The sequence below is a fragment of the Phascolarctos cinereus genome, unplaced genomic scaffold (genome assembly GCF_003287225.1).
Source record: "Phascolarctos cinereus isolate Bilbo 61053 unplaced genomic scaffold, phaCin_HiC Scaffold_5;HRSCAF=322, whole genome shotgun sequence".
In the NCBI taxonomy this organism is placed as follows: domain Eukaryota; kingdom Metazoa; phylum Chordata; class Mammalia; order Diprotodontia; family Phascolarctidae; genus Phascolarctos; species Phascolarctos cinereus.
The window spans coordinates 431708084-431996441 of record NW_027555958.1 but is presented as its reverse complement, the minus strand read 5'-3'; the positions used below and the strand labels follow the sequence as shown (position 1 = coordinate 431996441).

The 288358-nt window shown below is 37.7% G+C and overlaps 1 protein-coding gene across 14 annotated transcripts; it reads right to left on the bottom strand.

Moving 5' to 3' along the window:
* Positions 1 to 53196: 53196 nt before the first annotated feature.
* Positions 53197 to 283069, bottom strand: ADGRL2 (adhesion G protein-coupled receptor L2). Of its 14 annotated transcripts, none has more exons than XM_078156546.1 (23): positions 281415 to 282616; positions 236381 to 236553; positions 154512 to 154725; positions 115908 to 116017; positions 108592 to 109392; positions 100261 to 100557; positions 99543 to 99646; positions 98466 to 98648; positions 97107 to 97145; positions 94061 to 94244; positions 90034 to 90156; positions 89557 to 89762; positions 88242 to 88415; positions 86884 to 87093; positions 85632 to 85852; positions 84252 to 84318; positions 66963 to 67054; positions 66041 to 66085; positions 64896 to 65064; positions 61682 to 61810; positions 61089 to 61185; positions 58768 to 58896; positions 53197 to 55334 (listed from the first exon to the last, which is right to left on the bottom strand). In XM_078156546.1, the coding sequence occupies exons 2-23, from the start codon at positions 236451 to 236453 to the stop codon at positions 54580 to 54582; spliced, it is 4422 nt and encodes a 1473-aa protein (XP_078012672.1). In that variant the 5' UTR covers positions 236454 to 236553; positions 281415 to 282616; the 3' UTR covers positions 53197 to 54579. The 14 variants fall into 14 exon arrangements, with proteins under 14 accessions (XP_078012672.1, XP_078012664.1, XP_020844323.1 ...); XM_078156544.1 differs by lacking the exons at positions 58768 to 58896; positions 66041 to 66085 and adding exons at positions 58429 to 58510; positions 58937 to 58981 and having other exon boundaries at positions 55246 to 55334; positions 281415 to 282619; XM_078156538.1 differs by lacking the exons at positions 66041 to 66085; positions 281415 to 282616 and adding an exon at positions 282984 to 283069.
* Positions 283070 to 288358: the final 5289 nt, after the last annotated feature.

Below are 288358 nucleotides of genomic sequence, written 5' to 3'. Positions count from 1 at the left end.
CAAGGCAAATCTGAGACCATTTTAAGAGAAAAGGTGCTTTTAACCTCATGTAGAAGGTGCCACAAGCTGTGTTTTGAAAGAAGCTAAAGATTCTAAGAGTCTACATGACAAAGGACAGCATTTCAGACAAGGGGAACAGCCTATGCAAAGGCTTATAGAGAGCAGACCAACCATCTTGTGGAAGAGATAGTAAGTAGGACCAGCTTGGCTGGGCCAGAGAGTGAGCGGAGATAAGAATAATGGCTGGTGTTTACACAGCACCTTAAGGTGTGCAGAGCACTTTACATCTATCTCTAATCTCATGTGATTATTCCAGTGACCCTGAGGGGCAGGTGCCTGAGATATTAACATACTCATTTTACAGATTAGGAAACTGAGACTTAGATAGGCTAAGGTCTTTACCCAACATCACATAGCACACAATTATCTGAGGCAAGATTCAAATCCAAGCCTACAGCAGATGGCATATTTATTTTACCAACGCCAAATTTAAAGAGGTGATTTTTCACCCAAGGCAAATTGTGAAATCCTTTCCCAAGAGAGGTTGGGGATGTGATGTATAGTCAGTTCACAAGTAGAGGGAGAATCCCAATGCATTAAATCATAGAATTTAAAAGTTGGAATAGAACTCAGGGGCATCCAGTCCAAACCACACTCAAAAAAGGAACCTTCACCACAAAATATCTGGCGAAAAAAATGAGCTAGTCTTTTTCCAAGATCACAAAATCATTGAAGAACTGCTATAAGCAATAGCCTGGAAATGCCTGATTAAAGGCACAAAAAGGTATCATTCTCTTAAATCAAGTCAACAAACATTTATAAAGTGCAAGGCATTATGTGCAAGGCATTGTGCTTTCAAAGTAAAGAATCTACATCTCATTTAGATGTAGGAAAAGGAGCGCCGGCTTGGGCTTCACATATGAACCCTGCCTTTGACTCTACCTCAGTTTTCCTCTTTGTAATGAGGGCACTAGGCTAAATGATTACTCAAGGCCCTCCTAGCTCTGAATCTGGTGACCCTCTCTTGCACTCTTGGTCTGTTCTCAGGCCTTTCTGACTTCAAAGCATTCTTTAAATGACCGAAACCTACAAATAATAGAGACATAAACGGCTTAGGAAGCGTTATTGTGCACACTTAATATCAGGCAGGATGCACTCATATAATATTTTATTGCTTTCCTTTGTATAAACTATATGCCCTACATTTTATTTCTGCTTCTTATTTGGTTTATACTTTGCAAAGAAAAAAATTCCCAATAAAAAGTTTTATAATCATAGTAGCTACAATTTATAGACCTCCCTTCTTTAAAACTTGAAACCTTTCTAGCCATCTCTCCCACAGTCAGCCCGAAAGCACTAAATCAAGTTTACTTTCAATATCTGATTTATGAACGGGTAGAGTGATTTCAGCCCCTGTCCCACCCCAATCTCTAGGTTCATAATTAAAGATCTTTGCCTGTAATCATAGCAGGTGGCATTTATTATTCTTTCCTCTAAAAATTCAAAGTATATTACCTGCTTCCTCATATACAACACATATATACTTACTACTTAGCATCATAGAATCTCTCGATTGGAAGAAACCTCAGGAAATCGTCTTTTTCAACCTATACAGAAACAAGAATCCCTCTACCATGTCCTGGAACAAATCATTTTCCAGTTTCTGCTTAACGACATCCAGGGTTGTTAAAGGAGGAAGAGAGAGTCCACTAACTTCTGAGTCAGCCCATTCCATTTTTAAAAAATTTTTTTCTTTTTATTTTTAATTTATGGAATGAAATTAGCATTTCCATAACATAGTATAATAAAAGAGATGATTGCACATGAAACTGCAAATCTATTATGTACAACTGGCTATTCCTTTTAAATATATAATAAAGTTATCTTGTAAATTTATTTTTTTTCTTTTTTTTCCCTTTTTCCTTCCTCTGCCACTCCTGCCCTAGAGATGACTACCATTAGACACAAATAGGTGTATGTATGTAAAATTACTCCATACATACTTCTATCTCTCAGTTTATTCTCTAGATGCAGATACATCTTTATATATCCTTTATAGTTAATTTGGGTATTTATTATAGTCAAAATTACTTATTCACTCAAACTCATTCTTAAAACAATATTGCTGTTATTGTACGTAATGCTTTCTTGGTTGTGTTCATTTCACTCTTCATAATTTCATGCAAGTCTTTCCAAAATCAGTGAGCTCAGCATTTCTTATGGGACAAGAGTATTCCACGCATTTTTTGGGGTTTTTTTTTTTTGTTTTTGCTAGGCAATGGGGTTAAGTGACTTGCCCAGGCTCACACAGCTAGTAAGTGCTATGTGTCTGAGGCTGGATTTGAACTCAGGTCCTCCTGAATCCAGGGCAGGTGCTCTATCCACTGTGCCACCTAGCTGCCCCAAATGACCTACTCTGTACCGGCACTATTCTAGGTGTTGGGGATTCAAAGACAAAAAAGCAATATTCCCTGCTCTTAAGGAGATTTCATTCTATGCAAGGAAGAGGAGACTTGTGCAGTCATGAGTATTTATAAAAGACAACAAAAGGAGGAAGGTGAGGAGAAGTGTCTGGCAAGATCACTAAAGGCTGCAGGTTGAGTTGAACTTTTAGGGAAACAAAGGATTCAAAGGGCAGAGGTCAGGAAAAAGAGCATCCAGCATGAAGCAGAAGGTGCCATGACTTGGGAATTACAGTAAGTAGGACAGTTTGACTGGACCACAGAGATTGGAGATGTATAATAAGCCTAGAAAGGTAATTTGGTGAGAGGCTGTAAAGGACTATAAATGCTGAGGAGTCTGCATTTACCCTAGAGGTAATAGAGAACCACTGGAGTATGCTGAGCTTAGAATTCCGCCTTCTGGGGTCTAGCAGAACAAATCTAATCTTTCTTTCAAGTGACAGCCTTTCAAATACTTGAAGATGTCTAGCATATACCTTTTAAGTCTTCTGTCTTTGGAAGAGAGCCATTTAAATTCATTGAAAATGTATTATCTTTATTTGTGGTTGTTTTATCTGACTCTTCCTGACCCTGCTTGAGGTCTTCTTGGCAAAGATAATGGAGTGGTTTGACATTTCCTTCTCCAGCTCATTTGACAAATGAGGAAACTGAGGCAAACAAGTTTAAGTGACTTGCCCAGGATCACACAGCTAGTAAGTGTCTGAGACCAGACCTGAACTCGGGTAAAACTGAGGAATGAGGGAGTCACTGGGTTTAAGAAGACATACAGTGGAGTCTACAGTAAAGAGAGCAGATTTCAGTGTCAGGCTAATGCTCTTATGTCTCAGCCAAAGGCTTCAGTTGTTAAGGTATAACAACTCCCTTTAAAAGAAGAGGTTGCATTGCAATGACACCCTTTACTGTAAATGGCGTTACCCAAGAGAGACATAATATGAGGCACAGGGGCACATCCCAAGGCAGCCAGAAAGGAGGGATTGGAGCATGGAAATATCATTAGAGAGCAGCTCACTTCACATCAAATATTCCAGAAAATATAAACTATACACCTGGGAGTCTTAGGCCGGAAGGAAAAGTTAAATGGGGGAAGGGGAAATGTTGAACTCCAAATCATGGCAAAAGGAGATGATGACAGAAGGACACTTAACTTCCCAAAGTCTCCACCAGGCCAGTTTATCTGCCGCAGGGCTGTGGAGTCCTTTTTTCTCAGAAACACAACTGGGGAATTCTTCCTTCTAACCATCTCCTCCCTAGGAACTCCCCAAAGAACTAAATCAAATTTCCCTTCAGTTCCTGAATGATACTCCAGCACCCCAAAGTTCCTCAATGCCCATTGGGGGCTGGCTGAAATTCCTTCAATAAGACAGAAATCATAGACAATTAGAGGTAAAAGGTTTTCTACCTAAAGTGCTGTTTTTAGTTAACCAACTAAAACTCGTTGGTAAGAATAACAACAATAACATTGATCTAGCACTTTCTATGTTCTAAGCACTGTGCTAAGTAAATAAGCACTTTGCAGTTGTCCCATTTGATCCTCACAGTAACTCAGCAAGATAGGTGCTATTATTATCTTCATTTTATACTTGAGGAAACTGAGGCAAACAGAGGTGAAAGTGAGTCACCCAGAGCCAGACAGCTAGTAAACGTCTAAGTCTAGATTTGAAAGAGATTTTTGAAAGGATGAAAGGGTATGTTGGTGTTGGGTATGGTATGTTGAGTGGGTCAAGTACTACATTTTAAAGACCTACATTCAAATCCCACTTCAGATACTTACTAGCTGTGACACCCCGGGCAAGTTACTTAAATTTTCTGTGCCTTACTTTCCTTTTATGTAAAATAAAGGAATTGGACTACATGGGTCTGAAGTCTCTTCTTGTTTTAAATATATGATATGACAAGGGACCCTCAGATTCAAGTCTATCTCAGAATCTAACCCCTTTACTTTACTAAAAAGCACATGGCATAAGGGGCAGCTAGGTGGTACAGTGAATAGAGCACCGGCCCTGAGGTTAGGAGGACTTGAGTTCAAATCCGGCCTCAGACCAAACACTTGACACTTACTACCTGTGTGACCCTGGGCAAGTCACTTAACCCCAATTGCCAAAAAAAAAAAAGCAGCACATGGTGGCCCAGGAAGATTGAGTAGTAAGCCTCATAGGCATACTTTTACTCCAGGTTGCTTGTGGCTTCAAATTAAGAACATTTGCCCTATACTGCATTATATTTCATGCCCTTTTGTTATTGGAAGTAGGCTTTGTGAATCACAAAGGCACCTATGTTATTCTCTCTACATGAATTTCAAATTCCAGTCAAATTGGCCATAATTGGTGTTCCAATTGGAGGAAATTAATATTCCATCTCCCCCCTGTGTGCCTTTGTTCCACCTGTCTCCCATACCTGGGAAATTCTCCTTCCTCACCTTCACCTCCTAGAATCCCTTAGCTTCTTTCAAGCTCAGCCCAGGTGGTTCTTCCAAGTTGAAGCCTTTCCTGAGTTTGCCTAGTATTTGCCTGTCTATTTATTACCCTCTATTACAAGTTCCTTATTTTGCTTTGAGGGGTTACCCAACATCAATAGGATGTTTTACACATTGTAGGTGCTCAATAAATGCTTATGGAAAATGGGAAGAAATCAGTTCAGAAGATCAATGAGAATGATTTGAAAAGGGAGAAGGGGCAAGAAAAATGGAGGGTATGAGACACCTGAAGGAAGGAGGAGGGAGGGGTCAATACTGAATGAAGAAAAAGGAGCAGGAAGGAGAGTCTGGGGACACTGAAGACAAATTTCAGGGCCTTCACAATTTAGCTTAGGGTTGACCATGTTTATCTTAGACAAATATTGGCTGTGTACTAAGGTATTTTTGTCCTTCAAAGCTGCATACGTTTGCATCTTAGGCAAGATGTCCCTGCTAAGCTGTATTGACAGAGGCCAAGGCTTTCATAAGATATATGTAAGTCTTTTTTTTTAATGACTTTTCGTTTTTTAAAAGAAGCTTTCCTAGAGGATTTCTTAGTCAAGAAGTAGTTGTAGCAAAAGGACCTCACTGAGAAATGCTTTTAGCTAATAAATAGTAACTCCCAGATGAGAAAATTCAGGCTCAGGATAGTTGTACTGTGCATCGTAACACAGCCAATGAGTAAAATGGGCAGCCAGGATTCACACTCAGAGTACTGTCAGGAGACCCTTGAGTTCAAATATCAACTCTGGCATTTACTGGGCAAGTGCTTTGCCTAAATGAGCCTTAATTTCCTCATCTATAAAATGGAAGTACAGTTATCCCTTCCATAATGACTTTCCCCTATCCCGGTTTCACTATATCACAAGTTGGCATAAGAAATTAAATGGGAATTTGGGGGAGTTTTGTGGAAGCCACAAATCACATGCAAAGCCCAGCAAATGACATAGAAAAAGTTTAGAAACTCAGAAGTGCATAAAATATACATATGGTATAATATCAACATATTTTATCATGTGATACCATAATAATTCAGACTCCTTCTCTGGTAGGAAGGGAGAGCCAAAAATTTTTACATGGATTTTCCAGATGACAGGCAGCACCTCTAACCCCCACCTAGTGATGTAGAAGGGATAACTGTAATGCCCTCTACAGCACTGACCTCACAGGTTGTTATGAGAGACAGTGTCATAATGATAGAGCTTTGGATGTAGAATTAGAAAGCCCTGGTTTGATATCCTGTCACTGACATTGACTATCTGTGTGACCATAAGAGCACTTAACCTCTCAACCTTAATTTTCCCATCTGTAAAATGTGAAAAACAAGATCTGTAATAACTACTTAATATGGCTGTTATGGAAATCAAGAGAGATAATGTATATACAGTGCTTGTGTACTTTAAAGCATTCTATAAATGTCATTTGTTATTATTAGTAGCATATCTTTAAGCACTATTGAAGTGTGAATTACTTTACTTACTCCTGAATCCAGGACCAGCATATCATCTACTCTGCTGTCCTGATTACCCACTTAGGGAATGCAAATGCCCTAAGGACAAGGATTGTTTCACTTTTACCACCATGACACCTCAGGCCTGAACTATTGTAATATCCTCCTGGTTGGTCTCCCTGCCTCAAGTATCTCCTCACTCCAGTCCATCCTCCAAAGGGATATTCCTAAAGTGCATGTCTAACTAGGTCACCTCTCTATTCAATAAACTGCAGTTTCTTCCTGTTACTTCTAGAACCATATATTCAGTCCTCTGTGTGTTTTTTAAAGTACTTTCCAACCTGACCACTTCCTACCATTCCATACACCTCTTCATAGTCTCTCCCATACAGCTACATGGGCTTCTTTGCTGTTTCACCACAATACTCCATGGACCCACTCTGACTTTTCCTTGGTTCTCCCCCCATCCCTCTTGATCTATGCCTCCTGGCTTCCTTTAAGAGTCAGCTCAAAAGCCCACATCAGCAGGGAAGCCTTTCTCAATGTGCTCCACCCCCCCCCAATCCCCTGCCTCTGGTGCCTTTCCTTGGAGATTTCTATGTGCCTTGTATATAGCCTGTGTATGCATAATTGTTTGCATGTTGTCTCTTGAATTAGAATGCCTTGAAGGCAGGGACCCTCTTTTTGCTTTTCTTTATTTCCTCAATTCTTGGCACTGTGCCTGCTATATAGCAGCCAATTAAAAATGCTTGTTATTAATGATGATAAAGATGATTTCCATCCCCAGCCTCTAGCATGTTGTCTGGCACACAGTAGGAACTCAATAAATGCTTGGCAATTGATTGATCGATCTCATGGCATAGACCCCAACAGAATCACTGGAGTGAGGTTCTTATCTGTTTGAACTAAAGGAAGACAGCTCCAGTCACTGTTGAACAATGTGTCAGTTATTTTTAAAGCTATCAGTTATAATATAAGCTCACTCATTATGCCAAAGTAACAGAATTTTTAGAAACTCATCACTCATACTCTACTCAGTTTCAATATATACCCTCTCCCATATGCATTTATTAGGTATTATATATTTCATGACACTACAGTTTGTATAAGAAGGTATCTGTCAAGCTACAGTGAGATAGTTATTTATTAGAAACAGGTTTACTGAGGTTTAACAGGTATGTAATATATGTATATTTATTCATCCTTTGTATCAATTACACAGACATTGGGCTGAAGAAATATGCTTTAAATAGTCCATTGGCATTTATTTAAGATGCAATAACTATCATATTACATGATAATTATATGATAATTAGAGCAAAGAATTCCAGATATCAACAAAAGAAAACATGTGATCACTTGGAAACTTGAAAAGGGGGTGTTTCGATCATTATTTCCTAGCTCACTATTCACCTAAGCAGATGGGAAGCTGTATCATTGGATATGCTGCCTAAAGCTAAAGACTTGGAAATTAACGGAGACCCAGTCGCTATAGGACACGACTACACCTAATGGGCTATTAAAAAATGATTAATATCTGTCCCAGTGGACCAGCCAAGAGAACAGCCATGAGTGTGCATAAAAATGAAAAATTAATTTGACTGTGATCATGGCAAAAAAAAGGACTAGTTATCAGGGCCGTGATAAGACTCTGGGAACAAGCTAAATACAGCAGTTGTGTTTCATAGGTGCTGAAGATAAAAGGTAGAACATGTTGAGATGGTTCTCCCTGGATATTTGGGGAGCAGCATGGTAGAGCTGAATTTGGAGTCAGAAGACCTAGGTTAAAATCCCACCTTTGCCACTGACTCTGTGACCTGGGGGAACTCATTTAATCTCTCGTCTTCCATTTCTTCCACAGTAAAATAACGAGATGGAAGAGACAACCTTAAAGTTTTCTTCCATTCTAAATCAATGATCTTATTAGCCTATGACAACTGTGTTGTAGATGGAGTGATCGATTGCTTTTAGGATAAAATTAAAATTCTCTTGCCTGTCATTTAAAGTCCTTCACAGTCTAACTCCTATGTTTCTTTCAAGTCTTGTTTCCTGTATTTCCCCTTCAGGGATTCTCCATTCCAGTCAAACAAGCTTGCTAGTTATTCTCCATTGAGGGCGTTCTATCTAACACTTTCATGGCTGTCCACCACATCTGGAATGATCTCCCTTCATAGCTCAACTTCAAAGAAATCCTAGCTTCCTCCAAAGAATAACTGAAGTACTTTTCTTGACACTCTGGACCCACCCTATTCTCCGTCACTTTTTGTTGTTCAGTCACGTCTGACTCTTTGTGTTCCTTGGCAAAGATGCTGGAGTGGTTTGACATTTCCTTCTCCGGTTCATTCTACAGATAAGGAAACTGAGGCAAATAGAGTTAAATGACTAGCCCAGGGTCACACAGGTACGAAGTGCCTGATGCCAGATGTGAACTCAGGAAGATTAGTCTTCGTAACTTCAGGTTCAGCATTCTATCCAATACACAACTTCATACCCTACTTGGTTTCACCTACCCCCTCCCAAATATTAGCTTTCACTCTTTCTTGAAATCACTTTATAATTATATATATATATATATACACACATATAGTATTTGTTTATCTGTGTATAAGTATCCTCCAGGAAACTATAAGCTCCTTGAAGGCAAGGATTGCTTTATATTTCTCTTTGCATCCTCACTACTTAGCACAACAATTTACATTGAGATTAATTCATACTCTCTCCAAATTAGCTGCATGTACTTAGTTGTATATATGAAATTATCCACCAAATAGAATATAAGATTCTTGATGGAAAATATTTTCTTTGCATCCCTACCACGTAGCACAGCACCTTGCATGCAGTAAGTGTTTAATAAATGCTTAATAAATGGAGTGTTTTATTGGGGATGTTGTGGAGAGGATTCTTGCTCAGCTATAGTTGGACTAGGAGGACTTTAAGGTCCCTTCTAAGCCAGAGATTTATATTTCATTCTGCTTGGTTCTGAATACAGTTGATGTTATGTTTCAATACTAACAGATATTTTACATTGGTATACCAATATTCTGTAAGAGGAAGATTCCAACACAATGCCTGTAGGGGAAATACTAAATTGCTAATTATATATTCCCAAATATGCTGGAGTTCGGAAGACTCATCTTCCTGAGTTCAAATCTAACCTTGGATACCTACTACCTGTGTGACCTTGGGCAATTCACTTAACATTGTTTGTTTCATCTGTCCATCTGTACAACTAGCTGGAGAAGGAAATGGCCAACCACCCTAATATTTTTGCCAAGAACATCCTAGATGGAGTCACGAACAGTTGGACATGGCTGAAATGACTAAATAACAACAGAATATATATGCATGTACATATTTTTATGTATATAATTATGTGTATGTGTGTACATGTGTGAAAGATGCAATGCAAATGTTAAGAAATGATTATTAGGTATTACTATCTAGAATGTCTAATTCTGCAGAATTTTCTGTTTTTAGGATAATAGCACAGATCCATTTGTTTCCTTCTAGAACAAGAAGTACTCTTGGCAAATGAAAAAGAATTATGCATTCACACATCCTTCTATGTTGGGCTTCACAAATAGCTTGGATTTTTCGTTGTTGGGAATATGAAGTTTCTCAGATTCAAATCCTTTTTAAAAAACACTCCCTCTCCAAATGCACTACTTTCTTTTTTTCTTTGGAGAGGTAAGGGAGTACAAATAGAGGATGTTGCTTACGTGGGTGCCTTGGTTTTGCTTAAATGTTTTTCCTCGTCATAAAGAAAAACCAACTGGGAGGCAGAGATGAGACTGAGTATATCTGCAAATGATTGCTACAAAAAAAAAAGCAATGATAAACCATTAAAGAAAAATACTCCTCTTTTATAGCTTTTAGGCTTTTAGTCAATGGAGCTTCCTCTTACTTAATAGGACCTGGGTTCAAATCCTACTTCTGTTGCTTCTTACTTATGTGTATTTGGGTAAGCCACTTGACCTTTCTGAGTCTTAGTTTCTTCATCTGCAAAGTGGACCAAATTGGTAGGTCTAAGTTAGACTTAAGTGGCCTCCACGGTCCCTTCAAGTTCCAGATCTGTGATTCTTAAACATCTATGAAACCGTTACTGATTAATACTATGAGTCAAGAAATGAACATTAGAGCCATTAGGGAATTCCACACCCACGGTAAATTCAGTTGGGTATGGGTGGGAGTATGAACACAAGCCCAAAGTCGATGACCCTAGGTGCAATCACACCAGAAGCAAGGATAGCCCAATCTTAGGACAATCCAATTTACACTCTGAAGGCACAGATCACTATCCCTAATCTCATAAACCCTAGGGAAAAGCATACAATGGTAGGGTAAGTCAGGTACTGCAATAGGCAAAGCATGGTAATAAGAGAGGGACAACCAGGGGTAGTCGTACTAATGAAGTATGGAGAGACATGGGGATGACAATCCATATGTCCATAACAGGAAGAAGCATGCCTCCTCCCCAGGATATTATCACACTAGTAACAAGCCCCTATTGTCTCACCTTAGCTATAGCTCTAGGACATATGCTCAGGGCCACGAGTTGTAGACAACAGCAAATTTGATTCCATGACTCGTCGTGGACTTTGGACAGCCTGAAAGAGTGCTAATAAAATGAAATAAATGGCTAAAGGTCCAAACATTTCTCCCAAATGGTTTCAGAAAAAGACCTAGAAAAGCTGAAACATTTCAGCTATTAAGACATGCTCCTGTGAACCATCTCTACTACAACATTTGAGCAGCTGAAACACTTCTTTCACTTTGCCAATATAGCATCATGGTGGAATGGAAGAGAACATTTAGAACAGCCTTGCTAAGTCAGACTTTCCATGACACTTAAAGAGTGGGAGAAACCTGTGCTTTGCAGAAGTGGGGGGCCTATGGGAATGGAACTATCCCTTCAACAGGAGACATTTTCAATTTTTGCTTAGCACTTAGCGCAATGACTGCCACATAGTAGATACTTAAGAAATGCTTGTTGTTTAAACAGAAATGTGAACTGGGTCCAAATCTGTGTTTTGTTTTGTTTTGTTTTGTAATTAATAGAGCAAGCAGAACATTTAGAAAGCAATGAAATCAGTCTGAGACATTTTCCTACTGGATGGATAGGGCTGACCCAAACCCCGGTCTTTTCATCTCCAGGTCTAACATTTAACCCCCTAGACCGCATTGTCGCTTCCCTTGGAAAGATGATTACTATCAACCTTCCATGTCCCTGCATTCTTTCTTACACAAGTAAAGGAGCCACACAGCTAGCAAATGTCAGAGGTAGGATTTGAACCCAGTTTTCCTGTCTCATGGTCCAGTATTTAATCTATGAAACCAAAGTGCCTCTCCTTCAGAAATGTGGGGGCAGTTAAGTGGAATGGTGGCTAGAGCACTGACATTGGAGTCAGGAGGAACTGAGTTTAAGTCCAGCCTCAGACACTTAACTGCTATGTGACCCTGGGCAAGTCATTGAACTCAGATTGCCTCAAAACACAAAGCAAAACAAAGGAAGAAAGAAATGTGAATGATGTCAAACATCCATGGACTGAAGCATATTCCAGGTCAAAATGAAGTTAATTATGACAATGGGGTAAGAATTAGCTTTCCTAGCTGTCCAAGAAATAAAGGAAAGAAAAAAAAGTAATCATATCAAGTTTGAGTGAAAAGTAACAGTAGGCATCATAACCTCAGCATTAGCTAGATTTTGAGGGAGGGAGAATCTTTTTATATTGCTTACAAAAAATATTACTTCGTGTCAGATTTGAATCTTGTCAGACTTAAGAGTCAGGAAGCCTGGTTCAAATCCTAACTTGGACACTCCCTAATTCTGTGATCCAGTGCAAATCATCTTATCTAGAAGCCTTATCTGCAAGTGACCATAATAATGCCTGCAGTATCAATTTCATGGGTCCGTTGCTAATGTTGGTCCGAAGTTGCATCCACTGACAAATTAATGTAGTCTGAGATTATAGGATCAATAAATGTAGAGCTGGAAGAGATCTCAGAAGTCATCTAGTCCTACGCCTTCATTTTACAAATGAAGAAACTGAGGCGCAAAGATGTTAAGTGACTTAGGTCATTTTGCAAACTTCAAAGTACTAGATGAATGCAGGATTCTTATTACCCTTGAAAAGATGCTATGCCAACTACCTATGCTGTTGCCAGAGGAAGATCCTTATGAATGGCAACCCATCTGTAACTATAGATAAGTCTTAGAAAATTGCCTGTGGTTCTGAGAGAGGTTAAGCTACTTTCCCAGGGTCATATATCTAATCAGAACCTACATCTTCCTGTCTCCAGGTCTAGCCTTTGATCCAGAATGCTACATTGCCTCTTCCCTTGAAGACATGAATACTACCAATTTTCCAAATCCCTCTATTTTTTCCTATATAAGTAGAAGAGTCATTTGTTGCTACAAATAATATTGCGGAAAAGAAAAAAAATCCATTTATGAGCAAACCCATTATAGGCTTGGGTTGGTGCCTTCTTAAAAAAACAGATTTGCAGTCAGCTTATCTATACCATTTAAATACTTGAGGCTCCCTGAGATGTTTGTTTCAGGAGGTACTATATTAATTACACCTGGTCTGCCCAGGGGACCACTCAGAGTTCTGGGGTTCCCTGTCATAGGCTTGAAATAAAGATTCTCTCTCCTTGAGCCATCTCCCCAATCTTCATTTAGAGATGGCTTCAATTCCAACTTGGGATATGTGTGTATATGTAGGTATGTATGATGTATATGTATATATGTGTATATATAGATATAGACATAGATATAGACATATGCAGAGAGAAAAAGATAGAGAGAAAGCACTTTCCAAAGGCTGAGTTGTCAATTTATTAGCTTTAATAGAGAGAAACCCCCCCTTTTTAATGAAATGGGTGGTAGGTGGTATGTTTCTTTCTCTTTAATAATTTAGCACATTACCTGCCATAAAATCTTCACCTGTTCTTTGTTTCCTCAGCACCATCAAATTGGGATTCCATATAAAGCCTTTCCTTTGGGAGATTTATGCCTAGCACAGGAAGAATATCTCCACTTAAATTTTTATGAAACATCAAAATTACGATGGAGTTTAGCAATACCATCTAACAGCATCTCTTCATTCCACAAGATGTATTTCCAATATCTGCGGACATCATTCTTTATCTCCCATTTCATCTTTATTTTCCTGTGACAGCTTCTTCTCTATTTCATCAGATTTCCTGTTTGTATGAACAAGGTGCTAATTTGTCTTTCATCACATAAAATGCCAAGAAGTGCCAACCATGGAAGTGAGTCTAGGCAAGAGGGGAAGCCCACAGGATGCCAATCCCTCTCCCCCCCCCAGCTCCCCAAAATGAGCTAATGTCAAGTTGCTTCTTTCTCTTCCTTTGGGAGTGGGTGGCCCTTTGCTGGAAAAGAAGTAAAGGAAAAAGGAATAAGCATTCATATGGTGCCAGCTATGTGCCAGGCACAGAGTTGTTTACAAATATTATCTTATTTGATCCTCAGAACCCTGGGAGGTAGGTGCTGTTATTATCCTCATTTTTCCAGTTGAGGAAACTGAGACAAACTGAGGTGAAATGGCTTGCCTAGGGTCACATGGTTAACAAATGTCTCAGGCCAGATTTGAACTCAAGTCTTCCTGATTCTACGCTCAAAGATCTATCCACTGTGCTACCTGGATACCCTGGAGAGAACAAGGAATCATATCTTGGTCCAGGGTGCTGCCCAAGGTGAGCTTATATTAATGAATGAATCCATATTCTGTCCCTTATGGTTTGGAATTGGGTGTCTCATTCTTTAATTGCATGTTTTAATAAAGGATTTATGTAGTATCCACTGAGTCGTCATCAATTAATTACCCATGGAAATTTAGGGCATGTTACACAGTGGCAGTTATCACACCCAGGGTGGTTGGCATATGTTACATAAAAGATGCAGTCACCTTGAAATTATATCAGCAAACCTGCCTTTTGCCTATAGAAGATCAGGCAGTGCTAATGTGAGTACTGCACAAAACCCATTAGCAGGAATGAAATTCTGCAAACTCTTTAAAGCAGGTAGGACCCAATACTTTCATTCAGTAGAGTTTTAGGAACCAGGAGGGGTTTCAAAACCCTTTGGACACTCTTTTTTACATAAAACATGATTTCCCTTCTTCAACAAAAAGTGCTTCCATGGAAAACTCTGGCCTCTTTTACTTCCGGTGCTTAGCACAGTGCCTGGCACATGTCAGGGGCTTAATAAATTTTATTAACTGGATGATGGGTTTTGTGTGAGGTCAACAGCAGACCCTCAATGGAGCACCCTCCTCATCTCTAACTCTTGGAATCTCTAGTTTCCTTCCAAGATCAGCTCAAAAGCGTCCTCTTCCGTGAGGGCTGTTCTTGACACCCTCCGCTCTCAGCAACTGGTGCCTGCTCCCCTCCAAAAAAAAAAACCTTTTATTTATTTTGTATCTCTTTTGTATGTAATTAATTATGCACATCTTTTTTTTCCCCACTGATAGAACATAAGCCCCTTGAGGGCAGGGACTGTTTTATTTTTGGCTTTGTACCCCCAAAGCCTACCACGATTCTTGGCATATAGGAGGTACTTAGTAAATCTAATTTGTGGGGTGGTTGATACACTAGGCTGGAGAGGGTAGAAGGGTATTTGTGCTACTTGCCATCTTTGTGGGGCTGAAAGTGCCTTTTACTTCTCCACAGACGGAAGGGTCAGAAAGGGTAAGGAGTTGAGAATAGATGAATGGAGAAGAATGATACTATCATCCTTCTAGTCCTTTAGATTGTAACTTTGATGTCATCCTTGACTTTTTCCCCCTTTCCTTCAACCCCCATATCCAGGTAGTTGCCAAGTTTTGCAGATTCCAATTCTACAGAATCTCTGGCATTGAACTTTTCTCTCCATTCACACAGCATCTATCTTCATCACCTCTTTCATGCACAATTGCAATAGCCTCATGATTAATCTACCTGCCCCAATCTCTCCCCCATTCAGTTTCTCTTTTCCACCATTGCCAAATTGCCAAATTAGAACACAATACTTACCAAGTCATCACCCTCCTCCCTCACAAATTGAAAATCTTCTCTAGTTCTCTATTGCCATTAGGATAAAATGTAAGTTCCCAAGTCTGGAATTTAAAGTCTAGAATCTGGCTGCCATGTACACAATTACTTATATATTGTCTCCTTCATTGCAAAGCAAACACTCTGTTGCAAAAAAGGAAGTTCCCTAGCATCCTTCACATGGAAAGGTTGCATCAGTCAAGCAATCTGATGGAGTCTGCACATGACCCACCACTATTATTTATATAGCGCTTTAAATGCTTGATATAGCTTTGATCCTCCCCCATATCCTCTGAGAAAGGTGCAATTATGATCCCTCTTTTATAGATGAGGAAACTGAGTCTGAGAAAGGTTAAGTGAATTGTTGAGAGTCACACAGCTAATGTCTGAGCCCAAATTCAAACTCAGGATCCACCGTGCCACCTACCTGACTAAAAAATACCAGTACTAGGGGCAGCTAGGTGGCTCAGTGAATAGAGCTCCAGCCTTGGAGTCAGGAGGACCTGAGCTCAAATACGGCTTCAGACACTTGATATTAACTAGCTATGTGACCCTCAGTAAGTCGTTTAACCCTGTTTGCATGACCAAAAAGGAAAAAAAAATACCATCAGTGTCCTCTTTATATAACCTAGGACAGTTCTGCAAAACAAAACACTTCAACTGGAACTAAGTGGCCTAGGAGAGATAAGTGAAATAAAGAACATGACTTATCTTTTCTCTAGAAGGAGTTCAAAACTCTTGCTAAACATGAGAAGAATTTTAAAATTGAAAAAAAGAAAAATAAGAAAGAAAAAAAAGAAAGAAAATTGAGAAGAAAAAAGAGAGAAAGAAATCCCAATAGCACAAACACATTCCAATTATATAGATATTAAGCCCCGTATTACCACCATTCTTCTCCCCAACCCTAGGATGTAGGTGATGAAGAATTCTTTCTCCCATCAGACCAGTGGTTTCATTTCTACAAATACAAAATGACACCTTTACTACAGTTTAGGGCTTTAGGGAGTTATATGGGGCACTGAAGGGTAAGGTAATTTGCCAAGAGTCACACACAGAAAACTTGAATCCAAGTCCTCAAAGGCCACTATCCACTTTACCACAGCTGCCACTCTGGTACAAATACCATTGAAATTATGATTCAGAAGCCAAGGTTCAGGGAGGTAAGGTCTTACCAGTAAGGAGCCAGAATTTGAACCCAGGTCTCCTCTAAATTCATACTCTTTCCCTTTCCCTTATATTCTATGTGTTTATTTTTAGTTTAAATATGAACTACAATGGATGTTTGAGACAGCCAGGGAAGGATGTTAACTTCAAGTTCCAGGTGAAATCCCACCTTCTGCAAGAAGCATTTCTTAGTACCCTTTAACATTATTACCTTCTCTAAGATTACCACTGAGTTACTCCATTTATATACATTGTGGTGCCTGGTTCTTTGCATGTTGTCTCTCCCATTAGACTGTGAGTTCCCTGAAGACAGGGAACATGTATTTGCCTTTCGTTGTATCCCCAGCACTAAACCTACTTCCTGGTATGCAGTAACCACTTAATAAATGCCTGGTTGTTTCCACTGTTTTGTCTAATAGTAACCATCTCTAGGCTGGGGGGGAAGGGAAGAAAAAAAGAAAAAAATTACCTGATAATTTTGTTGTATATTTGAAAGGCATGTTTTTCAATTGCAAGTTATGTATAGTAGATTTGCTGTTTCATGCGTAATCTTTTTTATGATGCTATGTTATGAAAATGTTTGTTTTATTTCATAGATTAAAGACACAATTAAAACATAAATGCTTGGCTGACTTGACTTAAGGACAGCACCTTTGGCAGGTAGTCAGAAAAGTGGCATTCCACTCAACAGGCATTTATTTATAAAGCACCTACTAGGTCAATCAAAAAATATTTATTAAGTGCCAGCCATGTCCATGGTCTATGCTAGCCACTAGATAGATAATAGGCAATGTGCTAGAAATCGGGGCTGGGGAACCTGGGGCCTCAAGGCCACATGTGGCCTTCTAGGTCCTCGGGTGTGGCCTTTTGACTAAGTCCAATTTTTACAGAACAAATCCTTTTATTAAGGGGATTTGTTCTGTGAAGTTTGCATTTCATCAATGGCTGCACTTGAGGACCTAGAGGGCCACATGTGGCCTCAAGGCCACATTTCCCCCTCCCCCTCATAGATACTTGGGGCAGAAAGGGGAAAAAACAACATCTTCCCTGCCCTCAAGGACCTTTCAATCTACATTAACTATAGTACAAGTTAATAATGTCATGTTTAAGGGAGAATGAGAGAGTTCAAGGTGAAATGTAGTTGATGTAAAAACATAAGATATTACTAAAAATAAAAAAAAATCAATAGATATATTTATATAGTACTTTACAGGGTTTCCCCCCCCAGGGTAATTTCACATATTTTATTTCATTTGATTATCAAAACAGCTCTGTGACTGAGCCATGGTAGAACTTATTATTATGCCTTTCTTCTAGATGAGCTCTTTGAGGTTCAGAAAAGTCACATTCCTTATATAAATTCCACTGCTCAGGGTGCTACAGCCCTGGTTTCCTGACTTCCAGGCCATAGCTTTTCCATTGCACAAATGCACCCTTTTCTTGAGCCAAGAACCTAAAATGCCAGTTCTTAGATCACCTGTAGAGTCAGACCAAACTCGCTGGAGAAAACTTACTAATATTTAATTGAGGATAAAGTAGTATTTTTAAAATTCATTGCGAAAGAAATGGCTCCTCTGCTAATTTAACTGACTTTCCACATTACTGTCTTCTGACTTCAGGCTTTATTCAGTTTCTTGCCAGCTGCGTGGTTGGGAATGGAAGCCAGTTGACAAGTAGGGTTTCAGAGATTGGCCATATAATTCAGCTATGCTGGAAAATGATAGGGGAATTATTATTTATGACACCATAGGATGGCAGCTCCATTTTTAGTCAACCATTAAGCAGACAAAATATTTCTAATTAGATCTTTCCAGAAAGAAGGTAAGTTTAAATCAAGTTGACAGCCAATTCAAATAATCTAGGCTTTTAAAAAATAAAGGCTAAAAACACTATCCACTCTGATGCCATGAATTATCTAGAGTGTTGGTTTACCTTGGTCAAATTTATTGGGTCAAATGCCCACTTCCATTTCAATCCAATTGGCATTTATTTAGTGCCTACAATGTGTCTCCTCACCTCTCACCCAGACTATTGCAATAACCTCCTAATTGATCTCTTTGGTTCAAGATTCTACCCATTCCAACCTGTCTTCCACGCAGCTGCTAAAATAGCATTCCTAATGCACGGGTCTATTTATGTCACTCTTCTAATAAACTCTTGTTATTGTTTAGTTGGTCAGTCACGTCCAAGTCTTTGTGATCTTGTGGACCATACCATCCATGAGATTTTCTTGGCAGAGATACTGGAGTGGTTTGCCATTTCCTTCTCCAGTGGATGAAGGCAAACAGAGGCTAAGTGATTTGCCCAGGGTCACACAGCCAGTAAGTGTCTTAGGCCAGATTTGAATAAACTCCAGTGACTCCCAATTATCACTAGCATCACATATGACGTCTTCTACTTGGCCTTTAACTGCCTTCAGCACTTGGATCCAACATACCTTTCCGGATTTATGGCATATGATTTCTCTTCATATACTCTACAGTTGAGTCAGACAGGTTTTCTTTCTGTATCTCAGACACAGTACTCCATCTTCTACTTCCATGTCTTTCTTCAATTTGTCTCTCTTATGCCTGGAATGCACTCCATCCTAACCTTTGCCATTTGTCTTTCCTCAAAGTCCAGCTCAAGCAGCTCCTCGTGCATGGGTCTTTTCCTGATTCCCTTAGCTACTCTCCCCACCCTATTACCTTGTCTTTATTATGCCTATACTTATTTTTATACATTTTATCTCACCTTGACGTAACCTCCTTGAGGGAAATAGCTTCTTCATTTTTTAAAATTTTTATTTATTCTTCATTTTATTTTATTCTATTTATTCTATATTTTATTTATTCTTCATTTTTTATTTTATTATTATTTATCTTAGTTATCATGGTGCCCAGCACAGCACTCAACACACAGTTGGAACTTAATAAGTGCTTGCCAATTATGCGTAGATAATACACAGATAAAAGGGAAAACTCCTGTCTTCAAGGAGCTTCACTTTACTAAGGGATACAGTGTAAACAGCTATGTTATACAAGGTTTACTGAGGAAGAAAAAAAAAACACTTTAACAAGGGATCAGGAAACACTTCATGTATTGTAGGAGGCAGAACATCATTTAAACCTTTAAGACAGTCAAGGATTCTAAGAGGTAAAGAAAAGAACTGAATGCAGGCGGGGGGGGGGGGGGGGAGGGTTAGGGTGGCAATATAGGAAAAAGCAGGGAGGTGAGAGATAAGATAAAATGCTAAGTTCAGAGATTAGCAAGTGGACTGATTTGACTAGAACTTGGAGGAAGGAAGGAAGGAAGGAAGGAAGGAAGGAAGGAAGGAAGGAAGGAAGGAAGGAAGGAAGGAAGGAAGGAAGGAAGGAAGGAAGGAGGGAGGGAGGGAGGGAAGGAAAGAAGGAAGGAAGGAAAGATGGAAGGAAGGAAAGAAGGGACAGAGAGACAGAGGGAGGGAGGGAAGGAGGAAGCATTTATTAAGCTCTTAATATTTGCAAACTATGCTAAGTGTTGAGGCTACAAAGGGTGAAGTAAGGGTTCCTGCTCTCAGAAGTCCATGCTGCAATGGGAGAGACAACACATATGGAAAGTTTTTGCTCTGTCAGATGGAAAAGTCCCATGGTCCTTAGGGTACAGTCACAAAGCAGATGGCAATGCTTCTTCATTTCAACTAATAAATTTGTATCAATTTCTTATGTTGAACCCTTTGAAAGTAGCAAGGACTTTGGTGACAGGAGCCTACTTTTCTGAGTCTTCAGTAGATGTTTCTGTAGCATGTGCAAGGAGCTGTTGCCAGGCTGCATCTTGACAGGAACTGCTTGTGGGAATGATGGCTGCAGGCATTGGGTTGGGAGCATTGCTCTTCCAAGGCTCTGGGGGCCAGGGTCTGAGGGGAAGATGGCAGTCAAGGTGGTAGTGGTGATTTGACGCCCCCTGACAGAAGCTGCCTCCTGTGTCTCCCTCAGACACTTCAGCTTCAGCTGTTTCTGCCCTGTGAGTGGCAGTTGGCACTTGATAGGGATGGCTGGCCATTTCTTCACAGAAGTTGCTTCCGCAGATGATGATGACTTTGAAATCTGGGCTGGAAGTAAGAATGGTAGTCCTTGTGTTTGAGGGAAGATAACATAAAACAAACTTTTAAAGGAAGGCAGGAGCTGCATTGTAAAGGAATTTAAAGGCAAAGATGAGGAGTCCGTATTTTATCCTGGAGGCAACAAGAAGACAGGGGAGAGACATGGTCACATTTGTACTTCAAGAAGAGTATTATAACAGTTGCATGGAGGATTGATTGGAGAGAAATGGGACTAGAAGCACTTCCTTTTGGGTCATTTATTCAAGGCCAATATTAAAGTAAATTTTAAGATTGCATTTTCCACAAATGTCATAATATCTGCCGGCTGTAAGAGCTCCCTCATACAAGTGAATAAAGTACTTTAATGTTGAATAAAACAATACTGTGATTGTTTTTCCCCACTGTCACGAAGAGACATATATTCCTCCTGAAGTCATCTGGGTTGTCGCTTTTTTTCCCCTCTTTTGACTTTTGAAGCTATTCTAAGGGTAGCATCTCTTATAATAATAACTAAACAATACATTTATTCTTCTGGTCTTATTGTCTTAGCATTTGACACTTCAAGGGTATTATACACTACTGATGGCCCATTGTGCAGCATATACTACTCATAATTACTGCAATCTGAATAGCTGCTAACGCTGAAAGGGGTAACTGCCGCTAGAAACCTAGGAAAAGTAAATTAATTAATGCATTTCATTATGTAAGAGAGAATTGTCAATGTTCCTTTTTTTGTGTTTTGTCAAAAATACAAAGTAATCCCCCTTCTCCTCCCACCCCAGCCTTATATTCTTGGCTCCTGGCTCTTAGACTATAACTGAAGTAGTTGGTAGGATATACAGCTCTACGGGAATGACCCTGAGGCCAAAGCCCGAAACAAACTGAGGATGGGATTGGAAAGATGAAACTCTGGAGGCAGGTGACCCTTTGGGACATACTTATAGCTATCTCTGTAAGGGAGGCCCAGTGTCAGAACTGCCATTGGGAGAGCAGGAAGACAATATTTCTCTAGCATCAAATAACAGTTGGTTTCTTCTTTCCACACAAGCCTGACCTAAGGTGTTTCAGAAATGACATGTGACTCTTGCTGTGAGGCCCAGCTGTTCAACTAATTTTCTCCCTCCAACTTTTTTCTTCTCTTAGCCAACTCCTTAAATCCTTTTCTTTTTGTGGCAGAGTATTCTGAGCTTTTGTTTTTGCAAAAGGTCAGCAGTGGTTTCAATAGCAAGACTAGAAACTCACCCACTGGGCTGGGGTCACTCTCCTAAGGGGACAAACCTGGTAAAGTAGTTCTACACCTTTTTTTCCAAATCAGTTAGTGTTATTGGACAGTCTTGACATAATATTGCTCAACCCAACCTAGGCCTGAAGATTATCAGAGAGCCTAATAGAGAAAAGAAAAAGTAAGCTGTACAAAAATGTCAACCTAAAAGAGAGAGTTCACCAGTATTCACTTTGACGAGGATTTCAAAGCATTTCATTTTTCACCATCATACATTTGTAAAGAAGTGGGTTCTTTCATTGTAGTCCATACGTGTACCACTCCTTCACAATCCTGCTTTGCCACATTCATCTCCTTAATCTGATTATTCTGCTGCTCAACAATTCCCAGGGTTCTCTATTGCTTATCAAAGTACAAATTCCTTGGCTCACCTTCTACAGGAAGCCTTTCCCAACTCTTCTGAATTCCAATTCCTTCCTTCTAGTATTTTCTTTTATCCTGTATCTAGCTTATTTGTACATATTTATTTGCCTATTGTCTCCCTAATTAGATTGTGAGCTCTTTGAGGGCAGGTGCCATCTTTTGCCTCTTTTTTATCCCCAGGGTTAGGCACAATGCTTAGCACATAATAGGTGCTTTCTAAATGTTTCTTGACTGACTATTGGCCTGAGAGGTGGGGAGGGAGGGAGGTTGTTATTGTTTATCCTTTCTTGAAGAGGACCAATGACATTGTGAGGGTGATGTCTTCACTTGTGCATGAATTGGATTTAAGGTGGGAGAGAGAAAGAAAGAGCAAGGAGAAGCTACTGGCCCACTGGTTATAAACAAAACAAATGGGAATACTAAAAGCAAATATGCCATATTTGCTAGACTGAGAGTGGACTAAAAAGCAGTCAAAGGAGGTGCAGATCAGTTAAACCCAGAAATAAAGCCATGATTGGAGAAGACCCAATAAATAGCCCTTGAATAAACGATAACAATGTATCTAGTCCAGAGCTTCTTTTTCCCCTTTGTTTTCTTTGAGTGCAGTGCTGGGAGAAGCTCCAGTTCATTTTATCTGCCCAAACACTTTTCATTACATGTCCCCTCCAAGACTGAAGGGAAGTAAATGTTGAGGAGAAAAAGAAATGAATCGACCCAAGTTAATAATGTTATTTTATCATGCTATGTATTGCTTTTAATGTCTATTTGAATTTCAGATGCTGATAAATCAAATGATATTAACAATGAATTGTTCATCTCTGAGTTTAAGAAGGGAGCATAATTGGAGAGGACTAGCCTATGAGATAGGGATTGGAGCTATATGAAAAGAGATTAAACATTTTGAGTAATATTTTTAGTGTATTCCAGAATTTGCCCACTAGGTTTCTATTGAACCTAGGGAGAGAAAACTAGGAGATAAGCTTTTAAAGGAGATAAGCTAAATGTTCACCACCAGTGTTTATTACTATTATAGGATATATCCAGCCCAGACCCCAAATGGAGAAAGGATTCCTTATAAATAGTACAGTCCTCCGGACATTAATATTTGTGGAAGATATTATGTTGATTGATTCGAGATCTAGAATATAGAAAAGGTTTTATATTGGATACATAATCACACAAGAGAGTTCTGCCAAACTTCAGACAGAGAAAAAAAAGTGGATGAAGAATGTCAATTGTTCAGACTATAATAATACAGTTAGAAAGGAAATCCAAGACCTAGTACATCAGTACATATATCTTAGAAAAATGTTATGCATGGACATTGAATAGAGTTCAGCATTTGAGAGGAGGAGAATGGACTAGATTTCATTTGGGAAAGTGTACAATACCTTTAATGACCTGCAGTTTCTCCTGGAAATTATAGCCCATCTTTTTAACATCAGCGTTCTTCTGGCTAAACTATATAGCTGTGAAAAATGACATACCTTTCTCCAAAGAATTAAAGTTGCAGATCATCCAAGAGTTCATGGAAAGATACATAGTGAGCTTGAGTAGGTTATCATGTATTATTGATACATAAGTGCACAGGAGAAGAGGCATAGAAAGTATTATCAAAGACATGTATAAGCAAGGAATAATAATAGCTAGCATTTCTATAGCATTTTGCAGTTTGCAAAGTACTTTACAAATATTATCTCATTTGATCTTCACAACAAACTTGGGAGGCAGGTGCTATTATCCCCATTTTACAGTTGAGGAAACTGAGGCAAATAGAGTTAAACGACTAGCCAGTGCCATTCAGCTAGTAAGTGGCTGAGGTCAGATTTGAACTCAGATCTATCCCAACTCCATGTCCAGTGTTCTACCCTCTGCACTGCCTGATTGATAGTCTAAATGTTCGTTGGCAAATATGCCATGTTAAGAAATATTGAACAAGGGTTCCTAACCTGGAGTCTGTGAATTCTTAACTGATTATTGGCCTCTTTTGTAATCTTCTATATTTCATTTTCCACATTTCACAACATTATTCTGAAATGATCCATAGGTTTCACCAGCTCACCAAAAGAATGCACATCACAGAAAAGATTAACCGCCTCAGATCTAGAGAAAGACATATTGTGTTGAGGTTTTGCAAGAGGACATCAAAATGACTTGTAGAGAACAAGCATGCACAGATGAATTATAATCTGTACCATTGGAAGGACAGGTATGATTTAAAAAATCCATTGATGCATCAAAGTATCCCATTGACATCTATTTTTTTTTCTGAAATGAGCTGAATATATAATATAAGGAACAAAGAAGAGTAAGAGACAAATTAATAACTGAGTCCTAACCTGGCCAACAGCTCCTGAGCAATGAATATATATCTCATTGGCCAAATGCAGTTAATTTGCCCATAGAAAAGGCAAACTAAGGATTTTAGAAAAAAAAATCTACCTAATTAGTTAGTACTTAGAAACTAGTAGACCAGTATGGCTGAATGACATATCTACCAATACAATAAACTGACCATGACTAGCTGTCAGTCCAAGCTTGGACATACTAATCATTAGCAATAATTGGTAATTGGTAACTATACCTAGAGCTGTGTGTGTGTGTGTGTGTGTACATGTGTATGTATATATATATATATATATATATATATATATATATATATATACATGTAGATGTGTAAGTATATATATGTATATATATACATGTAGATGTGTAACTGTATGTATATATATGTATATATATACATGTAGATGTGTAACTGTATGTAGTTTTTTAATAGTTACTCAATTCAACAAACATATTAAACAAGGCATTGTACTGAAGGTTTGGGATACAATGTGAAATGTAAGTGATGTAAGCTGCCCTCTATATGTTTATATTCTATGGGGAGGGGAAATAAGCCATGTATATAATTAGTATGTTACTAGGAAATTTAAGAAGGAGAGAGTAACAACTGGAGGAATAAGGGAAGGCTTTCTGGAAGAGCTAACACATAAGTAAAGTTAAGGGCTAGAGACCCTGCATGACAGCTGAAACTCTAGGTATGAATTGGATCACCAAGGAAGGGACTGATGAGAAAGAAGAAGAGAGAGCCAAGAATGGACCACTGAAGAATATTCAAATTAAAAGGCTTAGAAAAAAATATTGAGCCAGTGAAGAGAAAAAGAGTGGGAAGAAAGGTAAGAGGAGATCCAGGAGAGGATGGTGACTAAGGAACCAAGAGGAACAAATTACTTTAGTAGGAGAAAATGATCAATCATGTCAATCGTTAAGAATAAGGACAGATCTTTTTTTAAATGGCCACTGGAAATGCCAATAAGAGTTCATTGGTGACCTTTGAGTCAGGAGGTTTAATAAAATGGTAGAACCCAAAGTCACATTAGAAGGAATTGAAGATCAAGCAGGTGGTGGGGAAATGATGGCCTTGGTTATAAACAACTTTTCCAAGAGTTTTAGTAGCAAAGGGAAGAGAAATACACAAGGCTGTTAGTGAATGGGTTTGTCAGGTCAAGGGAATTTTTTTTTTAATTTGAAAGACTACTGCATGTTTCTAGGCAGATTTCCAGTCAGATGTGGAAAAGTAGAGATTAAGCATGGCACAGTGGAAAGTGTGCTGGATTTGGAATCGTAGGCCCTCGGTTCAACTCTTGATTCTCCCATGTGACCTTTGGCCAGTCACCTGCCTTTGGGCCTCAGTTTGTCATCCATAAGATGAGGAAATTGAACTTGGTGCCCTCTAAGGTCCCTTCCAGCTTTATGATATTATGTTGAATGAGATAGAGGAGTGATTTCTGGAGCAATTGTCCAAAAAAAAAAAAGCATTTATTAAAGTCCTACCATGTGCCAGCTACTATACAAAGTCTTAAAGGTGGCAAAAAGGAGTAGAATCAATCCAAATCAATCAAGTAGACATTTATTAAATACTTACTTGATTTCACAGAGGACTATGCCATAGATTTAGTATGCAAAAATAATCTAGTCCCTACTTTTGATTAGGGTGACACAGAGTTGGGAGAGGAGGGGTTGGTATTATTACATACTTAAATGATTACAACATAAGTTAGAATGTGATGGGGGCAGAAGAAAAGCTAGGCTACCATTTACACCTAAGAGTAGGGATGGGACATGGAAGAAACACTTCACGAGAGCATGATTTCTGAGATGGGCCTTGAAAGAAGAAAGACTTCAACAGACACTGGGCAGTAACTATGGAGTCTAGGTCAAACAAAGAGACTGTTTGATAAACCTTTTGTTTCAATAATCACAGTTGATGAATCATACATTGGGGGCACTATTTGTGGTTTAGGGGGAATATAGGAAGGGAGAGTCAACTCTCTGCTACATCTAAAAAGATGTACTTATGATCCTTCCAACATGTCTTGCTCATTCCTACCTCCTTGTCTTTTTTTTCTCTTGCCACGCTTGCTTCTGCGGAAATGTCTCATTCTTCTTCCCTCAATCATAACTATCTTTCAAGGCCAAGCTTGGGTACCAACTCCTCTACCATTAGTACCTCTCTAACCATTCAAGTCTAGCTCTCACTCTCTCTGTCTCTGTCTCTGCCTCTCTCTGTCTCTCTGTCTCTCTCTGTCTCTCTCTGTCTCTCTCTGTCTCTCTCTCTCTCTCTCTCTCTCTCTCTCTCTCTCTCTGTCTCTCTCTCTCTCTCTCTCTCTCTCTCTCTCTCTCTCTCTCTCTCTCTCTCTCTCTCTCTCTTTCCAATTATTTAATGATTGATTAATGTCTTTGGCATTTAATCAACATATCCCAAGCTGCTTTGTATTATTACTTTTTTAAAATTGAGATTACATTGTGCCAATTAATCAATAAGCATTAATTGTGTGCCTACTATGCCCCAGACACTATGCTGGAAGTCAAAGGAAGTAAGCTCTCTTCAAAAAGATTGTACGCTAAAGGGGAACAAAAAATGTATGTAAAATATAGAAGCATATGCTAAGTATATACAAACTAGAAAATTGTAAACTCTTTGAAAGGAAAAATGTATATTTTCTTCTGTTTTAAATTCTTCATACTTCCTAGCATAGAGAGGCACCCAAATATCTACTGAATTAAGTTGATCTTATCCTTGCTTCTCTCTCCATAAGACCAAAATCATTTCAATATTTTTTTTTAACACATTGATGAATCTATTCAAACAGCCGATATTGGTGGATATATCCACTGATCATTTTATTGAATTGATTTCATTGAATAATGGGTTTTTAGCGTTGTAGCCATAAAGTGAAAGCCACCAAGGGGCCACCAGCAATTCCAACTGCGCTGCTCATGATGACCCAAGGCCACATTTTGCGGAATCGTTACCTAAAGTTTGGGGTCTCCTCATTGTTCCTTTCATAAAATAATCACTCCATGGTCTGTGTAGGGGAAGGATTATTAAAGCAAATGGCAAACTGTGTTAATGGCAGTCGGTGAGCAACTTAATTATTCTCCCAATTTCCAAAGGCAATGATGTATCACATTAATACTTTTCCTTTGCTTTTCCCACACACCAGTAGCTGAAAGTGAAATTATGCCCCAGTCCCTGGTGTGTTTGCAACGGTGTCGTAAATTACATCCCTGAACCAATGGTAACACCTCCACGTAGGAAGAGCTATTCATACATGATGCCAATGAACAACTGAACTGATGAACAGAAACAAAGAGTACTATAGGAAAAGGACAATCAGTTCTCTATTCCCAATTCTTCCTTGGGTCAGACATTCCCCTTTCTCCAACATTTATGCAGCCGCTCTTCATTTAGAAAGGCATTCTGTGTTAGTTCACAAGTCTCCAGATAATTTGACTGCTTGATTGATACTGCAAAATGTTTATAGTAGCACCCTCAAATTCTCTGGAATTTGAGAAATGAAATACTCAAATTTGCCAAATATATAGGTATATTTCTGTCTTATTGAGGACCTCAGAATGGGACCAACAAAGTCAGTCACTGCAGTTCTCTAGAAAACATCTTCATGGGAGTGAAAAGACCCCCACAAAGCAGTTGGTCAACCAGTCAGCCAACAGGCATTTCTTATAAGTGCTTATTATGTGCCAGGCATTGTGCCTAGCACTGGGGACACAAAGTAAGGCAAAAACAATCCCTGCCCTCAGAGAGAATACATTCTAAAGGGAGAGAAAATGTTAATCTGTAAGTACATACCGGAGTGTGTATACAGAGTAAAGGGAAGATTATCTCAGAAAGGGAGTCACTCCCTTTCCCATTTTTATCTTGTTGATTGCTCAGTCTCCTTTAAGGCACAGCTCAGACTTTTTTTCCCCACAATTTAATCATTTTCTCTCCCCTCAAATTTTTCCAGAGGACTTTGTATTATTTCTCCTTTGTCCCATCATTTCCTACCCATATTATATTTAGTTATATTCTTCTAATAAAATGAAAGCTAACAGAATAGAAACAAAGATTGTATCATTTGTTTGTTTCTCCTATGTCCTCACCGCATTTGGCAATGGTTTCCAATACTTAGAGGCAGCTGACAGAGTACTGGGCCTAAAGGCAGGAAGACCTATGCTCAAATCCAGCCTTAGACACATCCTAACTGTGTGACCCTGGGCAAGTCACTTAACTTCTGATTCCGTGACAAAAGGACCCACTAAATTCACTGGAGAAGGAAATGGCAAACCACTGCAGTATCTTTGCCAAAAACAAAAACAAAGAACAAAACAAACAAACAAACAAAAAAACCATGGACAATATGGTCCCCAGGGTCATGAAGGGTCAGACACAACTGAACAAATGAACAACAACAACATTATACTTGGAAGGCACTAAATAACTATTTGTTGATTTGCATCAAAGCCAATTGGACTGACCCAATTTTACCATATGACTTAATTCAGTCATGGTCTCAGAGATCCAGCCCATATCACCTTAGGCAAATGGTAACCTGCATTCAATCTGCCCAAATATCAAGTGTAATCTCATGGTCAGGAAGATCGTGAAAATTAGCAGTTAAAATATGCAAAAACACTCAAAATGTTAGGAAAAAATATACTTCCCTGTAAATTGAAAACATTATCAAAACCAAAATGTTCTCAATATCAAGGCTCTTATCACTTACATAGTATCAATTATCTATGATTTATTAATTTATTATACTTAAATATTTTCTGTGAAAAGTAAATAGTTCTTAAGGAAATCTGAATTTTACTTATTCACTACCATTTGTTTTAGTAATTCTCTAGAAACATTACTTACCCACATCATATAGTACTACTCTTTCCAACTGTTCTGCAAGCTCTAAGAGCAAGAGAAGGATTCTTTCCATCATGGAACATGGGAGTCGTTCTGGTGATCAAATATAAGGTCTAGTCCCAGCATAGCAGTCACTCTTTACATATACACATATATGTTTATATGTGTATGTATATTTATGTGTGTGTGTTTTAAAGCTCTTGCCCTATAGCAAAAACCTAGTTCTGTAACTAAGCTAATCAAAACAAGATAACTTGAGATACAGTGTAGTTTAATGGAAAAAGCACTAGGGTAAGCTTTTGAAGAATAAGTTTTTAATTTCAGATCATTCATCAAATTAGGCTTCAAACAAGTTACTTAACCTCTCTTTTGTGTCAGTTTTGTGAGAGTTAAAAATCATTTCTTTTTACTACATGGGAATGTTATGAGGATAAATTCGATAATGTAATCTGAATTCTTCAAAAAAGTTGCTTTGTAACTTTTAAAAATCTGTTATTATCATAAAAAGACATCGTCTTCTTCAGACTGTCATGAAAGCCATAATGATCAGGCAGAAGATGAAAAGTCTGCAGGGAATACACAGGCATAATAAATAATGACTCAAATTCACAAGATTCTTTAAGGTTTATAGATACTTTCCCTATAATAGATACCGAAGGTAAGGAGAGGAAAATGAGGCTCAGAGAGATAAGTGACTTGCCCTGGGTCCCTACCTTATGAATGTCAGAGACACAATACAATCCCATGTCTCTGACCTCCAAGGCCAGTGTTCTTTCCACTGTACACACACACACACACACACACACACACACACACACACACACTTCAAAAGGCACAAAGGAAAGAAATGCATCCTTTAGTGAATATCATGCTCTGTCACCAATAAGGACATATTCCATATGTGCACACACAAACACAGACACAGACACACACACACACACACATATGCACCCACGCACACAATTTATCTTTGATGAACAGAATCACAAAGTTGCAATACACCTTATACACCAGCAAGTCCAACATGGTGTCTGAACAAGAATTCTCTACATGGTAAACCTGTACTCAGCCACTGGTCATTCAGTTTGAAGACCTCCATTGAGGAAAAATTCATGACTCCCCAAGGCTGCTCATTTCATTTTTTGATATCTTTGACTCTTGGGGAGTTTAAAATTGCCTCTTTGGAATTTCTGCCTACTGATCCTAATTCTGTCTTCTAGGACAAAACACAAAAAGACTAATTCCCCACTCATGTAACAATTCTTCAATTATTTAAACATACCTGCTATATGTCATGCCCTCCCCAGGCCCAGTCTTCTCTGTTCCTCATGAAATACTGTAAGTTCCTTCAACTTGTCCTTGTATAGCATGTTCTCAAAGCTCTTGACCATGCTGGTGGCCATTATCTAGGCACTCTCCAACTTGTTAGTGTGCTTCCTAAACTGTGGTGCCCCAAACTATTCCCAGTAGTCTAGATATGATCTGACAATATGGATGTTATACCATTCAATCAAGCCAAGAAGAGCATTCTTTTTTGGCTATCATATTACCCTGTTGACTCATATTGAAATCACAATCCACAATAAACCCTAAATCTTCTGGAGAACTATAATCTAGCCACACACTCCACCCTTCAGCCCCCCCCCAAAATGGACTTTCAAGCTCATCTAGCCTACCCCTCTAATTTTATGGATGAGAAAACTGAGGCCTAGAGACGTTAAGTGATTTGCCCAAGATCACACAGATGGTAAATGCTAAGGTGGGATTCAAACCCAGATGTTTCTGACTCCACGTGCTGCTCCTTAGACTACCTTTCTCTGAAAAGGGCAAAATTCCTTAGAGTTCAGTGAGAAGACTTCAATAGTTAGGCAGATTCTTTAATAAGGGGAGCCATCAGGGTGAAGAGAGCTGATGTTGTCTTAGAACCCAGAAAGGGCATGAATAACTCTGCAAAAGTCTTCACTTTCGCTATAAGAGCATCCCATGGCTTTAATGACCTGAAAGTAGTAACCAGCAAGAGAAATGGCTTCACAGCCACAGAGTTGAAAGGCCCAGAAGTGGAGAAGCCATGCCCAGCAGATGACACATGGTACAGACAGTTGGGTAAAGAGAGCCAGGGCATCAAAACCCATAGTCGAGAGCTGTGGGTTTTCTTATTTATATTATAAGATTATTCCCACTTTACCCCCATGGACACTGTGTACATTAATGGGAGAGTATAATCCAGGTTTCTATGTGGCTTCATATGTTATGATTACTCCTGGTTTTGCTGTCTTATTTAGAAAATGTTTCAAGCTTTAGAATTCATGGTGTCATCTTGGCTGAATTGTTTAAGTGGAAAGCACACCAGTGGGAATCCAGGGATATCCGCTGTGGTTAGTAGACATATAGCACCTCTACACCAGGGTTACACCTTACCTACTGAAAGTGAGTTGTAGCAACATGACATCCTCTTTGGAGAACCACTCTGACCTGGCAGTATGGGTACAGTAATGTTAAGCAAACTAACCTCATCCTAGAATAAGAGAAGATCAATGCTATGTGTGCATTGTTTTCCTAGTTATGTTTAGTTCACTTTGCATCAGATCATACATCTTCTCATACTTCTCTTTATTCATAATATCCATGATTTCTAATAATTGAGAAATAATCAACTGGCTTTTTTGTACAGCACTTTTGTTTAGCTATTCCCTATTGGATGGAACCCAGGTCTTCTTCCTCGGGCTCATTCAACTATACCAAGATTCAGAGAGCTATGATGGGTTCTGTTCCAAGTGAACTAATTTTTAAATAAACCACTGACAAGCAGGAAAGAACATTTTCAATCAAGATACATGTTGTCTATATACATAGTCTTTTAGCCACTTTATTCCTCTCTGTTTTCTTCCCAATTCAATAGTCCTAGATTTTGGGAGAGCAGATTTCAAAAAGCTCAATAAAAGGAGAGGTGGGATTCCACAGACTCCAAATCTCTAGGTGAAGTTATTTAAGCAAGGTTTGGAAATTCTCCAAAATGAAATTCTAATGGCACAAAGAGAAATCTTAAGAGAAAGAAAAGTGGAGGAGAAGGTTGTTGTTTTAAGTGACTCTCATAGATTCACAGAGAATTCATCAACTGTCTTAGATTTCTAAAAAGACAGAATATGAAACCAAGTCCATAGGTGACAGAAGACAAATAAAAAAGTGTGGCATGTCCCTATGAGAATTGAAGCCCAAACAGTAAAGCTCAGAGTAAACTAAGATTGGCAGGGAAATGAAGTAAAATTTGAAATCTGGAGGTTTTTTAAGTTATTTTGGGAAAAAAAAGACAGGATAAAGGAAAGGATTCATTTTTTCTCAAGATTGACGGTACCATGATAATGGGGAGAGATATAGTTGCTCAATTTGTATTTTGCTTTTGTTTTCTATGCGAAGAGTAATCTTTGGATTGGAAAGGACAGAACAAAATGGCTAGTAAGAAGATGAGATGGTAAGAGAATAACTAGTTACCCTTTGTGGGTTCAAGTTACCAGGCAAAATGAATACAATGAATGAACGAACGAAAATGATAATGCATTTATTAAGCTTCTGCTATGTGGGAGGCACTGTGCTAAGTGCTAGGGATACAAAAACAGACAAAAGGGATCATCTGTATCCTCAAGAAACTAATCGTCTAATAGAAGAAAATAAGACATATTGGAGTACCTAGCTGGTGTAGTGGACAGAGTGCCAGGCCTGGAGTCAGGAAGACCTGAGTTCAAATCTGGCCTCAAACATTTATTGGCTCTGTGTCTTGGGCAAGTCACTTAACCCTGTCTACCTCAGTTTTCTCATCTGTCAAATGAGCTGAAGAAGGAAACGGCAAACCATTCCAGGATCTTTTCCAAGGGAAACCCAAATGGGTTACAAAGAGTCAGATATGACTGAAAAACAACTGAACAACAACAAAGACATCTATGAATTGTCAGGGAAGGGATTTTTGACCTGAAGAGTCACAAAAATGGTGAATTCATGTCATAACTAAAATAACTGGCATGTATAATTGCTGAGTTAGTCAATGGTCTATTAAAAAACTGTTATGGGAAGTGAGAGATTTGCCCCAGGGCTGAAGAAGGGCAGATAGTCTGATTTTCAACAAAAAAAGGGGGGGGGGGATGTTAAGAGAATGGATTCTTCAAACCATAGGCCAGTGAGCTTAGCTTCAGTTCTTAGTAAGATTCTCAACCATATTATTAAAAAATGCTATTGAACTTCCAGAAACATCTTTTTTTCTTTGATAGTTTTGAGACTGGCTGATGAAGGAATGCTATAAAAATAATTTGCCTCAATTTTTGCGCGGCATTTGGTAAAGTCTCTTATGCTCTTCTATGGTAAAGGCAGAGAGATGTGGATTAGATGATTATGTAGTTAGGTGGATGAGCAACTCACTGAATATCTGGTTCCAAAGGGTGAGCATTAATGGTTCAATGTAAATTTGGAAAGAAGACTGTAGTGGATTGCCTCAGGGATTTCTGCTTTTCCCTGTGCTATTGAATATTTTTACCAATCACTTGGATAAGGGGAAGGGAAGGGAAGAAGCATTTGTTAAGTGCCTACTGTGTTTCAGGCAGGCACTGTGAAAAGTGCTTTGCAGGTATTATCTCATATGACCTTTATAACAACTCTGGGAGGGAGGTGCTATTTTGATCCCCATTTCACAGTTGAGAAAACTGAGGGAGATGGAGTTTTGAGATATCAGCCTCAAAGTCTGCAAAACAGTCGAATATAAATGAGCTGCTAGGAAACAACCCACTCCAGCCATTTTTACCTTCTGCAAGTCCCTTTTCCTCTTAGTGGGCTACTTTCTCTCAAGCCCTCTAAGAACTATCTATGTTTCTGCCCAGATATTAAAGGGTTACTTTCTCAAAGGTTCTCATACACATTATGAGTTCTGTCCTTCTTTCAACAAATGAAAATGTCAAAATGAGAACACAGCACTGTATAAACACAATTTTATGAAACAATGTAAAAGGAAAGAACAATAAAAATGAAACAATAGAAATTGAATACTGTGAAAAGGTAATGAGCAAGCATTTACAGAGGTAGAGGGGCTATGAAAGTATAGAATGTCAGATTTTTTTCTTTCTTTTTTTTTTCCTTTGGATAGCCTTGACTAGTTTTGCAAAATGTTTTTTTCCTTTTATTTGTTATTCTTTGTTAAAATGGATAAATCTCAAGGATAGGTTGAAGGATATATTGGGGGGGAAATGGGGACATAAAAACAAAAGATCAATTTTTTAAAAGTTTAAAGAACTAAAACCATGTGGTCAATTCCTGTTTTGTCTCTTCTAACCATATTATCTTGGGTAATCAGTTAGCTTCTCAGAACCTCATTTTCCTCATCAACCACATGGAGATAATAATACTTGTGATACCCACCTCACATGCCTATTATGAGGGAAAATAAAATAATATACATGACAGTATTTTGTAACCGTAAAGCACCATGTACAGGAAAGCTATAATTATTATTTTCTCCAATCATCTCAGTCTTAGGTCACTGGGCAATCAACAAATAATAATGGTCCAGGCTTTCTGCTCTCTGATTCTCTCTGCCATCTCCTCGTCAGAATTGATTGCCAGCTCAGTCAGTCCAAGCTTCAGATGAGAATCGTCCAAGGTCTACAACCTGGACCAACAATATGAGGGTCTCACCCACTTACATTTCTTGCTGTGATGCTGAAGTTTATCAAACACAAAACTTAGAGTTCGTTAGAGTTCTCCATGCCAAATACGGCGCACTCAATTTTGTCATTTTTCCCAACTGTTTTATTATTCCCTACCTGTTGAGAGAAAAGTGATTAAGCAGTGAGCACTAGCTTTACTTGCAAGGCTCAAAGATACAGTGCATAGAAGCGGAACAGAATTTGCTCTGTCATTAGCTAATGAAGCAAACAGTGGCTCAGATATGGGAGAAAGAAGAATTGAGGTGTCTCTAGCCAACTTCTGGATAGAACCTTTCATAGGAATGTTCCCCTGGTGCTTTTCACATTGGGATGAAAGAAAATATTTTCCACGTGTTGCTTCATATGTCAAATGGGATGGTTGTATTCACTTTCCATCCTCCCTTGCCTTAAATCACAGATGCCTATCTTGGTAGGAAGTTGTAGACGCCATGCCATACTCAAGTTATCCTCCAAACTTCTAGCACTCTCAAAGTTCTGAAGATGAAATCAGAGTTAGACACAATAGTTGTCACCTGATATAATAGAATTCCCACGTAATCCACATCGTTGTGGAATGATTTTAGATAAACTATGGATCACTTCACACTTCCTAAAATGTGTCAGTGGTATCCAGTTACTGGGGAAGCAGGAAAATACAATGAAAAGACCTATGGCTTTGGAGTCAGGGAATCTGAGTTTGAATCTTGCCTCCTGTCATTTACTGCTTTTGAGAACTTAGGTAAGTCAAAACCTCTCTGGCCTTCATTTTCTTAATTTGTAAAATGAGGGTATTGGATTCCATGGCCTCACTGGTCCCTTCTAAATGTAAATCTATGATTGTATGAAAATAATTTTATCTAATGACAGCTTCAGCAGACGGCCAGTCCTACCCCTGAATAGCATCTTTATATGGGGCATCACTTATGTCTGGGGTACTGTGCTCAATGGTGCATCACAGTATTCCAAAATTCTGGGATTTCACCAGCATGGGGAACTTCTCCCCACCAAATACAGATTAAAACCCATCAGCCAATCCATAGGCATTTATTAAGAAGTTCTAATATGCATAAATTGGGTAAAGACAGAAGTGAAAACAGCCCCTGTCCCCAAGGAGCTTCCACCTATGACTTAACATGTAAGTCCTAGGAGGCTTAGTGGGATTCAGTGAATTGCCAAGGCCATAAAGCTATAAAATATCACAGAAGAGGTTTGAACCCAAGTCTGCCTGACCACAGGTCCAATACTCAATCCACTCTGCCAGCCTGGACTGGCAGGTTTAAATAGACACAGTCAGAAAGTCATATAATGTTATAGGTCACTTATAAATGAGGAAAGTCAGGCTTCAGATATCAAGTGCCTTGCACAAAGTCAAACAGCTAAGACGTTGTGGAATCAGGAAGACAACCCAGTTCTGCCTCTGAATTCGGTGCCTTTAGACAAAAGTAGGCTGCCTTTTTTTTTTCTCTTACAAAGCACACAGTAGCAATGCAGTCAACACAGATTTGTCCAATCAACTAGGATGATCTGAGAGCAAAAGTAAGCCTATGTCTACGCCTACTAGACTGTAAGCTTCTTGAGGGAAGTTTTATTGTTTTGTTTTTAATCTAACCTTTGTATCTTCCTTGGTGTTTAGAATGGTATTCTGCAAGCAGGAGGCATTTGATAAATATTTGTCATATTAGGTTATTGCTGCATTATAACACATAATATGTATTTAGTTTGGCATTGGAGGAGTCAGCAAGTAACATATTTTGTAACTGGGGAAAAAATAGGGAGAAAAAGAAAGGGGGAGAGAGAAAGGGAAAGAGGGAAAAGAGCAAAAGGGAAAGAGAGAAAAGGAAACAGAAAGAGAAAGGGAAAGAGGAAAAGAGACTTAAGGGGAAAGAGAGAGAAGGAAAAAAAGGAAAAAGAAAAAGGCAAAGGGAGAGAAAAAGGGGAAAAGGAAAATAGAAAGGAAAATGGAAAGAGAGAAAGGAAAAGGGAAAGAGAGAAAGGAAAAAGTAAAGAAAGTAAGGGAAAGGGAAAGAATAAAGAAAGGGAAAGAGAGAGAAAGAAAAAAGAGAGAGAGAAAGGAAAAGATCAAGTAAAAAGGAAAGAAAGAGAAAGGAAAAGAGGGAGGGAAAGTAAAAGAGAGAAAGGGAAAGGAAACTGCAGAAGTAAAAGTGAAAGTGAAAGAGAGAAAGGAAAAGGGGAAAAGAAAGTTAAAGGGAAAGAGAAAGGAAAGGGGAAAGAGAGCGATAAAGGGAGGGGAAAGGAAGGGAAAAGGAAGGAAAAGGAAGACTCAATAAGGATTTAACACCTGTTTTCAATATTTGAAGGACTGATATGTGGAAGAGGGATTGGATTTCTTCCACTTGACCCCAGAGGGCATACCTAGGACATTCAAAAGAAGCCATTTTAGCCTCGGTGTCAGGGAATAAAGTTATAACAATTGGCACTATCCCGAAGTAGCCTAGATTGCCTCAAAAGGTGGTGGATTTTCTCTCAATGGAGGTCTTCAATCAGAGAATCTTTGTTGGATATAAAGCAGTGAAGATTATTTTTCAAGTATGGAATAGATTGCATGTTCACTGAAGTCCCTTCTAACTCCAAACTCCAGTCATTTTGTGATTCTCTAAGGAAGAGAATTGTTGCTTCTCATCTTCATGGAAGGCTTTGTAAAGGAAGTGAAATTGACTTTTGAAAAAGCCACTGGAAAATATTCAGTAAATAGGATCACAGGGTCATAGATCTAGAGCTTAGAGGCCATTTAGTCCATTCTCCTCATTTTAAAGACGAAAAAAAAAATTAGGCCCGGAGGTAAAGTGACTTGCCTAAGACCATACAAGCTGAGATTTGAAATTAGGTCCTCTAAATTCAAGATCGGTCTCTTTACATTTTATCACACTGCTTCCAAAGGAGAGGAGTCTAGATCTGAAGTGATAAATACACAAAAGCACAGAACTGAAGGGGAGGGGAACAGAGACTGGATTTTTCTTCCTGATTTTATAGGGACAAACTTAGATAGAGTACTACTAAGGGTACTATGGGAACAGCTGATGGAATAAGCCAGAACCACAGGCTATGATATAGGTCAGAAGACCTGGAAGAAGGTCTTGGCCACATACCATGAGAAAGTCAGCCTTAATGCGCTCATAACACTACCAAAGCTATTTTTATTGGCCACAAATAATACCACCCACATTTGGAGGGACTGAAATATGGATATCTTCTTAAACTCTGGGTCTCATTCTCCCTTCCAGCTAATGTTTTCCAAACTTCATATTGTGAATAGAAGAAAGCATACTTAGTAAAAGTCCTCCATCTTGGGACAGCCAACCTTAATGGCATGAAAGTCCATACCAGCAGACTTGCCTTGTTTCTCGCGAAGTTTATCTTGCTTCTAGTTGATCTGAATTGCCTGAAATCTCTTTGTTCCTCAGCCACTATTTGAGCCTGTTTGGCTTCATTTTTCGTGTGCTGGGAGCCCCAGGTATTCGACACACTTGTACAAACCTGAATAAACAAATTAAAGGCTTGCAAGTCAAAGTTAATGTCTTGGACAAGCCGAGCATTTCAGAATTCACGGCCAATCGTGTATGAATGATCTACCTCCTGGAATGCAGCCCTACCACTTTTCCCATAATATTAATCCAAAATGGTCTTGCTGTGCACCCACAGTCCTGCTAGCCAAACCAATGGAATGTGCATCATCTGTGCTCACCTTGGAATCGTTTACGCTGTTTCTTCACTATTCAGAGGAAGATATTTTTCTCTTTGAAATCAAATTTTCTAAGAGATTAAATCTCTGAATTTCAAATCATAAACTGTTGCTAATTGCATGGCCTCCTGAAATAGGACTCGGGAGCCAAATCTACATAGAGTGTCTATTAGCCTGGAGGAAAAAATAAACAAATATCAAGTAATCAAGTGCTTTTTTTAGTTTACAAGGTTAGCAAACAACAGATCAACTATATTGTAAAAACTGAATCAACCGATTATTTCGCCATTTCTGAGCAGTATCTAGATCTGTGATTATGCCAGTATAGGGAAATTCTGGTGTTGAAACTTCTTCACCTGAAACAAATCAAGGCGTCCATAAGTTATGGCCTCAGAGAGTAGCCTGGGCACTTCACACTGAGAGGTACAGTGACTTGCTAGGGTCACACATCTATTTTAAGTCCAGGTATTACTGACTTCAACCACTCTTCCATGCTGTCTCATGTAACATAACCACAGTCAAACACGCTGTACGTTGATCTCAACCTCATGAAGTCATCGGTCCTCTATTAAAATGAAAGACCAGCAGCAATATAATCACAGAGCAAATCATTGCAGAAATCTGCTGAACGGTGCCAACTCAATGTCATTCTACTTGTGATTCAAATATGCACACAGGTACCCACATTCATATGTGCATAAGCTGATTTCAAAGGGCTCAGAGGAAAGTGAGGGTAGGAATGCTTAGAGTAAAAAAAATGCTATAGAGAACAGCACAGGAGGGCTGGGAGATTCTCAAGAATGAAATTGTGAAGACAGAAAATGAAACAATTCCAATTATGGTGGTAATGAAGGTATGAGGGATGAGGGGCTACCTGAGGCAGAGTGTCAGAGAAGGAAAGGGGGAGTAGTCAAGAGAGGTTGCAGAGGTGAAACTGACAGCCTTGGCAACAGCTTGGATATGGGGGAGGGAGGCGGGGTGAGAGATAGTGACGGGTCCAGGATGACTCCTACATTGTGAGTCTGAGGGACTGGGGGGATGGTGCTGCCCTCTCAAGTGAAAAGGAAAATGAGGGATGGTTTAGAGGAAAGATAATGAGTGCTGAGTGTTAGACATCTACTGGAAGTCCAGTTTAAGATGTCTGAAAGGCAGCTGGAGGCAATCCAAAGAGGCATTCATCTGGAGTATTGTGTTCAGTTTTAGGCACCATCATGTAAGATGTCCATTGATAAGCTGGTGAGTGTCAAAGGAGGGATGATCCAGTATGCTGAAAACACTTGAGTCTATGTCATATTAGAGTCATTTGAGGGAACTTGGCATGTCTAATCTGGAGAAGAGAACAGCAAGGATTGACATTATAGCCATCATCAAATATTTTTAGGGCTATCATATGGAGTAAGGATTATATTTGTTCTGTTTGACCCCAGAAGGCAGAATCAACATCAGTGAAAGTTGCAAGGGGGTAAAGGAGAGGGTGAAGGAGGGAAAAGAATAAATATTTACTAAGTGCCTGCTTATTCAGGCCAGACACTGTGCTAAAAGTTTTACATACATCATCTCATTTGATCCTCACAACAACGTGGGAGGTGGGTGCTTTTACAATACCAATTTTATATTTGAGAAAATTGAGGCAAACAGAGATTAGGTGACTTGTCCAGTATTGTCAACTAGGAATTGACCAAAGTTGCATTTGAATTCAGGTCTTCCCAACTCTAGACCCAGAACTCTGTCCACTGTACCTTTTAATAGCTAATCTGGGCTGGACAACAAGAAAATCTTCCTAACAATTAAAGTCATTCAAGAGTGGAATGATTTGCCTTGAAAGGTGGTGAGTACTCATTCTTTGGATATGTTATAGTGGGAATCCTTTCCCCATTTGGGTTGGACTACTTGGCCACTGGGGCCCTTTCCAACTCCCAAATCCTGATTCTGTACTTTTGTGAATCCAAGTTCCATGTTCATTCCCTGGGATCACACTGCCGAGTGGGCTCTAAGAGTCCTTCTAGCTCTTAGCATCAGATAGAAACTCATTTTCCGGGCTGCACTTACTTTGGAATTCTTTGATTTCCCCACCATGGCTGGGTACCTCCCTCCTCAAACACCACCTCCAACTTTTCAGCTTTTGTGTGGATATTGTCTTCCCCCATTAGACTGTAAGCTCCTTGATGGCAGACACTGAATCCTTGGTGATTAATACGGTACCTAGCACTTAATAAACATCTATGGATGCAGCATGTTGAAGCCCAAATTTAAAGGTTAAGCAAAAAGCAAAAACAAAAACTGATTTGCTTCAATACAAATGTGGATATATCTGGTAACCAATAACTACGTAGATGTCTCGGGAACAATAGCAGCGCCTATTTAGACCATGTCTTGTATTATGGGAAAAACAATGTCTCTTAACTATGGAGCACCAACTTAGGTCAATTTTTTTTTAACAGTTTCCTGATCATCCAGTCCAGTTCTCAGAATCAAACAACACTCTTCTAGCTTTACTGGGTGACAAAAAACAAAAACAAAAAACCTCAAGGAGAACCCTTCTCTATTTTCATTTTCATGAGTAAATCTCTCCCACCAAACTTTGCTAAACCAGAGACACAAGAATTTCATGAGGAATGGGGAATTGGGCTTCTGAAACTTCCCCATTGTATTTTGAGGTCAAATGCCCCTTTGAGGAAGCAAAGAGGGTGACCTTGCTGAAACATATTACTTTTCTGCAGCTTCCAAATTTCTGTCAAATCCCTCCTAGCTCTTTATTTCTTCTACTTACCTCCTTGCATTTCTGCTGTTGGTGGCACCGTGAGAGCCTCAGTCAGTGAAAGTCAGGATGAGAATAATTAGATTCCATTTGAATTTCAGAGAAGGAGTGATTACATTTGAACCTAAATCTTGTTGGAGATGGGTAGGTGTATTGTATTTCACAGGGGAAAATGTCTACTTGAGGATTTGGGGGATATAATCACTGTGTTCAAGATCCCAGGGCCTTTCAAGAAACAATAAAATGCTATCTTGGGGGGAAATACAGTAATAAGAGCGCCAAGGCGGGCTTTTCATGCAGATATTTATGCTCCCTATATATGTACAAACTAAGTTTATTATTTCTTTTCCCCACACACATACATTTGCAGCCGCCAAGAGAAAGAAAAATACCGGGGGAACAGGGGAATATGACAGACAGGCTTGGCTCTCTCTTCTTGATGTGAAGAGGAAGTGGGTTACCAGTTCATAGATTTTGGGTGGGAAGGGACTCCCAAGGTCACTTATTCTGAATTCCTCATTTTACAGATGAGGCTATAGACTGTTAAATGACTTGCCCAAGGTCACACAGTATTAGAAGTAGAATTGGAACTCAGCTCTTCTAACTCCAGATCCAGTATCTTTCTATTTTATCATCCCATAAGGCCAATGTCTACCCTTGAGTGATAGGGAGGGAAAGTATGGGGCAGCATGAGTGAGCAGTGTTTTCTCCATGACTCCATTATAAGGAAACAACAGTTACAACAATTTATTTCCATTTTCTCTGGAAGGAAACCAGAAGAGCCATAACCAAGATGAGGCAATCATGGCTTTGCCCAGGGTGCCAAATTTAGAGGGTACTGACAGCTCTTATCTGCTATCAGCAGGTAGAAACAACTGGGTTTAGTGCCTTGTTATCAAGAACGGTTAAAACAGGGAGCTACCAGATGGAATGCTTCCCCAACACTGTAACACTGTACTGCACAGCAGGCCAGCTCCTCCCTGGCTGAGTATCACCGTTTTCTTGTTCCTTTCCCTGAAGATGATATCCCCAGCAGTAGCCTTGCAGTATTCCAGGATCCTTTTCTCCACCCCCTAGGGAATGACCTAGAATCTCTTTTCAGAGGCAAGCAGCCCTAAAGTTCTTCTTCTTTACAAGTGAATTATCTGAAAAGTTGATTTGTTACCCCAGACACAAGAATTACTAGTTCTAGCTCTGAGGGACAGGCGGTAGGATGGACCCACAGAGGAATTCCCATACTTCAACTGTCTGCTGCTCCACATGGGGCTGGATTCTTTCTTGGGGATGGGAGTGAGACATCTCCCATTGGATCAAAGTGTGTGAAGCCAGTTCTTAGAGTCCTACCACCCTTCCTCATGAGTATGTGCATGTGTGTCTGTGCACAGATATGACCGAGAGACCTTTCTTTGTAAAAATGAGGGAATATGAGTTGGAAGTATGTATATATTGTAAGATTTTTGACATACTCGTTTTTTCTTTTTTTTTCTCTTTTTTTTGACATAGTTTTTCTAAACTGTTCTGTTTTCTCTTTTTTTATTATTTGATATAAGATATGGCTCTTGGAGACGGGGAAAGGACACACTGGGAAACGTAGGTGATTTGAAAACATATCAATAGAACGCATTTTTGAAAATAAAGGGATGGAGGAGGCAGGGGGCAGATTACAGCAAACCAGCTTTCCTTGCCTAGTTCAATTGACGGGAGCCCTATCCCTTTAATTCAGCATTTCCCCAAATGGCACAACTAAAATTGACATTAGGATGTGAATTCAAAAGTCAAAGCAGCATTACAAGCCGGGGCTCCACATCAGTGCCGAGTGACAATCAGCACCATTCCCAGTGTGAACTGGTAGCAAGTGCTAATTAAAATGATAAGCTAGAGAGAACATGCATTAAAAAAAGAAGCAGTCCCTAACCGATAATTCGGGGGATAAATCATACTTGATTTACTAACACACTGAAGTGTCCAGGAACTATGATCTACAAATGCCTTGAATATGGTGCTAATCAATCTGCAGAACAATAATCAAGGAGGCATGTAATTAGAACACGACCACTGTAACGAGGAGCAGCACGGAACACTGTCTCACCTTGAGGTAGGGCAGGCCAACCTGCTCTCAAAGTACCGACGGAGCCCAAGGAATTTGTTTGAAACACACACACACACACCACACACACACACACACACACACACACACACACACACACACACACACACTACTGCGTATAATTATATAATTCCCTCACTCTGAAAATATCCTTGTAAAGAATTTCATTCATCCTATCTTCCTTTCTTCCTTTCCCTTTTTGCCCTCCTTGCCTTCTTTTCTTCCTTCATTCCTTCTTTCCTTCTTTTCTTCCTTTCACCTGTCAAGTGCCCACTATGTGCAAGGCTCTGCCCTAGACACTAAGAGACCTACAAAGAAACAGTGTGGAACACCAATGTCATGGTCTGACTCCACCCTCGGGCTCAGGAGATATGGGATCACATCTTACATCAAACCGTTGGTATCAATGTGAGCAACGTCACCTCAGGGGGTCAGAGCTTCCTCATCAGTAAAATGTGCATCGTGTTGCTTGGACTATAAACCCCAACCTTATAATTGTCTGAGCAAAGAACCATGCGATTGTAAGCCTATGCTGGAAGGAGCCACCCTTCTCCCACAAGAAGGTTGCATTTGGGTGCTTTCATTCTTTGATCTTTGGTAGATCAAAAGTTGGCAGCTATTAAATGGATTTTTACTCTGAGACATAGCAGCTCAGGCTTCCTACTTGCTAGCTCACTCTTAGCCACAGGAAGCACTGGAGCACCTGGCCCCACATGGCTTTAGATTTCACCACAGCTATCACTGCCCACTCAGGAGTTCAGAGCTCTCTTATTGCCTGAGAGAAGAGAGTGAGCTTCAATCCCCTTAAAATGGAAGGAAAGGGGGAGGGGGAAGCCACTATAACACTAAGTCCATAGTTTATTTGTTTATAGAAATGAAGAGGCATATGACGTTGATTCAGGATCAGGTAACCTTCACTAGAAATTAAAGATAAGTTGCCCATAAGAGGATTGGGCTTGGTGATTCATGCAGATTGTTCACGGAAGTGTTTAATATTGTGCAAATCATCTTACAAGTGCCTAGCAAAACATGCCCTGGTGGCTAGGGCTGAAGACCAGGAATAAACTAAGCCAATACCCCATCCTCAAGATATGTTGAGAATTCAATAAATAAACTCTTTTGGATCCAGGACATGATAGCAATCAGAACTGCTGCTCCAAATCACCTGTAAATAACATTGATCCAGGATCATTTAAAAGCAATATTTTTCATATGTATTGCCATACCAAATATTCATGGTCTCCAAGCTACATGGAAACCACAATAGCGACAGTAAACTTTTAAAATTTAGAGACCTAGTCAAAGAAATCAAAGTCATGCTGGAAAAAGATGAGGTTCTTATTATCCCCACTGTCTCATCTGCTATTGTGGCAGTTGATTGAGTGCTGGGCTTGGAGTCAAGAAGACAAGAGTTCAAATCTTGGCTCTGTGACCCTGGGCTAGTCTTTTCAGATCTTCAGTTTCCTTATCTTTAAAAATGTGGGAGAATTATAACCCTATAGAGTTATTGCGAGGATCAAATTAAATGGTATGTGCAAAGTGTCTAGTACATTACTAGTAGGTACTCAATAAATAAATGCCAGTAGTACTAGTAGGTACTTAATAAGCGCTTAATTTCTTGCTACAGGAGTTGCTTTCATCCTAGGAATATACACCAAATGAACCAAATTTTATTCAATTATAAAATGCAGTTATTTTATTCACCTTTGCAATAGTTCACAGAGCACTAAATTTAAAAGAAAAGGATAGTGACTTGTTCCAAGACCTTTCCTGCTGAACTCCATTGCATTGTGACTATTAAAAATGCCACCATTCAGGTTCACAGCCTTAATGCCATTCTTGATTCCTTACTTTCTCTCCCCCCACATATCCAATACTTCATTAAATCTTGTCATTTCTTCCTTTATAACATCCCTTTTACAAGCCTCCTTCTCTCTATTCACATAGTCACCCCCACCCCCCACCCCCCACCCCGTGTAGGTCCCCATCACTTCCTACCTGGTCTATTACAATAGCTTGCTGGTTAGTCTCCCTGCCTCAAGTTTCTCTGCACTTCAATCTATCCTTCCCTCAGGCGTCAAAGTGATTTTCCTAAAGCACAGGTTTGACCGTGTTATTCCTATACTCAATAAACACTAGTGGTTCTTCTTAACCTGACCTCTCCTTATCTTTCCCATACTTAGACTTCTCCTCTCCACACTCTTCATAGTGCAGGATGAGCATCACTTATGGATGCTCCATCTCTCATTCTGATGCCTTAGCATTAACTCTGTCCCATATATGGAACGCTCTTTTTTCCTCATCAATCACTCCTGGGATCTCCGGTGTCCTTCAGGACTCAGTTCACATATTTTCAGTGGGAGACCTTTCCTAGTCCCCCCTTCTTTTGGTGCCTTCCCCTCTAAGGTACTTTGCATTTGATTTGGGTAGTCTGGTAAATTGCTACTCATATATGTACATATTCTTCCCCCTCTAACTTTTTAAGGTTAGAGGCTCTCTAATAGGATCTAGTGAAGGCAGAATCCATTTTGCTTTTGTCTTTATATCCCCACCCAGCACTTAGCACAGTTTAAGACCCACCAAAAAAAAAAAAGGTTCTTAATAGATGTTTGATTGATTGAGACTCCTACTTCTCCAACTGCCCTCTGGACAGTGCTACCTGGATGTTTCACTGACACACTACACTCAATGCATCCCAAACTGAACTTACCATCTTTCTTCTGTATTTCCATTGCTGTTGCTACCATCCTCTGTTACCTTGGCTTGAAACCTTGGAGTCATCTTTGATTCTGCCTCTTCCTTATACATTCCCCAAGCCCCTAGCACCAATCAGATATAAACTCCTGTGCAATCTTCCTTCACAATATTTCTTGTTAACTGATTTTTTTCTCTCTGTCATGCTGCCACCACACACCTGGGCTTCAGGTGAGTTCATGTGAGTTCAAGTTCCCATCACCCTTCACCTGAATTTTTAAGTTATGCTTCTAACTGATTTTACTGCCTCCAGTATCTTCTCTCCACAATTCATCCTTTAAATGGTTGTCAAAATAATTTTCCTAAAGCACAAGTATGATCACGTCATTCCTCAGTCTCTCAGGCCTTTAGTGGTTCCCTTATTGCCTCTAGGATAAAATACAAACGTGCTAGCTTAGCATTTAAGACACTACACAATCTGGTTTCAATCTACTTTTCCAATCTTATTTCACAACATTCACCTTCACACAAAGTTCCAGACAGACCAGATTAGTAGCTGCCCCCCCTCAACTCAACATTCCCTCTCTTACCTCTAATGTATTTGCCCAACCTATCCATGTGTCTAGAATGCACTCCTTCCTTTTCTTGGACTTTTAGGATCATTAGTTTCATTCAAAGGTTGGATCAGACATCACCTCCTCCATGTTACATGCTCCAATCCCCACAGCCAAAAGTGCCTTTCTTCCCTTTCTCAAATTTTTCTACATCACATTGTCTAGACCTCTCCTTTGTCCCTACTAGCACATACAAAGATGGGGGGAGGGGGAACGAAGGAAGGAAAAAGAGAAAAACGAAACAATTCATGATCTCGGGGATTTTACATTCTATTAGGGGAGACAATGTGTGTATATAACATATCATTGGTTCCTTTGTATAGGACTTGCCAAAATTCCCTCTGCTTCCACTCCCAAGAAAGGATGGGAACATGGGTTATGGGATAAGTTCTCCATTTCCCACATGGAGTGTTTTGTTGATTAAGATTACAGAAATGGAGTTGGAAGAGTCCTCATGAAGACTCTCATTTTACAGATGAGGAAATGAAGGCCCAGAAAAGTTAAGCAAGATTAGAGGACAAGGGTAAAAGATGTAGCTGAGCTGAGACACCTACAAGAATCAGGCAGCAATTTTAAGTACCTAGGATACTAGGAATCCTTTATCTAATCTGCTGTCCCACGGAAGCCATGGGTAATTTCCTATGAGATGATCAGCATTCTGATCTAATGCCCAATGATTCCAGCCATAGCTGCCTCTTGGATTCAGTTCAAGCAACCTGAAACACTTAAAAAGTGTTAAGTTAATAAGAATGTTTACAACTGACATTTATGTAGAGCTTTATGGTTTGGAAAGCACTTTTTTTTTTACAGGATCTCATTTGATCTCCATAATAACATTGTGAAGTGCTTTCATTATACCAATTTAACAGATGGAGAAACTGAGACTCAAGGAAGTTACTTCAATCAGTTGGTCAGCAACAAGCATTTATTAAGTGCTTACTTATTAAGTCCTAAGCACTAGGGATATAAAGACAAAACAAACCACCACCACCAATAAATCCCTCTCCTCAAAGTGCTGCACTCTAACAGAAATATAAGTAACTAGGTAAATACAAGGTAACATTGGAGTTTTTGGAAGGTAATAGGTCTCCTGCAGAAGATAACATTTGAGCTGAGACTGGAAGGAAGCCAGGAAAACTAAGAGGTAGAGAAGGGGTAATGCACAAATTCTATCACTGGGGCATAGCTGATACAAAAATGCAGTCTAGTGTCATTTTTGAAGAACAGCAAGCCCAGTATTGTGAGATCATAGAATATATGCAGACGACCTGCATCTCAATAGGGGCTAGCATTATCAGACCCACCCTTTAGAAAAATCACTTTCCCAGCTGAGCAGAGGATGGATTGGAGTGGAAAGAGTCTTGTTCAGGACCACACAGCTTGCAAGTGTCTGAGGCAGAATTCAAACTCAGGTGCTCCAGCTTTAAAATTGTGCATTTTATCCATTTATGCTTTCATGTTATATCTCAAAGGAACCAGTTATCATTAGATCATCCTTTCCTTTGGTGAGACATTTCAGAAGACCCATTAGAAATGGCTCATTCCGGACCATGCCTTTAATGCGTGCCCACACGGTGTGGTTTGGTTTGCAGGGTTTAAAAGCAGTACATATGATGAAATAAAATACACTAGGTCCAAATATCAAGCTTCATTTCCCAACTATGCTACCTTCTATCTGGACAAAAGTAAAAATACGTTCACCAGGGGGATATTGAGGTAGGTGCTAAAATAATTGTGGCTATTATTGTTTTGGCCACATACTCTTCCGATGGTGAATCTCCACATTTAATACATCCTAAATGGGACTTCACCTCTCATTTTTATCATCTGTAAAACCAGAAGGGTGAACTAGGTGATTTAAAAAATCCCTTTCAGCTTTAACATTCCGTGATTTCATCCTTGAGGCTTCAGTGAGATTCACCCAGATATAGATATAGATATGAATCTCACTGGAGCTTCAAGGCTTCAATATCTGCAGATACATGGATATGGATATAATTAACTCCAATGACATTATTAAACTGGCAATCTAAGTAAGACAGCACAGGTCTGTGAATTGTATTCAGTCTCTTACTTCATTTCATCAGAGTTATTAATAAAAAGACATGTAAGTTCACACAAAAAAATTCCTTCCTTTGATTTCATTTTCTTAATTTTAAGCACTGTTCAACCACCAAAAAATGATGGTGCCCTCTGACAGAGGGTACTGAAACCTATCAATCAATAAGGCAGCATTCACTGAGTACATACTATGTGCCATGCTCTATGCTATACAACCGGAATACAAAAGATCAAAGTTGCCCTCTAGATGACACCAACCACAAATCATCAATGTAGTTTAGTGTTAGTGAAAAGCTCAATTTAATTCAACATTTATTCAACATCTATTCCATAAAAGGCATTGAGCTAGTCCCAGGTAAACAAAGTCAAATTGAAACAGTTCCTGCCCTCATTGAGCCTCCATTCTATAGAGCACTAGGAGGCAGGACAACTGGATTTAATCCTAGCCAACTGGATGACCTTTGGTAAGTCCCTTAACTTTTGTGAGCCTCGATCTCCTCTTCTTTAAAATGAGAGTCCTGGACTAGCTGATCTTTGGAATTCCCTTCCAGCTGTAAGGCTTCATGTTTCTCTAAAACTATAAGCTTGATAAATGGCAATGGTGTAAGTAAAAGGTTGAAGACCCCAGAGAAACCTTATTAGAAGATGAGGAGCAGTCTATGGCCAATATTCAGGGGGAAAAATGCTTAGAGCACATTTAATTACCCTAATTACACAGTGCCCTTGCAGCAGATTATTAATGGAGGATGACAAAGAGATGTTACTTAGACCATGAAAAAGTGGCCAAAGTGCCTTCAAATGAACTTGGAAAAATTCCAAGACTTCACATTAGTTACATAGTATTTTTGGAATAATACACTAGTGATAAGCACTAAATTGAGATGCCGACCAAGAAATACCATGCATAAACATTGCAAGCTATGGAGGCTGGGCACGGAGATGTCATTTTTGCATCGACTCACTGACAAAAGAACTATGATGAGCCTCTGAGAAATATTCTCATACCAGACAATCTGCATCACGATCGGACCTGTCATGAAGCAATCTGCACACTCACTCCTTCTTCCCTGGCCACTCATTCTCCAGCTGTAATGCAAGGAGACACTGTCAAGACTACTGTGGGTACTCCTAGCACTCCACTGCTGACTGGCTGGCTCCAAGCAGTCACAAAGCTTTCTGGCCAGCAAGCATTCAGACTGACTTCATCAGGCTCTCCAGTCTGATGACCTGTGCCCCGTATGCCAGTAACTTCCAAATAAAGGACTGAGGTTAATGCAATGGCACCATGGAAAAAGGAAATGTTTTGGATCCAGGATAACAGCTTGTTATCTTGTTCTCAGAATGGTCGTAATGATAAAACATTAAGAAGAGCATTGCCTTTAGAATAAAAATATTAATAACAAGGAAAATGGGTAGACTTTTTCATGAGTTAAGTTTGAGGAAAATTTTCAGGTTTTGAATCTGAGGTAGCTAACTGCAGCAAATCTCATGCTCAACTGAAATGTTAAACAAAAGGCTTCATGCCCAAAGTAAATTTTCCTAGATGTAAAAAACCATTACCGAGTTTTAAAAGTTTGAAGGAGGGAATCTGAACGGTATTCTAACAAAAATTGCTTTTCATTTGCGAAAGTAGATCCAATCATTTGAAAAAGCCCACAAACCACTGCTGAAATAACCCATTTTTCCGACGCTGAGTTCACAATGTTCAAAAGCTTTCTGGTTTTGGTCCTTACATATTTTAATTGCAATTTTGCCCTATACAGACACACAATAAATGTTTTATGAAAACTATAACATTAGAGAAAACTATCTTTCAATTCCATTTGGAGTACATAATACTCAATTGGTCTAAGCATCAGGGTTGACAATACATATTCAAATCATCCATCAGAAAAATTTTCTACATTTTCAAATGTGGGGTACAACTGTTTATGAGATGAAGACCCTTCTTCATGTAACAGAGGGAGTAATAATACAAAGGCATCATAAACCAATTTAAGCTGGGGGGTGTTGCAGAGAATACAAAATAAACCAAGCTTAATTTTTTTCCCCTTTTAACCAGGACAGCCTTCTAAGTTGAATTATGGAGATACTAGCAGGACAACACTTATTATTTTCCCAACAATACTGACTGCCCTGGGATAAACTATAACAGACATAATGGCGTGATGGATTCCAAGATATGAGGTTTACCTTTTTACATAAAGACTACTAGATGGATCAAATTGCAAATGGGATGCCAACTGGAATTCAATCAATAATGAAACATAGCCAGCATGTCAACAATTTTGTTCTTAAGAAGCTCTTCCTGGATAGAACTTAGGAGAAATTCATTAAAATCAAGTATTATTTGAGTGCTGTCTACGCTGACCTCCCCCAACTTTTATAAATGTGGATACAGTGTTCTTGCTTGTTATGATTAAAACATGCAGATTTTTTTTTTGCTACCATTCTACACCAGTGTGTCCTTAGTTACTAGAGGTCACAGGGACATTTTGAAGAAAGTGGACTGTGTAACTTAAAGCATTTAAATAGGAATTATTATTTTTATTCTTACAGGCAGTACTAAATTCCATCTAAGAGGCAGCAAAATCAACTAGTTTAGTAACTTTTCATGACATGCTCTAAATTGACTTAACGGGGGAAAACATATTGCCAATTGAATAATCAAAACTGCTTGCAAAACTTTTCCTTTCTTGTAGTTCTCTAATTTATTACTGAACCAGTTTGACCCTGGTTAGCTTTAGAGAGCTGATAGAAAACAGTATGACATTGTGATAGCTCCAGGCTATGAAAGTAAAAGAAAAACAAAACACATTTTAAAAGAATAAAAATGTTTGACCATGTAATTATATGACCTTTGTTAACTATTAAAAAAGAAAAAAACAGCAGAAAATCTACAAATGAAACTGACATAGGAAAAAAAATACTCATTGTTTTGGGAAAAGGAAATTCCATTAAATCTAAACACGAACACTAAATACAAAATGATTCTTCAGATTTTTTTGTGTCTAATTCTTTTGAGTCATTGATGTAATTAACAATAACACAATTTCCCTTTTTATATAATTCCATCTTAATATTTAATATACTCATTTAAAATATTCCAGCATATATGAATGCCTACCAAGATATATCCACATGTAGATATATATAGATATATATGCATATGTACCTATTTCACATTCTCTCATTTGGGGAATAGGTTTGTGTGGGGGGGCAGACCCTTTATTTCAATGGTATAGAGAATTCTATGATGAAACTACCTCTAGTAGTATAGATGAGGAACTGTAATACATTGTACAGTCTTAAAAAGTTGCATGGGGCTCTGAGAGGTTGGGATTGGTCCAACGTCAGATAGAGCATGTGTCAAAGGCAGTACTTGAACCCAAGTCTTCCTGACTTTTGCTATCTAATATGCCACATTGCCTGTCACACCTCATTTACTCTTTTTAAATGCCTAAGGCAGATCCCATACAGATATAATTGGTTTCTAAGTTAGTGGAAGGACTAAAGAGAATCATTTAGTTTGAGAGGAATTCAGTCTAAATGCTCACAGTGTTAGTCAGGAAAAACCTTTATTGCTGAGATTCAATTATATAATTGTTGAACTTGTGAATGACATTGTTTCCATCACAGCAAAACCGCACCCACAGAGTGCTGAGACTTTAAAAGTTTGTTTTAAGAATTCCTCCTCTCCATTGTTGATAATTTTATATTTTAAGAATGACAATTACAGGCAGCCAAATGCAGAGTCTGTAACCTTTCATCTTTTTAGTATTGGTGCTGAGTCCAGTTTAAAAAAAAAAACCCAAACCCAAACAAAAAACAAACAGCAGTTATGTAAATGCAAGTGCAGCTAGTAATTTTTCCAAATAGAGCTGATCTGAGTCATTTTAGTGATGAGTAGAACAGAAATACACTTTAGTTTCTAGATACTATATAAGCAGCTGAAAACATGTCACTTTACTGATATAGGAAAATTCATGAATGAGAGTAATACTCAATTGAGGATTTTTTTAAAAAATGGGCCAGTGTGTTAATTAATGCCAATTATATATGATACATAATAATGCACATTAACTACTTGAAAAAATTCACATTTATTTACTGTCAAACAGGTGTTAAACTTTACATTGGATATTAGTGACGGGCTCATTATTAACAGGTTTACACAAAGGGATGAAAAGAAAAGCAGAATTTTGCTGAAACAATTTACATTTCATTAGAACTTTATCATAAAATAAATTAATTACTAAATATAGGCAGAAGGAATACGGAAGAGTAATATTTATGGTTTATTTTATTTTTTTAAAAAAAGGACAGGCACCTTTTGTTCACTAGAAAGTTTGTGAGAAGTGTCCAGTGCCCTCTCTGCCCCCTGTGCAAGAATGAACAGAGGAATGACATACAATCTTTTTTTTTTCCTAGATTTCACCAAATTTGTGCAAGGCATGGCATAACTGGCTTCAAAGAGATTTCTCCCCATAAAATATGTTCTTTTGGCAATAAGAAATTTAAATGTAAGAATAAAGACTAACTCGTCAAAGCAGAACACTGTTTACAGTGGAAAATAAGTGAAAATGAGTAGAACTTGTCTTTTTTTTTAAACATACTACTATGACAAAGTGTAAGAAAAACATTTTATAACATATGTGCAACCAAGAGCTTTTCACAATATTTTCTCCAAACTCTTTAAAATTATTTTTAATGACAATTATATTTCAGTTGGACACAAATGTATATCATTTTACCCTAGCAATAGAACAAAATATAATTTCTTTAGCCATTTTTTTTTCTCATGAGAACAGTTCATTGTACAGTTGAGGAAATATATGAAATAAGGCCTGTGGCTTGATTGCTAGTGGTTAGACATGTTTTCAATCTTTGCCTTCATGGGAAAGATTTGCAGTGGACTGCACGCGAATGCAGAATCTCTCTCCTGCTTTTCCAAGTCTCGTCAGAAACGGTAAGGTACAGTAAATTTGTCCCACAGGATTTTAAAGCCTACGCCTTGTATATAATACAATGCAGGCCTACAAAAATGGTGCAGCCATATTTACAAGGTGAGTTCAGAGACTGCTGCAGTAAAATGGCTGGGGGAGATCTGATTCGCTTCTTTCGTAATTTCTATGAACTCAGCAGCAGAAGAAATCTTTAAAATACCTCGTTGGTATCTCTTTTCTTTGTAACAAATAATTCATTTTAGTATACTCTGTGTATATACAAAGTCTTTTTTTTAAATTTTTTTTTGTATGTTATATAAAAATTCACAGAACTGCAAGGTCCAGTAATCTCTCTCTCGCTGGAGAACCACAGGTCAACAGAGGTTGTCTCTTCAAGCAGATTGGAGGGAGGTGGACAGGGCCAAATGAGTCTTTTTTTTCCTTTGTTTTTTTTTTGTTTGCTTGTTTGTTTTTTCTTTTAAATACTTGCATGTGGCCCTTAGAATATCTTTGCTATACTACTAAAGACTTGTTACCAATTGCATTTGTCCTTCCCTAACATCTCCTTCTGGGATACACCCTTCTTTGTTAATGGGAATAATATAACCATCACTGTTTCCCCTGCTGATCTGGTAGTACATTTGAAGCTGATGGCCAGCTCCCAGATTTGGCATGCTTTTATAGTAAATGTCCTCATTCTCGCTCCTCCTGGAGGGAGAGAGGTCTTCTTCCACATCAGGGCTGCTCTCTGGGTATGGAGAGTCTCTAAGGTTGGGCATGCTTGTGTAAAGAGAGTCTCTGTTGGGGGACTGCAGGTGGTCCTCCGTGTCCGCTGTCAGCTGCGAGACGTAGCTGTCAGTTCCTTCGGTCTTCACTTTCTTCTGTGGTTGGTACAGAAGGGAGTGAGTCCGTTGAGGAATGAGAGGGGCCTCGAGTTCCCGGTGGTGCAGTTCTAGTCCCGGGTTGTCACTATGCATTAAAGATGAGGCGTCTGCCACTATAGCATCATCTTCACTGCTGCTGCCTCCAATCACAGGTTTGGAGGGGAGCGTGCGCTCCAGGTTGTGATTCTTGCCGCTGCCTCGCAAGTTGTTGTGCACTAATTCCGAAATGATCATTTTCTCAAAAGCGGTATCATTCAGGCTGAGTCCACAATCTACAACTTGTACACTCTCACTGTAGTCCCCGTTACGCAGTGAATAGCTATTATTGAAGTTACCATTTAGCGGTAGAGTATCCATAGCACTTGTATCCCTGGCATTGTTCAGTGAATGTCCTGGAAGAGAAAAAGGAGATTCTGGGTTAACCGACAATGCTCCCCCTTCCTAGGTGATGTCTTTTTTTTTTTTTTGTACAAGACTTTTTAATGTAGTTCAGGACAAAGTTATATTTGTAAGCCAATGCTTGAGATGTGTCAAGTTTTCCAGCTTGGAAACCTACGTTGTACCCCTTATGTGACAGGAAAAAGGTGTTAAGGAATAATACTGATTTCCCAGGGAAGATGGGGGTCAGAATGGAATGGAATCTTAGTTAATCAATTTCAGGGGAAACAACAGTTATTAAATTTCTGTGTCAATTCTTTAATCCTTTCCCAAGGAATTCTTCACTCCATGCCCTTGCATATGTAATGCAAAGCAATTCTTTTGTGACATTTACGTTTTTAAGTACAACACCATGGTTTCTAAAAATAAAATCGACAGGATTTGTCCTAAACAACACTAAATCAAAAAGGAATAAGTCACATACAAAAAAACCAAAGGCAAATGTACAACATAAACCCACGTAACTTGCAAGCAACTACTTTAACGATGTTTCTAACATTTCCTTTTTTTATTTTTTCTGGAGATGAGGTAAAGGAAAGAATGAAAAAAATGGACAAATACAAAGAATTCATGTTAAACAAGAACAGCCATCTCTCACACTAATGGGACCAGGGCCCACAAGCACCATCCAACAACACGATAGACAGCAGGTGGAATGACTCACTTTGGACAACTCACATCATGTCTGTCTGCTCAGGCTATCTGGCCTAAGAGTAGCTGATATATAAAAGAAAGTAAAATGATTTATTGTAACATGATGAAGAATTTCTAAGCTTCTCAGCAACTTAGAGCAAGGGTTCAGCAAATTAAATTACCAGCAATAGCAGCCTTTTTTTCTTTTTATTTCCACTTAATGTAATTTTTTTTTTTGGCACTAATATTCTCTCTACCAGTAATGGCCTCAGGCTTCTAAAGGTCAAAGTTTGCCTGCAACCCTGCAGTCCGCATCAGTCACAGTGACAGCACTGAATGAGCCAGCACAAGGTAATTAAGAGTAAGGCCCACAGAAACCATGGGCATGGAGGTCAGATGCAGAAATGTTAGGAATTTCTGTAAGTATGGGTCACTGAAATTAAACCAAAGAATAAATATCAGCTGTGGAATGGGAAAAGGGTGTCAGCTTTGGCTAACTTTAGCTTCTGAAAGAATGACAGATTGGGTAAGTTTGCTGAAGATATGAAAAAAAGGTTTAAGAGGGAAAAAGAAAAATTATGGTAACATGCTCTTATTGGATAAGAGTTTTATTTTCTCTACAGACACATAAACATGTAAACTAAGACATCACAGTGCTTCCCAGGCAAAGAAACAAAAAAAAAATTTCTTTTTTTGCAGGGGGGGACAAACTGAAAGGTCTGCACCATGGAACCTAGGTTATTATTATGTCAATTCCTAGAAAACCACTTGGCTACATATATGTCTGGAAAAAAAAATGAAGTGATGTTATTGGAATGAAACTGACCACTGTGAGAGGCTGCTGCATTATATGCAAGGCTTGGAGGAGTATAAGAAATATCTTTAATTGATAAAAAAAAAAATTAGGTAATTTTTTTTTTGCCCTCTTTCTACCCTTAAAGCTGCAGATTATCCTAGAAAACTCAACATTTCTTTAATCAAAAGGGTCTTTCCATTGGGTGACAAAAGAATTAAATTCCCAATGGTCTTAAAATTATTTGAATACTATTGGCCTAATGCTAACATTAGGAAAATTTGCAAATAATTCTACATAATTGCATGATCCATATATAATAAATCAATCAAGGTGAGAGCAAGGAGCCAAACTGCTCATTTTCAGTTCTGATTAGGAGATTTCCATAGTTCTGAAAATTCACATACCCTTCAAATTAATTTTTCCTGAAAAGATTTACCAAAGCATGTGGCATTCATAAATGATGAGTGACACATGGACCACATAATAGTATTCATTTCCTCTAGGGAGGCCTTTTCTTTTCATACTTTTTTTTTCTTTTCATCTCTGCTAAACAGATACACTATTAAGCTGGATCATACAGGAGGTGTTTTCTATGATATACTGCAGATTTAAGCACATTTTGACTGGTTTTGAAGAGGCAACATTTTCTGCCAGAGTTCAGGTAATTCACTTGAAGTCTTTTCCATAGCCTGTAGCAAGATTACTGTGGGAATGCAGAAATGATAAGTAAATTATTAAGCATTTTTTTTGCTTGGCGGTACTTCAGTTTTAAGCAGCAAATTATTTCAGCATTGAATATCCTCAATTATCATCAGCATTTGCTACAGACCTTTTATTATTAAGAAAAAGGCAGTACAGTACAGTAGTACTGTTTGGATTTGGGATCATTTTTAGTTGCAAATTGTGAACCACTTGCCCGCTGAGTCTACTTCATGACTGCTAGTAATGTTTTAATTGTGCCCATTAAAAATCATGCTGAAAAAATTTACATTTGATAGGCAAAGTTAAGTTTTACTCCCATACTTGTCTCTCTGTAGGTTGCTAGAGGAAAGCGTAAGGAAAGGTAAGAAAACAAGAGAATGAAAATAGAAACTGCAGTTAAGTTAAAAAGCGACTTGAAAGAAAAAAATGGAAACAAAGTTTTGTGTTTTCTACATCCGCAAATATTAAGCTTGAATCAAGATTACATTATGCTAGTGGCAATTCTACTGTAACTTTCAACAAAATCCTGACTAAACAGATACATTAAAGTTATGGCTTATTCTGCAAGTTAGAAAAAAACTTTTACTGGAAAATACAGTAATAATAGAAAGTGAGTTAGTGACAACCCCACCACCTCCACCCCAATTATATCTAAACTGTTCTAATATTAATTTTCAGCAAAAAAACCAAAAAAGTTTTCCTAAGGAAAACAACAATAACTTCAACATGAACAAAACAGTTAACAACAAAACTAACATAAAGCTGCACTATACTATAGTTTGTTTATCCTCAATGCCAGATGTGGTTTCCCACACGTTGGCATCCAAATTGCCTTTATCATCTATTCAGCTCTATCAGCAGATTTTTCTCAGCAAGCTTTAGAGTCAACTGAACCTTATATTACATAGACATGATACCTCTAAGTGATATATATCTTGAAGATGGGCTCTCGGACCATGTGATGTCAGTCCTGTAATAGTATATTAAGATTTATGCCACCTGCGTTAAAAACATGGATAAGGATTGGTAAATATTCCTATGTCTCAGGCATTACTATAATATAGTGCAGTTTTGGAAGCCTGGCACAGGCAATACCATAATGTTTCTCAAGACTGAAAAATTCAGAATGCATTCTAAGGATATGAAAACTTGAGCTTCTAGCTCAGAAAGGGGGAAAAAATAGCAAGAAAGGAAGTTTTTGTTTAGGAGCAAAAAAAAAAATACCAACTAGTTTTATTCAGTAAGTATAAGCACACCTGGTGAGTTAAATACAGGAGCAGAAGGGGCATTACATACAACTGTTTCAGCGAGCAATGTGTTATAGGGATTGTTAGTGCCGTGGGGTCGAAGAAGAGGGTTTGTTAGTAGGTAATTGCCAGTCATCCCTAAAGCAAAGAAACAGAAAAAAAAAAACAAAAAACAAACCATCAGTCCTCTTATTTTGGCCAGACAGCTTCATTAAAGCATTTTCTGTATTAATAAATAACAACCAACGTTTATTTATATAGCACTTTGAAGTTGGCAAAGTGTTTCACACACATTAGCTCATTTAACAACAACCCCAGGGGCAGGTTCTAGATGCTAGAGGCATTTGGGTACTCCATTAACAGTTGAAGAAACAGAGTTGAGGTAGTTTTAAGTGACTCGCTTATAGTCAAAAATCAACTAAGTGTTAACTAGATCTTGAATCTAGGCCTGGCCTCACTAACTTCAAGTGTGGTGTACATACTGTGCCACATCTCTGTGGCTTAAGTTGTCAAATGACATTCTTCTGGGACTTCCTGATTGTATTTGAACTAGTAATTTGAAGGAGAAAGGGAGAGGGTCGCTTTGCTGGTAATCCACAGGTGCTTTCTAAATCCCCAAAGTAAACACCCACAGAAGATGACATTTACTAATTCAAACAAAGCCCCAGATAAACAAGAATGGCAACTGAATACAGAGGTATCAACGCTATGTTTCAAGACGTTACTGCTTCATATTAAAAACTTTAACCACTGAGGGCCCTGAATGGGGAATTTCAAACTTTATGAATTTACAGGTGTGGGGTTTATCCCCTATGAAAACATCTGTGTTAATACAAACTCAGGCAAAAGGGAAGAGGAAAACTAATTTATACCAACAAGTAGAGGGAAAGACATACTCTGCAAAAAGCCTCTCTTAGTATAAGCCCAAGCACACATGCAGAGAAACAAACCTCAATGCTTCTATTTGGATGGATTAGACCATTCCCACATACGCAATCAGGCTAGGAGGCTCATGCTGACATTTTTTTTTCCAAAAATAAATACTTGAATACCTCATTCCCTTTAAGATAGCTACTTTGACTGATTAAACATTAGCAAGCATAATAAACGTACATCCTACTCAGTTTAATTCAACATTTACAAACTTTCTAGTACTTTCTGTCACATGATTTTAACACAGCTAACATTAACATTTAGCTTAAAACCACAACTGACCTCCAGTTGGCCTTGGTCCTCAAGGTATGACTATCCCTCTGCCCCCTCCCCCTCCCCCAAAGATTAATGGAGAGACTTGATAGAATGGTGACAAAAATTACATTCATGCCCCTTCTTGAACACATTAGTTTGGGCACCTCATTAAGATAAAATACAACTCAGGTTGTTTTCAGATGCACTGTACTGCAGCAAAATTGGTATTACCTGGATATTTTACACGTCCAAAGAGAGTGAAAATGTCATCTGAATTTTCATGCTAAATTTAAATTTATTAGGCTTTCATTCAGGCAAAAGCAAAAAAGATATTATATTTTAAATATTTATGCTTTTATCCTACTGGAATTATTTTATTCTAGATAGGAGAAATGTTTAGAGTTCAGTAGAGAATTCCTTTATTGACAGATTATGCTAATCTTATTTGATAGTGGCTTAATTTAAGTAACAATTAGATTGATTTATGCCATAATTTCCTAAAGTTGCAATCCAGACGAATGCAGAAATACCAACTCAAACAGAAAAAAAAATATTTTCATGTACTGTCTCACGTATTTTAATTTTATTTCATATCAGGCAGGATTTACTGCAGCTCCATTGTTAACATTTAAGTTTTGTTTTTTGAAAGAAATGTTCAAATAATAAGAACTTCACTAATCAGAATTGTCATTGTAAAAGTTGACATTGTTTAGTGGGAATAGTAATTATGTTAATTACATCAACATTTTAGGAGGAAAACTTTGATAAATGTCTCTTGGTTAGAGAGGATGTTATTTGATTTCACTGGAAAAACGTCATTTGAACTTATGTTCTCAATGATTTATTTGTTTCAGCACTGGTCTCATTAATATGTTTTTAACAGTCAGGAATTATCCTCTTGCTTCCGATTTAAATTATTGATGGAAGTTATTTAAGTGTACTTTCCATCAAATGGGATAAATGAACCTCAAGTAGTGAGATAAGGTGACTGAGCAGGATTTTTACATCTTATGAAACATGAACATTGCCGTCTTCAGAGGAAAAAAAAATATTGTTTACAACTTTCCTCCAAGATTCTTTGAAGCTGACAAATACTACCAAATTGCACTAACTCCAAATCCAAACTGTTACTAGTAACTGACCTTGATTAAGTGTTGAAGTGCTATTGATGTCACCTGAGATAAAGGAAGATTCTGACTGTTTTCTCACAGTGTCATTCCACATCCTTCTTATACGACTCTGTTGATAGAAAGCAAGAAGACAGAGATATTATATTTTAGGTTCCATGCAGATTGTTTGCTTGAGCATAGCCCCACTAGGAACACACACTGGTTTTTCCCTCATCCTGATCCTTGGGGGTTATCTGTTGCCACTGTTGAACATCTATGTTGCTTCTGAGTTCAAATTTAAGAAGGTATATGCTTGTATGTTGTGAGGACCTCAAGCTACTGGTTTCCAAATGGATAAAAGACACTGCAGTTTATTTTGTCATAGCTTACTGTCATAATAATAGGAAACTGGTGTTTGTATAAGGAAAAACTTTAAAAAAGAAAACCTTAAATAAATATTTAAAATGTACACACAACCAAAACGTAACAGGGGAAAAAAAACACGGAAGTATTTGCCATCTAGATCATTATAATGAGAAGACAATTAGTGCATTTGAACAGAACATGTCTCAGTAGGCTTTCTATAAATAAGGTTAATTAAAAGATGCTGTCAAACACTTTGTTACCTGTGTGCCAGAGGAATATCGGGCGCTAGTTCTCGTGGTTGATGCCTTCACTGAACTGTGGGGACTCTCGGTTGGTAGTCCACCACAGCAATATGAATGTCGAAAGCACTTGCCATACTCCTTGCGTACCTGCGGTTGAATAAATGGCAAAATTGATCTAAGTGTCAGTCTGTGAATAAACATTTACTAAATATTTACTAGGTGCCAGACACTGGGATAAATGCAAGGGATACAAGTAAATGAAAAACAAAGCAAAACAAAAAAAAAAACAGTCCCCGCCCTCAAGGAGATTACATTCTAAATGGGGAGATAACATGCAAAAAACTAGATATGTACAAGTTAGAGTTGATTTTTTTAAGAGTCCCTTTCCTCAAGGAGCTTACATCATAATGGGGGAGACAGTACACAAATATATTTAATAACATAAATACAAAATAATTTGATTTTCTACAAGATGATAGAGCATAGAAAAGCACTTTAGGAAAACACACAACTGTTAAGAAAATTAACTATATCTAACATGCTAATATAGCCTTCATACCAGCTAACCTAATAAACAGTCAGCAGCTCCGTTTACTAATCTAGTTATTATTGTCTTAAAAAAAATTTCTTTGCAAAAGTGGACCATACTATCAAATTTCCATAATTACTTGTTATTTATTACATACTAAGAAAACTCCTCGCTAATTCAAACTTAGGGTCTCCCTTTTTCAGATCCATTCAAACAACCAGTAATTCAGTCATTTAAACCTTCACAATCTTTAGATTGTTCTACTTCAGGTCAACAAATAAACCCCTTTGCTCTATACTTTGGGCATTTGCAGAGTTTTTCAGGTAACCACCTCTTTTTAATGATAAAACTACTCTGCAAAGAATAAAGATGGCATGTGGGTCGGTACATTTGCCATTAATTTGACTGGAGTGCTTTTCTCACTTTTTGATATTACCAGCTTTAACATCTAGTGCAGAAATGGGAAGATGCCCATTCTCTTCACTAGCACGCAATAACAACAACAAACCTATTAATGTACTATATATTCATGTAAAGGGAGTTACAATATAATCTCTCTACTCCCCTAAAGCCTGCATGAATGAACTGATCAGAAAGTCATTAGGCTGCACAGTGAAGTTTATGCTAAACTTTATTACAAAAAGTCTATATCCATTGGTGATTTAAGTGGCCACACCTGGAATTGTGGGCAAGGAATTTAAAGAGAAATCACTGTCAAAACAGCACCTGAATGTATGTGGTATGGTAAATCAGAACCAGTTTTGGGGAGTCATATATTTCAGTGTTAAACAACAGTATGACTTCCAAGCACAGGACACAGAAAGTTCTTAATAGTTGGTTTTTAAATGACTTCACAAAGAAGGAGAATGAACTAAGTTAACAAGATGTAAAAACAAAAAAAAAACCATTCCTTTTATTCACAAGGTTATCTTCATCATGTCTAAAACTTTCAGCACTGTTAATTAAAATCTCATGGAGAAATATTATTAAAGTACTGACCTCTTGTCTTTCTACTCTTAGTTACATTTAATTGTACTTATTATTATCAATACCTGTGACGTTTGATTTTAAGTCATCAAACCAATAAGAACTATGGGTCTCATAGAATCACTTTATAGCAGATTCATAAGAAACCATACATGTAGGAGTGCTGAAATTAAAAAAAAAAGACTTATGGGTAAATTTTGTGATAGATTGTAGAAATAATGTTCCAAAAACTCATTATGCATTGATAAGTTTTGTTTATATACCTCTCACATTTTTCTTTGAAAACAATATAAAGTATTTTACTCATTGTATCAACAAAACTTTGGCACCATACTTATACCAAAGAACAGCGAAAGAAGGGTTCCATGACCCAGAAATGGAGTTTCCTGTCAGGTCTTGCACTAGGCATATGAACAGAAGACATCTGGCACAAAAGGAGAGTGTGGCTATGAGAAGATAGGCCACGTATTTTGATCTCTGATTTTTAGAGAAAGCTCCTAAAAAACCAAAGTTAATCATGCCAAGGCTAAACTTGTGGAAAACCTAATGGCTTAAAGTTTTGTGTTATTTTATCACCTAGGACACTTCAAGAAGAATTTCAGAGCATTAATAGGTATTAACTGCTCAAAACTGCTTTCTAACCAAGACAATAGCCATCACAATGGTATTTTGCCCAAATAATAACCTCCAAGGTTGGTTTTACCTAATGTCTATATTGTTGTGAATGTACATTATCTGTCAGCATTGTACATTCCACTGTCATTAGCTCTAAATTATAGCTTGTTCAAAAGTGATGGAAGTAACAACACTATCGTCTTGTCAGGACTGAAAATATAATAGTTTTCACTTTCACAATTCTATTTCTCTGTTCAATTTAGTGACCAACTAGTAATAACAGAATAAAAAGACTGCATTAGTTATGCAGACAGAGACAGGGTGATAGGCAAGGAAAGACAGGGAAACTTTTAAACCTTAAATAACAGCTTGCCTATTCTTGCAGGTTTACATCTCCTCGCCACAGATTAAGGTTTTTCTTCCCTGACTGTATTTTTGAATCATTTTTGCTGACTCCACTTAACATGAAATCAGCACAAAGTAAGATGTGAAGAAGTGGGATACCATTGGTTTTCTGGGCCTGTATAAGTAGTCAAGACACACCACTAAATAATGACTTGATTTGCACATCTGGCGCTTTTAAACTGTTGGTGTCTTTCCTGAAGTTCCCTCCTCTCTTGACAAATACCGTTTCTCGTCTGGGTCTCTGAATTACCCTACTTTAGAAAAGTACAGCCTTTTCTTTCTGCTTCCCATCAAGCAAGGGTTTTTGACTTTTGTTATGTCATGGACCCATCTGGCAGGCTAGTAAAGTCCTCAGAATCTTTCTTAGGATGTTTTTAAACACATAAAATCCATGAGCTCTCAATGAAAATCAATTATGTTGAAACAGTCGACAAAATATTGAAACTAAACAAGTTGATGTATTTCAGGTTAACACTTGCCTTCAACATTTCTTGGTTCATAATGTTACTTTATATGTAAGACACATAAATTTCCCAAATATTTATGTACTTTTAACAATAATAAAATGTGAGGAAAACATTTTAGTTCACAAATATTACTGTACCTTAACTTAAATTTTACCTCATATCTACTCCTTCCCTCCCATAGTGGAATAGCCATGTAATGAGAGCTTTCCTGCATTTTCCCATCACTTACTTTCTTCTGAAGGGCGCAATGAAAGATGAAAATGAACACTCCCTGGAAGGCATTAAATACGGTGAAGAGATAAGCCATCACAACGGTCTCCTCATTGATGAAAAGCAGACCAAAGGACCAGGTGAGGCCAAGAAGACACAGAAGGGCAAAAGCGCCAAGGACCCAGGACCTGAAAGAAGAGAACGTATTTTTTTTTTCAAATAGGCCTGGCAGCAAACACCCAGTGGACAGCTGAATATTTACATTAATTTCAGTAGTTGCAGTTGACTTTCTCTATGTTCACATTCAAATTCAACAAGTCTTTGGTTTTAACCTTTCAGTGATTAAGAGCTTCAGCCTCCCGTGAGAGCCGCATCAGCAGTTTTGGCTTTTTCATAATTTCCAGAATGAACAAGATGTCAAAAGTATTTTAAACACAAAGGTATGAAAACAACCCCCAAATGACCTAATTGTTTTTTTTTTAAATGCAACTTTAGTAAAAGGAATTCTTTGATTTCACTTAGCCCTGTAATGTTTTCTCTGTGGTGCTTTCAGAGGACACTGAATAATGTAACACGGACAGAGAGAGGTTATATGGCAGATAAAAGGCCTAGCTTCTAAACTGGGGGCTCTGATCAGCTAAGCTCAGATGAACCCTGGGTTTAGATCTATAGCATGAGGAAGCCTGGCTGAAATGTGACCAAAAAAGAAAAAAAATGAGAAAGACCACAAAATAAAATATTTTAGAGAGATTTCATCATGAATAGTTTGAGGAGAACGGAATTATAGAGAACAGGACGGAATGAGGGGAATTTTAAGTCAGTGCATTCCATTGCTAACTAATGATCTTACTTGATAAATGGCTTATTATCTTCATAGCTAGAAAGCATTATAAGCAGAAAAGAGAAACAAAATTATTAGACAGAATTGAAATAGAAATTAATAAGAAAGCATTTATATATTTATATAAATCAGTCAAATTAAGAAATTCAAAATGCAGAGGCAAGCAGTTTAAAAAAATAAAGGCATATAATAGTTAAAAAATACTATAGCAAATTAGATCATTTCCAAACTAATTATTAAATTAAGGGCAATTCATGATATTGACCGAGTTTGCAAAAATATAATTCATGCCATAAATTTGTTAATGTAGGGTTCTACCTTACCCAGGTAAGTCCGTATTATAGTAGCCATCACAAACACGGTAATTACTGGTGTGGATGAGAAGACAGAAAGAGGAAAAGGAAGAAAAGAGAGAGATGCTAAAGATTAGCTCTCTCTCTTACCATGCAACATGCAATGAAGCTGATACTAACCTATCTGAGACATCTAAGTTGTAAATGTTACCCTTACTATAGATCTGCCATTTTAAAAAAACATTTTTAAAAAATGAGTCTTTTCCATAACCCTGATATTCAACTTGAGTTATACCTTCACAGACTTTAAATAAAAAAGCCTCCCATTTGAAATAATATTCTTCAAATGCTTCTATAAGATGATTTAATGAAGCAAAAGCTATCAATTTCTTGTTAATTACATAATACTGTTCCCCCCCCTTCTCTTTGAGAGGGATATTGCTTTTTTTTTTAATTCAGCATTGAGATAAAGTAAACATTTGTTTAATTAGCATGAAAACAACAGATAATCTTCAAGTTAACAATAGTAATAGAGACAATTCTCTTAGGAGAACAGGATTAGGAGGGGAAACTGCTTAGAATCCTTAAATCAAAAAGTCATTTAACAAAACAAACTCTACATAATCATATCAGCCATGCAAACAGGAACATCATTTTGAACTGCATTTTAAATGCAAATGAAATTACCACAGTGCTATGGAATTTCCACGGAGCCACTGGAAAAAAATTTTTTTTTTCTCTTGGCTCTAGCTCAGGGTAGGAAATTATTATCTAATTTTGCCCAATGCCCGTGACACAGCAACAGTGTAACCCAAGCAGACCCATAAGGTTTGAGTCTTATTCACATCTATTGCTTTTAGGATATAAAGCTCCATGTTCCTAGTGCCGGATTACTTCCTCCAGTCATCACGAGTTTATCACTTGTATTCCAACTTAAACACAGAACACTTACTTAATGTTTTCCAACCTGCTAGAGTCGGGTTTCAAAGTGTTGGAGTGCTTCACCATTTTGCACAAAGTGATCAGCAAGAAGATAAGATTCAGCTGTCAAAACAGATAAGAATGAAATTAAGTCTATTCCAAATTGAGGGGCTGAATAATGAAGATCTGGCAGATATATTCAGGGGGCTGGATGAAGTGAAGCAAATGGAGAGATCAAATATACCACATATACTTAGGGTATGATCAGTTCAATTTTATAGCACTTGTACTGTGATGAATCTGTGCATTTCAACAACTGGACTGCATATGTCCATTTGTCAATTAATCAATGAGCATTTATTAAATCCCTATCATGATACAAGGTCAAAAAAAAAAACCACCCCACCCTTAATGAGCTTATTATCCTATTCCAAGAGGAAGAGTTCACTTTGTGTACACATACATATATGTATATAATCATATATGCAAATATATACACATATGTGTGTGTGTATATATATATATATATATATATATATATATATATATATATATAAATAAATACACATATACTGAATAAGCAAGATGGTCATGTAGCCCAGTAGACACACATTTATATATGTAATATAATAATTACTATATAATGTAATATATAATTACATACATTGTTTAAAGTAAAAAAATATTTATTAAGACCCTGACCAATTACTTTGTCAGAACACTGCTCTTAACACTGAGAAATAAAAGTTTATCAAACAAGAACATTGAGAATAACTCAATTCCATAAACCAAGCTAGTTTATTAAGCAACTACAGCAGTGCCAAGTATCATGTTAGGACAGTCCAAGAAAAAGTGAATTGGTCCTTACTCCAAAGAAGTTTACATTCAATTATACTACTATATACCAAAGACACACAAGGTAATTAACCAGCAGCAGGGAAACTAGCTGCTAGACAGGTCAGGCAAGGCTTCAAAGTAGGAAGTAGCATTTGAGTTGAGTTTTGAATGGAGCTAGGGATTCTTAGAGGTGGATGAGGGTGAGGAAAGAGTCTGGACAGAAAAGTGAGGGGACATCTTTTTTCTTTTATTTTAGACAGTCCTTTGTAAACCTTAAAAAGCTGTACATACCACTTTCATGTTTACCAAGTGGTATTATGCTAAGAATGACTATGCAAAGTAGGTGATGAAAATATTATTCACCATTTTATAAACAAAAACAGAAGTTGGGTGACTTTTCAGGCTTTGCTGGCTGTTCCTACAAAAAAATTGATACAAGAGAGCAAAGAGATATTTTTAATTGATAAATGATTTCTCCTGCCTAGGAAAGGAAGACTTCAGTTCCCAAGTGGAAGTTAATAAGTCTAACATTGAAACCCTGAATATAATTCTCACACACACACACATGACCAGAGGGCTGGGTAGGATGAAAGGTTGAGAACTTGGGTCCTGTGTACTATTATCATGAAAATGAAAATGCATTCCATTAATGGAGATCAGCAATTCTTCTTTAACTTATAGTATTAGAGTTAGTTGTGATACCTCCAAGGTTAAGTGATTTGCTCACAGTCACATAGTTAACATGTGTCAGAGGCTGAATCTGAACTCATATCTTCCTGACTCCATGAGTCACATCTATCCACTATAATGCATATGTATAGAAAGAATTGCTCAATTATGCTCATTATACATACATACATGTATATATATATATATATATATATATACATACACATATATGCATATACACATATTGAATTGAAGAATATGAACACATACATTCACATTCAACTTGACATTTATAAATGGTTTTGAAATAAGATTAAGTACCTAAGTCAGATTATATATCAAGCTAAAGGCAACTATTCATGTTAATAACATTTAGACATATAATCTTCACAATAACGACATGTAAAAAAGCCTACATTACTATAACATTTTGTGATTAAATAAACTGAGATAAAGTCAATACTCTAAATTCTACAGATCCAGTGATTAATTCTGGAACAGCGTAAACGTTATAACCACAAGAGCATTCCACGTACCCCCACCTTCAACTCCCTAGCTTTCTAACAAATGCGCCACTGTACTGCCCCTAGATAGAGAAGTCCCTCTGAAGAGAGAAAATGAGGTTAATGGGAATAGTTTGCATATGTCTGCAGACAGCATTCCATCCACTGTTAATTACTTGAAGACAAAAGAGGTTCTTAAATAAAGTTTTTCTTTGTTAAATTAATTCCTTAGATATTTATTCATGCCAAAAAATGAAAAAAAAATCAGCAACCTTATTACTGGATTATTCTGAAAGCAGCTTTGTTAAAATATTTATTCCTCTGAACTCCTTTTCGGAAAGCCATCCCCAGAGAGGTTAAAAACGAACGTGTGCGATTTCTGAGAGTTTAACAGCTGAGAGATTATACTTCTAGCATCATATCCCCAAATGTAACCTGAGTCGCAGTTTTTTTTAATTTTAATCTAAAATTTCCTTATAGTCACATAAGGCAAATAGGAATTTAAGACTTGTGCCTTATGGCATTGTACTAATACCTTAGATTATCCATCACGATCAAGAATGAGATAAAAGTAACTAAGAAGATGATTTAAGAAGTTCTTGGGGTAGGGGGGGATAACCCTACCCATTAGATAATAAGGATATTATTTTATCTGCTGACCCATATGTTCCATATTTCTGGTTTTCATAGCTATAGTAAATATATGCCAACATGTCCCAAGCCTTTCAAATTTGGTCCAAAGAGTTCAGACAGTCTGTCTCTGGCTGCAGACATCCCAAGCTCTTCTGATGTCTTTCCCCAGGTTTTCCTGCAACTTGTAGGTTCACCATGGTGCCTATTAATTGGAATGCTACTATTCAAAGATTTCTGAGCCATAAATATATGAAAGAAACTTTGCATCACTGGCATAATAATTTTAGTTTTTATCTTACAGAAAATAGACAGCTTTGTTTCCGTCTTCAACATTTTTAGATATTAGGCAGTCTAGGAAATGTATAGACCTTGGAGAAGAAGTGGACATCAATACAAAAACATGGAAAAATGACTTAGGGAAAATTATTATTAATGGTTAGCATTTATATATTGCTTTAGGGCTTGCAAAGAGCTTTATATGGGTCATCTCATTTAATCCTCTCAACAACCTAAGAAGTAGGTGTCATTATTATTCTCATTTTTCAGGTGGGGAAACTGAGGCAGAGAGTAGTTAATTGACTTGCTTGCCGAAGGTCAAATAGCTATTGAGCATCTGAGGCAAGATTCAAACTCAGATTTTCCTGATTCTGTCCCTCTAGTTTCCTCACAGTTACAGGAAAAGTTATTAAAAAAAAAAAGAAAGAAAATAAGCTGCAGGAAAATGGAAATAAGGAACTAAAATCTAACTCTATGAAATTGCAAACCACATTGGAGCTCAAGGAGGCTGCTACAGACGGGTCAAGAAAACTAAACAAGGTTTTCCTTTGCTCTCTTGTATAGTCCTTGTATGTATTAACAAGTGCTTGAAAACTACATGGTGAATATTGAACTGACTGAAGGAGCTAAGATCATTCCAAGTTTGGAAAATTAGTTTTAAAAGCAAGAAGGCATAAGTCAGGGATTTCCTCATGAAGACCACAGATTTAAAGATGGGAGGGGCTTCCAGAGGCCATCTATGCTAACCTCGTCTTACTGCTGAGGAAACTAAGGGAGGTGAAGTGATTTGCTTACAGGTGCTAAATATCAGAGGTGGGGTTTGAAGCTGAGTCTTTTGACTTTAACTAGAAGCGGTAATCTTTCCACTGCAGCACCAAAGGGAAAAAAAAAATTTTAAAAATCAAGATGCCTGAGGGCATCTTCAATGTCTCCACTGGAAAAGTGAAACATTACTGTCCTCTACAGTGCTTTCTTTCATCTGTCTGATCTCTGCCCCTTTTGGTGTATGATATGAGGAAAACAATTTCCTAAACTAGCTCTTATTAACAGAAAAACATAATCTGAGCATTGTAGAAACACAAAGATGATGGCAAGTGACGAAGAGAAGGTTCCAAAGAAAAAGGAGACGGGTTAAAGTTGGGAAACAAGTCTTAGGCAGATTTGATATATTTATCTACATCCTTATCTACACATATTAATGTGTATGTCTCGGTGGAAGAGGAGATTCTGCCCACAACGGATAAGATTTCAAGTAGATAAAACCACATTAAGACTTAGAAAGCTGAGATGTGCATTATCTGATATGTTCATAGGACATTTAGAACTGTAGGCCAAGATTTTCTCAGGCAGGCAAAAATTAAAGCAGTAAATCAAAAATTAGCTGAGAGATATAAGCTGAATTTAGTTAATTTTAGCTAAATAATCCAATAAATATGATTAACATGAAGGTGGGACTTGAAATATAAATAAGAGGCACTGATAGGTGAATTATTCTTTATATTCACAGTTAAAAACTGATGTTTATTCATTTTTAGTTAAATACTCATTATGTAAATAGTACGGCAGAGCTCAGTGGGCACTGGACAAGAGAAAGAGGCCACAAAAATGGTTACCAAGGTTCACAGGATTAATAAACACAGTCCTTGCCTTTGTGGAGTGTATGATCTAATAGGGAGAGAGATGTTATAGAAATAAACGTAACACAAAATAAACATGTATATCATTCATGGGTTAGAATACGCAAAGGCCTTTGGAAACCCTAAGGTGCTATAAAATAACTACTATTATTACAAGTAGTGAGAAGATGGAAAGATCTTTACAAAAAAAACCAGATCAGATGTGGCTTCATAGAGAGGTAACATTTGAATCAGGCTTTCAAGGGCAGGTATGAATTCAAAATGGAAAAAGAAAGTAGTGATTTCAAAAAGGGAGTCAAGGAGGTGGATTAATAATAACAGCTAGCACTTATATAGTTCTCTAAGGTTTATGAAATGCTCTATACAAATGTCTCATTTGATCCTCACAACAATTCTGTGAAGTAGGTACTATTAGTCTTCCCATTTTAAAGATGAGGAAAGGGAAGAAAAGGGAGGGCTTGAGTGTCTGAGGAAGGAATGGAATACAAGTTTTCCTGATTCCAAGCCCAACATTCAAGTCACTGCATCACCTAGCTGGAAAGGAGCAGTGTGAGAGAAGGCTATGAAGATAAGGTATTGCTATATTGTTGAAGGCTTTGAAAGTCCATCAAAGGAGAGATAATTTTACTTAATAGGCAATTTAGAGTTGACAGAGAAAAGGCATGGCATGACATGACTAGTTCTACCTCTACATAGGAAAAATCAGTCTGGCAATACTATAGAAAGTTGGATGGAGAAAAGGGAAGGTGAGACACTCTCTTAGAAGAGTATTAAATTGGACCAAGTAAGGAAGGCCCATCCTGGGAAGAGGCTCTGGGAAAAAGAAGGAAAGGACAAACAGAAAAGATTTTAGCACTATCAAAGCATCACAGAAGGTTTAAGTTGGAAGGGATCTCAGTGGTCCCTTTGACCAGACTTTTCTTGACTATCATGGCCAACACCTGACTTAATTAGATGTGAGAAGCAACAGTACAGTCAGAGATAGCCCCAAGGTTTCATACTTGGGAGACTGGGTTAATTAGTATTATCAGTTGCAGAAACAGAGAGGTTAGAATAAGGACAGGATTATGGGTAGAGATAAAAAGCTAGCCTGTTGACATACTCAAGTGAGGCACTGGTGGGATAGAACTCAGGAGATACCTTAAGAGTAGACACTTAGATATGCAAAATACAAACAATAACATGTATATAGCATTTGAAGGACTACAAGGTATTCTCTTGAAAATAACCATCTTATGGATGATTGTTAAAGCGATGATACTGATTAAAATTGTTAAGGAAGAGGGTAAAAAAGAGAGACAAGGAAAGCCTGCTTCAAGGAGACTAAAGGAAAAAGGGTTTTGAGTAGAGGTGCACAAAAAGAAGAATCAGTCCAGCAGTATTTTATATTAGAAAGAAGAACAAAGGATTTGAGGTCAGGAAGACCAGAGTTCAAATCTTGCCTCAGAAATTTACTAGGGATGTGACCTTGGGCAAGTCACTTATCATGTATCAACCTCAGTTTCCTTTCCTCATCTGTAAAACAGGGAACATAATAGCACCTACCTCCCAGCATTGTTGTAAGAACTAAATGAAAGAAGTAGCCTTGTGAATTGGATAAAGAACTGGCCTCCAAGCCAGGAAGTCTTGGGTTGAAATCTCACCTCTGACACATGCCGGATGGCTCTGCCTGAACAAATCTGTGCTGACCTCTCAGTGCTTTAGGAAACACTTAAGACTGCAAATTTCAGAGAAGGTACCAACTGGTATTGGCAGAGGGAGTTTCCTCACTTGACAGTTTCCATGACAATGAACTCCTATGTGCAGTACATGGTGGTGGTGATGGTGTTTGTCCTTTGCTCTTGAAGAGGACCATGACATCAGGAAGGTGATGCCATGACTTGCAAGTGAATTGGATTTAAGTGAGGAAGGGCTGTGCAAAGTCGCTAACCTCACTTTCTCCTCCAGAGCCATCTGGATCCAATGGCCAGATACACATCAGATGACTAGAGATGGCCCCAGATGCCATGGAAGACCCCGACCTGCTAAGATCTTTAGCAGGTTATAGTTAAGGCACTTTGCAAACTTTAAATCATTGTTTAAAGAGAAGCTCTTATTATCATTATTATTTTTGAATAGCAAATACGGTGAAATGTAAGGAAACTACTTTGGTGCATACTCACCTTAAGGAAAAATTGAGTAAAGCTTAATGGAAGAGATAGCATTTGAACTAAACTTTAAAGAATGGGTAGGAGAGCGGCAGCTAGATGGCACCGTGGATAGAGCTGTGGCTTTGGAGTCAGGAGGACCTGAGTTCAAATTCGCCCTCAGACACTTGACACTTACTAGCTGTGTGTCCCTGGGCAAGTCACTTAACCCCGATTGCCTCATCAAAAAAAAAGGGGGGGGTAGGAGCTAAAGATTGTAGGTGCCTTGGAATGGAACAGAAAATGAGCAAAATGTATGCATGCACTTATAGATCTAACTCCTTTGGATTGCAGGAAGAGCTGCTATGACCTAAAGAAACAGATGCTATTTTAGAAAAGGCCACTTCATCTGTGACTGCTGACAGGTTTCCCAACTGCCAGGATGCCCTAGCATTCCACATATGATAAGCTCAGGAAGCTAAGCTGAAACACAACTCCGGATTGTTTCTTGCATTCTTCTTTTCAGGTTCCTCAAATGTTCCCTGCTATACATTCCCTGCCATACTGTACAGAGTAGAATGATAATTTCCCCTGGATTCCTTCTAGGTGGATGGAAATGTTTTCTTGCTACTTAATGATCTGAATATTTCCATTTCAATCCTATCTAATTGGCATTTATTACATACTGACTATACTATATATACTACACACACACACACACACACACACACACACACACACAAAACCCACCTACATTTCTTATACACCGACAATGTGAAGGACATTGTGCTACGTACTAGGGATATAAGAGACAAAAGAAAAAACAGACCCCGCCTTCAAAAAGCTTAAATATAAAGGGCTTATTTGTTGAGAGGCAATGGTAATTTGGTGATCCCAATGGCAAAATACTCTCGAGTATATTTTCTATATGCTAGACATATGAAACACCTCTAGAAACAAGATTAGTTCTTTTAAGGAGATACAGTGAAACATTTCTGATTTAAACCAAAGTTTGGTTGGAAAAAAAACCAGCCTTAATTTTCATCATCTATTACATAAAGATGGAATGTTAACTAAATGATCACTAAGGCTGACTATAACTCAAACTCCATGATTTTATGGTTCTTGAAGAAGCATTGAGTACAAAATCTGGCAAGGATAATGGCATTTTGTAAAAGCCCAATCAAACAGGATATCGTGCATCATTCTTGTCTTCATAGAACAAGAAAAACTAGAAAGTGAAGAAGAATATTCCCACAATCTGAAAAGATGTGAAAAATAAGACAATCTGACATACAAAGAAAAAAGAAATGGATTAAATAAGAATAGTGTTTAAAAGAGCAGATCTGAATGAATATCTCTGAAGGTAGCATTTAACTTCAGGAAAATGCTAACAATTAAAATGAGGAATTTTTCTTAGAAATCAGGATGAGTCTTTTTAGTCAGTTAAGTTGGTCAAAAAATATTTATTAATCACCTACTGTGTGCCAGATACTGTGCTAAGTGCTGGGGAAACAGAGAAGGGCAAAAGACACACTTCTGCACAAATTTCAAGTTTCTGTTCAAGGAGTTCACATTCTGATGGTGGAGTCAACATGCAAAAAACTATGTACAAACCACACAAACAGGATAAAATGGACATAATCAACAGAGCGAAGGCATGAGAATTAAGGGGAAGATAGGACAAGATTCTTGCAGAAGGTTGGGTGTTAGCTGAGATTTGAGATCCTTGAATGCAGGGAATATCTTTTGCTTCTTTCTACATGCTTAACATGTTGCCTGACACATAGTAGGTGCTTAATAAACGTTAAGTTTTGCTGAACTATCTTTCCTTCTTTTCCACTGCTTTATAAGAGTTGTTTCTCTGAGAGAGGAATATTAAGGAATGTACTGAGAAATGTTAAGTGACAGTTTTTAAAAAAGAGGTCAGTAACAATTTATTGGAAGAAAAAAGTAGATAATTTCAAACATGGAAAAGCACAATATCGAGCGATACCAGAATCCCCAGGCTCTTAAATGATCACAGAATGTTAGAGATTTAGAGGTAAAATGAACCTCCCAGGTCTTACTGTCCAGCCACGTCATTTCATGGTTGAGACAACTAAGGGTAGAGAGATTAAATAACTTCCTAACATCACACAGGTAATAAGTGGCACAGCTGAATTTGAACTCACTGCCTCTGACTCCCAGTTCCATTCAACATCTTATCAATGTTGCAGCACACAGGGCTGAATATAATGTTCCAAAAGCTGTTGGACCAAAACAGAGTTAACACAGAGTACTGCCTCCCTAGTACTGGAAACCATTCTTTTCTGAATTCAGTCCAAAATCATATTGGCTTTTTTGGCTGCCATAATATACAGCTGACCCGTATTGAGCTTTCAATGCCCTATGACAGCCAAGATCTTTCTTCAGACAAACTGATTTCTGGCTGTACCTCCTCTCTCTTGCTCCGGTGAAGTGATTTTTAATCTAATTTAAGACCACAGGCATACCAGACTTATAATGTCATTAGTATAGGGAACTTCCCAGGAGCAAATGCAATACAGACCTGTGTCTACTCTGCAAATGAGAAAGTTGCCCAGGGCTCTGAAAAGGTTTAGTGACTTGCCTAGGATGACACAGCCAATATGCATCATACAGGTCTTTTCGTTTCCAAGGTCAGCTGTCTACAACATTCTCAAGGCTGTACATACATTTCTTTTAAATTCCATCATGTTAAATTCTGCATGAAGAACAAGACTGCTGACTTCTTTCTAGATCCTGACTGTCATCAGATATCTTGGCAGTCCTTCCCAGATTGGTGTCATTTGCAGATTTGATAAGCATGCTATCTATCATTTACCTTTTTCCAAGTCATTGGTAAAAACGTTAAGCACCCCAGAGCCAAGCACAGATCCTAGGGCCAGCCCAGTAGAAACTTCCTTCCAAATTATCATGAATCATTAATGACTCCTTTTTTTTTTGAGTCTGGCCACTCAATTATAATGTAAAAGCTTAGAAGATGCTTTACTAAAATATAGGTAAACTACACGAACAGTATCCCCCCAATCTATTGATCTAGTAAGAAAAAAAAATGATGTAACAGAGTTTTGGACTTGCAGTTAGGAAGACCTGAGTTCAAATTTCATCTCTGACAGTCACTAGCTATGTAATCCAGGGCAAGTCACTTAACTTCTAGACCTCAGCTTTCTCATTTATAAAACAGGGATAATAGCCTCTATTTAACAGAGCTGTAAGGGTCAAAGGAAATAATATAAATGAAGGTGCTTTATAAACCTTAAAGCTAGCTATTATTGTTCATTATTAGTCTGGCATAATCTGGTCTGGATAAAGTCATGCAAAGTTCTTTCTGATCACTACTTTCTTTTTTCAGCATTTACTAACCTTTCCTTTCACGATACACTAGAGAATTCTGCCAGCAACTTAAGTCAAGGTTAGACTGACTTCAAGATTTCAGACTCCTCTCTCTTTCTGTTTGAAAACTGAGGCAACATTTGTCCTTCTCAAGTACTGCAACAGCCCTCCTATTCTCCAAAATTGGTGATTGTGATTATCAAGACAGAAGTCAATTATCTTTCCATCACTGACTACGGCTTGGCAGTCACCTCCACCAAGTGGTGAAGTTTATCTGGTTTGGAGGACCTGAACTCTGAGTGCAGCTAAGTGCTCTCTTACTCCTAGAGATTCTTAGGCATCAATCCCTATTAGCCACTGTTACTCCTGTCCTTTACAGCCCAAAGACTATTCTCCTTGGCAAAGAAATAGTAGCAAAATCAGAGCTGTACAGATCTAGTTTGTCTTTCTGCTTTTTTTTTTATTTCCTCCCCTTTACTTCCTTCTACGAATCTCCCCAATTTTATTTTTCCTGGTTCCATACCTCTGTCGCTAGCACTTCAAAAATGGTAAGAAAATCCTGTTACACAAATGGTATCAAACTTTGGATATGTGTTTTATTTTCCATGATTCAATGTTTGAAGTTTAAAAATAAAGAAAACCATAGCCATTACTGGCTCTCCTTCCACTGGATCAGGGATTCTTAACTTGAAGTCCACAGACACGTAAAGAGCCCATAGGAAGATTTCAGGGAAGGTCCATAAACTTGAACAGTTGAGAAAATTAAATCTTTATTTTTATTGATATCTAATTGAACTTTAACATTCACTTCAACTGTCAAATATTTTCAAAAACATTATTTTCAAAAAGGATCTACAGGTTTTATCAGGCTGCCAATGGACTCTACAGAACAAAAAAAAAAATTAAGAATTTGACCCCTTCGGACTATTCTTTTTCCCCTCTTATTTTGATGTCTATCTTCCAGGTCTTTTTTTTTTTAAGCCTGACTTCCAAGAATACAAACGACCACAGCTAATAAAAATCAAATGTACCAACCTAAGGGTGCAAAGAACAGAACTATGAGAAAGATAGAGCAGACATGGGATTTACGAGATGAATCAGGATCAGCATTCTACAAGAGGTGGTTAATATTATCATGATTGTCATTACTGTCGTTTTTAGAATATAGAAAGTACAAGTGATCAACGGATTCCTATCAGAAATTATCAAAGGTTGACTTTGCTCATTCTGTTCCAAATCCCTCCCTGTCTTGGAGACGCATCAAAGAACTAAAATGGATTGTTCCCTCAAACTGAAAGGGAGGAAATGAGGAAAGAAGGAAGGGTATAGGGGAAGAGAATGTATCAGATGTACAGGGAAAAATAGCTAAACTGTCAAAACTTCAAGTAACAATTTAAAAACACTTCCAGGTAAAGCCCCAATTTCCTACCTTTTGTGTTTATAGATTAAAAGGAATAACTTATATAGATAACGAGGAGTAAAGAATAGTGTTTTGTCTTGTAATGAATTAGTATACTGCCCTCCCCTTATTCTTCAGGGGGGGTGCAGGTGGGGAGGAAAATGGCCAGACCTGTCTTTTCATCAGGATAGGGAGCTGCTAATCTAGAAATACTCTATACCTATTCAGACTTGACTAATAGTTTAAATGACTTGGCTAGGGTCACTATGGTATGTGTTGGAGATGGGAATCCAGGTCTTTTTAACTCCAAAGCCCTCTAGCTACTACAGGTGATCCTCATGTGTGACCTGGCTTTAATTCATTCATATTATTGAAGGTTGGGGATAGGGAGAAGAGTGGAAGGGAAGATCTGAAACAAATCTATGTTATCTGAAAAACTCCCCTGCTTCCTTGGCAAACAAAACAAAACGACTTAAGTCACTGCTATTTCAAATAATTTATAACTTGTGATCACTTGTTTCTTAAAAGCCATAATTTCATTATGAGAACATGTACATACACATGCAAACTTTACAAAAATACATGTGCATTTTCAGGCTAATGATATGTATGTATGTTCCTGGGGAAATGAATGTTCTTGTAAATTAGAAGTACACATTTCAGGAGATTAGGGTCCAAAATATATCTCTCCCCCACTCAGAGCTAATTATGCCTTTTGTTTCAAGAATCTTGTCCTACTCATTGTAAGTGATGTTCAGGTCTGCTTGTTTGTGACCCCCTCTCCATCCCATCTCATTATTGGAATTCTAGACCTTATTCTTTATCCAGGGATCCCACACATCATGGTATTTTTATTTTTATTTTTTTAAGCTACCTGCTTGGTTAACTTTGGAGATTAGTGAGCTAATCTTGACCATAATCATGGCTAGACTTCAACTATCCACAGACGTGCATATTCCATCAACACACAAACATTTGAAAAATAGACTGCATATCTATCTGAATGGAACTACATGGACCTAAGTGAAAGTCAGGAGGAAGAAATATTTTCCCTGTATTTTAATGAAAAGAACCTCTCAGCAACCTCAGGAAATCCTGTAATTTCATAAATTATTGTTGAAATAACCTCTGCCAGCATAATTTATTAGAACTCCCCATAAGGATCAAGCTTTCCTACTGACTGACTGGATGGCCCTACCTCTTTTTACCTAGTGTAAGTGTGCATGAACAGAGGACTACAAAGGAATCAAAAGAGCAGGGGCTCTTCTGACCAGAGATTACAGGAGAGCCCTGTTTGTTTTCTAGCCATCAGCCTGCTCAATTGAATCACGTACACCTGAGTTTAGCAGCTTCAAATTCACCATGCCCAGACTGCAGTGCTGACATGGATATGATAAGACAGAAGAACAGAAACACCCCTCTGAAGTAACCTCACTGAACCACACATGCTCTGACCCTTTTTGTCCTCCCTAGAGCTTTTGCTACCTGGCAAATGCAGCTCTCAAACTGTGCTTGGATCTGCAGATCTTCACTGGTAGCCATGCAGAAGCCGATTTCTCCCTGGGACTGGCAGCCAGAGAGGGGTTCTCTGAAGAAGACTTCTAAATGAGTGTGCGAGCTGAACTCTTACTGAACTGAATTAATTATTAAAGATGCAGATGGAGCTGTCCAAATGATAAGAACAGATCCTGACGTGTCATGATCCAAGCTTTCATTAAACCATTTCAGGCATACTAATGGTTTCCCATCGCTCATTACTTACATGCTCTTTTCTCATAGATATAATAACCCTGGGTGCCCATAGGCATATCATACTATAGAAATGCAAAAGCCGGAAGCCTTGTCTTCTTCGGAGCTTTCCATTCCTTCACAGAATCCTTGTGATCTAAAAGTGTTTACTGATTTTAACATGACTAAGTAGAACGGGTTAAGCTCAGAGAGGAGGAAAGCAGAAGGCAATGTTTTTTAATAGGGTAATATCACCCATTATAGGAAGATGCATCACACCAAACACCACACTATGGCAGAAAAATGAATAAATGATGGGTTACAGGTTACTGCTGTTAAACTATTTTTTGTGTGTGCCACCAACGACGAATATGCTACCATAGAATGGGATTCTCTCCAGTTATACTCAAGATACTATTTACAGCATTGTACTTCTCTCTGCTTTGCTCTGTTCTGGGACAATTAGAGGGCAAACAAATTGCAGGAGAAGAATTACTCCCAGAAACTGTACTGTGATTGCTACCTGCTGTTACATTTTTTTTTTTTTGGAAGTTGGGAATACTGCTCCCAAAGGCCTTTCACATCTCAGTCAAAATGATTTGCTAGAGGATAATAATGACACGGCCAATAAATAACAGTGGACTCTAACTGAACATGGGCAACGTGATTAAACATCCTTCACCTCTATTCTTACTCTGAGTTGGTTAGGTGTGAACATAAATGCCCTTAGCAACGCCCAAGGCCAAACTCTCCCAAGTAAAAATTTTTTAGCATTCTAAAAAGCAAGTACTTTTTGTTAGAGACACAGCTATAAATAGGAACATAATATATGTGAATAGATAATGTTCATTAACTAAATATAATCCTTTTTTTGGTATGAAAGCATTTTATTAATTCAATTTTTGGAAACAAACTATTTATCATTAATCAAAGGCTGGAAGGAACCTCAGAAATCATCTAGACCAACCCTATTTTTTTACAGATCAGAAAACTGAGGCTCAGAAGTTAAGTGCCTAGCCCCAGGTCACGTGCTTATAATAGCTTTGGTTGTTTTTTGGGTTTTTTTTTTGGGGGGGTAGGGAGAAATAGGTCCTCTACACGAACAGATGCCTTGTTTTATTCTAAAATTTCTTCTTCTATGAATGTATGTTTAAGGATATGTTAAAAAAACCGAAAGCAGATGGTTTTACAGATGTTATTGCATCATATTAGATACTACTTTTGTCAAAAGGAAAGAAAGGTCTTTGGTTTGCCTGCATTATCGAGACAGCCCTCTGTTTATATCCTTTTATGCATGTAATCCTGTAAAGCAGTGGTGCAAAACTCAAATGGAAAGTAGTCACTAAGTCATACATAAGGATCCCTGCAGGAGCAGACTGACTTAGAAAACTATATATTATCTATATTCTAATGGATTTTTGTTTGTTTTGTTAAATATTTTCCAGTTATATTTTAATATGGTTCTGGCCTCACAAAGGAATGCTTTCCATTGGCCAGAGGTGTGTTTGACACCTCTGATGTGAAGCATACCATTGATAAGAAAACTTTGAAAATCTCAATATTTTTTCAAGTGTTCCTCAAACTGCTAATATGTTTTCCCAGCTGAGTAACCAAAACCTAGTGTACTAAGAACTCTCTCTTCTTTGTGCAAAACAAAACAAGACGTAAATGTTACATATGTATGTGTGTGTGTATAAAATACACACATATATGTGTGTGTGTATATATATATATATATTCAGACACCCACACATGTATATAGTTAAGAAGATGTTATGGTATGTAATTCTTTAGCTTAAAAGTATATGTATAGGGGCAGCTAGGTGGTGCAGTGGATAGAGCACCGGCCCTGTATTCAGGACAACCTGAGTTCAAATCCGGCCTCAGACACATAACACTTACTAGCTGTGTGACCCTGGGCAAGTCACTTAACCCCACTGCCTAGCAAAAAAACAAAAAAGTATATGTATAAAATATATCATCATGACTATTACTTCTATGTTGTAGTGTAGATTCTTTTTCTAGTATAGACTGAACTAGATGGTAGTAGCTAAAGTACCTTTCAGTTTTCAATTCTATGATTGTGTAAAGATGTATGCTAATTAAATGAAGTCAATTTTGATGTTATATTTTTATTTCTTCTATTCCTCCATGTTAACATATTTTAATTAAAACATTCATGACTTCAAACCATTCTATTTTTTACCTGAGATTATTTTCATTATATTGTAGAATCATGGAATCATTAAACTTCCTAGTGACATAGAATAACTTCTTGTTTCTTACAGATGAGAAAATAGCGGGCCAGAGACATGAAGTAACTTCCCAAGGGCATACGTGATGTTAGTGGCAAATCAGGTTCCTGATTTCCACTCCAGGGAACTTTGAAAAATTATACCAAATTCAATTAATTTCAGAAAAGAAAAGATGTAACTTTAATGCTGTTATGCTGTTCAAGAAAAATACTGTTTAAAACTTGGCCCAGAGAAATGACTTCATGAGATATAATTCACGCGACATTTTTCCCTCTTGTAAGAGAATTAGACATTCACATAATTTGATATCTGATAAAGTAAACTCCTAGTTTTTGTTTTCTTTTTTAAATCGAGGATTCTGTCATGACATTTAACTGTTTGATGAGGCAGATAATTAAATCTCCCTGGGCCTCAGTTTCCTCCTCTTTAAAACAGGAATCATAGGTTTAGTACCTTGGAGATCATGCAATTGATACCCCTATTATTAAAATAAACAATTTTATTGATACAGTTTCTACATCACTCATAATTCCCAAGATACTCCCTTCCCTAATTAAAAAATATTTAAAATAATTTTCATTTCTTTTTATACCACTAAGCATAGACTGAATCTACACATTGCCAAACATAGAGATGAAATCTAAAATTCAAATATACAAATTGAGATAGTTTGCTTATAGATTTTTGCCAATTTTCTCTTTCTGAATATGGACTGAATAAAAGGAGGAAGTTTAAAAAAAAGTTTCCTTATTAGTCAAAGTTAGATAAGAAATATAAAAATATACAGTTTTGAAAGTATGAAACAACTTTAACTTCATTTGATTCCACGTATGGTATCTATAAAATCTCTTAAAAACTCGTTTTTTTTCCCCAAGATAAATATTATCCTTCCTCTTCACACCTCTAAAAAATATGGAAAGTAAATTTTTTACTAACACATTCAGAAATTATTCTGTATGCAAAATGTGTATTTTTTTGCCTAATAAGTACTTCACTAAGTATTCTTAACCCTTTTCTATAATCTCCTTATATACACAAAAAGAAACTGACACTGACGATGTTCATGAGGAACCACCTGAATTTAAAAGTTGTAACATAAATGGGAAACACAAATTTGATATTTACCCTTTTTTCTCTAATAATCTACTGCTCTCTTGGTGCAGCAGTATTTGCAATGGTGATGGTGTACGAGTTCAAGGCCTGTGAACATTTTCTTAAGATAAAAGAAGGAGGGCTGAGAAAGAAGTATTCCTAAAATTGTTCTCTTCGGCCAAAAGACTAATTAAAATGTGTGCTTGGTTTGTTCTGCTCCGTAACAAAATTAGTCTCCATATTTGCCATATTGACCCAGATGGCTCTGATGGCATACTTACATGTGTGTACACCCATATATATATACATATATATACATATATATATATATATACACACACACACACACACACACATATGTATATCTATTTGTCTATGTGTGTTTATATATAGATATGATATATTAAATATATAGCTATATTATAGATATCTATCTCTCTATCTATCTATCTATCTATCTATCTAGACACACACACATACTCTCTCAAATTCAAATTAGATTAGCATATTCTTCTAATACCAAGACAGAGTTGGATAAAAGGATTGAAGTACACAAGGAGAATACTTTTCAGACACAGGGAAATTTAGTAGTTATTTGAATATGTGGGATACAGCTGAAAACACATATTGGTTTTTTAAAAGTATACAGTATTAAGCCACAGATGCACAAAATTAAAAGCTGTTAAAACTGTTTCTGATAATGAATTAATGATTCAACATAAAGCACATTCATATAGAAAGCATCCTTACTATCGCAAGAAGGGAAGGATTGGGGGGAGGGGAGAGCAGATGAGAAAAGCATTCTTACCATAATAATAAAGGTAACAGGCCCAATGAAACTCCAGATAAAAGAGTTATCTACATGAAGCCAGCAACTGAGAGAAAGAGAGAAGGGGAGTTATACAATGTTTCTTTGGTCCCTCAAATATTTCAAACAAGAAAATGTTATTTTGAAACTCCATACACTACTTCTGGATGTGACTCTGTAAGTAAGTAACAGAGTAAGCAAAGATGATGACCAAAACACAGCCTTTGTTTCCTGCTTAACAAAGCATTTTATCGAGTGAGGAGTATTTTAAATAAAGCAAGAATAATTTCCCCATTATTGGGGAAAACAGAACAACAAACAGGAACTACAAAAGAAAGCCCTCTGTCCACTTTAAGATTTCAGGCTTCACTAAAGGAGCTATGAACTTCAACATCAAAAACCCATTTGATATTTCTCAACTTCCCTGTGTAATTTTCAAAATTTGCCTTTTATCTTTATCCATCTCAAGTAAAGTGCTTATCCCCATGGAACAGAACAGACAGAAAATGCTCAGATGTCATGTTCTGTTGCAAAACAGTATGACATAAATAAAACGACTCAATTGGGAAGGGAAGGGGACCGAAGGGACAGCATGACACGCGTATGGTACCCGAGTCTAAGAGGCAGAGCCTATTTTACTTCCTGCTCCCCAATACCGCTGCCTCTCCACTGAGCCGCTTTTGTTTGTCTTTCATCGTTTGCAAAATCAAGCAGCTCTCTCGTAGTCTTTAGTATCTTTCTATAATGCAACTAATTTTATCAAAGAAGAAAGTAAACAGTATAGGGAAGCAAATTCATGCCTCTAGCAACTCAAATCCTTGGAAACATGTCTACGTCTACCTTCTGTCACTTTCTATAAATATCTCTATTTTTATAAATAAAAGGCAGTGGCTAATTTTAATCCTGTTCAAACTGCCTGACAAAATATTATCAAAGCAAAACATCATATGGGATAGAATGTTCTTCTATCATCATTCAGTGTGAGAGTTAGCCAGAGGGGCAGCTGAACAAAGACAACTAATGAAGCATTAGCTTAAAACTGGGTGGTTAAGCCTGTCAGATGCTTTAACCTAAAAAAGAATTTTTACTTAATATCCGTTTTAGACCAAAAAGTTATTCACTTTTTCAATTTGTTTCAGGTCAATCTTTTGTGTTAAAAAGAAAGACCATAATTTAGAATCCGCCTCTTCCAGAGTGGAAATTCTCTGAACCTAGAAAATTACAAAAGACTTGATTGTAATCTGTGTACGGCATGGCCATTCTCTTCCCAATAAAGCTTTCAGATGCTATTTTAGTCTGTTAGGGACCCTCAGTGACAGCTAACTGGCTTTAAAAAAATTATTCACTTGAAAAACACTCAGGTCGCTTTCAATTACTCACGCCTTCTCTGTTCCATAGCTCTTGTAGTCGATGGCTGCTGACACACCAACTACAGTGGCAGGAAGGAGGTAGCCAGCAACATAGTAGTACTTCTTCCTTGAGTATTCACTCTCAAACACTTCTACAAGCATTAGATAGAGCTGTACACCTTCTAGGCACATCCAGGCAAAGGCAGCCAGGAAGAAAAAGTGTAAGAGGCCTGCAAATATTGGGCATGCAATCTGCAAAGAAAGGACAAGTGTCAATGGCAGCACCTCGCTTCAAAAATGGATAAGATTAGCTGGGAAACCTCGCAATTTTCTTCTTAAAAATTAGTCAACACTACACATTGCTGCACACAAATAGGCTAACGTGCTGTGACCAACTACGAAATTCTATTCATGGGGTCCTGACATTTTCAAAGCCAAAAGTGAACAGCATTACTGAAATTTTAATACACTGTTGAGCTTGCAGTAACTTCATAAGGTGCTAATTTTGATGATACTGTAGTAAAAGTTACAGTACATTCTTTAATGGAAGAGACTACTCCATAATGTTATAATCCTTTAATTACAATGGTGGCATGCTGTTAACACTATGAAAAGTCTTAACACTTCTGCAAGAACAAGCTTGTAGTGGATTCGGTCCACGAGGCTAGACAGAACAGTTGGTTCTGGATATATTATTTATAGCTTCTGGTTGAAATTCTCTGCAGCAGCCAGGAGTCTCTCTATCTGCTTTAAATGACAAATACCTCAGCTTTTACTATATGAGGAAGTTTGACTGTCAGATGTGTAGCCAACTTAGTTTCACCTTTGTCCATGTGAAGACACAATGAAATAACCACCAAATTTTAAAATTCAGGCTGGGTCACAGATTCCACAGTGACAAATAAACCTCCAGGAATCATTCCTGGATAAAGCCTTTGGGGTAAAGAAGGCAAGAGCTCGTGAAAGAAGATCTCTTTTTATTTCAGAACTAACCAAATCTATCTTATTCAAATCATCTGACTTAATAACAAAGTATGTTCCTCAAATAGGCAAACACTCTTGTGCTGTTGGGGAGAAAGGGGTAGGATGGGCTGATATTTTCAATGCATGAAAATATCATTAACTTGTCTGTCTTGATCTGTGTCAAACCTTCCTGCTATTGTTGCCCCATCAGTGATACAGCGTGGGTTGATAGCTTGGGGGCAGTGTCATATTTAAATTCACATCAAAATGAAAAAGACATTTTCTGAGAATGCTAATCAATAGGCACAGGGGTAGCTTACCGTGTATTCAGTCTTATCAATGCCTATTAGGAAAATGAATTCGGCAATGAAAAGATTGATGCAGAGATTCTTGTGAATTGTGTTACGATCACTCTGTAGACCACGGAAGAAGCAGAAAGTGAAGATGCAGATAGCCAGGCAAACGAGGGAAATGATAATTCCCACCCAGGTGATGACAGTGAGGAGTAACTCATGAACTCCATCTTTGTACTGCAAGAGAGAGAAGGGAAGGGGTGGCATTAAAAGGGTAGTACTTCAAGTGAGAGAAGTTGGAACATTTCTTATTTCATGTGTGTCCACCAAACAGAAAGGCTGTCAGAAAGTTATCTTCTAGACCTGAGCTTAACTGAAGTCAGAATGACAATAACAATAATAACTAATACTAGTGTGGTACTCTGTGCTCTGTAAAGGGCTTTACATGTATCATCTCACCTGATCCTCACAAAAACCCTGTAAGGTAGGTGCTATTATTATCTCTATTTTACAGATGAGGAAACTAAGATGGAGTTCAAATGATTTACCATGGGTTGTACACAGGTATAAGAACGGGTCTCCATACCTCAAAAGAATTTGTGATCATATATCAATACTTTACTCGTCTTACATATTTTTAATATCAAAAATATTGTTGACAAGAGGAAAATTTAATTTGGAAATGTTACTGGACAGAATAGAAGAGGCCTAACATGACAATACACATTTCTGGAAATTGTCAAGCCTTAAAGAATTACAAAGGACAGTGACTAGGATAAAAGGCTGGTATTCTCCCAATTTTTCAGACCCCGAAATAGGCACAGTTTTAAGAGAACTCTTGTTTCTTTGAGTCATTATCCCTTGTACCACTCATTACCTACCCACTGCGGCTGCTTAGCACCCACAAAAGGTCTAGCTGACGCCCTCCAGATCTCTCTAGAAACGCCTCGATTTCTGTGTTCTGTTCCCACTTAGGCACAAGGGGGAATATCAGAACACATTCGAGAAATCCCTCTGATTTTTCATCACCAATTATCTTGTACTATGCATGTAATTACAGAGTGGCAAAGCATTAGGAAACAGAGAGGGGTGCATGGTGCAACTTGGCTCCACTGGGGCGGGAGTTCAGAAAAAAGGATGTCATCTCAGAAAAGAATGCACTAGGGGGAAGGAAAGAAAGCGAAGGCTAGAACACAAAGGCAGATGCCTCTGAGAAAGTACAACAAACACACGGGAAAGGAAGGGCACTACAGGGACTTCCAGGAGGTCCCACTAGCCGGTTTCGTTTTCAGTCACAATAAGCACCCAAAGAACGGACTTATCTCCCAAGCTGGGTGGAATCTCCAGAGACATTCCCAATACTCATTAGAAGTGCACATACTTACTGCAATTTCCCTGTGGGCCATGAGAATAGCAAAATTAGTTAGGTGGCTGCACGCACATGTTGTGTGAGTTTTATTAGTGTCGACCAGCCTGCAGCCCTGGGTAGACCAATATCCCATCATCGTTCTTTCCGAGTAGTTCCAGAAGGAGCAGTTTGCATTGAAATAATTGTCAGGCTGGGAAATAAGATGACAAGATAAAATTAGGATTTTACACTCTCAGATGGCTATAGCAATTGTTTAATATGTGTAAAAGGTAATTTAGATTAAACTTTGCATGTTTCGGACTATAAAGTTTTTCATCAGCAAAACTGTGGACTATGTTGTACAAGGCAGGCATCTAGCTTAAAAGGGACTTTATAGTCCGAAACACTGTAAAGTGTACTCTAAATTACCAAAGACCCATTTTAGACAATTACAATTTCCATCTTATGATTTTACATACTGAGAGCACATTAGAATCATTTTTCCCTTTCTGCCAAAATTAAAGCTATGACTATATTCTAAGGAATCTCTCTAGGAACTAAATGTTTTAAGATCCATTTCTCCTTTTTCCCTCATTTTGGGTCAGCTCAAAGCGACATGTAAGCAGCAATCTGTATCACACAGCCAACTCTTTAAGGCTCCTCTCCAGGCAAATCCGCTGAAATAGCTACAAAAAATAGAGAGAGGAGTAACCTCACACATTGATTTCCCTGTGCCAATTCGGGTGATCCACTTGGCTTTGCGAGAGAACTGATTCTCTCAGCTTATAACAAGGAAGTCTAAACAGACTGCAGACAATCTTCTAACATAGCGCAGTCAATTAACTAGCAACTTAATAGCTAGAATGGAGGCTTGCAGTAAACTCAAGACACAGCAGAGAAACTGCATTTCCTCACCCTGCTTCACCTTTTAATTCACAGTGCTTCGTAAACACTTTCCCAAGCAGAGCCTGGAATTAAAAAACAGGGGTTAAATGCTTTCACTGACATTTAAACTTGCCACACTAAACAGGCAGGCTTAAGAGCTGATACTCTGCTATCCTGCTGTTAAGGTAAGAGTTAATTTTCAATCTGAAACAAATTAGAGTCATTTACATTTTCATGTTGATTACTGAATTAGCTTTCATTAAGAATACACTTAAGTTCTAATAATCACTGAACCAGGCTCATTTAATTTTATGTTCATAGACTTAAATAAACTTGTGTCTCTGACCTAGTCCAACATTTAAAATTCAAATGGAAAGGTGTTCCTCCTCTTCTTTCCCCTCCTCCAACATTGCTCCCTTTTCTTGCTGGGTTGATGACCTTCCCATTAATTCATTACAGTAACTCACATCGATGTGTTCCAAGGTAAAAAGCACAGGGTCAGTCAGGTAGACACGGCTGGACTCCTTATTGAGTGAGGCTGAAATGACGTGGGAATTCACCGCGATGGTACTGTTACGGCCAACAACGTCAGCCCCCAGTTTTATAGTTGCATTTTCGGTACTAAGGAACTGTCCCAAACTCTTGTAAATGATGAAGACCAATTTTGCAAGTCCTGTAAAGGAGAAAATAATCTTATTTTACAGGAATCACACAACAGTTCTCTAGTAGTATGATAAAACATCAATAATGACAAAATTGAAGAAAGGTATCATTTTGGACTTGGACCCAAGTCTGGTCCAAATCTCATTTTGAAAATTTAGCATTTTTTTTTAACTACGGCAAGAGTCTAGCTAATCAGAAGTTTAAGAACACAGAGGTCAAGAACATGTGGTCTGAATATGGAGAATACGTGCAAAGTCCTACCATTCTATGTTTGACCTTACCATTCCTGCTGTTCTGTTTGACAGTATTTGCAGAGAGTTGGATTGAATTGGATCCTTTGTTCCCCTGAGGAAATTTCAAGTCTTGTACCTGGCCTTCAGTACTGACCACAGCAACTTCCAAAACTGGTTCAAACAAACAAAGACGGATGGAGAAAATGCATTAAACACATTTTTGATGGTCAAATAACAGGCAAAATTTCTCCAAGTAGTGTTTCTACATGCAAAGAAAAAAAATACTGTTTATTTTTTCAACAAATTCACCATGGAATAGAATCCTCGCACTCCAAGAAAATTCTATACACTGTGGACCACAGAATGACTCCTAAATGCAAATTTAAATGTTAACATATTTTTGTATTTTCTGGTGATATCTATTCAATTTTTGCATAATAATTATTAATGGATTACAAAATTTTCAAAGAATTAACAGAATTTGAGCACTATGGTAAGCCAACTAGTCTAGCCCACATATGAGAGGAATTCTGACTGTAACTTATCTGATACGCAGTGAAGCTCACATTTAAATCACTAGAATGAACTGGGGATGGAAAGATCTCGAAACTTCATTTTTATACTCTTTGCTTCACTGTCAATTCTAAAAAATGCTTCTCAAAGACCAAGTGGATGTACTTATTCCACATAATAAAATTGGGTTGATACACAACATGTTGTATGGAATTGAGATCATGTACTTAAAACTGGGATGTCTTTACTGTTCAATTTATGCAGATCAGCACAAAATTTATTAACAGGTTTCTTTGCATCAGGCTAAGCCTGTCATGTATTTCTACACATACACATAACTCTTAATCCAGACGGTCACAAGTCTCAAACTCCACTGTCTTTGTGCTTTTTCTAAACTTTTGTTTTTTGTTTTTAGGCAATTGGGGTTGAGTGACTTGCCCAGGGTCACACAGCTAGTATGTGTGAAGTGTTTGGTCTGAGGCCAGATTTGAACTCCAGTCCTCTGACTTCAGGGCCAGTGGTCTATCCACTGCGCCACCTAGCTGCCCCTGCTTTTTCTAATCTTAAGAAGAAACAAACACTTCCACTGACCAACCATGAGAACACATGTATAAGAATGAGAAGTTTAAACATGGAAATTACTCAGGCCATTATTTTTGTCTTAGAAAACTATAATAATTGTCACAATCCTCAACACAAATATACAACTTTTAACATTCTGTACCCAAAGAAATTTTATTACTAAAGCTTAAACTTTCATGCTGATTTTTTTTTGTTTAAAAGGAATAGCCTGGCTAACAAAGGCATTGTGTATTAACAGTGTCTATTTACAGAGAAAAATTCTATTGTATTTATAACAACAATAAAAATAGTAACAAAAGAAACAACCGATCTTCACATAGTGGAAAGAGGCAAAGTGTGATTAATGGAAATTATGTTAAACCCATCTTAATAAATGTGTTTTTCTATTTTTACAAATACATAAAATGTACCAAGTACATGTGAGTTTATAAAGACATTAGCCCACACAGAAGCCCCCTAAGGGTGTTTTTTTCTAGGGGGAGAGGGGCTTCCCATTCATATGATGAGTCAATGCCCTAAAGATAGAATCAGATACAAATTGTACTCCCTTGACCATGGATAACAGAAATGATAGAACAGGTAGAAAAGTGGAAAGCACTCCCTAAATCTACATGCCCCCTTACCTTAGAGGGCATACTTGCCAGGAAGGGGGCGGAAGAGTAAAATGTATGATTTCTGTCCTCTCCCCTACCTTGTACATCTACAGGCCAACTCTCTCATTCAAGTGTCTATGTTTTCATACAGCTGTATATACAATTTGAAAATTATATTCATATGACTATCTCTAGGCACATAGATTTTTTTTCCTTTGAGTTGCAAAGAGTGGCTTTATCCATTCTGGGTGCATTATTGGTGGCATAGTCTGGTCACTGAGGAAAGGGGTGTGTGATAAGTCAATACTCCTTTCGGTTCTCACTTGAAAGGCAGGTTACTACCTGTGCCTGACTGACTTTTCCACAAAGGAGGACGAGCTCAGAGGACTAAGAATTTTGTTATGGAGAAAAATCACCTCAATCAGGTTTTTTTTCTTCTTTTTTTTTGGTGGGGGAGGGTCTCAGAGAAAGCACAGCTGAAACATTTCATGTGAATGGTTTTGACACAATAAAGATAAGCACAAATCAGGCAACAGCAATGGGGGTATTTTGTTTCTGTCTCTGAAATGTTTCTCACCTGACAGAACAGAGAATAAGAAAGAAAGCAGAAAGGGTCTGCCCATGATCTCAAAATAGATGCCAGAGAATGAGGGCACATGGACTCATACACTTAACTGATCAGAGAGGACTTGACCCCCCCTCCCCAACCCCATACCACCTTACCTCATCCCCTGCCATGTACTCTATGATTTAGTGACACTGGTGTCCCTCCATCTTCTGATGCCAAGGGTTTTCTCAATAGCTGTGTCCTCTATCCCTGGAACTCTTTCACCCTCCTTGTCTCTGCCTGGCTTCCTTCCAGTCTCAGCTAAAGCCCCACATTCTAGAAGGAGACTTTCCCAGTCCTTTTAAACTCCCTGAGATTTTCTCCAGTTTACCTTGCATATAGATGTTATTTTTATGTGATTATTTACATGGTGTCCTGACCATTAAACCATGAGTTTCTTGTGGACAGAGACTCTGTGTGTGTGTGTGTGTGTGTGTGTGTGTGTGCGTGTGATTTGGTTTTTGGAATTTTTTTGTGCTTACCACAATTCCTGGCACACTGAAGGCACTGAATAAATGCCTACCGATGTGACTTCACTCGGAGCCTCTTTATTCTTGTTTTACACATAATTCTAACAAGCACAGATGTCTGATTCTAGGACCACAATGACTTGGAAATCACAAATCAACTCGTTTTGGTAGCTTAGTGGTCTGTGCCCAAAACCTTGGTGTTATCTCTCACTGTTTTCAGCTATGGGTAAAGCTATATAACCTGTGATATCCCTTCCATCTCAAATCTATAACTCGTGAATTTTCCAACATGACCAACAGCATTCCATTACTTATTTGCTGCGCAAACGGTTTATTCCCCAAATTCTTTGGTTAGCATAAACTATCTAAACTCAGCTGAATTATCACAGATTCTGGATTAATAAAGATTGTATTAAATGAGGTTGTGGTGCAACTCTCCTTCATTCATTGTCATTGCTGAGCATTTCCCCCTCAGTGCCAGCATTTAAGTTCTGAATTATGCTCCAAACTCTCTGAAGCTATTTTGCAATCTATGGAGCATGGGCATTCTGCATTATGGGAGATGTAGTTCACTGAGCACACTTTTCACCTGCAGGCAGTTGTGCTCAGTGTAAACATGTGGCCTGTGTACTATGTGCCTAAAATATGTAGCTGGCAGAACACATTCCAAAAAAGTAATTTAAATTCATTAGGAACAGATGATATAAAATGAAAAGGCATCTTCAATAGCTCCACAGGAAGAATTTTGGGAAGTTCAGCAAACCCATGGCCCAGCATGTAAGCAGCTCTCTCTAGCCATGTGTTCTGCTAATGATTTTTTTCAATTGCAAAACAATTTTAAAGCATGTAGTCTATCCTTTTGCTTTGTATTAATTTGGCTATGGGCTGATTCAATTTAATTAAAAAAGTCTTTCATCAAGCACCTACTAGGTGCCACCAGGCACTGGAGGAACAAAGACAAAAAACCAAATACTCTCTGCCTTCAACTATCTATTACTTTTGTTTCTTTGGGGAACAAAAAGGGAAAGGAGGAGGAAGAGGGAAAGAGGAAGGAAGGAAGGAAGGAAGGAAGGAAGGAAGGAAGGAAGGAAGGAAGGAAGGAAGGAAGGAAGGAAGGAAGGAAGGAAGGAAGGAAGGAAGGAAGGAAGGAAGGAGAGAGGGAAAAGATAAGGGAGAGGAGGATAGAAGAGGAAAGAAAAGAAAAGAAATTGACTAAAAAGATTTGCAAGTAGGGAATACCAAAAAACATAGTCCTTCCACCCAGGTTCATCTCCCAGGCAAAAGCTCCACATGCCAACAGGAATACTCACCAATATTTTCTGTGGGCATCGAGACCCGGGTTGCTTCTAAGAGATTGTCAGCCAGGACAAAGGCCCCTTCTTCCAGTGTATCAAGTAGCATCGTTGCAGCATGTGCCTGTTCTGAAGAATTCATGTCTTTCCAGGATTCTAGAGCTTCAGGTCTCAGCAGGTTGTCCACTGTGTCAACAATTGCCTGCATCCATTAGAAAACTATCATTAGGCTGACTGCTTCTGGCACTGAGGAGATTTCCTAGCGCTGTCTTGTGACAATTCTAATATTCCGCTGTCAAGATGATTTACTCTGATTTAAAGATACCAGAACACCTGGTTAACATAAAATAGACCTAACTGCTTCAAAACAGGTCTATTTAAAAAGGTTACTAGAATGTCACACTGGTAGTGAAATGTAAATGTAGATATCTGATTTATTTCTATTTATACAGCACACAAAAACATGGTCAAAAAAATGCAGAAAAATGTTAAGACCTCGTGCCAATGACTTTGCCCGAGGCTTTAATCTTACATATAATGTAAAGGGTTTTATTTTCTGGACAGAAGATACTTGAGACTAAGGAGTGGCCTCCTGTTGACAGTGGGAAAGAACAGATAATATGCTGTTTTTGACAATAACACCTCGCCCAAACTGTGGCCCACTAACTGTGTTTATTGGCACATCTGTTTATTAGCAAAGACTAATGAGACAAAGTGGTTTTAGAGTGTGTAAATGATCTGTGAACGTTCTCTCTCCCAACTTACTATACTATCCTGAGCCCAAATCCTACAAATCTTAACTACAATTCCTGCACAGTGGTCAGTGAACAAAGGCAATCAATCAATTGAACAAACAGGATAGTCAAAATCTAAACTGGCAATTTAAAGAATTAGGGAGGGGAAAGGGGAGGAAGTGTGTGAGAAGAATGAAAGTCCATGAAAATGACCATGCTGAAAATCTCATGTGGAGGTTAATTCAGCAAAACGTAAAAGTAACAATAAATACAAGGGTAGGGGTGGGTAGGGGGGAACAGAAATTCAAAGAGACATCTTTTAATTCTCTTTATAAAATAACCCAATCAATCACACTAATAAGTTAATCAATTGAAGGCAGGCTCTCCTGTTGATGCATAGTGTAACAGTGCACCGGTGAATCCCTGCCCCGTTTACCTGGTCATCATGTGTCTGTGAGCTGTTTGATCAAGTAACTAATGCTGAGGGCGGAATGAGCACAGAGCATACAAACAGAACCCCACCCTCTAAAAGTGGTTGGGAATACTGCATTGAAATGCATAGGAAAATGTTAGTGGAGACTACTGCCAGAACAAGATTAATTAGCTTAATCCATCTTAATATCCTCTTTCTGTCTGCTTTGTGAGCTACCAAGACCTTTGCGGCAGGTGGAACATACTCCGTAGTGGAATGAAAGGCTCCTTCCACCCCACTCTGCTCTCTAATGGGAGACAGAATAGTCAGAACGCTCACACTGATCCCACTTGCAGCCATTAAGTGGAGTGGAACTGAAATCGGTCTGCTGAGGCTGGATTCATTAGTCACCGAGAAATACATATTGGAGCCTCTAATCTGAGGTACAAACGAATCCTCTGTCACAAAGTGGGAACTCACTTCGTTTGCATAGTGTAAGTCAGCTTCTGATTTATAACTGAAGAAGTTTTATTTGTTTTATCTGAACCACAGAAGCTCATGTGGGATGTTCTGAAAGTGACACTGGTCAGGGCCGAAGGTCATGTTCGGATTTCTCAGGCTGCCACAAAGTGTGCTCCTGACGTGCTATTATTAATTTCAGGTACAGCTTATTTATTAACATGCCTATGTCTCTAGTGGAAACAAAATGATCAGCATAATCATTTTCCTGAGACACTCTCCCTGCCAAAGGAAAAAAGGCTACTTTTCCCAATGAGGCATGTGTTCTGGGCAACATACCAATTATTACATTTCATACATTAAACTTTTACCTTAAAGGTGAACTGCAAATTAAAGTATGAAGAATTCTATCCACTTCAGCAGTTATTTCTTTGCCCCCATTAGCCACGCTAAAAAGGGACATTCAGAACATTAATACCTAAAAACAGACCCTCCCACCACTTTTTCTTTTAAAGTTCTCAGGTCCAGCGAAGCCTAATCCTATCTGGCTGGTTGCCATTCTTACTGGAGATCATGCCAAAAAATGCCAGTGCAGTCATGGACATTTGAGTAACCTCTGTTGCACTAACGTACCATAGAAGGGAGAGAACAAGGTGTTTAAACATGGGTGTGTGCATGCATGGTGCATGTCCTTTGAACTTTGAGTGGCCACTATTGTGTTTCCTAGGAGGATGTACAAAAACTAGGGGATCCCCTGTCCCCTAAGGAAAGGAATTCCAAGAATACATGAAACAAAATGAAAGCCCATTGACTGCCCCACTTAGATCTGTCCTCTTTCCTGACCATGGGCATATCAATTGGCTGGTGTAAGCAAACAGTCTATTCCTTTCCCTCTCAGACTGGCAAGAAGCACCTTTAAACAGATACTAATGGAATTGTCACAATATTCATATTTCATCTGCAGTTTACCCAACTCCTACACAAGCTATCGTTGGAATTAACCCTTAAAAATCTTGAGACCAAAGCTGTTTCATTTAAGAGCATCTCACAGAAATAAGAAAGCAGTGACATTTTCATGCACATACAATCATGACCATACAGTCTTTGATACGATAAACTGCCAAGAAGATATCATGGCTGTTTGACTGCCAGCTGTAGTTCGATCCACAAGGATACCATTGGGAAACAAAGGGACTGTACTATTACTTTCCAATTCAGAAGATTTTCATTAATATTCTTGTACTTTTGGATAAATAGAAATGTTGCAAAAAAAAAGAAAAGTATTATTTGCTTATTCTGAGAGTATTATACCTGTGCAAAGCCAACATTTGTATAGTTGATAGGGGGCACAATACATAATTATCAAAGACTGAAATACATTGGATCATGCAGCAAGATGATAAAGCGTGGCAGGTAGCTGACGCAGGGAGAAAGCAGGGTGACAGCAGAGGAGAGATACCTTAAGGTAAGCCCTGCATGTCTTCTCTCGTTTTTGGAGCTTTTTAGTAAGAGAAAAGAAAATCAGAGGTTAGACGAACATCTCTACAAAGCTGCCCCCAAAATACATAGATATGTATTTTTTTTTAACTTTCAAGTTAATCTCAAATTGTATGGTAATTTTGCAATCCTATCTGGTTTCACTGAGTATAAGACCATCCACCACTAGTGGTCCTCCTTTAGTGGGAAGGGGAATTAAAGGTTAAATCTAACCCCCTCAAAATTGAGGCAGAGGGAGATAAAGGGACTTTGTCAAGGTCACACAGGTGGTAAATGGCATTGACAAGATCTGAACATAATTCGTCTGACTCCCAAACCAGCATTCTTTTGCCTTTATATCATGTTTCCCTATATCACTTGGGTAGCTAAGTGGTCCAGTCAGTAGAGCGCTGGGCCTGGTATCAGAAAGATCTGAGTTCAAATGCAACCTCAGATACTTACCAGCTGTGTGATCTCGGGTAAGTCACTTAATCTGTTTGCCTCAGTTTCCTCATCTGTAAAAAGGAGCTAATAATAGCACCTACCTCCCAGGGTTGTTGTTAAGCTCAAATGACTTATTAATTATAAAATGCTTAACACTTAGTACCTGGCATATAATAAGGGCTATATAAATGTTAGCTGTTGTTATTGTTACCATGCTGCTTTCTTTCTAGGACACTAAATGAAGAGGTATAGAAATTCTGGGCAGGAATTCACACTGAAGGAAAGAAATGCGCAATCTTCAATGCCTTGTAAATTTTAGGGAGCATCATACACCCACCCAGCCTTAGGATTCATATCAATTTCTCTACACTAATTCTACGAAAGGGGACAAAGACATGCACTAAACCAATTATTTTCAGATCAAAATAAAATAAAACTCATCTGATGCCATTAAAATAATGAGTAGAAAACTGAAAATTTAAGTTCCATTCCCAAAGGTTGTCATTGGAAACATTAATATAATGATTACTAGTCAGATATAAAAATCACAATTTTTTACAGTCTGCTTATGAGGCTAGAAGAAAAGGCAGGTATAAATGACAACAACTGCTTGAAAAGTCTGCCAGTTTAATGCCTACATGATGCATTCTGAAGAGAGGAATCTAGTCTTTGAAGCCTGTCAGCAACAGAGGTCTCCCATAATCTAATTGACATTATTTACATAATATTGCTGTCCTGTTGTCCTCCCTTTAATCATAATTCTTTCTTGGGAACTGGAGCAAATAAGAATTAAAGAGGGGAGAGAGAAGAGGAAGACTATTCAGCAGCAAATTGCTTGGAGAAGGAGAAGCCACCATAGGAAATATCTAATTAAAAACGACAAGATCCCCCTCCATACCTTGTTATAACTCCGCCCAGCCGAATCCTTCTCACTGGGTTTGAGTTCCTGCAGCTGCGCGTCTAGAATGTCCACCAATTGTTCCATCAGTCTCACAGATGAGCTCACATCCCCAGCAAACACAGGTCCTTTGGTGTGTTTAGCCAGTTCATTGGCAAGGGCAGCATTCTCTCCACTTCGGATCTGAAATGACAATTTATATTATCTCAGCAGGAGCCCATGGTCTGCTCCCAGCTTCCAAGTTGACTCCCAGCATACCTTTGTGGTGGCAAAACACACATTTGCACACACGTCAAAATCTGCAACTAATTGAGACCAATGAACTTTTTCTTTATCTGGGAAGATGAAAGGTTCTTAGATCCTTGACACACAATAGAAATTTCTTAACAAGCATTATAAAAAAAAACAAACCTCAAACTGAAATCAGATTGGAAAACTGGGGCTGGGGCTCCCATTTCATCAAAACCTTTAGGCTTTTTTTTCCCCCTTGCTATTCTGAGAAGCACAGAAATCTGGTTCATACGAGTGTTGCAGGCATTTAAAAGTCAAACTGAAGTGGTCTGGGACAGATGACGATTGCCTAGCTTTTGTTACCTCACAAAGGTTGATTGTGGAGGAAAAAGAAAACAAAAGGTGATACTGCAATATGCTGTAAATGGGATGTTGCTTATAATGCCCTCTTAAAAGCATTTTATTTGTTCTATCATCATCTGCCAGCTAAACATCTGTTTGGGTTCTGGAAATTCAGTTGCACATTTAAATCTATTTGATTTATTAGGCCTACGTAGAATTCATCTTCGGAACATTAAACCCGACCCAGAACATGCTAAACACGAATGAAATTAAGCAAGCATGCATGCATTAAAAAGCTTAACTTAGTAAAGAATATACCCCAAAACACACGCAGGCTTAACTTTCAATAAATAGTTCACAGACAAAAACTATGCATAATTCTTCTACTTTTAAACTGAACAAAGGGCAATAAAGATGGTTTCAACATACTAAGCTGAATTATTTATGTTCGAAGTTAAAGCCTTTAATCACCAGTGTGTATCATATTAAAAGATTCCAACCAACCTTCTGAGCCAGCTGATTTACCCAGTGTGAGGTACAGTTGCTAAGATCAGGGCCCTTAGGGTTCCATGTGCCGGTGGAAACCACGCAGAGATACGAGGCAGTTCCTACAACAGATGTCGAAAACAACAGTGAAATTGAAACCATTTTTCTGCATGCATTCAGGAAATCAGCTCTGCTGTTCCCGCTCTGTGTGTTAAATTTTGAATAAACGCTAATGGAGGCAGTTGACAATAACTGACGAAAACGTAGGGAATAACACAGATTACAAACAGTAAATATAAAGTCGGTGTAGAAATATCAGACATTTGCAGCAAACCAACCAAAAACCCCATGTTTCCTTGGAATTTCTCCAAAGTAGGGCTTGTAATGACAAAGGCAGCTGTAAGCAATCTTTACTATAGTCCTTGGGCAAAAATATCAAGTATAACCTGGGTCCTCAAGGATTCAAGGCATACATGGCCTGTACTCAAAGGCCTTCTACAGATTAAAATCTAAATGATGCCCGCAGACGTTGTATCATCAGACTTTACAAATATGGCGGTGGCCCTCCCAAAATGGGGGCATTCCATGATGCTTTAAGCACCTACTGAGAACTCTGTGTGCATATGTATATACATGCAAACACATGCACACATATACATGAATTTAAAAAAAATTTTTTTTAATGAATTTTTTTTAATATACATTTTTTTTTTCATATACATTTCACAGGAAATACCTCTTGTTCCCTTGGGACAAGGCCGTTCAACCATCATTCCTCTCTGTGTCTGAGGCCACCAAATCCCCCTGGCTTCTAAAGCTTCGCAGAATCTTTCTGGCGGGGGAAAAATACTTGTTACAGGAGGAATTTTGGTTGTAGAAACTGCTGGAGGTGGTTTAGTCCCTTTGTTTCCTTCTTTTGTTCCACCAGCTAAAGTTGTGCTCATGGGGCCTTTCTGTGAAGGAGTGCTTGTGGTTGACACTGTGGTTTTGAACAGCTCAGCTGAAGAAGTTACTGTCACTGCTGTGGTAGGCACTATGGAAAAAAGATGAGTGTGTTAATCCCGATTTTGCAAAAGTTCACAAGAATCACCGAGAGCTCTAGTCAAAGAAAAAAAAAGACAATTTAATTCAATTATTCTCTAATACGGATTGCGGAGGAAGGACGTGGATACATGTTACACAGAATGAGAAGGCACAGGATGGGTGGACTGCTTAAGAGATGTGCTACGGATGAGTGTCTCCATGTTGGTAAGATTTCTGGATTCACTAGAGCCTTGAATTGCTCTAAAATAACTTATATGTGCTTCTGACTTGAACACACCAGTTTTTGTTGTTTTGCTGATTCTACAATTGCACTGGCATGGAGGTATCCCAGTGTACTAACACAGAGCCTGGGACACTTAAATTAAATTTCTAGTCTTACGGAATTGACTAGGGTATTACTAGGGTAAATGACTTGCCCTTGATCATACAGCTTGTATAGGTCACAGGCAAAACCTGAACCCAGGTCTTCTGGACTCAAAGCTATTCTTTTATCTAATGGTCTCATACTCCTATTTTTAGTCTTTTAAAGTTAATATGCTCCACAGCACCTTTGTATAGGCTTTTACTTCTTAGTCAAATATGGATGACTATTTTCGGGCCACCTCTTTGTAACTTCTTGCTAACACAAGGTGAGGTTTGTGTTTCTAAAACCCAGGAGGAATTATCGCTGTATATGACAATGACGAAAAACACGATTAACCAAATTCCATTCAGCCTAGAAAGAGTGGATAATGGAGTAATTTAAGCTCCTGTTTAGTAAACAATCAAATATGATGTATCAACAAAATCTGAGCCCTACATAACTAGGGCATTAAAAAAAAATCTTAAGTCACCCATTCTACACCTTGCAGGAAAACAATTACTGTAACTAGCTCTTCCCACCAGCAGTCCTTCTTGCTTGAGAGAATTCCAGCACGCTTGATTAGATGCAAACAGAAGAAAAGTCTAGCAAGCCTGTACTGTTTCTATACGTCATCATCGTCATCATCATCATCATCATCATCATCATCATCATCATCATCTCAGGCTTTAACATTCTTAGTTTTGATAAAATGGGAATGAAGGAACAACTAAATCCAGGCAGGGCTAGTTTATAATTTATTCTACTATGTCAAGATAATATTATCTTGAATTTGAAATCCAAATGCAAATGGTATGGGGTCCTTTAAAAAGTTTAAAGGGAAACTTAACAGCATAAAATATCTGAAACATGAAATCATTTAATGTTTTATTTTCTCAAATTAAAAAAAGTTATAACCTACATGTGATTGGAATAGCAGGTAGAGTGAAGCAAAGCTATTTTTAGTCCTACAAGAGTAATTTCAAACTGTCAGAAATAGCTAGATACAAAACACTGCAAAGCTAAAAATTCATCGGTGCATTATTTTTGTCATCACTGGGGAAATAGGAATGTTCTTGGCTCTCAAATTCTTCTACGAAAATACATGAAAAAAAGTCCTTGCAATTATGTTTATGTTTGCTTTTTTATTATTATTAAACTGAGAAAAAGATAATTTTTCTAGCCATATTTATTATTTTATTTTTAAAAAATCCTGCTTAAGAAAGTCATGTTACAGAAAATTACAAGTGTAAAAAAATCCAAAAGTCCAAACTAGAAGATTAAAATTGCCCAGAATTAAATTGATTTAATTCAGCTGATTTCAATTAATTCATTTAATTAAGATATTTAAATTAATAAAATAATGTGAACACAGATTTGATTATATCAAGAAAGTTATCAGGAGTGCACAATGAATTTATCAGGAAAAAAAAAATCTCTCTGCGCACCTGTTTGGGGATCTTAGGTACCAAGTCTCATTTTTCACTAACAGTAAGTGCATACTGTTGCTTCCGCTTTCCTTCTCCATCTCAAAACAGAAACTTCTTGAGCATGTGTTTTATTTCCAGAACATAATTTATTGACTGTTTGAGTGCTGCCTCCATATTTGAGTCAAACTTCATGCCTAGCCAGCTGCTTCAAGAACCGATTCAAACCTGTCTATCTTCCTCTGTAAGCACTTGCCTGACATCTTGTGAAACCTCTGTAATTTTCTTTTGATTACAATGCAGTCAGGCTTTCAGTGCCTTCTCAATTAACATTTGTCAAAAACATCACAATCTTTGCAGAAGTGTCAAGTAACTGCTGCTCATCTAGGGCGCTGGTGCAGGGAGGAGAGAAGGGGATAGAGAAGGGGAGAGAAAGAGGCAAAAGGTTCATCCCGTCACATTTCCTCGTCTCCCATGACATGCTCTCTTTATTAGTACATTAGGGAATGACAGATGTACTTCTAACGAATATTCCCATCAGCATTCCTGCAAGGCCCTAAGGTGAAGAGGTTTGAGTTTGAATGCTGCCTTGACACTTGCCAGCCATTACTAGATCTCTCTAAGTCTCAGTTTCTCCATCAGCAAAATAGGGATAATAACAGCACATACCTCACAATAAGAAGGCATATGTACAAATAACTGTGTAAACCCAAAAGCAATGGAGAAATATGAACTATAATTTAATTATCACATCCTAATTTTTCATAGCTCCTCCATCGCTGGTATCCTTATCCAAAAAAAAAAAAGCATCAATAAAGGGATTCATGACAATCAGCATAAATTGAAAGGGAGCATAAGAGTGGCTGAGTCAAGAAGACTCGGGTTCGGGAACTGCCCCCTGACCCAGAGTGTCTGTGGACCCTGGGCAAAGTCCTCAACTGTCCAGTACTCAAGGCAACTTCTCAAGCACATTATGTTGCACAGGCTATGGACCTCAATGGTGGAAAGTCTTTCCTTGTCTAACTTTCCCTATAGCAAAGAAATCTCCAATCTCTATCCCTATCACAACTTAGGTATCATTTCAGGAAACCCAAAAGAGTTCAACTATGGCTATTTTTCTATTTTTTTCCTGTGACCCAGTATTATAAAATAATTTTACCTCTTTCTGTTTTTCACACTAATTCTTCTATTAAGAAAAAAGACATTTAAGGAGACTGTATAATGTATTAAAAGTAAATCACTTAAATATTTATAATTTCTATGATGGTAACATGAAGACAAGCTAATTAGTGGAAGAATAAACTCATTTTGAATCAACTACCCAGGCAACAAAGAGTCATTCCCCCCAATCCCCACCGCATAACTTGTTACAGCACGTGCAAGTCAACAGTGTAAAAATTGGACAAGAAAGCTATCGTATCTAATTTTTTTCATAATGTTAGAACTTTTAGGTTCACAAAGCATTTTCCATGTTAACTCATTCTGCCTCATAATAACCCTGTAAGGTAGGTGCTGTTACTATCTTCATTTTACAGATGAGAAAATTGAGGCTGAAAGAGGCTGAATGACTAGCCCAGGCTGTCACACCAGTAGTAAGTTTCTGAGGGAGGATTTGAACTCAGGACTTCATGATTCGACATTCAACACTATCCACAGAATTAAAAAAAAAATCCAGGTAGAGACAAGATTACTTTGTCTCCCACTTTAGCACTGGGTAAATATTTTTTCCTAGATTGTTTTAAAGGGGTCTGTGTAAAGCATGTCCAGTTAGAAGCTTATTCCTCATACTTGCTGTACTTAAACCTTGCTTACTCTTGTTGTTAAGGCTGCTTTCAACATTTAGAAGTCGGTAAATAGCTGTAGAATGCAGAGTTCCAGGCCAGAATTTATCACTAAATGGTTTCATAAGGACAACACGTCTGATATCTGGTGAGAATAAATGGGAGATATGGTAAAACTTCTCAACAGAGCATAAGGACCATTAAGAAAACATGAAGACCTGCCCTTCCTCTTGCAACAAAATCATAGTGCAGTTGAATTTTAAAGCCTGCAAGGAGCCTTGGAGATCACCCAGTTCACCAGCTCCCTTCGTCCACAGAGCTGAAGAAGTTTATTTCCAAACCTGTGAAGAAGCGTATTATACACTAAGCACACTTAGGAATATCGCCAAGTTAGTCAAGCTTCCAGACAGGGGGAACAAACTGGCTTTTTGACTCCCTCCTAGCAGTAATGGAGAAGAGAGAGTAAAATTCGTTAAGCTAATGCACCCATTTAACTGGGACCCTGGCAGTTAGACATTCACTATCATCTATAAGTTGGGGTAGATTTATTTTGGTAGTTGTAACTGAGATATTGGCATCTGCCATCAATTTTTCCCTGAAGGAACTGAATTGAATACATACTTAAAAAAATATTACAGTACTCAAATTTTCTCTCCTCTGCTTCTCTGAACTTAACCTATTATTAACAGAATGGACTTTGGCTGGGTGTCTTTTCTATACTTCATAAAGCTAAAATGAGTGTTCATTAAGTTATCCATTCTTTATTATGTTTAAAAAAGTCATGATCACTTTTTTTGAGCACTTAATAACTGAACAAGAATGACTTAAGAAATGGACATTTGTGCTATTTACATTATAATTCTTTAAAAATAAAATATACATAACTTTTAGTGAAAATTCCTTTTTTTCTCCCTCTCACACAGTTGAAATACATGACCTCTTAGCTGGTACAAAACAAATACTTGTAACAGTTTTTTTTTCTTTTTTAGCTGAGAAAAATAGGGAAATTCAAAACCAGTCAAGATATGATCCCCTCCATATGTCTGCAGTACAAACATGTGACCTGATGAAGTAAATCTACAGTTATTCGAAATAAAAAGGAAAAAAGAGAAATGAGGGTTTTAATTGTTATTTGTTTTGTAAACCTATTCTAGAGCAATAATATTTTAGCTAGAAGTTGAAAACAGGCCAAAACTGGAGAAACAGAGTAGGAAAACTGCTAACATAAACAATAGGAAAACAAACAGACAACAGAGTCAAAAACTCAAAAGGAGAGAACGTGCAATAAATGAAAGGCCCATGTCTGAAACCATGAACAAAACACTTTTGCTATTAAGAATGGAGGTGGAGAAGATTACCTTAAAACAAACGGAGGAAAAGTCCTTTAAACAGTAAACTAGCATTTTGCAAAAGGGTCCCTATTAAAAGTTTAAAAGGAGTGAACTGTTTTTTCAGTATCCTTCTGGCCACAGCTACTGTGAGACAGGGCAGCAGACCCAACACAGATGACTTCCGAGTGAATTGCACTCAAGGCAGCCAGCTCTAGTTGCACAGGGAGAGCACAGACCTAATTTCTCCCATCACAGTTTCATCAGCTGCTTTGATCAAACTGCTGTTCAGGTTCACTGTGGCTGACTTCAAGTTCCAAATTGGAATGGTTGTACAAAATGGCAATCCCAAAGAGCATGGGGCCTGAAACTATCCCAGAGTACCTGGCAGGGACTGACGAGGATTCTGGGGAGCTTCAGCGACGGAAAACAGGACAAACAGGGGTGATGGGGGGATTTATGTCACACACATATTAAAAAAAAATCTTGGCATCATTAAGAATCAAATAATAAAACCGGTAAGCAAACAACCTCCTTTGGAAAGGTTTAAGAACTGGATGGGATATTTTATTTCAAATTCCACAACCAAGCCATAGTATTTATTTCCCTCTCAAAGTCACTTACAGAATTAATATTTTAAAAAGAAAGGAGAAAGGTGGGGACACCATCCAGTGACATAGTTGATAAGCAGTAGAAAAGGGACCAGGACATCTCTGAAGAGCCAGGACAAGACAACAGGTTTTTGTTTTGTTTTGTTTTCCCCACTATATTTGAAGGTGTAGTCCCTGAAGGCAGAATACTTGCATTTTTTTCCATCTTTGTTCACGCCAGTATACCAATATTCAGTACAATACTGAGCACATACTGGGCAATTAATAAATGCTAATTCAGTGAAAGCACGAATGAATGTTTAAATGTAACCTCAATGTATACCTTAAAAGAAAGATGGGGGAAGGCAAGAACTGAAGGATTTCGAAGGGAAGATACAAATATAAACCATCAAAAATTGCCTCAAACCACTCATAAACTCACTCTGACTTTGCTCTCCTGTCTACCCTGACCCAGAAAAGTTACAGTATCTCACGACCATCATAAAGGCAGTGGCCTTTCTTCTGAGCTGTTGGAGGCTCCTTAAAACAAATGCATGTTATCAGAGACTTCTCCATCTCTACCAAGGACATCATGCTCTTTTTTTTTTTAAGTTGACTTAAGAGACATTTCTAATCAGGTTTATTTCCAAGCCTTGGAAGCATTTGCTGTCCCACCTATTCTAAATAGCAACATGTTTTCCTGGCTGACAGAAGCCCAGAGATTCACTTCCTTCAAAGATACAACTTTCAACAGCTGACAGAATGATAAAGGTATAAATGAGGCAGAGGGTCACTGTAAGGTCAAATTCTAACTATGTTCCCCTGGTGGTTTTTGACAAACTTATAAATGAGGAATGCTTTACGTTAGCAAAAGGGAAAAAAAAAACACATCGCCACCACACCACCAAAGCATCAATCCCATACAACTGGGGTCAAGGATACAATCCAAATTTCTGGTCTGAGGAGCAAGATATAAAATTAACTTAAGAGAATGATTCAGACACTGTCACTGTGGCCTTTCTACCCAGGAGGAAGATTTAAGTGTTGAAACATTCAGCAGCGGGATGTTATTGGTGCAGCTTGGAGCTGACAAAGTCAAGACAGACACAGATTAGAGACAGAGAGCACAGGGAACAAGTCAATACATCATTACTGTCCCTGTTACAAGAAATGACACAGACTCCGGGTTCTCTCATGACCCTAAATTAGAAATTCAACTAGAAGTGACTATGTCTTTTCCTTTTAAGGTCCTGATCCCATGACACTGTTCAGAATTTAAAAGGAAATTTTCTTATGACAACTTAAAAAAAAAAATAAAGTTTTATTGGGCAACAAAAAAAATTCTCCATCCTAATTATAAATAACTTTAAATAATTCTCCTCTGTTTCCAAAATGTCAAATAACTAAATTATCAAAACTTTGAATTAACTCAATAAATTCAAAGCTAAGCTGGAATAAAAAAATACTGTGCAAGCAAGATATAAGTGTAACATATAAAAGAATATTTTATTAATTCCCATGTCATGAAAATAATTTAATTTTAGTGAAAAGGCATTGTTCTGATCACTTCATCCACTTCAACAGTTTCATGCAGGACTAACAGATGCATGTTAACAGTTGAAGCACTTTCTAGTGTATAACTGAAATGTAGATGGGTTCAAATTATTCTTATGAATATTATTATTCTCATGTGCATTCTCCAAGTCATTATTTTGGGTTCATCTAGTCACTAATAGGAAAATGATTTACAGTCACCACTAATTTACAAGAAACAAGAAAATACAATTGTATGTCACTCACTTCTGATAAGACGCTGGAAAAACTTTTCCTCCTTCTAAGCAGACACAGAAGACTGTGATTGGGACTGCAAGAACACTTATGCCTGGCAATGCACATCAACTCTGCAAATCTCTTGAGACTCCCTAACACACATTTCCCTCAACCACTGGCGCCAGGAAGTTAAAAGGTCTGCACGTAGATTATAATCAATTCAAAAGTCAGGTAGGAAAGCACAAAGCTAACAGGTATCTAGCTTGAAATGTATGAACTCTTTTATTTTCAGCAAAGAACAACTACACTGACATATCATGATAAAACGTATTATGGACAAAGCCTCATACCAGTTTAAAAAACATGACATTTACTGTCATAGCTATCATATTACTGTTTTCTTGTAAAAACAGCCCATGAGATTATGAAATACCACTCTAGCGCACTGTGACATATGACAATATCGGTTCATTCATTCCCTCAATGGGCATTCATGGAGAACCTACTAAGTGCAAACTGTTTAAATACAGTTAGAAAAGGAGGAGGGGAGGAAGAAGGAAAAAAAGGAAGAGGAAGAAGAGGAGTAAAAGGAGAAGGAAGAAGTAGAGAAGAAAGAGGAAAAAAGAAAAGAGGAAGAAAAGGAGGAAGAGAAGAAAGATGAAGAAAGAAAAAAAATAAGAATAAGGCTCAACAGACTAACTGAAATGGAAGCATATTTTAAAATATGTTAGTTTAAATAAACTAGTAAAAAAGCCCCACGTAATTATCAATAAACAAGCATTCCTACCTTGGGCAGGATCCGGTGGACCAAATTCCAGAGAATATCGTAAAATGAAATTGTTGTTCCACACATAAAGTTGATTATCTCTTGGGTTGTAATCTACTGCAGCAATGTATTGGTACTGATTGGGAAAGGGAACATCCACATATTCCCCTCTGTTTAATCTGGTGTTGTAAATATAATCAATTGCATTCTTGCCCGTTTCACTTTCACTGTCTTGATAGACTGACCGAACCACATAGAGGACTCCACAGATCATAAAAGCGTTGGAGGCAGCACGTTTATCATAAATGGTCTCCCAAGTTGCTTCAAATCGAAGAGTGTATGGATTCAACTGGCTAATAACTATCATTCCATTGTTCTGTTCAGTGGCATAAATAACCCACAAACCATTTTCATCAACAGCTAAGTCGATGTCAGTCTTCCCTCCCCATCGGTATGGAGAAGTATCATGGTAGTTAGCATAGTTTATAATTGCCTCTCCACTTTTAATTCTAGTCCTCAAGTCAAATTTCACGATGTTCCTGGTTCTTTCTTTATTAAAAAACACAGCGCCATCATAGACAACAAACCCAGTACCATCCACCCTATTGGGAAGTTTATACGTTGTTGTTTGGCGGCTGTTTTGGAAGTCCTCCAAAGAAGCATATTCTATCAAGGTGTCCGTACGATATGGGGTCCATGGCATGAAATAAATTTTATCTGCAGCCTGAAGAGGGTCTTTGCACCAAGCACCTGCTTTTTGTTCAGCCTCATATATACATGGTGAATCCACAATTGCTTTCAACGTCCCAGGGCAAACAAAAACTAACAGTCACAGAGAGAAGACAAGAATTATAATGAGTTAAAAAAAATACATAAAGGTAAACAAGTGTAAGATATAATGACAATGAACCAGGAAGGAAAGATTCATTTCAGCGGCATGAAATTATAGCTCATTTCAAAAAACTGATGCAAGTACCATCCACCTTTCTAAAAGTTACCACGTTCGATGTATCAACACAGAAAGTGGATTGGGACAATTTTCACAGTTCAAACCAAAGCTTAATGGCATTCTTAATTAAGTTGCAATTATTTGCATTTTACTTTTGCACTTTAATCTTCGGCTTTAGCAATTTATGCATCAAAGGCTTTTAGCTACTGTCTTGCAACACAGGAAGTATTTATTTCAGTCCAGACTCCTCACCTTCCCCCCACCAACCTCCTCTCAAGTCCCCAAAGTGATATCCCCAAATAAAACAAAAACTAAAAACAACAACAACAAAAAAAAAACCCAACCCAAAAACAGTAAAGGAAGACAAAAAAATTTGTCTTCAAATTTAAGGAGAGGGGCTTAAAACGAAGGGGTCTTAATTTACTAAGAAAGTAAAAATAAAATACAAGTATACTGAAAATGCAGTTAGGAGCAGAGTGTACATAACCAAAGCAGTGAAAGAAACAGACCAGGAAAGCCTGTAACCATGGCATGCTATGGAGAGGGTTCTGGAAGCCAGGCAGGATGGCACATTAATAACAAATAAGTACCCAAGGGTGTGAGAAAAAGAGAGGTACAGTAGGAAGAGAGACAGAGAAGGTTCCTTCCCACCCCCACCCCCATCCTTAAGGACTTCGGGAACTAGAGCCCACCACCTGCTTTAACAGCCAAATTTTTATTGCAAACAGTCGACTTCCCTGGGAGGTGCACTTATGAGATCCTGCTGATTAGTAGAGTATCGAGAGTGTTGTGGGGGGAAGGGAGTGAGGAGGTGAACATCCATAAGGCACATAACAAGGAGCTGGGGTTTGGACTGTATTCAGTTATTTACCTTTTTGCTCCACTTCTATTTTAAGCATCGGGAAGAAAAATATAAAAAAAAAAAGAGTGCAAGGAGAAAAGAAAAAAGATTAACATAAATTGACTATTAGTCTTAAGACTGAATTAGTAATAGATGCTAAATATAGGGAGAATAAGAGCTGTACTACTTTGGATAAAGAGAAACAGACAACAGGAAAACCTAGCAGGAGAAAGATTCTAAAGTTACATAAATGAACATGGATCAATCATTTTAGTAGATTAAAGAGGCAATACAGATATGTTGGCATGTTGCTTCACTTAGCGTACCTAAATAAATAATGAAAAGCTTTCACTAATGCATGGCATACATACTCTCCCCTCCCCAATGTCACTCAATAATCTCACCAAGTCCTATTTTATATAGGCATGCACTACACACACACACACACACACAGTCACTCACACACACACGTGCATGCACACACACAAATTTAGCTCCCCCCCCCATTAACCTATCGCCCTTAAGTTCAACCAACATTGATTTCTTTTTTAAGGATGAGGAGAGTAGGAAATTATTGGCCAATTTATCAAAAGCCAAAATATTTTGACATTCAGTTAAAAGTTTTATAAATATTGATAAGGCCACATTTTTATCCAAGCATAATTATGTGAGCTTATGTGGACTTGTGGGCTAAATAAGTGACTAGCTTTCCCTAGTTTCATATCTTCTACCCTGTTAAGATTCTATTCAATTTTATTTCCTCCCCCCAACCCTTTTAATTTGTTTTACCCTGGAGTCCTTAATAAACTCTATATATTCTAAATCTAATACTTAAAAACTAAGCTTAGAAAAATTGTAAGCAAAATACATACAAGAGAAAAGCAAGCACAGTAGGCAAGGAAGAAAAGGGAGAAAGAAAAGTATTGGTTAGCTTATTAAGACAGTCTCTTAGCATCATCAAACTCACTACAGAATAAGCAAGCTAGCATGCAGAAATCACCACACAGAGCATTCAAGGCAGACCCCTCCCCCCTACATACTCCATAAAACAAATGATTAATAGTTACATTACAGGAGCAAACCACCCTCTACCTAATCCCACTCCCCCGAAACCCACCCCCACAAATTAAAAAGGATTATATTGTTACATGAAGCAAGTTACATAAGAATTCTGTTGCTGAAAAGTCTCCTCATAATCATCAGCAATTAAAAAAAACCCTATTGTACATTAGGAGACTTTGAAGTGTGTTGCCTGAGTTTCATAAAACCATCAGAGGAATGAGGATAGTTCTAGCCTTTTTTGATGACAGCAGTGCCCAATTGCAGGAGCATTAGGTATCTTATGGACAGCCTGCGTGCTCACAGGTCGGGCTGTGTTTATTCTCAATGCTACATGCTGACTGGTTCTTGTTTGCTGTTGCCACTGGCGGCGGCTGTTATTGTTCTTGTTTTTTATGGGGGGGGAGGGGTAGAAAGTTTCAAAGAGAAACAGTTTTAGCCAAGTTAAGTGGCACCTCATCCCTTCTACCTTTGTTAAGGTCAACTGGTTTAATAAGCACTTGCTATATACCAGGCACACTGATATCTTCAGGTAACATACTTATTTCTCTCTAATTTCTAATTCTGGATTTATTCAAGTAAATAGACAGTTTGGGGCTCTCTGCAATTCAGAGTTAATGATTTGCAGATGATTCCTTCTGTGCATATAATATGTGAACTTTTTCCTCAGTGAAGAGCAATATTGTACCTGCTTAGAATCAATAACGGTAGGGGAGTGACAGAATGACAAGGATAACAGAAATCGTTAGTTTTATGTCTGCATTACAGCCATATATGATTTGGGGTGATAGATGGTTACAGTCATTAAACAAATGTTACAAATTCCAGCAGAATAAAATATTTAATGTACATATATGTACATAGACATACATATATATAATTTGTCTAAATTGCATTAAAAGTTTAAGCAGAAATATATAGTTTAACGTTTTGTATTTGTTGCAACAAGTTGACTTCTCTTATTCAAAGTATTAACATACTGTACAGTGAAAGGGGAAGAAATCAGGTAGAGAATTATTTGTTTCTTTGTGACTGAATTTCAGTATTATTGAATTTGCTGTCCTGATGAAAACTGCGCAGCAATATCCAAACTTTAAAGATAACAGATAATATTTGGTGAATCATTTCAGACTAATAGTTTTAAATGCTTACAACTTCAATCCATATAAAACTTTTCATAGAGACCTCAAGAAGGGTAAGCACACTAACCCAGCCTTCTATGTGTACGTATGTATTTATATCTACCTACACACACATCAAAACCCTAATATTATCTCCCCATTTAAAGAAAATTTCCAGGCCACTCTTGTAATAGAGTAACATAATTAACACAATTGGCTTTCTTTCCCCAAGTGCATAATATAAACCATTACTTGTCCTAAAAAGGCTGGTTTAGTTAATGTGCAAAGTCAGCCAAGTTCGTTTGCATGTCTGTAGAACAAACAAACATACGTTACCTACCATTGTCAATAGAGGGTTGCATGTTTAGGCAGGAAAAGAATTGGTCTCAGAGAAACTGAGGCATACATACACACACACACACACACATATCACAAACATGTATGTGCATGCGTGCATGTGCACATACACACATGCAAACAGACTCTGTACCTATAGTGACACAAAATATGTTTTATTCTGAAGCCTCTCGATATTTGTCCAATTATTATTTTTATCACCATGTGAAACTTGTAGCAATACTATGTGGTGCAATCTCTCATGATAAGATAATTAGAAATAAAGTTATTTACAGAAAAAAGATAACAAAAAAATGTTGGGGTGGGGGGGGTGTTTAAAATGCCAGCTGGAGGCCTCATTCATCAAGTCTTTCTAGTGCATCTTAAATTTGTTCAGGGGATCATGGGAAAGGGCAGGACAAATCTCAGCACTTCTAGTACTTCTCAAGAGTCTTATGCATATAGGTGTATGTGATTATTTAATTATATGTGAGGTGTTCAGATGTTACATATCATATATGCATGTGTATACTCGTGCATGTTCAGTACCTCTGGGAATGATTAAAAGTCTATGTGTATATATGTACACACTTGTTCAATCATTACATATGAAGTATTTAGATAGTACATATAACATATATGTGTATATCTGTGCATGTTTAAGGATTGAAGTAACGCTAAACTATTAGTATTGCTAATAGTTTCTGCTGAAGTCATTCATACCTAAAAATTTCCATGAATATTGAAATTTTTTTGACATTAGTTGTGGAGGAAGAAAAACACATTTTAAGGATTTTTAAGTTCCTAGAGGATTTGTTTTGAATAGTTACTGGTGTAGTGCCACATGACAAAAGATACCAAATATATATTATTTAATGATGATATCATTTCCATCCAATCAGTAAACTGTAGAAAGAGGCATGCAAATTTGACTTGACCATGGAGAAACACAATGGAAGAAGAGAACATGTGAAAGCTAGACCCTAAAAAGAGCAGCAGGTAGAGGAGACAGATAATAGAGAACATGATAAATGAAACTTTTTTTTTAACATAGCATGTAGAGAAGATGACAGAAATCATGGCATTTCAAATGCTTTAAGAATGATTTTTAAAAGAGACGTCTAATAGGTAAAGAGCTTTTGCAGCCCTACGGAAAATCTGTACAAATGAAACTGTGTGGCACCACTACATAGGATAATTCTATTTTCTTAATGTGTCATTAGGAGGGAAAGAAAAGCCACAGACCCATTGCTGCCTCGTGCCAACATCTAGGAAGCGAATGTAAACTGAATTACCAGTAAAGAGAACAAATTACTTTTCTGAATCTGGTTTTGTGTTAGAGTTTAATGCTCACACACAATGGACTAGACTTCTGAACAGCTGAAAAGGTAAAATTTCTGAAAGTTAGAATGACCAGGAGATATCCAAACTTTTCCCCCTGTCAAACAGCATGAGAAATTACTGAAGTCTGAAAATAATATGTGCATAATACTGTTCTTGGTCTATGGCCTTTGTTACAGGGACTGGCTCCAGGGAGACTCAACTCTTGGCAGCTCTGACTCATTCCATTGTTAGGGTCAGGACGTGTATCCCTTTTTTAATTGGAGGACTGAAACCATGCTAAATTCAAGTAAAAGCGACTTTACGGGACAGAATAATTTCAGTTAGCTCAAAACAACACAGTTCCTCTGGTGGCAAAAAGAGAATGATTATATAAGCCACCAATATTACGCACAGGGGAAATGGAGCTAAGATCAGTGCTCACAGTAGGCTTCCGATCCTACAAATGGTACAGGGGAAAAAAAGGAAATGCACACAAAAAAGCATCCATTTTACAGTAACACGGGAACACACAGCAAGGATAAAACAAAAAAGATGATCTGTATTTGGCCTTTAACTGATACACCATAATCCTAAATCAATTTAATAGTAGAAAGCACTTTAGCGGGAGGCCTGCAAACTTTTTCATTTTTAAACATGTTGAAAAAATAACCTTCACTGCCAGTTTGAACATGACGAGTCTCATGCCAGAATTCATTCTTTTGGTGTCTAAGTCTGTAAACGCTCTTATTTCAGTATGCCTCTGAATCAGATTTTACATGTGAGTAGACACACTTCTATTGGGGGTGAATTCTGACAAAGAACTCTGGTTTCAGATGGGCTATTGGCTTCTAGGTCATGTGACCACCTGTTCCTTTTAAAATGACAAGCAATTACAGGAAATGACCCAAAATGGTGTCACACACAAAAAAATAAGTGATATATTTAAAGCTTTCAAGTTGACTCAAATGGTATGGCTGAATAAGTGCCGAATAAGTAAAAGAGGATTCCAAAATTTAAATTCTGATTAGAAATTTAAAGAATTCACAGATTCTTAAGCCACTGCTTGACTCCTTACTTGTAATTTTCATCACTTTAAAAAATATTTATGTTCTTTCCTAAGATGCTACTCACAACAGGTGCTTTTCCACAATTTTGCTTGATGTGTTTCAGTTATATTGACTTTGATGAGTGGCATGGACAAATCTGCTGCTGAATCAGACAAAGAAAACTTCCCTCAACAAAACTGAGCAACGAAGGAAGCAGTTGCCTCCATTACCCCAATGGCGACTTTCACCATGTACCAAAGTAACCACAGCAGCAGGTTGTTTTTCAAGGGACTCAGGATTAAAATTGAAGTCAATTCCTTCTTTAGAAAGCTGCGAGCCAAACCAATTTGTCAGCAACTGGTATTGGGCAAAAGTACAAATTTCTATCTGGCCTATTGAATAGCTAATTCAAGTTTGTTTTCTGGAAAAACACTAGCCTTAAAAGCCAAACACTTAAGAACACAGACAGACACTTGGCCAGCGTCACATTATGGCTTCCTTCCACACTTGGTGAAGCTAATTGGAGGCCCTAGTCTGTAAGTGCTCTGCATGCATAATGGTTCTGGAGGCCATAAATGTATGCTTCTCTTTTATGGAGTTGTGTTCCAGCATCAAGTGGAAAGGTTAGAGGAAGTGAACAAGAACAAAACATTTATACTTACTATAAGGGACACATTCATATTGGACTTCAAGGTATTTGTATGTTCCGGGACAAGGGTCAGGAAATACATCTGACCCAGTAACTACTATGCATTGCGTTCGGTTGTTACACCTGTAATGGGAGCAAAGAGAAAAGCTCATTAATTTAAACTGGAATATGAATCTGTAATTCACTACCGACTCAATGAAGCAACAAGATCAACCAATATTAGATCAATTGAAGCTTGTAAATCATGTGTATCAAAACAGTATATTTCAATTCATGGCTATCTGAGTTCACAGCAACTATGAATCCAGGCTTTATTAGAGACTGTAGCTATAAAGGGGGAAACAATTAATCTTTCAGGACACAAGTCATTTTTATTAAAATTTTATTTCTATGCCATTCAATTGTTTAAAATATATCATAAAATGTAAAAAACAACAGAAACATAATCTTTTAATGCTGAACTAAGAGGGGGAGAAGGGGGAGGTAAGAAAAAAGGGAAAGAGAGATGGAGGAAGGAATAGGAAGGGAGAAAACAGGATGAGAGAGAGAGATTAAAAAGGAAAATAGAAGAGCCTAGCTGGTATTCTTAAAGGTGTTGTCAGCAAACAGGAGGGAAATACTCAATTGAAGGAATTCTCTCTTAAAACTGCTGATAACTTGCTAGGGACTTTCATGAGGCACATATATGTGAAGTTACTTGCCCACAGTCACAAAGCTAGCAAATGTCAGAGGCAAGATTTGAATCTTGGTCTTGATGGCTATAAGACCAATCCTCCATCTACGAGCCAGGCTGCCCATAAAAAGAAAATAAACACAGCCGTGAAAGAAATTATTTGGTCACTGGCAACTTGCAAGATAATTTCTCTACCACAGGTATTTTCCACACCGTTGAATACAAAATCACAGACCAGTGTGATACACCTCCCATACAAAAATGTCCTTCCCCACCCATAATGCTAAGATTAATTTACAAATTCTTTTATATAAATTGACATAACGAAAGGACATAGGTGAGAAGTTATGATTTGATATTCCCTGGAATAGTCTATTTTGCTATACCAAATTAAAATGCTATATTATTCCAATGATAAACCTCTTAGAGATATACATTTTTTTCTCTAAATTAGAATAGACAGACTATGTCTTGACTGAGCAAAATAATACATACTTAACATCTGTACAGTGGTCTCTATCTCCATGTCCTTTTTATTCATCTGAATCAAAGTTACCTACATTTGGAAGGGGTCCTATGACAAAGGTTATGCACTCCAGAATTGAAATGGAACAAATTAGGAAACAGAGAATCAAGTAAGGTCCTAGGAGCTAGTTAGTGGTAGAGCCAAGAATTAAAACCCAAATCCCCATAATGATTAGTTCACCGCTAAATTGTTGGCTCCTGAAAAAAAGACACTAATAGGCCCACAAATTAAGAGGTGGAAGGCACCATATAGGTCGAATCCAACCCCTTTCATTTTACAGATGAGGAAACTGAATCTCTGAAAGGTTAAATAATATGCCCGAGGTCAAACAGATACCAAGTGGAGTATTCAGAGATTGGCTCTGTTTGGCACCATCAGTAATGGACAAACACTGAGAAGAGAAGGAAGAAATATTTATTACTGAAAAATCACACAGATAACTTTTTTTTGGAAGGAGAACAGAAAGGGGCATGACCTTTGTAATAATTGGACTACAGTCTCAGATCAGATTTGTCTTGGCTCCTTGGATCACAAAATCTCAATTAGCTTTTAGATTTTAACAGGACAAAATTTAAGAGTAATACAGGTCAAAGTGTAATATAATGACTCTGAAGAAGATGTCTTATACTGTTATTTGAATTATATTATAATGGATATTACTCAAATAAGATCAAAATTATTAATGGCAATTTTATTTTGATTAATGTATGATAAACTATGACTTCTCATAAATGTATCACTAGTATAGTAATTTTGACCATGTGAAGAACATGAATGTAATAACGCTGAGTTTGTTTGAAATGCTCTTTTTACTCCGTTTGCAAAACAATAACAACAAAGACTGGCTATAAGGAACTAACTTAACTCAGCTAAAGAAACTCAAAGCTCATCTTCTAAGATGAAGGGAAGTACCCATACTCATAATTTCATTAGCATCAAATCATCATTACCCTTTCAATACTTTAAGAGTGGACCATTATGGGGTAGTGGCTGTGTGGCTCTGAGGCACAAAGGTTGGGTTTCAAATACCACCTCTGAACATATACTGTCAGTGTGAATCTGGACAAGTCTCTCTCAAGGTTCCCAGGCAATTCTCTAACAATAATAGCAACATTTTTAATCATGCTTTAAAGTTAGCAAAGTGCTTTACAAATATCGTATTTTACGAGTATTATCTCTAAGACATATATTGCTGAGAAGGTGCTTATCTCTTCTGGTAGAAGGCTTTTCCTATAACATGAAATCAAGTTCTAGTCAAAATAATTAATTAGCCAATGTGCAGCAGATAAACTGCACTGGCATATGATGTGAGGAGATCCAGAAAAAGATCCCTGGCATGTTGATTGGACCCTTTTTGAAGGATGTCTAGGAGGACATGGATAAGAAACAGAGAAGATAAGCATGGATGGCTTGTAACCTCAGCTGCTGGAAGGAGTATTAGCATCAGTGAGATTATGGAACTACAGTACCAAAGAACAGCCAATAAAGAAGAGATGAAAAATTAAAAGGATGAATAGAATTTATGTAAAATTTGTTTAATGGACTTAATAATGGTTATGCTTTCTATAATCTAACGCTGAGTGCACTAGAGGCATATAGATGGACAGTATTATCATTTCTTTGGGATAGCTTCAGGATGAAGAGTCTAATAGCAGCTGTGCTATTTAATCATATATACTTCAAAAATAGATGTATCTCTGGCAAAAACAAACAAACAAAAAAACAACGCTCTCCCCTGGAATGTTAGTTAATAAAGATTTCTAAACTCAAATAATTCTGGAAATAAAATTATTGCCAATTTTTTGGGGGGCAAGCATTATATGGTCACTAGAGAAAAGATTCATTAATGATTAACCTGAACTTTTTCATTTGTTTTAACCACTGCAATTATTTCTATGCAAAAATATTGTAAGCTTGATCCATTTAAATCTGTCCCAAGTAAAGGCAGATGATTAATCTAAGACATGGCTATTTCCTGGAATTTGAAGAATATAAACACTAAGACATTTAACTATGATTTGTTTTTGCTAAATCTAAACTATCTCCCCTTAATTTTAAGGCACCTTAAATCTCTGATAATTAGATTTTTTAAAAAATGAGTTGTACACGGAAAGAATTTAATAGCTACCTTTGATGATTTTTTTCTATTATTCCGTTATGCCTGCTACAATAAGAGTTTGACTTTATTCCTTGCTACATACTAAATACGAGACCCGCCTGACACATAACCACCTAATGATGGGATCCCAGTGATGTTACAGAAACTGTGTGTACTAAGCCAGGAAGGTCAAACTCGAGTAGAAATAAGTGCCACTGATCATCAGTACATAAGGATCCCTACAAGCGCATACTAAGAAAACCACATGTTAACATTAAACTGTGTTTCACTGCATTTTTATTTATTTTGTTTAATATTCCCCAATTATATTTAACCTGATTCCTGCCATACTTGGAGCAGCCTGACGTCCATGTGTTGGACACTTCTGCTGTAAGGCACCTTTCAAAGACAGTAGTAACAGAGAAGTTGCTGAGGTCATTCATTGCATTACTACAAAGGCTTACCAAATCAGTGAATTCACAGGTCCAGGCCCTATTCCTCATATATTAAATAAATAACACATGTGGCTTAAAGTTGAAATGTCAGGTTAAGATGAAAAGTTATTTTTGTATGATATGCTAATCGAAAATTATTTTTGTATGATATGCTAATCTAAAATTATCCTGATAAGTAGGAAGTGAGTGTCATCTAATATCTGAAAAGCAGAGATTCAAGAATGGGGGGGAAAAAAAACCAAACGTTTTGTAACTGACAAGAAAATGACCATAAACTGGAGAGACCTCCTTTGTGAGCTCTGTAACATACAATGCACCAAAACACCACCACCACTACCACCACCACAAGTAAATTTCATTCTCATTACATAGGTCAAAGAGCCCTGCTTTGAAATTACACACATGTGAATTATTACACTTTGCTACTCATTCCTACAGTTGTATTTTTTTTTTCACTTCATCTAAAGTAAGAAATTCCCATTCAGAAATAAGGCCAGTTGATTCTGTCTTCTCAAGAGAGGATGAAAAAAAAAATCTTGAAACAGAACACCTTCAAGTTACAGTCTAATTAACTTCTGAAATACAAGGGAAGAAAAAAACAATAAATTCAGTACATTTACAGAATAAAGTTAATTCGAAAAGCCTTTAAGATATTGAGCTGGTATGTGTCCAAAACTTACGTGAGACAAAGGACCTTTAAAAAACAAATCTTAAAGAACACCACATTATAGCAAATAGCACTCATTCAGTAGTCTGATGACCATTTGTTCATTTACTAAGTATATATTATGTGTAAGGCTTTTTGCTAGATACTAAGGAAGTGCCAAAGAGAAATAAGGCCTCAAGGATCTGACCTGACCTCAAGAGTGTTGGGGAATCTAACTTTAGAATCACATAGTCCAATGCCCCACCCAACCTACAGTCATCTATCTCCTCTACAATCTGTAGCAGATACTAACCTAGCTTTTACTTATATATTGATTTTTATTAATAGTGTACAGTTTCATCATAACAAAATCTAATGTTTTATTTTGCTCTGGACCTGTGAATTGATCAGTTTAGACAGATATCTTTCTCTACCGATGAATATCAGTAAACTCTTCTGTAATTTATAGTTCTCCAGGGCAGGGAAAGGCTAAGCGACCATAGGTCACACACTGCCAGTAAGTCAGAAGCACAATTTGAACACTGACCAATCCGTCCTCTATTCACGACCTCAGAAAGTCTGAGCATATACTACTACAAGATCCAATGGTACCAGTTAGGGCATTCTTAATATTCACAATGACAAAACGATTAATTTATTACAAGAAAATAAATACAACTTTTGACAAGACACATAGTAACAGCTGATTTTATGTTCCATATAAGCATATGAATTATTCAGAAACCAGAGTTGTGCACAGATCAAAAGCACTTTTGTGGAAAGTTATCTGTTTTGTTTTTGTCCCTAACCACTGTGAGGGAAATAAAAATGCTAACGGCTGGTTCTGAACTATTCAAACACTCTCCTTCCTTTATCATTTAAAGTGTAAAAACAAAACAAAACAAGATTGTATTTTCACAAACCACAGGTGTCAATTAGTCTAATTAGAAAGCAAATTCTTAAAAACTAATTTAATAATTAAATTAACATGCTTAAATGTGTCTCATAACTATTTGCTTATCTGGACTGGTTCTTTACATGACAGAGAGATAAATGGATGCCCCTCGCCCCCTCCCCAACCAATAATTTCCACAGATCTGCAAAAATTACAGCGGCGGAAGGAAAAACAAATCTTTCTTTTTCATGTGTCATCTTCCCTGTGTTGCGTAAATTTCTCCATGTACACAGCTTTAAAAAGAGCAGTACTTCTCATGCTAATTTGTTTCCATTGCAACTCTAATCTTGACTTGTACAATGCCCAACAAATTGCTTTTACTCCTCTTTTGATTATCTTATGCTCGTTATTACATTTTACCAAGTGCAAAGTATGGAGATGAGATTCTATGTGTAATCTATTGTGTGAGGTGTTTTAATCAATAGTCTTGTTCTGCTGATTAAGCAGGGGCTTGTGTTTTGGCAAGATAACATTAGTTTCTCCAGTCATGCTCCAAAAACCATTGGGAATCTTCAGCAGATCATTAGATATGCTACAATAAAACTTTGGTACATTCTCTTTTCTTCCTTAAATTACTTCTTCACTGTCCTATCATTCCCCGTCACCGATGGCACTGCATTATTATTATTATAGCTCCCCTGAAACTCGCACCAGAGCTATGTCTCCAGGCCATAGGACGCCATTTTCAATTGAAGCTTCTGCTTGAAAATATAAATTAAGAAAATTTCATTATCTCCTGCCAGGGGCCATTATTCACCAGTGTTCTATGGAAGATTAAAAATGCAAAATCTATGGACTTGAACAAATACTCCAGCATTCAAATGAAAAGCTCTGCCGATTATGACAGAACCTAAAACTCAACTACAGCGGAAGTTCTGAAGAGTCATCACCAGAATCAATATTGTACTAAACCTGCAGGGAGTAGGGGAGTGCCGAGCTCTGGAGAGAGAAGTGTCATATTTATCACAACACAAGGTTTTCATTAGTGGCTGCTATCATTTGAAACAATTCACTTATACAATAATAGTAATCTCAGGTGATAACGACCATAGCTGTAAAGCTGGAAGGGGCCTCAGAACCATTTAGTCTAATCTCTCAATTTTAAAAATGGAAATTGATGCCCTGGAAAATTAAGTGACTTGCTCAAGGTCATACAGGTACTAAGCATCAAGTGGGATTGGACCCCAGGTCCTCCATCCTCTGACTTCTGACCTTGTGCTTTTTTCTTTCCCCCCAATTCTATGTCGGTTCTTTTGATGAATCACCAGATCTTTGGGATAAAAGTGCACATGGTTTAGAGATGGAAATAACTCTTTTGAGGCAACTGGGTATCATTTGATAATACCAATACCCCCTGGTCTATTCAGGACATCCCCATGAGTGTCCTAAAATATATAAAGTCATCATCAAGAGTAAGTTATATATTTCCCAAAGAATAGGTTGCTCCTGGTATCCTCACTAAAATGAAGTCATTCTCTATTCTAACCTTGCCTTAGAGCATTACAATTCAAGAGAGGGCTATATTCTTTCTAGGTGCGTAAGTCAGGGAGAAAAAAGTCCAAATAAACCCACAGATTTATAAACTCACAAAAAGCCCACAAAAACAAACAAAACCATGGAATCACCAAGACCAATAAAAATGTGCTGACACCCTCTACCACAGCACACTTGTCTCACCTTAAAAAAAACCTCGTTTAACACACACACACACACACACACACACACACAGAGTTTACTAGACTATCTGTAAATACAATTCCACGGCAGCTAAAAAGCAGATATCCATCCAGCAAACTGTTATCTCTATTTCTTGGAGAATCGTGTGTCATTGTTGGCACACTACAGTGCCATAAAAGCCAATATGTCTCCCCATGGCTCTATAATCTGTATAGCAGGGAGAGAAATGGGCAACCTAGCCAGAGAATATACCCCTGTACCAGTCTCCAGGGCATCTCTAACTTCCTTGTATTCAAATGTGGGACCCTTCCTCAATACAAAGAGAATTCCCACAGAAACCACCCAACATATAGGTCCAGACTTAATTCCCATCTCCACTATTCACTACCTGAAGAACCTTCGGCCAGTCCCTTAACATCTATGAGCCTTAGTTTCTTCATCTGTAGAATGAGAGGGTGAGAATAAATGACATTCAAGGTCCTTTCCAGCCCTGATGCCTATGATCATGACTTCAATAAGTATAAGTCAAATGTTCCTAAGGAACTTAGTATGGCCAAGAAGTTTTCTATCCTTACCATACCAAGGTGACTGTTGACTTTACAGATATGTGGTAATGAAAAACTGAACAGAATGTTAGATCAAGTCTTTGAAAGAAAGTAAACTGTTGTTTATTTATAACAAGATGTTCTTTAATCATCCCAACTTCCATACTGTAGGGCTAAGGAAAATGGGTTCAGCTTTCTTTAAATATTTAATAATGATGATTTGTGAGTCTTCCTAATTACTAAGTAAACATAACATTAGGAAACTAAATGATATGTAATTAACATGGCAAAAAGAGGTGTTCTATAATAATGCCATCATTTGTCAAATAAATATGTACTCTTAATTAATTTAATAATGAGCTATCCACAGCATTCCTATCAGTCTTGTAAAATTCCTAACTTCATAACTGTTGAGTTGTTATTTTAAGGATCAGCATTTTACATACTCTGAAGTTCATCAATGAAAAGAGTGACTTCTCCACTCTTATTTATGATCACTGAGTAAATATCAATGTTTGTAAGGCCTTTATATTTCGGAAAATCTTAACATAACTTTTGTTTAGTTCAAATCTTACTGGTGATTTTTAATACATTTAAATAATGTTTCAGGAAGAAAAAGAACCACAGATAATATTTTAATCACTAGTATCAATTAAATCATGCTCTTGAAAAATAAAAATACCTATTTTAATGATGCTTATTAAAGAACTTAAAATGTCAGAGCTCCTCCTTTCTAAACTAGTGGATTTGCAAGTGACGGACAAAAAAAGTGAGGGAGGATATTTGTTACCATAGCACTGCAGTATAACAAAAAAAGGGACAAGCCTTAATGTAGAGAGGGGAAAATCCCACAGAGAATTTCGAGTATACTAGCATCCGGTCACAGCGCAGAGTGGCCCCACACACCATGGGGCTGACAGTAAAAGCTGTTTTAACTCATCACTAGAATGCTGTCCTTCTTTTCATCCATCCCTTGGCATTGACAACTTATCTAACACAGTTCAAAGTGGAAATTGATTCCCTGTTTCTTTACTGTGAATCTTTGTGTAAGATGTTCAGGTCGGGATTACAACAGCAAAGTGGTTTATCAGTCAAGTTAATTTGTCTATATCTTAAACCACATATTTATAATTTAAAACAACTTAAATTTGCCCTGCCCCAAAAATAAACCTGAAAATTGCTAAAACGAACTTTTTAAAATGGCAAAGCTGATCTATTAAAAGAAAGAAAGGAAAATTTCCAATATATTAGAAACCATGATAATTCCTTACAGTTTTTACTGGACCTTTGGGTCAGTTTAATACAAATTAGGCTCCACTCATTCAGAGCCTTATTAATCTGGTACAAATCTCTTGTTTGCAGAAATGCACATTCAACATAAATGTGCTTGCTTTTATTAGCAAAATAAGCCATTTATTTACAAAGCAGGCCACTGAGACCAAGTTTCATTCATAGGGTCATCAGGTCTTGCTGCAGGGTCAAGGGAACAATCTAATTTATGAGGACAAAAAACTGCTGTAAATTTGTAAAAGATTTTCTTAAATAAATGTTTTGTGTCTATAACTTCAAGACTTCCCCTTGAATAATTCAAAAAAAATTATTATGACCTGTATCAATTAGGAGCAATTATTTATAAAAATGTTAACCTACTGCAGTTTGCACTTGCAGAAACTATCACATTTTTAACAAGGGAAATGGGAAATCGCTATGGGATGCCCTAGTTAGATTAAATTAGCAAGAAACTTGTTACCAGACCATATAAAAGAAACAGCGTAATAAGACATGACCTTGCAGAACCTTGGAGCCAATCTGTGATTTTTTTTTCTCCCATAACCCTTGCTAATTATCTGCAAAGTTACAGACCCTTTTGTGGTGCGTTATTTTTCTTCAAATAGTAAGGAGATTTTTGGCTTTTAAATATTTAATTAGTCTTGTTATGATATGAGAATTGTTGTACATGCCAAGCACTTCAATTTTCAGACTCTATTCCTTCTAATTATCCCCAGACTTAGATTGGTCATCCCAAATCCTTTCCTCTTGTAATTATTTACTCCTTAAAGATCATTCAGTGAAGAAATATTTTCACCCTTATGACTGCTTTTCCAAAAATGGCTTTTCTGGTACGTTAATTACCCACTCAGAGAATAAGAGTTTGTAATAGTGGAAAAAACCTTCATGGAAGAGGGTAAAAATGAATAAACAATACCCCCCCCCCGAATTCACCTTTCGGAATATGTTTTTTCAGGGAGGGGATTTTTAATTTTCCAGAAAATCCAAAGCCATACCCAATGACGTTTGGAGTTTTTCCCCCCTTCAAGATATAGAGTAGTAACTGACTGGCAACAAATCTGAAAACAAAATGGATAGCTGGAGAGGAATTAATTCCAAGGCCTAATGATAATTAATTTTGTTCTTCTCTATTTTTTGAAGAGGTACTTATTAAGCTGCACACAAACTACAGTATGTCATATATACACATGTGTGTACATGTATAAAACAGATCCAGATATAGAGACAGAAGGAGACATGTGCTGTTCTGTTTGGCAGAATTTCCTACACTACTGAAATTGGGCTCATAGATTAATAAGCATGCATTTGGAACTTATGAGCAAGAGTAAAATTATAACCTTTTCATATTATCTTCTAATTTGTTAAAATTTTCACAATTAAGGCACAAGTACAATCCCTTTGTAATCTCTAATCAGAACAGTGAAAATCAAAGTATTCACTATTATCATTTCTCTACCTTCATATAAATATTTTCCTTTTTTTTTTTAAACCAAAAGGTAAGGAGGAAAAAGTCTATCACAAAAGTACTGTTATTTATTAGTCACAATGAAGTCTACATCCAATTATCCTCTGGAAACCTTGCAGAGTTCTCAGGTATAGTATTTCCCCTATGTTGTTTTTCTATCTCTAAAATGATAATAGGTATTTTTTTTTGATGCTACTTTTCTTTGAGGCAAGTTATTTTCCTCTGGCAATTAAAACAAAAACAAATTAGTTCAGTTATTTTCATTCAGTTTACATGCAGACTGATGTGCTGCAGGAAGAGCGAGAAAGACAGAGTGTGTATGTTCTCAACTGAACGATTTGAGGCAGGTGACAAGCCACTCTCCTGTTCCAGAACTTATAACAGGTAAGAAGAAACAACTCATGGTACTTGGCTCTGAGTGGTTACAGAGGCCATGATACGTCAACAAGACCATCCACAATGGGAAGGTGGACTGTTTTCCTGCAGCACATTATCCAAGGCATGACGATGGAAAGATTGATGAGATGTGCCAAATTTAATAATGACCACTCCAGCTTCTGGACAGTGATACAGGAACAAATGATAGCACAAAAGAAACACAGAAATCACTACTGCCGAAAATGAAGTACAGTGGACCAATCTGGTCAATGCCATGTTTTCATTATAGCTACTGATCAAGAGAAGAGCCTCTGGAAGAGTAAAGTAGTTGTAAGGATTAAAGGACCAGAAGAGAATACGCAAGAAGACAGGATCAGTAAAGCCTGTGGTCTAAGATGTGCATAAATAGATGTGAAAAATATGGAAATAAATACATTAAGGATTATTAAAGCAAGGCGATAAATATGGCAATGAAGGTATCATTGAAACATGACACAATGTGATTCATGACCAGAATTTATCAAAAATAACAGCTTAAAAAGGGAGAGTTGTGGTATAGTATTATAAATTAAGAATGTTTATGTGAGAAAATACAAGAACCAGCGCAGGAGATAACATAGGCATAAGGATTAATTGGGCGGGGGGGGGGAGTGTACTAGTTTCCCCAATCAGACAGTGGAAACAGATGATGATTTTAGGGAAAAGATTCTTTACCTGGCACAGAGAGGCAATATATGGTAGTGATGGAGGTGGCAGATGGAGAGAGAGGCGGATGATCCATCTATATAAATTGCCACTGAAAATCTGTGTCACATAAAATAGTAGCCTGTGTGGAATGCTGAGCCCAACTCTCCCCAGGTTCTCTCTTTCCCTGGACTAGACTGGCTCCCTAACCCCACCTGAAATAATGCTAATAGGTTAAGGTGGTTATGAAACTACAACTCAATTCTCTCCCCAGCATCTGGGGTGGTCCTGGTGTGTTTTTGTTTTGTTTTGTATTGTTTTTTTTTGGGGGGGGGGACAGCTGAAAACAGAGGAGAAAGAGCATCTTTCTATTAATTGCCACAAAATCTCAACCAGTATACTTCACGCTTAAACAAAAATCAGTCATAATAACACCACTGACTTTTAAAAATATATGAAACATTAAATGAGAAGGTAAAAGTAAGAATAATCATAATATTTACTCAATAGTTGAGTCAACAAGCATTTACTATGTGCTTTCTATATCCCAGGCATTGTGTTAAGTGCTGGGAGAAGACAAAAACAGGGATAATCATAACATTTACTCAATAGATGGCAAAAGTAGGAATAGACATACCGTTTCTTCAGTTCCCATTTATGTAGCCCTTTATGCTAGCACTTTGCCCACAACCACCCAGTAACAGAAGCAGTACAAGAATGATCATTATCGCTGGTTTACAGATGAGAAAATTATGGGGCAGGGAGGAGAAAGGATGTGTGTGGGGTTGGCATAATTTGATATGCTCCCTAGACGAGGGGAAGGAATATTTCAGAGTTCAGATTCTGTAGCCTAATATCCTAGAAATGAATGTGAGCTAAGAAGGATGGACTGCCCTCAAAAACATACAAAGAAAAACATTTTTATGAGCAAGGAAAGGGGGAGAGGTCTAACGAAATCAATGTGATATCTTTGGAAACTCTGAGGATAATGGAGCAGGGGAGGGAAGGGGAACGTAAGAATGGTGTCACAAGCCGCAGAGGCTGGCAATGAATGCTGAAAATAATGATTTGGGGTTTGTTTTGTAACCTCTATTGGGAGCAAGAGGAAGACCAGGGAAGGGTTAAAGCTACTATTCAGGGTGGGTAGGATGAAAATAGGTAACAGAGAAAAGGAAGCTCAATTTTTCCTCTATGCTAAGGAAGATGAAGTGGTTTGGGTAAAATAAAAATGATTAATAGAGAGTTGAGATGTTCTTGTATCTAATAAGTATCTAGTTGCTCTCAACGAGTGCAAGTAACAAAACTTTAACAAAAGTTTGCAACAAATATATTTCAGGACACTCAAAGAATTAAAGAATCTCTTTGCTGAGATGTTCTGAAAAACCAGAGATAACTATGAAAAACTAAAGACAATATCCCAATTTTAAAAAAGAAAGAGGAAGGAGAATGCGAGTGGGAGAATGATGAGGTGTGAATTTGCCTTCAATTCCTGACAATATTCCAGACTGTAAAATTAAAGGGACATTTTGTGCTCATTTAGAAGGGAAAGTAGTCAACCCTAAGGGTCAGCATACAGCTTCATCAAAAACAGGCTGTGCTAAATTAGCATTGTGTTTCTATTGTTAACACTGTTGATGATGCTGATGTTATACCTCTGGTATGCCTGATAGAGTAGGGGTGATAATTCTTAGCACCCTACCTATTTCAGTGATGTTTTAAGGAAAGTATTTTGTAAACCTTCAATCACTACCAAAATGTGAGTGACTATTACAATCTCTCTACAACACAGAGCTGTTGAGAAGAGAGTGCTTTGTAAACATTAAAGTACTAAAAAAGATGTTAGTTGTTACTAAATCTAACTTCATGTTATTTTCTCTAGGTTGTGTATTTGCCTTGTTTCCCTACCTTCTTTGCAGATAGGAATCATTTCCCCTTTTTCCACCTACATTTTAAACTCCTTTAATACAAAATTATGTCTCATAATTCTTCTGTATTTTCTACCATATAGGGTAAAGGAATGAACTCTAATTTCAACACTCAATAAAATCTTACAGATTAATTTCTGACTTCTCACCTCTCTAGTTTGAAGTCATACATTTTGTCCCACTTCCCCATAACACATTCCCTAACCAGCCCAGCTTGAACTTATAACTAATGCACTGTTGCCCTCCTTGGTGTAGGGCGATAATGAAGTGAATACAGGTGAAACGAGGGAAATTATCTGAATTATACCGCAAATAGTACTAAGCTATTCCTAGGAGGAAACTTTTGTTTTCAGTTCTCTTTCAATGACTGCTATTTCTTCTACGTCCTCAAAATACCTTGCACAGTGCAGGAAACAAAGTTAAGGAGTTACTTAAAAGCTTTCTAGCTTGGCTTGATTTAATACATAACTGGAAAAAATGTGCCTACTTATTTCCTTCACTAGTCCCTTAGACAACAATTACTTCTATAATGATCATCATCTGTGTAATTCATCATATACTGTTATGGCATCTCCTCTATCATTGTTTTGAACTGTTATGCAAATTTTTGTATCAATTAATTTTCCCTTGATTATGTCTTATGTCCTCAGATAGTTTATAAACTCCTCAAAGGAAGGTGCCATGTTTTAATCATCTCTAGGTACGACATGGTGCTAAACAGTTCCCTGCACACAGTAAGTATTCAATTCATATTTAGTGAATTGAAAAAATCATCATCTTCTAACTCCCACCCCCTCAGTTTGGGATATATATATAACATGTGTTCAAAAATATTTGTTCATTTGATAGAAACAGTCAATTATGTTCTAAAGCAGCGAGAGAGCATTGTAGCACTGATAACTATGTAACCCAGAGTTAAGTATCTGGATTCACTGGAGTTTGGTCATTATTTTCTCATCATCATTATTATCATTATTTTGTTATTTTAGGCAATGGGGTTAAGTGACTTGCCCAGGGTCACACAGCTAGTAAGTGTTATGTGTCTGAGGTCACATTTGAACTCAGGTCCTCCTGAATCCAGGGCCAGTGCTCTATCCACTGCGCCAGCTAGCTGCCCCTATTATTTTCTCATTATTACAAAGGTGTTAACTCTTAGCTCCCCAACCTAACAGTAAGCTTCTTTAGAGCCGGGATAGTGCCGTAGCCTTTTTTTGTTTTTTAGCCTCCCTCAAGTACCAAATGCAGTGTGCTAGACATACAGGAGAGAATTAAAAACTATTTGGTGAATTTGGTAGAAGTCTTATGGTTTGTTTACACTGCATCTACAATGTCCAATGTAATTCTAGACATATTATTAAATGAAAATTTATGGCCTTGACTTAATAAAAAGAATTTTAAAAGCAAGGAATAACACCAGTCATTTCCTTGCTTGAGAGGCAATATGGCATAGTAGACATATTTGAATATTTTGGGGCTAGACTAGGAAAAAGGACAAACTGGGTTCATGGTCTATCTCTAACCCATATTGGCTATGTAACTCTGACAGGTCACTGAACTTTTCTGTGGCCAGGATATTCCCTAAAACCATAAGTTAACAGGTAATTTACTGATCTGAATTTGTGGAAGGAATTCCCACACTGAAAGTCCCCTAAACTGATAAAAGCACAAAATTGCACCCTTTTGCTGACACCCCCAAAAAAATCCCTTAAATAGTGCCAAGGGAGATGAGAAAGGAAATCTGGAGAAAGTAATAAAGTTATAAACTCAAATTTCTAAGTAGAGACTTAGAAGTGGTATAACTATTCTTCTCAGAGCTGCTCATACCTGTACTTTTTTTTTAAACCCTGCACTGCTGTTCAGAAAGATCACAAGAAAATATACAATTTTTCTAGACCAAAAAAAAAAAAAGGAAGGAATAAGTAAGCTCCTTAATATCAAAATGTAAGAAAAAAAAACTGAGAAAAAAATGGTCTCTAGAAATAGGGTCCATGGTGGGAAAAGGGACCATCAAATTGGCTGAAGCCCCCCTCAAGGGAAATAATCTAGATGTAAATAATGGAGCTATCCAGAGATATGGCAATAGACAAAAAGATGAATCCTTTGTGGGTCAGGTCAAGTCAAGGTCAAGAAACTCATGCGATGCAGAAATACATTTTTAAAAAAGTGTCAATGGCTCACCTTCAGCGAATTAGAACTAATCTTTAATCATGTCAAAAATATTCATAATCTAATTCTTTTATCAAACTGCCTACCACAGCAGGAGTCTCATGTGTTTGTACAATTAAAAGCCCCATGTTAGCTGTATATAACACAGCATTACATTTGATGCAAATCCTTTTCTATTGAAATAAGTACCAGGTTGACAGCAGGAAGTGGCTGATAAGAAGGCAACAAGGCATTGCTGATGGCATTCATGATAACTGAACACTCACGCGCAAGTATTCTGTCTACAGCATATTACCCAAAGTGCTCTTTTTAAAACATGACTCCAGGAGGTGTCCTTTTCATATATCTCAGTCACAAAGGCAGGAGAATTATCTAAGGAGGCTAAATACGGAAAGGAAATGAAGGTTTCCTACCTACTTGTGATTCTGGCCTAAGAGTAAGAAGAGATGGAGGTAGAATCTGCTACTCCCTTTTAGACGTGTAAACATCTACAATTTTTGAGTCACAACAGGATGCTGAATTTGCCATACACAAGTTGTATATTACAGAACATAACAGTAAAACAACAGACTATGAATTATGTAAGACCATTCTTTACTGAGAACATAGTGAAATATATCTTGATTTACTGTTCAATATTCGATGAATAATTATCTGGTAGACAACTCTGCTGTGTATGATTGTGTGGGAAGGGTTGGGCAGAGGGCAGAAAGATAATGTATATATAAAGACTATTTTTTCTATAGCTAGTCTAATGACTAATTGAGAAGATTATTAGTATATATTTGAGATTACTTATTATTTATTTAATAATAATAATGATTACTATTACTATTATATACTACTCAAGAGAATATGATCCCTCCTTTCCCAGTGTCACAGAGAAGAGTCCATTTTGGTACAAAAGAAAAATCAGGTTTAAAGATCACAGATTCACTTCTTACCATATGGAAGTATATACATCTAAGAGGAAAGACTATTTTAGGCACATAATTTGAAGGCAAAAATTAATGAAAATCTTTATAACACACAGACCCTAAGTAAATTGGGAAAAAAAGAAAGAAAAGTATCTATAGATAGGTAATTCAAACAGTCAAGTTCTCTGTAACCATTTAATAGCATAATATTTTTCTTTCCATATCCACCCATAGCCAGATTCCACTCATATATCCTACATTACGTTAAAGTTTATATTCTTGTTTTCAGTTGTACCTTTTCCCCCTCTAGTTTAATTGACTCATGAGGGTTTTTTTTAAAAGGCAAGTATTTTTAACATGGATACTTTAGTGAATAACTATTTTCTAAAGATTTTTAAGAACTAGCCTGCACATTTACCATGATACTAGAACCTTTTCTAGGAGGATATCACAGTGACAATCTGATAGTCAAATCCCATTGTAAACTCAGTTTTTATTTCAGGTAACCTCTCTATAGCATTTGACACTGTTGACCACAGCCATCCTTTTTGACACTCTCTCCTCCCTTTGCTTAGTTATAATTTCTTATTCTCCTTTCATCTGATGGATCCTGTTCAAGGTTCTTTCACTAGCCACATTTCCTTCCCCCACCTCCAGACCTGTATATCCTCCAAAGTTCTACCCTTGATTCCTCATTCACTTAGCAATCCCAGTCAGACCCATGGATTCAATTAGCACCTTTACATGAATTATTGTCAAATCACCATCAAATCTGCATCCCCAACCTTGATATCTCCCTAACTTCAATCCTACAATCATAATCCCATGCCAGACATTTCTCCTCTAAAAGTCTCTTGGATTCATCAAATTCCCTATGTCCTAAATAGCATTCAAATGTTCTCTCTCAAACCATCTCCTGCCTCTTTATGATTTTCTTATTTCTGCTAAAGCACAGCCATTCTTGCCAGTAAGTAACACAGTCATGTAACTTTCAAGTTAAATCATAGTATGCCCTCTCCCTCATCCCACTCACTCCTCTGCCAAAAAAACAAACAAAAAAACCCCAAACAAACCAAACCTCACCCCCAAACCAAATAGAACAGACTGAGTCCAACAATCCTGTATCAAGCCCCTGAAACTGTAATTTTGATACAGAATTCCAGAATTAGTAAAGAGGCCATCTGGTCCAACCTCTATGTAAATAGGAATCCCCTTTATAACATTTATCATCTTAATCATCCAAGGTTGCTCCAGGGTTGCATCCAAAGATGCTCCACCACATTTGGGTTAGAGATTCATTACCTTTTTTTTTGGGGGGGGGCACCTATCATGCAGTCTGAAGCCTTTCTTAGAATATTTTTAAATGTACAAAATAAATGCATACGATTACAGAAATCAATTATATTGAAATAGTTATAAAAAGTTTTAAAGGTTTTTTTTTTTAAGTTCACAGACCTCAGGTCCTCTGGTGTGTTATCACCTATCTTAAAAGGTAGTCTTGTCTGTTCTGCTTCAGGACAGCTCTAACTGAAAGTATTTTTATTTCCCTTCCATGTAAGGCCAACTCTGCCTTTCTTTTACTTTTACGGCTAAACACACTTCAATATGACAGCACATAAAATGTTTGAACACTACCATGCTATTTTCCATGAGGTCTTCTCTTTATTGGGCTAAACATTTCTGTTCCTTCAAATTATACTACCATGACATGTCTTTCATCATCCCATAGACTTCCTCTGGACGTGAGTTCTATCTATTACTATTTCAACCATTCTTCAAGGCCTAGCTCAAATGTCATCTCCTCCATACAAGTCTCCTTCTACTAGTCCAATGGAAAAATAATATCTCTCTCTTCTAAATAATTATACCACTTTCTTTGTGGCATATGATAGAATGGCATCTGAACAATGCCCAACGCTCCAGTAGACATAATGGATAATTGAAATACTATAAGATATTGTCAAACAATTGTGTAACTATTCTCCTCAATTTGTGACTTTTTTAAAAAGAGTTTTAAAAAGTAATTTAATTCTGACAAAATTTTATTTGCTAAAAGAAAGGCAATTCAGTGGCCTTCAAGTTAAGAAGAGTTGGGTTCATATCTCGCCTAGAATACTTAACTGTTGTGTCAACATGGGCACATCGGGTAACCCCCTCAGATCCTCAAGCTGTAAGTTACAGAACGATAGTGATCTGTGTGGGCTGAAGGAGCTCTCACACCAATGAAATACCAGGCCTTCACATATGCATATTTGAATCAGTTTTGACTATAGAACTATTTGCTCAACCTTTTAATCACTCAGTGCTTCACAATAAACTAAGTTCTGTTCATCTCAATCAACAAGAACACTATCACATGATTAAGGACATGAAGAAGAAAAATAAACCAATCTATGCTCAGTTAACAAGCATTTATTAACACGTGCCAGGCACTGTGCTAAGCTATGCTTATACTCAAGTAGAGAACATAACTAAAGAAGAAAGGACTGAAGAAGGGGATGACATTTCAAGCTCCAATGATGGGAGAAGTAATACCTGGGTTGTGCCTTGTTTCACAATACTACCATTTATGTACTCTGTATTATAGCCAGACTAATTTCTTATCATCCCCTAATTTCAGCTTGTCCTCTTTCACCCCAGTGTATCTGCAGTAGGCATACGTAGGAAGCTCTGTGGTGAACTGGGTAGAGTGCTGGGCCTGGGTTCAGGAAACCTAAGTTTACATGTAGCTTCTGATGCTTACTACTTGTGTGACCCTGAGTGAGACACTTCACCTCTGTCTAGCTTCCTATGAAATGAAGAATAATAATAGCACCCACCTCTCAGGACTGTTATGAAGACAAAAAGAGATAATCTTCAAACCTTAAAGCACTCCATGAATACATGACATGATTAGATCTTCAACCATTAAAATTGTCTTCTTCCTTTCATAATAACAGTTCATATCTATATAGCACTTAAGTGTTCTGCAAAGTGATTTACTTATAGTATCTCTTTGGATCCTCCTAGCAACCTTGAGGGATAGGTGTTATCCTATTATAAAGAAGAGGAAAATAAGACTGAAGAGAATTTAAATGATCTAGTCATGGTCATACAACCAACAAATATCAGCAGGATTTGTAAAAAGTTTTACAGGCATTTCATCTATACCTTTATCCAAGTTACTCATAACAGTACTAAACTTCACAGGACCAAGGACAGATCCTAGGACACTGGGGATATAATACTTCGAGGACTGGTTTACTACTTGCAGACTATGTAAAGGATAACTTTGAGGTATGAACCAGATTGAATGGCAACATATAGACACACATATATGCTAAATATCTACTTTAAATAATCTGCACTTTCTAAGTTTGGTGAACAGAAAACTATATTTAAATCCTATCCCTGGACACATATTGGTGGTGACCCTGGGCAAGTCACTTAACCAGTTGGTGTTCTGGGCAACTCTCTCACACTATTAATTTCAGAGAAGGCACAGACTTGTACACATAAAGGAAGTTCTTCAAAAGAAGCCACTGAAATCAGAGGTCTAATATCTCTCCTTTTTTTTTTTTAAATTTAAAGCACAGTACATACAATAAAAAAGATGACTGCACATGAAACTGAGAATCTCCTAGGTACAGCTTGCTATTCCTTTCAAATGTACAACAAAATTACAATGTAAATTCCTTTTTCTTTCTTTTTATGTTTCATGAACTAGTCTTAGTAAAGTGACTGTCAGCTCCTTGGAGGTAGCCACCATGTTTTATTCATCTCTATATCCGATACAGTGCTATACATATAGTGGATACTCAACAAAGATTTGTTGAATGAATGAATGAATGAATGTACTGCACGGTACGTACAAGTTTTGTTTATATTTAATAGAGACAATTAAATCAGAGTTTTTCTTTGTCTTCAAATGATGCTTGCAAAGCAAATTAAAAATATTGCAAAGCCCCTGAAGTGTAGCATTTATTCCATGTTGTACTCTGAGAGCACATTAACTTCAATGCAGTCACTTGTTTTATAAGATCAGTTCATCATGACCTATAAAATGGTAGACTGAAGTGCTTTAAATACCTGCTAACACCATGTGCAAGCCAGAGAGTACAAGGCAGTGTTCTGTGAAGCAGCAAAAATGGTACTCTTCTGAGAGATGAGCATTCGCTCTTATGTCACTGATATAAACAGGCTGAGTACATTAAATAATGAATGACTGAGGGAAAAATCTTTTCACAGACGGCATTCCTTGGTATTTTAAAAACACTTTTTCATATTTCATTGTACATATTAAACCTAAGTATTACTACCTTGTGGTTAACTAAACATTTAAATGTTAAGTTTTCTTAAGAGAACTCTATATATCCAACAGTATAGAATAGTGATGAGACCCCAAGAATCATGTTTTTTAAACTAACAACAAAGAAAGGTTTCTCTTTAAAAGAAAAAAAATTACGAACTACATTCAAAAACATTCACTCAAAGACGCATGATTTATTTTTGTAAATTATGATCAATTGGCTGATTGTTGGAAATATCATTATTACGGGATAAGAAGCAGCAGAAAATCTTGGTTTTCTCTTATCTTTGACCCTTAAACCTTTTCCATTCTGGAGCCTTCATTAATGTAAAAAAAAAAAAAACCACAACCAAACAAAAAAAACCCTTTGTAGCCTGGACAAATGCAAAATTGGTTGGGTTCAATCATTACTTAATCCTAGCAAAAAGTTTAATTGGGCCACAAAGATCAGAATACCGCTTAAGCACTACATAACACAAGCAAACTTCTAGCACATTAAACACACAGTTTTCTACACTTGAATTTAAGTGAGGTCCCAACTTTGCTACCTAAATGTTATTGTTTGTCCTTCATTTTGAAAGAAGACCAATGACATCACAGGGTAATGGCCTGACTTGTTCATGAACTGGATTTAAGTGAGGGATAGTTGCACAAAGCCATCAGCCTTACTCTCTACTATGGAATAACGAGTACGATCATATCATGTCATATGTATATGATTATACATAAAACAGTTAAAGGTGTTATATTTTATATATGCACACACAATTAGTAGTGATTTTTGTTGTCCTCTTCCTTAACACCATAAATACAAAGCAAAGAATTTGAGTTTACAAAAACACAAATTCAAACAACTTATTCCTTGTATTTTGCGGTTTGCATACTCCTCCAACCTCATGTACTTTTTAACATGTCAATCCTGTTTACTAAGTGATATTCAATGGATTTCCTATAGAGCAATGAACCTTAACAGGCAGCTTTTAATTGGCCCACATAGGAAACCACATTACTATTAATTCCACAGCTACCACATAAAATAAAACTATTGCTTCTCAAACTCGGGAGCAATTAGACCTCTCGGCTATTTGGCTAACTGTGCTTCATGATACCCAGTGCAGTTAATTATATTTCTTGATGTTAATAGTCTCTGTCAGTTTCAAGCATAACTTCTCTTTGATGAATATTTAAATTATATTTGAATAAAAAAATAATCTTGGTTACATTTCATATTCAGCAATCATCACAGCTTAATAAAGGTCTACTCAGCAAGGGTTGTGATAAACGGCTATATGAATGCATGTATAAAGTCCTAAATCAACTTATCAGATAATGGCGTTGTTATGACTAATATTACAGCAACATAACTCAACTATGTACGCAAAAGGGATGTACTCCATCACACATCGCAACACTGGAAGACCATACAAGTAGATTCTAAAAACTATTTCTATATAGGCATCTATTCATCTGTCTATTAAATATAGCCATGCATTAATTAAATATCAGAACACCTTAGGGTAGGCCCAGAAGGTCATGAAGAAGTAAGCAAATTATGAAACTTACTGGCAAAATCAACATCCATTGCATTGAAGTAATACTGGGTATTGATTTGGCAAGTTCTGTTACTAGAAATAAAGAAACTAACAGCTACTTATGGAAAATCTTTTGAATGACAAGAACAATACTGAAAATCTTATGCTTTCTACATTCTAACCCTGTGACTACACAATAATTAAAACAATTATGATGAGAATGACAAAATAACCATAGGTATGGAGTGAGCTTACATAGTCCTAACATTTAAGTTTAATGGTAAGGAAGCTGCTTCCCCCAAATAAAACCTCCCACTTAATAATTTATTACAAAGAAACATGTTCTACCATATCATGAAACAGGTTTTATGCCAAAGCATTAATAGATTTCAAGTAGAAGGAGAAATGGTTTGTTATCCTCCTTAGGGGCGCCTGTTTGATACTAAACCACTGACATTCTCTGTTCTCTCTTTCCCTTCTCATTACATTCCTAAATATTACCAAATCCAATGGATATTAGAGGAACTGCATAGAAACCCAAAAGACAAAAGAGGTACACATTCTGAATACCAGCAACACTAACGGGGACACAGAAAAGAAATGGGAAAGGTAACATTTTCATAAGCCGTAGGTGAATGAAATAGCAATTACAATTTTACTAGACAATAACAAAACCCTTTTTTTTAAAAAATCTACCTAAAGCACAGAATGTCTCTAACTACTTTCTTATTTCCTATAAATGAAGCATGAACCAATCAGTGAACTTGGAAAAAAAAAAAGATTTGCAACTAATAAGCTGATACTTGGATAATCAGCCTTCCCAAAGGTGACTTTGTAATTGTATAATACTTCATATTATGACAAAATTGCACAATCTCTTGAGCTAGGGGGGACTAGAAGTCTTCTGGTCCAACTTCACATCTGGACAAGAATTCCAACTACAATACCAATGATAAGTGTTTTTATATCCTTTGCTCTGAAGATCTAGAGTGATGGCACTCCGTAGCTTATAAAGTGATTCATTCTACTTTTGAAAGAAACTTCAAGAATGGGTTGACATAGATGAGCTCTAGCTCTATGATTGTGTCATACGCATATCTGCCTCTGAGATCACAACCCTTTGATCTGCCCATGGTCCAAACAAAATGAGTCTGATATCTCATCCACATGACAGGCCTTCACATACTTGAAAGACAGATATCCTATCTCCCTGGGTCATCTCTTGTCCAGACAAGACATCCCAAATTCCTTCAAATGATGTCATACGATACAATTTCTTGGGTCCTTTCAATAAATTGCCTTTTGATGTGTTTCAGTTGTCCAGTGTCCTTCCAAAATAAAAGGATTCCCAAGATAAATCCAATATTCCAGCTCTTCTCAGTGAGGGGCAGTGTATTATGGGACAATTCATTTTGAATATTATGCCTCTAATATTATTTTGGCTGTCATCTCATTCCTTTGATCCTGTATCTTCCTTATGAGTCCACTAAAACCACAGACTTTTTGAGTTATCATGGTACACCTTTGATCTTAGATCTTGCTTGTCGTCCACTAAAACCACTAGGTTTTTCCACGGAAACTATTGTCTAGCCTCACTTTGCTCACCCAATGCTCTTGCAGCTGAATTTTTAAACAAAACTGTACTGGTTCGATTCATCTCCACTCATTTTCATGTTATTAGATTTAGGCAGCTTTCTAACCTATTGGGTTCTGGGGGAAAACCAATTCTGTCATCCATTGTGTTAAATCCCGCCCCTCATCCTGCTTTATTACACCCGTCAATTTGATGAGTCCACTATTTATGTCTTCATGAAAGTCACAGATGAAAATGTTAAAGAGATTCAGAAAACTTCTGCTACTCATTACCAAAAGTAATAGGAAAACATCAACAAACCTAAAAACAGAAAGATACAAAGTGGGGAGTGAGGGAGAGAATCAATCATTAGGCATGGGCAAAGGAGAATGAGCACTGTCAGAGTCAAAGATGTCAGGCTACTGGACTAGAGGGAGGCTTAGAAACAGAAAGGCCAGGCTCTACTGCTTACTATGTGACCTTGGAGAAGTCAGAACCTCCCACAGCCTCAGTTTTATCACTTGCTAAACAAGAGTTAAACTCAACGACCCCAAATTCGTGATTCTATGGGGACATTTGAGAACAAGGAATCCTGGTTCTGTGTGTTCATTTTCTTCATGTAAAATCCAAACAATACCTGCAACACTTACGCCAATAAGTTATTTTAAGGATTATTTTCGATCTTAGATTTAAAGTGCTTTGTTACCAAAAAAACACAATATAAATATAAATCATTTTATCATTTATTCCTCTCAGTTCTTCTTACAATGTCTCAGCATGGCATAGCAGTGATCCTTGGCCTATAAAGGTTATCCCATTAGAACCTTTGGGTTCTTCAAGGTTCTACAAAGCTAAAGACTTGGATTGTGGGTTCACCAACAAATTTTACATCCCTTGTCAAAGGACCAGTCTTGCTCAATTCAGAGAAACTCAAAGCCAGGATGGATGCAGGATGATAAATTTTAGGGCAATAGCAACATGCACTGGTGGAGGAAGTAACCACACTGATAAAATTATGGATCCCTGAAATTTTGAAGCATGACTCATTATTCAAAAAGAACACAAATAAGAGCAAGAAAACAGACTCATCAGCATGTTGCTCCATGAAATAAGTCATGGCTGAAAACATGGCCCACTGTAAAGCTGACTGTTGATTTCATGTCAGAGGTCTTGGGTTCAAATCCTAGATATACCACTTAATTATTACCTTTGTGAACTTGGGTAAATCACTTTGCTTGTCTGTCCCTCAGTTTCTTCATCTATAAAATGAGGGTGTTGGACTAGATGTCCTGTGAAGTTCCTTCCAAACCAAGACCTATGATTCAGTGGTCTATGACCTATAATTTGAGTTTACAGGGCATGAGCTCAAATCTTGGCTCCATCAATTACTAACTGCAAGTCAGCACAACTGTCTGAGCCTCAAGATAAATTGTTCAAAAGTTTCCCAATGACACTTAAAAGTAACCGTGAAAAGAAATTATATAATAGAACTGCTGTTTTAATAATTGTACATCAGTATTAGATTTTTTTTAACATGATAAAAACTGTGAATTGTTGGATTTTGATATAACTAAATATGAGATTTTTGTTAAAAACAAAAACAAAAAAGTCAAAGGAATTATAAAAAAAATCTGCACCAAAAAGATCATATTTAAAAAGTAAAGTTTATTTCCTAAACAAATGTAATTTAATTGTCATTTCTTCAGATCATAGATCTGATCCTATCACTCCTTGTCCCCCAACACCCATCAGATAGATTCTAATGACTCCCTACTGCCCTTAGGATCAACTATAAACTGCCTTATTTTTCAGTCTCTAACCTGACCTCTTCAACATTTCAGGTCTTCTTACATAATACCTCCCCTCCTTACACTGTGATCTAGCCATCCTTATTATCTCATGCCCACATGGCACTCCATCTTCCATGTTCATGTTTTTTTACTGGTTATAACTTATTCTGGGTACTTCCGTGTTTGTGTGTGGGGGGGTTTGTTTGGGGTGGGGGGAGGGATTATTGAGGCAATTGGAGGTAAGTGACTTGTCCAGGGTAACATAGCTAATAAGTGTCTGTGGTCATATTTGAATTCAGGTCCTCCTGACTCCAGGGCCAGTGATCTATCCACTGTGCCACGCAGCTGCCCAAGGCAATTCTTTCTTAGAGGCTCTAGTTTCCTTCATGTCTCTGTACACATGCCACCTTCTTTATGAAGTTTCTCCCCATACCCACAGATGCTAACACCCTAAACAATTTCATATCTAGTTTGGATTTAGTCGACCTATACTCATATATGTCCATGGTCTTGACCATTGGAATTTTATCTTCTTGATGACAGCAGTCATTTCTCTTCTATCACTGGGTCCTGGGTACTTATTAGCCCAAAGTCTAGGACATGGTTTTTAATAAATGCTTGCTGATTTGGTTGAAAGAAACTTAAAACTGAAAGGATTATAGAAACCACTTAATCTAGCTCCTCCTACTTTGTATATAGAACAAAAAAACTGAGACCCAGAGGAAAGGTTATAGGTCTTGACTAAAGTCATACACTGTTTAGAAGATGTATGAAACCCAGTCTAGGCCAACACCAGATTGGATGTTGGATTTTTATTTATAGCAACTCATGAAACTGGTAGCTAAGGCATGGGAGAAAATATAGATACAGGGGGAAAGCAGAGATGACATAGAAAGGGGAACATTTATTAAGGGCCTATGTTCCAGAAACTTTACAAATATTATCTCATTTGATTCTCACAAAAACTCTGGAAGGAATGTGCTATCGTTATCCCCATTTTACAAGCTGAGGAAACAAAGATTAAGTGATTTGTCCAGGGTCACAGAGTTAGTAAGAGTCTAAGGTTGGATTTGAACTCAGGTCCTTCTGACTCCAGGCCCAGTGCTCTATCTACTATGCCAACCTAAGGTAAGACTTTTCATGCCTATCTAGTTAAACTCCCTTGTTTTACAGATGAGGAAACTGAAGCTCCGAGAATTTAAGCGACTTATTTATTTACTGCAGGATTCCACAGGTGGGCAAGTGGCTGAGCTAGAATGCCAACCCTGATGCTTTCACAATTAATAGCAATGGGGTTTTTCCCCCCACAACATCGTAGTTAGTATTATCCACAGTAAAGAAAGCTGAATATAGCCTATTTGTCCCAAGCTACCTTTTATCTTTGATAAAATATACTCTATGATGTTTTTTGTGCCAAAGAACGTAGAAGCTGTATTTTAGATTACTATTGGTTAGAATAATCTCAAATGATGACTGGACTTAACACTGCTCCTATTACCACTCAGAGTATGCCAAGTGTGAACTGCCCCTTAGGGGAGAACAGAGACAAAGAATTTGGTGTTGCTCCCTTATGGAGAATGGTGCTGACTCCCCAGGCTGGTGGCCACAATACACAAAAAGCAAGAAACTGCACATTAATGAGAACTGTCAGGAGACAGTGACAGTTCACACTTGCCTTCTTTGAGTCTACAGAATTCAGGAGGAGGTCTGCTTTTCCAATTTTCACGAAAAGGAAGGAAGAGAAGAGCTCCAGGGTGGATTCCTTTGTTGAGACATTGTTTCTTTCAGGGCTTCTAAGAAGCAGGAACATGTCTAAGTGTACTTGATGTCTGTCTCTGTCTCTCTCCCCTTTCTTTTTGGAACCAATGGGTAATTTCCTTGGCTCTTTCAGACTTCCCATTACTTGGTTTCTCTTTCCAATGAGCACTTTCCTCTCCTGCCTAGAATGGGAGCCCCTCACTTACTAATCTAAAATTCTCACCCAACATGGACAGTCGATGGCCAATTAGACAGGCTGGCCATAGCACAGTTGGTTTTTAGAGCCCCACTAAGTTTAACAGCTCCTTTCTGTTCCATTGCCATACAATGTACCCCTCAACCCTACCAGCTCTCTTGGAAAGAGCTGTAGCTGTTCCCAGGAGGCCAGGGTGAGAGGATCAGAGGAAATTCATCACCTAATAGAAAAGTAACTCCAAGTGCTCACCGAACTGATAGCGGGTTAGTAGGATGAGTTATTGTTTTATTTTTCCCCAGATAGATCTCATCCTACTGAAAGAATGTGACATGTGTACTCTGTCTATTTGGAAGTTTCACTACTTTCATCACAACCTATAGACATAGTCATTGGGGATGAAGAGTATAACTCTAAGAATAGAGTTTCCCCAAACTAACAGTCAAAGTTTCCTGGGAAATAACTGCTGAATAGAAGTGTTAAACAGGGATTATCAGACTCCAGTTGCCCAACAGTTCAAAGAACTCCTGCCATCTGAACTCAGAATCCCACCACTGGAGCCCTGGGTTTTGCTCAATGAGCTCCCAACTTTGGGTCCTTTGCCACTACATACACTCCTCAGCCATCTCCAAACCAAGCTGCCTATACCCTGGCCTTGTCTCCTCTCAGCCCGGAGGGCCATGAGCTTTTAGGTCCCAAGCCATTCCTAAGCCATGCTGCACAGGGCACACACCCCTGAAACCCACTTTGTTTTTTAAACTCCATCTCCCGTTTTCCCCTATTGGAATGTAAGCCACTTGAGGACAAGCACTATCTTGTTTGCTTGCGTTTTTTACCAATGCTTAACACAGTATGTGGCACATAGGAAGCATTTAATAAATAAATGACTTTTCATTCATCCAATAACTAAAAAACAAAATTTTACAACCAGACTATAAATTAATCACTTAGGAGACACTCAGTAAAAAGTTTATTGTGTGCCAGGCATTGCTCTAAGCACAGTTCTAGAGAATCCAAAGATAAAGAACCCAATTGCCTACTCTCAAGGTGAATGGCATCCAGTAGAAATGCTAAGGTTATTACAAGTAATTACAGAACAAGACAGAAAAAATCCCTCAGTAAGGTCTGAGAAATGAGAGTTGTAAAACGTAAGCTGTCATTTGGAATGATGATTATTTAGTGATTCTCTATATCTTCCTTTAAAGATGGGATCTGTTGGTGAAAGAAAAATGGAATACAAAGACCTTGGGATTGGGGTGAACTCAAAGAGATTCTTTCCTTCTAAGGAAGAAGTCAGGAAAAGGAAACTCAATAAACAACACTTCCATGAAGCTTTCATTTGGATATGCAGTTACTTTATGAAGACTGAATGATCAATATAAGAGTTAAGAGGCTTATATGTCAAGGAGAGTATGTAGATGCTGGAATCCATAACCACGAAGTCTGCCATAACATACTGGTAGAGCTGTGACTGCATTTTAATGGATTTTTCCTGGTTATATTCTGATAAGCCTCCATCTGCCATCACTTTTTCATAGTAAATTATATCAAAGTTTAGTGTGTATAGGTATTTAGGCAGCTTCTTTCTTCACACACCTTGGCCATGCTTCTTTCTCATTAATCTCCACTACATCTTTGTGAAATGGGTAGGAGGCTAAATTATTGGTATCACTTTATAGACATGGTCATAGAATTAAAGTATAAGAGGAATGTGAAAGATACAGTGAGGCAGGCACCAGGAGAAGAGGAAGCCTAGTAGAAAGCACAGAATGTCACACCCAGGAGGAAGAGGTAAAGAGAAAGTGGTTTTCCTAGAAGACCTCTGTTCTTAGGAAGCCCAGCTGGCCAAACTTTTCAATGTTTTGGGCTCAAAGTTCCTAGTCTGTAAAATGAGATTGAGCCTGCTTGTACTCTGTCACAAAAACATTGTAAACTGAGACAGAGGGTACTGGGACTTCTTGGAAAAAATGTTCTCTTTAAATGCAAAACAATGGGCTACATTGTCCATTTGCATCCAAGAAAGAGCAGGCCATATGCCTTCCCCGGGAGAGAAGGGAGAAAAACATCCTTCAGCTTAATCCTGAGCAAAGGGGAAACCAGCCTGGCTGCCATTCCAACCACTCACAGCTGCATGTTGGCTGAGAAACTAAACTGAGTTATGCGAAACAGGGCATAATTAGATTCTCGAGCCTCCCCCACACCTGCCGTAGCATAATGAGGCAGGGAACAAACACTAGACAAGAACCACCATTTGCAAGTAGCTTGAAGCACAAAACCATATCCACCCTGCACTACTGTACACCTTCTTCCCCAAATTCTCATCAGTTGAATGACTACTTTGAGTTGATGGGTTAATTAAGGCAGCATGGCATAGAAGAAACTATCCTGGATTGGAACTCAAAGAAATTAAGTTCCAACCCCAGTTTAGTCACTTAATACCTGAGTGACTTTGGAACAGGGCGTGGCTTTGGATCTTAGCTCTGACTGCTGCCGTTATTATCTGTGTGGCCTTGAGCAAGTCAGCTAACCTTTCTGTGCCTCAGTTTTCTCCTCTGTAAAATGGGGTGAGGGAGGAAGATGATGTCTCCTGTAGCCAAAAGAGATAATGAATCCATAATGCACTTTGCAAACCTCAAAACACTATAGAAATGCAAGGTAGTATCCTTCTCCTCCTTTAGGTCACACCAACCACTTTCAACCCTTACGTCTATTAAAGGAGGGGGGCTGAACTAGATCGTTACTAAGGTACCTTCTAGCTCCTCTCTGGCCTTCAGTCTCTTCATCAGTAAAATGAAGTTGAATTAGACGATTTCTAAAGTTCCTTCTTTAGCCATTAGTTATAAAAAGCCCTTGTTAGAAATGCAAAAATGACAGCTAGAAACAACACATTGATCCATTTATAAGCTTTACACTATCAGCAAGAGCCAAAGTATGGAATAAGGAGGGGACAGAGAGTTGGCCTTGGTGCCATGAGAAAATGAGCTCCATTTTTCCCTTCGACATCAGCTAGGCAAGTTACTCAAACTGTAAACACTCATGACTAGATCAATCAATCAATCAAAAAGCATTAAGTGCCTACTATGTGCGGACACTGTGCTAAGCACTGAGGATATAAAGGAAAGCCAAAAACATCCTTGTTCTCAAGGAGCTCAACATTTAACAGGGGAGACAGCATGTAAACAACACTGGTTATTAGACCACTGTTGCCCCTCCTCATCTCCGTCTCCTGACTTCCTGACTTATTTCAAGTCTCCCCTTCTGCAAGAAGTGCTTCTCTAATATCCCTTAATGCTAGTTCCTTCCTGCTGAGATTATCTCCAGTTTATACCATATATAGTTTGCTTGTGAAGGCAGCTAGGTACTCAGTGGATAGAGATCTGGGCCTGGAATCAGGGAGATTCGAGTTAAAATCTGGCCTCAGGCACTTACTAGCTGTGTGACCCTGGGCAGGTCACTTTAACTCTTCTTGCCTTAATCCACTGGAGAAGGAAATGGCAAACCACTTGCCAAGAAAACGCCATGGGTGGTATTGCCAAGAGTACAACAAGAATGAACGACTGAATAAACAACACACCTTGCTCACACACAGCTGATTTAGACTGGGAGCTCCATGAGAGTGAGAAATGGTTTTTACACTTTTCTGTATGGTGAGTGCTTGGCTTAGTGCCTGTCATACAGTAGTAGGTGTTTGTTGACTTGATTTCACTAATACACCTCTATTTTTTTCTCTACTCTAGAATAAATGGCTTCTCTCACTCTCCCACCTATGTTCCCACTTCTCTTAGGAACACACATCATTTCAGTGAATTCATTTTCCAATGAAGGCAGCTAACAGCACTAATCTCACCTTCTTTAAATGCTATTTAAATAGGGGATCATAGTTCTAAAGCTGGAAAGGAACTCAGAGGCCATCCAGCCCAACCCCATCATTTTACAATGAGGAAACTGGAGTAGGGGTAGGGATGTTTGGTGACTTGCCCAAGGTGACAAAGGCAGGATTTGAACCCAGACCCTTGGACTCCTAGAGCAATGCTCTTCCCCCTATACCCAGTGCAGTTGTTCAGTTTCTACACATGCACACACACACACACACACACACACACACACACACACACACACACACACAATGAGACACTTCCCTTCTCACTGTTCATACTGCCAATATCAAATTTCTTTTACAGCCAACTTTTGGCTATTTGTGGAGGGGGATAAGGGATGGATAGCTGAAATCTAGAGATAATTTTTTTTTAAGGATTGTGTTTATTTCATTCATTCCTGGATTGCCTACAAGCTTGCTTTTCAGCCCTGCTGCTTCTCACAGCCTACCACCATTTTACTGCCACTTACAGGAAAATCAAAGTATTTATGGAAAAGGAAGACTATGTAAATTAACCTTTTAATGGTAAAATAAAAGTTAGTTCTCATATGGAATTTACCAAGGAGACTAAACAAATACATAAACAGAGACACTTAAAGCAATAACTAATACTTAATAGTTTGATAGACCCTGATTTCATTCGTGCATAAGGAATAAGGGGTTTGCCCTTTACCAGCCATCCATGTTTTCTCACCCATAAGGTTTTCATCAATGTCTTCCCACAAATCAGCACTAAATAACGACTCATAAGATGATAAGGCTTTTCTCTTGGTTCTTTCAACATAAGAGAAGGCAGCTACGTGTCCCTTGGGTTCTCCATGTGTCTCCTCTCATTTTCACTAGGAGGGCCCACCTTTTCAATATATGACTTACTTTTCTATACACCAGATGACAAAATATAATCTGATGAAAATGAAAAAGTAATCATGAATTGCTACAAAAAGACAGACGCTTTTTAAAATACTTTAAAATCTTGGACATTAGAAAGAAATATTTACCTTGGAATACCGACTTTGTCAGTGACTGAATGTAAAGGGTCAGGAAATTCACAAGACACATCTCTTCATGTGCACTGAGGATCCATGAGACATAGCTTCTTGATCAGTGTATTTGTAATATCAATACATTATGAATAATTACATTATTATAATAATATATGAAGTATCTTTGATTTCCTCAACACAGAATTTCCTTCAGCTCTAGGAATTCCCTCTGGCAAGATAGATTCCCTTCCACGTCAAGACTCAGTAGGCAATTCCTAGATAATTAAATGAGGCTCAGAGAAAGGTGACTTGCCCAGGGTCACACAGTTGGTAAGCATCAGAACTGGAGTTAGGAACCAGGTCTTTCCTCAGTCCATCAACTTTCAAGTAACCTTACTTCACTAATTTGAACCAATATTCCCTTGAAAAATTTAGATAGTAACCATTTTTAAATTGTTGCTATTTTTATAACAGTTTTGATTTTTTAAAATTTATAACACATTTACTTTTAATGTTGCTCTTTAAAATGAGAGTACTTATTGTTTGCAACAGCTATAGAAACTATATAATTTAAATCTGCTTTTGGTTTTCAACTTCAGTAGTTTTGAAAAACATCTTCTAGAAAAGGAGGTTGAAACTAGTAAAGTTCTGATTGAATTCCATTAATATGACTGGACACGGAATTTCCATGAGAAGATAGCCATCTAGGTTTATTCTGCTTGCTAAGAGAGAAAGCTGATTGATGAAGACCAGGTCTCCCTATCCGGCTCAGTACAATGGCTATCCCCACTTGTTTGTTCCTATTACTGAGGAGCACAAAAGTTTCAAGCCGTTTGTTTTTCTGCCCAGGGTCAGGAAGTCCCATCTTAAGCAGCCTGGCAGCCCTCCTCTCCCTGGGGCTGACCATATTGGTGACAGATTTAGCGTGGACACCTGAGCAGCTTCAGCCCTACATCAGAATTCCTTGGCACACAGGATCCACTAGCCTCAATCTCCCCAGCAGCAGACACAAGCGTGCATCTCCTCATTTCCCTTTTAATCACTAACTGCCACTGCTATTAATAGAATCCTCTGTTTTCTCACCATTTTTAACCATTCTTTCTTTAATAAATACCTTTCATTCCTCTCCTATTTTTTTACACAAATAACCTTTTAAGGAAATAGTTCGCTTATCCCCCAAGGCTACTCTGTTTGACTAAATCCATTAGAGACAACCATATTTCTTTCTTTTTAGGAGGTCTCTTTCAAAGTATGTTTACAGTGGGATAGTATGATTGCTAAAATGCTGCCTTCCTAAAAAAAAACTGGAAAGATATTTAACTGAAAGCTTAAGTCCATATCTGAAAGAGACTTAAGTTAGTCTGTATTGAAGAGATTACTTTTCAATTAACCGGGCTGAACAGAATCATGTATCAGCAACAAAAGCTGGAGATGTGCGGCACTGGTGCAATCAGCAATTATGGAACTGAGAATCGGCCGTGTAATGACTCTACGATCCCATTTGTGCAACGTGAATGTAGACAGCTGTGTGCACGAGTGTATTTGTTATTCTTCAGTATGTCTTAGTTTGGGAATGCTGTCACACATGGTTGATGTGGTTGGTTTTGCTAAATTACTTTTTTTGCTCTTTCTCTCTAAATCTTTATACCAGGTAAGAGAGGGGTCTATTTGGAAAGGAAGGAGCTAGAACAAGAATATTCGTGATAATAATAGCTAGCACTTACATGGCACTTTAAAGTTGACAGCATTTTACAAATACTATCTCATCTTCTCCTCACAACAACTCTAGGCTGAGAACAGTTAGGTGACTTTCCAGGGGTCACATTGCTAGTATCTAAATCAGTATTCAAACTCAAATCTCTCTGACTCTGTCTAGGACTCAATCTACTCTGCCACCTAGCTGCCTAAAAAAAAAGGTATCAATGCAAATAAGATACAAAATTATTACTCGTTTTGAATTTAACTTGGATGTACAACAAAAAGTATTTAGGGATGTAAATAGTTTTTCCAGAAAGGCAATAACTGGTAAATTATTTTTTGGATGTATTCTTATTTATGCACTATAGGGAGCAGTAATTTTCAGATAACCAGAACAGCATTCAGCCACTCTATGGGCAGAAGAAGGCATAACCTCAAGAAGCAGATGAACTACTCCACAAGGTGACAAACTGGAAGAAATAAAGTGACTTCCCCAGAAGTTAGCTCCCAGTTCAACTGTTAAGGGTAGTATCAAGGTGACTATTTAGCACAATATTCTTCTAAGGCAAGAAAGAGTAATGTAGTTTAAGTCTTAAAAGAAATGCCACTGCTTAGAAAATGCTTATGTACTTTCTCACCAAACGCTACCTAGTAACACCGTGAGTATTCCCAGAGAGGGAATCTAAGTATCAGTCTTTCCAAACAGACCCCAAGACATTTGCCAAAGCCCATTTACAAAGAGACTTACTTGCGTCTCACGTATGGCAGAGGTGTGATGTTGAAGTGTCTTAAAATAAAATAGAAGGCATATTTCAATAACGCTTCTTTTTTTTTTTAGTGTGTGCATATCTTCATACACATTTTATCCCTACAAACATTGAAAGGGGCAATTTAAATGTAATGGACATGTTTGAATACTTTTTTAAAAATATGTGTTTGTGTGCTCTTAATACAAGCAAAATATGCTACATTCAAAGACAAGAATTGGCCATCCTTTCTGCCTGAAAACCTTTCTAAATAAACAGCCCATTCTTCTTGAGATTACAAAGAGAAAACCACTTGCCAAGAAAGAAGGTTAATCAAGTAATCCCAAGTATGTGTGGGAAAGGATTGCTCTTAACTTCTCCATAAATAACAATATTTACCGTGAGCATGCTTAGAAAATGCAACAATGAACAGAGGGGACAATGATCCTTCCACTGAAGGACTGTCAGGCTCTCTCTCCCCGTCTATTTTTGTAGATCTATCTGAAGTGATACACTAGTAGTATAAAGCAAGCCTCTTCAAAGGTCTTTTCAGATATCACTAGAATAAGACTATTACAACCTCGACTGCTGAAGTCTCCAACTTCTTTAAAAAAAAAAAAAGTACTGCTATATTTGTCAACAAAATGTTCGAGTCCTTAATTTTTCTTAATAATATGTAATCAGCAATTATGCTATTTCTATGATTCAGCAATTATAAAGTAGGTATTCGTAAGCTGTGTGTGGAAATACCCACTTGAACACTTAAGCAGATATTTTGGAAACAGGTACATAGATGAAAGGTAGTATGTGCACCTGCATAATGTCACAGAGTATCAATGCTAAATAAAAGTCCAGGCCCTGCACTGTCAAAGGAGAAAAAAGGATGATGTGGGAAGACACGGAAATGAATTCCAACTACCTAAAGACTTACTGTAGTAATGCACATGTCTCCATCAAAACATGCTTCCCTGGGCACACACAGCCTTTGAGAGCTAAGGGTTATCTCCATGGCACAAAACACAGAAAAAGGACTTCAGAGGAAGAACCCATACAATGAATGACAGAGTAAAATGTGCTATCTGCCTAACCGATTTGTCTTAATTCTAGAACAAACCCTTGAAGGGGACAGAATCATCCTTTCCCATGAAAGATAATAGTCGGAGTAACTCACAGATTATTCTTTCTCAATTTGAAAGGGAATCAAAGGCAAAAGTAGTTTTAAAGAGACAGCGGTGATGAAAACTGTTCAAACCACGAGTGTCATGACAAAACACACTCTACTCCCAGCCCTTGACTTGTTCCATCTCCAAAACTTCAACAATTCTCAACTTGACATCAATCTATCCATAAGTTTGATAGCTGGCTAAAGTCATTTTATAAAATATATGGGTATGTGACGGGGGAAGAAATACTATTTACAAACATGTATATTGTAACTTCATTGTAATTGTATCAGACACGATGTCTAACAATTACTACTAGAGACTGATTACAAATACAAACATACCAATACCAATTGTGAAAATTTTTTTTATTAAAATCACTTGTATGCTACTTAATGCAATCAACTGAATAGATCTTTGAACATAAGTCCTTTAAATAGTACTCAGGATGCCTCTTTGTTTCTTAATCTTTCTATCTCACTGTTACTCTAAGGAAGAATCTTTGCTAGGACTACACCCTGCTTTTCTTTCTTCTTTCTCTCTCTCTCTTTTTTTTTCTTTTTATTCTTTCTTTTTGGTCTGGACCCATAGTTTCATCCACGGAAGATATTCCTAGTGTGGACTCCCATTACCAATGTGGATGAACAACTGTTCTGAAACCTAGTCTTAAGGCAGTTGTTTAGGTCACTGAGAGGCTTGCTAAATGCCACAGAGCCAGAAAAAAGGACCTTAGAGGAGAAGCCCATCTGGTCCAGATTTGTGGGGGAAAACACCTCCCTTCTAGATCACACCGGAAAAGTGCCTGTCCAGTCTATAATCATGAGCGGTCATGCTTACTGGAGGTCTCTAACTAGTGAGCCATCCTGCTTCTCAAATACATCCTCTACCCCAAAAAAGCAAAAAGAAAGATGAACAAGACCATCAAAAAATACTAATTTAGTGGGAAAATCTTGAAAGGAGCCTCAGGGATCATCTATCCCAACTCTTACCTAACAAAGACTTTCCTCTATAAAATACCTGCCAAGTGAACAGCCAACCTTTGCTTATATACTTCAAGTGAGAGGAAATGCACAAAAGGAAGCCCATTACACTTTCTGAAGGGAGTTATATGGCATTTTGACTCTAGCCAAGGAGGAGTCAATTACTGATTACATCAGTGGTTCCCAAGACCCTTTTATACTCTTGAAAACTACTGAGTACCCTCCCCCCCAAAAGCTGTCATTTATGTAGGCTATGTCAGTTGATCACACACACACACACACACACACACACACACACACACACACACACACGCATATATTTATGTGTGTGTATATCTATCTATATAGATATACATATACATATACACACATATGTAATTTTAGAAATTAAAATTTCTTAGTATTATCATAAAAATTGTTTTCACCTCCCAGACCTTCTGAAAGTCTTGGGGACCCCCTAGGGGTGTCCAGGCCATGCTTTGGGAACTGCTAAATTAGACTGATAGAAGCCAGGTCATTTATCACAGGTACTTAGAAACTGCTTGTACACACAGCAGCTGTATAAACACAATGTATTTCCACTTATGAAAGACAAAGTGATATTACAAATAAATGAAAGCGTGGATTCACTTTGCATTTTTTCTGTTCCTGCAAAACAAGAAAACTCTTACACAGATAGTCTCACTTAGACTTTTTACTAATCTATACAGAAATGAGAAAGCTTGAATAAACCAAATCTGTGAGAAAAAAAAGCATAAACCAGAAGGTAAGCTACACCTACTTTGGGATGGTTGCACAGGTAGGGGCGGATAGGATGGGGAGCCCCTAGACCTATGATTGAAATTCTCTGCCTTAACAATTGTGATTACACAAAATCTGAAACCTTTCTCACAAACGAATTAAAGACATAATTTAGAAGAGAAATAGTAGCCTAGGTAAAAATATTTACATCAAATATTAATGACCAAAGTCTGATACCCAAAATACCACTAAAACCACTGGTCTGTAAAAAAGGGAAACAAAACAAAACAAACACACAAACAAAAACACCCAGAAAAGACTAACATGTCTATAGAACATATAATATGGCAAATATCAAAGCCCAATAAACATTCCCAACAGACACTTAAGCGGTTACAGGGTATGAAGAGTTTTCAAAGAATTGCACAATGTAAACGACTACAAGAAAATATTCTCCATATAACTAACAGTAAGAGACGAGTAAAATAAAACTCTGAGGTTTCACTTCACACTAGGCAAATGATCAAAAATTATTTTTAAAAAATGGGAATAGTCAATGTTAGAGCGGTTGTGAGGACATAAGCACACTGATGCAATGCTAATGGAGCTGTGAACTGATCCGGACATTTTGGATATAAATTTGGAATTATATCAGAAAGTGATTAAACTGTCCACACTCACTATCCCTTTTGCTTGCTGCCTGTGACTTCCCCATGTTTATATCAGAGACTGGACTTGAACCTGGGTCTCCAAGGTGGGCCTTCTGTCCACTACCTCACACCAACTTTTCACAAATACAAAATGTGGGCAGTGACTTGGGCTAACCTGTAGATCAGAATCATTTCCCCTATATTTTGGCTAGCAAAATAGGCACGGAATATACACAAATTTTTACCTCTGTGTCATAATCTTGAAGGCATCTGGGAGGTAGCAATCTGTATTCTCCATCTGGAAAGGGTCTGCATCACAAATCTTATCATCTGTTCGTCCATAGTTAGCACTTTCAATCATGATGACATCACTTCCTGGACATCGGAGATCGATGGAGTAACCCTCACAGGACAATTCTCGTCTAACTAATCCAAATGGCAGTGCTGCACGACTGAAACCTATATAAGAAATGGAGGGCATTTAATAACTATTATTCACTTGTGGAAAGGAAAAAATTTACATAGAATTTTCAACTGATTTGTACTAATGCCACATGGCAGCTCTCTAATAACTAGAAATTACACATATACAAAAATGTAGGTTTGCTTCGGAAATAATAATAATAGCCAACATTTATATAGCACTTTAAAGTATTTGAAGCTTGGTAAATATTTTAACTCATTAAAGTCACACAATAACTATGTCAGATGGGCTTATATATATTAATATAATAACCCTATAGCAATAGAGTATTATTATCTCCATTTTACAAATGAGAAAACTGGGGCTCAGAGAGATGGTGATTTGCCCAAGGGCACACTGTAGTAGTAGGTGTAAGAGACTGAATTTTGAAACCAGGCCAACCCCTCTAACCATTAGGAATCTATTATTAATAATAATTATTAAAGATAAATATGACTTCATGGGCTAGCACATTGTTTCCGGAAAAGCAGTCAATTTCAAAGTTAGTAAACATGAGGAATAATAATAGTTGAGATTATATAAGTCTTAAAGGTTTTCAAAGCAACTTACACATTCGGGGTTGTCACATAGGTCAGTAGTTTTAATCCATTAAAGTTTAAGACTAAGACTTTTGGGACATTGTATTGTCTCATTTAGTTCACAACTCAGCCCTGGGAGGTGATGTTAACATCCTCATTTTACAGACGAGAAAATTCAGACTGAAAAAGCCTCAATGACTTATGTAGGGTAATAGCTAAGCATCTGTATCCAGATCTGAATTCAAGTCTCTCTCAGCATAGCAGTCTAACTTCCTTAGGCTAGGACTAGAATGCACAGAAACCATCTACTATGAATAATTAGACTTAATATACTCAGTATTAAAGGAGCAGAAGAGACAGTTTTCAAAACTGGCTACTTTACCTAAAAAGACACATGATGCTTTGTAACTTATGTCTGGTACAGGAAAGTATATAATGTATACAAATCATTTATAAAAGATTTAATAGGTTGACCACATTATTGCTAAAAAAAAGTCCCCTCCTCTATTTATGAATGGATACACACACACATACATATATATATGTGTGTGTACATATATATACATCTCTACACACACACACACACACACCCTATTTCCAGTTCAGGGAACAATAAGCAGCCCTTTTTGGATGCAATGTAGACTGGACCAAATTTGGTCTAAATGGTACCACTTTGGAGAGAATACTAGCTATGTAGTTGAGCCTGGGGCTCACATAAACCTCTGATGCTTAACACTGGGATGACCAAGTCATCAAGTCTCATTGGCTATTGTTTCTTTATCTATGAAATGAATGGCTCAGACTAGATGACTTTTTAAAATCACTTCCTGTTTCATATCTATGATTCTATACAGCTTTTTATGGTTTTAAATACTAAAATTAAAAAGTCTATGTTTTATCCTTGAGGCAATGCACATAAAACCAGGCCATGGTATTGGTTTAAATACATATTATCCCAAAACTATGATTAACATGGATAGGCATTACATATGCTTCCTTATCTGTTATTATTTCCTTAATAGAAAGTAAGATTCCTGTGAAATCTGGGATTGGGTTTTTGTTTCAGGTTGGAGACTTTTTTTTTAAAATTTGTACTCCTAGTCTCTAGCAAAGTGTCTGGCATACAGGAAGCACTTAATAAATGCATACTTTATTGGTCTGAATTGTTTCATAAGAGAAAAACTAGTTCTTATAAAACTGTAAAAAAACCCACATCACACCTAAAGTTGAGTAATATGATTTCAAGTAACCACTGAAAGTGGTCAATGCTCACCCTGACCCCTCTTGAAAAACAAATCCCAACAGTAAGGCTAGAAGCTATATGCAGGAGTCCATACTGAGATTTGTGGGTAACATTTACAGCCAGCGGAATGTTTACATTGTTTAAATAATACATCCTGCTTTAAATATGTAAGCTTCTCTTGATGAAGTACAGCAGTATCCTAACATCTCCAACTGTGTCAATAATCAGTGAATTATGCCTACCTATTCAAACCAGAACATACTACAAAGACTCTGTTTAGCCTGTTGCTTGTCACAAGGATATAAGGATTAAAATTCTGAAGTCTGTGCTGATAAAAGTTCATATAATGACTAGTAAAGAAAAAAAAACACAATAATAATAAAGAACCACAAATTATAATGACCAAAAAAACCATCTTTCAGGAGGAGAGTCAGAATTTTCTACTAAAACTGTCATTTAATTCCTTCTCTTGCACAGGAAAACCAGGCATAGATGGGGTGAGATGTGCCTGGTTGCTAAAAGAGTGAAGAAAGGTGAGATTCAACAATGGCCTTGGACATTTACAAGCGGTATGACCTGTTGATGACCATCAATCATCACATAATTTCGATGGGCCTACAGCAATTGTCTAGGATTTATCTTCAAAGTTATTTAATTAGTTTCAATCTTTGCAATCTGTGATGATAGAATGAGTCATAACACACAACCACTTCCCTTCCCCAACACACGCGTGAGCACACACACGCGCGCGCGCACACACACACACACACACACACACACACACACACACACACACACACTCACTCACCCCCCCATTCCAAAGTTACACCGTTCCTTAGAATACTCTCCGTACAGATCATGCTAATGCTCTGCAGTTCTGAACCACGCGAGCAAGTTAAAGATAGAATGAAGATGATATCCTGCCTTCAGGTCAGATCTCCGTCATTACTTAAACATAGTTTCTGCCTTTGTGAGGGCATGCAGTACATAGCTGATTACTCAGCTCAGATGACTGCCATTAGCAGAACAAGTTTCTTCTTGAGGGCATACCTAAGGTATCAGCACCTATGGGGTACTGATATGAAGAGGCAGGAGCTGACGCAGCCAAAGGAAACAACAGGGAGTTAGGTGGTAAAGCTTTCACTATACTGAATGCAAAGCTGTACAAATGAACCCAAAGGGTTCTCCTCCCCAAATTCATTCTTCTAACTGTACAATCACTATGGTATTTATGCTACACAAAATTTGGCATCTATTTCTATTTCAACAAGGTGGGATGGGGGCAGGAGGAGGGAATCATAAGCATCCCAAACAGGCAAAATGTAATCCAATCCATCTTACAACCCTGACAATCGAAGACAGAACTGGTGGGATGCCCTATGAGTAAAAAAATCAATATTGTCGGTTTATGCTGTGCAAATTCAAATACCGCCAAATAGCAGTGCTTAGGGTAAAAATTAACTGTTTTGCTCCATTTCTTCCTCTCTCAACAAATGATTTTGAAAAGACAGCTTTTTTTCCCCCTAACTTATAAAATGTTAAGCAATAACTCCCCATGCTTTAGGCAAGTGACTGGAATAAATACCTCTTGGCAACAGGTGCAGTGACTTAGGCCTGGAAAAATACTTTCACATTCAGAAGATAACTCTTAATAAGCAGATGCAGTGATACAGGATGGAAATCTGAAAGGCATGCATCTGAATTCTACTGCCTAGATTGGGCTTTATTTCAGAGCCTTTCATAAATGAATACACTCGCTCGGTAGATAATTATTGTTGTCAGTAGCAACTTCATGCTATGTGATAGTTTCAACCACTCCTTCTGAGTCTGAATGGGGTCCCCATTCAGTCCACTGGTCCTACTCCACTCTCTGTGTATCTTCTTCATTAGGCTGCCATTTGAAAACAATACCCAACTTTTCTTGTGTTGTTTTCAGCTGATTGTTTCCAGCTGCACCCAGTCATGAACACCACTGCCCATGCTGTCTATGGTCCAAGCTGATGCTGTGCGTGCTGATTACCAAGGACCTCCATGATACCCAAGCTGCGACTTCAAGTACAGGCTGAGAATTAACTCAAGCAAGAGTCTATTACTAGCTCTGACATATGCTACCTGATTCATTCCTGTTTACATATGTTAATCAGATTTCTTTCCTAAAATGGAAATGAGGAAAACACTTAATAAGGAAAGAACTTGGTTTCCCCATGCTCTGAGCACTCAACTTATAAACAAACTTCCCAGGAAACATTTCCATTTCTCATGTTTTACTTCTTATAATTTGAGGTTGAAAAGTGAATGTTCATTAAACCTAAAACAATAAAATAAACTAGCTCACTGGTAGATAATCTTGAAGATTTCAAATACTTTCAAAAAATTCTACACATTTCTTAGGGCCTGCTGAGTAAAATTTACCAAGTTGAGGTATGTCAAATGAAAATATCCTTGTCAGTCTATTAAAGGGATAAAGAGTTTAAGTGACAAGTAGTTAACTGTGCCAAAGTAAACTTTGTGAATTCTGCAAAATGTTAGAAAGAAAATTTATTTTACATATGCCACGTTCTGGCCCATTTACCACCCAGTTGTTTTACTTTACTAGCTTGGTTCTATTTAAGAAATCACTTGTCTTTAAAGGATAATAACCCAAATTAATCAAACTGCAAAGAGCCTAATATTCTTTCATGCCCACTAGCACATAATTCTTTAAAACTGTCATTATCTAGGAGAGCGAACAAATTTTGACACATGGAGACAAAGAAACTACTTCTACTGTCTAACTTCTGCACAGAAGAAAGAAAGCAGAAAGTATGATTTGTTAGGTTAAATACATTGGTAATATCAATGCAGAATGTTTGAGCACATAAACTTAAGCTACAGATCTTACAGAAATATTAGACTTGTTCCAAAGGAAATAAACCAACTTGTTTAACACATTTAATACATCCTAACATTAACTTTAGTTCTAACGGAATGGTTAGGAGAAAAAGGATACTTTAAAAAAGCACAATGCTAACAGTTTTACTTTTTACAATTTCATTTGCCAGTCAAGTACCTAAGCAAAATGCAAAGATATGGGTGGATGAAAAGATTAGCTTATTCCCAAATTACTTTTAAAACAAATGAATCGATGAATAAATAAATAACAGCAAAGTCCAAGTCCATGAGACAGTCAGAAAATGCCAAATACTTTGAATCATTTTTTTTATTTAAGATAAAAAAAACCCTGTAAGCAAAGAATGCCATTAACTGAAAATTATACCTAAGTTTCAGAATTGTCTTTAAGGAGTTATACAGAAAATCTTTCAAATTCTGTGCTCCCCTACAGGGTAATAAAGTGGGCAGCAAATGCTGATCATTACATACCATTTAGTAGAGACAAGCAAGCATTTCCTACCCGCACTCCCCTAACTCCACACTCTTAAAAAAAAAAACTCTCTAAAACTTTCTAAAATACCTGGAATTATTATATCACATTTAACAGCTACCAACACCGAGATAGGTACAATTTAAATGTTGCTATAAAATACTGCTGATGTGCTACTGAACTCCAGCTTAGAATGGGAAAACCATCTTGGCTTACAAATCGATCTAAAGATGTCAAGGGCGTAGGATGGTTTCTCTCTGATCCTGGTGGGACCCTGGGGTCACAGCACAAAAATTCATACCCTCCTGTGACACTATTACTCAGTTCCACAAAAACTCAAAACTGAATGAGGAAAGTTTATAACAGTAGTATTCGATGTAAATGGAAGGTTAGTTCCTGGGCAGGCAACATTTTTAAAAGCTCTATAAAGCCTGAGATTTTAACTGGGCTGGGCTGATGGGACACTCCACCAGACTTGATACGGGATAGGGAAAGTGACTAAGAGGAGAGAAAGAAGGAACAGAAAAACAAGGAGAAGAAAGAGGGAAGAGGCAGCAGGGGATATGGAGGCAAAACAGGTAGCCTTGTAGTGAGGCAGAGCTGGGTTTGAGAACCTCTGACATATAGGCGCTATGAAACCTTGAGCCAATCAGTGGCCACAGGTAACTCTTTTAAGAGTAAACTGCAGAGCAAAGGCTGCTCCATATTGGTAGATTGATTTTGTATCTCCGGAAATCAATCAGAGGCCTGATCTTTTAAAAAAAAAAAAAAAGGGGGGGAACAGAGAAAGAGACAGGCAGGCAGATAGGGAAATCCTGTTTAAGAGGGTGGAAAAGAGGGTTCTTTCCTCTCCAGAATCCCTGGTTCCCAGGGAGTACAAAGCAAAAGAGTAGAAAAAAATTCCAAGTAGAAACTCCCCTCCTCCTAAATGCTCCATTCTACAAATATTAATTAAGGGCCTACTAAATGCAAGGCACATGTCTAAACATTAAAAATACAGAAACAGAGAAGACTTAGATAAGATTCTCCAGGAATATTGCATCATTTTCCCTAGGGAGAGGGAAGAAGAAAAGAATCCAATCTGGACCTCACTGATACCCAGAGGGTTGGGTCAGCAGGAGCCTGGGGACTTACCCTGCCCCTCAAGGAGGGAGAGAGAAGACAAATAGAAAGGAATATTGGTGGTTCTTGCAGATTCAGGATCCAAGTTCTTAGGGTCCCACTTCTAGAGACTTGAGGTATAGTTTTATAGAAATTTGTACTCATCTTTCAGAAGTTTACCAGAAAAATCTTCCAAAGAGAAGATTGGGCCCCTGGAGGTAGGCTGGGCTAGTTTCAGGGGCTAAAAGGCTTTTTATAAAAGATACAAGATAAGCAATTCATTAAACAGCAACTTACAGGTATACACTCAAAGGTTTGTAAAAGGAAATTCATTATTAAGATTCATCACTGATTTATCACATACTTACACTTGGAATAATTCTTACTAATCATTTCATTGAATGACATAATCCACACTGGTAAGCTTTCTGGATAGCGATAAGTGATGTATTTCAAGTAATATAATTTTGAAATCCAAATCATTTAAAATGTATTTTAAAACTCAGAAAATTTACTTGTGTAATTCATAGTACATATGAAATGAATTAAACTATTATAAATTATTTGTATAGTTTGTGATTGTTCAGTCATTTCTGACTCTTCCCGATCCCATTTGGGTTTTTCTTGGCAAAGATACTACAGTGGTTTGCCATTTCTTTCTCTAGCTCAAGTTACAGATGAGGAAACTGAGGCAAACAAGGTTAACTGATTTGCCCAGGGTCACACAGCTAATAATTGTCTGAGGCCAGATTTGAACCAGGAAGATGAACCTTCCTGCCTCCAGGTCAAGCATTCTATCTACCACACCACCTAACTGCCCTAAATTATATAATTTGCCCAAACATTAATAATCAGGATGTGGGGGAAAGAGAGACTAGACCTCTGATTTCATCATTTTATAGAGAACTCCCACTGCAGAAATTCCCTCTATCAAAGCGGACTGCCTAGGGCACTGAGAGATTTTGCAGACTATGTCAGAAGAAAATCCAGGACTTCCAGATCAGAAAGCTACCTTTCTATCCCTTAAATGAGGCTGCTTCTCTGTGCATGTAAGTGTGGTCTATGCCTATACATAAATGCTTGTTGAATGGCTGTCTGATATAAATCAATGTGACTAGGTGGCTATAGCACCTGCCTTAGGGCAGAAGAACTTAATTCAAGCCCCACTTCTAACTCATCTAGTTGTGCGACCTTGGTCAAGTCAATCATTTAGCCTCTCAGTGCTATAAAAACTGCAAGATGCAATGCTGATAAACACTCCTAAAGGGAGCTTCCTAGTCTAGGAATTCCCTTAAACAATGAGATCGACAGATCCAGTTTCTATAAATAACTTAAGATACTGGGTCCAATATCCAATCTGGATATTGGTGTTGGACACTCCTGTTGAGTAAATCCCCATGCAAATCAGCAACTGCCAGGTGTTAGAGACATGATGAGGATAAATTGCTTACACAAGGTCTCATAGTTCTTAATTCTAGGGCTTTTTCTCTTTTAATTATTTCTCATTTATCTTGTATATTGCTTGCTTTGTATATATTTGCTTGCATGTTTTCTCCCCATTAGATCATAAGCTCCATAAAAGCAGGGGCTGTCTCTGACCTTTTTTTGTGTCCTCAGTGTTCAGCAGAGTGCCCGGCACATAGTAGGTGCTTTAAAAAAGTTTACTGAATTGAATCAAATTGAATAATTAAGTCCAAGTCATCCTATCCACAGGGCCAGTGTTCTATCCACTATGCCCCATGGCCTCCTTCACATAAATATTTTCTTCCTGGCTAACATGTGAACAAAACACAAACAGAAGAAAACAAAACCTTATTCCAACTCCTAGACCCACCACTATAGACTGAACTATTCTATTCCAGTGTCAACTTCAAAGTTTTCTTCTTCAGCTCAGGGGATTATTTTTTAAAAAAATATACTGACACATATAAACACACATGAAATACAGCCCTGTCATGATGTGCAATCTGAATCCCAGTGTTTATTAATGAAAGTGCTTGTCCTTTCCCCTCTAAACCCCTTTGTATCTGCTCTGGGGAGAAGCTGATCAACGGCAGCCCACAGAAGCTGGGAGGCTTCTTCACCTGGCCTGGTGACTCAGGCCCACCTCTGCTCGGGAAAGGATTCCATGCCTTTCTTGTCACTGCCTCAGTATCTGAGGCATAAAACTAATTAGGGGTGGAGACCTCATTTAAATTATTCCCCAGGCACCTCTCCCAGATCCAAGAAGGTCAAAACCTGGCTTGCCAGGCATTCTGTTAAAGTCTAGTTGCTCTTAACAAGAACCAAACAGCAAAAAAGCAATTCACTGACTTTTTTTGGAAGGAAGGAAGGAAGGAAGGAAGGAAGGAAGGAAGGAAGGAAGGAAGGAAGGAAGAAGGAAGGAAGGAAGGAAGACAAAGAGAGAGAGAAAGAGAGAGAGAGAAAGAAAGAAAGAAAGAAGAAAGAAAGAAAGAAAGAAAGAAAGAAAGAAAGAAAGAAAGAAAGAAAGAAAGAAAGAAAGAAAGAAAGAAAGAGGCATCAGGGTGGCCATTAAATTTAGCGCTATATAGAGTATGGATGGAATAATTCCCAAGTGCAGTTTCCAGCAAATAACCATCTCTGAAGGGTGGGAAGGCAGCTGGCTCCTTCTACCCTTTGAATTCAGGGGCCTCCCCAATCTAGAAGGGTGCCAATTAATAGGGACTCTATTGCTTATTTGAGTTCACAACACTGAAACTGCCCTGAAACCACCCACTCATTTCTCTCAACCAAACGGCAATCCAAAGGTAATGACATTCAACCACTGCTGACTCAAAACCAGTGACCTAGAAAGCGCAAGTTCCAAAGGCCCACACCAATTCCCAGGGCACTTGTGGCTCTCCATGGGGAATCCAAACTGAAACTCAACAGTAATTCCAAACTGCCCCTTCTCCTTCCTAAACTGCAATCCCCCAGCAGCTTGATCCGTTTTGTTTTTTTTTTTCTCCAAAAGAGGGAATTCTTTTCCCTTTTCCTACACCCTCAAAAGGCAGCGTACATGTAAGCCACAATGTGAAAGATTGGGGAATGGCTGTTAGCTGGAGCTGTCAGCTGTGTTCTTACCTAATATAATCCCAAAGCTGGAAGAAAAAAGAAAAGAAAAAGGTGTATGGACCTTTCCCATAGCCCTTATATGTCAGAGGTGAGACTTGAACCTGGCTCTTCTGCCACTATAGCCCAAGCTGTCTATTCCTTCCTTTTTCTCCCTTTCTTAATTTTTCTGTTACTCCCTTCTCTCCTCTTGACAATCTCTTTCCCTCTTTTTATTCCTCTGTCAAGTCTCCACACCTACTCAGCTGGGTTATTCTGAAGAGGATTGAGAAGGCTCTTCTTACAAAATCCAATCAGGACTCTATACTGACCCCTAAACCTTTTTCTCACCTCTAACTGATGACTCAATGCAACTTAATAAATGTTAAGCTCCTTCCCTTTGTACAATACCCAGTACCCTGTAAGTGATTAATAATTGTTTGCTGATGATCATGCACAAGTGGAGTTTTAAAGATCAGAGTCAGAGGAGCACAGATCGAGCGCTGGAGGGAACCTCAAATTTGAGTCCACTTCACACAAACCTCTACTTCTACAGCAACAGAAACCGGGACCCAAAGAGATTTTGAAAGCAAACTTGCCAGTAAGGATTGCTGGCCTCAGTGCACAATGCTGTCAGGTTTGGGAGTTCTGAGATGCATCAGGCTATAGCTGATCAAAAGTCCACTCCACGGCCACATTAATATGGTGAGGTGAGTCCCTGGGATCAGAGTAGCATCTAAGGTGCCGACCGAGGGGCGAACTGGCCCACGGTGGAAAAAAAGAGGTGAGAGCTTTCAAGTCGATCAATATTGGGATCTATCCATAATTTCCAGCCTGAGAGAGATAGGCAGACCCAGTTTCTCCTCCCTCCCCTCCAATAAAGGAAAGAAGGAATTATATCATTCTTCGTACTTCTTTCCCCAGCATAGTGCTGAGCTTAGAGCAGGGGCTTAGTAAATATTTAACTAAATGATAGCTTGCTTGAATTAAGGAGGTAAGAAGAAGAGCTACAGTCTGAACCCAGGTCCTCCATTTACAAATTAATGCACTATACTGTCCCCCTAAAAATAGAGAATGTGGGATGGAGTCCCTGCCTTCGAGCTGGTAGCTAGGTATGACAGAATGATGTAACACCAAAAAAGTACCAGGAAGGTACTGTATGAAGGTGACTCAGTTGGATCAGAGTAGCCTTCATGAATAGTATTCTAAAAGTTGGAGAGCTGAAGGGGGGGGGGCATTCCTGGGAGAAAGAAAATTGAGCAAAAAAAGGTACAGGGTGTTGTAAAGTATAGGGCAGAGAAGAGGGGACAGGAAAAGGAGTTTGCTTTCATCTGAGCAGAACATACAAGAAGAAAGGTGCTGAAAGAAAAGTTTGCATTCTTTCCCTCTAAATTTATAACTTTACACATGATTATATTAAGATCATAGGTAACACTTTGGCCTTCTCACTCAATCTTCATGAGGTCTTCCTGTGGTTTTTTGCTACCAGCCTTAACATGGCATTTTCCCTTACAGATCATTAATAAAAATAGTGAATCAAATTGATTCTGGCTCTGATCACCATGGGATTTGTCTGTTTGCACTTTTCCAGCCAGAGAAGCCCTCATTTTTTACCCTATTCTATCCCATTCTTTCCTATTCTTAATCCATGTCCCTATCTAGGACAAGATAGCTTCTCACTCCATGTCCCCTCAACCTTCATTACAAGGCAGCCCAAGCATTTCAATATCAAGACTTCCAGAACCTTTCTGAAAATATAACTATTCTATGGACCAATTAGCTCTAAGAAAAGAAAGGGAGTCAGGATAAGGAAAAATAGAGTTCTTGGCTTATATCCTATTTTCTAAATAACTGAAGAATCATAGGATTTCTAGTTAGAGGTTAGATGCTTAAGCTATTTTTCATTAAACCTTTGCTGAAAATCAAATGTATTAGTACACTTTAATTCTAGTATCACTGAAACAAGTATTTCCTTGGTGATTCAGTCATCATTCTAAACATCCATTTTTTGCAATAATTTAGATGCAAGCAACAAAAAAAACCTTAAAATTAGTCTGCAAGGAACCAAGAGCATACTCTATAAGTAGCTTTTAAGATTAAATTAGTCAGGTCTAGAACATCCTGTCCACTTAACGGCTATTTATTCTGACTTTGACCTTCTTCAAAAGACAAGCTCTAAGTAAAAATATCTACCTTCTAAAGAAAGACTAAAGCAAATAATTCTTTTAATCTTTAGCTCATCTCCTTGAACATCACCATGTTTCCCATAATCCCACTGATCCTCCACTTAGCTTCTTGCATTTTTTTATCAAAAAAGAAATATTTTCATTTTAGAATAAAATAGAGCTTATAAATCCTTTGCAGAGTATTCCTTATATTAATCGTTGCCTGAATAATTTCCAGTTGACAAGTGACCTAACATACCTGTTTGGCTTCCCTTTTGCCCTCAGTTTAGCAATCTTGCCACATTTAGTACCTTTTTTAGGTTTCAAATGATCCATACTGGAGTTCATTCTGAATGTCATTGTTTTAAAAATCTGCCACTTGAATTTCCCCTGGGGTTTCAGCAAGGTGTTTTAAGTAAGTGCTCACGTTTACTGGATTTACCTGTTTTCTAGACTACTTTTCTCAATATGTTCTATTTCCTAAATAAAGCCTACAACACCAAATACTAATGGGGGGGAGGGGGCCGAAAGGGGGAGAAGGAGAAGGAATAGGCAACATTATCGATGAGGATTAATACAGTACAACAAATCACCATTGACTTGACTGAACCTGATTTCACTGGTACAGGGAACTCTCAAGTGAGGAAATACTGACCATTGCAAGTTGGGACCTTCTCTGCAATTTATAGTCCTGGCCAGTTGTCTGCATGAAAGGTCAAGCAGCTCACCCAGGGTTAAACAGTGAGGATGTTGTACAGGCAGAGCTTGAAATCAGGTCTTTCTGGCTTCAAAGCAAGTTTGGAAACCACAATGGCTCATTATTATTACTGATATAAATAATATGTCAAGAAATGATCCTTCTGGAAGGGCACCTATTTCTGAATGAGAATCCCCTCTTTACCCTTCACACCAATGAGGGGGTCAAACCTGCCTCCGTTTGAAGTCTTCTAGCGAGGAGGTACCCACCACCTTTCTAAGGTAGCCCATTCCATTCTGGATAGCTCTTATTTTTAGTAAGTTTTTCCTTAAATCAAGCTAAAATAGCTTCTCTGCAAGCAAAGCTCTTCCTTTCCAGGCTAAACATCCCCAGTTCCTCATGAACTTCAGGGTCTTCATATTATCATGGTTGTCCATTCTGGAATGTCACACTGCCCCTCTGACTGTGCTTTACAAGACTAACACCTCTGTATTCCTGGGCACTGCTAAAGATTGCACTATATGTTGAAACTACAGTGCAGTGAAATCCACACTTGCTGCTTGCTAGGTATGTGTCCACTAACTCTAGAGGTATTTATTTTGCCCCAAGTGAAATCTGCCCCAAAGTGTGGCAAATAATGTAATGTGCTCTCACAGACAAATATAAAAACTAACCTCTTTTGGATGAAAAGAAGTTAAGAAAAGCTGAATGTATAATGAGAGCACAGAAATTCTATTAAGATCTTATTATATTTTCTTTAGGGGTTAGGATAAGAAAAAACTGATTAGGAAGGATAATTTTATCTAAAAGACTTTTCTAAGGCAGCAATCTTCTCAAAACAGTATATAAAATAGATACAATCCATGCAGTCTATTCAATTTGTTTTATTTCAAGTCAAGTCAATTCAAGTCAAGAAGCACTTACTAAAGACCTTCTATGTGCCATACACTGTGTTAAGCAAGACAAGGGAAAGCCCGAAACAGTCCATGCTTTTAAGGATCATACAGTCTAAGAGGGGAGATGACATGCAAACTACTATGTACAAACCATTTAGGGCAGCTAGGTGGTGCAGTGGATTGAGCATTAATTGGGCTGGTCTTCCTGAGTTCTAATCTTGCCTCAGGCACTTACTAGCTGTGTGACCCTGGGCAAGTCACTTAACCCTGTTTGCCTCAATTTCCTCATCTGTAAAGGGAGCTGGAGAAGAAAATGGCAAACCACTCTAGTATCTCTGCCAAGAAAACCCGAAATAGGGTCTCAGAGAGTCAGACAGGACTGAAAAAAAACATGAATAAAAAACAAACAAGAAATATACAAAATAAACTGGAGAGAATCTTAGAAGAAAGGCACTAGCATTAAAGAAGGGGTCTGGAGGAAGTCCAGGGAGGCTTCTGGTAGAAAGTGAAATTTTAGCTGGTACTATTAAATAGGCATTAAATGCCTATTGTGTGCAGATCACTGTACCAAGGGATGGAGAAGACACCAAGTTTAACCAAGGTACAATCTTTGCCCTCACACATTAATACCTTAAGATGGATGGGTAGAATAATTAATAGCAATGATGGCGATAATGATTACAAGAATAGTAACTGATACATAATGCACGCTATATATACATATTACAAAGTTCTTTGGAAAAATATTTGAGATAATCTATTTTCAACTCCCTTATCTGACATGTTAGAGAACTGAGCCTGTAAATCTGTATTAAGTTATGATATCATTTATTCATTGAAAGGTCAATGAAATTATTTTTATCATAAATATTCTTGTGAGGAGCCTTGTAATATATACTAGAATATACATTACATAATTTTCTCTTAAATTACATACACATACACAAGCATTTTTGTAAATATATTTAAAAATCCAAATTAGCAAAGTAATAATGGCCACATACTACGCATTTGAATATTTGTTGAATAAATGATGAAATAATCAGTGATAAATGAATAACAACTTTTGAAGACTACCTGTAGTATTAAGATCAATCTTTTTTTTTTTCCTGAGTTACACTGCTGATACAGTTACATACGGCATAGAGAAGCAATGTGGCCTAGGGGAGAAAGAACTAGAGACAGAGTTTGGGAAGGAGAGAAGATTTTGTGGGGAAGGGATGACTGCTATTGAAAGGTCCTGTAGGAAACATGAGGACAGAGGATCCAGGGAAAGTTAAGACATTCAAAATTCTTATATACTTCTTTGAATTTAGAAGCAAGACATAAGTCTAATAATATATAAGGCAAATCACATCATAAATATAAATTGGGGAGACAGACTCCTCTAGTATTTATTACCTCTGTGACCTTGGGTGAATCATTTTACCTCTCAAGGCCTCAGTTCCTCATCAATCAGTCAACTAATCAATAAACATTTATTAGGCACCTACTATGTGCCAGGTACCGGGCCTGGAAATTTGAGGGATTGGAGTTTATCTCTAAGGTCCTTTCCAGGTCCAAATATGATGACCCTACACTTACCCATTCTAATACACAATAGGGATGTTAGTCATACACACACATTCTGGATCAACACACACACAAATAATCAGAAAGGTTTCATGCTGTTATCACCACCACCATCTTTGCAATTAACATTATCTTAAACTCTTTTTAACTTACTAACCCCCCAACATATTGTCATGTAACTTAAAGGTTTGCAAGCCAAGGAATCAAATGGGTTGCAATGCAAGAAAACTCTTTGCTTCTCTATAGATTGGCAAAGCAGAGAAAGACTCACATATTTGACTGACATTCACCCCACACTGTGATAGCTAAATCATAGATCCCATATTTAAAGCAGGCAGGTATCTCCATGTTCATCTAGCCCAACCCTGTCATTTTAGAGTTAACACATAAGTAACATGCTTTGTCCAAAATTCATACAAATAAAAAGTGGCAGCATCAACATTTTAATCCTCGGTGTCCTGATTCAAAACCCAGCATTCTTTACAGGAAACTCTGTGAATGAGCTCCCAAGGCAGACCCCTGCTCTTTTGCAAAGCTCTAATTGTTAGAAAGGTTTTCCTCCCATGGAAGAAACATCTGCTTTTCTCAACAACTTTCCTCCACTCTTCTTAGCTCATTTGCCTTCTGGGGCTAAGTAAGACAAGTTTAAACCCATTTCTACATTACAGTTCTTCAAATAATTGAAAACAGTTATATTCTCTCTCTCTCTCTCTCTCTCTCTCTCTCTCTCTCTCTCTCTCTCTCTCTCTCTCTCTCTGTCACACACACACACACACACACACACACAGCCCCTCCCTTGTCTCCACCAAACTCCAGGCTAAAAAGCAAGGCCAAATGGAACGAATGAATGCTTAATCTGCAGAGATGATTTTGATGCTGTCACTAACTCTGACTAAAACCTGTGACTTTCATGGCCTCAGTTTTAGCAACAGTAAAATGACAAGCATTGGCCTTGATGACCTCAAAAATCTATCATGCCTCAAACCTCTAAAGTGATGCTCTTATGAAATTACCTTGAGACCCTTCACCATCCAGGGTCAACTTTCCCTAAAAATATTCTCCAGCTAATCAGTGCTTCCACTACGAATTACCTATTTGCCAGTCAGTCAATAAACATTTATTAAGCACCCACCACATGTCAGGCACTGTGCTAAGCACTGGGGATACACAGAAAGGCACAAGACACTCTCTGCTCTCAAGAAGCTCATAGTTTAATGTGGAAGATAATATGTAAACAACAATGTATATACTACGTACCTGGAAGAAGCCAGGTAAGCCAGATACATGTGTCACATATTCAACTTGACAGTAATCTCTGAAGGCAGGGACCATGTCTTACATATCGGTCTATCTGCTAACATCTAGTTACCTTGCACATGGCAGGAAATTAGATATGGTGTTAACTAACTGGCTGACAATGCCAATAATTACTATGCAATGAAATATAAAATGTATGGCCCTTTATTATCAACACTAGGACGAAGGTTATGCATTATTTCTTTTTCTTTAGATAATAAGGCTGCCTTCACAATGTCACAATAAAAACTGAATAGGGGGGAAAAATCCATCAAAATGGTTTAGACCAATTCAACATATCAGCTGTGCTATTTACTTATCAATGGTCATTTTGATGCTAGAGAGATATTTCCCTCCAAGTAACAACGTAACCTGATTTAGTTTGATCATATTCTCAGTTTGCATTAAGTAGGAAAAGGTATTTTAAATATGTGCTTACCAAAACAGAGAAACAAATGGAATGACCAGCTACATTATGAAAAGTTTCTTTACAAAATAACTGGGTATTTCTTATAAATGAATAATCCCCCCTAGGGTTCTGTTGTTAGAGACAAATTTAGACACTTGATAGTAACCCATAAATGTAGGGTTGGAATGGGAAGGAAGGGTGGGATAGTATAGGAGGGGGAAAGTACTTCTAATTTCATTGGTGTTTTGAACTCCTGGTGAAGGAAATTCTGCTACTACATATGGGTACTACCTCGGACAACTGGAGCTTCTAGGCTGCCTAGAGCACTCAGACATTAAGTGCCTTGCTTAAGGTCAAAAAGTCTCCATGGTACAGGGAGGGCTTAAAGATCTTCCTGAGAGCCTGAAGCCAGCTCTCTAACACCTATGTAAAACTCATCTCCTTAAGTTCAAATCTGGCCTCAGATACTTACTAGCTATGTGATTCTGTGCAAATCACTTCACCCTGCTTGCCTTGATTTCTCATCTGTAAAATGAGCTGGAGAAGGACATGACAAACCACTCCAGTATCCTTGCCAAGAAAACCCCAAATGGGGTCATGAAGAGTCGCACACAACTGAAAAACAACTGAACAACAAAAATCGATCAGTAGCAGTTGCCCGGAACACTGAGAAGTGAAATGACTTGCCCAGGGTCACAGAGTCAATGTCTATTAGCGACTGAAATGAACTGCCCTCCATCCCGTAGGCCACCATACCTCTCTCTGCTTTCTCTGCTCTTAGTTTCTTGGTACTTCGGCAATCATTGACATCCTGAGCCTGACATAGATGCTTATTTATTTATTTTTGGGGGCAAGGCAATGGAGTGAAGTGACTTGCCCAGGGTCATACACCTAGTACGTGTCAGGTGTCTGAGGCCAGATTTGAACCCAGGCCTTCCTGAATCCAAGGCTGGTGCTCTATCCACTGTGCCATCTAGTTGCCCCCACAAATGATTATTATTAGCAACTGCTGTGTTACAGCAATGCTAAAACTTTTCCCACTGAGAGAGGAAACTTTAAACTAGGGTTGATTGGCACAGTTGTCACACAGTTTGAAATAATGAAAAGGAATATGTCTGTGTGTGTATGTGCACACATGTGTTATTTTGAAAATAACTGTACAATGACATTACTCCGTACCCTACTTTGTGTCTATTATGTCAAGACCCTGTGAGGCTTTCTATGGGGAGTCCTATACAACCAATAGGGTATGATAAGACCCCACTCACAGATTGGTGACTTCCACCTCTTACACCGAAGGTGATCCTTTTCAAGAGCAGGGGTAGAAGTGTGGTTATGAATACAAAAGTAACATGTCTAACTGCAGAAGGGAGCTGCAACAAACTTCAGTATTTGGACAGCTACACCAGCTGTGCCTCCCAGGTCCTAACTGTAGTTCATCTCCAAGAAAGGGCATCTTTGGTAGCATCTGTCCTTATTTGAACTTAGAAGAAAGCAATAATCTAACATAATAATAGTTCACAGTTATGTGGAACTCTATTGTTTCAAAAAAGCCCTTTATTCATGATCATTATGGATAGAAAGCTCCCATGCATAAAAGTAAAAGAATCGGCATTCTCTCTAATGCTTATTTCTCCCAAATTGAGGTTTCTAGTTAGGTCAAAATACTGTCATGCAAGTCCCTGAGATTCATGGGATATTATGCTGGAGAGATTTGTTAATCTGCTAAAGATAGCAGGATTGTACTCATTTCTCGGGGAAAGAGAATAGGGAATGTCTCCAGAGTAGTACAACTAAAGAGGATTACAGGTAACTTTTACATTTTTTAAAACAATGAGAATGCAACCAAATTCAGTCCCACAAACTAAGAACCCATCATTCTAGTAAATCATAATGTTATATGTGTTATATTATGTCATGTTATATTACAATACATCATATTACATATAACATATTACATCATATCATATATTGGCAAAGCAGGGTAAACTGCATAACTTAGTGAAAGGAAGGAGTTCTCCCAAATGAACTTTTCCTCGCTTCACAAAGTGCCTATGTAGAGAAATCTAAGGAAGCAGGGAAAATGAAAGGACAGATTCAGGGTCAGACAGGGAGTAAGCAATGGATGTGGGATTTGAATACAAGCCCTTTGGTTCCAGGGCTTTGGCTCTGCTACAGCACAATGCCTTATCCTACCCTTTCAAGAAAGGAGGCGACAAGGTGTCCCTGAGAAAACACTGGACTTGGAATTACAGGTGAGTTTGAAGCCTACTGCTTGCCAGCTAGGTATGTCACCATGCACAAGTCACTTAGCCTTTTTTGGACTTCAGTTTCTTCATCCATGAAATGAAGAATAATAGAGTCTATCTCACAGGGTTCTGTCAGAATTAAATGAGATAAAGCAGTTTACTAATATTTTTTAAAGAACATCTTATTCTATAGTTTCATACTACAGTCAGAGCCAAAAGAGTTGGCGTCTTATCAACAATGTTTTTCACTGCCTTCAGTGTCTTCAGACAGCATGGGAAAGCATAAACAACACTGTATGCAGTCAACTAGCATTTACTAAGCACCTACCATGGGTCAGCCATTGTAATAAGCACTGGGGAGACAAAGAACGGCAAAAGATAGTCCTTGTTCTCAAGCAGCTCATAGTCTAACAGGGGAAACAATATTCAAACAACTACATACAAACTATACACAAAATAAACTGGAGACAGTTAAAAGAGGGAAGGAAGTAGCATTAAGATTTTGAAAGACCTGCATTCTGCCACTAGCCAGCTGTGTTACTTTGGACAAGTCATTTCCTCTCTAGAGGCCTTTGCTTCTTCATCTATAAAAATGAGTTAGAGAAGATGATTTCTAAGAAATGCTCTCTTACAAGAAGGCAATGAGGTATAGTGGATAGTGCTGGGATTTGGAATCAGGAAGGCCTGTGTTCAAATACCTCCTTTGAAACTTAAGTGTTTGACTATGGGCAAGTCACTTCACCTCTCTGGCCCTCAGCTTCCTCCTCTGTAAAATGGGAGCAACTAAAAGTCATCTTTATCTCTCAGGTTGTTTTTAAGCATGATATATGAATGCCAGCCATTATTCTAAGATCTCTTTCAACTTTAATATTCCATGACATACAAAATGAATTTTAAGAAACACATTTAATTGCTATCATTTATACAGTGCTTTTAAGTTTGCAAATTCTTTCTATGTTATGAAAATGAAATTAAATAACACTTAGCATAGGTATTTTTCACAGGCACATCAAAGAGATTTATTTTAATGAGCAAGATTTTTAGAAATTTTACTCAACAATAAGGAATATGTAGTAAAATCTAGTTTGGGTTCAAATACATGTATATGTGTATGAATAGATAGATCTCTATACACACGAACATATCATATACACACATATCTATATGGAAATTTATATCACACATGTAACTATTATAAGATCAGCATTCATTTGGAAAAGCCAGAATTCCAAAGTGACTAAAATATTCATAAATACCTATTTTAAATCTAGAAAAACAGAATTACATGTTCTTTTAAAAAAACACTTTCGAAAGATTAGTAGGATATATTCTCTTGTATACATTCTCTAATAAGGAAAACAAGACACAAACAAATATACTACAAAGCAGAATGATATATATTACATATGTGTGTATATATACACACACACACACACACATACACACACACACACACACACATATAGGAGATGTACAAAGAATCATGAAGACTCAGAAGAAGAAACATTCTGAAGGAGATGACATTTTGTCCATGAATGAAATGACTAACAGGTAGAGAAGTCCAATCCAACTTGGAAAATAGTTTGAACAAAAGCATGCAGGTAGACAACAAAAGATTTTTTTTATGCATATGCTAGTTTAGCTACAGAAGATATGCAGACTAGAATATCCTAAGATAAGGAAAGAGGGTATTAAATGTCAGGCTAAAGAATATGGAATTTTATTCAGTAAATTACAGGGAGCCGTTGAAAGTTTCTGACCAATGGAATGATTCAATTAAAATGGGGTACAAGAAAAATATGTGTGTCCTTGGTGTACATGACTGACTGGGTGAGAAGTGGGGGAAAGGCTGGGGAATGATTTGATGTGCAAGGCTACTGTAATAAGCTCAATGAAAAATTAGGACTTGAATTGGTCTGGTGGAACTGGGGATGGAAACTTCCTCATCTCTACCACTTTTTTCTGCTCTAATAACCTATGAGTCCAGGAAGGTACAGATGCAAAAGACATTCCAGACAGGCAGAGCTAAAAATATTCAGCAGATGACTGAACCCAAAAACTAAGGTTTCAAGAATGACTTTGAGTTTTCAAGCCTGGATGACCAGAGAGTGGTAGTACAATGAATAGGAACCATACGGTCAGAAGTCTGATCACATTTTATAGGGATGATAATTTAAGGTAGCAGTGGGACATCCGGGTAGTCATATAAAGGCAGAAACTGGATGGGGGGGGGGGCGCCTTTTGCCCAGAAAAGAGACTGAGGATAGAAATAAAGATTTGAGCATCATTTACACAGATCTAACAATCAAAGACATGGGAGTAGACGAGATGAACAAGAGAAGATGCAGCAAAAGAGCAATTACAAACTAAATCAGAGAAACAGAGAAGTGATGTTACTGAAGACAAGGGAGGAAAGTATACCCAAAATATACCCAAAAGGCGAGGGTTGGATGGCAGCATCTAATTCTGTGGAGGCCAGAGACAAGGAAGCCTTTTCATGTGGTGATTAGAAGGTATTTAAAAGATAATACTCCTCCCCCTCTACCACTCAGAATCCCTAAGTTCCTTCAAAGCTCAGCTAAAGCATCACCTTCTACATGAGGCCATTCTTGATCCCCCCCCCGCCGCTCCAAGTTCGTCCCACCTCAAAAATTATCTTGTATTTTAAAATAATGCATTTGTTTGTACATACCAAAAACATATACATGTGGTTTCCCCAGATAAAATGCAAGCTCCTTGAGTGCAAGAAGTGCTTCTTTTTTGTTTTTCTGTTACCACTGCCTAGCACAGTGACTGACATATAGTGGGTATTTAATAATTACTTGCTGAGTTACTGTTTAGAAGAGAAAATCAATATCACAAGGGTTTGCAAGACAAGAACTCTGGAGGAGGACCCACCTCCCACAATGTCATTCTTAACAAACTCTATCATGTTGTCACACTTAATGGCCTCAACGTCCATCACAACACACTTTTAGAACCCTAACTGAATTTATGAATTAGAATTATGAATTACAAACACTTTCTAATAACTATTTTACAACAAATTTCAACATAGACTTGACGTATTTTCCAGTAGCCAGTATATTGTGTGTATATATCTACATCTATCCTTAAATATATATGTATGTGGAGAGAGAGAGAGAGAGAGAGAGAAAGACAGAGAGAGAGGAGAGAGAGAGAGAGATCCTTCAATGACTGCCTCTGGCTCTTCTTGTATAATATATCATCTTTTGGATATGTTCTTTCAGGCTTACAGCACATCTTTTTGAGAAAGCATTTCACAACTCTGACTACAACTTTTAAGCCATTACCACTATTTTTTTTTGTTTGTTTTGTTTTTTCTTAAAGCAAGGGATCACCCTCTTGTTTTTCTTACATTAATTATACATAGAGTCCTCAGGCAGAAGTTCTACCACAAAATATAACAAAGTAAACTGGCTTTTAATTTTAAAAGATCCATGTAAACAGTTCATTTTGAAAAAATCACTCAATATGGGGCAGCTAGGTGGCACAATGGATAGAGCACTGGCCCTGGATTCAGGAGGACCTGAGTTCAAATCTGGCCTCAGACACATAACACTTACTAGCTGTGTGACCCTGGGCAAGCCACTTAACCCCACTGCCTGCCCCCCCCCAAATATCACTCAATAAAGGTCTAAAATTATGTTTACTTCAATGGTTATGTGGTCCAAATATACTACTTCAGGTTGAACAGCTAATCTTTTTTTTTAATTCTTAATTAATATGCAAAACAAGTAGACAACTCAGCTGAAGCTTTATCAGTTGAGATAATAAGCATCTGGATAACATTTAAGTGAGCCTGCCAAAATTATCAGAAGTTTAGTTGCCTTAACTTACTAAGATAAGGCACTCAACCAGTGACTAAAATTTTGCACCATGAAGAAGAATCAGTCCTATCAATAGATGAAAAAAAAAGGCTCTATATTAGACAAAAGAAAATGTACATATTTATGGTTTTAATTATAACATGTGAATAAGCATTCCTTACACTGAAAAAATATAATCCACTGGACTAGATCAAAAAAAGTACTCTAACACATGGTACATTGCAGGTGCTTTATTGACTGAATTTTGTTGCATTCTAATGGCTTTTTTTTTAAATGCAAAAGTTACTTGCAATTCTCTCCAGTAATGTTATTGCTCTGGAGTCCCTCCTCACTGCCCCCCCAGAAGGAATGAGCACAAATAGGTTATCTTTAGCTGATTAACAAATGATTCGCCAGTATACTATTCCAGGAATCCCAGAGAACAGTGACTGAAGTGACTTGCCTAAATTTTCACCCACCTCAATGCTGGGCCTCATTTGTAGCCATTTTAGGACAATATCAATTTGGGTTTGTTTCGACCTGAGTTCCTAACAAGGGCAACAGGGTATTCAGATGCGGAAGGGACCAACCTTGTGGAAACCCCAATCCCTAATTAAATCACAGAATGAGGTTTTGAAGCGGTAAATAATAAATCACAATGAATCCTCAATCCGGTTGTCAGGGAAACCAGTTTGCCCATGCCATAATTGCTATGATCCCCATCTTGCCCTTTTTGACATCAAACCTTATCAGCCATTCTGGTCAGAGACTGAGAAAGTGGCTTTTCTCATCCTCTCAGGCAATCATGTAACATGCATTGAGCTTGACTGAACAGGGCCATGCTACCACACAAATGCTGCATTCAAGGCCATCCTCTTTCTAGAGGCAGACAGTAATTAACTAGTAAGCTCCAGTATATTTCTATCAACCCTTAGATTAAGAACAGGGCTGAATGATTTGAAGGTACCTTGGCAGGTCTCAGCAGCTGTATTTACCAGGAAGGCTTCACTTGCCTGCTGTCACAAAAATCTTAATCATGGCCCTCCTAAAATGATGGATTCTTCCTGTACCTAAACTTGTCTCTCTATTCATAAGAATACTTAATTTCTCAAACACTTGAACACAGTCCACCAAAACAAGTTCTACTGGAAACAGTGAAGTCTCTTTTCAAATTAGATACAAAAATTAATGGAAGCTCAAAAATCAAGTATAATAATTATCAAAAAACAATGCCAAATAAGGAAATGTCTGCAAACGTCATTATGTCTACTTCTGAACCCTCCAGCTGTATATGTGATCTATGTTTGCAACTATACAACCAACCCTGGACTAAAAATTTAAATGAAAAATCAAACAAAAACTACCCAGCATGTCTCACCTTGTAGTACAGTGAAAACAACAGTTTCGAGGATCAGAAAATGTAGGTTGCCTCTATTTACCATGTGTGTGACCTTCGGTACGTCATGTGGACAAGTCAATTAACTTCCTGAGACTCAGTTATCTCATCTACAAAATGAAGGGTTTGGGACTGGATGGCCTCCTAGGTCCCTTATGGCTCTTATCTCTGATTCAATAAACTTATTTACATTATTTTCTGGTAAATGTGTCTAAATGAATTCCTCATTACAATTAATCTGTTTTTCTAATTCAGTTCTAGTAATTCAAGCGAACTGAAGCTTTAGCGTTTTGATCTATGTCATTTGGTGATACTTTATGAAGATCACTCATATTTTACAATCTTTCTTGACTACATAATATTTATATTTAGTAAACATACGTATTTACTAAATTATAAAGGTTTTCATTTTCTAGTGATTTACACATTTACTTTCAACTGTATACTTCCTCATGCTTTGGCTGCTAAAATAACTACAATTGTGGATTTAATATTAAAAACAGTTTTTACTGATGAGGCTCTTCACGTATGGGAGGCCTTCTAATTCAAGGAAACAATGGTCTGGTGAGGTGGTGTTACTTGCACCAGATCACAAGGTCAGGCACCCAAGCTTGGACATACACCAAGGTCATCCTAGGCCCAAGATAGCTACATCTGCAAAACAGTGTGATGTCCAGGAATGCAGATTTCTGCAGCTGTAAAGACAGACCTGCATTCAAATGTCACCCCTGGGTGGCATGGGTAAGTCAATTATCTTCTTTAAGCCTTGGGGTTTCCTCAACTGTGCTGAAATGAAGTTAAAAATATCTGTAGTACTGACCAATAGGGTTATTACCGCGAGGCTCAAGAGATAAAGTATGCCAACCACTCTGCAACAACCACCACAATAAAGAAGATGTCCTATGCTCATACATCTAGAGCAGAAAGGCACTGAGTCCAACACTCTTCATTTTACAGATAAGGAAATGAAAACTCAGAGACATTAAGTGACTTATACAGGAAAATCCGGCTCAAAGTGGGGTATTTGAACCCAGGTCTTCCTGACTCCAAGTCCAATGCCCTGCCCTGCCCATTGCATCATGCTGCCTCAAAGCAAACTAATGAGAAAAGGAGGTGACTGGGAAAGGAAACCACACGACCAATTATGATTATTCATTTAAGAGTCTCAAGCCTCAGATCAAACCCCACCTTAGGCCTTTCCTAGTCCCCCAAAGATGTTAATGCCTTCCCCTCCAAGCTACCTTGTATCTACTTGGTATATATCTTGTACATAATTATAAATGGACATTTTGAACCTCCCATTTATGAATGTATGTTCCTTGAGGTCAGAAACTTTTTTTTTCACTTTTTATTTCCTTAGCACAATGCCTGACACACATCCTAGGCCAACTCCAGTTATCCTGATCCATATCTGGCCACTGGACCCAGATGGCTCTGGAGGAAAAGGTGAGGCTAGTGACTTTGCACAGCCCTCCCTCCCTCAAATCCAATCCAATTAACATGCCATGGCGTCACTTTGCTGAGGTCTTGGTCTTCTTTGAGAACAAAGGACAAACAGCAAGTGCTTAATAAATACTTGTTGATTTACTTGTTTCCTCCCAAATACAAATGGAAAATACAGCAGTATTTCTGCAAAGAACTTCAAATCCAGGATTTCAGACACACATGTATTTCATTGCTATGAAGATAAAAAAGGGACAGAAGCATTCTGGAAGCAAACAACACATTCCATTCTAAGCATTTTCATTATTATTAGAATTCTTAACATGTTGAGTCACTCATCTGGCCCTTAACGGAGACAAAATAAGGTCTAGGAGAGGTTTCATATTATTCATCAACTTCACCTTCATAAACTCCTGGGAGGCAGAGGGAAAAATAGCACTGATTCTTTTGTGCCAATTTGATTTGTGGATGCTTTACAATCTTTTGCATGTCACAGGAAAGCATGTCATCAATCATTATCTCTTCTCTATCTTCACATATTTTTCTCAGGCCCCAAATCATGAATCAAATCAAATCAGCCAACTTTATGTATTCCAAACCATACATTTAAACTTTCACTGATATCCAGAGTTTTGATTAAGCAAATGTTATGTAGCTCAAATAATTCATACTCATAACTCATGATGGTATGATAAGAAGGTAGACAGGTGAGTAGTGAACAGTGGAAGCCAGGAAGAATAATGATATTTGCCTTCTAAAGAATTTACATATGGGAAACAAGCCTACAAGTCTATGCTTGAAGATAAGCACCTGAACAAAAATTTACCAAGTACATAAGACCACAAGATGTTGTATAGAGAAATTTTATTTAGACACATCTGAAATCAAAATTCTTATCTTTTCCCAAATTTCTCCTCCTCCTTTGAGCTTTGTTACTTCTTTCAAGGAGAAATCATTCATCTAGCCCCCCCCCATTGTTTGAAAATGTGCTGTTACCTTTCCTTTTCCCCCCATCTTCCTTATCCCTGTATGCAATTAGTTGTCAAGCCATGTCTTTTTCAGCTGCACAATTCTCTCCTCCCATGATCAAAAGTCTAATAAAGAGTCTACATGCTCAGACTATCCTAATATCCCCGAAGAGGTTTTCCCAACTTTACTTTCAAACTTCCAAACCATTCATCACACTGCTACTGCTCATCATCTTTATGCATTTCACTGTGCAATCACCCGTATTCTCTGCTCAAAAAGAGTCAATGGCTCCCTAAAGATTACTGAATAAAGTTAAAACTGCTTGGTTCTGAGTCATCATAAGCTTCATCCAAGTACCTTTGGTGCCCTAAGGCTCCAGATCTCTTGAATAGGTGTTTCCAGGATCTTAGAAAGCAATCAAAGGAGCACTGGATTTGCTATCAATATTTATTAAGCACCTACAGTGTGACAGGTACAGTGCCCAATACAAGGGATACAAAAAGAAACAAAAGACAATCCCTGCTTACAATCTAAGGGAGGAGACAACACGCAAAAGCAAGCTATACATTAAGATAAATGGGAAATAACAGAGAGAAGGCACTGAAATTAAGGGGGAGGGTTAGAAAAGGTTTCCTTTAGAAGGTGAGATTTTATTTGCAACTTAAAATAGTCTAAAAATAAATATCTTTTGGAAAATATATTTTTAAAAAAGAAAGATCTAACTTGTGAAGTGCACAGTTTTCACTAGTTACTATTAGAACCAAAATGTCAACATAGTGTATGTAACATACACAATGTCTTTTCAGGGAAAGAAATACATCCATCTTGTGTTCAAGTATAGAGCAATAAAACCATATGAGACACTATTTATTTCAAATTTCCCATGATGCCATTTTACTCCAGCTTTTAACCTTTTATGTGACATTGAGCTATTTTATCATCATAAAATGGTTGAAAAAAAAATCTGTTAATTTGAAAGGGACACATTATAACATCTCTCTCTGGCACTATAATATTTTAATTTCTTTTTTCAAGACAAACCAGTTGGAAAGTGACCATCTGCTAGTGCCATATTATTCAAGCAAAGTAATGAACAAAATGTCCTCCTATCCTGCAAGAAGGAGTGCGTTAATTGAAAGGAACTCAGGAAAAAAAAATAAATATGACTTTAACAGATTGATGCAGTGCCACAAAGTGAAAGCCTGCTCTCCTTAATTACTGTTAAACCAGCTTCAAAGATAAAATAATCAAGCCCTCACCAGCATTTAGTAAAATTTTTAAATATGCCCTCCTCAAATTTAAGTTGGGGGTAGGGAAAGAAACATACTAATATCACAAATTACTGAAAGCAAAACTTTCTTTAGTTTTTTTTTTCTCTAAGCTAAAATCTTTGAAATCAGTACATATCAATCACATTGTTAATGAGCATATAACTCCATAAGTAGTATAATACTATTCAAGAATGCAATTTAGAAATCAAGTAAATATTAACTTAAATTGCATAAAATATATCTCATAATTTTAATGTATCTGTAAATATTTTATCAAAATTTTCATAAGAATATGAATTGCATGTGCCTATTACATAGGCTTATATTATATTTGCAAGATATTAAATTGCATAAATTAATATGTCTCTTCAAAAGATAAAGCTAGCATAACAATACTTTTTACGGCAATTTCTATAAACTGCAAGCATCCTGCGACCAAACATTCTGAGTTCTAAGGTACTAACATTGCCTATATTCACTGTTTTTAGCATTTATTATCTACCACATCAGATTATCAATCTTACGTTAAAAAATAATCAGCAAATATAAAACTATCTTGCTAAAGTAAATATTTAAGGCAATTTCTAAATCTCTGAATATAGATTACAGAGTAGAACCCTCCCACCCTCTAGATTAACATTAAACATTCAGCCACATCTGGGGAACTGACTTCGCACCTGGCAAAAAAAAAAAAGTTTTGGTGCAGACTGATCATTCTGAATAACTCCTCAGGATTTCATAGCCACATAACTATGAAAAATGAAAACTGTGGTTAAGTTACTATATAGAGTATTCATATTTTGTTATCCAGAAGGAACCCGGTGAAGGATATTCAGAAAAACATTAGAACAAAGAAAGAATTTCAGGAAATCTGGATCTGTTACAGGACTTCTTGGAATCTGCCAGACCATTCAAGTAAGCTTCTAGGAATTGTTTCTAGTCTGTGCTGAAGATGGTATGAAACAAACATGGGTTAAGCACCTACTATGTTTCAAACCCAGTACTAGCACTGAGGACACAAAGATGAAAAATAAAATACACCCTGCCCTCAAGGAGTGTATCAAATTCTACTGGGACAGTTCAAGAGATAGTAAAGCTAAATAGCTCATTTAATCATCAAACATTTATGAAGCACCTATTCTGTGAAATATATACTCTTGAGATTCCTTGAGCATCCACCTAATAATACTGGATCACTGTGGATCAGGATACTTCACTCCACATAATGTTCATTTTTTGCTAAGTTGCCTAAATATTATCACTTGAGATCAGAATGAAGTAAACCCTGAGAAGTATTTGCTTGTGTCTCACTGTAAAAAGGCAGAAGAGATACATCAAAAGACACCATCCTTTCTAGAGGCACTAGCTCTTTTTAGTTCTCACTGAAATACAATGGAAGTAGGAAACTAACCTCCCTAGGGTCCAACTGCAAAAAATCTGGGACTAGCTAGGTGCACTCTCAAATCCCTGGGGGAGTCTAGGAAACTTCTAATTGCTTGGGCAGCTGTACTCTGGATACCTAGGCCAGGTCTTACAAGAATTTGGGGGGTTGGGGGAAGTAGAGGAAACAAGACCTAGTTATACAAAAATATTCCCAATAGTATTATGGGTAGTAGAAAAAAGAAAAACCTTTAACAAGCCATATATGCAAAGACTGGAGAGTGGCTAAAGAGATACACTTATCAATTAATCGGTCAACAGGCATTTATTAAACACCCTACTACATGTCAGGCACTACCACTAGACAGCAGGGATATAAACACAAAAGTGAGACAGACAGCCCTTGCCTTCAAGGAGATTCCATTCTATCAGGAATGGAATAGTACTGTGCCACTAGGAAATAGCAAGTCTGAACACCATAAAGGAATGGGGAAACTTACATGAAATTTATATAGAGAGTGAATAAACCCTACTTTGACTATAGCTATATAACACATTTAAATAACAGCAATAAAATCTGAAAGAACATATAGGAAATGTGAAAACAATCAGGTTGATTTTTCCACTGTCTTTTAAATCTAACACACACTTTTTAAAAAAATAATAAAACTATAATAACAGAAGTTTTCATTTTCTAGGATAATTTTGCTTTTATTTTTTCCATTCTTCTTTACATATGTGGACGTTTGTACTTCTTAACAGTTGCTTAATTCATTTAAAAAAAAATTAAGACTAAAGAGGGAGGGAAGGTTCTAGAACGGTCCTCTAATGGTGACAGTCCACTCTGGGTTGCCCAGTTTGGCTCCAAGACTCCAAGAACACCAAGGATTACAGGACCACAGATTTCGGGTTAGGAGGGACCTCTGAGATCCAAACAGAAACCTTAGCGGGGAAGAAGTTCACCTGAACCTTAGCACCTCCATTCCTTGCTTGGGATTAGCTTTGATTTAGGATACATTTCTCAAGGCAAGTGATAAGGCCTTCAGGGGTCACATCTTAATGCATATCTCTAACCAAAATCATCTCCCCAAGTTTTAACATTAAAGATAGCCCACAGTTCCACCGTGGGTATAAGATGCTCAGAGTGGCTAAAATATGCTCAGATGGATTAGGAAGCCACCCCCCTGAAAAACAACTTGCTAGTTACTGTTTTATAATTACCTTTAATATGTCTAGCTAGCTTATTATACAGTGAGGTTTTCTTTAAATCAGTTCAAGGTCTTTGAAAGTTTCAGATGTGCCAGGAATGTCTATTACTGGTCACAGTGTTATTCAACAGAAATTGGCTTTCCATTAGCAGGATACATTTTTAAAAATAAGATTTTAGGCACTCTCACTTATCACAGGTACGTGTGTTTGATATAAATACAATCACAGATTACAGAAGTCTTAAGTCAAGAGTATGCTTTTCCTTTTAGTGGACAAAATGTCCATTATAATCCGTTACATGAACCAGAAAATACTGGGTTCCTTGTTGAAGGATCACGGGCAAATCACTTCACCTTTCATCATCAGCTTCTACATCTGAAAAACAAAAATGTCCTACAAAATCTCTAAGGCCCTTCCGCTAAGAACTTTTGATTCTATGAATTAGTTAATAGTTACGGGTGAACAGCCATTTATGGATAGCTGGGCAACTCCATTTAACAGAACAGTAACAGAGTAAACATTCATGGATCAATGGGAGTGTCTCCATTTGGCTCTTCCAGCTGGGCAGTTCTGGTGGCTCCCGGTACATTCAAGTCTCATGAAGTCAATGAGAACATGCACATAAATGGGAATTAAATGGAGAGTAATATTTCAATATGTGTATCCTTTTAAATGAATGTAGAACATTACATTTATTGATCACCCATTTTGCTACCTCCTTATTAAGGATTTACAGGAGAGACACACACAGAGACTACACAGTAACAAAAATGCTCCTTCAAGTGGATGTTAGGACCCTTAAGGGTGATTTCATAGGAACTCATTGCCAGAATAATAACAACAACAAAAACAACAACAAAAACCACAACCAAAGGGGCCTCCCATGGACAAAACTCACATGAACTCAAAACAACAATACGTTGACAAAGAAGCACTGAACCGTGGCTAAGTCAAGCAAACATCTTTCCTGAAACAGAAAGTTTCATGAAAATGATTTACGATTAGGTCAATGCCACCAGAAACGATAGAAAGACCATCCTCTAGAAGGCAGGACTTGCTAATCAATGCAGCCTCTCCAAGGAAACAAAAGTAACTATGTACTACACCCCTGGGCTGGATGCAAAATGTTAGCACCTACCAGTTATCAAGAAAAATACAGTCAAGTTGCCAAAATTACATAATAACAGATTGCTAATCTTCATAAACAGATGATAAATGCCCATATTATAAATACAAAACTCTAAATATTCTTGAAAATTCAATAAATAAAGAGGTAGAACCAAGCCACTATCATACAGAATGCTCATAATCAGCAGATACAATACTGGTCAACAAAAAATTTTCTTGTTTTTTAAAAAATGATTCCATACTCAATGTACATAAACTCCAAAATACAGACACCTAGAAGAAGAAATAAAATCATGTGGAAACATAAAGAAATACTACCAGGACTTTGAATCACCCCGAGTTTCTGCCTTATTTTGCCTGGCACCAGGCCTCCAGGTCACTTCTCAGACATTCCTGACTTAGTTTAGAAATTACCGTCCCCACTCTAAGACTTATGCACTGTCTTCCTCCATTACAACGGAAGCCCCTTGAAGGGGGACTATCTTTCCTATACTTGTATAGCCAGAGATTAATAGAGTACCTGCAACAATCTAGACACTTAAATGTTTTTCGTTCATTATCATCTCCATCATTCTGGCTGCCATTGGACTTTTCCTGAAGAAGTTTTCGGGAAGTCCAGAGAAAGTAGGTCTGTAACCAAATACTTTCATTCAATTATTAAAAATGGTTACTTTATCCACCTAAACAACAGAATACTAAATCTAAAATATAGCAGGATAGCAACTTGTACCAAGACTAGCACTTTAAGAGAGATACAATGCTTTCCTCACAACAGCCTTATGAAAAAAAAGTAATGGAAATATCATACCCACTTTACAGGTGGGCAAACTATGACAATGAGAGTGTTAGTGATATACACAGGGTCACACCGCCAAATACATTTTTGTGCCAAAACTGAAACTCAAGTCTTCTGACTCTTAAGACAAAGACACACCCCACCACACTACAGAGAACCATAATAATGAGAAAATAGGATTCAGGGGTAGCTAGGTGGCACAGTGGATAGATTACTAGCTGTGTAACCCTGGACAAGGCACTTAACCCCATTGCCTAGCCAAAAAAAAAAAAAAGGAAAAGAAAAAATGAAAGAAAATAGGATTCAATACACACGCATTTGTTAATAAACAAATATTTAAGACTATCTCAAATGTAGACATTTTTAATCTGGGTCTATGGATATATTTCAGGATATGTGAACTTGAATAGGAACAAAATCATATCCTGATTTTTACAAATCTCTAAGTGAAATATTTTATTTCTTTCAATTATGAATATAGGCAAGAAACATTATTCTGAGAAGAGGTCCACTGGCTTCACCAGACTTCCAAGTAGTCTATGACACAAAAAAATCTTAAGACTCCCTACCTAATGTGCAATGTAAAGTCCACATCTGGCTACACACACACACACACACACACCCCACATTTAATTAGGAGCTGAACAATTAAAAGATCTTATACAAACTTAACATTTTTCAGTACCATAAAATCAGAAAAACAGCTTGGATACCCATAGGGCTTACCAGATTCCAGAAAGTCAGAAAAGTGGCTCAAACATGCATTTTGTGTGAGGTTGGGTACGTGTGTGTAAATTTATTGAAAAAGTCAACTCTTAAAAGTATTTTATCTGATCAATAAAAGAAAATTTAAAACTGTAGTAATTTATCAAGGGGTAGATCAGCCTTCCACTGAACTAGACCTACTAAGATTTCAGTATCAAAAGCTTCCTCAATTCTGTATAAAAGCAGCTTACAGTAATGGATAGGACATGGGGCTTGGAGCTGGAAAGACCTAGATTCAAACACTATCATCTCTGACACTGGCTCTGTGGCCCTAGCCTAATTACTAACCCTCTCTGAATCTCACCTTCATCATGAGGGGATTAAATTATCTGGCTTCTAAAAGAAGGTCACTTCTAAACATGAAACACTGAAATGCAGAGTTGAAAGAGGCCAGACGAAAAAAGATAACTCCTCCAACTTTTACCTGAACAGGAAATACCACAATTCTACATCATACCCAAAAACCAGTCACCCAGGCTTTGTCTGGAGACCCCCAGTATGGAAAACTCTCTGAGCAAACCTGCTCACAGGGAAATGGTTCCCTACTGAAGTCACAAATCCACTTCTAAGAACTGAGCCATACATTAATTGTCACTATCCCATCCTCCCTGAACACTGGCCCTTCATGTCTGTTTTTGCTGCAACAACACAGAACAATAAAAAGTTAAAACACCCAAGAAAATTGCTTCAAGAAAAAAGTTCCAGCCAAGGCTAAGTTAAAAAAAAAAATCTTCTCTCAGAGAGACAGAAAAGAAAAAACCATCTATGTCTACTAATTTTCTTGAAAGCAATATAGTGAATTGGGCAAGCAACTTAAACTCTCAGTACTGGCCCTAGATAAGAGGGAGTTCTCTACAGCACTGAATTCAGGGATCCAATCCAAAAACAAAACATACGAAAAAGGCAACATAAGACTCTAAGTATCAGAAATACCCAGTGTCCTCACATTAGACCATGAACAGTACAGCGGATAAAAACACATGGGTATTCCTGAGACTGTAAAGAGAAGGCACATCTTTCCCTCTTGAGGACATCTAGACATTTATACGGTTTGGCCATCTGATTATTATTTTAAATAGGAAAGAACTGACATGTCTCATAAGATCACAAGGTCTGGAGCTGGAAAGGATTTTGGAGATCATCCAAACAAATCCCTTGTTTTACAAAAGAGGAAAGAGATGCCTTCTGAAGTAAAAATGATTTTCACAAATTTAAGAAAAAAAAGTCACACAAGGAGGGTCACAGCTGGAAGGGAATTCAGAGACCACCTAGTCTAAATTCCTCATTTTACCGATGAGATAACTGTGGTCCAGGAAGTTATGATTTGCTCAAGGCCATTTGCTATTCAGTCCTTTCAATCATGTCTGACTCTTTGTGACTCCATTTGGGGTTTTCTTGGCAAAGATGCTGGAGCGGCTTGCCATTTCCTTCTACAGCTCATTTTACAAATGAGAAACTGAGGCAAACGGGGTTAAATGACCTACCCAGGGTCATATAGCTAACAAGTGTCTGAGGCCTGATTTGAACTCAAGAAGATGAGCCTTCCTGACTCTAGGCCCTGGCACTTTATCCACTGTACCATTTAGCTGCCCTACCCAAGGTCATACAGGTAACTAGGTGCTGGAGGCAGAATCTGAACTCAGTTCAGTCTTCTGACTCCAAAGCAGGCCTGCCAAGGCTAGAATCTGAATTCGCCCCCCCTTCCGCCCCAACTCTAAAACCAGGAGGCTTCCCAACCCAACCAATCATTATCATGTGAATTCAGATATATCACTGGTCCAATCACGTCCCCCCTCAGAACAATGACACACAACAGACATTGGGCATCACACAGTTAGCTTGTAAGGTAACTATGTCCACTTCTGCGGTTGGACCATTTTGAAGGTATGCCGTCTTGTGTTAGTCAAATTTCTTCAGAATTGAAAAGTGTGTACATTTTGATAAACGATGAGGAAAAAGTCCTACATGTGTATCTCAAATATCCTTTTCACCCAATGAGGACATTAACTTTCAGCCCAACTGGCCAGTTGTGGAACCAAAACCTCTGAAGATGAACATTACTGGGGAAGAGGGTAGGCCGTTGCTCATTGTGGCTGTTATCCCCCCTTAATGCAGCCCTGATTTGCCTTTGTTCTGACAGGAGCAAACAGCTGCTTGTAAATGAGCCCCAATCCCTGGGCTGCCTCCCATTATTCCACACTTTTGTTTGACAAGGTCACTTGCTGTGGGGATTTTGGGGAGAAAGAGTGGGCAGCCTATAGAATGAGAGTGAAACCACAGGCAGCCCAGCTTGACTGCTCTCATTTTTTTTCATAGCACTAGCAAATCAAGAACGACAAAGCGAAAACCTTTCTGCTCGGTGAGCAAGTTAACTTTTTTCTTTTAATGCTGATTTCATAATCCTAAAACTATCTCATAAAAAGCACATCATGTTCTCCTAAATCTCCTTTTCCTTCAAATCTATATGAAAGTTAAGGATAAGATAGATTTAATTACAAAACAGGATTAACAAACAAAGATTAATATTATTTTGTTCAGCCTCTGTTTCAATACAATGAGGGGATGAAAATCTAGTCAACAGGAAGTGTGGAAAACATGACAGGAAAACACTGGAATATAATCCGAAAGCTTTATCTAGGTTTTAAGTTTCAGTAAGAACTTCCAAATTTCATTCGGAAAAAAATTTGTTAGGGACTTGCAGGATGAAGAATTTCATAATCCTATTTTCTGTTGCTTGTTTCTTTTAATGAGCTGGGGGCCTTTTGCAGGCAGTACTTATAAATTATGTGAGGCTGAACTTTATTATTAAAATCAATATTCCACCAATCAATGCCCCTCAGCACATAATGGACGCTATGAAGCAAGCTTCACCTTAGATTTTCAGTTTGACCTATGTAATCTTCAGAAAGATTAAAACCATCGTTATGACAATCTCATTCAACAGTCCTATTGCTAAAAAGGAAGCACGTAAAAAGGGTGGAATAGCAAATTCTTAGGGCAGTGGAGGAAAATGGAGAATGCAGGCATGCTGGGACAGCTTCCCACCTCAAATGAATCATGAAAGTAGTGATTTTAAGTTTATGAGCTGCAGGGAAAAAGAAAAAAGAAAACTCTTTGGGCACCTCTTCAAGTCTACTGAAACCCCTGACAGTTGCTGCCTGATTCCAAAAATATATCCCTTACTCACAATTCCTTGATCCCATACTTTGACATGAAAGTTGAAAGATTTTCCTATTTTTACATACACACACACACACACACACACACACACACACACTCACAGAAGGGATGCTAGCTAGGTTGTATGCAGGGAGTTTGGAACTTCATTCTTTATTTCTTCCTTAGTACAGCATGCTTAAGTTCTCACGAGCATCACTAAAGGCTCTGACAAATTCACTTTTATCAAGGAATCTATCTTCACATTTGCAATAATCTGAAAACCAAATGCACTTCTCATCCTTTCTTCCAAGGTAATGTTCTCTAAAACAGGCATCCTCAAATTTGTGTGTGTCTCCTGGACCCCTTTGGCAATCTTGTGAAGCTTGTGGAACATGCAGAATAAAGTGTTATTAAGTATAAAACAGAATGCATATGATTACAATGAAAATCAATTATAACTGAAATATAGCTATTAAAATATTTTAAGTCCATGGATCCCAGGTTAAGAACCTCTGTCAATCAGAGACTCTGAGAATCAGAAAGGACCTCAGCCCTCAACTCATCTTGCCTTTCCCATTTTACAAATGAAAAGAAGCTAATAACTAGAAGGTTAAATAACTTAAGTAAAAAAGCTAGTCATTGTCACAGAACTGAAAGAGCTGAAGAATGGCTAGAGATTGGCTATATGGTGAAGCCTAGGGAGCATTCTCAAGCTAAAGTTTTTAATGCATAAAATACATAGGATTTTATGTATTATTGTGCATTTTATACATTAGATTTAAATACACAGTAAGACAATTATACTAAAATTGATGTATTTTTCCCCATCCAAGTACACAGACCTCCTTCAAATCTTGAAAACATTTTCAGTACAACCTCGGTAGGCACGGCTCCACATAAGCGAGCTCTGCTTTCAGTTGGAGCCTCAGACTTTTCCTTCCTTGCCTTGTCCGTCTGTCTTTGTGTAGGATTCATACATTCAATTCTGAAAAGAAAGACTATTTTTTATAGCCTTAGATAAGTCAGCTCTGTCACCTCCATTAAGGCCAATCCGTTTTATCTCTCTAATTCTTGGCTATAAACTTTCTACTATTCATTTATGATGTTCAAATAAAATGGTTTTCCACATTTCAATCACAACAACCTCCTTACTGTGATAGCACAATTATAAAGTACAGAATTCAGTGGCATATCTTAATGAGAGGTATTTGTAACTGAATTACCTTGGAATTATCTAGTGCTAACAAGTATTCACATAATAATAAAAAAAATAAAAATAAAATAAAAAAGAGGCTAATAGTAATCCCTTATGACAGCCTTCACTTTCCAACAAAGTGAACTGAGCACACTCTGGTAGTTCACTATTAAAAGTACAAGACAGGAGATTTTCAGCTTCATTTATATTCAGGGGCAGGCAAATCACTAAAACTCATTTACATCCCTCCATTTTCCTTACAGCATGTCCACAGCGGGTGGTCTGTCGATACCATCTCTGAAATAGGTAGGTGGCTTCAAATGCCTTTACATTTCAGTAAAGACCCTGAATTACAAAATAGACCTGTGTCTTACCTTCAGCATTTTCTCTGTGCAAGCTGCAATAAGGCACGGATAAATACAGTACTTACTTTGTTCTCATTTTAATCTACATTCCATAAACTGGTTTCATACCCTACATTTACTTATTTTAATCCTGCATGTTATTCAAGAAACGAGTTGCACATATTACTTAGACCTATTACAAGTATGATCATGTGGCTGAGATGTCAGGAAAGACCTTTTAAATAAATTACAGGTGAAGAAGCAGTTATGGGATTTTTCTCCCTCTCTCACCCCTCCCATAAACTTTTTAATCAATATTTTAAGATACCGACAAATAGTTGACACCAAAATGCTGCATCAGGATCAGAAACGGGAAATGTTTTAATCTGGAGAAGAAAACATGGGTGGGGAGGGAAAGGAGGAAGGAGAACAGGAAGGCTGTAATTGTCTTCAATTTTCTGAAGACACCTGGGGCAAATCAAAGCTTGTCTTTCTTAGCCCCTGAGAGCCAAACTAGCAAAACAGATGAAAACTTGCAAAGAATTAGCAGGTTCAGACTAAATGGAAAGAAAACTTTCCCGTAATTAGAGCTACTAATCAATCAATCAACCAAAGAATTATTAAGCTCCTGCTGGGCATACAAATACAATAAGCAGACAGCCCCTGCCTTCAAGGAGCTTACATTCCATCCCAGAGTAGAATGGGATTCCAGTGGGTTCATCCTAACTGGAAGCCTTCCCAACCTAATCTGGAGTGCCATTTCTCTGCTGGGTTATAGGGGGAATTCTTTTTGAGATATCAGTTCGACTAAATCCCTTCTCCTGACATCCCTTCTCCTTTTGTAATCTTCAAAAATATGACTCTGTAAAGAAACGGTTCCAGAGGTAGGAGACAAGGTTTCACAGCCTCACTAAGGCATTGATTTAGGTATGTGACATCGGCCAAGTCACTCTAATACTTGGAGTCACAGCTTCCTCATCAAAAAATAAATGAATAAAAATAATATTGGCTCTATCACACAGGGTTATAGTAAGAATAAAAGGAATAGAATATTTAAATCACTTCATAAATTTTAATATGCAGATATAGATAGATGGATGGAGAGATCAATATAAATAGAGGCACCTATTATTTAACTGAAAAATTAACTGTCTATTATGTCCAATGCAGTATACTAAATGCCAAGGATAGAAACCTGAAAATGATGTAGTCTCTGCTTTCAAGGAGTTCACAATTTAATGGAGAGCTAGGGTGGGGAAACGAAGAAATAAATAAGAGTTTTGCAGTACAGTGATGAGTCATTGTATCTGTGAAGTCAAAAAGATTTGAATACTCATTAGTTTTTTGACCATGGGAAAGTCACTTTACTTCAGGCACAGTTTCTTCCTCTGTAAAATGGGGATAATAATGATATCAAATAAAGCAATGTATATGTAAACAAGGCAGTAAAGTGGAAAAGTCTACAGAGTCCTGAACCCGAAATGAAGAAAACTTGAGTTTAAATACTGTTTTAAGACACTTACCAGCTGTGAGACTGTGGGCAGGTCACTTCTCTGACCTCTGTTTCCTTTAGGAAAACTGGGAATAATAACAGCACCTCGTAGGGATGTCGTGAAGATTAAGTGAGACAATATGTGATAGGGTCACTGCAAACCTCAACATGCTATCCTTTAAACGTTAAGCACTCTACTATATGGTAACTATGACTATTGCTTTTATTAAAGCCCTCTTTCACTCTGAAGGCACTATATAAATGCAAGCTATCATATATCATAGATGAAAGTACATGTATAGGGTGGTATAAACATCTATACACTTAATTGTATGTAAGACAGAGCACGAAAAGGAGAAATGAAATAGTTCAAGGCAAAGTGTTTTAAGAACCTCTGAGGAGAGCTCCCTTTCAGTATCAGTATCAGGAGAAGAGAGTACCTAAGCTAAGTGTTTTTAAAAAGTGATATGGTCAGACTTCTGTATTCAGGGGATGATTTCTGCAGTGCTTTGAAGAATGAATCCTGGAAGGGAGAAATCTGAGGAAAGGTGCTATAGGCCAGGCCTGACTCAGGAATCTCCCAAAGGTTCAAACTGACATATTTGTGGATGATCTCACAGACTCACAGTTTTAGAGCTGGAAGGGACTGCAGAAGTTATTAAGTCTACACCATTTCTTTTATAGATAAGGAAACCAAAGCCCCAGGGTAGATAAAATTATCTGTCCAAAGTCACACAACTAGTATTTAAGACAGGATCTGTTTCCCAAGTCTTCTTGACTTCCAGTCTAGCCCTTTATCTACTCTCCCACATCTAATAGTTAAGAAAATGATATATACTTAGCAATAGCATAGAAAGGATATTCTACAAGAATACAGCATTGATTCACTTGGGGGCAGCCTCTCTGCCTTATCGTTCAGCATGGAACCACTTGGGTCAAAAGTATTGAAGAAGCATTAGGAAGGAGCTCCTTACTTTTTAAGGCATAACTTCTGTACATGGGTCACGAGGAAACTAGGTCAATGGTTCAATCTTTAGCCCTCTGGGCTAAGGTTTCAATGCCTTTTAAAGAAAACTGCCCTAGCTTGTGTGGAGGAAGGCCTTAAGAAAAGCTGGCCCAAACTACAGACAGTGTTCTTAGTGAATATCTTTCTTATCATACATTACAATGTCATACAATGCTCCAGTAGAAATGTGATAAATGTTTGACCTGGGCTGGGGCAGTGAGGACAGAAATGTAGGAATGTCAGCACTATTATAAGGAGAGAATGAAAAGAACTTGGCAAGTGAGTGGATGGAGGGGCTAAGATAAAGAGAAGAGTTAAAAATAATTCTGAAGTTTACAGAGTAGTTGATTGGGAGGATTACAGTTCCACCAGAGTAAATAGGGAAAGTAAAAGTAAGAGCCAGGTTTGAGGAAGAAGATGCAAAGATTCTAGATTTGTTGAGTTCAAGGTCACACCTAGACTGCCAGCTGTATGTGGCAATCTCTCAATTGGGAATAGGGGATTGGAGAGCTTGGGGTGGAGCAGTGGAAACTGAATGTATAAAATAGAATCTGTAGAAGTGATTATTGAAGCCATGTGGACGGATGAGCTAACCAAGGGGGTAAAGTGGAGAAAGAGAAAAGCAGAAGGCAGAGCAGAGCCTTTGGGAGATATGTTGGAAAAACTTACAGGATTAAAAATCTAGGTCTGAAATATGTTAGGCACTTGGCCAGGTACATTTAAATTCTCCAAATACACATGCTAAGTTTGTAGCTTTTAGGATTCAGACGGGAGTCCAGTCTTGGTTATCTGTTTGGTTTAAGTTCTTAAGTGTCTAGACAGCTTCCCCAAATCACATTTTAATGATTTTGATTAGATTTCCCAAATCCTCGTCTTAACAAATTAAACTTCCTCACATTAGTATAATACCAGACTTTAGCACTTCTATGTCATCTATTAGTATGTAGGAAATAAATAATTTCATTTTTTGTAGTAGTTTTTGAATCCCTTTTGCTTTTAACTTTGGGTAAATGTCATTAGATTTCTATAACTACAAACTTTTCCATATGGAATTAAATTTTCTCAAGAAAGAGTTTAAAGTCAAACATTACAGTTTTTATACCTGATGCTTGGTACATATTTTACATTACAAAATCAGTAGAGGACACATTAGTTATCTATTGTCCCTATGTTGAATAAAGGAAGTTAATTATGATTTATTTTAATTTTTTAAATCATTTAAAGTTTATTTTAAGTTTTAAAAGATCACTCTAATTTTCATTGGCAACTTATAAACACATGTTTAAAAATCAATCAATACAAAAGACAGCCTACTCCTGAATATTATTTGACTAGAAAAATAAGGAGGAATTTTTTGGTTCTGCCAACAATATGGTCACTCAATTCCCATAGTGTACATGTTGTATAAGACCTGGAGGGAACAGGGGGAGTGTGCAGCGGCTGTGGTGGTTGGGCAAGAAAAACTTTATCTACTCTAAAGCGGTATGGTAAGAAAAGGAAAGAAAGGAATGATCCAAACGAAAGTATAATTATCTAATATTCATCAAACATGAAATATTAAAAGAACTCTATGATTCCAAGTGGAAATCTTCCTGACTGGGGAAAAAAAGAAAGAAAAACCAAGAAAATAAAATATGCTTTAGTATTCTGAATAAATCTTTCATCCACTACATATGGCTAGAAAAATCAGAATCACAGAACTTGAGAAGTGGAAGGTATTCTTGGCAGCCATACAGTCTGACTCATACACTATAACATACCCAGAAGTAGCCACCTAGCTTCTACTTGAAGAGGTGGCAGAGCCCACCAACACCTGACTTAGTTCATTCTGCTTTGAGACAACTTTAATAGAAAGTTTTCCTGACATCCAAGTCTAAATCTGCCTCTTTCAACTTCCATCCACTGCCCCCGGTTCTGCCATTTGAAGCCAAATGAAAGATTGGTAGCTCCTCACTTAAACACAGATTTCAAATGCTCATGTGCCAGAACCAGTGTTCTTTCATCTAGGCTACACATATTCAGTTCCTTAAACCCGTCTTTATATGACATTGGCATTAGGTCATTCAGCTTAGTCTCCTTTAGATGTTGTCCAGCTTAAAACTCTACTCCTTCAACTGTGACACCCAGAATCCAATGAGAACTCCTGACGTCAGCTATACATGGAATAGGACAGAGGAACTCCAATCTCCTTAGTCTTGGAAGGGAAGCCACTCTTAATGCAGGCCAAGATGATCATTTCTTTGGCTGCCACAATCTACTGCTGACTCATTCATTTGGAGCTTATAGATGACTAAAACCTCTGTGTTTTTTCCCAGGCAAATAGGTAACCATAACTACCACTCCCTACTTGTGAAGTTGGGTTTTTCAACCCAAATGAATTTCATCTTATCAGAGTCAGCCCATTATTCAAACCTCTCAAGTTTTTTTAAGTTCTCACACAGACATCCAGCATCCCTCCCACCACAGTTATTGGAAAATTGTGTTGCAAATTGTTTGAGTATAGCTTCAACTACAAACATCCACTCCATTTTCAACACTTCCCAAGGGTAATTTACATGGCACAAATAACTATGGAAGAATCATCCATGGGACTGTTTGTTCTAAAGGTCATACTTATAATTCTTTAAAACACCTAGTAGTCCACAATGCCAATCATAATGACAAAAGAATTATGAGCTCATCCTTCCCCAAGAGCTAATGTCTTCTTACTAATCTGTGTATGTATTGCATCAAAAGAAATCGGGTCTCTGAAGTTTAAAAGCTTATTTAGAATCAGATCCTATGTTAGATGATACCTTAAAGGTCATCCAGTATAACTTCATTTGAAAGATTTGAAAAGGGAGGTTTAGAAAGGGTAACTCCTTAAGTCATGGAGCTACAAAGTTACAAACTCAAGCCTCAACATTAAATCCAGTACTGCTCCACAATTAGTTTTGCAACTTATTTATACCTATTAAATATCACTTATAAAATAAATGACTACTAATTAGATTGAGGGACATAAGGCTCAATGAAAAGCTAAGCCAATCAAACAACTACGCTATTCATACTTATGGAATTAAAAAAAAAAGAGGTAAAAATAGACTGTATTCTCTTCTCAGTTTTCATAAAAATGTGACTAACATAGAGTGCAGCTTTTTTTCATGTCAGCATTTTCTTTTGCCTTCTTTTAGATACAGTGAGTTTACGCAGTCTACATGTACATCTCAACCCTTATGAATATGTATAAACAGTTTTATATGCAGATATATACCAATATGTATGAAATTAACACTGAATAATCTGTTGGCACAAGTCTAGACTTTGTAGAAATCTAACATTCACCTAAAATAATATATGGGGGGGGGAGAAGCTGACACAAAGAAGGAAATTATTCATTTTTGTTGTGATATAGAAGTGGTTAACTCTGATACTAGATAATCTACAGTTTAATTTGTTAAGATGAGGATTTGGAAAACCTATCCAGAACCTTTAAAATGTGATTTGGGGAAGCTGTCTAGACACTAAAGAACTAAAGCAAATAAATATCTCAACTGAGATTTCTTCAATCCTAAAAATTACAAACTTAGTATGTATATTTGGAGAATTTAAATATACTCCCATCAAGTGCCTAACACCTCAGACCTAGTTTTTGTCATCCCATATGTGTTTCCCCCCCCCCACATATCCAAAGAGACAAAAATTAATGACGGGTAAGACCATCCCACTGTTCTTTAATGCTGACCCTCAGCTCCTAAAATGTTGTATTGGGAATGGTATTTAATCAGAATTTATCAAGCATAAAAGGCATTGGGACAAACACAAAGGTAAGAAAGCACCTGCTCTCACAGAGCTTCTAATTCTAATCAGGGAATACAACACACAAATCAGAGTGGCCGGGGAAGAAAGTTCTGGTCTAGACAATCACAAGAACAGTGAAGTCAGTGGAATCCTAGGCCAATAGCGTCACACCCTTTTCAACAGCAACAGAAGTCCTGATTTCAAAGAGATGGAAGGAATGGGAGGTTCCCCTGTAGCAAGAGCCCAGAAGACAAGGTAGCCATACTGAGAAGCCCCAAGCAACACGGTGGGTGGCTGGATGGCATGTCAAGCATTGTGCTGGACCAGACAGACAGGATAGGTAAAATAAAATTAGCCTCTTTATGATAAGAATTCAAATCAGCTGTTTGTTGTTAAGTGTTGAAGCTTGCCCAAATATGTTATCAGCACCTTCAACAATGTTTTCTATTGGCTATCAGGCAGACTTGCCTAGAGAATGGCAGGTGCTTTACAATGACACTTAACGAGGTTGAGAGGAACAATCTTTGTTCTTTGTTTTTTTTCCCCAGACAAATCTGATAAACACAGGGTAACCATCTAAGTAGATTAAAAAAAAAATTTGTCCTGTGTTTGGCACCTATGCAAAAACTCAAGGATCTTCCATCTTTTTGAAACCTTCAAAACTGTGTAACTTGATCAAGGGACAAAGATATCTTAGTTATTTTCTTTCTTACACTGAAGAACAAATGCACTGCATTATATATAGTATAAAGAAGGAAGTACAATTTGGAGAAAGATGAAAACATACTAGCTTAAAACAAACCAAAAAACCTTTACATTGTCTATTTTAAAATTCATAGTTTTACAAGTTACTGAAATACTTAAAGCCTAATTCCATCTGAGATACAAACACCTCCTCCCAGTATCCTAGCCATCTAGGGGCCTGTAGACCATCTTTTGTCAAACAGTAGTCTGTCCTGATCAGGTGTCAAACTCACAAACCACACACAGCCCACAACACTCCCAAATGCACCTGAAGCCAGATTAAAATGGAATTGGAAAATATTCAATAAGTTACATAAAAATGAAATAAAACATCCAATATTAAATTTGAAAACTGAGTCGACATGTTGCCTACAGGGATTCTTAAGTACAGATCAGTGGCCTCAGTTTCTAAGTTTGACACCACTGGTCTAGATGATATAGATGATAATGTGAAAGAATGGATGGTGGAGTTAGTCGGGCATGTCAAGTCCTGATCATCCAAACTAATGAAGTAGAAAGAGGGTGGGGGATAAGCAAAACCCTTTAAACCACTGAGATGATTTAAATTCTTAATTATGTTTTTCTTAGCACAGTATTAATAACAGCTTACGTTTATATAGCACATTAAGGTTTACGAAATGCTTCACATTCATTAGTCACCTCCTTTGATCCTCACAGGCAAGGCAAGAATTATGACTGCCATTTTACAAATGAGAAAACTGAGGCCCTGAAAAGTTAAGGGGCTTCACCAGAGACACACAGCTCTTAGGTAGCACAGCCTCTATCTCAAGAGACCTTGACTCATAAGCCAGGACTTTCTCTCTCTCTATCAGAATACGGGACTACTCTTCCTCAGCAGAGAGACAGTATGGTGAAATAGTCTGGAATCGTGTTAGGTTTTTAGAATCTTCTATGATGTTAAAGTTAATCAAGCAAATAACTAAGATGTAATATTTCATAGTATCTTGATTATGTCTTTTCCATGTATGGGGCTCAATTAGAACATTTCTTGCAGAATAGTAAAATACAAAAAGTCACTCATCAATCTTCAAAGATTTTCTTCCCCGACAGGAGCAGAAACAACTTCTCCCCACCTTTTCTCATGTGGCTTTGGGAGGGGCTCCTAGGACCAAGGACACAGCAAAATATTCCTTACACACTCAGATCATTCCAAAGTGAGGTTTGGGTGGGCTCCCCCCAGTCCACAAAACTCATGTTTTAGCTATGTCTCTCACACCTAATCACTTACCCAGCTGGGCTGTTCTTAAATACCTTAGGAAAATAGCCATTTGGGAAAAGTGAAATGCCCTCCCTCCTTCATCATTAATCACACTGATGAAGAGGTTCCTTATGTCAAACTATCACATGAATCAATTCCAATTATGTTTAAAACATTGAAAAAGAAATAAGATATTACTTCAGTTCTTCGGTTGCTCAGGTATCAAATTCAATGTTAAAAGAAATATGCAAAAACAAAACTCTATCCGCCTTTACATAAACAAAACTACCCAAAGATTAAAAAATAGTAGCTATTCCAGAAAAGCCAATCCCACCCCTTTAATTCAGACTGATCATGCAAGTTCTTAAGTAATTTTATATAACTGATTTGTAACCACAGACACCAATTTATTTTCCAGTACCAAAACCATTTCCTTGCCATTTAACTCTACCGTATCACCCTCTCTCATTATTCATTAAGACTCAGAAGTATTTGTGTATCTGTTTTATGACGTCCTTGGAGAACCTCTTCCAACCCCACATGACATCCCATGCATTGCAAATCATTAGTGCTAGATTACCTTCCTGGTTTTGAGAAATACCTTCTAGGTAATAGCCTAATTAATCATTAAGTTGTGCTTTCAGAGAAGTCAAAATCATGTGAAGATAAGGAAGAGATTGTAAGATGTCACCTTTGAATTTGTTGAGCATAAGTAAAATCAAGATATGCTCGATATAAGACCTTCTGCGACGTTTTTTAAAAAAAATAAATAAATAAAAAAAATTAAACAGTGGTATGCTAGTTCATGTTTAACAACCAACCAGCTCTCCAAAAAAAAAAAAAGCCCAGGAAACACTTACATTTTTAATACACATTTAACATTTTCTTCATGAAGTCTAGATAATCAACAGGACAATACATCACGTCCTGATGTGTGCCAATTTCCAAATGCTCACATCGAAAATTTCACAATCAGGGACTGGCCCCAACAAAGCCTGGCCTTTTAAAGGTTTTTCTGTTGTTTTTAAATTTGAATTGCCAATATATTCAATATTTCTTTTAAAAATCTGATAAAATATATACATACACACACACACACATATCCTTTACCTCAGAATATTTCTTTATATACTTGTCAGTGGTACATGGTAAATAATTAGCATTAGTGATTCCATCTTTCAGCAAACCTATGCTTGACTTTTGGGTAGAATCTGGGAGAAGCCATGAAGGCTCACCCTCTTTCATGCTGTAAGGGCCTAAGAGTCCATCTGGTCCAACACTTTATTTTCAAATGAAAAAACTGGCCCAGAGAAGGAAGATTGTGATTTCCCCAAAGTGGCATAGTCAGAAACTACTGGCTTACAGCTTTTGAACTCAGATCCTTCCCAGGATTCCACATTCAACACTGTTTTACTATCCCATACTGCCTCCCTCTTCTGTCCCCAGGAAAGTCATGTTGCAAGGGCAGAAACTGATGTCATTCTATTAAGGAAGCTGAATGAATTATAACTCTTATGAAGAGTCAATTACTTTTCCTTGAACAAAAGTAAAAGAAAGTAGTTTTGACAAAGAAAGCACTTTCTACTAAATGTTTTCAGATTTTAGAACTAAGACTACTTGTACCTAAGTTTGATGAGTGGTTCTCAGTCATGGCACTAGGCAAAAAAAAATGTTCACGCTCCTACCAGTAGTGGTTCAGTATCTTTATCTTAGTCCATGTTCAATGGATGCTAATACCTAGAGAATACTGGTCAGTCCGTAAGCGTCACATTTTGAAAGCTTGCTTTGAAATTATAATTACATTTGCATTTATACTCGGGAATAATTCTTAAGTTTCAAGGTTACAGTCTTGGGAAAAAAAATAATAAAAGCCTCGTTGAAAAGGCAATGAATGGTACATTTATATTACCTTAATAACATTCTCAAAGACTATAGCCCGTCTGTGCTTACTGACGATTCAAAGGACCTCTAGAAAGGACTAAAAAACAAAGGGACAACATAGCGTGCGCACGCGCACGCACACACACACACACACCATAAAATACATTTTCTTATTTTTCTCCAAGTGTAGGAGGAAATATTTATAACTTCAAATTCCACAAAAGCAAGGTGGTCCATGATGTTAAAAGTTAAAACAAATAAGCATAAAACAAGTGGAGATCACAGCTCCCAAAGTCTTCATTTAATCCTTAATAAGCTATTGTCCAATTCATTCCACATTACAAAATTATGCATGGGTCAATGACGGTAGTTCCAGGTAAACAAAAGAAATCTTTATGCTCTATCTAGATGCTTTAAGGTACTTTATTCAATTTCTTCTGCATCAGGGCAGTGTTCCTTACCTAATATGTATACATTTGCTGAATGTTATTCAGTCTGTTGGTTCAGACCCCTCACTTGGCATTTAATTCCCAGTCCACCAGGGTATTCATGCCTGACAGCACTGATGCACACGCTGAATGCTTTATTTATGTAATGGTACAGGGAATGAAGCCATAAAGTGTATTAGACACTATTCTCTTGCCATTGGTTGGTGCCACAACACTGCTGACCCATATCTACAGTGGTGCCTATGTCCAGAATTTAGAGTGGAATATTTCATTAAAAGCACCATAAGGACAACGAAGAAGGGATGAGAATCTAAGGATTAATCATTCCTTTTTTTTTTTAAAGCACAAAAACAAACTCATCTTGTGGAAATTTCTTTACGAAGTAAACTTAACTTTCTTATGAAAAAGTTTTCTTGACGGTTTTTAAAATTCCTCTCCCTTTTTTTTGGAGGGAGCGGGAGAGGTTGGAAGGGTGTTTCAGACATTGATTTCACTTCCTCTACCCACACAGTACAATCAACAAGCATTGATTAAGCATCTATTATATGCCAGGCACTGCAACTGTTCTGCAACCCAGTCTTACAGCTGCCTGATAGGAGTCAGAGAATGTGTCAGTCCAGACCCAAGCACAGGTCTTCCTAACGCCAGGAATGAGGATGGTTCTCTATCCACAGTCACGTTATATATTTCAGTGTCTTCTTCTGCCTCTGAATTCAATAATCCAATTTTTTGTAATTTTTTTAAAATTTTACACTTAAATACAAAATGAGAGGAAAAAAAATATTGTCATGTATAGACATATTATTAAGTAATAAATTACCATTTCAAGAAAACCTATATACTAAATACTATACATTGTTTTCAATGCTGCCCAGCTTTGCTTTCTTGTTGGTTTTCTTTTGTTCTCTGCTGTGCACCCTCTATTTCATTTTTTTCCCTCCCCCCACCCTAAAGAAGGCTACAATTAAGTGATATAGATAGCTATAAACATACATATATATATATGTATACACACACACACACACACACACACACACACACACCCCCTTCAGACACATATAGATAAAACCATACTGTGCCTATTTCCTCCTATCATCTGTTTCTCTGAAGGTAGATAGCACCTTCTTCATAAGTCCAAGTCTTCCCATGTTTTTCTAAATCAACCAGCTCATCATTTCCTACACCACAGCAATTTCCTTTCTGGATTCAAACAGCATCTTCCTTCATAGGATCTTCGAGGTTAATTTGGGTATTTATTATAGTCAGAATGACTTGGTTGCTCAAAGTTGTTCTTAAAACAATACAATTCCATTTAACCAGCACTGATTAAGTTTCTATTATGTACAAGGTACTATACTAGCTACTAGTAACCAACTTTTTTTTAAAGGATATAGCCCCTGCCCTCAAGGATATAACAATTACACAAATTGTGTAACACATGATACTGTGTACTAGGGGAAAAAAAGAAAAAGAAGAAAGAAAACAAGCATTTTGTTGTTGTTGAGTTGTTTTTTAGTCATGCCCAACTCTCTCTGTGATTCCATTTTATTGAGATTTTCTTGGGAAAGATACTGGAGTGGTTTGCATTTCCTTCTCCAGTTTATTTCACAGATGAAGAAACTGAGACAAAGAGGGTGAAGTGACTTGCCCAGGGTCACACAGCTAGTAAGTGTCTGAAGCCACATTTGAACTCAAGTCCTCTTGAGCGCAGTGGCCATTTGGATGCAGAGTAAGGAAAAAGTACTCTTGACTGGAGGATGTGTGATCTTAGTTAAAGTACTATGGACTAGACAATTTGCTTAATCTCTCTGCATCTCCATTCCCTTATCTATAAAAGGGTCTGGACTAGCTGCTCTCCAAGGTGTCTTTCAGCTCTAAGGCTATCATAGCCTCCCCCTCAGACTTCCCTAATAGTCTCCTAAAGGTTCTCACTGCCTCTAGCTCTTACTGGCTCTAATCCATCCCTACACAGCCCTCAAAACAACTTTCCTAATCAATGAGTCAACAGATATTTTAAGCACCTACTGTGTGCCAAGCTGCACAAGGCACCGCACATACAAAACACACACTGATGGACAGTGATGGCCATATTATATTCAGAGCTTTCCTAATGCCTGTAAGATAGAATTCAAGTCGCTTGAACTGGTCCTTAAGGCCCTTTCTAGTCTGTCACCATCCTGTCTTTAGTGGTTTACTCACAAGACTCTGGATTATTGGCAGAGATAATTCTTTGCAAATCCAATCCAATCAACTCAGCACTCATTAGGGGTCCTCTGCAGAAACATGAAATGGTTCTGTTATACAGAATCACGGAGCTGAACTGGAAGCCTGGGCGACGAGTCAAATCCACACCAACGCAAAAATCCCTTTTGTACCAGCCCTAGGACAAGTGGTCATCCAAGCCTTTGGGGGAAGACATCTAGGGAGAAGAGCCCTCTGCCTCAAAGGCAGCTCATTCTACTTTGGTTCAGTTCTCATTGATGGAAATGTTTTCCTTAAGTCAAGGGTATTTCCTTCACTACAATGTCTACCCCTTTTTCCTAATTCTACAGCAAAAGGCCAACTAAAGCAAATCCATAATCTCTTTTCCACACCAAAAGCCCCTCAAATACTTCAAGACAGCTATCAAATTACCCCAAACCTGCTCTCCTCCAGGTCCCTCAAGGCTCTTTTTTGCACCTGGTCATCATGCGGGCATTAACTAGAGATTCTTCTTCATCCTGGTCAACTTCCGGCTGAGTAGTCATTTCTAAAATGTGACATGCAGAACTGGACATAATCCTTTGGATATGATCTGAGCTGGGCGGAGGCCAATGGGACGATCCTCTCCCTTGTCCTGAACACTATGCCGTTCTCAAAGAGGACCAAGACATCAGGAAGGAGATGTCATTACTTGCAAGTGAATTGGATTTAAGTGAGGGAGGGCTGTGCAGTCACCACCCTCACTCTCCCCTCCAGAGCCATCTGAGTCCAGCGCAAGACACAGATCGGAGATGGCCCCAGATGCAGTGGGAGGCCATGGCCTTTTTGAGTTAAGGTCTTTCCCAGGTCTCAGTATGTCTGAGAAAACGCCCATTCAGTGATTAAGGCTTGGTAAGAAATGAGGCAAGCAATGGCCTCTTCTACCTAGTCAAAAAAATAATAAAATCAGTCTGGGAAGGGAAGACTCTCAGGGTTTCCGGCCAAAAGAGAAATAACTGTTATCTACACTCCCTCTGAGCTATCAGAATTCAAACAAGGACCAAGCAAGGCTTCAGCTGGGACCCAGTGTTGGCCAATCAATGAGAACTATCATCTCCCTAGTCCTGAACCCTGTGACTTTTTTAATGAAGCCTATGACTGCATTACCTCTCTTAAGATCATAAGAGAATGACAGATTTAGAATTGCTGGGGACCTTTGTCCAAACCCCTGATTTTAAAGATGAGGAAACTGAGGCCAGAAAAGGCCAGAAGAGGACAACCAATCCTTATCCTCTCCTACAGTTCCCTTTATTATAAAAGTATTAGCTGCCATTTTAGGGATTTTGACTGTATGTACCTAAGAGTACTTTGCAAAGAGGTGAGAGGGATTACACTGCAATTATTAATTAACTGAATGGGGAAGAGTTAAACAGAAGGTAGGGAACTACTGGAAGAACATTCATTCATTCAACAAACATTTCCTGAGGGGCTACTAAATGCCCAACAATTTAGAAAATCTGGCCAGTATTACTTCTGGGTGAACCAGAAGCACCTCAACAAGTCACCTGGGAATCACACAGCATCAACAATATTGTTTTGTTTTGTTTTAAATCACTGTATTTTGAAGTTTAACATACATACAAAGCTCAGGCTAACACACAATAATGAAGCTGTTTGTGAAGCCTGGGATCCAGAATCTGATTTCAATCTCTTGATTTCTAAAAGATGCAGTGTGGTATAGTGGTAATGAGAGGCTGTGTAGCTAAGAAGACCTGGGTTTGAATCCGGCCATTTACCACTTGTACGTTGTGGAGTAGATCACCTATCCTCTCTGGGGTTCAGTTTCCTTCTCTGTAGAATGAGAGGTTGTACGTAATTAACAATAAAGGCCCCTTTGGCTCCAAATCTATGCTTCTAGCATCTCCCCACATACTTTTCAGGGTCCCAGATTTTTAAAGTACTGGAATGACTAATACAATCATGATATAATTCCACATTCCAGTGTGTTTTTAGATGAAATGAATATTAGAGGTCCCTTTGGCTCTAAATCTATGCTTCTAGATCTCCCTACACACACACACACACACACACACACACACACACACACACACACTCTCTCTCTCTCTCTCTCTCTCTCGCTCTCTCCCTCACTCTTCTCAGGGTCCCAGATTTTGGAAGTACTGCGGTGACTAACACAATTATGCTATAACTCCACATTCCAATGCATAATGTTTTCCAAACTCCCAGTTTTCAATCCTGGCCAAGACCTGTCTAATGCTAATTGAAAGAGAAGATACAAGGTAAAAGTAATGACTTTCCTGACATCTTCATCAAGATGAAGACTGACAGCTCGTACTGGTACAGCATGACAAGACCATCCCTAACAAACTGAGCTAAAGGCAAGACATCTAAGACAGAAGCCAAGCCTCCTTACATAAAATTCAACAAAAATAAATAGCCTCATATTCCAAAAGTCTTTCTCCCATAGGGTAACAGAGAAAATTCTGGCCTCTGCGGAGTTTATTCCTATGTGCTCATTGTTTTGTCCTGCTCTTTGTTAGGAGAACTTCTTCCAGGTGAGGCTGATGGAATCAATAAGAATTTAAGTTGTGTTTTTTGTAGTCTGGGTTTCACATCACAGCGACACCTTTAATCAAAGACGTAGGGGACATCTCTATCTTGAATCTAGAGGCAGCTTTTATCGAGCCAAATTAACAACTTCAGTGAAATAATTAGAAGAGTGATACAAAATGTCATGAGTAAAGTAGTTCTGACACTTAATCGGTCTCATAAAAGTATGCATTCAATCTATACATCTTACCAGATAGCTAACAGGATGATATAATCAAATGACCAAAAGGGTATAAAATTGTTCTGAGAACTGAAGAACAGCTGAATTATAATAATCACAGTTTTGTATAGTTCTTTTTTTTAATTAAAAAAAAGTTAGCAAAGCACTTTTGAGTACATACAGAAATCTTAACCAGTTCTTGTAAGAACCTATGACATTAAGTAACTCTATGTAGCTAGCACATTGCATTTGTTACTGTCCCCAGAATGCTGATGGGGAAAGCAAGGCTCAGAGCTTAATGGACTTGCCTAAAGTCATTTAACTAGTAAGCATCAGAAGTGAGATATGAAAACTCATTTCTACTTCAAATCAAGCTTTCTTTCCACTATAGCACAATGTCTCTCTGAATTTAGTTCAATTTTAAAAGCATTTATTAGGCTCTGTTCTAGGCATGGTATGGGTAGCTAGACGGCAGAGTAGATATAGAGTGCTATCCTGGAAGCAGGAAGACCAGAGCTCACCAGCCACGTCACTCAACCTCTCTCTGCTCAGTTTCCAGTTTCCTTATTTTGTAAAATTAAGATAATGACAGCACCTATCACTCAAAGTTGTTGTGAGGATACAGTGAGATAACATTTGTAAAACCCTTTGCAAACCTTAAAGCACAGTATAATGCTAGTTGTTACTACCAGCACCGGGGCAGCTAGGTGGCATAGAGCACTGAGCTTGGAATCAGAAAGTCTCATTTTTATGAGTTCAAATCCACCTTCAGACACTTACTAGCTGTGTGACCTGGGAAAATCACCCTGTTTGCCTCAGTGCCTCTTCTGTAAAATGAGCTAGAGAAGAAAATGGCAAGCTACTCCATTATCTTCACTGGGAAAACCCCAAAATGCGATCATGAAGAACTGCACACAACTGAAATGACGCAACAGCAATTACTACTACTACTTCTACTACTCCTACTACTTCTACTGCTACTACTGCTACTACTACTACTACTACTACTACTACTACTACTACTACTACTACACAACCACTACAACCCCTACAACTTCTACAACAACAACTCAAATCTGGCCTCAAATACCAGCTGTGTGACCCTTGGCAAGTCACTTAATTTCCGTATGTTTCAGTTTCCTCAACTGTAAAATGAGGATAATAACAGTACCTACCTCCCAGGGGTATTGTAAGAATCGAAGGAGAGAAAATTTGTAAAGGGCTTAGCATAACAAGTGCTTAATAAATGCTTCGTCCCTTTGCTGCAACTACAATGACTATAACAACAACAACAAAAATAATAGTCCATTCTCAGAAATCTTACAGGTAGTTCTACTGAAGAATGAATATCATAATAGGCTTCCACTGGAAGAGCTTAATATCAGTGTAAAACTAGGAAGACCATCAACAAGCAGTTATTAAGCACCTACTGAATTCTAGGCACTGTGCTCCATGACAGAAGCCCAAGGCTTTCCAAGGTTCTCAGGTAGAACATGGCCTACACAGGATGTCAGTCTTTAATAGAAACCATACTATTTCTCACACACTCCACACAATTTTCCATCTTCTGACTCAGTGTCTTCACTGACTCTCCACCATGCCAAGGACACTCCTCCTACTCCTCAATCCTATGTCTTTGCTTCCTTCAAATCCACCCAAAGTCGTACTTTCTGCAAGAAGCCTTTTTTTCAGTCCTGCTTAAACTTAGTGCCTTCCCTCCTATGTTCTCCCTAATTTGTCCTGCACATGGCTTGTTTGTACACAGCTGTATCTAAGTTTTCTACTCCATTAGACCATGAGATTTCTGAAAGCAGGGGCTCTTGGGTTTTTCCTTTCTTTGTATTCCCAAAACTTAGCCCAGTGCCTAGCATGTGTTAGGAGTTTGATAAATGCTAGCTAACAGTTCAGGAAAATGAAATTCTGATTGATTCCACAAAATCTTGGAGCTTGAGGGGACCTTGGTGATTGCCTAGTTCGACCCATTGATTTTGCACATAAGGAAACAGACACCCACAAAGATGAAGTGACCAGCAGCTCCATGACAATATGCTCCTCGTACCCCTCCATCAATCTGACTGAAAATGTAATAAGAAATGTAATATGCTCTGGTCCTTGGTGTTTATCTGTTTCTGTCAAATGTTAAAATGAAACTTATCAGAAAGATTGCATATGTAAACAGATGGCTTCTAGTAATGTGGACTAGATAAACAGAAAGGTTCTTGGTGTGGTACCAGTGTAATAATCTGTCTTTGCATAATAAGTTTTAGATCCAGCTTCTTGATAAAGAGATTTTCATCTCACGTGGACTAAAACTGTACTCTGCTAACAAAATTCTTGGGGCCAACCAAAAACGCGTACTGGTCATGTTGTACTGGGTGGCTAGAATTAGTTCACAAGAGAAACCCAGTTAACTAGCTTTAAAAAAAAAAATAAAGACACTGAAGAATACAGACACTGGAATCAAAGACAATGTTAGAGTGAATGTTGTAGTTACGCTATCAATTATTTCCAATTATAATTCATACCAAAGGAGGCAGAATGATTTTGACATCTGAGCACAACAAAGAGCTGTGTAACAGAAAATGTATCCAGTGAAATAATGGCAAATATTTTTAAAGTTCTGGTGGCTATGTTTTTAAAAAACATGTCACAAGTAATTGACTACGCTTTCTTCTTGCTCCTAGGCCACCCATTATTCCTGTCTTTTACTGACGTGAAGCTTTGTTTTCTCAGCCCTTTTCTTTTCAAAAAAAAAAAATCAATTAATTACTGAAATAATCTGAATGCGAGACCATAATTACGTATAAAAATAAAATCTGAACAATTACTTCCATACAGCCTTACATATCAAAACACTGCTCTCTTTATTCATTTAACATTGCCAACATGCAAAATTACATGACAATACGCATATTTGACTATAATCACTGAACCACAGGACAGCAGAAAGCCTGAACCAAAGACAATATGAAAACACTAAAAACCCAAAATAACTCCCTTGCAAGGAAGTGTTAGGAAAAAGAGCCACGAGAACATTTCTCAAGTTTTCACATCATTCAGTGGAGTTATTAGTCCATGGTAATTTCTCTACATGTTTATAAAGGCTACATTTCTGTTCATGTGCCTCCTGATCCATTTAGCGACCTGGTTTCTAGATTGATTAAGTTCAATTTCAAATGGAATAAAGACTACATTCATACTTCGACGTGGCTGAACCCCAAAAGGCAAAGAAAATGCTCCTGAACTAGAATCAGTGTGTCAGTCAACAAGCATTTATGGTGCCGGGCACCATGCTAAGCAATGAAGATACAAAGAAAGGCAAAAAACAGAGTTCTTGCTTTTAAAGGGTTAGCATTCTAATGAGGGAGATAACATGAAAAACTCTTTGTGTGTGTGTGTGCGTGCATGCATGTGTGGATGTACACATACACCTCTATACATATACATATGTATAGACACACAATTATATATGTATAATACACACGTGTGCATAACATTCACAAATGTAATGTGTAAATATCTGTGTATATATACATACATGTGATGTGTGTATGTTCACACAGAAAATAATTTCAGAAGGAGGCATTCAAGGGAGGAGACAGAGACTAGGAAAAGCTTCCTCATAAAAAGCTGAATGAAAAGTTGATATCTAAGTCTACACATTTCTAGGACACCAGTTGCATTCTATCAGTTAACAAGAACGATAAAGGAAACACAGTAAAATAATGTTCATTCTTCATGGGCCATTTTGCTATAGCTAACACTAAGTCTTAGAAAGTTCTATAAGCAACCGGGAGAAATGAAAAAAATGGGATTAATTTCATTCCTCCTATCATACTCCAACATCCCTTCATGGTCTGGGAAGTATTTTTTCCCAAGCTCACTAAAAACAGAAGCCACAGGCCAACAAACCAACTACCAACCTACCACTTTAAATAAGAACATATGATAAGGAAGAAGCATCATGGAGAGGACTTCTATGACACAGTAGAAAGGAGACATGGATTCAAATACCACCAGCTCTTCTAACATTTATCACCTGTGTGATTTGGGATATTCCACTTAACCTCCCTGGACCTCAGTTTCTTTATTTGTAAAATGATCAAGCGAGACTAGATGGCTTCTCAAAACCCTTCCACCTCTAGAACCATGATCCTATGGTTCACAATTGGCCCTGGTGGGATGGGAATTTCATCCCAGGGAAGACTCCTATGGACTAGCCAGTGGTTCTTTAAACATGGACATGGTTCTGATGGGATCAAAAGGAAAGACAAGGTTCATATGTCTCAGGGGAAACAAGACTCAGAATGCTAGTGTTCTTCCTCTTCTTCTTCTTCTTGATACAAGAAGCTTTTACCTTCACCTCTGGTTCATCACTAGCACAGGACTCTGCATTCGCAAAAGGCTGCTCACTTCAACCACAGGCCTTTTTAAATTCCAAAGGTTGAAACACTTCTTTTCTTCTGGCATTCTCTTCAAAAGTACGTTTTGGGGCTTCTCTACTTCCCAAGACAGCTAGGCCATGCAGTGGATAGAACACTGGACCTGGAATCGGAGAGATTCATCTTCCTAAATTCAAATCTGGCCTCAGACACTTACTAGCTGCGTGACCCCGGGCAAGTCACTTCACCCTGTTTGACTCAGTTTCCTCATCGGTAAAATGGCAAACCACTCCAGTGTCTTTGGCAAGAAAACCCCAAATGGGGTCACGAAGAGGCAGATGTGACCAAACAACAACTACTTCTCAACTCTTTCTGTTCTTTCCAACTTCTCTTTCCTTTCTTAGTCACACCAATGTAAACTTTTAATGCACCAGAAACTCAGAAAATCTCAGGGTCTGGAAGGGACCTCAGAGAACTTGCAGTCCATCTCCTTCCAGAACAAGAAGGCCCTTCTACACATTCCTTCAACTGGTCATTTGGCTTTTGCTTGAAGACTTCTAATAAAAGAAAATCCAGCTATGTGAAAAGCCCTCCCAGTAGGTGGCATGGTAAAGAGAGCGCTGAACTTGGAATGAGGAAGACTTGAGGTTCAAATCCTGCCGCAGGGACTTACTAGCTGTGTGATCCTGGGCCAGTCATATCACCACTTCTAGCCACCATTTTCTTACCTGTAAAATGGGGATAATAACAGCACCTACCCCATAAGGTTGTTATAAGGATCAAATGGGATGAGCAATGTAACCGTTAGCACTTCACAAACCTTAAGGTGCTATATAAAGGCTAGCGATTATCATTATCCCACCCACCCTAAGAGGCTCCTTTGATTTTTGGATAGCATGAATTGTTAGGAAGTTTTTCCTTACATCAAGTGAAAACCTGCCTCTTCTGCTACATTCACCCATGGCTCCTCATGATAGGAAACTATGATTCAACTGACAGCAATATACGTGAAAGGCCATTGCTGCAGTTTTAATAAGTAATAAGTAACAGTACATGGGGGTCAAATTATTGGTATATAGGAACCCACTAACCACCTACCTTCGCTATAGGATAATATGTCAGAAAGCACAGTAGGTTGAATCCATAAGAGATTAGGGATGCAGGGCACAGTAATTTATCTCTATTTTTGTGGCATAATATCATGAAGACTACTTATCTCTGAACACTAGCTTGTCAATAGAAATTGAACTGCAGGAACCAGAAAGAGATGGGATAAGACAAAGGTTGCACACAGGTAGAAATAACGGTGCACTGATTAATGCTTTTCTGATAAAAAAAAAAACCTACACAATGCCAACATATCTGGTCAATGCTGTTGAAAAACAAGTCAAACCAGCTGTTTGGCATCCTGTGGCTGAGTGACTACATTTTACAGTTTTTAAACAGATCATTAGAGTTTTGAGCAGACACCATTTGAGAAGATGGCTCCCACACTCCTCAACTTTTAAACATAATCTTTACATACACACACACACACACACACACACACACACACACACACACACACACACACACACAGAGTGTACATGTCTAGCTGAACCTTAAATTCCTTCTTAGAAGCATCTCAAAATATAGTAAAACTATACAGATTGCCCTTACCATTCAGAAAGAAGCATGGAGCTAGACGAATGTTAAACTGATGAAAAATAAACAAGTAAATAATCAAGTGCATTTTTTTCTAATTTGACTCACTTGGAATCAGCAATAATTCAGAGCTCATGATTTTAATATAAAATTTTGCTTCAAATCTAAGGTAGGGAGGTTTCCTAAGAAAACAGAGGGGAGGGAAAATGAAAAAATTAACCAAAACTAACCAAATGCACAATGTTCTACAAATCCATAGCATCTCACTTATAAAGAAGAAAAGGAGGTACATTTTCTAATCTCTTCTTTGAGGCTAAGTGAGGTCATTAAAATTATCTAATTTTGAGTGGGGCTTTTTGGTCATTTCCATTGCAGTAATAATAAGCATAGCTAAAAGTATATTTGTCGTTGAGTATATTACTTTCCTAATTCTATTTACTTCCCTCTCTACTGGTTCATAAAAATCATCCTCAGCTTCTCCGTAGCCAATTCTTCCAGGGCAGTAATATTAGACTATATTTATACATATCACAATTTATTAAGTCATTCCCCAGGTCAAGGGGCAACTACTCTGTTTTCAAGTAAAAGTACTGTTTTTACAAATACTGGAAATGCTTGTTTACAAATGGGATCTGTGTTCAAATCCTACCTGAGCCACTCATGCCTTCTGACCTTCACAGACTTAGAGCTGGTAGGGTTTGTTTTGCAGATGGGGAAACTAGAAACCAGAGAGGTAAAATGTCTTGTCCAAATCACACAGTTAATAAGTGGCAAAGCCAAGATTTGAACCTACCTCACTAACTTCAAAAACTATGCTTCCCCTGGTGCTCCATAGTGCCTCTCCTACAATACTTACTTCACAAAGAGGTTCATGAGGATCAAAAAAAAATAACGTACAGAAATTATTTTGAAAACCTCACTGTACATAATTATCCAATCATTCAAATAAATCCCCAAGGGACTTAAGCAAACCAACACTCAGTTGGCTCAGTTTATGTTAAAAGTAATAAAGCCACACTTCTTCCAAAAAAATAAAAAATTCTCTCCTTCAGACTTTCGCCTAATTTAGTCTGGACATCCAAAACTTAGTCAATGTCTAGGTTGCATGGAATGGGATTTATTTACCTTTTCCTCACCACATGAGAAACTGAGTTCTAAGCATAAGAATGATCTCACTGCAGGGCATTTCAATGAAAAGACCCAGAGATCCATCCAATCAATGCAAATAACAATATTTCCTAACCCCTAAATCAAAGCTGACACGGAAACTCCTGTGGAATTTTTAGCAGCGTTGTTGAGAGAAACATAGCAGGCGGTGAAATGGTACAATTATTTTCAAAGTCCAATTAAGGCCATATGGCTGATGGGAAGCTTCACAGCTTCCACAGTCTTTGAGACTGCATTGCTAGATAGCACCCCCTCCTCCCCAATTCCCTTCCTGAAACGAAAAGAATAACAGACAGTGGCAGGCCTGATGAAAAGGCATGCTCTTACGTATGAGAAAGCTGGTATGAAAACACATTACCCACAGACTAGACCAAAAGCCTGCAAATAAACACCTCAAAGAAAAACACCGGTGGCTGTCAAGGAGGTCCCAATTACCAGGGTTACAAAAGGACACTCTGGTGATGTGGATTATTAGAAGAAAAGAGAAACTCTTTCTGGATGGTCTGAATTTGAAGCACAAATCACTTATAGCCATGTTGAAGAGCAGACTGTGCTAAAAATTCTTAAAGGGATTTAAAATATGTTCTTATGCTGGGTTAGTAATTAACTGTCACCCCAGAGTATGTGAATGAAGAGAAATGCCCCACAAAAGCAGAACAGTGATATTAAGCAATCCTTTCCAAGAAAAGGGAACAAAAGGGACAGAGAATGAAGAAATGTTTAAATCCCCTAATTTTCCATTTTGGTTTGCATTCTCTTGTCTTCCCAATTTGGGAATGGAGAGGGATCTGTTGTTTACTCATTTATGTCGGGAATCATCAGGTTGTTTTGTTTAAAACACACCCACACACATCCCTATGGTTTGAATAACAACTGCCTTCACTTTTTTGCCCTCCTAAATATTCCAGAGACTGAAAAATACTGACAGGATTGTTCTCTGTACGTTGGGGAGTCAAATCCTCGGATGCAATAACATTTTTCACACAGATGGATGTCGGCATCTCCAATGATCTGTACGGCATCCTATCGCCACATGAGCACCTGCAGTCTTACATTGTCCTGCTAAGGCATTCCTGAAAACACCTGGGCAAGCTGTTTACTTAAAAACTATATACTGGAAGAGATAAGGGATAATTAGCAAATAAAACTATTGCTGGCAATCTCTCGACATTAGTGCACACCACGCTGGCACCTGGTAAAGGGAGCTGCTAGATGTGATAATTCCAATTTACACATTCAGCACAACATTCTGTCTGCCTGTCAATTTGAAACAGTTTTCATATTCAGTGATAACACAGATACCCCAAAAGAATGCAAGGTGGAAATGCTGACACGAGTTTTCCATGTAGCAGGCAGACCCTCTCCCCTGGACCAGCTGCGGCTACCTTCTCCACTCTGAAGATAACTGTTGGTTGTGCATTTTCTTTCTTCTCATATCGTCTTTCCCCCAAAAAAATAAACAAATTAGACTTTCACTGGGGAAATGTGAAATGTCAAGTCCCTGAACAGAATAAGTACAGATATAATTTTTAAATATTCTGCACAGCAAGGAAAATAATTTAATGAAGTAGGATTTGCTATAATTCTGTTTTTTCTTGTTGTGTGGTACTTATCAGCTTGGAAACTTCAGCTAAATGTGTGTTTTCCTCCCTAAACTGTCAAAAATAATAAAAATGAAACATACATGTGATTTTGGTTAGTAAATCAAGATGACATCTGAAAATATTTTTAAAAGGGAGTTTTTTTATGTTGTTTTTTTGCCACCCAAAAATTTATGTAGGTTTTATTTTTCTCCTATATGTTTTCAAGCAACCATACTCTGAAGAAGGATAAAAATGAAATTCAGAAAATGTACTATTAAGAAGACTTACAAATTAAGACTATTTGATTTACACTCAGAACATTCCCTTCACTTTTTAACGAGCTCATGTAACTATAATATAATAATTAGATTTGTGTCTTTAAACAAATATACCAGAAAAACATTCACCAAAAAAAAAAAGAGCTGTTCTCTTCAAAAAAGTCACAATAGGAAGTTATGCACTTATCTTCAACAAGGCTGTTATTGTTCAACACATTCTGAAAAATACCGGTACCTTCTTCTACACTGGCAAATGTTTAGGGGAGAGAGGAAAGGGAGGAATTTAACACAGCCCTCCCAAAATAGGAGAGACCTCTTAGTAAGCAGGCTCATAATGCCCTTATTTTGGTTTAATCTGGCTTTTAAGAGTTATGACATAAAATGCATGAAAAGGCAGCACAGCGCAGAGAACTGGCCGCTGAGCCAGGAAAAAATGTAAATTCACACCCTGCTTCAGATGTGTTCTAGCTGAGCAATCACTGGCAAATCACTTAACTTTATCTGTAAAATGGGCATAATGATAGCACCTACCTTCCCACAGTTGTTGAGAGGATCAAATGAGATCTTAACTGTAAAGCACTTCGCAGAGTGCCTGGCACACACTGAGTGCTATATCAATGGTGGCTATTGTCACTAGTATGGTTATTATTGTAACTTCTTAACCTCTCAGCACTCTAGGAAGCTCTCTAATTTCACAGACTGACTTCCAACTGCAGACTCCACTGTCATTCTGCATTGGTAGATGGAGCTTCTTTACAAGGAATGCTCTCTATTAGATGACCTCACAGTTCTGCTCCCCTACTCCCTCTCCAAAGAGGACTAATGACAAGATGTGAATAAAGGATCAGAGTTATTCTGCTTGAATCCACAGGAAACCCCTAAGAAAACTGGAGTGAAGCTGTAGGAAGGCAAATTCTAAGCTTAACGTGAGGAAAATGCCCTCCCCATCAAAGCTATCCAAATATGGACTGGACTTTCTTCACGGGATGGCGAGCTCCTTTCAAGGAGGGACCTTAAGGTGAAAACTGAATGATAATGCTCGGATATGCTGGAGAGGACAAGTGTTGTTCACCTAAGGGTTGAACAAGATGGTCTCTAAGGTTCCTCCAAAGCTCTGAAGACTGTTTTTCCTATAGCACATAAACTTCCTGTGAAGGAAATTTCAAATGAGGACTTTAAAAAAATAAATAAGTTTAGCTGTGCAGTGGCGTCATCAATGAAATAAGTAATATTACGTATTACTACTTTGTATGACACTGTTCAAGTGTATAATTTCTGATGTACTGCAAACTGAAAATGCTCTACGTCCTTATGCTACAGCCAGACGATATTCTGACACAAAACTGGGAAATGATGATGTTAGCAAAATCTCATCGAGAAACATCAAAATTATGGATCTTTTGCTTTTATATCCTCCTAAACATAATATTTTCAATATAGCTTTACAACATGTGTTATGCTCAGAATCACAATCTATTGTGTAAAGGGAAATAAAATCCATAACATAACATTTATAATTACTAAAGAGAATCCTTCTAAAAAATTAATACTTTCAAAAGGATTGGTGAATATCGCTTTGATTAAAAAAGGATTAAAATGTTACCTTCTATTTTTAGATAATTTTTCTATTTGCAGATTTTTTAGTAGTTTAGTAACTATGCAAGGAATTCAACTACCATCCTCTAAAAGTAATAATAAAGTATGATATAAAAGGGGTTTGTTTGTTTTTTAAGAGAGGCCAAAGTTCAAACAATAAATTCATTGCTTTATTTTTTTCAAAAAAATAAAATACAATCCAGCTGGGTACTCATTAATCAACTCTCATTTTAAATTTTCATTAGTTAATAGTAATCATCACTTGAGAAATCACTAAGTTCTGTAAGATCAAGGGAAAATTTAATTTACTAAAACAACGAGATGGTTTCATTAAATGTCTCAATAAAATCAGTAGCTAACTTAGTAATCAGAGAAAGATTTCTATTTTCAGTCTTTTTTCCTTCAAAATTAATGAGCATTGCAAAATAATATTCCAATAGTTGGGTTATTTGTTTACCTTAATTTCTACTATAACGTTTATCACAGCTGGAATTTCTTTTCGCTGGGCCGCTATTTGCACAGTCAACAATTTCTTGATCACAAACATCAACTATCACTCATTTTTAAACTGTTGATGGAATCATTAAGAACTACTAAAGATGTGTATCTTTCAAATGTGACGGCAAAAAACTCCTAAAGAAGAATCCATTGTAATGCTGGATACCGTTGAGATTAGAGCTGTTAAGTTCTCCATTTTTTTTTTTGCCTACTTCAAAATCAGAGAGCTCACAAGATTGTGTGTCTCCCTTTGGATTCCCCAAGGAAAAACTCCAAAGGATAGTTTTGCCCAAATTCTGAAACTACTCTTTAGTTTTTACGAAAAACTTGAAATTTCAGAGTGGAGGGGCAGTTTCAAAAATAAAGGGTAGTCAGTCCATGCTATTATAGGAAAGTAAAAAAAAAAAAACAAACAGAATTAATAAATGGTCATGAATTTTAGCAAGTAGGATGTCATTGGTGATATTCAAGAAAATAGTTTCAGTAGAGTAGCCTGGCAGAAGAAGCAAGGTTTCTGTGGTTATTGAGGCAGGAGCTTCTTTTGGTATCAAAAGAAGAAAGAAAGAAAAAAAACACCAACAACACTAGAGTGGTAGCTTGAGGTTTAAAGTTTTCTGTAAAATGAAGAGAACTGAGACAAGAGTTGTAGACAAGAGTTTAGGGTCCAGGAATGAAAGGAAGACCAATTATGCAAAGAGGTAGGAAGAGGGAAGGGGGAGTGGAACATTACTGATTGAAAAGATTCCAGAAATGTCTAGAAAGGATCTGAGCACCGACCCTAGTGTAAGTGAAGAGATTAGTCCTAGAAAGCAGGTAGGTTGATAGCAAAATCATTTTTATGATGAACAACGTTTTTAATGGTCCTTCCTCAAAAGTGATGTTGATGAAACAGCTCAAGAAACCATATGGGATCCATTTGAGAACAAGTGGGACTAAGCACGTCACATGTGGTTTCTGGTAACTCAACTACATTACTGTACAAATACACATTTTCTTAGGTTTTTTTTGCTTCCACAACACATACAAAATCAACAGTTCCTAAGATCACTGTCATCTTTTCAAGATGCTTCCAACCAGGAAAATTTTAGCAGTTTCTGGGTATAGGCAAATGGTCTTGTGTTCCCAGAAAGTTGCAGCTTCTCATAACTGGTTAAATCCTCAAGAATGGTGCAGAGAAAACACCAAGTAAAGTTAGGCCTATTATGAAACACTGACTCACTCTACTTTTAAGGAAGAACGGGTGAGGATGGGCGCTCCACACTCTGACCGTCACATCGTTATGGAGAATGGAATGCAGACACATCTCTAGCCACAATTCTCTGGCCTCCTACCTTCTAGTCCCTAAGTCTAGTAGTCATTGCCAAGGAGTTTTTGAGGTCAATAAATAAAACTCCTTTGCTAAGGAAGCAGGTCAGAATCCCTATCTGGTAAGTAATTTAGCCAAAATAAAAAAAAATAACATAAAATAAATAGCTCTCCCTGGTTAACTTACTGCCCTGAAACTATCCATAAATAGAAGTGCAATTTAAAAAGTGCGGAGCATATGAAATTATACACATAAATACATTGGGTCATTTATTTTACAAATTGCTGATGAAGTGTCTTTTCTTTCAGAAATGTGGAAACCACTACTTTGGCTCCACTGCCTGCAATCCACCAACAATTAATCAACAAATATTTCTTAAGTACTTACTATATGCCAAGTATGTAAAGAACTTGAAAGCAGGGTCAGTATTTATAATCTCAATGCCCCCCCCAAAGCAACTTGTTAACTTGTTTCAAGGAGGGTAGGAGGAAAAGAAAGAATTTCTGTTTTCCACTCCACCACAAGAATGGGTGGTAGAGGGTAAGTCTGGACAGCCTTGGAATTTTATCAGGGTAGGGAATTCTCATTGTGGAAACGCCTTCTAACAATCTGTAATGTGTAATCTTAACCACACTATACTTTATTCACTATAACGTGTTACCTTTCCAACTTGTATACAGTAGGTATCTAACAAACATTTTTACATTAAAATTGATAGTAGGGACCTAACAAACATTTTTATATTAAAATTGATTATTAGAAATGCAGGATCCTGAGACTATGGAAAAAGGCACAGTTTGCCCCTGAGCTACATTCAACTGAAATGTACCACCACCCAACTCTCCAACCCCAGATTCTGGATAGTAGGTGTACACCTATTATTCTAGTTGAAAGAAAGAAGGCCTCTAGAATGTTGTTCTTATGAAGGATGTGTGGGAAAATAAGGACATGAATTACACAGGATGAAAAGGCATGATGGGTTATGATCTCCAACTGGTAAAAGGTATCCCTACATAGATGACAGTACTGGTTTCTTGAAGAATTGAAGTCACAATGATAATGCATCAGAGTTAAGAAAGATATGAACAATATTTCATAAAAACTTGTTATGTTGTAACAGATTCACTCCTCCCCATAGTATTCCATTTGCTTCACAAACAGCAACTAAAACGTCGTGGGTGAAAAATAATCTCTGATGAAAAGTCTGATATCCAAGATATATACGAAACTGACACAGAGAAGACTGAGAACCATTCCCCAATAGGTAAGTCGCCCCAAACCATGAACACTTTTCAAAAGCACCCTACTACCAAACCCTGTTTTTCATAGTGTTTTTTACACTCCAAACTAAAAATAGAAGAATTACAAATTAAAGCCATCATGATATTTCATCTCACATCTCTCCAAACAGTAAAAAGCACAATAAATGGGATAGCAATTACTTGGAAGATGAAGTAGAAAGTGATGGATGGGTACTGGTGGAACAAATTGGGGTATATGAATGTAATGAAATAACACATTGCCCTGAGAAATAATGAACTCACAGAGAAATGGGAAGACTTATATCAACAGAGGCAGAGAAAGCAGAACCCCAAAACAATATGATGTAACAATAAAATGGTGTAAATAAAAACAACAAAGATAAACATCAGAATTCAGATGAAATACAAAGCCCAATCTTGGCTCTGGAAGACGGACAATGATAAACATGCCCTTCCTCTCTGTAGAGAGATGGTGGACAGCGTTTTCCAGGTGTGTCATCTTGAGTTTATTTTGTTTAACCTTTTCCCTGTCACAAGAGGGGTCTATAGGGAATGGGATTACCAAGAGTTGAGCAGGGCATAAAGAATAAAAAAGGATCAGTAAAATATTATAAAATAAAAGCATTCATACTTAGAAAAATAATAAAAGGTGCTAGAATAGTTCATCTTCTACAAACATTAAAAACTGTGTGGTAAAAGCAAACTATCTTATTTATGATATCACTGGAACCATTTGGGGGACCTTATCACAGAAGAGTTTCAATTTTCTATCATTCCATTTTAACTTGCCTAATCAGTTGAACAAAAGTACTTTATGTAAAATGATTCCTTTAGTTGCCTTAGCTACAAATCCCTGCAGTATACTATAATTGAAATCTACTCACGTAAGTTAGGAATAATTAGGACCCCAAATTAAGCCAAACACAAAGTTAATTCAAATAGTCAGCTGCTGTCATTTAAATGGTACGGGTTTTATTGTTGCTTAACATTTCTGAATGCTTTTTAATGCACTTCGTTCTCCTCTCCCTGTTCAGTAGTTTTTATTCGAAGTAGAAAGGGGATCAAGAGGCAAAAACTCAACAAAAGCCTGGGCTTTGAGTCACACCTTGATCCCTTCAGTCACTAAAGGTTTTTTCTAGTTATCTTTTCTATCAGTCAATTAACAATACTGTGAGAGAATGGAATGGCAGCTCTCAAAGACTACCCTTTATGGTAAATAAGACTAGGATCGCTGCAACTATTCCATTAATGTAAAAAAAAAAAGGCTTTTTGAAAGCTTCCACTGGGAGTGTTCCCATTTACTTAAATTCTTAAAACAAGGCAAGGGATTAAAAAACCTTCCTGTGGCAAATAAATAAAAAGGGTTGAGATAAAGTACAAAACTGGTATTTAACTATTACTGGATCTCACAGACCTAATTCTTTAAAACTTCTAGCAGAAAAAAACCTAGAAAGTGTAGGAGGCAGCTGGAGTAAGGTAGAGAATAAGTGGGAAGCAGGATTTTGGTTTATGTGTTTGTTTTTTGTAATAAGATTGCGTGTGTGTTTTTAAAGCATGTTTAAAGGTTCTGTGTGCTTTGTGTCTCTAGGTGGGGTGGATTACATGTAGGTCAGAGGCAAACTACACTTGGCCTCTGAATAACATAGGAATCTTATTTAAAATACAAATAAAGCCCATGCTATAAAAGTAGGTTCAACCTGAAATTCTGCTGAATGCAATTTAATAATAGGAATCTAAAATGAACATAGTTTAACAGACAATTTCTCAAGCTGTCAGGTCTATACTATGTTAAGTAATGTTTACAGTGAACAATTTTTCTCACCTATTCTGCATTTTCAAACATACCTTTAAAAGTGTTATTTGGCAAATATACACTAACCTTAATATATATATATATATATGCGCATATATATATATATAAATAATGATGTGTGTGTATATGTATGTGTGTTGTATACATAGCATGTGATATCTGTAAATACATATTATGTACATGTGCAGTAATATATATACACATCGTATACTATGTGATATTGGTAATTATATACACGTGCAGTATATATAGACACACACATACTATGTGATGTCTAATATATAGTATTAGATACATATGTAATAACATATATACATCCCATATTATGTGATGTCTGTAATACATAGTATTATGCACATGTGCAATAATATACACATGCCATACTACACAATATCTGTAATTATCCACATGTACACACACACACACACACACACACACACACACATATATATATATACACACCCCATTCTATGTTATGTCTGTAATATATAGTATTATGTACAAGTGTAGTAATAATATATACACTGAGTTATAGGGGCGCAGCATATGTGTATCTATATCTAAAAACCTAGATCCAAATCTATTCTCTGGAAAGAAAAATAAAAGTCTTTAATCCTACCATAAAATCTCTTCATTCCTTTAAGACCAAAGTTAAAAAAAAAAAAGGAAACTAGATATTAAATTTTTTCCTTTAAAGAGCTGATTAACTTTACTAGGATTTGAATAGGATCAAACTCATACATATTCATACTTGAAAAGGATTGTATTCAATAATTCACTAAGAACTACAAGTATTATGAAAATGATCCAAGCAGCCTTTCCTGATTCCCCCACTGGTATTTCCTCCAGCTTTCCAGATCTCTCCTTTGCCCTTACCCCCTTCTAGCTCAAATTGTTCCTATTTGTTTGGGGTCTGATCCTCTCCCTACCCCCCAACAAATGTCAAGCTTCTTGAAAATGGAGCTTATGTCATTTTTCATCTCTCTATTCTTAAAATCCAGCTCAATGCATTGCACATAGTAAGCATTTAATTAAAGCTTGTTGAATGTACTGAAGACATCTTGTGTACAGATTGTATCTATACTTCCACGTGTACATGGCGTTTCCTCCAAGAAAATGAAAGCTGCTGTAAGATAGATACTATTTTTTTTTGTATGCCCAGTGTCTGAAATAAGAGTAGGGGCTTGTTGATTGATTGAAATGAAATGAAATGAATTTATGTTGAAATATACAGCATGGTAGAGTGGCAAGGGCACCGGATTTGCAATCAGCAAAGTCATTTGTCAATTCACTCAGTTTCCTCATCTGAAAAAATGATGGGAATGGGACTAGCTGACTTCTACAGTCCCTATCTGTGGCATGTCTATAATCTAATTTGGGAATAACATAAGTGACTTCCACTCCTAAAAAGAAACAATAAAAGCCTTTGCTTATATGTAACATTACAAAGATGAAAAGTACCAGATGACATATTATGCTAATAAAGCAGGTCTTTAGCTGTACCTATTTAAGTGATGTTTTGTGTGCTCTAAAATTCCACATCACAAATCACCAGCTTGTCCTCTAGTCTATCATTCATGCTGGACAAGAGATGAATATTAAACAATGCATAAGTATAAATGACACTTTTTTCTGTTTCCTATAAACATATTCATCTTGAAACCAGTATAATGCACAATCACTTTTAAGCAGCCACACACATGGCACACACAAATAAGCTTCCCAAATAAATGGGCATATGACAGATGTACTACTGGATTACAGTGAACTTTTTTTTTTAATTATGCCTTTAGAAAAACAGGGAAACACCTAGAATAGAAGACAAAGAAATGGAATCAGAAGCAATGATGTACAGTGTTAGAAGAGAGAACAATCTGGGGATGGATAAATGGGGAGACTAGTCATTTAAAACACAAAGGGAAGAAGGTCAGTTTGCACAATTGACCACAGAATGATTTAAAATAGTTGATGAATAAGCAGTCAATTTAGAACCATCCATGGTAAGATTAGAAAGATATGTGCAAATATAAATTATATATGTATATGCTTAAAAATTTAACCAAAAAAATTAGGAAAGATATTTTAAAACATAGCCAGACAGATGGACAAATAGAAAGAAATACAGGTTAGATAATGCAATGATTAAGCATTTTACTACATACTAGGTACCATGCTAAGTGCTAGGGATACAAATATACGTGAGATGAGAGCCTACTTCCAGGCAAGCAAAGGTCACACACAGCTCATCTATTAGACATATCACTGTTTTCAAGAGGACAGAATGTCGTCATGAAAAGAGCACTGGATTGAAAGATAGAGGAGCTGGTCCTGTGTGACCGTTGGCAAGTCACCTGAACTCTCTGGGTCTCAGTTTCCCTCTCTGTAAAATGAGAGAACAGAATCACATGATATCTAAGGTCCCTTTACAAGATTCCTATCTATGCCCTCTAAGGACCTTTAATAGAATCTGTAGTTTACCCAATTAGATGACATATCTTTCACCAAAAAGTGTCAAGCAATCATAGGCAGCATCCATCTCAAGAGCCAAAGAAGTTTGTCTGGATTAAGTTTTTCAGGGACGTGGGCCAGAAGGGACAACTTTAGCTCAGGGGAATATACTAGTCAATACAAATATTTCTTGAGCCTGAAACCAGCCAGTAGTAGCAGCTTGTCAAACACACAGTCTGCTTTGAATACTGAGCATATCCATCTCACGGTGCCAATTTTTGGCTCTCTCAGGGCTATGAGAGAAAGAGGAAGGCCAGAAGGAGACCGCGGAAAACAAAACCTAAAAAGAGTCTGGTACAAAAACGAAAGAGAAGCAAAGAAAGAGTAGGGGGCTCCCAACATGAATCTCAGTCCTTTTTGGATTTAATCCCTCTGCGGCCTCAGATACAGTGTGACCATTGTTCCATCCTCTTTCCTCCTGGAAAGTTCTGCTTTCTGACAATCCCGAGCTCTAAACTGTTGATCTAAATGTTCCCATGGGGCTGTTTGCTAATCAAATCAATCAGAACCTCATTTGGCCCTAAAAGCACGACTGTCTTCAGTGGAACTAAAATTTGCTCTTTTGCGTTTCAGCTCTTCTACAGGATATATAAAAATGACTACTAACACCAGCATAAAAGTATAGATAATATGAGATACATACTCCTTCCAAAAAAAAAAATTCAACTGATCAGTATAGACCATGGCCAAAGTGATGTGAGATTGAAAACACAACCTTCATCCACATTCCAATCTATTTCAATAAAATGGCACTCCCTTTCCTTCCATTTGTGAAAATGGGAAAGTAAATAAATCAAATTATAGGGTGACTCAGGTAAGAATTAGTTAAACTTGCCAAATTTATGGACTAAGAATTAAGTCTACTAAATGAATTCAGAGTCATTGAGTTTTCACTATGCCTAAAATGATTAAGAAACAGTTACAGAACAAAAACTGGCCTCTGCTCTGATCACTGGGGTGCCAATTACTTGTCTGGGAAAAGGAAAAGGGGTTATTATTTTTATGGCCCCATGTAGAAGAACTAACCATCTTGGGGTAGAATATCACCAAAAATAAAATAAAGAAAAAAAAAGAAAAAGACAAGACAGAAATGGAGCTCATCAAAGGCATTTTGTTCAACTGAAGGCAGCTATTTTTCAATAGCAGGATAATTTTAATGCCATTTGGAAAGATTCGATCTGACTATTTGATGAAATGAGGATAGATTCAGTGAATTAGCCATTTATAGAACCCGAGTTCTTTCTTTCTTCAAAAGGCAGTCTGGGATCAAGGAAAGTGAAAACACAAAACTGGAGTCCCATCAGTTTCAAATAGCTGGAGAGTCAGTTCAGGTTTCCTTTTTTGTTTGCAGACAGATGTGGAGATATTACAAATCACTTCTCTGCAATTGCCTTGTACCCCTAGGCAAGCAAGGCCCCCTCTCAGTTTCTATTTGTTATAAAGTAACAAAAAATTTAAGATCATTTGCTTTCAGAATCATATACAAACAAGTTTGTGCCAAACTCTTATACAATTTGTTACACTAAAGAAAAGAAATGACAACCTAGGAGCAGGTGTAGTATTTTCAAATAACAACATAATACTGAAAATGTCAATCCTGCCTTTAGAAGAAATATGCTTAATTTTTCAAGTTTGAAAATGTTTACCAGTGGATAAGTGTTACACAAAAGAATGAATAAAACTCACAATTACTTCATATTAGATAAAAAGGGCTCATAATTCAGCTTTAAAAGGGAATGGAAAAGAAACCTTTTTCCTGAGAGTGTGTGTGTGTGTGTGTGTGTGTGTGTGCGTGTGTGTATACACGTATGTAAATACGTACGTACATACACTAACATCTACATCAGGAGTTCTTAACTTTTTCATGGACCCCTTTGACAGTCATATAAAGCCCATGGGACCCTTTCTCAGAATAATGTTTTAAATGTATCACATTTAAATAAGTAGGATAACAGAAAAAAAACAATATACTGAAATATTTACCAAATTTTAAAAAATACAATTTATTCAATGATCTCTAAAATCTATCCCTTCACAGATGACTTGGGGACCCTCAAATTATAGATCTTTAAAAAGGTGAAGGTACATCATCTCTACTCTTAAATGTGTTTCAAAAACGAAATCTATTGGACAAACTCGAACAAAGTGGATAAAGTGGGCCTCTTCCGGGCCCAAAAAATCAACCCCCAGGAAAGCAGCACATAAATATGAAAGGAACATGTATGCCAACACTGTCATTTCCAGTTAGGACACTCAATCCGTTTTCTGTGGCTTTTTTATGTTCACTCCTGCCTGGGTCAACACTTTAAGCAATCCTTGGCATCAATCCTAGGAGGGCCCAAGGTTAGATACTATGCCACAGGGTCCCTTCTGCTAGTTGACAAAGGATTTCAAGAGCAGAGTTGGAAGTGTTAATGAGAATAGTTATGAGAACAACAGAGATGTCCAATGAAGCTTGGCTATGAGGTTATGTCTTCTATCACTCGGACAAACTGAAGAGGAAGAGGAGGAGTAAGGGGGCATGGAAGCAGCCTACAGATTACATACAATGATAGCGAGCACATATTTTGGCATGAAACCTCTCCACAATGTGATAGAAACACTGGTTCTTCAGGTCAATCTTGTTCTATGAAAGTTATGCAAAGCACTGGAACCCGTTTGTTATTGCCACACATCCACCTCTCCAAAAACAAAACAAAAAAAGTTTAGTCTAAGTATCACCAAAAAGAAGTTTGTTGTGTTTTTTTTAAATATTCACTTTTTTATAACATGTGACATGGCGTTTAATCCAAAAAAGTTAATGAGCAATTAATAGAATTATACTAGGGTTCAGTAAAATAAGGCACCACAAAAAACCTTCTGCACATTTAAATAATTAGCATGATTTGGAAAAGAAATTTTCATTAATAATTAAATTCAATCAAAATAAAATAACTAGTTTCTTCAAAATATAGATAGCACATGAGATTCTCAGTAACAAATGTTTTACATGTATACACATGCCACAAACCAATAGTTTAAAATTTATGCCAGCAGGCAGAAGGCATGATCAGGAAATCTGTTCTTCAGCTTTAGAAATTCACTTTAAAAAATACAAAGTATATTAGTAAAGACAATAGGTTCATTTGCAATATCAAATTAAGAAAACTGTTACAACTGAACTCAGGTCTATTGAGTTAGCTTTTGTTTGTCAAAGTATGATATCTGATTCTTGTAAGGGCCTGTTAATGAACTTCTAACCTAGAAATGTTAACAGACACTTCCCTTTATCATCATCATCTCCATCATAGCTGACTTCGAAGTATTTTCAGGTAGAGCAAGTCTTATTCACTCCGTTTTATAAATGAGGAAACCAGTTGGAAACGGTGACTCCTCTCAGGTCAAGCAGTTTTTCTAGTGGCAGAGCCAGAATTTCAAAGTAAGTCTTCTGGTACGTGTTCTTCCCTTGTGCAGCACTGGTTCTCCAAATCCGTTAAAACTATGGATGATGGGGGGGGGGGGTGTAAGAGGAGGCACACCGGGGAGAGGAGAGGCACTCAGGAAAGGGGGCAAGATACTTATCTCCCTAAGAGTGGGTCAGGAAGAAACATCTACATATATAAAAGATGGCCTAGTTTGCATATAAAGAAAGACGTGAGTTAACAATTTCAAATTAACTCATTTTTTATTAGAAGACACATTTAGAAATTCAATTTAATCTTCATTCCCATTTTCAGAAATAAGAGTTTTGCTAAAGCAAGAAAAGTAGTAGGATAACCAAAGCTATAACTAGGGTGGGGTAACTGGGGCTTTGTCCAGTATACTGAAATTTTAAGAAGGTGGCACTTACACTCCCTTATCAGCATATTATACAAATTCATTTAGGGTCTAGTTGGCAAGAATAATAGTTAAAATATCCATTACCAGCTTTCAAGATCCAGGTGGGTTCCACTCTCACCTGCTACACACTTTTCCCTCTCCCCTCTTCAGCCTAAATAGTAGCTCTTACGGGGTCTTTCACCCCCAGTGGGCATTTGTCCCCCTCCCCTGGCTCCTTCCCAAAGATCTGTCTTTGAAAGGCTGACTTAACAGTACATGTCATGCTACTTTCATAAAGGAGCTTAAATTGCTAGGAAATAAAAGATACCATCAAGTGGCATAACTTTATTTGCTTGAGATGTTGTTCTTTTCAGTTCTTATTTTGTGTTTTTTTGCTAAGAATCACCTTTACCAGGGTCTATTATGATATCAAATTCCACCTTTTTTATGGAATTATATCTATTCTACAATAGGGGAAGGGGGACTGAAGACAGAGAAGGCTCTATTACAAACAAATACATTCTCTAAGTAGAATACAATAAGGCTAAGACCATTTGAAATGTGTGCTTGAAAAGGGCAGTAAATACATTTTTGTAAGGAACAATACCTGAGTCTTTCTTTTTAAGATGAATATAATCATTCAAAATATATACCAACACACTGTTTGGAAGAAATCTAATTTACATAATTTGTGAATTAAGATGATATGGGTACATTTGCCATGAAGCAAACAGAGATTTAGCCATGCAACTCTCATTAATTTAATAGGAGTTGTGACTCCCATTAATTTTAATAGGAATCATGTGGCCAAATCCCCATGCACCTTGCTGAAAATTTACCCCCTAGTCTTCAACTAATCTAATATAAGAAACAAACAAATAAAAAGTGTTGTCAATTCTGTTAGACTGGGAAATCTAAGGAAGCTAGAGTAAGCCAATTTAGTTTGGTCTTAGAGACTGGGCATGTAGTTACTTCCATTGAGAAAGGGCAAGGTCTTCACAATGAAAAAAGATGAACTGAAGCAAGAAATGAGGAGGTTCTGAAAATGTAACAGAAATATATATTCTTCCTTTAGTTTGGGGGCAATTTTAAGAGTCTATTTTCTTCAATGGGATATGTCCCAATCATTAAGAACAAAGCCTATTTTTGTAAAAAGAAAGGGCAGTAAAAATTGTGTCCTACGATATTTTTAAGGTTAATTTCCTCTAGGGGAAATATGCTTAGTATATGTTAACATTCAAATTAAGTTGGAATCCATTTCTAACAGTACACGTATACTTTAGCACCCAGATAAATGTTTTCACATTCCTGAGCAAGTCAAGGGAAGTGGGCAAGGTGTGTGCCTTATTCCACAGTGTCCTTGTTATTTTATCACAGCAGAGATTTAGAGAAAAGTGAAACGTGTTGGTGCTAACTCCCAAATGGCTGGGTTACCCCTTATGACTCTCACACCAAAGACCACTAACCTCTGGTGGAAGATTAAAATTCACATACAGACAGAGTCCTCAAATAATCAAAATTCTTTAAATCCTAAGTACAGCCCTTTCCTCTGCATTTAAAAAAGCCTTTTTTTCCTTGCAAATTTAATGTTTACAGCACTAGATCTCTTCCAGTCAATACTGATGTAAAGAGAATGTTGGCATGCAAGGGCTTGCCGGGACCATGCCATTCTTCAATCTCAACCCACTCATTTTTGTGCTTTGTGTGTGTGTGTGTGTGTGTGTGTGTGTGTGTGTGTGTGTGTGTTGTCTGTCTGTCTCATACATAAACATATATAATATATATGTATACACACCCACACCTTTATATAGATAATATACATTTAAATCAGGAATTCTTGTTCAAGTCTGTGAATTTTGGGGGCATTTTTTCAATATCCTGATAAATGTATTTCAATATAATTAGTTTCCTTTGCAATCTTACATACTTTTATCTTATGCATTGAAAAACACAACTTAGAAAAGAGGTCCAGAGGCTTTACCAGCCTCCCAAAGGGATCCAATACACAAAAAGTTTAAGAAGCCCTTCTTTAAAATGGTCTTAAAGGAAAGTAAGAATGTTTATTCAGTTGTGTTCTAAGGTTTCCTTGCTTTACTTAGGAAACATATTTAAAGTAGTAATAACAATAATACTCATTCCTATTTTTACAGATGCCTATTTTTTCTTCAAAATGAGATGTCTGAATTAACTGAATATAAATTTGACTAATGAAATCTAATATATAGTGAACATGGGACACAACCTGAAATCCTTGCATCTGACTCTTCTGATAGGCTACTTTATTTATAATTTGTCACTCACATCAACCAACGTGAACCTGCATGCGTCTGACTTACACTTGCCAGGGCTCCATTATATGGCATAATTTAATTCTCTAGAACACAGAAATTCAATTTATTTCCCTACTTACTGAGACATGATTCTACTGTGGGCACTATGCTTTTAAGAATAGGCCAAAAGAATCAAAAGAAAGCCAGTTTCTCAGCACAAAATGACTTTTGAAGATTTTTGAGTTTATTTTTCTAACACTTTCAAAAATGTCATAAGAATATTGTGCAAAAATCTCCATCTTTTATAAGGCATTTAAGTTTATATATACAGATATAATCTAAATTGCCAAAACACTTTTAAGGAAAAACCCTAGGCTTATAGGCTAAATTAAACATTCCAATCAGCAGACCATTCCTATTTTCCAGCTATGAGTAAACTTTTAAATAGCAAGGTTTGATGCAGTCTCATTTGTATCATAATATCCAATGTCCTTCTGCAAAGTGAGCATCTTTAATAAAATGTGGAGAATTCCTAATGGCTGTTGCTTTACTAAGAACAGAAAAAAATAATGTATCTAAAACAAGACAAATATTTCAACATAGCAATATTAAATCAACCCTGCCAGCACATTTGTTTTTTTTTTTAACAATTATCATAAATGGAAAATAAATCCAATATTAAATTAAGCCTAGACTACTACGCATTAAAATCCCATTATATGTTGATAGAAGTAGAACTCCATATGCTTTCACGACTTTAGGTAATATGTGTTTATGAATGGACCAAGAATACTGCTTTACGTGGGGAACACAAGCTAAGAATCTTACTTATAAACATCTCAGTTTAAGAAGCAAGTAGGATGAAATTAAATTGGGCAGCTAGGTGGTATAGTGTATAGAGTGCCAGGTCTGGAGTCAGGAAGACTCATCTTTGTGAGTTCAAACCTGGCCTCAGACACTTACTAGCTGTGTGACCCTGGGCAAGACATTCAGCCCTGTTTGCCTCAGTTTTCTCATCTGTAAAATGAGCTGGAGTAGGAAATGGCTAGCCACCCCAGTATCTTTGCCAGGAAAACCCCAAATAGGGTCACAAAAGTCAGACATGACTCATCAACAAGAATGAAATTAAAGGCCAGGTTTCTATTTAAGCAAAAAATTGCCTTCCTTAGGTAAAAAGGAAGCAAAGTGCAATGGATAGAATTGAGGATGAACCGGGCTCAAGCCCTACTTCTGACAGGGATGAGGAGCGTGACCTTAGGGGAGGCACTTAACCCCTAAGGGCTGCAGGCAATCTGGGGTGGCAGAAGGAGTTCCCCAGTTGGAGTGAATAAAGGAAAACATCAGGAAAGAAAAGCAGTAAAGGCTCTGAAAGGTAGTACAGTCACATTTCAAACTCTAACTTTACTTTCCTCTGTCCCTATTCTTTCTTTGATTGGCTCTCTCTACAGGTGTTCAAAGAGCATCATCTGCTTAATGTTGATAGATGCCTCTCATGCCATGTCAGAATTTTTTTTTAAGACAAAACCCATATGACACTGATCAATGTCAAAACAGTATGTGCTAACTCTGTACAATATTCCTTGCAGTATGGGTCCTTTCCAGATTCTTCTTTAACCTGTAGGAGGGAACTGCTTCAAAAGCAACCCCCCCTTGGCCCAACACATCCAAAAATGAAACTTCTCTTTACAGCAGATATGATTCCTGACCTAACAGGTGACACTGAAAATAAAACCACAGTCTCTCATGAAGCAGCCTCTGCTCCACAGACCCCCAGCGACTTAAGATACTGTGCCAGCAATGAGGTCTCTACCTTGATTGGAAAAGTTTTCATTCTGTGGACTAATGAGCCGTTGGTCCACACCTGGAATCTTTTTTAACTGTACAAAAACATTCAAAAAGAATAGCAGGGAATTTAATGAGGGTTTCCCGCCCCACCAGATGCCAAAAAAGAAAGAAAAAGAAAAAAAAAGAACATGATCACATATATAAGAGTTCCATGAAAACTTTAGGAGTCAGTTCTCAACAAGAGATTAGAATTTTTCCCGCTACCTGGACTCAATTCCTATTCATCTCTGATTCGTGATCTTTCTATGTAGGGAGTACTAATTGTCAACATGCTGAATTTGGCATATCTTTCCATTTTGATGCATTCTCATGAGATCCTAATAATCGCTATTTAATTTTGTTCTGTGGCTTCAAGTCAACTCACAATAACATTCGTGATCTGAATACAACAATCTAAAAAAAAATAGCTATCTCGTCTAATTTTAACTTATGTTATTCTCCACCTCGGCCAATGCTTTACTCTAGAATGACGGTGAAGACTGCACTTTTGAAGGCCGTGACAGTGGCTTTGGCAGCACAACCTTAGAAAGACTTCACGTATAGCACCTAAAGATGAACTGCCCCTGCCTGTTGCTCCAGAAATTCTTTGTTCAGAGAAGTTCATCACCAGGTAGGACACAGAATGGCGAATTTTCAATCAGCTGCAACTCTCTAAGGACAACTAGCCAGATAAGGTTTGTAACTGTCATTGGCCGAAATGAGGGAATCCACGTTAATGAAGGTAAGCAATGTGATCACTAAATGCCAATCCTTTCTCAGTCTGTCAGGCTGTAAACGTACACGGCATGTAAGTGAAACAGCAGAATTTATCAATTTGGGCAAATACATCAAATAGAAAAAAAATAAAGCACAATTTCAGAATGACACAAATTTAAAAAAATATTTTTGTACAAAACGCCTAATTCTGAAGCTCCTCTTTCTCCAGAAAATGCATTATTCATCAGTTCTGTCTTCTTTTGTTCCTTATATCTACATGATGTAAAGATTCAGTTAACTGTTCTCTTTTTTCCTTACACCTAAGATAGATCTATCTTCATAAAAATATTTTTAATATTGTTAGGTTATCCAGTTTTGAAGCAAACCCTAAGCCAACGAGGTAAGTACTAGACCTGAAGTCAGGAAACCTGAATTTAGGTGTGATCCCAATCATTTACCAGCTCTGTGACCCTGGGAAAGTCACTAAACCTCTGTCTGCCTCAAGAGTACTCCTCATCAGTAAAATGGGGGTAGTAATAGCACCTACTGGCCAGGGCTGTTGTAAGGCAAAAACAAGATAATATTTGTAAAGTGCTTTGCAAACTTTAAAGTGCTACATAAATGCTAAGTATCATTATCTGTCATTTTCATTAAACCACCTTGAACTGGAAGAAACTATAAGACGGAAAATTCCATTTTCCACTACCCAGCTTTATATGCATCTCTCAAATGGCTTATATATTCCTCATGAAAATCTATTTTTACACTGAATATAAAAAGCAAGTCAACTAACTAGCTATAAAAATTTCTGCATCCTAGCTCCATATTAACTTCTGACCCGATCTACAAAATGTCTGAACAATATGTCCTCTTCTCTACTGACATACCCCATCTTTTCTGTGGAAATACTTCATCCAACACTAAAAGATGCAAAGAGTAGCATGAAGACGGGTGCACGTGGTCTTTAATGAATCTCAACAGCAATTATTACTTAATGAAACCACAAAGATTAGTGTGTTCTCCTTAAAGGACTGAGTCCTCAACAATATATTATTTCCTACTCTAAATTTTTTTTTCCAAAAAAACCCAAACTTTTAAAGCACTCTGGGAGGAACCAAAGCTCTCTGGGCCATAGCCCTTGATAAAACTTCCTGATCTGGGTTCCCTTAATTTACTTACAGAAATCACTATTCTTATTTCTGCAAAATGGGCTTGTCAACCTAAGCCCAAGACCACATATTAGAAAGAAATAAATGTTGAAGTAAACAAGTACTGCATATGGAAGCTACAGAAGATTATTTTTAAGCCTTTCAAAAATGTAATTTTCTTTTTAAACTGGTCTACACACTATTTCCCTGAAGTATTTCTAAGCATCTGGCCTAAGAATCAAGCAAAAGTCTCACACTGTGAGAAATACACTCTCTTTTTTTTAAAGAGACAGATAACATCACAGAGGAAACACTCAAGGAACTATAACTACTTAAAAAAAAAGATTTGACGGATTTATTTAGGAGTTTTAGAAATATTACATTAACACTTGAGTTGACAATGGAAAAAAAGAGAACCCAGGTGCCACAAACTGCTTTCGATTTCACTAAGAATAAATTTAGTCAATAAACATAAAATCAACAACAAAATACAGTTTTTAGTTCCATCAAGCCATAGTTAAAACATTTTTAGATTATTTATGGAGCTTATAATCACTTACTCTGCAGAACAGCATTGTATGAAGGTAAGCAGAAAACAATGCTAAAAAAAAAAACACTTTTCAGTTAAGAAAACCGAAATTCTAGTTGCTTCAACAATACATATCAGTGTCATATTATAAAGAAGGAAAAAAATTACGACCATTAAACAAAATTCATCATCAAGAAATCTTTCAAAAAGGTATGAGATAGCCAATGAATTACTCATCCTCACCTGTCTCATTACAGAAAACTTTGATATTTTGTAAATATTTAAAGTCTGTATTTTAAATTTTAAAAGACAACATCTTACCTTCTGTACTCTGTAAGATGCTGATTGCAAGGAGAAACCAAAGACTTCGCATTCTGCAACCAGAAGACACCATTATTGATCCCTTTAAATATTTCCTTTGTATTCCTTAATGAATCCAGTTATAAATGCCCAGCTTCATTGAACCCAGCAGTGTGCATCATTGATCCTCATATCTGAAAGGAAAAAAAATCCATCATTTACTATGTGCCACAAGTACAGAATTATAATGCTAAAAAAAAAGTAGGAACTCACTGAGTTTAAAACTGATCTGAAAAGACAAAAAAAAAATTATGCATATAGGTCTGTTCTACAATAATATGCCCAGTCTTGGGAAGCATCAAGATATGGTGTGGAACTGGCAGCATTTGAAATCTGAAGATTTAGATTCCAATCTCTGCTCTGCGACTTAATACCTGTGTGAACTCGGGGTCAATTCCTCTAATTTTTCTGAGCCTTAGGTTCTATCTCTGTAAAATAAAGGGGTTGGACCAGGTGACCTTTGAAGTCTCTCCTAGGTCTAAATACATGATCCTACAACATACTGTATTTGAACCTTAACTCTAAAAGTGCTCAAAGCTTTAGATAAATTGTGTTGCAAAAAATCGTGTGGGTGTGACCCTATAGAACATTTAACTTCCTGGTTGAAATGTGCCTCTTCTGATTCACTTGCAAAAAAAAAAGAGCATTTTGTCCAATTTGTCTGATAACTTTGATCGAAGCAGGAAGAAAGAGAGATTGGTCAGCTTTGGATATTATACCTAAACATTTTCCCAATAATTTAAGCAGGGAGACAGTAAATGGAGGACTGAGTATAAGAAAGGTGGACGAGTAGGGTAAATCAAATGATTTGCATGTGTGTATTTAGTCCCAAGAAATCTGAATTCCTGAAGGAATTAAATGAGATGTTTTAATGCATGGTCTTATCTAACTCTACATGGTTGAACAAGTCCTTGAACCAGTTGTCAATCTTACAGAAAATGTTTAAACCAAGTTTTCTAAGTTTGAAAAGAAAAAAAAATTCTATCTAATAACAGAGCACTTGCAATGAAAGTAAGCATATATTTTCAAACTGGTTCAGGGCTATAGCCCAGAAACTGAGGAACTATATCATTCCAGACAGTCAGGAACCAGAGTGGGAAAAAAAAAATATTCATTGATCGATAATGTTTTATGTCCACTGATTAATGAGTTACCTATAAAAACATGATAGAGAACAAAGTAAAATGTGTTACCTGCTTCCAAGTTATTTTTATCACCTTTATATATGAACAGTACATACAGGAGTAATTACTAATGGCTTAAGGCATATGGGTAGCACAACTGCATTAGGTTTTGAGCTAAGCTACCCAGTAGTGACCCGCCCCTAGAAATGAACCACCCAGCATAGAAAACGTTTCGAGCAATATATCCAAGTCTACAAGTTCTCTCCTTATGCATGTGAACAAAGAAACAAGAATAATTATTATTAGAATTCAGCAAAGCACCAACAAATTAGTAAATACTGACCATACTCTGGGGAAGGCCTCCCTTCTGCCCAGGCCAGCTGGGTAATGTGGTTTGAACCCAGGTGACATCCCTCTATCACTTTCCTCCCCAGTACTCCACCCCACCTAGAAAACTGCAGAATACTAAGCATGACTTCTATTTTGAGACTTAGCATTATTTAGGAAGAAACTGAGCCTCTTAAAAATAAAATCAGTCTGGGTAAGGAATTCATTTTGCCTTTCATCTTTAGGTGGCTCATCAAGTCAGTCTACTGACCCTTAGTTCAAAGAAAGCATAGTAGCACAAGTATGAGGTGTTCTATTATTCCCTCCTCTGGAAACTGGGAAACAGAAAGGAGCCAGCACGTAAGAACCTTACCGTGGCAACTCCCCAACCGTCTTTCTCTTTCTCTCTCCTTCTCCCCTTCCTTCTTGCTTTTCCCATCCTTTCCCAAAGGAAAACCTTTAGACAAACGTGGCAGTAAGCCGGGCAAAGACTGCCTCTTTCTCTCTCATCTCCACAGCCCTGCAGAAAACTTGAGTGATGCCAGCTGGGCTCTGGAGCCAGCACACAGTCTGGCCCTGAACCTCGATATTTGCCCAGACTGAAAAATCCCCTAACACAGAGTGAAAGCAAATGTCCATTAATGTTTTTACCCACCTAGAGTTCAAGGCAATCAAAAGTGGCATATCACACCTATGAAATCACCATAGTCCTGTGATGGACACAGAATGGTGCTAACTCCAAGGAACCCCATACAGAGAAAGAGAGTAAAGAAGTGGAGAATGGGAGGGAGGGAGGGAAAGAGAGCCAACAGAAAAAGCCAGAGAAGCATCATGTGATAAGCTCAAAAAAAAGGTGCTTGCATTATGGCACATCCAAGATATAGGTTTTAAAACATTTTATTCAACAGAGTCACTTTCCCTACAGAACTGGTTATGCTCTAACAAATTTATCTCCTTTCTCCTGAATTTTACTTAATAAATCTAAGGTATTTTCTGTTCAAATATTCAGAATACCTTTAAATGTGATTCAACTCAGCAGTATAGCTACTTTTCAAGACTGAAATCCTTATTTTCTTTCTCTAATCCATGCACTCTGTTAATTTTCTCTTTAACATCAGAGATACCTGATTTCACTATTCTCATCCTGGTTTTATGGGTAATGAGACAGAATTGAACATCATTTGCGGTTTTTTTCTCCTCCACTGTTGCCTTTAATTCACTGATCTTACATCTAATTTGCCATCTACTAGTTCGAATCACAGATTAAGAGATAGAAAGGGATTCAGTAAACATCAAGTCCAACTCTTGGAGAAAAATAAAGCCCAGGGAGGCTAAAGTGAGTAGCCCACTATTGAACAGCTAATAGGGTGTCAGAAGCAGGATCTGAATCTAGCTTTTGTTTTGGTTTTTTTTCTGAATCCACCTTACTGGCTTTCCCCAGCATTCCATCCATCCTTCTACAACATCACATGTCAAGCTCCTGGACAACATTCTTACTCTGTCCATTCCTTCATTTACATTTATTAAGATCTGACAATGGACCAAAATTGTGCTAAACCAAGAGAATAGAAAGACAAAATGAAAAAGACCCTGCCCTTCAAGAAGTTCCATTCTATTAGGATGTACACAGGTACAGAGATAAACAAATTCAAACTATTCATGAACTATACACAAAGTAATTTCTGCAGAGAGCATCAGAAAATGAGGCAATCAAGAGAGAATTCCTATTAGGAGATGGTATTTGAGCTGAGACTTAAAGCAACCTAATAAGAAAAGTTTTGTCTACAATAAATGATGATTATTTCTAAAAATGTCTCCACATATGCACTCAATCGTTACTTCTTAAATAACGGTATTCCAGAAATATACAGGACTTTGGGGTTGCAGGATGTGAGAGGATAAGCTTAGACCTGTGTTTCTTCACCTGTTTTATGTCATGGAAACCGTCTTTGCCTTTTCAGTCAATTAAAGCTTATGGACCCATTCTCAGAATCATGTTTTTGTTTTTAGAATCATGTTTTTCAAAGCACATAATATGTAGGATGACAAAAGGAACCAATTATACAGAAATACAGCTACCAAAAGTTGTTTTGTTTTTAAAGCAAGGTCACTGACTCTGGGCAAAGAATCGAGGGTTTAGTCTTCCATACACATAACAAAGAGTACAAATATACACATATCTATCAGGAGTTTTATTCAATCTAATGTTTAAAATATATAGGATTCATTAGCCTTCAAACAAATAATAAGGTCAATACTTCAAGGATCCAGGACTTTGTGGGGAGTGAGGGAGGGGGGGAGATCCCACAAACACTCTCCAGAAGGGGACTGACTACACGACTTGCTGTCACCCAAGTAATTCATCTCATCTGCTGTCTGAATTTGGGCCATGCTGTCCGTGGAATTCCAAGCATAGTGGGAGCATCTCTGGATGGGCAGCACTAGATAGACCTTTCTCACTGTCAAGTATAGCCTTTGAGAACTTAGGATTGCCTCTAGATAAGATTTGGACAAAGCAACAGAACAACATTCTGGTGGAGAATTCAGAAACAAAAATAAAATTTATTCCTGAAATTAAAAACGAGAACAACACACATGCTTTCATTTTATCATGTCAGTGGCTTACTTGAGGGGAAAGGCAGAATTTCCCATATGCCTTAGCAGTTTCCCATGACCCACTTTAACTTAAATTAAGCTCTGAAAATGTAAAGGTTCTCTGAGTATTTTAGGACAGAGTAGGGACACAGTTGATGCCCCCTCACTCAGAGACCATCCCCACCTCCTGCACTTGTTTCTGTCCCTGTTTCTCTCAATCAAGAATTAAAAGTGTATGAATTAAACAAAAATTAAAGCATTCAGCTTTGGATACTAAAAATTCAATCAGGTCAAAGAAGCATCAACCATGAGCTCATATTCACCCCCAGCTGTCTGACACTAAACCTCTCTGCTCCTCAGTCTTCTTATCTGTTAAAATAAGGTAAGTAACATGGCTATGGTATAACTACTTCTCAAAGCCACAGGCAGAGCTGGGAGACTGAGGCACCCATCCACATAAGTACAACAGGTTTCTTCATCAGGAGCTCCCCTATACCAATGAAATCACAGATCCAATGCAAAGGAAAACAATACCAGTGGTACTAAATATCTCATAATACTACTGATGATACTTACAAAGAAATAACGTAAGTAAAGAACACCAAAAACTTTAAAGTACTATAGAGACATCAACAGTTATTAGAGACAGAGTGCTAGACAGGAGCTCAGAGATAGCCATCCTGTCCAATCCCTTCATTTTACAATGAGAACCAAGGATGTGAAGAAACTTGTCCTAAGTCACACAGAGACTAAGAACCAGGGAAATGGGCATGGGGAATGTGAATCAAAGTCCTCTGCCTCCGGAGCAGTGCTCTCTTACTACCGTACCCTGATGCTTAACACGATCCAGAAAGGATCCAAATGAATCTGAAATCTGTTTTTCACAGTCATCTCACACAAAAAAACAAACTGACGCAAGTACACATACCTAACAAAGAAACAATCTGTCAATAACAACTACAAATAGAGTAAAAAGCTAAGATAGATAGATAGATAGACAGACAGACAGAGAGATAGATAAATGGACCCAAACTACATGCAAGCAAAAATGGGGATTAATTCATCACCCATCACACTTGAACAACCAAACTGTCAAACCATTCCATGTACCATACAGGCTGTCCTATATATGATCTGACCAAGCAATTAGAACGTCAGTGTGTGGATGAGATGCATTATTAGGTGACGTTGTGTGGATGAGATGCATTATTAGGTATAAGTGAAAGAAATTTAGTAAGCCTTTCAAATGTTGCCAGTTTGGGTGAAGAATTCGAGCGGCCACAATGGCGTTCTAATGCACCTTTAAAAAAAAGTCAATGAGATAATGCCTTTGGGCGGTTTGCCTACATGTACAACTTCTAAAAACTTGAGCTCTTTCTTTAAATGGCCAGCAATCAGCCTGTGTTCTGTCATACATTACTTCAATGAGTTCCAGTTTGTGGGAAGAAAAGGAAGGAAGAAATCAGGGGACTTCGAGAGATTGATGACCACCTTCCAGGAAACAGCTGCCAAGATAGGAAAACCTCTGGCAGCGACGGGAAAAGAGAAGGGGGGGGGAGAGACAAAACCCTACCATACAACTAAAGCCTCTTTTGTGGTACTTGGCCAAGAATGAATGCTTCATGGACACATTTTAAGCATACTAAAGATCTGGTGTATTCTTAGCTTAATTCTTGAGAATGACTGTGGCAAAAAGCAAACATCAGCCTGGTGAAGGGCTTGGTGTAAATTGTTATGTTTCTGACAAACAGAAAAAGGGAGTTGTAACGCGTTTAGAAAGTCACTGCCTATTCCCATCAAATGAAACTTGAGTCCATCTGTCTGCTCTGTCGTGACAAGGGCAAAGAATGTCAAACGGAGCTCTGTAGTCTCCAGTAAACTACACGAGAGGCCAGATTCCATAAAATTCCCATCCCCCAAGATTTACTCGTAAAAGGTAAATGAACTTCAAAATACTATTTGGAAAACAGAAGTCAAAGAACTTTCATGCTGCTCTAATCCAAATTTAAAGCAATTCTCCAAAGAGAACAATTTTAACGGGAATCCAAATACTTTTTAAAAACCACAATCAGCTAAGACTAAAAGGTGCAGACATCACAATACTTAATCAACTATGGTGAAACTAATCCCAAGAAAAATGCTACCCCAAAAGCAAGCTGGAGCCAAAGGACACTTACGTGCATAGATGTGGCTGACAGACTTGTCTTTCAGACCATGTAACTGCCTGAGAAAGGGAGACAGACAACAGCATCTCACAAAACAAAACAAAAACAGCGAACAAAACCAGAAAGAACACATTAAATTGCCTTTCAGCAAACAGAAGGGACGATTACTTCAAGTGTTTCCCCTACACTAATAATGTGTTTTCCTAGAGGCCTTAATAAACCTTTTCAAGGGACTTCAGAAAGCTTATGTATCGAGAGCCTGGGAGGAGGTCAGAAGGTAGTGGAGCACTGGACAGAAAGGAGAGAAGAAAGTCCCTTAATGCTCAATGACATTTAATTTCAAAGCGCAAGGAAAAGATACAGAAAATAGCCTTTTTGGCTATAAACACTGATGATTTTAAATAATCCAAGCCACTTCTTGCCGAGAATTATTAATGTCCTAATCCCTTCCTTCCTCATTTTATATCTCGCCATCTACAAAGAAACAAACGACTTAATTTTATTCTGAGTAGGCATCAGGATAGTTATAAAAAGCAAGCATTTGTGCTTGCTTGCACATCAACCACAAGCCAGAGTCTACCAAGCTTCCCTCATGAGGTGTTGAAGATTTTAAAAATAATCCTAAGTATTCTATTGACTCTGACATGCAATAAGTCAATCACTGCATCCCTCCTATTAAATCGACATATGTTCCAGAGTTGAAGGGTGAATTCCAGGAATGGGCCTCAGCACTGTTCATATCCCAACAGGCTTCACTGTCTTATGCTGGGCTTGCAAGGTAACAGACAGCAGCAAGCCCACAGATAGTAAGTAACCTGTGTTTATTTATTAGCAGCACTAGTCTGTGAGCAGGAGTACTTAAAGGGAAAACACCACTAAAGCACCTTAATAGTTCTGTATTAGTACTTCACTACTGGGAAGTATAGCTAACCCACAGAATGGCAAACCCAAGCCCTGATGGAGGGGGAGAGAGGGTGAAGGGAGGGAGGGGGAGAGAGACAGACACAGAGAGAATATAAAATTCTTTTGCTGATATCACTTTACCGATAAATGTAAATGAGCTATATAATACTGAAGATGTTTCGTATTAACAGGCTAAGAGGAAAAAGGCTAAAAGCGGCTTTCTCTCAAACAAGACAGATTCCGTTCAAAATACTACAATCCTAAGGACCCATCTCTAAAGGACTCATCTTTTGCTCCTACTGAAGGAATTCCTATTAACAGCTAGAACATTCAACTTCTAATACAACATAGAAAAAATGGGCAAGTATGAGAAAAAGAAAAAGAAAATGAAAATGAAGTATAAAACCTGACCAAGGTCACTCACTCACCCTTCCAATAAAAGCCATCTACAGGAATTTCACAGGTGTGCACTGTGTCAATATTTGGCAAAGCTTGAAACTAAATGTGATAAATCAATTCATACTCTGAATATAAACCAAAACTGATTTCCCAAAACCAGTCTTTCTGGATCTTACTTTCCCTTAACCAGTGAGGGTAAATTTGCCAGTGACAGTCATCTTACCCTTAAGACCAATAACAAACATGCTTTCCCCACCCCCCATTAGTGACGTTTTTACAAGCAAGCAATAGTCCAGTGCCCACTAATATGAAACCCAACTGTGGATTTCTGCTATTCAAGGGATAACAAATTATATAAAATCACATTCTCCTTTGTAATTATCATTTCAACTTGGTCCAATCCCACTCAGTTCTTTTTTCCAGTCTACTCAGAGCTACTTTCCTGAAGGGACTGATTTTGCCCTCTCTTGGGAGTTTTCATTCAATAAGGCAAGTAAACCTTGGCTAATGCTAATCAGAAAGGTCCTTTTGGCTCTAGGCATTGCCTTTTGCCAGGTTTGAATTTTTCTGTCATCCTCTCCCCCTGGATTCTTTAGACCAACTCTCTCTGTCTCTGTCTCCCCCCTCCTTTTTAAAAACCATTCCTCATTTTTATTTGAATTTACATAACGTGTCAAGACCCCTTTGAATTTAAAAAAAAATTAAAAATCCAATAAAAAGTCTCTCAATACTTCTGGCCCTACTAGATCACTGAAATGTCCTGGTATCCTCATGACAAAAACTCCCACAGAAAGGACTTACGGGAAGGGGGCGGGGTTGAAAGATTCTATTAGTCAATTTACAATGTTAGGCTGTATGGTGTTGGTACCATGCTGAGCACATTAAATATACTGAGAGTTCTGGGCACCAGAGGTACCATCGAAGCCATTCTCTTCATTAAAATCTAGGCTGTGCAATGACAAAGACAAGTAGCTCTCATTTTTAAAAGTAGCACAGGCGAGATTTTAGGATCAAACACAAACTTGGGAATAATGAACTTTAAAAAAAAAAAAACCTCTTGCCAAGCCCAACCCATAAGAAGGTCTTACTTAGATGAAAAGTTAATGCTTTCCCCAATATCATAGGGAATTCAAAACAATGCATTCCTTTAAAATAACTTTTATTTATTACAAGAAAAAATGGCCATAATGTACACTTGCAACACAGGGGGTTTGGTTTTGAGGGGTTTTTTTTTAAATTTTAATGACTCTGAACAGTCTCCTCTTGACAGCTTTCAGAAGGTTTTCCAAGAGACCTATTTTCACATTATGTCACACTTGTCTGGCTCTTTTTCAAAGCCTATAATCGTTCTTGAACCGAGAGCACACAAACAAAACCAGCACTGTTGCCCATACCTCAGAAATAATTCTTCAAAATAGCTGACATTTATATAACATGTTAATACTTACAAAACAATTTCCCCAAAGTAATGCTATGAGATGAGTAGTACAATGAATGAATCAATGAATCGATAAATGAAAAAGTCTTTTTAAATAGTGAAAGGTATATTTTTAGTTTCCAACATTCACTTCCTTATAAGATTTTGAGTTCCAAATTTTCTCCCCATCTCTCCCCTCTTCCCACCCCAAGATGGCATGTAAATTGATATAGGCTCAACATATACACTCATATTAAACCTATTTTCACATTAGTCATGTTGTATAGAAGAATTAGAACCAATGGAAGAAACCAGAAAAAAGTCTCTTTTAAAGCATTTGCTATGAGCTAGCCTTGTGCTAAGGGATACAAAAGAGAAAGTCCCTGCCCTCAGCTAGAGGGAAGACAGAGAGCAGGACGTCTTGGTCTGGGGAGGTCACAGAGAGAAAGCAGAGCCACAGAACAGTTGACTGCCATGCCCTTTCCAGAAGCACAAGTAGTCTTAACTTCATCACTGTTTCCCGGGCAAGAGGTGGAGGGCAGAGAGAATGGTAAGGCAGCAGCATACAAATGGCCTAGCAGGAAGGTGGCTGGGGTGAAGTTCAGTTAGAGAACTGAGTCCAGCTAGATATAGATGACTCCCACTCCTCAGCACAGCACGGTCCCCCAGAACAAGAGTTCTAGCTTCAGAAGATGATGCCAGTGGGAAATGCCAGAAAGATGGAACAGGCTGGAATACATATTATTAGTCCCACTTAACAGAGGAAGAAGCTTAGGTTCAGAGAGATTGTGACTTGTCCACGGTTATAACTATTAAACATGGGGGTCACAATTCAAACCCCAGTCTTTTGACTCTGAGGCCAGGGCTTTTTCATTTCTGCCACTAAGAAGTCTAGACACTTTCATTTATGACCTTCCTCCTTGAACACGACGTGGCAAAAAAAAGAAATGTCATTTTCTAGCTATTAATCTTAAATCACCTTTGTTCCAAATTCAACTAAAGAAGCCACTCCCTTCCCAGGCCTATCTTGCTCATCCCTCACATTTACTGATGCTCTCTTACTCAAACCCTACTGTAGCTGCTGGAAAGTAGACATTTTGTCTAGCACAGAGGCCTGGACTTAATTAATTCACTTCAACAAACATGCATTAAGTGAACTGATATGAAGCAACCAATGCCAATAAAATTTTGCAAAAATGAGATAAAATACAAAATGATTGAGTTTTTTTTAATGTTTAACTGATTAAAAATAAAAACAGTAGAACAGTGCAAAAATAAAAATACACATACAAAAAACTCCCCAGTAGTTTTATGCTAACATATGATATAACAGCTAGGACGCTGGACTTGGGATCAGGAAAACCTCAGTTCAAATTCTGCCTCAGATACTTACTAGCTGTGTGACGCTGGGCACCTAAATCACTGTTTCTGTTTCCTAATCTGTAAAATTAAAGAGTTACAAGAGATCTAAATCTACAATCATAAGTCTTAATTTCATTCCTTTTAAAACATTTATGCCTTAAATGGCATAAATTAATAAATTATAGAATATGAAAAATCTAATCTTTCAATATCTGAAACAATTGGTTAAAGTTAGGGGGGAAATACAGAAATACTGCATTCCAAGTAATTGGTATAATAGACTTTAACTTTTCATAGGGAGAATGTTTATGATAATTTCCTTGAGAGCATGGCCTAATTACCATACAAACAAACAGGAAACAAAACCGAGAGATTCAATTTTGCAGCCTCCATGAATGATTCCCTTCATGAAATCTGTGGCACATAAATCATTGTTACTGGTCATTCGCTGAATCAATTTTCAAATTCCCTCCTGGTCTATATCTACAACCACTAAATGAAATAATAATGACCCAGGACCTGTCCTACATTGGATCATCAATATTACCAATAGGAACTTCTTGGTAGTAATGAGGTCATCTGGATAAAATGTGTCCAATGATTTCAGAAATAAACATGAAGAATTAACTAGAAAGAATAAATTGCAATGAGGATTTTTGTCACATGTATTATATTGCCTATTATGATAAATAAATAATACAACTTACCTACAACTCAGAAGTCAGTATTTATGGGGGCATCCTAACCCTCATTTAAAACCTTGTTTTCATCATCAATTAAGATTTTTACAACTACAATTGTCTGAATTTCATTTCAATATTTTGAAATACACATTTTGGGTGGCACTCACTAACTGACTTAATAACCACTCTTGTTCAGGATCGTATGAAGAGAGGCAATAGGGGTGTAAAGGATGGAAGGCCTAGCTAAAAGTTAGGAAGACCAAAATTTTAAGACTACCTCTGACCATATTGGCTATGTGACCTTAGATAAGTCATTTAACTTCTCAAGGCTGCCAGATAACTGTCCAAGACATAAACTATAGAGAAAATGATAATCTGCATTAGTACAGGGAGCGCCCTAAAACAATGAAATCACAGTTCTGAAACTCCCTAAACCCCTCCCCCCAAAAAGATACAAGGCATTGGGGCATTATACCAGACATCCATGGATACAGAGATATGGACTATATTTCCTGACTCCAAGGAGACATTTATCCAAATAGTTACAATCTAAAACAAATATAAACTAATAAAATTTAAACCTAAAAAAAAAAAGGTTAATGACAATAACTGTTCCTGCTACTTAGACAACAAGGGAAATAAGAATCCCATTACTCTCCTTAAAGTTGTGCGTGTCTCAACACACATTGGTGGAAAGATTGTCTGGAACAGGGCAAGATCCCCAGGGTTTAGTTCTGGCCAAGTCACTAAGTGGGTGTTTGATCTCAAATAACAGTGACTGACATTTATATAGCACTTTAAAGGTTTGAAAAGTTCTTGGTACAGATTATCTCATTTAAGTCATCTAATTTCCCTGGTGCCTCTGTTTCCTCATCTGTAAAATATCTGTAACATCTCTAAAATCCCCGACAGATTAAGTATAGTTTTCTTTATGATTCTATGACTTAGAATCTACTAATCCAAAGAAAAATTTTAAAGCCGCAATGTCCTGTGGCACAAAGCACATCTATATTACCAACAAAAATGAGAGCAAAAATCCTAATAATTGAGGCCAGGAAATTGTTTTCCCTCAAATAACATATTTCAGGAAAACAATGTGGAGTTCAGATTTCCTAGACAATTGGCTCAAATCTCTTAGGATACAGTGACTACCATTTTATTAAATACACACACGCGCGCACACACACACACACACACACACACACACACAGAGCTGAAAAGGTCCCTAGAAATCTTCTGATTCTATCGCAACTGTTTCACTTTAAATTGAGGAAATGTAGGATCATAATTCTAGAGCAGGGAGGAACCTTGGAAGGTCATCTAGTCTAACATCTTCATTTTAGAGATGAGAAAACTGAGGTCCAGAGATGCTTTATTGAGTCTCAGAGATAGTAGTAAAAGATAGGATTTGAACTCAGGTCATGGATCACACAAAGATTCGGAGCCGGGAGGGGCCTTGAGGATCTACACCAAACTCCTCATTTGACAGACGAGGGAAATGAGGCCCAGAAATTGAAATAACTTGGCCAAGGTGACACAAGTAATAGCATAGCTAAGGCTTAGAGCCCTCTGTACTATTTCCTCCATATTAGGCTTCCTCCAAGTTCAGTGTCTTTTTTGATGAACCAGATACCTACCTCCATCAACAAGGAGCAAATATACTGCCAGAATAGCTATTAAAATGACAGGGTAAAAAATGTAAACCATGCTTTTGAAATTCTGATACCTTAGTTCTAGGAGACAAGAATAAAAAATGGTTTCTCAAGAAATCAGAAACTGGAAGAGAAAACACAGGAACATTTTACTGTCTTCTTGCCCTTCAATGTAATTCACAGATTCAAATGACGGGCAGTGTGTTTTCTTGAATTATGAAAAAGGGGATCGTGAGCATTTAGGATTATTTAGGACTTTCAATTTTGCTGTAATGCTAAAGATACATGTTTTAATGCAGCTTTTGTTGGTAACTGTTAACTTTGAAATATTAGGAAAGGGTTGAATGAAATTACAGCCTGATCTCATGTCAGCAATCAGTGATCACACATTACGTACCTAATATATGCAAAAGGCAGCTAGGTGGAACACCAGATATAATGCAAGGCCCGGAATCAGGAAGATGAGCCTTTCTGAGTTCAAAATCTGGCCTCAGACACTTGCTGGCTATGTCACCCTGGGAAAGTCACTTAACCCTGTTTGCCTCAGTTTCCTCATCTATAAAATGAGCTGCAGAAGGAAATAGCAAACCACGCCAGTGTCTTTGCCAAGAAAACCCCAAATGGGGTCAGGAAGAGTTAGACATGACTAAATACATGGTTGGCACTAGCGATACAGAAAAAAGTGACAGTCTGGAGCTGGTAGTCTAACGTGGGAAACAACATGCAAACAACTATGTACATTGTATCATCTTCGAATACTGATTTTTTTTTTGCATCTTAGTGCAAAAACTTGTCTCTCCTCTCCCAAAAAGCCCCTAAAGAAAATTCATAAAATATGAAAAATGCCAATGTCTCATGAATAAAATAAAAAATATAAGCATTACATTAAGTGATTCTGAAACTGAGGGTAACATGGAGTGGTATTGCCAAGTAAAAAAGGCACTAATTAATAAGAGATTATGATTCTTCTGCAAGTCAAAACCATGACACTGCGCGGGGGGGGGGGGGAAGAGAAGCACGGCACTCCAGCTGTTAATGGCTTCATAATTTTTTGGGAGGGAAGCAGCCATGTTATACTTCCCAAATGTTTTCATTACAGTTTTTGAGTGACAATTATCCTTGAAGAAGGGAATATGTTGCAAGTTTTTAAATTCTGCCAATCTTATTTGTACTAACATGTTATAAATCATATGCTTTCTAAGATCCTTTTTAATGAAAGGCAGACAAAATGAAAAATCCTTCAATATGGATGTTCTGAGAAGCTTCCCCCACACTTTCCACTGCAGAAGCCCAGAATTTCTTAATGTCAGCTTCTGTGACCCTTCTACCCAGTAATAGAAACAGCAGCAGCTAGCAATTTATACAACAATCACTACCCTGGAACTCTGCTAAGCACTTTACAAATATTATCTCATCTTATCCTCACAACAACCTTGAAACACAGCTACTATTATTATTCTCATTTTCTAGCTGAGGAAACTGAGGCAAACAGAGGTTAGATGACTTGCCCAGGGTCACATAGCTAGTGCCTGTGGCCACACTGGAACTCAGGTCTCCCTGACACTATGGTGCCACCTAGTTGCCAGTATTCCTCTCCTGGGGTTCTTTGGAGATGGGAGAGAGGGATCTCTCTGTAGCCAAAATGACGTCATTTTCAGCTGATACAAATGAAGGAGTTTATTATTTTAAGCAACAGTGAAATAACAGTTTTAGAGGTTGGCAGTGCCAAATCTGTCCTTTAATAATGCCTTACAGGCTGTTTCATATGCAACTTGATGGCCAAGTGGATCTATTAAGGGGGACTGAAAATGTGTTTTCATGGAACTAATTGTATTACTAAGCTTCCAACTGAGGAAGGTAGGTGTGACATCCTTCACCGAGGCATCAGGAAAAGTACCCATAATTCCTCTTCCACGTTAAGGAGAACCCAATTCATTTCAACACACTTTTATGACAAAAATAAGTCATTCAATGGTGGGTGGGAGGGGGAAGAACAACATGTTCACAGTTAAGTATAAACTGCATATAAAAAACACCAAGTGATTTGGTGGGATGAGAGAAGAGAGGCCTATCAGAGGCCACTGATTTATTTTTCCCCCCCAAGGAGGCAAATTCCAGGAAAAACTAATGGAACTCAATACCAATTCAGACATCTCTTTAATAAAACCTGTATTACTGATGTTCATAACGATGAAGGACATTGGAAAGAGTGCTAGGGAGTCAGAGATGGGCTTAAATATTGACTTTGCCATTGACCGTATGTGTGACCCTACACTCCCCAACCAGAGACTCAGACCTTAGTTTTCCCATCTTTAAAAAGAGGGTGCTGGATTAGATGACCTCGGTCATTCCTTCCAGCACTAAATTTATGATCTTGTGAATAGAAGGCAAATTCTTAATATTAAACTCTAAGAAGGCAAAGAATGCTATTGAGAAAGAGAGAAAGATTTTTTCCCTAATAATGTCTGTAATTTAATTGATATAAGTAACATCTCTTAACTACGCAAACAGCACCAGCTCTACAATTTATAGTCAGACTTGCCCAGGCTAACTTTGTGCCTAAGTAACTTATACACAATGATAGTCAGCGTGCAGAGAGGTAGGATGTGAAACAAGGTCCTGGCTCAGGCTTTCTGTCTACTACACCACGCTGGGTATTCAGAAATAACTGATCTGTGTGTATTCCTTTCCTCCGTTCACAAAGATGAGTCATATTGGATGAGCAATTAAATTGACAGAAATTTCTTGAAAATAATAAGCTTGGGCCAAGAACGCAAAATGAGCATACGTGTACATGCGTGTGAATACACACACATACACACACACAATGATTAAGCATGAAAAACACACTTAAAGTAAAGAGAGGACCTTTGGAAGTCATCTAGATTTAACTGTTTCATTTTGCACACAAGAAAACTGAGGCTCAGTGACTTGCATTTAGTCACCCGGGAATTAAGTGGCAGGGCTAGGATATGAACCCAGGTCTGACTCCAGAGCAACTATTGTCCTATAAATATCAATTTTTAAAATAAGAAATTTTAAAAGATTATGTTGTCTCTGCTTGTCAATATCATCTCAAATCTATTAGCAGAAGAACTAACGCTCTTTTCAACTACATTGTAATTTATGGAAAGTTATTACGTCAAAAGAAAATTATATTATGAATCTTAATTATATAAAATATATTGTGAATATTAAATTATATTGCAAATATCTTAAGACACAAAGCTTGAATTGTCACTCTAAAAGCTAATCCTCTGTCCAACATCTGAGCTGCCTATATATCACTTTAACAGTTTGTTAAAAAATTTCTGACTCCTATTTTGTGTTCAAGAAATAGAAAGAAGAACTTAGGGAAATTTTTGTTAATTAAAGAACACTTCCTTCCATGTACCTGCCCCAGATAGAAAGTAGTGAATTAAAATACGTTAGGTAAATTTTGTCTAGAAAGCAAGTTACCTAATATGCTAGATTTTTTTAAAATAGCTCCTTTAATCCTAAAAACAGGAACAATATTCCCTTTTGATAGTAAAGAAAGGACCTGGCAGCTACTGGAGGGCTCCATAGAAATCCCTGGAAATGGACCTAACTAGGACAATCCTAATATCCTAGGGCTTGAGAAGCACCATCTGGTAAGCTGCAATTCTATCAACTATCTCGCTACCAACAGGTAATTCAGTCAATCTCAAAAAAGTTGTAAAAGTAAAATTTAAAGCACTTTTTAAATGATACAAAGAATAAAAATTAGGTAGCACTCTGTCCCTGCTACTAAGTAACTGAAGGGTTTTTTTTCTTTTTAGTACCTTATTTCTGCTGATTAAAATAATGTAATCTGTTAATACAGAGTATATCCAATGTTGGTATACAGTACATCCAATCTTATAATTAATACTGTCATCAACTTTTAGTATTTTAGAGAAATTTTTATAACTTGGGAGGAAATTATTTACTTCAATTATATCGAGTAGAAAAAGAAATTAAATGCAAAGTAACAAAGGGCTATGAGAAGTGATCTGATTTAGGAAAAGGCTTTGGAGACACCTTACCATTAATTTAGTTTAGAATGGGAGCCAGGAAAAAACGTCTTCAAATTCACCTTCCCTTGGAACAGGAAAAGTCAGAGATTATGGAGTGGAATATGGAGCGCACCTGGAGTATTGAGCATACTGTCAGAAGAAGACAAGCTATCATTTAGTTTTACCTTTTTTTGGGGGGGGGACCAGAGAGGGTTCCATGAGAGCAGGAGTTTGGGAAATAAGTGATCTGAATAAACCAAAGTCACTAAGCAATCCATTTTAAGGGCCTCTAAGCTCCTGAATTCTCAGGTCATCACCTTTGCTCACCCACAGAAGAACACTGAATTTGCCCTAGTTCCACATCATATTAGAATACAAACTGTTCCAAAGTTTGGCCAGAATTCCCATTATGAAATAAGTCCTATTCTTTAAGCTTAAAATCTGAGGAGATTGCTAAAATACAAGTTTTAAAATTAGGTTCGCCACTATACACAGTCCTCCCTTCACCAAGAAAAAATTTTTTTGAGCTTCCCTATTTCCCACCACGTATGTGTTGTTCAGTCATGTCCAACTCTTCGTGAACCCATTTAGGGTTTTCTTGACATAGATACTGCAGTGGTTTGCCATTTCCTTCTTCAGCTCATTTTATAGATGAAGAAAACTGAGGCAAACAGAAGTAACGTGCCCAGGGTCAAACAGCTAGTCTGAGGCCAGATCTGAACTCAGGAAGATAAGTCTTCCTGACTCTAGGCCTGGTACTCTATCCATTGTACCACCTAGCTACCCCATTTCCCACCACTCCTCATCCCAACCCTAATGTTTCTTTATCCAGTTAAGACAGGGGAATCTTTATTTTTAATCTTATGTTTCTTCAGACTTATAGGGTTGTTATTCTACATGTTGTTCTTAGAAAACAGATTAATACATTTCAGAACTGCAACTATTATGTATCACCCAAAAAGTAAATGAAGCCTACAGTGCCTATCAATGTTATTTATAAGAGGACACAGTGGAGAAGGTTACTAAATTTTAATAAAAGCATTATATTATGGTAGTAATAATCTAGGTGTTTTACTGGAAGTGAAGTGGATTATTGTAAATGAAATTTTAAAATGTCCTTTCCATTTTACAGATAACACAAAATGACTTTTTTCATGTCTCTAGCGATAAGGATAAATTTGCCACACACTTAAATGGAGCCTTCACCCCATCCACCCCAGCTCATGAATTAATAATTCAGTGACATTAATACAAGAAGATAAATGATAAAGAGGTGAAGGCACACGGGCCAGCAATGCACACATGCTTCCTTTAGCATAGCCAATACTTCTCTGCCAATTATAGCTAAAACTTTGTAACAGTTTTCAATAGCATTTTTACAATCTAAATAGCAGCTTATGCACACACAATTTCACACAATTCAAGCTTAATAAATCTCCCGTTGCTAGCAAACAGTCATTCAGGGGGATTAAAGTGCAACATCTGTTAACATTAATAAGCATTTTATATAGTAATATGTATTAAAGCAACCTCTACTCCATTATTAGTCTCCTGAAAAAGCTTCTAGACCCATATACCATTTTAGCATAAAGTATACCTTCATCATTAAACTGGTGACTTTCATTTTAAATAACAATAAGATGTATTTGCTATGAAATGGCAAAAAGAAAAAAAATTGAGTAAAATGTGCTACATTAAATTATACCTTTTCCCATCATAGGAGTACAAGTGTGCATCTACAAATATAGAAATTAAATGGAATTAGTGTCCGGTCCCCTACCAAAACCCCAAATCTCCCAAATATATTTCAGCAGGAAAAGCACCATTACTTTCAGGAAAGTGTGCAAAGTTCTTTATGTATTTCTAGGCTTCATTTGTTTTCATGTTATATGCAACTGTAGTTTTAAGGCATAACCCTCACTGGAAAAAATAAACAGATGTCAGACTGGGCATTCCTGTTACAAGGCAGGATTGGGAAGGGAAGATAGATGGTCAATATCAAGAAATTACTGTCAATAAACATTTATTGACTACCTATGTGTTAGTCAATTTTTTTTAAGTAATACCCCCTCTCTATCTCCCAATCTCAAATTATTTATGACTCCTCTTCACCTTCGCATCCAATTAGACATTAAATTCTGTTGATCATTCTTTCTAAGACTTCACCCCATGCCTATTCTTTCATTTCCTTTATCGGCATTACTACCCAGCTCCAACCCCTCATTTCTTCACATCTATTTACTGGTCTCCCTTAGTCTAAACAACCTACAATCAGACATTAAGTTCTCTAATTAAAAGACCTGTATTTGATTTGTAAACATCTTGTATATGTTACAAGATATCTATGTACCCAGCTTCTCAATCAAAATGTTAAGTTCCTAGAAGACAATCTTATTTTTGATTTATATCCCTGGCTTTTAGCTCAGTGCCAGGCACATACTTACTTGCTAAACGCTGGTTGGTTGACTGACCATAATGACACACTTTATTTTAGAAGTGAGAAAATTGAGACTCAGAGAGGTTATAACACAGCTAATTATAAACAGAGCCAGGATCTGAACGTGGGTCTCCTGACCCTTATCCAGTCCAATGCTCTTTCAACTATACATATCAGGTCCCTCCTCTACAATTGGCCACAAAAACATTGGCTCTGCCGTCTCTCCAAATACCTGCCTTTAACTCCAGTTCAAATGGAATTGACTTGACTCAGTGTCCCCTGAATATACTTTTTAATTTTCCTAACAACCTCCACAAACAAACACACATACTTTGCTCGTACCATCCTGGAAAATCAGTGGTATGATAACTCCTCTGGATTGAGAGGACCAAACTTTGCTGTGCCCTTAATTGATCCCAGATTCAGCTGCCTCATCTGCAATAATTCCATGGCCCCTATTCCTGGCCTACATGTTACAAACCCCAATGAACAATGCTCAAATCCCAGTTGCTCCAACAAACTTCCTGTGGTCATCCTCACCCAGTTTGATTTTTCCCTTGCTTAAACTCATTTGTAATAAAGTGTTTGCTTCTATATTTTGTGACCCTTATGTTGTCTTTTTTGTAACTTTGGTTTAACACAGGGCTGTTCTTAACACTGTCTATGTTATATCTATAATATAGATATATGAGGCTGCTTGTGGAAGCCTATGGACTCCTCACTTCTAAATTCATAAAATAAAACACACAGGATTACAATGGAAATCAATTATATTGAAACAAAAACATAAACTTTTTCATCTGAGTCCACAGACCCTCACTACCTATCCACAGCCCCGTTAGGGATCCAAGGATCCTAGGTTAAGAAGGCCTGCTTTAATGGGACTGTCATCTAGAATGGAGACTACTTGAATTAGTTTTAAAACTTTTTTTCCAACATAATACTTGGCTTTAAGGTACAATCCAGGTTTCATTGTTTCAGAGAGTATCCTGGGTTCCCACGCTTGCAGCAACCCAGCTCTGACAGACCCTACATTAAGCAGAAAAGGTATTCTAGTACAGGCCTGGTGATGATGTCTGCTGCCTGAGGAAGAGACTTCCTAAATTCAGAGACACTCATCTCCAAAGTGGCCACAGGATGATGAATTTTCCATCCTTCAAAACTTCCAATGACCATCCAAGTGAGTGATCTTTAACATGAAGGGTTAATTGACTTTGCCTGGAGGAGCACAGCCACAAATGGGATTGGAACCCAGCTCTTCCTGATTATAAGAACTGGCTCTCTATCCACTATATCAAATTCTTAATAAGACTGACAAATTCCTATTTTTAAAGACTAGTATCAAGGGCAAAGGGCAGCTAGGTGGCACAGTGGATAGAGTGCCAGGCATAGAGTCTAGAAGACTCATCTTCCGAGTTCAAAATCTGATCTCAGCCACTTATTACCTGTGTGACTCTGGACAAATCACTTACCCCCTGTTTCCCTCCGTTTCCTCATCTGTAAAATAAGCTGGAGAAGAAAATGGCAAACTGCTCCATTAACTTTGCCAAGAAAACCCTGAACAGGGTCATGAAAAGTCAAACACGCCTGAAAAACCACTCAACAACAAATCGTGGAAAAAAGGCTATGAGAATAACTGAATAGAGCTGAGAGTGAATCTGATTTCATTACTATAGGGAACCCCCACTCCCAGGTGAGAAAACTCCCTCTATAAATCCAGGTTAGTACCTTCTCTACAGCTTAGAGTTTTAAGAGAGCTGCCAAGAGCGCTCAGAGGTTAAAGTAATTTAGCCCAGGATTAGGATTACAAAACCAGTATGCATTAGAAATCAGGCTAAAAAGTCAGGCCTTCCTAGCTTATCAATTCTCTATCAACTATGCCATGGTACCGCTAACCTTTCTTTTATAAAAATAAAATAATTTCACAATTATCTTCAAAACCCTTTTGAATTGTGAATATATTCTTGTAAAGTTCAATTCAAGACACTTTTACCTAACATCTATTATGTGCAAAAAGAATTAAGCAAAAATTTCATTTTGTGGGTAGGGTTTTCTAAAGCCCAGTTTTCGCCAAATTAAAGGTAGTGTCCTTTCTTTCTACTTATTAACACACCGGGGTCTTCCTCTTTTCTGTTAGTTCTTTAAAAAAAGCTATGTATTCTGAGGAGACTACTCCCGTGATCACTATTTTTTTTACATTATACCGCCTGCTTTGGGTTTCCTCCTCACCCCAACACCTCACAAAATATAGCTGCACAAACTGCCGATAGATAAAATTAGAAGTTAAATTAATTTGGCCACAGAGGGCTTTGCTCTCACCTCCACGTGAGAATGTGGCAAATTTCACAGTGGGAATGATCTTACTTCTAGTCTGAGCAAGCAGTGAAGGTGTGCCGCTCTCCTGTAATACTGAACCAACCATCACGACTTACTCATTACCTTACTTAATACCAATTAGTATTAATGATTTACTGTGGTGGATAGAACTCCACGGCTACTTCCAAATCCACAGCACAACCTTCCCACAGTTGCTCAGTTTAGCATTTGCAATTTAATCAACTTTAATAGAGGAATCAGACAACGTTGACAATAAATCTTAAACAGTTCTTTTGTGATGAGACATCTGAAAATTAAATACGAAATCTAACAGGTTTTAATAATTAGAGTTTGTAAATGGTGTAATACATATATGTGTCTGTCCTAATTTAGTAAGACGTGATAACACTCATCAAATGGAACACACACACACACACACACACACACACACACACACACACCCAAAACACTTTTCTGGCATTTCCCTAAATTAAAATCCTGAAGCCCCACAGATAGTATGTACAAATTTAGATTTTATTAATACTTTAAATCAAACTGTAGAATGATTCAGTTTCACATAATGTCATTTACATTATATGCATTTTAGATCACATGCAATTTATACTGTCTTCTTCTGTGAAAGCAATAGCACAATGAGATTTCAATCAGATTCTGAACCTTGGCCACTTGGATAAAGTGGCTAAGACAAAGAACTGGATAAAAGTGTCTAAAGACAAAGACAGCAAAAAGCTGATCACTTTTTCCAGTGGGAAACAAAAGTTCCATCCTCCAAGTACACAACTTGGCTATGATTTCACAACCTTCACGAAGAAATGCTTTCATAAGCAGTCAAATTAAATATTAGTGATTTTCCCATTTCTATGTAATTAGTTTCAAGAATTGAGTATTACATTCATTTATTAACCACTCTGCTAAAAGATCCAGTAAACCAATCCTACCTACTCTGCACCACTTATAAATGTAGTGTTATATTCTCCAGCTCATTTTAATAACTTCTATTCATTTCCAAATACCAAGAGCAAAGAGTTCCCCCCCCCCTTTCCCCAGTCACCCTTAACACTAGTTACCTGAACTGCAGGTTTGTTCAACGGGTCTTGTGCAATAGCAAAAAGAAGGAGATAATAACATGATCCAATGACTTCCCCAACTAAAAACGATTTTCAGGTGGGAGGGTGCTACTCATTTTCCTTTCACTTTTGGTTTGGTGGGTTGCTTTTCAGTGGGTTTGAAGACAGGTGACTAAAAACAGGACTAGAATTCTGCTGTTTACTCATCCTAGTAAGAAGCATACTTGCCGCAAGGAGGAAGATCCGATGGAACCCAGTGAAATCAGGGGTTACAGGATAAAGTACGGAAGCCCTAAGAGTCTTGCCTTATCTCTTCTAGAGGATCTGGTAAATTACCAATAAAGTGCTTGCTCATAGTAGGGACTGAATGTCTGCTGAATTAAATGTTTACTTTTAATTTAGTCAACTAAATTTGTAACAACTCTCCAAGACTGCCCCCAAAAGCATTAATTCAACAAATGTCATCATCTATTAGCACACTTGGAGAATTCCCACAGAACTGAAGAGCCCAGCCTAGATGTGAGAAAGGGAGATTCGGGAAGGGGCAGAGTGGGAAGGAGGAGAAGAATTAGAAATAATTACTTTCAATTCAAGGAACATCTGAAATCACAGCATCATAAAATCACAGATTTAGAGCTAGAAGAGACCTCGAAGGCCATTAAGTCAATATCTTAGGACAAGATTTGAACTCAACATCCTAATTCCAAGTGCAGTGCCTTATCCACTATGCCATCTATAAAATTAAAAACACCAGATAAATAGTCCCAGAATAAAACATAAATATATATATATATATATATATATATATATATAAATAATCATAGATTATGGCATTAAAATTGGCCCTAGTATGAACACCTGAAGTATGAATACCTGAACTTGCTTATTTTTCACTGTAGTAGAACAGAGAAATAGGAAAATGAGGGAAATGTGGGTTAAGGCCCTTATTTTAGAATAAAACTTACATTGATATAGTAAACAATATTAAAAACAACATGAAATAAATTTAACACGAAAGAGATTAAGTGATAAGGAATGTGAGAGGGTCACTCAAAGATCAATCACCAACTTTTATCAGATTTCCCCTATTCTCCCCAAACTGACCTGACAGCTGTTCCTTGCAAGAGATACTCACTTCAAGCGTTCTCATTGGCTGTCCTTCTCACCTGGAACTCTCTCCCTTCTCATCTCTGCCTCCTGAATTTTCTGGTTTTCTTCAAGTCTCAACTAAACACCCACCTTTTACAAGAAGCTTTCCCCAGTTCTCCTCAATCTTACTGACTTCCCTCTGAGATTACCCCAAATTTATCATATTCACACATTGTGTGTACAGACACACATACGTATATATTCTTTATCATGTGTGTGTATATATATACACATACATATGAGTATGTGTGTATATATGTATATATGTATATGTGTGTGTGCGTGTGTGTATATATATATATATATACACACACGCACACACACACATATACACAGACAAAGCTATCTTCTTTGTATATAGGTGCTTGCATGTTGTCACCTTTGTTACACTCCTGAGAGTTCCTTAAAGCAGGGACTATCTTTTGTCTTTCTTCTGTTTCCCCCATGCTTAGCAAAGTGCCAGGCACAGAGCTGGTGCTTAATAAAAGGCAAATTGACTGACTGAACTGCTGGGTAGGTCTATTATGAGGTCTATGTACAAAACCCTTCACATCATCCAACAGGAAGTTCTATTTTCCTGGGATCCAGTGACACAGAATTTTGACAATAACTAAAGGCATTTATTTGTGGAAGACAGTCTACATCCACAGTTAGCCTTAGAGGTTTAAATTGTTGTACTGAACTGAATCTTTTCCCATAGTTCCTAACCCTAACCCTACCTCTGAACTCTTGGCCTCATCTAAAACAGGGAATAACAGGAATACATCGTTTCTGGTTTTGCTGGGAACATTGGGTAATCTAAGCATCAGAGACATATTTTGTGGAATTAAATGGTGAATTTTCATTTAATATTACCGTCACTATTTCTACATGCATGAGGGGAATGCAGCCTAAACCTTGTCATGGCTAAGCAAAGTTTGTTATTATTAATTTTATTATAATTGTTTGTGATCCTGGACTGGGCAAATGGGTGCTTTCTGTATTTAGCACAATTAGGGGCTAATTGATCTTATGATTCCCCTTCCTCAGCAACACCAAATAGATACCAGGTTAGGAGAAATGAAAAGTCCATGAGAAAATTCTGTAACTTTGTTTCTAAATTTTTGAAGGAGAGAAATCGAACCTAGAAATTTTTAGCGACTTCTATAAAAGAAAAGTGGCAAGTAGACAGTTTGGGAAATACATGATGAAATAATGGAAGACACTGGATGAAAGAGAAAAGCTTCAAAGGGACAGCAAACTAGGAAGACAGAAAGATGTCTAGACTTGGAGGAAAGCAAGAAGGGATACACTCACGGTTAAAACTCTCAAGGTCAGCATTTGACCTTGACGTGTTTGAGAAACTGTTAGGCATATGCTGAAAATGACTCTCAGAAAGGAACGTATCTAAACAGCTCTGAACCTCTATAAGGGTATTCTTTAATCATAATGACATTAGTACAACATAATACCATCATAAAAAAATTCACTTTTAGACAGATTTGGTTATGCCATGGTCAGATCATACTCTATTAAATACAACAGCTACAGTTATTAACTTTTTACGAAGAAAGACAATAAACTCTATTCTCCAAGACTAGCAATCAATCCAAAAGGGTTTCCAGAACATGGCTATAATAATAAAATACTTAATAGCATTTGCATACCTATGTTATTTACAAGTATATACACAGAAATTCTTGGTAATCTGCCAAGAAAGAAAGAGTGCACTGTTTTATCACAAAAGCAACATGTTCTTTCATCTCAAAGCCACAGACAATAACTCAATTTCTATTTCTGCCACCCACTAGTCAGGCCCAACACATACATACACAAGGGTTTCTATTTTATCTGGTTTAACATAGACTGTCAGTGAAATCAGCCAGTTTCATCTTTAACTGCAGGCGTTCAGGAAACCAAATGTCTGTAAAACTGACATACATAATCACTCTTGTCATAATGTATATTATAAATGTAAAGGCATTTTTGTCAAACTGCATCCAAAATTTTAAAATACTTTAAAGAATGCCCAGAAGGTCAACAACAAATCCTATAATTTTTTTTCCAGAATTATGAAGTGAACACTTATCCACACACAAACATTTCAATGCGCACGCGCACACAAACACACACACACAAACGGGATTATGCAAGAAATTTGTGCACTTCCTTTACGTAGTTTTTTAAAGAAATATTAGATGGAGAGATAGATGGATGGATGGAAAGATGGACAGAGAGATAGATACATAGATAGACAGATCATTTAACAAAGAAGTAACAAAATTGATCTTTAGTTTGTGCCCCCATCAGTACTTTTTGGTTTTCTTCTATTCATCTCTTAAAACTCTGATACTGTCACATGTTTAAAATCCAAATGCAAAAGCAGACTTCAATACCTAAAACACCTGTGATTTCCAAAACAAAATATAAAATCCTGTGTTTGGCTTTTAAAACCCTTAATAACCTGGCACTTCTTACCTTTCCAGTCTTCTGCCACCTTACTCCCCATTCCTGTTCCTGTGATCCCGTTACTAGCTTACTTAGCTCTTCCTTATACAAGACATTCCATCATCTAACCTCAGTCTTTTTACTGATTGTCCCCCTCTCCCCCTCCTTCTCTCCACCTCCCGGTTTCATTTGTTTCCTGTTCAAGACTCAGTTCAAACTCCACCTTTTCAGTGAGGCCTTTCTTGGTGTCCTACACAAACACACACACTGCTAGTTCCTTCCTTCCTTCCCAGATTACCTCCAATTCACATGGCATGAATGCACATATATGTGTATGTGAATATACATATATACATATATATATACACACACACACACACACACACACACCCATATGGATATATGGATATGTGTATGTATAGATAAATGATAGATTGACAGAAAGCTATCTTATCTAGTTATTTGTCTGTCTCCCTCATTAGCCCAGGCCAATTGTGTTTGCCTTTCTTTGTTATCACCAACACTTATCTCAGTGCTTGACACATAGTAACCCCTTAATAAACCCTCCTTGATGTGGCTATTCCACCCCTGATGCAAACTCACTCCAACTCTCACCTAAATAGATTTCAAAAGCAGCCATGAATCAAAAACTCATCATTTACTGTACTCACCACCCAATTTAGCTAGACCAGTATCCTGACAAGAGAACCATCATGGGGTCACTACTACAGGCCTTTCCAGCTTGGTAAAAATTACCGTAACCCTAAACAGGTCACTTATTTTGGGTTCACAGGTTTCTCCTCTGCAAATGAGGAAGCTGTATGTACCAAATGCTCTCTTGGGTCTCTCTCAGCTGCCAGGAATTCTTCTTGCCTCTCAGGCCCACCAACAAGCCTACATAGTAAACTGAGGTTTACCTGTTTTTAGAGGCCAGAACTAGAAGCAATGAGTAGAAGCCAGGAACAACCTCCCAACAATCTGAGCTGGTCAAAAAGAACAGACCAGCATAGAAGGTTTCATCATTACTGGAAGTCTTCAAGCTTGAACCCCATTTGTCAGGGATTGCCAGGGACATGGACTGGACCATACATTTTAATTCTGGTGTCCTCTCCGCTTTTATCTTTATGCAACAAACTGTCTTAGACCAAGACATAAATGTTTAAAGAATCTGCCCTTAAAAATGAACTATCCAAACTAAAAGGTTTCAAAGACACGGTTTTTAATACACAAAGTCTGAAAGAAGTACAGGTGTAAATGCCTAGAAATCTACATATCCAGGTGCATCTTAATTGCAAGACAGGAAAAAATGGCACATTAAATTTTCAAACATCTAAAATTTACAATATACACATACATTACATACACATATATACAAAAACATGAAATGTATGCACACAAATACACAGTACATAAATTTTGTATATACTGTATCAGTGTTTGATATACTGAGTCAAGAAAAATAAAAGATGTGTTATCAACACCTAACACAGTGGCATACAGTAAACGCTTCATGTTTATAGAATTATCACAAAATTATTAACAAATATTCAATGGATATTTCACGTGGAACAATACTTCCACATTACAAAGAGAAAGCAGACCTAGGGCAGATTCTCAGTGTCCCGCTCATAATCTCTTCCTGCACTAACACTAACACCATACAGTCTCTTCTGGACTTATCAGAAAGCATCTACAGTATGAGGCTGTGTTATAATAACCCCTTATCCTTTTTAGTAAAATTCTGAGTTTTTCATCAGTATTGAAGTTTTTTTATAAAAGCAAGTCAAATTTCAACAAAACCATACCAAACTACCTGCAAAATTAGCATGACTATTTAAGAGAAAATAAGGGAAAAGATAAAAGTCATGAAGACATTTCAATTCCCAATCAAAATTTAACCACTTAGGCAATCACATGGAGATTTGGGGCTGAATTATTTCCCTAAGTTAAATCTAAGAAGCAAACAAATTCTAAGCCTGAGTAGAGGGGTATACATTAGCTTCCCAAGGAATGGGTAGTGGCAAGTTAAAAAAGGCAAAGAAGACAGTGGCCAGAGATCTAATTGATTAATTCCACCAGAGAGTAATCTGATTGTAGTTTTGGTTTTTTTCCCTTAATCCTATCTATAATCACTAAGGTTTCAACATTTTAATTTAATGTATATATCTTGTTATTCTATTCTTAAACTGAACAAAATTTAGCCACAGTAGTATAAACAAAATTCCCAAACTGCCTATCCCTTATTTTCATTTAAAAAAACATTTTATTCCTGAACTGAGAACAGAGGGGAGAAATAGCCAATTCTTTGTATGGGAAGATTATAATAATGGGAAGAGCAATAATGGCACAGACATAAAGAGATTAAAATGACAGCTAACAAGAAATATTTTTATTGGGGAAAAAATATTAACTAACAATAGTTAAATTTTACACCTACAATTCTCATTCTAGATAATAACAACTTCCATATGGATGAAATCATTTCATACATTATGTAATACGAAGAATCATTACTTTTTTCAAGGTAGTTTTAACACAATGCTGATTACTACAAAAACACTTTAAAGATTATCATTAGATAATGATTCCAGCAAAAACTACCTCTACCTATAACCTGAATGCCACAGAGAGAGTGAAAAATGCACGGGGGAAGAAGCAAAGAAGGGAAATCAAAAGAAATTTATGTGACTTCTTAAAACAAAAAGGCCTTTAGCCATCAATTATGACAAGATTAACCCAGTGCCACTATTCTTCAAACATCAAAAGAAAACATTATTCCATTATTTCAGAAGAAACATGACAAATATTAGTGCTACATAGGTTACAGTTAAACAGGTGTTCTTAGAAGAATTTAATTAGGCAGAATAATATTAGAAAAATGTCCCTTTCATAATATCTACATTGTTATAAATAGGTAAGTATGTGAAAAACCTATCTACATTCTTCAGAAATGCAAGGCAAATCCATTTAATAAGATTAATATGAATAAATGAGGTATATATTTTAGTTTAATTCTCAATTAAAAATTAACAGTCAAATGATTGCCCTAATGTCACTTATGCTATAGTGAAGATTGCTTTGCTGTATGGGGTGAATTAGAGAGGTGGTAACTAAGGTCTCTGTGACTCTATGTTCTATAGGTAAAAGCTCTGTTTGATTTTCATAGAACTCAATCTGTATTAATACTACAAGACAGAGTCTTCCTTGTATACACTCCACAAGGAATTGTTACAAGTCTGAATACATTGGCGTGCAAAGTTACCCACTAACAGAGAATTAATTAAGAATCTTAGCCAAAAAAAATTATTCGGTGGAATTATGAAAATGTCATGAAAAAATTCACACCTCTTGAATTCCATCAGTAAGCATCTATTAAGAAGCTACTACGTGCCAGGCACTGTTGAAGGTCCCAGAGATACTAAAATGAAAATTCAAATATTTCTGTATTATTTAATTTACAGGGGAACTAACACAGATTTTTATTTATCCGTGATATTTCAGCTACGAGTTTGCCTATGTGTGTGTGATCATTATTTACCAAAGGAAAAAACATAATTGACAGAAATATTTCTTGTATTTCTGAAGGAAGAGAACTATAATCTGTTATAGTCTTTCATTCTGAGACGTGAGAACAAGAAATATATGTCCTGGCAACTAACTACAACAAAACTAATCAAAGCCAGTCAGAATACATTAAGGGGGGACAAAACTATTCAAATAAGTAAACCACAAAATATATACTTGACCATTAATCAGGGACTACAGTATGTTGATTTCTCTTATAAAAATCACCATATTATTTACAATTCTGAGTCACCGCAACATTACAAAATAGTTTAAGTACTAATCACCCTAAATGACTATAAAAATTATGTTAGAAAAGAGCTGTTGGAAATGACTTTTTTTAATACTTTAATGTGCTACAGCTGTATCTGAATCCCACGAACCAAAATCTTAAAGATTCTAAGTATACTTCAAAGTATTTCACTACCCCCAATCCTTCATTACACAGAGTATTTAAACATTACCCAAAGATAATCATGGATACTGAAGAACTGACCTATTTGTCAAATAAGTCAATTTATAAGTACTGTCCTCTTCTAAATGGCAGAATGAGAAAGGAAAAATCTCAGGCCACACTGACTCTACTTGTGCTCCTGTAGAAAGCTTACAATAGTATACAAGACAATGTGAAACTATAATTCCCACATTTGAACAAAGACTCTTATTAAGAGCCCACTGGGCATAATTAGAATATTTTCTTCAACATTACATATTTGTTTTGGTGACCTCAGTGCAAATGATAAATAGGATATAAACTATTCTAAATTATATAAAGCACCCACTGTTCTGAAATTGTTTGCAAAATAAGTCCCAAAAATGGGTCAGCTAACGAATACCTCATATTCTATAATCAAAAAATATAAGTTTCATGTAAAAGATAAGCTTTTTCACCATCACTGGTCTGGTTCTTTCCATTATTTTGATGTAACAGATGAAGTGTATATTTCCTTAAATATTTCATTTAATTTATAAAGAGCTTCTCCATTTGTATTTTAAAGTTTTGCTGTTCTGCTTATCTTTTTTGTTGTTGTTTTTGCTTTAAACATAGCACGTGGACAGTAAATACTAAATTGTATTCTCATATCCCATTTCTAATGGAGCAGAATTTAAGGGTAGATATCTTAAATCTTTGGTTCAGGAATGTGTATGCATGAGATGATTTCCTAAAAGTGACCTGTTGTAAAAGATTATAAATAATGAAAAATGATTAGGTCTAATAAGTTCTTGATTAAATTTGGGCTTTATGTCAATTTTGTCAAAAAGGCAAAGTGACACATAACTTACCTATCTATAAAAGAAGAAAACAAAAATATCACTGTTTCTATTCTGAATGGCTAGGATGACTCTGCATTCATTACACTCTAAAAGTAAGAGAAAATTTTAAAAGCACAGTAATTAATATATTTTCGGTTTTCTCTGAAAGTTCATAACATTTACTCTGCAAGTTCTCAAGTCTGCATTCTAAGCCCTCCCTATTATAAATATATATGTATACATATAAATACACTTCCCAAATTCCAACTTTGAATCACTGTAATACTTATCTGATTATAAGATTCTTTTGATAATTTTATATTCTTAGTTTGTAGAATTCTGAAAGTCATGTTATTTTTAAGTATGGATTTTTTCAAGTTTCCAATATATTAAAAAACATAAACCTAAGTGTACATTTATAATACTTTCTAATTGAATTTGGAGTAGATATATAAAATATCTACAGCAGATTTATAAGTTTAAAATTATTAATCCACATAAAAATGCTTTCCATACATTTTACAGAGAAAAACCCTGTCTACTGAAAAAGAAGTAATCATTTTGCGTTTTCCTCAAATGATATTAAAAAAAAATCCTTTTACTCCTATACAGACTTGATAATACATGAAAATTCATTCTACTTAAATATCATTGGCACAGATGAGCTGAGAACATAATCAGATTAGTTTTTAATAATTTCTTTTAATTTTAACAGTGTTCAGTTATGAAAGCTTTTATAGAGAATTAAGAACAAGGGTCTGGGAAATTTTTTATGGAAAATGGCAAAATCCAAAATGACATTTAAGTAGTATGAAACTAATTTCTTTGTCATAAGTATTTCTTTTAAAAATTAAAACAAAAATAATTTTACAGCAGAAGTAAAACACGGGGGAAAACTTTTAATTGAGCTATTTTCTTTACAAGGGCTTTCCAATGCTATTATCATCATTATTATTATTACTATTTAAAATATCCATCTCCTACCTTCAAGGTTGTGAAGAACTTATCCTAGCTGGATATTTCCCCACATCCATACAGAAGTTACATAGACTTTCTGATACTTATGTGCTCCCTGGAACAGTTTGACTGGACTGAATATTCAAGTAATCCTTACCTCACAGTGAGGTGGGGGAGGACTAGAAGGAAGAAGAAGGAGGAGAAAAGAGCTAGAAGACCATATTCTATTCACTGCTCCACATTTTCTTTACTAAGAAACAAGCTAAGGTGTCACCATTTATCTTAATATTTCACAAGCAAATGTTGCAACCTCGCAAGGCCGGGTACCCATCAAAATCTCTATGTAAAAGTAAGCATTTGTATATTTCTGTATAAAACATGCCATCATAATCCTATTGGAATGTAATTGCTGTGGCTAATATTCTTACACTGTTATGAAAATACTACACATAAAATGTAGTACTGAGTTGTTAAGATAATACATGATCAAGCTGTGAGAGGGTAATACCAATACAATAGACCTTGCCAATGCCATAAATCTCTTTATTAGACAACAACCTATTACAGGAGATCTACTTAACTGTTTCCCTACTTAGAGGGCCATTTGGTGTAACAATAACAAGCTGACTTTTCACATTAGTAAGGATTAGCCAGTATAAATAATAAATTGCCACTGAGATGATGTTCAGTAAGACAGTGGAGAAAAAAAACCTTTTCTGGGTATTTAAAAAAAGAAGCTCAAAATATAAGTCAATATAAGTCTCTGATAAACTATGTGAGGTAGGGAGAAATCAACATCTACATATTTCCCAGGACTTAAATGTGAACCAATCTCTGAATACTAGCTCCATTTTATTTAATAAGCGAAGACTGAAAAAAAATCAGAGCAATTAAAACATACAAACAAAAATGACAGAATTTTGTTACTACTCAATCACAAAATGTCTTAGTACCATAATTAAGGTGAAATTACTTAATTCAATAAAATATTTTAACTCTTTTAGCTACCATTCTTTTATCCTCATCACATCATTCTTCCACTAAACCCCTAAATCTGAGTATTTCTGTACCAATTATGATACAGTTGCATTTCACTTCCCTAGAAATGAAGTAGCATAATATTTACAAATTAGATTTTAACCCAGTGGTCTATGCTGTGGCTACATTTCTTTCCCCTTTCCTCCCCCACCTTCCCCATTCATTCTGCAGTTTGCTAAACTGTTTATTGCTGGCTTTTAACTGGTAGCTTATGTAGTTAAGTGTTACTGCCCTAAATTGTCCCATTATCAGGAGTAAGTCATTAATCCAAAGAGATTTGTTGATTTGTTGTTGGCTTTTTTTTTAAACAAAGCATTTACCTAGCATCTGTAAGCAATCTAATGAAGATCTATTAATTAAATGTTGAGGAATTTAATCCACTCTGGTCTTATGTGCAGGCCTGTCAAAAAACATTTTACATCATCTGAAAAACTTTCTAGTAAAACTCTGCTGACAGTAGACAAAAGATGGCTCTATAGCCAATCTTTCTTCTCAAAGCTGACATAACCATTCCAAAATCATTCCATTAACCATTTCGTGCAGATTTGCAGCAGGGGAGTCCCCCCTTTTTCAATTGTATGTTTTGATTGGCCACTTCATCTTTCCAGTTTTGATCCTTAAAAATTAACAACAAATATTTAATCTGGAAAAACAATATATTGTAAATACTTCATGTCTACAACATTTATTTTTCACTATCATTTGACTACTGTCATAAGGGCTTTAAAAATTCTCTCCCTTGGAATAACATTTCTCAAAAACATGGGAAAGAAATACTTTTTAAATGAAGTTAAAATTTTCCAAAAGAAAAAGATCGACTTCCAGAGGTCCCTGATTATTTTATCTCATATACAAGCTCCCTCTGCAGGTAATAAAAAGGGTTAGCAAAAATATGTGGGAAACGTAGGAAATAGCCAGGATAAAAAATGCAGACAATTATCACCATTTAATAAAAATTTTCTAACAATTATGTGATGAAAACAAGTTTGAGTATAAATTCCTTTAAGACATTTAAGACTGGCTCTCTATAAGTATGCTTGTCATTGCTCAATTTCCTCAATGGTAACAAGGGGATAATGAGAGCACCCACATCCTATGGTGGTTGTGAGATTTGAATGAGATCATATTTGTACCACAGTGTCCGGTACAGAGCAGGCGCTAAATAAATGCCCTTCTTGTCCCTGAGTGGAGGGAAGGGTTAAGGCAAAGTCACTCAAAAGCTGCTCCCATACAGTGGATATTTATGGAAAAGAAAACACTACTGTGCTTACAAAGAAAGCAGGAGGCTGCCAAGACAGACCACCAAAAGAAGACAGAACATCCAAGTTTGTCAGATTCACCTTGAAATCACAAAATAAACAAACAAGGATGGCACTCACACTCAATTTACAGCCAAAGACAAAAGGGAAAATCTTTAAGTTTTGAATCACAAAGTTACCAAAGAAATGTTGAAAGAAAGAAAGAAAACCCAACACACAAAAAAACTGGACAATTCATATTGATTGCAATGAAGAGAAAAATCTGATTTTTACAAATCTTGACTTTATTCTTCCTGGCATGTTTTCAGGGTTAGGTTTTTGTCATTTACAGTGAACCCTCTGCCAAACAAAACACTATAGATATACCTGTCAATTTTTTTTAGCTTGAATTAACTACATAAGTCATTTCTGCAGGGATGCCTCCTCTGCTTCTTAGGCTACATCTGAAGATTTGGGATACATTCAGGGTCTGGCTTGTTTGTACTGTTCTCCAGAGGGATGTCATTTTTTAAAGGACAAAAACACAAGACAGAGTGAAACAATTTAAAATTTTAACAAATATGTCAAATTTTCTAAGCTTAAACACCTCAAAAGACAAACCCCATAACAATATTTGTTTCTTTCAGTGAAGAAGGATGGAAGCATGGAACAAAGGAAGAGAAAGAGGAAGGAAAGAAGGAAGAAAAAAGAAAGGCAGGAAAAAAGAAAAGTGAATGAATGAAATCAGGCTTGATTTTGCAGATTTCTTAAAAAAAAAAAAGCTGTAATTTTTTAAGTTACAATTTACAGAGACAGGTTTGGGATCGTGATCTACATATAGTAGCTGCCTAAAATAAATGATACAACTCGCTATATTATTCTTCATCCATAGGGCGTATTGCCCATTCAAGAAGGTCTCAACTACAGAATTCTACATTCCTTTGCGATAGCACTGACAAAGAAGGGTCAAATACTAAAGTTCTATTAATGAACATGGAACCAAGGAAGGTGGAATAATATTTTAAGAATTGTTATAATTTTCTGGCATATATGGATGGGTGAGGGGGCTGAGGCACAGTAATCTTACCTCAAATTTAAAACAATAGAGAAGATTCCAAACTTAATTTCTTTATATTGTGTTCCTTTTATTCATTAACAGAACATCTGCCTTTTACCTTACTAAAACACTGTCAAACTGAATGGGGAAAAAAACCAAACCGTTTATGTGCATGGAAATAAAACAAACAGGAGAATTATACAATGTGGTACCTCTCAAAATTAGTTCCTAGGAACAAACACAGCAGCCTTGTTAATCGTTTAGAACAAAAATTGCAATTAGAGGAACGTAAAAAGTGCCACTGGATATGGTGGGACTAAAGAAGGAAGAATGAATGGACTAAGGAGTAAGCAACTGAGATTACCAGTTATTCATAAATCAGTAACAGCAAAAAGGAATAGAAAACTCTGGGATCTTTAAGCTGTTTGAGAGGAAGCATGAAATGAAAAGATTTTAGGGTCAAAAGAAGTCCTAGCTCTGAAGTTTAACACTCTTAACCTTGGGCAACGCACTTCATCCCCCCTGGGCCTCAGTTTCCTCATCAGTAAAATGAGGAGGCTGGATGAATGGCAGTGGTTCCAGAAGGGAAATTAAGGGATAAGAAAACGAAAGATATCAATAGGCTTTTACAAATAAATGACCTAAGAGAAATTGGTCACTTGCTTTCCTCTCAAGGCATTTTAAATGAAGCAGTCTGCATCCTGTCCCACAAATTGGAGTCAAGAGTTCTTCAAGTAAATGTGACCTAACAGAGGCAGAAACGAAAAAGCAACTAATGAAATGGTCCATAGTCTTTCTCCAAGTTCACCCATTACACTGGGGGTTAATGTTACTTTTAATTTCATGTACAAATTAAGAGTGATTAAATGACTAAGATTACAGACCTAACTTTTTAAAGGAAACAGGGCTATCCTATGTAGGACATCTCCCATTCACAACAAAGAAAGAGCTAGTAGAAAACAAGGTCATCCAACCCTCCCCCCGCTGCCAAGACCCATTTCTGACAGTAATGGGTGTTAGATTATTCTCTCATGTAGAGCCGCGGCAATACTCAGGCTGAGGTGTTGACTGATATAACAATACCTCCCGAAGAAGGGCACAACACAGGGATAGATAAATGTGTTTATGTGAACTATGAGCAAGAATTGAGTCTTAAAACAAAATAATGCTCTCGCCTTTAAGATCAGTCAAATAAATGTCACCGTTAAAATACACACTGCTAAAATAGTAGCTTTGATTATATATCATACATAAAGAGAAATAGAACATCCTAACACAGAAAGGTACATTTTACTCAATACAATCTGTGAAAGCCGTCTTTCAACAAGATGAAATTAAATATCAAACTATTTACTTGAGTAGTTTCTAAGAGATTATAATGGAATGCCATTCACTGTTTTTCCTTCTTTGCTAAGACTGATAAAATACAGTCACTTACTAATTGGAGCATGAAAACATTAAACTCCCTTTTTTCTTCTATTAAACAAACTACCATCATCTTTAAAACCACATAAGGGCTGTGTTTTGTTCATCTTAAGGAATAAAAGGAGAAATTTTAAATGAAACACAAAAATTTGTGGAAGAATGTGAAGAATTTAACTTGTATCCATCATCTGACCCACAGAAATATTTCATTTTCATCTTTACTCTTTTCACTCTAGCATCAGCTATAAAGTACCTTTTCCAAGTTGTTTAATGTGGTTTAAAATAGAAGTTAAACCCCGGCCATGTTTTCAGGAAGGTTAACTTGTGACTCTGATTAAGGCATCTTTTACTCTTCTATTTCTATTTTTATTAAAGTATCTCCCTACCTAAAAAAAGACCCTCAAAAAAGTCTTTCAGCTTTAAATAGCCTTCTTTTAAGACAAATGATCGCAACATTGAAATGCAGAGATAAAAAAAAATGTAGATAGGGGCTCAATCCCTTTGTGTGAATTTTAATGTTTATAATGTACTCCTCACAGACTGGAAAAATCAATGACAAGACCAACAGGGGCCCACTTTCCTCAGCCCAAGTTCTCCTGTCAGGCCTTGATTAATGCTGTGCTCTGTAGAGGGAGACATTACATCCGGGCTAAAACAGACCTAAATTTTACCCTCAGGCAGAAATCTGATTTAAACATCTCTATTTCAAATGACATTTGTCCTCTCTTTTCGACCAGTTTTTCCAGCAATCCCAGAAAGTTGACTTTGTGTACCAAGAACAGTTCAGTAGGCTGGGGGGTGGGGGTGAAGGGGGGGGAGTTGTTTGTTTTTTTGAGGGGGAGGTATATAAAACATCACTGTTCTTGTCCTCTAGTAAATCTGAGACCCAGAATGAATCAACCTGCTAATAAAACAGGTGTCCAGCTATTTTACTAGGGTAACTTACAGATGCGAGAAATCAAGACTGCCATTTAACTAGATGAGTCAAAGGAAGTCAATAGCCTAGAATTTAACTTCGGATTAACAAATAACTACAGATTTAGTTATTCTAAGTAAGAGTTCAGGTTTTTCACATTCAAAGAAGAAGCAAGATGATGTCACAGAAGGTCAAAAAAATGTAATTAATTTTATATTTGCCTCTCATTCACTGGTAAAATGTTTAAAATTTTGTTTATTGGACCAAAAAGTCCAGAAAGTGATTAGTGCAGTCAAATAAAGTAATCTGAGGGGTTTTTTTTGTTTCTTTTTTTTAAATCATGATAGAATTTTTTTTTCCTATTCTGTAAACTTCTAAGACTTCTCTATAATTTCATCTGCTTTGGCATTGTTTTGTTTTTTTTAAGTAGGAAGCAAAAAATGTTCTTATAACAAAAAAAAAAGGCAAAATAAAACAGTAGATGAGAGGGGACTTGTTTAACGGACTTTTAGGGGGAGGGACAGTATGTAAAACATAACTATTCTTGTCCTCTAGTAAATCTGAGATATTATTAAAGCAATTTAGTCACTCCTGGCAAGTTCCTCCTAACCAAGGTAATCTAATTTCTGTTGCTTTTCAGCGCAAATTGATTTTTTTTTCTTTTAGCTGTTCTGGTAATTGAACAAATTTATACAACTGTGATGGGATTTTACTTACCACCACACAATGCATAAAATCCTCTACAAAGACAAAGTACATTACTTCATAAAACTGCATTTTTTATTGTAATTAAACAACTTGTATTCAAACTTGCTTTCTGCCTTCAAAGCTATCAATGGCATTTTGCTGTAAGCTACACTTACTTGCAGGGGTTAACCCCAGTGTAGGTATTACCTTCATTTCCTTCAGTTAGCCTGCACTGTTCCTGACTGTTACTGCTTTCTAATAATTTGGGATAAATAACAGGCTTATAGAAATAGACCGATAGTTAAAAAAAAAAAAGCCTGAAAAAAATGCAAATGCAATTTGTGACCCCACTACTTGATTTTATTCCATAAATACCTCTGCCAAAATTCAAGAATCTGATAATGAACCCTTTTCTTAAAGAATAGTCACACACCTTCAAATACTAGTTTACTTAGGAATATGAATACAGTACTTTAACATTTGGCAATAATAATAATAATACTTCCCATAAGTAAAGAAATCATGACCTGTTTTAAGTGCTTCAATTAAAATTGGGAAAATGTCAATTTCATGTTGAGCAACTTGGAGGGATGCATTGTATTTATTCCTCTTAATATAACTTTAGGTCAATGAGGATATGATTACTTGAGGTTTTCATTTGCCTCTTTCAATAATGGCATATATATCCTTATTCTAACCAAACCACCCCTCCAACCATTAAAATAAAAAAAAAAAGAAAGAAAGAAAACATGTCCAGATTCTTTTTTTAAAGGGCCTCCACAATCTTTAAGCGAATCTAGAAAGGAGATTTGGAGAACAAACTCAATTTAGTCTAATTATAGCAATCTAGAAGATTAAATCCTCTTACCCAGCCTATGAATCTTCAAGAATTGTTTTGAGAGAGATGAATATTTGGGGTGTGGCTGTAAAGTTAGTAATTAATGTCAGGTAAGAGAAAAGTTAGCCAATCTATGATGTCAATCTAACTTTTGAATAAAAATGATTGAGTCATTCCCCAAAAGCCTTAAAAAACAGTTATCTGTTCAGGTAATATGACTGATATTTCAATAAATTTTGCAACTGGGTGTTACCTAAAGTATGAGCAAGATTTCAGTTTTATACCAGATCATAGCTTATTTTACACTTTAGCTGGCAAAGTCATTAATACCTATTTCAAAATTCTTAGCTTAAAGCTCTTTTTTCCATCCTCTTTCAAATGATTATGCTAATTAACAAAATCCTTTAAATTTTAAAAAAAATATTCTAGGTCTTATTTCTGAAGCTCTCTTAATTTTGAAAAAAACTACTCATTTTCAGTTTTTACACCAAATTTCTCCACAAAAAAATGGCAGAAATTCTTTTTCTTCTAAATGTCAAACCTGGGCTTTTCCTTCAAAGTTCCTATCCAAACACTGTGGACTGTCATGATGTCAAGCACACCTGAGCATCCTCAGAAACTTTACAAATCACAATTTCCCAACAAGGCTGATTCTCCCCTCTTCATTTTTCATTTGGGTTTTCCTTCCAAATACCATTAAATTGAAATATTTAAACATAAAGATAAGGTAGAGGCAAGAAATTTCATTTAGGTAAAAATATTTTTTTTTTCCTCAATTGGTTCTAAGTGTGTTTACCTCTCAAGTGAAAACCCACACCTCGGCATAAATTACCATGCATTCTCTCAATCGTAAATCACATTTGCCAAAATATGAAGTGTTGTTTCAAGACTTAGCTATTTCCAACTCATCCATTTTTTAAAAACAGAAGGTACCTTACACCAATGCCTTTGATAGGAAATGTTTTCTAAACAGGACTTTTACAAGTTTTGAAACCTTCAACCTTTCTTTTTCACCCCCTCTCTCTCACCCCCAAAATCATACTACCTATATGACTTAAGGACATTAAAAGCTAGGTCATTTATAAAACATGAAGAAAGTGTCTATAGTGATCCCCAAAATAGGACTATAACCTCTAAGTAAACTGGTTTTTAAAGCTATCCTTCTTGCTCATTTTAAGAAAGGGAAATACCCAGAAGCCTGGTGTTAATGTCTCTGCTGATTGTGAAAATTGCAGTCAGAAAAATTCCAACTGTTCGCCTTAAATAAAGACTTACAGTGTTACATGCGAGAGATCTGTATCTTTACGCAGGTTTTTATAACATTTGGGAGTGTTGTTGTCTGCTTTGATGTCAGCTCATTAATAAGTGGGAAGTCAAAAGCCAAGGAAAATTATATTTATTGGAAATTCTCAAGTCAAAACCTGAAGTAATTGGTTTGTCCTACCCCACATGATTCAATAGCCTGATTTCCCCAACTACTAGCTCCCAGAGCTATCTGTAGTTCTAAATTCGTTTTCTGTTGCCAACACAGAGTAACCCACAGTGATTGAAAAAGGCAGCTGAAGTGCTGCTGCCATACATTAATTTTTCTCTAAGTGGTCCAATTTTATCATCTGAATGTTGAAAATCTTCTTTCCCCTGCATTTTACACCTTTAGAGATTTGTCGAAATCAGGATCACCTTCATATAAACTGAAGAGTAACATTTTCTAGACAATTTTTAGATTACCTCTAATAGCTCTAAAGACTAATGTGCTTGCTTTACTGCTCTCTGCATTCAAAGCAGACTAGTTAACAGCAACTTAAGTGTGATAATGGCAATCCCATCAGTGTGTGCCTTTTATACCACAAAAAGGTACTCCTTTAGACAACAGAGGGGAAGCAGGTAAATTAACTCTCTAAAATTATCTCAGGGTAATGATATACAATTTGAAAGCTACTAAAAATCTCATCTCTAAAATACCCCCAAAAAACTGTCACCCTTTTAAACTGAAAGCTGACTAATGTTACGTAACCAACTACATTTTCCCTCCAAGACTGTTAGACTACACAGCTCAATTTCTTTATTAAATTAAGACCAGGGGATTCTTTTGAACATTATTAAAGAATGCCTATTACAATGAAGGCATATCAATTTCATGTTCAAAATCAACCAACCATCAAAGGCAAAACTATAAAAAATAAAAAGGGCTTCCAAATCTCAAAAGCTCTAAGAACTCACTTTTTTTTTGCTGAAAACTCCATTACATACAAACTAAAAGAAAAAAAAAGAGAGGGTTTCAATTTCTGCCAGAAATCTAAATCAGACAAAACTCTACCCCTCCTCCCCCAATCTATGAAGCATCTGCTGTCCAGAAAATGGCCCAAATTACCAAAATATTTTACTTGAGTCTTACTTTATGAAGATCGATTTCCTTTAAATGACTGAAATAGGCTAAGCTCCATCTCTTCAGAACCACAAGCAAGAAAATACAAAGCTGAACTGAGCACATGAATCATAAATTGTGAAATAAATGTGAATGGTAAATATTGGAATACAAAGAGGTGACATACCTAATGAGGTAATGTGCAAAGCGCTTTGCAGTTCTTAAAGTCATCTACTATTGTTACTGTTATAATTAATGCTTGACATCACTGGTAAGACATGTAATCTTATATACTAAATATCCATTACATATAATTCATAAGGTGTGGTATCCTACCGTTATCCTCACAGGTGTAAATATATGTAAATTTACAGTATGTTTATCTAAATATTTGAGTTTTTCAATGTTCAAGATAAAAATTATTTAATAGAGTTGATATTAGCCTTTTTTTTTTCAAGAGCCACCACGGAATTTCTATTGTTTTAGCCTAAATATTAAAGAAAAGTTACCTCGGTTTGGAAACAAATGTGCTTTTATGTCAAGGTTTTTTCACTGTTTCATAGATAATTACAAGTTCTTTCTTTCTCAGTCCACTAAAGCGTAGTAGGCCATATCTAAAGTTCAGTTAAGAGAGGTCTCCTAAATCTGACTTAACAAAGAGAAGACACCAAAAACCAGGCAACAGTGACTGTCATAGAAGGGCACCCTTTTTCTTGGAACAAACTATTTATCAATAGAAAATAATTGTCTTGCCGATTGCAAGGGCTCCACAGTAATAGACAATGTTTTTCACTCACATAATTACAAAACAGTAAAAGTTCAGAAACACAGCCTGAATCCACCTCCCCATTTTCTCCCTTTACAATTCTCTCTGCCCTTTGGGCCTCTGCTTGGAAGTAAATGGAAGACAGGCTGAAGTTTTCTCAATTGAGCTGAAGCTAAGAAATCTTTGATATGCTAATAGTCCCCTTCAAACGGTAAGAATTCACACTTGCATTAATTCAAACAATTTGTGCAGAATGATGTGAAATGGCACCTCTTTAGTGGCAAACAACAAAAGGAGAGAATGCGAACGTCTGAGCAAACCAAACAACAGAACGTTTGTTCTGCAGGATTCTTTCCATCAAGCACAGAAGGGGGAGGGGGGGGAAGGTATGGGGGGGGGAGAAGAGACGGACAAAAGGGAGGAAAAAAAAATCAAGCCTGAGTAAGCACCTGAACATAAGATTTTCTTATTAACACTCCCTCTGTTAGAAAAACACTCCATGTAAAAGTTACGAAGTTGTCATTTGTCTAAGGCAGAGGATAAAGTAAAGGTGTACCATCGATCCTTAAATACAGTCTCCCTCTCTATTAAACAACCCCCCCAAAAAAAGTGCACAATTCTGCAACTCCAAATGAAGTCCATCCGTCAGTTTTGCTCCTTCCCTGGCTTCCAGAATTCGGCATTGCACTTGATTTGGTAAAAGCTATTCCCAACAGGTAATTATTTACCGAACGGCTGTGCCTTCCTTTCAGTGGGCAGCTCGCGTCCAGCCCCCCGAGCTGCCTCGGCGGGGCCTGCTCCAAGCAGATTCTGACAGGCAAATGAATGAACCAACCGCGTCCCGAAGAGAGGGGAGGGAGACGCCGTGCGCGCGGTGAAGAATGCGGGGGGGGAGCGCAAGCAAAGGCAAGGCAAAGACAAGGCTGCCTCAGTGCCTGGCTTTTGTAACGTGAACCATATGGTGGCTGCTGCTCAGGCTCGTCCAGGCTCCTTGGAGGAGCTGCTAAGAAGCCTGATCCCTTTCAAGGCACAGGAGAGCGGCCCCTCTCCCTCAATCCTTGGCAGCAGAAGAATAGTGTGCATAAAATAAAGAATAATGCAACCGCGGGACCGCGAAGGAGAGGCGCAAGGGGGAGACCGACACGAGGGGCAGGAGGGGAGACAAGGAGAGGAAGAGGTCCGCACCCCAAAAAAGTGTCACCCAAAAAAAGTCACATCAGGAGGACCAGCAAGTCTGAGGGGTGCGCTTGGCAGCCCAGCCGCTACCGCCTTCTCCAGTGCACTAGCCCAAATCCCTACGTCTGGAGTGAGGAGCAAACTTTAATAGTCCCGAGTGCCAGAGTCCGTGCGCCGCGCGCTGCTGGCTACCGGGGCCCCCCTGGCCACGCTTGCCTTGCCTAGCCTTGCCTTCCCTTCTCAGGCTTCTCGCCTTCGCACCACGGCCCGAGGGACCCCGCAGCCAATGAAGTTCTCCCGAGCCTGCAGCGCCCAGGCCCAGGTGTCTCCCAGAGTCACGCAATCATCCCCTCCCCTTCCCTTGGCCCGACACCCTCCAAAAACCAGCTCCACTAGGACTGAAGGGGTTTTCCCCAGGCCCGCCCCTGCCATCCTCCCCAACACACACACACACACACACACACGCACACGCACACACACGAGTCCCCTCAAGATCACTCCTAAGCAGGCCGAGGCTGCCCCCCGGCCCGACCCCAGTGTTAGCCAGACCTCCCCAAGAGGCATTCTCCCCACCCGACGCCCCCGTTCCAGACTCAGCCTCCAGCCCTGAGAGTTCCAAGACCCCCCACCCACCCGGGGCAGCAGCAGCCACAACAGCAGCCCGCCGGCCCCTAATTGTTACCATGCCCTGCGCCCGAGCCCGCCCCGACCCGTCCACATCTGGCTACGTTTTCCAGTCATCTAGCCACACCAGCCAACCAACAACAACCCCCCCCAACCCGCAACAGCTCTCCGCCGCCCGCGTCGCCTCCCCCCACCCCAGTCAGCCCCGCCGCCTGACCCGCTCCCCCCAATCCCAAGCTCCCCGGCCTCATTCCCCATCCCACCTTCCCTCCTTCCTCCGAGGTCGTCCCTTTCCAGCTACTTACTGGCCGGGATTAAGCGGTGCATGCACTTTGCAGGGCCCGTCCCGGCCAGCAACTCTGACCAGGCTGAGGGGAGGGGGGGGGAGGGGGTAATCCTCCCGATCCCCACTTCCCCGAGGCCCACCTACTTACCCCTACCCTGACTCCCCCACTCCCCCCTCCAGCCCCCAGCTCACTTCCTCCTACCCCCGCCCACTTTGTTGGGGGGAGCATCCTTTGCATCTCCCTAACAGACTCGCACACTCACACGCGCGCGTACACACACACCACACACACACACACACACACACACACACACACACACACACACACACACACACACGCTTAAAAAAGAAAAAGCAACAACGCTGTGCACCCAATCCGACCCCCAGCCCCGTGATTTATCCCCAGCGCACAACAATCCGCAGCTCCAGGAAAAAAAAAAAAAGCCCAACGGCTGGGGCCGAGGAGTTTTTCTCTTCCTATTGATTTCCAAAAGGAACGCAGACCAGATCTGGGGGAGGGGGAGAAAGGCTGAGAGTGAGTCCCGGGTCTCACCCTTGCCCCGGGCGAGCATAAACAAACAGGCGAAATCTAAACTAAGCCCAAGCTCCCACCAGCGAGGGGAGAGAGAGGGGGAGAAGGCTCCCACCCCTTAGAACAGAAGAGAAAAGCAAACAGGTATGGATGGAAGCGAGCAAATAGCAGGCTCTGAAAGCAGCACATTGTTCGCAGCGCGCAGATCTTACCTCCGTCTCGGGAGCCAGACCCTGGGGAGATCGGTCCATCCACTGGGGGAGGAGGGCGGGGAAGCTAGTCAGAGAAGGGCGCAGAAAACCAAGGAGAGCCTGGAGGGGATCCGGGAGGGAAAGAGGGGAGAGGGATTCGGATTCAGCCCGAGAAACCGAGGCTGGATAGGGAGAGTGGGGCGCGGGAAGTGTGTGTGTGTGTGTGTGTGTGTGTGTGTGTGTGTGTGTGTGTGTGTGTGTGTGTGTGTGTGTGTGTGTGTGTGTGTGTGTGTGTGTGTGTGTGTGTCGGGGGGAGGCTCAATCCAGCCGAGAAGCACGAGCAGTCTAGAGTAGGGACCAGGGGAGGCAGCTCTGCGGCTAGCCGAGCTGGGACACAAACACGGCTTCTGCTCCTTCTTCTTCTCCTTGTCCTTCTCCTCCTCCTCCTCGTCGTCCTCCTCCTCCTCCACCTCTTCCTCCTCCCAAGCAGCCAGCGCCGGGCGGCTACTGGGGTTAAGTCAACATTTTCATGCAGTTTCCAAGACGCCGCTCCGAGAAAGAGGAATTTTATAAAAACATAACCCCCCCAGACCCCACTCTGTCTCTTTTTAAAAAATGAAAAATCAAGACCCCAAAATAATGGGTGGGAGGAGGGAGATGAGGGGTGGTGGTAGATGCCAAGCCAAATCAGAGGTGAGCCGACTTCGGAGTCCCTTCTAAGCACAGATCGCGGGAGGGGGGGACAAGGAGACACACACCAATACCAGCAGGGGCCAGCTCAGTTTTGTAAAGCAAAGCCCCCTCCGTCGGTCGTTCGCATCGACCTAATTTACATCTCCCTCGAGGCCATTCTGGCCTCTGGCATGAGACAGTTGCAACCCCTCCTCACGTTTCTCATCTTCTCTCCCGATGCTGGTGCTGCTGCCCCATGAAAGGCTGAAGACCAGGAATCAAGCTCAGGAAAGCAAACAGTGAAATTCAAAAAAAGAAAAAAAAGGGGGGGAGGAAAAATTCTAATAAATGCAACACAACACAGAGGAAGGGGGGAAATGCCCTCCCCAACAATCTCAAGGAATTCTACGGCCAGCTCCTTCTTTCGCTCCAGCACCTCCGTGTGTGAGAGGAGAGAAGGAGAGAGGGAGAGAAAGGCAGAGAGGGGGAGAGAGAAAGAGAGAGGGAGAGAGAGAGAGATGGGGGAGTGCTAAGTCCTGACACAGACTCTCCACAAGGTCTGAACTGGAGTCACCTCCAGCCTCCTCCTCCTCCAGTCTCCACCTCCCACCCTCTGAGTTCAGCTAATCATATAAACATATTATCGTGTACAGCGGCAAAGGACAAATCTCTCCCTCCTGATTTTTCCAGCACGGGGCTCGGGCAAACTCAAAAGAAGATTACAGGCAGCTAAGTACCCAACGTGGAGCAGATAATCTATAAGTCAATGCCAGCCAATGACCATTTTCCACTCCATTTGAGCAGCTGCTGCTGCTGCCGCTGGGTGCCTTAGCTGGGGGGGGGCTACAGAGTAGGCGGGGAGGAGAGGTTCGGTTGGCAGGGGAAGGTACGGGAGGAGGGCCGAAGGGGGACACTTACGGGGCTTGAGCCGGTTCTGGTGGCGGCGGCGGCTGCGGCTGCTTGCTTGCAGAAGCAGCCGCCGCGGCAGCCCCAGCGAGCCGGAGCAGCGAGAGGACAGGCCCCAGCGCAGCCAATGAGGCTGCCGCAGGACTTGTCCCGGCGGCGGCGGCGAGGGGCGCGCGCGCACTGCCGCGGAACGCGCCCGCCTGCCCCCCACCCCCACCCCAGCCCCTCTGCTGGGGCTCCCCTCCCTGGCCTTGGCCCGGGTGCGAGACCAGAACTTCCTGTGCCCGGCAAGCTCCCTGCTCGCCGCCTCTCCTCTCCGTCCGTTTGTACGTCCTCGGCGCTCTTTACCCACCCTGGACTGCCTCTGTTCCCTTACGCACACGCATTCTTGCATTTTGTGAAATTCTTTTATTCCGGGCACCGGGTGAAAGGGGTTCTTAAGAGCCCGACGCGCGCAAAGCTGGGCAGAGCCAAGTGCTGCTGCGGCCTCCCAGGCTCCGGTGGTAACCGCCACCCCCAGCCCCCTACCTTCCTCCTGCAACTTTTCCGGGAGACTTTCCTTTGGACACCCCCATCTCCTCCACCGAAGCTTAACGCCCTCCACCCCTTACACACCATCCCACCGCCACCTCCAGGTCGGGACTAGTGCTGAGAGCTCCAGGCCCCCGAAACTTTTAGTTTCCATCCCCCTCTTCCTTTTGTGTGCCTGGATGCCAGGACAAAGGGAGCGTGCTGTGGCTGTGTGTGCCTGGGTCGGGCTCCAGCGCGAGCTGCCCGAGCAGGGGACGCTCGGGGGTTAATGGTATTTGGATACCTGAGATTTCCGGCTAGCGCCTTAATGAAAGATAGATATTTTGTTAATCACGATGACTTTTTTTTTTTTGCTTCTGCAGTTACGTAAAGCCAGCTAAACTTTGACACTGTTGACAATTTTTCACTGAAGTGTTGTGTTTGTTTCTGATTTAAACCCACCAGGATAAGCAAAGGAAGGAAAAGAGACTACAAGGCGCTTGGCTCTCAAGTGCATTACATCGTTGGGTGTTTTGTTTTGTTTTGTTTTCTTCTGGGTCTGTTTCCTTCATTTCCTTACATTGAAATTGCTTTTGCTCTTGTCCACTGAGCACGTTTCTGTTAGCAGTGTCAGCAAACAGTCAAGCCCAACAAACCAGGGACCCAAATTGAAGAGCACAGAATGAGATATGGCAAATAACCCTTGAAAAACAAAATGCAAGGCAAAGTTTCTTTATGCATATGGGAAATAAGTCAAACATTGATTTTTTTGTAAGTTTCAAAATGACTGAGTTTTTAAATAAAATCGTGAAGTGAATAATAGTTTCAAAATGCATTTGGTAATAATTTACCTGGTTCTAAGTGATGAAATGTGGCCATGTATTTTGGAATTTATTTTAAAGAAAAACTGACTGCCCTAAAGCTCTAGCAGTGCTTGGGAAGTATGCTTCATATTGGTTGCTTTGTTTTCAAAAAGTATGTATAATATCTGGTATATATACACATATATGTTATTAAAACTTTATCCCTATGGGTACAGCCAGCCTTCACGCTTGAGAAATCACTTCAAACTACAATGTGTTTAGCAGTTATTTTCAAGTTTAATTCATAGGGTGTGCACCAGACACCACAATTCTAAATCTCTACAGTGCTTTGCGGATAGTAGGTGCTTCACAGATGTCTGGTGAGTGAAATTTTATATAACCTGTCACCGTGCCAAATATTTACAGCATAAGTTGAATGTTATCTACTTTGTCATTCCTAAGTTTGTACCTAAAAGCGAACAGAACATGGGCTAACTGTCAGTACAAAGCTTACTTTGAAGGTTGATAATCATAATGAAATTTTTATGTAGTATTTCACCAAGCTAAATGAGCAGCTTTGAGGATCAGATTTCTTTCCACTTCATGTGTTAATGTTCTAACTAAGAATTCTCACCATTAGAGCCACATGCAGAACCCTCCAGCATCTGGGCTTTGTACTAAGCTTGCTTCCATTTGGAGTCCCTTAGCCTTAATAATTAAGACATAATTAAGATGGTATGAATGCTACATGTAACCTAAACAGGAAAAATAAACCCAGTTATTCAGCACTCGTAGCTTTAAATCTCACAGTAATATGTGTAGCTTTTGAGAGACAGTACATACAATATCTGTGACACCGAAATGATCCATCTCTATGAGCAGTGATACTTAGAGTGGTCCAAAATAAGTGCCCTTTGAAAGAATTTTAGTGCAATAAAATAAGGCTTAAAATGTGAAAGCAATAAGAATGGAATTTGCACACATGCATGCAAATGATCTATTTGTACCTTCCCTCTTTTCTGTACATGATTCACAAAAACTTACATAGAGTTCATAAATGTACCTAATCCTACATACCTTTGGGTCATACAGCTTGGGCTGGAGTTTTTATTTAATGGTCATAGTCGGTAGTCAAATCTAGTTTTTCTCCCAGACCAGGCCATATGTGGTTTTTCTATTTATGTTTCTTAGAAAGAGTATATGAGATAATGCAGTCAAAATTTCATAGGTCTCCTCATTTTTTTTTGATGTTCTAATGACTCATCTGCACTGATTCACTCTCCAATGTGCTTTTAAAGAGAGTACATTCCAAAAGGAGAAGGGTGTGGGACAGAAAGAAGAGGGGCTTAGCAGTACAGGAGATGACAAATATTTGCCTAAATAGAGAGCTACTTAACCTGATTAAGTAGAATATCTATTTATTAAGAAAATTTTTAAGTGAGTTATTTCACTGATGAAGGAGTTCAAGTGATTCAGTAGGGATTTTTTTTTTGTTTTGGTTTGATTTATTTTTTCTAAGATTAAGCCTAGAAAAGTGTTTATTGCTGGGATGGGGCTGGAGTGGGGTTTTCTTGCTTTTTCCTTTTTCCCCCTCTTTTCCCCTTTGAATAACAACATATTAAATATTAAATGAGCTTTTCCATTCCTTTCCAACATACATAATAATAAACACCTCCATTTGTTTGTCAAGAGAGGGTGATAGAAACAATTTTTTTTAAACTGTGAACCCCTAACAGCGTTAAAAGGGGACATTTACATAATATAGCATATAGAATAGGACTACAAGTTCAGACAATGCAGCTTGCCTGACACCTCATTTATTTCTCTTAATACAGGTATTGGGGGAAAAATAAGAACCATCAATAAAATGAGAGGTGTACTAATGTCTGCAGCTGTTAGCAAGTTAAGAAGATTTTCAATCTGCAGTATGCATTCACTACTCTCCAATCAATTTTAATGACTTGATCTATATTATTATTTAAATAATGGTAAAGTCATTGACTTATTCATAATACTTGCTAATTGTTTTTAAAAATAAATTCTACATATGACTAAGGAAACACCCATTTCCATTTGTTTTATGTTAAATCAACATCTAACCACTCATGGTGATTTCATTCAAAGAAAACAGAAGGAACTCATTAGCTATGTGGTTAGAAAGATTGATGGGCTTCAAACATTTTAACCATGGATGTTTTTTCCAACTGTAGAAACTCATGTTTTTAATTTAAGTAACTTCAAGAAACTGAGGATAATTTCATCCAATGGGCCTGTTTCTGATGCAGAAATTTCTGCCAATTTTGAAATTTGTGTAATATCTAAGTACCTTTGTCTAAAGGGAGGTAGCTTATGTCCATGTCAAAATGAATAGGTGAGCCAAAGGCAGTGTTTTTTGTAACTTAAATTATAGGATCTGAAGTGGAACGAAAATGGACACGGCTAATAAATATTCTGGATAGTGTGAAGTTAATAACAAAACAGAACACAAGGTAGTTACATCTTCCTTGCAGATCTCTCTTTACTCCTTTTGGCAAATTGGGAGAGAACTGTGCAATGTAATTATGGTTTCATGGGAGGGGGGCAGGTGTGCATGTACATGTGTGTACACACACGTCCACATGGATGCATATGTACGCATGTGCTGAATATTTTTGAGGAGGGAGACGAATATTGTTAAATGAGTGCTACTGCTGCTACAGGGACCCATCAGTGAGGAAAATGTGTATTCATTGTGGATAGTATTTTTTTTTTGCTTATGTTGAGGGATAAGTGAGAATTTAAAGATAAAATCCTAAAGCATGTGAAACTCAGTTAGTTTCAAGTTCAGAAATAGAAATGAAATTAACCAATTTTCATCTAAAACTTAATTCTTCATGCTTGCTCATGATTATTTTGAGATATTTGCTGCAAGTAAGGCAAAGATTTTGCAACAATGTATTCTGCAGTTCTGGGCCAGTTGAGAAATTAGATTTGAACTCTGAGCTTAACAAGAACTGAATGAAAGATCCCAGTTTTGCTTTGTATTTCAGCCTTGCCATGTAGGTTCAGATGACACCAAAATTCATTTTCCAGGAGAGCAAAAACATATGAAAACATTTGTCAAAGCCAACAAGTTTTAACCAATTTCTTAACTATCTCTGTTCGGAACAAATCTTACCCGGGACAGTCATAGAAATCTAGCCTTGTGCAAAATGTAAAGATGAAATCTCTGAAATAATGTAAACATTTAAAAAAATATTAAAAACAATATTGATGTGAGCTTCATATACTATACTTAGATTTTTTAGTTGCTTATGGTTGCCAAAGCCATAACTAGCATTTTTACCACCCAGAGCAATGAGGATGAAATACACCTAAGGCAAACGTCATGAAAATAGCCTTTAAATCAACTTTATAATTTGTGATGTGATAATAATACAATCAGTAATTAAGACAATTCCTTGCTGAACTTGGGAGGAGGAGAGGGAGTGATTATTATAGAGGGATCTAAACTGCTCCAGGAACATGTGATAAATTTTTACCCCCTAAAGATTTTGGTGTCATAGGACAAAATTCCAGTACCAGTTACTCTGTATATATTTTGTTTATACCTAGTTTTTTTACATTTTGTCTTCCCTGTTAGACTGTGAGCTACTTGAGTGCAGGAAGTATATTTTTGCCTTTTTTTGTTCCTTCTGTGCATAGCACAGGGCCTAGGCCCTTAGGAAGCTTTTAATGAGTGCTCCTTGATTGACCTTAGTCCTAATATAATTACAGTTCTGGTAACTGCATATGTAACTAAATGCTCATAGTTTTACAGCTGAAGAAAGTTTTTGTCATTATTTAGCCTTTAACATTTTGCTAAAAGCCCAACTTTGTGATATACCCATCTATTTTTGCCTGCCTGTACTCACAGACATGCACCTCGACACCCATTAGACTACTAAAATTGTTGTACTTTTTTTTATTTCCATAGAATTTAGAGATGGGAGTTCAGAGACCATCTGTTCCAACCCCCTGGTTTTTCATGGGAAGACACAGCCAGAGAGGTTCAAAGACTTGCCCAGTGTCCAGCAATACAGCCGTGATCTGAGC

Excerpts from the sequence above, each read along its gene's own strand:
- ADGRL2 (XM_078156546.1), bottom strand. The coding sequence starts at position 236,453 with ATGGTGTCTTCTGGTTGCAGAATGCGAAGTCTTTGGTTTCTCCTTGCA. Across the intron at positions 85,853-86,883 it reads TTGATAAGACTGAATACACG|ATTGCATGCCCAATATTTGC; the intron begins GTAAGCTACCCC and ends CTTTCTTTGCAG. Across the intron at positions 65,065-66,040 it reads TATAATACGGACTTACCTGG|GTCCTGGGTCCTTGGCGCTT; the intron begins GTAAGGTAGAAC and ends CTCTTCTTTCAG.